Source organism: Puma concolor, chromosome C1 (genome assembly GCF_028749965.1).
Source record: "Puma concolor isolate L17-30 chromosome C1, mPumCon1.1.hap2, whole genome shotgun sequence".
NCBI lineage: Eukaryota > Metazoa > Chordata > Mammalia > Carnivora > Felidae > Puma > Puma concolor.
Window position 1 is genome coordinate 192,718,350 of NC_141674.1, and position 288,358 is coordinate 193,006,707.

Genomic DNA, 288,358 nt, shown 5'->3' on the forward strand with positions numbered 1-288,358 from the left:
GTGATATGTGGCTCTGGTAGGAACCCATTCTGCAAAGCTCTAAGGAAAGTGAGAAACTTCCCTAGTTAGCATAACTAGGAAAGTCTTCCAACTTGTTAGCCCCAGCCCATCTAGAAGGCCGTTCCCAACATTTGATAATGCTTCTTTTCAACAACATGAATAATTGAAACCTACCAACAGCTAAGATGATTGATCTTTGAAAATCCTTTCCTTTACTCCCTACTTCAGCACTGCTCCAGACACGGAATACATAAAACATTCCTGGTAAGCTTGTCAAAACTGATGAATCCTAGGCCTGTCTCTAAAGATGCAATTTCCTTAGGTGTGGGGTTGGTCCAGAAATCTGCATTTTTAGTGTGTACAGAAGTTAAGTCTGATATAGGTGCTCTACAGCTCACCCTTGAAGAAATATTACTGTTACAGGAAACCTCAAAATGTCTTAGTTGGGTTTAAGAGCATTGTCTTTGGAATACAACTGCACCCAGCACAAATCCAAGCTCTGCCTTTTGCTGGCTGACTGATCTTGGGCAATTGAGTCAACCACTCTCAGGCTCTGTTTCCTCATCCAGAGAATAGAGGTAATAATTCCTATATCATAGCGTCGTCATGGGGATTAAATAAAATACTATGTAAACAATGTTGAGCACTGGACCTGGTGATTGTAATTGGAGACCTACTCCTAAGGGAAAATACTTCAAGGAGAGTCATTAACATGGTTGCTGTTGTCTTATTATTAGGTTGGTTTTCTATCACAAAAATAATGGAAACGAACCAAGAGGAATATTGGCCTTGGAAAGATCAGTGGTAGGGATTTGAAGGAAATGAAGCTTAACAAGTTATGAAAACAATGCTATGAGAAGGCGAAAAGGTGGGAGAGTGGAAGGTGGTAGAGACAGTGGGTGTGTGCAAATTTCACAACTGTTTTCAATTGTATGCCAGATAGTTGTATCCTGTTGGGTGGAACTACGATTTAGTGGTGATTTTTATTTGGAGATTAAGTGTGGTTTAAGGAGATGCATAGGGGTGCCAAGTTAACGAGAGGTGTAGTGTGATAGCTGTTTGATGTGTCAACTTGACTAGACTACAGCCCCCACTCATTCAGTCTAACACTAATCTAGATACTGCTGTGAGGGGATTGGGTAAATGTAATTACATTCCCTAATCAGTTGATCTTAAATTAGGGATATTGTCCTGGTGGCCCTTGATTAATCAGTTGAAAGGCCGTAAAGGCAGACTGAGACTTTCTTCCAAGAAAGAAAACATTCCCGCCTGTGGATAACAGCTTCAGTCAATGCCTGTGGAGTTCTAGCTTACCCGTGACCTTCCCTTCCTGACTGCCTGCCCTATGGACTTGTTTAGTCACCTCCCCCCCGCCAACTGTGTAAGCCAATACCTTTTACTAAATCTGTATCTATACATGCACATATGTATATGTGTGCTTATGTATATACACACATATGTCACATATAAATAAACATACACATATAGAGTCCATATACCTAAATCAATATATATGTCTGCCTATCTACCCACCTACCTACCTATCTATCATCTCCTACTGCCTCTTCCTCTGTTCCTGTACCTTTGTAATATGGCTCTTTATCTTGTCCATGTTTTAGAAACTTGATTCAAAGTAGAATTAAATTACATGGCTTGTAAATAGGGCCCCCTGTCTGCTGTCCTTTTGCAGTCAGTGTCATGCCAATGTCTAAAAGGAGAATTGAGAAATGTATCATTCACAGAAGTGAACACCTTCAAAGTGGCTTATTTTTTTAATGGTTTTATAGGACATCAGCTGGTAATTCTGTGATAAGTACTGAAGAAATAACAATGGTGCTTTAATTTTTCTTATCATTCTCTCTCTCAATAATCCAAGGGGATTCACAGATTTTATCCTAATGTAACTCTGGAAATCTCTCTGTGAGTGGGATAAAGGCAAGCATTATTAGCCTTATCGTAGAGATGCAGAAACTAGAGCACAGAGAAGGGATGAGCCTTTCTTGAGGTGACTCAGTAAGTCAGCAGGTGAGACCCAACAGAACCTGGGAAATTAATTTCAAAACTCTCAAACCTACTTTGTCACCTGATCTGAAAGGTAAAATTAAAAAAAAAAAAAAAAAAAAAAGGATGGGAGGAAGGAGAGAGGAAGGAAAGAAAGGTACTTCACTTTGCTCAAGGAAACACTGTTTAAAAGAGGTCACTCATAGGGGCACTTGGTTGGCTCAGTCAGGTAAGCACCTGACTTCGGCTTAAGTCATGATCTTGAGGCTCATGAGTTAAAGCCCTACATCAGGCTTGCTACTCTCAGATCCTCTCTCTCTTTCTCTCTCTCTCTCTCTCTCTCTCTCTGTCCCTCCCTCATTTGTGCACTCTCTCTCTCCTCTCTGTCTCTCAAAAATAAATAAACAGTAACAAAAAAAGAGGTTGCTCATAGACAATGGATTTTAAAGAAAGAAATCAAATAGGATATCATTAAAATATATGGGAGAAATGTAGTGGCTTAAAGAGTTTTCCAATTTATTGTGGAGTTAAAAAAAAAAGTTAACATCTTATTACAATTATGTTCCCATTTTGATCCTAAAATGCATAGGGAAAGATGTCTGGAAGAGCATAAACCAAAATGTTAAATATAATGTAGATAGATGAATTTCATCTTGTTTTGGCTTATCTTTTCTCAATTTCTCTATTGACCACATACGTGTTACCTGTATTTTTCAGTTTCTTAAAACAAATGTCCTATTTTCCTGTGGTGCTTATTACCCTATTGAGATTAAAAGAGCGATTGGACATGAGGACCTTATACTTCAACGACTTCTGTGTGTCCAAGAATCAGCTGGCAAACTCGATCGTTGTCATTTTCTGGGTCCCCCCATGCCCCAGCCCTCCAGGGCTGCTGAGGTCTGGTAAAAGCCTCAGAAATGACAGTTCTAAGAAGCTCTTGAGGTGACTCTGTTGCAGCCATTCCAGAAAAACAACACTTTGAGAAACGCTGTGATATGCATTACTCCTTATTGGGAAGACATCTCTTCTAAGGTTACAACAGGCCCAATGTACTGAATATGAGTAAATGTGGGAATATCAAGTGCCACCTGGGTCTGCCTTCAAATAACTAAAAGCATTTTTAACACTTGTGAACACTAGGTGCCCTCAGTGTTGTGACTTCAGGCCCCAACCCCTACTTGTGCACCTCTACATTTGTGCCAAGCACGTTTGTCATCTAAGCATCATTGTCACCCAGCAGCTTGTTAGAAAAGCAGAATCTCAGGTCCCACCCCAGACCAACTAAATAAGACCCTACATTTGAGCCTACATTCAAAAGCACTGGGCTGGAACACCTACAGACACCGGAAATGATACCACAGGAGATTCAGAATCCCCTGTGGACAGACTCTCAACGGGCACGTCTAATGTTCTTTGACCAGCAAATGGCAAGCCTGCAGAAGCCTGTCCCTTGGTCTGGGATTCCGTGTTGGGTCAAGGACATCCTTCCTCCGTTGGATATGCCTGTTGTCTTTGTCTCCGTCCAGCCAACTTCCTCCAATGACCTCCCTCACCCAACCAGCCAGAAACCCAGAGCCTAAGGACACCCTTCAAAGCACAGTCCTGTGACTAAGCAGGGGGCAGGCTCAGTCCATTCATTTTCCAAGTCCCCTCCCTCCCGCCTTCTACAAAAACTCAGACCGCTTAAGTCATCCTTATCATCATATTGATAAGTGTGGCAGAGTGAAGGCAGAGGGACAGGAAAAGACCAAGACAAAAAACAAACAAACAAAAAAACCACACACACACACACACACACACACACACACACACCAACACACACACACGCGCGCACGCACATGTGCACACATACACACACACAGGATATTTCTTTCTCTTGCCTTGCAGGATATGGCGTCTCCAGCATATGTTTTCCTTCCTATTTGTGCTCTTTTCTCTTTTCCTTTTTAAATAGACACATTTCAAATGTCAGTGGGTGATAGTGGGGCCAAGTCAAATTGGATTCAGGAGACCAAATAGCTAAAAGGTTTGATCTTTGCAGCTGCTTCTTCAAGGGAGGCTCCAGGAGACTGACCAGTGGGGGACAGAGCCCCTGATAAGCTCAAGTGGGCATTTATTGTGCTAACCCTGGCTCCCTCTCAGTTTAACCTTTATTTACAGACTCAAATCCAATGGTTACGGGCTTGAAAAGAAAGTACTCTTTCCCCTTCTTTCCCCCCTCTCCCCCTCTCCTGTCCCCAGAGGGGATGGAAAAGAAACGAGGCAGAGGTTAAGTGAGAGAGACAATAAAAAAGGAAAGAGTCCTTATCTAAAATCTGAGTGACTGATGGTGAGCGACAGCTCTGTGGCCAGTTTTCGTTTTCTTACACCTTCCTCCAAAACTCCCAAGAGACTTAGCCAAATTGGTCCCCCACCTTTCCAGCCAAATGGAAACGACACTCCAAACATCCTCTTGCCCCCCAGACGGGCCAAGGCTAATCAGGTATCCTCTCAGAGGGACTGAGTGTCCAGGGACAGCCCATATTTTAGCCGAGTAATTCAGACTTACTTGCCTAATGCTTTACTGAATCTTGTCATCGCGGCAGCCAAGTAAAAATTATAACTGCGTGCCGTGTGGAGCAATAAATCCTGCGGCTGTGTTCTCAGTCATTCCATATTTCAAGACAGGGAAGCTTATTTCTACAAGGCTGTTAATAACCAAAGTGACTGGACAAGTGAGAGGAAAGTTGGTGTCTACTCTTGGCCTCTCAGAGATGCGTCCGGGAGACGGGAGAGAGAGTACGAGGCACCATGTTTCTGGGGGATTCGCAGCTGCTGCAGGCCTGGGCTCCACCTGAATGCCCAGGAAAATAGGTGCGTGTGGCCCTTTCTGAATGTACACAGGAGGTGCCTCTGTTCTCTAGGAAAGGCTGCATGGTCCTCCAGCTTAAAAATAACCCTAAGGGGGCGCCTGGGTGGCGCAGTCGGTTGGGCGTCCGACTTTAGCTCAGGTCACGATCTCGCGGTCCCGGAGTTCGAGCCCCGTGTCGGGCTCTGGGCTGATGGCTCAGAGCCTGGAGCCTGTTTCCGATTCTGTGTCTCCCTCTCTCTCTGCCCCTCCCCCGTTCATGCTCTGTCTCTCTCTGTCTCAAAAATAAATAAATGTTACAAAAAAAAATTTAAAAATAACCCTAAGAATCACGGCAGCCTGACTGCAAAGGGAGGGGGGTGGACATGAGAGGAAGGGGAGAGGGGAGGACCTCCAGGCCAAGGCATTCCCAGACAGGGAAGAGATGAGATGTGGGGATCTGAGGAAAGGTGGGGATTTCTTGGGCAGAGCAGTGAGGAAGTGCAGGTGAGCCCCAATCCTGGATGAAAGGAAATGTCTTGTGTGACCCAGGCCAGCCTTCCCCAGATCCTGCAAGGAAACGAGGAGGGGCCCTCCCAGCTGAGTCACACAGCTCTCCCCCTGTGACGCACGACATGACTCTCCCAGTGACCTGATGCTAGAGAGAGGAACAAAGAATAGAAAGAAAAAAAAAAAAGGAAGGAGGGATGGAAGAGAGAGAAGGAAGGAGAGAGAAGCAGAGGAGGAAAATAAGGAGAAAAAAATCTGGTTACCCTGGCTTCCCTGGTATTTTCCATCTTCATTAGACCATGAAATCATTTTCCTCTTCACAAGAACTGTTATTGCACCGACTTCTCTGGGGTTCCAAAGTACTTGGGGAGATTCTGCATCATAACAACCTTCTTTTTTGTTTCACATTTGTTCCAAAGAGTATACTGGAATATATCACTTATATTTTACGGAGCGTATGCACATTACGCGGGTACCTTTCTTTGGGTCACTTAGCTCCAATATCCTCAACAGTGTGTTAAATTTTCCCCTAACAACTGCTCAGTCAAATAGCAAGCACCGGCCACTTTACATTAAAGTGTGAGGCGCACAATGGACATCAAGGTGTAAATCACATTAATTAATGTTTCTGCATGCTCCATTTGTTCTATGTGTAGGCTATTTTCGAGGTTAAATATTTAATTAAAGCCTTCTGTATTGACTAGAGGTATTCCTCCTGAAAACGCTTGCACAGCCCAGGATAGCAGACCTTGGCAGCTCTGGCCTAGCTTTCCCGACTTTCAAGCTGTGTGACCTTTGACAAATCCGCTCGTTTCTCTGGGCCTCTGTTCCTTCCGTGGTCGGCTGAGAGTGTTGAACCAGATCATCTCTGAGGCCTCTTCAGCATCAACATTTAGATTTCAAAACCCTTGTCATAGCAAACCTCACTAACCGTTCCTGCCTCTCTATGATCTAAATATTAGACTTGTAAAACGCGAACAGATTTAATTTACTAAAAGCTTCTAATCAAGACCAAAACCTTTTACTTAAACAATTAAAAAACAATTAGCTGGGGGAATAAAAACAATTTTAATTTGCTAAATGGGCTTCCTCCCTCCTAATAGATATGGACAAGACCCTAGCTAATGCCTCTGACCACACAGAAACCACACAGGCATCGCCGAGCCTGTGGGTGGAGGCACGGGTTGGCTCAATTTTCTGTTAGGGAAGTGAAAGGCGTTCACATTAACCTCGGCCTTTTTGCAGTGATTCGTGTTTAAACATACGCCTAATGTTTGCAGTGCTCACTGCCTCCTAGTCGTTGATCTATCCTTTTCCCTAAACATGGATGGATCCTGCGCGAGCCCAACACCCTACACATCTTTGTCATCATGTCTCCCAGACCACTATGAATTTACGTGCCTCTCCTCAAGACGGAGCTCCTCAAACCCAGTCCTGAGCACATGTGAAATATGCAGGAAGAGCCTTTCCAGTTAATGAAATGTGAAAGCATCCGGCTCCAAATTCCAGTAGACTCCACCTAGAAGATTGCTCGAGTTTACATGACACTCAAAGAGATCAACAGGCAAACCTTCTATTTTCACCATTACTCGATAGCAGTATAGATAGAGAGTATGGTTCGTATATTGCTCATATTAAAGAGTAATTTTTCTCTCATTTTTTCATGCAAAAATGGAGTAATCTCCATTCTAGAAGCTCGTTCGGGCTAGTTCCTTTCCCCTTCTGCACGTATTTCAATGGTGGGCAAGTCATTTCTCCCTTCAGGCTCTGGTTTTCCATTTATAATGTCAGACAAAGATTTGAACCATCTCCATTTTAGAAGCTCTTTTAGTTTGCCTTCTTTTATCCTCTCAGAATACACATACTTCCATAAGGGCAAGTTTCTTGAAGCTTTGGGTCTCAGCTTTCTGGTGAAGTGAGGGTGGGTTCTCTGAGGTCCCTTCACGCTCTCAGCAACACAGCATGATGGAATGATTTCTCGTGCAAATACTGGGAGCTGGACCTTCTCATTTTCTACTTCTCTGCCCATCTCCAACTTTCCTTAAATCTTCCTCTCCTCTTTTCCTTCTCTCTGGCCTACCTCACAGATGTGGTCTAAAGAGAGCAAGGAAGGGCAGCTTTGAACCCCTACCACCCATATCTGAAGAATGGCTCTGATTCTGACCAGGCTTGTGACCTGGGGCAAGTCTCTGAGGCCTTTTGAACCAGTGTCTGTGTTTGTAAAATGTAGATGGTAATAGCAGCCCCTATCTCCCAGTGCTTAGTTTATGTGGAGTGGTTAGACTCAGGTCTGGTTCGGTCAATGTTGACATTTGTTGTTCAGTTTGGACATGACTGTTGGATTGGCTGTTGAGATGTCATTTTGCATGAGGAGAGGTTCCCAAGAAGTTTGGATAGGAGAGAGGACATTCAAGAGAGCCTGGGATGGGGAAGACAGCCGAGGGTCCGTGTCAGGAGTGGCCTCCTTGGTTGGGCCCCTTGGAGGCCCGTGGAGAGAGAGAAGGTAGCCAGCAATGGAATGTGAGTACACACAGAGCTCCTCTGGGGCTTGCCAAAACAAGACCCAGAGTAAGAAAGAAAGGCGGTCTTCCTGATGCTTCTGCACAGAAGACAAATTACTTTTATACAGTGAGGCCTCAAGAACTTCTCAAGAACTCTGAGAACCCAGAAGAGCTTAGTCACCACAAGGATGGGCACTCGAGGGGCATCTGAAAAGAGTACCATCAGTACAGACATCAGCTCTCCCAGGGAGGACCCCAGCCAGGGGCGGTGTTGAGGAGCTACATAAGCAGTGGACATCATCATGCGGGCAAAAGCTGTACATTCACAGGCCCTGAATGAGAGCAAAAGACATGCCTCTGACTTTCAGGGAGGGCCATTTTGCAAGTCCTTACCATACAGGTAAGGGAGCCCGAGCCAGTGAAACAGGATCATTAAATTCTGTGTCCCATGAATGTTTGCACGTCCATGAGGCCTGGGAGATTTCACCCGACTGAACGGGGTAAGAAGTTTGCTGGTCCCAAGCTAGACGTATATGTCAGCACATGTAAATTGCATCCTTCACCTTCTGAACCACAGCTACCACCTTTTCCAAACCAGATACCAGGATACCTGATGGAGATGTCAGCTTGATCACTGATAAATGCGACTAAAGAAACTGGCTGGAAGCTTCACCCAATTCAGCTTGCTAACGTTTCACCCTGAATTAGATCAACGTGACTTCCTGGGTGCAGGCAGTGATGGACAATCTCAGTGGTCTCCTACAAAGGGAGCCCTCCCCTCTGGGTGGGAGCAGAGCCATCAGGGAGCCTCCCGTAGGCAGGCAGTCTGAGGATGGAGGGGCTGAGCTGGGCATGCCTGGTCCTTCTTCCAAACGTACAGGTGAGGGGAAGGGGAGAGCCAGCAGTGACACTCAAGTGAAACTTTCTCTGCCTAGAAACATGGAAGGGAGAGATGAAGTGCTCCCCACCATCAGCCCCATCTGGGGTCAAAGACTCAAACATTCACAGGGGGATAGTGCAGCTATGTAAAGTGTGCTGGAGTGTAAGAACATCAAGGGCAGCAGTGTGGGGATGGAAGGTCTGGGAGAAGATGGGGAGAGACAGAGGCTGTTCTTGGGGAACAGGAAGACTCATGCCCCTTCTACTTGACTCTGGCCGATTATAGGGCGCAGTGCTGCCCAAGCTTCTGACTTAGGATTCTCTCTGAAACATGAACTCTGATTGCTAAATGAGGACACAGAATTCAACCTCACACAACTCACCCAAGGACTGCCAGTCTGTGGCCTATTTTGTAGCAACCAAGTAATGGCCTGGGAAGGGCGATACTTTAGGGATAATGGAAAGCCAAGTCTGCAGGCCTTTGGTCTCTCAGGTAAGGGCAGAGGAGACAGGGGGATTTCCCCAACAATAAACACGGAGGAGCCCAGGGTGTTGGGGCAGGAAGAAAGGGTCTTACAGGAACCCCAAAGCCAGGGGATCTGAGAGATTGCCTTATAGCCCCAAAAGGGGGGGGATGGTAGCCTTTGATCCATAAATACAGGAGGATGAAAGCACTCCCATGGGGGAAAGAGGGAGATCTTGCCAGAATCTGCCTTGTTCTCCAAGCTCACACCCTCTACTGTCCTCAGTCCATTCAAATGCCTAAGGAGAGGCAAACCAAGAAGCCAATGAGTCACCCAGTCTGGGAGGACTGTCCTTCCGTCCTTGCTTCCTTCCCTTTTGCTCCCCTCCCCTCACTAATTGTTTCCAGGGCTAGAGCTGGGGGCAGACGCCGTCCAAAGGCCTGCTCTGTTCCTCCCTTCCCCTCTGGAACAGGCCTCACAGGCTGCCCTGTGTTGCTAGTGCCCATTCATCTGGAACTGCCTGTTCACAGCCCCAGCTAAAAAGGCCTTTCATCCACTCATTATCCCTCCACCAAAACCTCAAATGGGAAGAGACTTCAAAGTGCCACAACCGAGTTTGATTTCCAGTCTGCAGCAGCTCTCCCGCGAGCAGAGGCAGGAAGGAGAAGTAGCCCCACTGTCCTCAGGTTCTACCTCTGCCAGTGCAGTTGTCATCTGCCCGTAGTAATTCCCACTCTGCTGTGTTCCTTCCCTTTTTGGATCCTTCCATGGTTGTGTCTAGTAGAGAAACAAAGGCTTCAAAGGAAGACTCTTTCACGGTCCCAAATTGCCCCCTCGCTCTGGTGAGAATCCCCTGTTAGTGGCATACCTGAAATGCTCTGTCTTCGAAGTTCCCAGTGGGTTGGATCTTGAAACCAAGAGGCCCCTGGCACAGCTCCTGGATTTCTCCATCTTATTCTCCTCCTCCTATGGTTTCATTCCTGATCAGAACCACATTTCTAAGGGCAAATCTAAAAAAAAAAAAAAAAAAACCTTTTTTAACGTTTATTTATTTTTGAGAGACAGAGACAGAATGCAAGACGGGGAGGGGTAGAGAGAGAGAGGGAGACACAGAATCTGAAGTAGGCTCCAGGCTCTGAGCTGTCAGCACAGACTCAAACCCACAAACTGTGAGATCATGATCTGAGCTGAAGTCAGATGCTACTGACTAAGCCACCCATGCACCTTCTAAGGGTATATCTAAAATGAGGCTCTGAGCTCTGGAAAACAGTGTGGAGGTTCCTCAAAAATTAAAAATAGATCTACCCTATGACCCAGCAATTACCCTGCTAGGAATTTACCCAAGGGATACAGGAGTGCTGATGCATAGGGGCACTTGTACCCCAATGTTTATAGCAGCGCTTTCAACAATAGCCAAATTATAAAAAGAGTCTAAGTGTCCATCAACTGATGAATGGATAAAGAAGTTGTGGTTTATATATACAATGGAATACTACTTGGCAATGAGAAAGAATGAAATCATGCCATTTGCAGCAACATACATGGACCTGGAGGGTATTATGCTGAGTGAAATAAGTCAGTCAGAGAAGGACAGATATATGTTTTCACTCATATGTGGATCTTGAGAAACTTAACAGAAGTCCATGGGGGAAGGGAAGGGGAAAGAATAGTTGCAAACAGAGAGGGAGGGAGGCAAACCATAAGAGACTCTTAAATACAGAGAACAAAATGAGGGTTGATGGCAGGGTGGGGGAGAGGGGCAAATGGGTGATGGGTATTGAGGAGGGCACTTGTTGGGATGAGCACTGGGTGTCGTATGGAAGCCAGTTTGATAATAAATTATATTTAAAATAAAATAAAATAAAATAAAATAAAATAAAAGGGTCTGAACAGCACTGGAATACCGAAATGGCCATTTCCCCATCTTGATCTTAGGGGTCATTCAAATGCCACCTGGTCTATTTTGTTCATCTGGTTTCTAAATTGAGGTTGGGATGAGCTGTTACAATCTATGGATCTTTGAAAATTTGTAGTGCAGTCAAGTCCAATGAGAACCAAATATAAACCAGGGTTTCCTTTTCCTCCTCACCACATTCTCATTTTCTTGAGTGAGAGATGTCTAGGTTGGTTGGGCAATAATATCTCTGCTCAGAAGCACACCCCTAGCCTGTCATCTGCCTAGACCAAGCATCAGTGAAAATTCTTGTGAAGCTTTGAGCATGTGCATACAAGCACATGACCTCAGGCCTGGTAGAATCTTAACCCAATTTCTGACTTCTTTGGAACCATGTTTCCCAGCATAGGTAAACCAAGAGTTAAAGGTGTCTGGTTATTAAGAAGATTTTACCTCAAGAGCCAACCAGAGCCTAGACTCTTGCTTTATTTAGCGTATTTGTTTCCATCCACCCCCACCCCCAACACCACCTTGCGCAAACCCTGTCCTAAATCTGGCCCTAACAATTTCTGCTTGGGAAAACCCATTAAACTTAGATGAATGATTTGGCTCTCCCTTGCCATACAACAGTTGATATTTCCTTCTAACACACGCTAAAAACCTCTCAAGTCCTAAGGGGATTCAGCACTATTGCTCTCTGCCCATGGTGTTGACCATCAGTGCTTCTTTATTAAAAGCAGCAGCTCTGTCCCCAGGAGCCCAGTCAGGCCCAAGATGAAGAGAAGGTCCCAATGTCCCCATCTACTACCACTGCCCCTTCTCTCACACCAGCTTGCATGATCTGACATGCAGTGATTCTAGAAGCAAGAGTAAGAACTCTGCTTCTGCTCCAAGGCTTGGATTGACAACAGTGTCTCCTGCATTTCATGAGCTAGCAGTTGGTCCCTTTCTGCTTCCAGGGAGATTTGTCCAAGCCCTGTATAAACCATCATTTCATAAGTTTGGAGCCTAGACTTACGAGTGGGTGGTTCTAGAGCCTATGTTGTTTAAATAGGTGGGGAAATTGGGTGTTTGGCTCCAAGGTGGGTCTGGGGGCACTCAAAATCATCAGTTATATCTTGCACAATGTTTTGATAACCTATTCACAGATTTACTTTTTTGGAAACACAGTTCATTAACAGAGACATTATAGGTTTAAAATGCAAAATGCTTCATGAATTTTTAAGCTAGAACTTGAGACTTGAAAGCCATTTTCTTGCTTGAGGCAGGAAATCCAGGCAAAGCACCTGAACCCTCAGGCCAGCTCAGCTACTTTGCTTTGCCCCCGGGGTTAGAAGTTTAGGAACCCTTGATGAGCAAGATGATCATTAAGGTCTGTTCCAGCTCTTGGATTCTAAAAGTATATCCTCCTTCCTTTCCTGGTGCTCATTCTTTCCAGAGGTGAGACAAACACGTTCCCCTAGGACAAAATTACTTCTGATATTCGTGTTGTGCCATCTAAATAAAAAAGCCACCCTGCTGGACACTGAAAACTGTGTCCAGCCTTGAATGGAGAGTGCCCAAGGGTGGCTGGAACCAGGGGTTCTGCTATTGAAGATCACCTAACCCCATCTCATGAGGAGCTGCCACTTCTAGCTATGTGACCTTGGGCATATCCCTTAACCTTGACTAGAGCTCAGTTCCCTCACCTGTAAAATGGGGATAATAATAATAGAAAGCACTTCGTGGCATTGTTAGAAGGATTGAATGACTACTTATGAAGTGCTTAGAAGAGGCCCCACATACCTCAAGTACTACACGAGCGTTTACGGGTAAATGAGATAAACCTTGGACCTGTTCTTTTCCCAAGGTATTTTAGCATTCTTAGTTCCATCAAGAGCCTTCCCTTACTGCTCTTCACCAGAATTCCCATGGCAATTATATGGATAGGGTTCTCATTCCTTCCCACCATTGGCATGTTCCCCCACCTTACCCATAGTGGGGTGGAGAATTTGCACAATAGCTCATGTTCATTATCAGCTAAGAAAAGCTGCCCATATGAGCAAGAGAAAGGTGTGTGTGACTTACAGATACTTGTGACAGGCTGAATGATGGCCTCCTGAAACTGACAGTATCCCAATCCCTGAACCTGCAAATATGTTACCTTAGGTGGCAAATGTAAGTTAAAGGATTTGAGATGAAGAGATTATCCTCGTGGGCTCAGTGCAACCACAAGGATTTGTACAGGAGGTCAGAGAGGAGAGAAGATGCCACCCTGGTGGCTCCGAAGATGGAGAAAGGGACCACCAGCCAAGGAATGTAGGCCGACTTCAGAAGCTGGCAAATGCAAGGAAACAGATTCTCCCTGAAGCTCCCAGAAGGAACGCAGCACTGATTTTAGACTTCTTGATTTTAGACCTCTACACTGACCTCCCAAACTGTAAGATAATAAATTTGTGTTGCCTTAGGCCACACTTTGTGCTAATTTGTTACAGTAGCAACAGCAAAGTAATACCATGCTGTATACCAAAGACTTTTTCTAGCGAGCACCTAGAAAGTTCAGAGGACCTGACCTTGCAGCAAGATGCCCAGAACAAACCACAGGCAAGTGGAGAAAGAACACGACGCCATTATTTTTCAAGAAATACTTGGCATCATCGTCTGGACTCTGTTTTATGATCAACTAAGAGTTGGATCAGTTGCCATCTGGCCACAAATGGTACCTGCGTGTGTTTCCAGACATAGCAGGAAATTTGTTCCTTAGGAGGATTTTGAAAGTTCTCATTTTTGCTTTGTGCCATTTCTTCCATTATGTTTGTTGACTGGTACCAAAATCTTCTGTTTGCCTTTTTGCGTGTTTCGACCACAGTACTGACAGTGAATATTTATCACAAGCCTTCTGTGTATCAGGCTTTGTCCAGTGCATTACATGTGCTCATTCCTTCAATCTTCACAGTAAACTTTTAAAGTATATACTGCCATTGTGCCCATCTTAGAGATGAGGACGCTGAGGCACTGAGAGGACAAGTAACATTCCCAAAGTGACACAGTTTGGAAGAAGATATGCCTGCCTTCAAACCTGGATGGTTTGACTCCAGAGTCGCGGCCTAACTGCTGTTATCTTTCCTCCATTTCCCCATAACCGTGAATTTCCTAAGGGCCAAAGGCCCAGTGTTACTCTTGTTTTTACTCCCCTCACTCCCACCCTACCACGCCTACCACATTTCTTGAGCACTTGCTATTTCTAGGGCAGAGGTAGACACTTCCACATATATCGTTACTTCATGTAATCTCTGCTCTAACCTCAAGGGCCTTGTCCAAGGTCATCTGAGTACCAAACTGAAAGAATCCGCACCCCAACCTCTTTCCAAACCACCGTGCTGAATTACAGAAATGGCAGCATTGGAATTGGAGCCAGAAACCTGGATGGGAGCCTTAGTTCTGGCACTCATTACCAGCTGTATCCCTTGAGCCAATCTCTTTGCCATTTGGGCCTGTTACTTCTCCTCTAAAATGGAGGTGACAAAACCTACCTGGAAGAGACTCCAAGCTCCTGCTGCATGGGGCCGGGAGGCAGAGCTGCTTCTGCCGAGGCAGCAGCCAGTCTGAGGCTGGGTGATGGAGCAGGCTGATGGGCTCTCTCCCCTTCTCCCAGGGAGGACTCTCTGGTCTTCCTTCCGGGCCTGCTCCAAGAGGAGCCATCATCCAACTAGAGGGGCTGGAGATTATTTCCTCCCCTGGAAGCAGCACTGCACTGCCTTCCCCAACTGCCTTCCATTCCTTAGGTGCCGACACTATTCCTCCCTCTGTCCACCCCCAGCCAGGGGCATTGGGAGCAGCTTAGAAAACCTCACTGTCACACGGGGATGGGGCAGGGGACTGAGGCCCTACCTGACCCATTTCCCTCACCTTGGTTCCAGACACCTATCCAGGCACTGAAGAAGGTTTGAAGACTAAAGGGCTATGGGACATTCTTGTTTGAGGTGAGGAAGAGGGTCCCGGTCTCAGGAAATAATCACAGCACAGGGTTTGCAACTTCCCCAGCTCAAGGATGGGAAGAAAGGAGGCAACCCAGAGTCATCTCCAACCCCCACTCCAGGAGCCAGGAAAGCTGCTCAGTGACTTACCGAATTATTTAAAACCTAATTCAGGACTTCAAATTGTTTAGCTCTCTGGACATTGTGACATAATGCCCACAAGCTGTAACGTCTACAGCTTGTTTTGGGATGTTTTACTTTCAAATGCATTTTCCGCCCTCATTATATGTGAATGAAAATGGAAGCTGGCCTCTACTACCCCGGCTAGATGATTCAGAGCTCCTCACTGACTTCTCAAGGGCCACTAGAATCCCTCAGTTACAAGCGCTACAGCGGGAACCATACTGTCTGGACCAGTGCTTCTCAGTAATACTGCACACCAGAATCCCCTGGAGAAAGTCAAGTTGCTCTCAAAGCCCAGATCCCACCCTGACTAGTCCGATCAGAATCTCTGGAGCAGGTATGGGTATTTTTTAAAGCTCCTCCCCTGGTTTTAATGGGCAGCTAGGATTGGGAGCTCCTAGAATGGTGGTTGAGAACTCAGTCTTTGGACTGAGGCAGACTCACAGGTATTACTATCTATATAGTGATGGGCAAGTCACTTGGGCTTCATTTACTCATCTGTAATGCCAATGAGGAGTGCAGCACTTCCCATTTTTTTCGTGTCCCAAAGCACAGAGAAAATAAAAACTATTTATAAAGCATCCCAGAGTAAACGAATGAGGGAAGGTGAGCTTCTTAGGTGCTCAACCATCCCGATGGCTGAGGGGATCCGCCTCTGTGCATAGTGTGTTCTCTCAAGGCACGCTGGTCGGGCGGCTTTGCCGAGACAAGCGAGGGAGGGCTTTTACCACCAAGAGCACGGTGGGGGGACAACCGTCAAAGTGCCGCGCCTGTGCAGAATGACAGCCCGCGAGTTTCATCGCTCTTTTTCTTTTCCTCTTCAATCTGAAAAGCCGCATTGAATGTGTGCAGAATTAAAGCCAGGAGTGTGGGAACAGAGGCCTGATCGGAGAGCCACTCAAGACTGACAAGTTGACCGCTCAGCATGTTGAAGTCATTTGTCTAGCTGGAAGATTGTTTTTCCTCTTTAGGTTTATTTCATTTGCGGAACGGTTGGGGTTTGGGGGAGCTGTTTGGGTCCTGACACTTGAGCTGCTTCTGCACCGCTGATTTATAACAGACTCTTGATTCTGGAAACGCTGGTTGCCCTGTTTACATGCAACCCAGAACTCCCTCCCCCTGCCACCTCCGCAATTCTATTTCCCCCTGCTGCATGGAGACGAAAAAACAGAATGTAAAATATCAAATGTGCTGGTGACAAAGAAAGGCCAAGAAGCCACTGGTTACATGGATTTGGAAGTGGAAGCCAGGTGCATTTTCTCCAGTATGGCTGCAGATCGTCTTTGAAACAGATGTCACCCGCTCCGCCGCCATTCTCTTTTCGCCAGGGAGGCAGAGAGCTCCAGAATGGGAGACAATAGGCATTAATATCCATTGGAATGACAGCTGTTTATGACTCGCTTTGCACAGGACACGTGTCCCCCAAGCAGAATGATTAGCGCTCCAGCAGAATACGATATTTGTGGGTAATCAAAAGCGAATGGCAAACCGTTTGGACTAATGGGAAGCAGGGTCCACATCAGCCTTTCTGGAAGTTCCCAACAAGAATAAATAATAAAGTGAGCTCATCGCAATAGAGCAATAGCTTCCCTCCTACTCATAACATGGTGGATTTGTTTAGTGTATCCTGGGAAAACTTACCTGCCTCGCCAGGGTGTTATGAGGATTAATTAATGTTTGTAAAGTGCTTGGAAATCCACTGAAGAAATGTACCTTGTCGATGCAAATTATTATCATTCTATAGTGCCTTTCATCCCAGAATCTCAAAGTGCTTCCCCAACAATTAATTAAGCCTCACTACACCCCTGTGAGAGAGGAAAGCATCATTCTGCTGGCGCTAATACAGCAGAGTTTTTGCACCTGAGTCACAGAGTCTAATGTTCAAGTCGCCCTCCAGGAGGGAGAGAGACCCCATTAGCGAGCATCCCTAAGTGCTTCATAATACATGAGTCACTAACAATGCAAGGCAAAGCACTATACTCGATACCTATGGCCATAAGGACTTGTTTAATTTTGTTTGGTCCCTAATTGTCTGGGCTACTTGTTTTATTTTTCTCCCTCCCCTGTAAAGCAATAAGGTGCTTGTCAGATGAGAGCCCAATTAGCAGCTGCAATGAGTTACAGTGTTCTGACTACACCTTCTAATCCTATTCCTTACCATCTGTAATTCCAGAAACAGGTTGCACCCTCTCCCACCCTGTACATCCCCAAAGAAGGTAACTTCCCTTTCACAAAAATTTTAATGGCATTATTAACAGGATGGGCAGTTAGATGCTGTGTTAGCAATCCAGAAGCCACGCACACATCTAACATATGAGCATCTCAAGCATGTATGGTGATTCTTTTTTCATTACAAGTGCAATAATTCACGAGCACAAATCTCTTGTATTGGCTCCTTTTCAAAGAAGCCTGGAGATCAAATGTGCATGTGTAGCATTCCAGGGTGTACTGTAGACAAATCAGCCTGCAGAGTCCTCACCAAATGCATTTTCGAAACAATTTTTTGGCATCAGCTCTGGACAGGTTTAAGACAGGCTCAGGAAGCCAAAGTTCTATTCATGAAAACCTGGGAGGATGATCACGATTTCCAACTCTAATCCTATTTCAGGGGTTGAGTCACTGTGTGACCTCAGAAACATTCCCTAGACTCACCTAAAACTTCCGATTTCTCTTCTGCTCCTCTTGGAGCTGGAAGACCCAGGTTTCTTTTTTTTTTTTTTTTTTTTTTTTAATTTTTTTTCAACGTTTATTTATTTTTGGGACAGAGAGAGACAGAGCATGAACAGGGGAGGGGCAAAGAGAGAGGGAGACACAGAATCGGAAACAGGCTCCAGGCTCTGAGCCATCAGCCCAGAGCCTGACGCGGGGCTCGAACTCACGGACCGCGAGATCGTGACCTGGCTGAAGTCAGACGCTTAACCGACTGCGCCACCCAGGCGCCCCGACCCAGGTTTCCAATTGGGTTGTCCACTTACCAGTCGTGTTACTCTCCACAAGCCACTACCCATGCTGAGGCCCCGCTTCCCCATCTATGAAATGGGAATAATGATGACCACCCTATGTACTTTTTGTGTTGCTGTGTGGAGGGAATGAGATCATTTTTATGTGGGAGCGCTTTGTGATCTGTGAGAGCTAGACAAGTGTGAGTGGCTGCTAATAGCAAGAGACGAGTCATCATGAGAACCCTGCAACTATAGGAAGATACATTTGTTCGTAGTCATAAATCGCATGGCCGTCTGTAGGTGCAGCATACTTCTTCATGCAAAGAAACACCGATAAGAGAAACTGAAGAGCTCTAAGGTTTTGAAAGTCTTAGGCATCATCAGATGGACTGTGGCAGTTTGGTTCTACCAGTCTAGCTTCTTTACCACTTCCTGACCCTATCCCCATCTCCTGGTCTCCTTGTTCTGGGGAAGATTCCTCCCCAACACTGTGTAGCCATGGTGGGACTTTCACGCATGGAGTCAGCTGCACCCCATGCTGAGAGGAGGCACATGACCCAGGCTGGCCAATCAGAATGCTCCATCTTCTGGCCTAAGGGATGGGCATCAACCGAAGCATGGCCAATTGGAGACTTTCATAGATTAATGTTCAGATGCTGGAAGAGAGAAGTTCTGTTCCCGTTGAAATTGCTAAGCTGGGAGGATGTGAGTTGCCTGCCACTTGAACAAAGCCAAGACGTTCCGAGGCAAGAGAGAAATGATTATTCGGGGCACATGTGTTAATATGGGGCAATGACTTAATGCCTTGACGACATTGTTTGGGTTCCCAGATCTGGCTGTTCCTAGACTTCTGATTTCCTAATTAGATGAGCCAATGAATTCCCATTTCATCTGAGTTGATTTGGGTTGAATATCTGTTCCATGTAATAGTCAAAGGTTTGGTCAATTCAGGAATGAACTTACCACTGAAGAATAGACACGATTTATCAGTTCATTTTCGGGGGCAGATGGGTCACAAAACCCCAAACTCCATAATTGGATGAAGCAGTTGTTTCATGAACCTCTTTGTAATATCTATAACGTAGGTAGAAAAGGTGATTTGAGATGACTATGCTTTTTAAAGAGAACATAGTAGGTCTCCTTGCAAGTCAGGCATCATCAGAAGTTTAGCATCTATTCTCTCTTCCTGCTCCTTATCATTTAATCCACAGTGTAACCAATAACTGTTCTCCTGATGTTAGTTCCTGTGCTTGGGTTTCCCCTTCTCTCCTGCACACCCCAACTGAAGTCTCCCTTCTCATCTCATTCTCTCCATTTGCGTCATATCATTCTCACTAGGGTCAGTGCTGTCCCATGAGCAGATTGAAAGCTCTTTGGGGAAAAGGTTGGAACCTCTGGAAGGATAGCACACTGCCTGATACATAGTGGGATCTTGAACTTACTAACCAGTATTGGCTGTGACATACTGCTCACTGTATTTACGAGAAAGCTGAGGAACAAAAGTATGACTTTTTTATTCTGACATCAATCTAGTTAGGCCAATCAAAACATCTGAGTGTAATTGGTGTGTGTGTGTGTGTGTGTGTGTGTGTGTGTGTGCTTTCACTCACAGGATTTTTGTTGACTGGATTGGGGTTTATGTATACCTGGGTGCATGATGATGAACTCCAACTCTGATTTCAGATGGCCTGAGTTCAAATCATGATATATTGTGTGACTTTGGGCTAATTATTGCCTCTCCATGTCTCATTCTCCTTAGCCGTAAAAATGGGGGAAAAAATAAGCCTACGTCATGATTGATCATGAACATTAAATTGATTTGTGCCAGGAGAACAGATAGAACGGTGCCCAAATCATAGCAAATACTCAAAAAAAAAAAAAAAATGCAAGCTGGCATTATTAAGAATGAAATCTGCCTGATAGTACTCATTCAACTATGGGTGTACAGATACAGAATCCAACAGCTCTCCTCGGCTACACAAGGTGCACCTCGTAGTTTTCCCGATCGTTCTGCCTGTGAAGTCGGGTGCTTGTTTCTCCACACGGAATCACTGTCCTGTGGGGTCGGGCAGCAGGTGGCATGATCAGGAAGGCCCACGATGGTGTGTCGCCACCACAGCAAGTCACAGATGGTGTTCTGGGAAGCTGTTATGAAAACCAGAGAGAGGAGACCATGGACACCCATCAAGGTTAAGAACCGCAGAGCTCTTCTTCTTGTGCTTGTCAATGCCTTTTCTGTCTAGTTACCTCCGTGAACATTTATTTTTCTTTATCATGTCCCAATGGTAGGTTTTTTGCTCTCTCCGTCTGGACACAAATGTTTACTTTTTCGCCAATTTCCTTCCCCACTAGCCCTCATCTGATCTTTATTTGCATCCCTGTGCTTGCATGAGAAACCGTGGTTCATGAGCGTCAAATGGACGGAACGATCCTCACGGTAAGGCAAGTTTGTAAGTCCTCCGAGGCTCCCACAAGGTAACTTCTGACCTACACGCACTTCATTCATAGAGCTTTGAAATTTGTTCAACGTGCTAACAAGTCAGAGAGTACTTACAGAGGAGGGATGAGTCAAATGGGGAACATGAACAGATGGAGAAGAGCCAGTTGTTAAGCTTCAAGAGCACCTTTCCCACATTGGAATGCATCAAAGCCCGGCGGTATAAGCTACACGCAAGTCACTATGTAGTATAAAACGGATTTAATTTACTACCAAACGCTTTGTTTTGCCATTACATAATCACAAATGTGCCCCCAAAGAGGCAATATTGGAATGTAAGCCAGGGCAAGGAGCCAGCCAGACGTGAGTTCTAGTCCTTATGAGACAATTCCTTCCCCTTTCTTACAAATCCTCTGTGGCCATTCCGATCTGCGACAGAGACGTACCGTGACACCACGCTTGTCTGTCGACTTGTCTTCCGTTTACCTCGCTGAGGCGTGCAGGTTACCAGGCAGATTCCAATGCATGCTGAAGATATATAAAAGGTAACTGACCTCGTGCCTTGGGGTGTTGAAGTGACTCCCAGCTACACCTCCCCACATCCTGCCGACTCCGTTGTGAAATTGCTGTTCTGAAAACAGAACTCAGAGCGGCTAGAGAATGGCCTGGACAGGGTAGGTCTCAACGCATTTCCCAAGGCCTTGCTGTTAAATCTCCCAGAAGCTCTAGGAGCAAATTGTCAGAGATCCACTTAGCCGGTCCTAAACACCTCAGCCGCCTCTACTGGATGAGAGAAATTGCTTTCAGCGATAGATGCCCCTCAAGAAAGTTGGCTACAGAATGGATTTCTATAAAGAGAATTCCATTTTCTCCTGGCTTCCATTACAAAATTGGAAAATTTGTCACACTGGGGGGAACTCCCCTCAGGAGACGAAAATGAACACTGGGGATGAAAAAGAAATTAACGTAAAGCCACAGCAATGGCACGTCTCTTGTTGGAATGCACCAGTGCCTGCTGGGAACCACCTAATGGTTCACTTTCCTTTTGAACCATCTCCAGCATTTTGTGGAAGTGTTGGAACTCACGAACCTCACACACAACCGCCAGTCCTTTTCCCTCCTCACCCAAATCTATTAGCATTTTCCCCATGATGGAAGAAGATTCCGTTTCCGTGGTCCTGCAGCTCTCACAACTTGCTAGTGTTCACTCGTGTTAGTCTGAAAGGGGCATTAGGTGGCAACGTCACATTTTATTCATTCATTCACTTATTTATACCCTGCTTCATTCCTATAAATAATTTGATGTGGCTTACAGAGATGATAAAATGGTATGTTTGCATTGCAGTTTTAATTCTACTTGTTTGCCCTAATTAAGTCAATTTTGACATTTTAATGTCATAAGTTATAGCCCTGAATAATAGATATTAATCTGTTGGAGTTGGAAGAGTTTGAGAGGTCGTCTAGTCCTACCTCCCACCCAATATAGCTTCTGTCATATCCTGTCCAGTGAAATGGAGAGAGATTTCTACTTCAGCTCTATAGCAAATTACTAAGAAACTGCACAAAATTCCCTCATGAAATGGTTCAGGAGAAGCCCTCACAGGTGATGTGAAGCTTGGTGAGTTCTCCACTGAGTGGAGAAAAGTGTGAGTGTCTGTGGGAGGATTCTGTCGCAAGGAATCCCGGTAAGTTCCCGCTGCCACTATCAGATGGCAGTTTTTACTCTCAATAGCAATACCGGAGGCATTTCTAGCTTCTCGTTCAGTTTTTCTCCCTTTTAAGGTTCCTGGAAAAAGCAAGGGTCTTTGTTCTCTGAACCCCAGCTCCCTCTCCCTGCACGCCCACCTCCAGAATAAAACTGCTCATCTCATGGTCACCCGCACTGATTCAGTGGAATTTCCTGCAGCCTGTCCACGGAATCCCTCTGCCCCAAACTTCCCCTTTTCTGGGTCAGTTCCTTCAGTTATTTCCTCTTTAAGGATTTTGTGAATAAGTCACAGAGTCGTTCTCTTGGCCCCCCAAAGGGTGACTGCAGCTCTCCTGTGGGGAGAGGAAACACAGGCAGGAACGTTGATGTGACAGCTTAACTGGTCAGGTGATCGTCAGAGACTTCCCCTGATCTCCCTACCCATGCCACAGGGCCAAGGACACCTCCCTCTGGCAAGGTCACACCCCGTTCAGAATGGTCTAAGTCCCATCGCATCTATCACGTGGTTCCAGGATCACTGCGAGCATCCATATAATGTAAAGTGGGTTTGCATAAGCTGCATCCGCAGGATTATGGTGTCATAACCCCGGGATCTCAGTGACTTCACTGCAAAGGTCTGTGTCTCACTCTCGGCACACGTCAGCATGGCTCACCGCTCAGCTCCGCTCCTCGTTTCCTCCACATGCTGGCATCCAGGCTGATGGGGCAACCCTTGGCTGGTACATTCTCCCGGCAGAGGCAAAGGGCAGCGGCCGAACCACACAACGGCTCTTCTGTTTGCAGGTTATACACGTCACTTCCACTCAGACTCTAATGGCCAAAGCACCTTACATGGCTAAGTCTGACATTAAAGGGGAGGAGACATACACTATACCTTAGAGAAAGCACTGCACGCCGCAGAACAAAGGAGCAATGCCTCATCCTTTTGCAGTTAATAAGGTGAATAATTGGGACCAACAGTACAACCTATCTCAGTGACAAAGTTTGGGGAAGGGTCCCACAGAGGAGCTAACCTGCTTATTCCAACTATATTGTATCATAGAATTCCACTGTCCAGATTTTGGGGGCATAACCTCACTGCTGTTTCTTCAGGAAGCCCTTAGCGTCCTTCAGAGGATTTCTTATCCTTTCTTTATGCCACACCCATCACTCCTTACCTCCCTCTTCATTTCTCTCTCTCTCTCTCTCTCTCACACACACACACACACACACACACACACACGGGGCTGGGTCTTCTTTGCCCTCCCAAATTCCCTACTTCCCCTTCATTCCCAAAGCCTCCTCTTATGCCTTGGAAATCTCTGGGGGCACGAGGGATACACGTTCTTGCCTGTTCCCATTTCCTCTGTTGGGTAAGGTAACAGGAAAGTCTCGAGTCCTTGTGGAAGAAAGACATAGTGTGGGCTTGACTTGAAGAGGCAGATTGCTTTCGCTTCCTCTCTGAATTCCTTCACTTATGGTCACATTTTATTTTTTTTCAACGTTTATTTTTATTTTGCGGACAGAGAGAGACAGAGCATGAACGGGGGAGAGGCAGAGAGAGAGGGAGACACAGAATCGGAAACAGGCTCCAGGCTCTGAGCCATCAGCCCAGAGCCCGACGCGGGGCTCGAACTCACGGACCGCGAGATCGTGACCTGGCTGAAGTCGGACGCTTAACCGACTGCGCCACCCAGGCGCCCCTATGGTCACATTTTAAATAGAGCAGGTATCTCACACTGCAAAAGTTTACCTTCTGCCAATAGATTTCCCTAAATGTATAGTTGAGACTCATATTCTCCCCGCTAGCAAGGTTTTTGTACCTTCTTAGGCTAAAGAGATACGTCTCCTTCACAACCTTTGTTTACATACAAATTACTTTTCTATTGACTTATCCTTGAGAGATGAGCCCCAGGGTGACACTTTCAAGATTTTTCAGTGTGTGTATGTGTCTTCCATTTTGGGGGGTGTTGTTGTTGTTGTTGTTGTTTATTTGTTTTCAGCACTAAGTAGAATCACTTCCGCGACTCCGTCAAATGGAAGCCGGCTGCAGGGTACCATCCACATCTGTCGAACAATCTCACCCTCACACGACCACCACATTTTCTTCTCTCTTCCGAAAGTACCATGATTTCTTTGTACTCCTCAGGACCTTCCTCCTGCCCCAAAGGGGCCATGTACAGATGAGCATTTTCGAAGTCGTATGTCTACATGTGCCTCTCCCAGCCCTGCACTGTGCCTTATCGCTGGTCCATGATTCCGTACCACTGGTTAAGCTCCCTATATTTCAAGGAAGCAGCCCAAGGCTGTTGGCACACATTGACCCTTCTAAATTATCTCCAAAACAATGCGGATGTGCAGCAGGGCCTTCACTTTTCAGTTTGCCAAGTTGTCCTTCTACAGTCGCTTAAGGAACTCCGGCCTGAACTCCGATTCGCCACCCAGCCTCTCCCAATGCTGAGCACCTCTACCCGCGGCTGGTGACAAAATACTCTAGCGGAAAAGTACCTTGTGACTGGCCCAAATCAAGACTCTAGTGCCACTGAGGTATGCAGCTGTCTTGGTTGCGACCCCCAAAAGGTCATGACCTTTGACCTCTATGATGTTTGCATTCTCGCCCCTGTACCTAACCCTGCTGCTTTGCGACAAAGGGCGCTAACCTATCAATTGCCAGGCTCTTTCTTCTAAAGTACGGATGAGCATTCGAAACCATGTACAGCTAACCACCTCCGAAAGAACACACATTGAGAGAGGGCTGCGGATACAAATGTCCGGTGAACTGACGCTTCAGAGGACCAGGGAGTAGAAGAAAGACTAATCTTCCAGGGAGACCTATCCATTCCAACCCCCTCATTTTATACAGGAAGAAACAGAAACCCAGCGCATCGAGCACCCCTTGCTTGCAGAGCTGCTGAGTGATAGAAAGTAGACTTCCTATCCTTTAAAAGAATGTTCTTTCTGCTTTACCGTGCCCCCTCCTTGGGCTAAACGCTGTGATTTTTTTTTTTTTTCAAGCAACAAGATACCGACAAAGAGATATTTGAGATATTTCTCTCTTTGAGAATGTTACATGACAAACAATGGCAACTTGTCCCCATTTAGATAGGAATTGGTTTATTTAACTTAGTTCCCATCAGAGCGAGTAGAAAGAACATTCAGTAGCTCTTCCCACCTAAGCCGCCCCATCTGCTTGTTCCCGGAGACAGCCTGCCACACCAACAATAAACAAGTTTACCACTCACTCGGGAGCGGAAGTCTTACTGCATTTATGCATGTCATGCCTGGGTCTTTCCCTCTCTTGCTCACAGGCTACCCATGTGATCTGCACTCACAGATAGACGGAAGGAGGAGCTATCTCTCTGCACAGTCCCAGCTACCCCCAGAAGCAATTGGGTGCTTAGGAAATGCTATTGTAGGGGGACAGGTTTTTACTACAGTGGTGAAAAATACTTTGGATTTTTTTTTTTTTCAATCAGCATCCTCGTGACAGACCCCAGTTCGGCCAGCTGATGCTGGTTTGTGGTCTATTGCAAGATTTGGGGGAGGGATCTGTTACCAAGTTCTTTTGCAGGCACATGAGTAAACACACCACGTGAGGTTGGGAGAGCTGGAATTTGAAGTCTGCACACTGCCCTGTGGTGAAAGTACAGTACTTGGTGCCAGGAGTTTAGAGTTTAATTTCCTCCTCAGCCAACAACTCTTTGTGTGGTGAATAAGCCGACATCCCTGTACCTATAGGCAGAAAGACTGTCTACACAACTCTGGAGCAGGGGACCTATGTTCATTTTGCAATTAGCAAAAGGTAAAGGGTCTTGTCTGAAACATTTTGTGAGGATCCCAGACTTTGACATTCCTTCCATTGACGGTAAGCACCCCCCGCCTCTCTAAACGATCCTCCTGCCACCACGTTTTAAGAGTCTGAGAATTTTTTTTAATAACTCTAACAGCACAGCAGCATTTGTTCAAATCGACTTTTTTAAATCAGTTTCATTGGATCCGGGGTTTCTCCCACATGTTACTCTTGAAAAGAAAGGATCAAAATATAAAAGCTATCGTAAGGTATCGTATTTCTGATGGAATTGCCCTGGTGAGTATTTTAAAAATAGCAGCCGAAGACGCTTTCATTTCTTCTCATCACAATGTTGCAAGAGAGCCTAAATACAGCTTTGCGTTTGTTTAACTGAAAGCTGCCATTTCTCAGTGTCGGTTGGGTGTCGAGTCCCAAAATGATGAGCACGGTTAACTTCAGCTACAAAAAAAAAAAAAAAAAAAAAAAAAGGATTATGAGCCTTAGCATATTTTTTTTTTTACCAGAGTCTCATTGTTAAAATGATTCTATGAGACATTCCGCAAGGAGAAAATCTACAAAAGCTAGAATTAGAGAAATACGTGGGATGGGTTTGGATTTGATATAACTTCTATTTGGCAATGCGAAAAAAAGAAAAGAAAAGCAATGTGAATACATTGAATGTCTCTGGCCTGGGAAAATTCATCATTAGTAACAGGAGCAATAATAACAATAAAAATAACACAAATAAAAACCATAAAATGGTGCAAAAGCCTTTCGTGGTTTTTATACATTTTGGCTTAAACTATGACTTCAGAACTGATTCCAAGCAAATATACTCTAGTAAGTTCCAGATCAATCTACACCTATAAGATCAACCGTGCGATGCTTATTCACTTCAAAAAGATGTGCTTTCTTCATGCAGTGCCTTCTGTGCTATTATGTATAATACACTTGGACTTACAAACATGTGATTTTTTTATGCCATAGCTCAAGAGCACATTTTTGCCTGAACCAAGATGCCCATAATAGAAACAACCCTGACCGTTGAGTTGTCCTGAGCTGGGCAAGCAGTTGCAATGTGACTGAGGTACTGGGATGCTGATGTTTCTTCTTTGTATATGTGTGTCTGCTTTGCTTTGGGGAAGGCAGGAGGGGACAGATACAGAAGGTTGGGTGTAGCAATCCTAAACTCTGAGTCAATTTGCCCGGCCATGGATTTTCAGGCAATTAAGGAAATGGACTTGAAAATTAACTCACGGGTATGTGCGTTGGGCCTTGAGCGGGGTCCATTGACTCTTGCCTTTCTTAAGGATGATGTATCATTGATTCCTCAATGGGATCGCCTCGGTCTGGTTCTCCCATCCCAATGGACGTCAACAAGGGATCCAGGCAGGGAAGGAAGGAAGACTTGGGTCATCTATTTTTAATCAAATGTGTAATTTTAAAAAATGATTCTGACACTCAGAAACTTACCATTTAAGCCATAACGAAGAGAAAAAAAATCTGGGTTACGGTAAGATTACTACTGCTTTGAAAAAGCTGTCTTAAGAAATGAAAACTCACAAGTCCAGTTTTAGGAAGGCAGAATTATCCAGATCCCCAAGGACAAGAAATAAAAAAATTTCCCCACTAATGCTTTTCTTTCTTTAAACATTCTAAAGCCTTATTGAATTACAGTTATAAGTGGGAAGAAGGCAGTTTACTCGACTCGAGAGAAGAACACGTTAAGCTCTTTTTTTTTTTTTTTTAAATCTTAACAGAGTTTCTGAGAATTCTAAGAAAAGACAGCTCTTAGCATCACAAAGGCAATATAATTTTGACTTTGGTTTGTAAGGCTGGCATTTGGGGAAATATAATAAATGATTTTGATACTTTGGTAAGTTATTTGGTTATTCATATTAAGTTGCTGTATTTACTTTAAGACCTGGTGCATAAATCTCATGTTTTCATTAATTCAAAAAACATTCACCAAGCACCAATCATGTGCCTGAAACTGGGTTAAACACTGAGAGATTTCTCTGATGAACAAATGCTACTGTTTATTCAATAATAAGTAAAAAAAAAAAAAAAAAAATATATATATATATATATATACAAAGTTTCATGAACCATATACACTCTGATTTTATTTGGATCTATTGCATTTTTTTAATGTTGATCACAAACTGCTAAGTTGATTTTGTAACTTACTAATGGATCTCATCCTGAAGTTTGAAAGGTACCAGTATAGAACAAGTCCCTGTCTTAAGGATGAAAGAGTGAGCCTGAGTCAGGTCACTTGCTTATGGCAGAGCCTTGGTTAGTGGAAGGGCTAACCCCCATTTCCTGTCTGCTGGTTTTTCGCTATCACATTATCTTACTTTGTTTTCCTTTTCGAAACTCACAACCACCTTCTGAAGTGATCCTGCTCATTGTGGACTTGGGTGTTATCTGTCTCTCCCACTAGGAGAATACTTGTCTTCACTGAATACTTACTATTATTGCCCCCCATGCAAAGCTTGGCATACACTACGTGCTCAATAAATACTTTTTGAATCAGTGAGGGCTCTAAACTGACCCTGCTTTATATCAAGTGCAGATTTGCCTGAATAGTTTGATAGGGCCATTGCTTTGGAATAACCACATGCCTTGTATGGGTGAGGAAACAGAATCACAAAGAGGCAAACGGATCTTGTGACACAAGGCACTCACAGCTCAGTGGAAAAACTAGAACCGGGAACTAAGTGTCCTGACCCAGTTCAGGGACCTGAGTGAGTTCCCTCTGACATGTCTGTCTTACATTGTCAACCTAATTATTAATGTTACTCGGCTGACTTGTCCTAGAATACTCCTCACCCCTGAAATGCAACTCTCCCCTTTTCTAAGGGCTAGAGGGGCTCAGTGTTGAAGAAGCCTCAGTCTTTGTGATAATACTGTCAGTCGGGTATAGCTACAGGCATACTTCCAGATGTGTTGAAAGGTCAAAAATTACATTTACTTCTTCTAAATTATGATCAAATCAAATGGGAAATCAAACGGGAAGCGTTTTTACATCCTAGCTCTTAGCCAAATTCTAATAAAGAGACAAACTTGCTTTGTAATTTAACTTTGGGGGACTTGTTTAAAGGAAGCAAACTGCTTCTGGTCAGAGAGATTTTTTTGTTTGGCCAAATTTCCTGTATGATTTTTTTTTAAGCTGCTTAGATACTAAACTTCAGGGCTCTGTGTCAAAGAAAAAACGGAAGGGAGGATTACAGACAGCTTGTGACTTTAGGCAACAGAGAAAAGCCCAAATTCTGCAAAATGACCACTGTTTCAGATAGCTCATATTGCGACTGACTGCAATTCATCAAAACTCCAGTGCCCCCTTGAGAAAGCCCCAGCTCCATCTGGCACAGGGTTTAAGGGTTCCTCATGGCAAGTGTACCTTGGGCTTTTTCCCTAATAACCCCAGCGTGCCCAAAATGTCCCCTGCCCATCTTGGGACTTAGTAAATATATAAGTCTAACAACTGTGACAGAAGATTGAGAGGAAGTGCCTTTGATTCTAAAACAAAAGTTTTCATTGGATTTTGCTCAGTGACATTGAGCACGGTGTTCGGGACAGCCTGGGAGTATTCTGTCCTTCTGAATCAGATTTAGCAAATAATAAACACAGGATGGCCATGCATTCCATGTCTTATCTGGTGACCCTACAACAGGTTTCCTCAAGCTTCTCCTGTCTAGTTTATGGGAAGTTGGGATTAGAAAGGGAAAAGGAGACAAAGCTAAAAGTGATCATATTTATTGTGCTCTCGAAGTAATTTTCCGTTTCATATTATTCCAGCATAAATGTTGCCCCTGCATTCCATTCACAATGCAAAACATCAGGGTACAGAACTCCCGTGAGGGCTTGTTTCTGCCTAATGTACCCAGGGGGAAAGCCTAGAAAACATTAAAGCAGTAGCTAGGAGCTTTAATGAAGTTAACCTGCTGAAACCAGGGGAGGTTTGCCTGAACTACACCTGAAAGCACTTTGATTATGGCATCAGCTTCAAAAGAAACCCATTCCCTCATTTCTGAGCTCTGCTGCATTGAGAAATAGAATTGCACCTTTATATTCAGGCTAATTCTGCTGCCTTGCTGAGGGCTGAAAGCATTCTGAGGCTTCTAAAGCTGTAAGGGAGGGGGAGTACTCCTTCCCACCCTCACCTCCCACATCACAAGCCCCAAGGGACAGAGGCTGCTCTCAACCCTCCAGGTCCTAAGAATGTAAAGTCTAGTATGATAAATGCCTTCCGGTTCAGAAAAAGATAACCTCCCACTTTCTGCTAACATTGAGCCAGTTCAGGTTCTACAGGTTTGCTTAAAAAAGAATAACAACAGACCCTCAAAAACTCCCTGGCCTTTGTAAATTTCCCCTCCCTTTACACTTACACTTCCTTTCGCTTTTTAATATAATTTCCTTCTCCATTTCCTTTTATTTCATAATGCTCTGCCGTCATATCTTCCTGCTTTCTTTTTCATTTTTTTACTTTTGCTGATGTCTCTCCTTAGTGTTCCTTTCATTTCCTTGTGCATCCATCCCTTCCTCTTGGGTTTCAGTTCTGCATTTTCTCCTGTTGTTTTCTTTTCTGGTCACAGCTGCCCCCTAATGGTTGTCAAGATCATTACTGCTAAGGGGGAGAGAGAGAGAGAGAGAGAGAGAGAGAGAGAAGGAAAGAGGGCAGAAAAGAGAGCTGTAGAAAAACATAAAATATGTCTTTGCTTTTCACTTGGAAACATAGTATCGACAGCTCTAGAAAAATATTGAATACAAAACCTGTATCAATGGGAGGTGAACCGGAATGGTAAATTACAAAACTGGGGGGTTGGGTGGATGGGAAGCTTGGGTTTTCATCGAATACATTTTATGCTGTTTACATTTTTTTTTAAGATGTACATGTATCACTCATTCTCTTTTTAATTTAGAAAACAAATAGAATCCAAGTCTGGAGATGGAAAAGGAAACTGCCTCTATAAATCATCTTTCCTTGCAGAAAGCAAGCATCATTCCAAGCCTCCTTCCCCAACAGGGATCCCATCCTGATACTAAAGTTGATTGGCAGCTCAGTAAACTGCGTAGGAGTAAATATGAAGGAGGCGAGTGGGAACTAATGACTAGGGTGGGTGTGAATTAACCCACCCTGAAGTCTCCTCAATTGCAAAAGGTCAGCTCCCTGACTCTTGCCTTTCCATCACGACTTTCATGCTCAAATTAGCAGCTATTGCCATCATAATGTAACAATCACCTGACATGTAGATGTCTAATTAAGGCACCATAAGTCACAGGTTACAAATTTGAAAGCAGCAATAACCAAAAAAAAAAAAAAAAAAAATCCCTTGTAAATCAATGGGGGTCTGATAGGGTGTGTGTGCATGAGAATGTGCACACATGGGTGGAAGACTCAAGGTTCCAAGAATATTAATCTATATGTTTAGTGAGAGACTGGGAATTTTCAGCTCAGAATAAGAATTTCCTGAATGGTGGGACATTTCAGATCATAACCCTAAAATGTCCAATCACAACACCAAAAATGCCATGAAGTTACAAATAAGTTATTGGCTTTCGTGATTGTCAGATGGAATCTGTTTCTTGTTTGGGGGCATTTTGTTTGCTTGCTTGTTTTGGTTTTTTCTTGAGGGTCTAGGAAAAGGCTTTGTCCAGAAATATCTCTTCTGAAAGCCGTGTGACGATGCCTAACATACTCACTATCACTCACTCTTTGAGAAAAGGTACTCAGTGTAAATACTGTGATAATGGAATATCCAATTAAGCCCCATCCGTGCATTAATGTCTTCTTGGGGGATAAATGGCTATTAATTTTAATTACTGAGGGTGGCTATGGAATTAGGACTAAAACAGTTTTAAATTTATGAAGAAGGATGGAGTCAAGAAACATTCCTAGCCAAAATTCTAAACTGTAAAGGGATGGAAGTCATTCAAACTAACCCCTTCATTTCTACAGGTGAGGAAACTGGTCCTGCATTAGTTAACAGACCTTTCAAGGACACCCGAGGGCAGCGGAGACCTAGGGTCCATCTGTCCTGACCTCAGGTTTCTGCTGCCCCAACCTGCTTCTCTCTACTGAGGCCTGGAGCTGAGGCCAGGAGCCAGGGGAGCACTGCGGAGTATCTGATTCCTGGTGAGCGCTCTGGAAAAGTCATCCAAGAGAGCACAGACGGAGCACAGGATGATAGATAATAATATGATCCAGCCCTTCTCTCTTTGCCAAATAGACACCAAACATTTTCAAATGATGCTTCTGCTGATGCTAGGATTCCCTTTTTGGTGAACAAGTGCAGTTGTCTCAGAGACTCACAAGGGTGTGGACGTCTACGGGCTGCGGTGGGAAATCTCCAGCTCTGGTACGTGATTATCTAGAGCTGAGCTGTCTCATGGGGTAGCTCTTGAACGCCAACGGAACCTGTATTTTTTGAGGGGTTCGGAAATGTGTTTAACAAAGTTAAGTACAACTTAAAATTCAGTTATGCGGCCACACCAGGCGCTCTTCAAATGCTCATTAGGCATGGGAAAAGCACCGGTGGCTCCCTCGTTGCAGAAAGTTGCATTGGAGAACACTGCTCTGCAGAAAAGGGCTGACGGGGTCCTCTCTGAAGCACCAATGCCTCCGGTGTATAAAAATCGGCGTGGCTGAGGGGGATCTCCACACGCCTAAGCCAAGCAGAGTAGAGAGAGCAACTGGCCGAGGATTCCAGCGACATTGAAAGGACTTGGTACATTTTGCTCACTTGTTTTTCATTCATAAGGTTCCCTCCTACCTGATCTAGTGTCTGTGTCTGAGAAGGAGATGAGAGGTATACAGTTCAAAGTGAAGGAGATGCTGATATTTTATGGAAATCGGTAAAGATTCGGGGAACCCATCAAAGGTAATATCAAGTACGGATTGCTAGGTAGTATCCAAATGCATTGAATACAAGAAAAACGTTGTTCAAAGAGTGAGTGGGAGAGAACCCCGCCGACCAGGAGCCTGGACTTCACTTCAGACAAAAGCGAGACTAAAAAACGAGGGCTTATTACATTTTAACTGAAGCTTTGCCTCTGAGACAGATGCAGCTAAATATTAACTGGGGCAATGCAGCAAATGACAGATTAGGACGCAATTATGCCTCGTATCTCCCCCTTTCAGGGTGAGAGCTTGTCGATGTTAGGGCTCAGATAAGAGGGAGCACCATGTGACAGGTGGTGTCTATTGTGGAAGCATGAAACTTCTGGAGCCTTCAGATCCTGTAATCCCAGGAGACAAGACCCGAGTGTCTTATGTGCTTGCACACCTCCTGCATAGTCATGCTTCCATGAGCATTTAATAAGTACAATGTGATGAACACAGATGGAAAAGCATACCTGAAACAAAACTCTAGTAACAACCAGGGGCTGAGTGGGTTGGTGGCGAAACGGCTAGATCCACCTTCATAAACCCCATCCGCTGGCACAACTTTGAGCATGTTCCTGCAAACCTCCCGCCCCCGTGAGGTGAGGCTCTTGGTGTTTTCAAAAGGCTCTTTGCTGTTGCTGCTAAATTAATGTCACAAAGTAAAGCCGGAAAATACCACCACTCTGGCATTTTAAGAGACATGTTCTCGGAGACTTTCCCCTATGTCTTCCTTGAAACATCTGCCCCCTGTCTGAAAGGTGCCTTGAGAAAAAAAATGTGGAGAACTACTCGTCCAGGTATCCCTCAATGGAAGCATACAGATCGAAGGCTAAGGGTAAATATAACATCTCAGAGCGGAGGTGTTCAATTGCTGGCCTGTTGAGCATCTGCATCAGAATCACCTAAAAAGTGTGTTTAAAACTAGAGATTCCCAGACACCACCCTAGATCTGACGAACCCGAGCTGCAGGAAGACGGTGCCCAGAGATCTGAATTTTCCCTACTTGCCCTGGGTGATTCTGATGCACCCTCGAGGGTAGGACTGTCTAGCTGGGAACACCCATCTTTCCAGTGGGGTGTGGCCAGGTTACAGCTTTCTCGTACCATCTTTTACAGATCTGTTTTATGCTCCCCATTTCCCGTCCTGTCAAAGGAATGGAATGTAGGATGGGATTATCTATTATTATTTCACAATTAAGGATAATGATGCGAAATGTCCCAGGTGAGTCAGTGATGCTGCCAGGAATCTCCACCTCACTAAGTTAGCTGTTTTCTAGAGAGTTCTGTATTTCTGTTAACAAGCCCATTGTTTCTGTCCATGTTACTAGTCTGTCTCTTGGTAGGCAGGCTCCTCGGTGGACTCACAAAATAATGAATAGTACGGAGCCTGGCTCCTTACCCCTGAACCTCCGGTCGAAACCAAACCAACTGCAGCCAACCCCCTGAGATTCCAAGTCTAGACAAAAATGGGCTGGCAGGTCTGAACCAGTCCCAGTCGGGAGAATTTCCCTAAAGATTTATTTGCCATCAGGCACAAATGGGAATTTTGTTTAGTTCCCCAAGAGTCCTTGGGAAGTCCTTGGAAGTCCTGGGTTAAAGAAATTCTAAGTCCTCCCTGGGCCCGTGGGCCCTTGTTCAGAGTGGCCTGGGGGCGATCTGGTCTCACTCTGACTCTTCCCTGGTCTGATAAAGGATTTTGAGCTCCTGGAAGTAAAAGCGCAGCCAGAAGTGCTGCTTGCGGGTAGTCTCAGCATTATTTATTGAGTGCTGCCCCCTAGAGGATACAAATGGTCTGGCAGCTTGGAGTCCCCAGGGCTCTGAACCAGACTCGCCCTCTACCCAACCACAGATCACTCAAATGGATTGACCAGAATGTCTTGTAGCACTTGTCCCAAGGACTGCCAGGAAATAAGTTAGCTCCCTCTTTAGGACACCTCTGAACAGTTAAAATCCGTAATACTGGGAATCAGGTCCAGGAACAGAGCACTGGAACCGACCCTTCTCCTTTGGTAACCAAGGACCTTCAAAGCAGCCTGATGGGGACCCTCAACCCTAAAACCCCAAGAGCAGAAGCCCAAAGTTGTCATTCTTATGGTTTCCCAATGGGCCTCAGTGTACTTTTTCTCTCCTCTTCCCTGTGCCCTTCACCTAAACTCTGGCTATAATGTTCTCGGAAACAAGATTCTTCCATGTGGGACACTTGCTAGAATGGCTTAGCACACCTGGTGAGTGGTGGGGGGGGGGGGTGATACTAAATGACTTCCTGTATTCAGGCTGTGTTACTATAGATAGTGTTATTCGTCCTTAGGTTAGCATCTTGGCAATGACAGAAGCCAGGATCTCTGCTGAAGGTTCAAAATCCAGATTGCCTCTTAACCCCCATGAAATATTGATGAGTGGCAATCTTTCTGTGCAGTTAATGTTTAAACAGGAAAAAAAAAAGTAAATCTGGAGTTTTCAATAATGTGGGCGTGCTCTCAAACCAAGGAGAGAAGGAGGAACAGAAGGAAGAGAGAAAGAACGAAAGGTAGCCTTCAGGCCAGCCAGGGGATATGCTCCCTGGAAGAACTCACTAGGCCTCTGTTAAATGCCCTTTCAAACCAGGCATCTAAGATTAACAGTGTGATATACAGCCAGTGGATTTACACAGCGCTGTAAAATCCCTCCATGGCTTGGCTCAACTATTTGCAAATCACTTCTGATTCAATTTTGTTTTGGTTATCTCAGTGTAAATAACAGTTAAGTGGGAGTTACAGATTTTTTCAAACACTAAAAGTGATAAACAAAGCTAATGGCAAGTCCAGATAAGGAGCAAAACCACCCAGAAGAATCCACAAGTGCAAGCAAAGAAATAAATGGGTAGTCGGATGTGTGTGTGCTTCTTGTCACCGAAACTTTATTTTTCTTAATCCGCAGAGTGGCAGGGAAGGTATATGCAGAGTGTTATTTAGACTGGTCTTGTTAGAGTCTTCATGATAATGTAGTAATAGGTGCTTAGTGAAGCAAGACAGTTTGGAATCCGCAAAGCCATCCTCAGAAACAAAGATACAAGTGTTGCCCCAGCTGTTAGCTTGCAACTCCCTCTAAACAGTTTTCACACCTCCATTTAAAAATAGTTGGCATAATGCGGTTTTCTTTCTCTGCGCGCTGTGGCCACATTTCCATGGGGGAAAAGGTAGTCGTTACAGTAGCGTTTTGAGGAGAAGCCCTCGTGTACCTGTACTTTTGGGGAGGACTAGGGAGAACCGGGTTTAATTGCCTGAAGAAATTCTTTGCGGAAAGTCCCTCTCCTTCTGCTGGTTACAAGTTGGGTGCGCAGAGAGAACTAAATGCTCGCCCGGCGAGGACAGGAGTATGTTTGGGACACAACAAAGGATCTGAGTAGTAAGCGCACGAGTGTTTGGGGTTTTATTCAGCCTGGGCTGACGGTGTGTGCCGCCGCCACGCACTGCTGCCTCTGCGAACGCATGGCTGAGCTGCCGCCTGGTTCCCCACACCAAACACGGTACGCCACCCAACTCCTCCTGTAACGCCATTGCGCGTGGCATTGTGTTGGGTTCTACGTGTGTGGCCTCGGAGCCAGGGAATTTGGGGGGGAACAGGGATTTCCCCCATTTCCTGCGTAGTCTCCCCCGGGCGGGGACAACGCGGCCAAGGGCACTGCGCCCTGGAGGTGCCCCGGGGCGCTCCCTCTCCCCGGCTGTGCGCACGGGCGGCCGGGCGCAGCCAGCCGCGGAGGTGCCCGGGGTGGGCGGGAGGTGCCGGGTGGGAGAGAAGCAGCTGGGTGGGAGAGGAGAGCCTGGGTGGGAGACGCCTCAACTTTGATCGGGCCGCGGCTGGGGGGGGGGTGTGGGGGGGGAACCGCCGCCGCCCCGCCCGAGCCGGGTGCCGCGGCGCTGGGCTGTGCGCCGCTCGTCTCCGCGGCTGCCTCTTTAATCAGGAACACAGAAGGGGCGGGCCCTGAGCCGGCGCGTAATCGGATAGCTCTGCCGCGGCTCTGACATCCACATGCTGCTCGGCCTGAAAAGGCTGGGGGGAGCCGGAGGGGAAGCAGAGAAGGCGAGCGAGGCACCAGTCCGCAGCCCGCCCCCGGCACATCCTCAGACGCGCAGACCGCGGCGAGGCGCTGGGCGAGGTGGAGGTGAGGGCGGGCGCGAGCGAACTCGGAGAGGGGCTCGCTCACTCCCAGGCGATCCCAGCCGCCGCCGCCCCGCCAGCAGCAGCAGCAGCAACAGCAGCAGCAGCAGCCGCCGCCGCCGCCGCCGCAGCTTCTTTCCTCGGACTCCCCTCGTCTGGCTGGCCGAGCGGGTGTAGTCGTTGGGGAGGCTCCCGCTAGGGGAACCCGGCGAGGGCAAGAGCGGGGCGGCCGCCTCTCCCACTCGGGCCGTCCGGCGGTCGGTGCCTCCGCCCGCGTGTCGGTCCCGGGCGCCTGGAGATGTGTGTCAGTTTACGCCTCTGAGATCACACAGCTGCCTGGGGGCCGTGTGATGCCCAAAGCAAGTCTGGGCTTTTATTTTTATTATAATTTTTTTTTTACGCTTGGCTTTCGGGAAATATTCGTGATGTTGTAGGATAAAGGAAATGATACTTTGAGGAACTGGAGAGGACATAGATGCGTTTTGTTTTTAAGAGAGGAAACCCGTCCCCCCTTCCTGGCTTGCTCCCGCTTTGCTGATTTCAAGAGCCACCCTCCTCTTAGGTGAGAATCCAGCAAGAATAAAGGTGAAGACGGGCCGTCAGGACCCAGGAGGGAAACCCTGACCATTAGAAACCTTTGCAGAAGACACTGTAAAGAAGAACGTAAGAGAGAGAAAAACACAAAGACTTAAAATTATACAAGACATCTACAAATCCAGCTCTGGAGAGAGCCTCCTTCTCCAAAATGGATATGTTTCCTCTCACCTGGGTTTTCTTGGCTCTCTACTTTTCAGGACACGAAGTGAGAGGCCAACCAGGTAAGCCCCTAAAAGTTTTTTTTTCTTTTTTTCTGTTCATTTCAACATGCTTTTCCCTTTAAAAGCAACCGCTCATTCTGGGCACATGGGATGGCATAGAAGGAGGCTCCCTCAATACTAAATAACTTAAAGAGAGATCCCAGCCGGCCCGCCCTATACCACCACCGCTTCTAAAACCCAACTTTTCTCTCCTGCTAGCACTGTGTGTGTGTGTGTGTGTGTGTGTGTGTGTGTGTTTTGAAACATAGACAGAATTTGGCGGTGTTCAGATGTCACATATGGACTGAATCAAAGGTTTAAAAATACTACAAAGCCTTTGCATTACAGTTTTTGGGATTTTTTCCCCCCTGTCTTGAGGCAGAACACATCTCCCTTGAGTTTCTTCAACCTAGCCAGTGAAATATAAATCATTTGCATTCTCTCCACTTAGCTCCATTGAGCAATGTTAACTGAAGGGCTTGGGAAAGACAAGAGTCTAGTTTGGGTTTTCCAATGCTGTGGATTCTTTGCAGACCGTGTGGATACGCCTCAGAATCCTAGGGCTCAGGCTGATGGAGCAAGTTGGCCTGCGGCTGAGCTGGGGGCTTGGGGCTGGGCTGGGCGCTGTTGGCTACCCAGGCGCTGGTCGTCCCCGCTCTCCTTCCTGCATCCATGTGTTTTCTGGGAAAGTAAATCATGTTCTTTTAAAAATCCGTATTAGATAAAACAGACTGCGTGGCCTTCGAAGGTCTCTTACTCTTGTGAAGTGGTTAGAAACTTTTGAGTGGAATTTGTTCTCAACCACTGCCAAAAAGGGTGTGTGGACAGACTGCAGAGATAAGGACTGCAAGGCCCAGAACAGTCTGGGGCCAGTATTTGGCAGCGGGGAGGTGGGCTGGCAAGGGGCACCCTGCCTGAGCAGGGATTTCTGGTTGCAGGGAATCCAGTGCGGCTTGTCCTTCCTTCCCCACACCACTCTCCAGGGTGAACCTCTCTCCCCTCTGAGAAGAGTGTCTGGAATCTGACAAAACTCTTGGAAGCTGCTACAGGTGATTGAGAATGGGGGAAACCATCTATGGAGGAAATAGGGGAAAGAGAAAGAGGAGATAAAGCCTGGCTGAAGTGCCCTTACCGGTAGGCACCTCCAAGGCTATGGCCGCAGTGGTAGGGTTAACCCCTTGCAGCAGCTCCCTGGGCACGTCCCTCCCTTTCCCCCATCAGAGCGGGCTAGTGGGTCCTGTGGGCGCCTAAAGGGGAAGCTTTGCGCCTGGTGCTCTGGTTGTCACCGCCAACACACCCCATTTAAGCTTGAGTGTTTATTTGAGGGGAAGGAAGCCTGAGGAATGCCCTTGCTATCGAAATCCACCCGTTTGCTGCTCCTTCTCTGCCATAGCTGGCTTCAGGGCAGCTGCAAATCGTTATCAAAGAGATGGGTGCAGGTCCCACTTGGGGAGATTTCCTGTGTCTCCCCATTCCCTCTTGCCTTAATTCTAAGTTCCCAGCTTGAAGCGAAATTAAATTACCTCCCACAGACCTAGATGCTGCATAAATTATGTATGTTTGTGTGATTCGCTGTGTGTGTGTGTGTGTGTGTGTGTGTGTGTGTGTACGCGCGCGCGCACGCGGGGAAGATGCCCACGGTATATTATGTATTCAGGCACGGACTCTAGTAGGCCCCGGCGAGCGCGCGCACACTGGGGCACACACCGGCATGCGCGCGCGCGCGCGCGCGCACACACACACTCGCAACACACAACTTCAGGTTCTGTGTGCTCTGCTGAGCGGGAGGGGTCGTGAAGACTCAGGGGCCATGTCCTACCCCAGATGTTCGCACATCTGTCCCCGAGCTCTGCGCGAAGCGTACGTTTGTGTGCGACACCCGCTCGAACCCACTCCCGCTCTGCCACCTGCCTTTCGCGCTCTCTGCAGAACCCCCTCCCACCCTCGCCCCGGGCCGCGCTGCGTCACTTCTAGAGAAGCCCAGAGGCGCTGAGCGCGGGGCAGGTTATCCAGTACGACGCTGCCGCAGCAGCCTTACCGCCGGGGTGGGATCCCCTCGTGGGACGCGGAGCTGGGACCCGCCCTAGGTGGATATTCTCCAGCCCCTCGAAAAGGCGAAAGCAAGCCGCAGGGAGCTCGGACTTCCTGTTGGAGCACCCGACTGGCACCCGGGGAGCTGGCAGCGGGTGGCAAAGGGCGAGGCCCTGCTAGACCTCTGACTCACCCGGTGCGCGTCTGCCGGGAGGGGGCCGAGCCCAGCCGGCGGCGGCGGCGGCGGCGGGAACCCGTTCCGAGAAGGAGTCAGGGGAAAGGGAGGGCGGAAGGTGCATGAGGGGGAGCGACTGAGCAAATAACCCTGTGGCCGCGGCGGCACTCTCGGACTGGCGGGCAGCAGGGAGGCCGCGCGGGCTGCGCGCATCAGGCTCCCCCACTCTCTGCCACGCTGCCTCGCCAGATCGTAGTCGCGCCGCCGACCTGCCTCCCTCCTCCTGGGCTCGAGGCCGCTCCGAGGACCCAGACCGGAGCGCCCCCTCCTGCCTTCCGCGCTCTGCTCCGCGCTGAATCTCTCCCCTCCCCCGCCGCCCCTGGCGGGCCGGCTCCGCGGGGCTGAGGCGGAGCAGGGGATCGGAACGCTGGCGAAGCTGGCACGCGGGAAGCCGGGGTGGGATTTCGGAATCCGGGGCGGAGAGGGGCGGAAAGGAGCCAGCTCTAGCCGCGGGAATGCGCGCAACTTCCACTGCCCCTAGTAGCGCCCAGCGCCCGCCGGTGCGCCTGAGCAGGTGAAGAGCACGCGGCGCGCGGGCATCCACGTGGTGGGGACGTGGTGGGGACTTGGTGGCCCCCCAGCCCGCCCCAAGCCCTCCGCGCCGCCTCTAACGCCGCATCGATTTGTTTGGGCTGAGCAGCAGAAACACAGCCGAACGATCCATAAACATTCTATTAGGCAAAAATATTCCCAGCGAAAGCAAAACCAAGGCTCGGGCCTGGGAGAAGTTGGCCGCCTCCAACTCCTCCAGCCTTGTCGCCTCCTCCTCCTGACTAAGGACACCCCCAGGGAGAGGCTTGCGGCATTTCCTCCACGCTGCCCACTGCCAGAAAGTTAAGTCGCCGCTGCGGCTCTCCGCTCGGGAGAAACCTGCAGTCGCCGGCGCGGTCCGCCTCCCCTCCCCCGCCGCCTCGCTCCTTGCTTTTCCACGTGAGAAAAAAATATTCACGGCCAATGCTTCATTTTCACTGATTGATTTCTTTTTAATATCAATACAAGTTAATGGAGGCGAGGCGAGCGGTGATTAAACGGCTGCCCCCACCCTTTGCCTCCGGCTGACTGCACCGCAGTTTTTCCAACCGGGTCCCGGGCGCCCGGCGGCTGGGTGGGGGGCACCCGCAGAGCCAACGTCCTGGGGCTGGCAGGGGGTGGTGGTGGAATGAACCGGTTGCTCCTCTGGGAACCGTGGGGGTGGGGTGGGAATCAGCTTTCCTGGCCAGCTTAGAGGATCCGGCTCATCCTTGTCGCAGCTTCTGCGGCTCCGGTTGAATTTCTCTGGAAGGGGAGGGGATCCACACTCTGGTTTACTGGCGTGTGCTCAATGCTCGCTGCCCTCCCTCCGCCTCCTTTCCTTTCGTTTTCAGACTGAGTGGAGAGCCCCCTGGCGCTGGCCACTCGTTGTCAGCGCCTGGCCTCGAAACTCCCCTTTGCTCGAGTTGATGGGGGGTGGGTCTGGGGTTTGCTCGGGAAATCATTCAGGCCCTGACAATGGGCTTCTTCAGATGGTGGCAACTCCCAGCCCCAACGCCCCTCCTCACCACTTGGGGCCCAAAGAACCCGGACCCTATAACCAACAACCTTCCCCCGCACTCCACCCGCCCCCCTCCGCCCCCGCCCCAGCTTTGATCTGTGCTTGGCTTTAAACACCATTGCCATGGACACGGGGCAGACGCGGCCAATCAACCTTGCGTCCGGAATGGATGATCAGATAAGAGATCTAAATTGTCTGTGGGAGATAGGTCTGGGTTCAAACAAATCCTAAATGAGAAGCAGTGGCGTTCTAGGCGCCCTTATTGGGCAGACGTTCTTTTTTAGCCTGTCTCCCCAAAATGCGGGATGACTATGGGTAGGTATAGATACAATAATTTGCAAGCAAAACTGTGAACTCCTAGATTGTACACAGACAGCCTGCTCTATGCTCTGGGGACTGGTCTCATGCCCACATTCAACGTGTGCCCAGTAAACTTTACCCCATAAACAGCCACTGGAGGTAATGAAGCTGTTACCAACTGCCAACAGAACACACAGTGCAAACAGTGGAAAGAAGAGTGCTCCCCATGAGTGTTCCAGGCAAGCACCTTCTTGTCCAAGATGTGCCTGGTGGAATTGTGAATGCCCAAGCAGCACCACTGGTTTGGACTTTGATGCCATTCTGCAGAGCCCTCCGATTAAGTCACAGAGCACACAACTGGCAAAATGGAAGGTTGGAAGGCTCCAGTGACTGGGACCCCAGGCTGTCTAGACAGGACTCCTGCTGTCTACCAAATGGCTCTCATCCCCTGCTGTTGAATGTGAAGTCCATATTCTGCAACCAGAAAGGCCAGTTCCTATCTTTGTAGTACAGAAAAAGTTAGGAGCCCAGATGCCAATTCATATGCAATGAGGCATGAATGTAAACAAGAGCTGGGAGGGGTCTGGGGGGCGTCACTGGGGAGAAACGCCATGGACTCAGGTGATTCTGAGGCCCCTACTTGGTGTCTTTCATTCAGCTGCTCATTAAAGTAATCAAGAGAATGAGCTGACTTTGGGTGACCAGAGTGTGGGACAATTCTTGGTTGACTGAATTCAGAGCCAGGTTCATTGGTAAGAGTTTTCAGAATACATTCCCCAGAAGTCGAGGGAAAGATGAGGAAATAGAACTGAGATTTTTTTCCTTTTGTAAAAGATGGAGAGCAGAAGCATAACACCTTCCGGGGCGCCTGGGTGGCTCAGTCAGTTAAGCGGCCAGCTTCGGTCGGCTCAGGTCATGATCTCGAAGTTCGTGAGTTTGAGCCCCGCGTTGGGCTCTGTGCAGACAGCTCAGAGCCTGGAGCCTGCTTCAGATTCTGTGTCTCCCTCTGTCTCTGCCCTTCCCCCACTCATGCTCTCTCTCTCTCTCTCTCTCTCTCTCTCTCTCTCTCTCTCTCAAAAATGAATAAACGTTAAAAAAAAATTTTTAAAGCATAATACCTTTCTATTTCTTGCGTGGATGAAAAAGGACTTGGAAAGTAACATCTGGGCAGTAGTTTATGTTATCATTAACATATTTTAGGTATTTTGTCATTTGACCATTGTTTACCACTGTATCATCATCGTTGAGGCACCCTCTTTGAATGGCAGATAGGAGTTTGATCCCCAAAAGTTAGTCTTTGTACCTTTCCTTCCAGGTAAATAATTCGCTTTTCTTCCTTTTCTTTTTTAATTACCCACTCATGGAAGATACCGCAGAAGTTTGTCCTAGAGAGCCTACAGCATTTTTTAAAGCTTTATCTGCCTTGATGAGAAATGGCCTAGGGGCTTAACGGTTTCATTACCTAACAGGATTCGGTGAGGCTGGATTCCTGGACACAGTGGCCCTGTAGCATGACTGGCCCTCCAGGAGAAAGCATCTTCTGAAGGTTTAGGAAGCTGTCAAGTTTAGATAAGGCTGAGCTCCCATCCTATGGGACCTTGGTTGTATTAATAAGAAGAAATTAATTTTTAACCACTGGGAACGTTGCCAAATTATGTGACCTTTGGCAGACCAGCTGTGCTATAAAAATAAATCCCCCGTTTCTGAAAATGCTGCTCCTATCCAGTAGAACAATAACAATGTGGCATTTAGGATAGGGTTGAGTGGGGTTGAGAAAAGGAGACAAATGGGGGTTGCCAGCAAAAAACCCCTCAATGTTGTGACACATGGTTTCAGACCTGAAACATCTATCCACACCACCCTCCCTCTAGAGCCAAAGACATACGTTGGTTTCCAGTACACAGGAAAGACAGTCAGGATGACAAGAAGCTGGGTGCCAGCGTGTGCAGGCAGTGGAGAAGGTGTTAAGTGCTTCTCGCCCTCCCCACAGCCCAGCCTTGAACACGTCTCTCATTGTTCACGCAGACAGATTACTGGCACAGAAAGAGAAAAGGGAGTTTTCACACAGGCAAAACATTTGTCTTTCCGTAAATGGCACTAAATAAGTTTGTCACATAGAGGTTTGGGGGAGTCCTTCTTTGGGCTTCCCAGCTTCTGAGGTACAGAAGCCAGACTGCCTAGGTTTAAAATCCAGCTCAGCCATTTGCCAGCTCTGTGGTCTAGAACACTTAATCTCTCTGTACCTCAATTTCATTTTCTGTAAAATATGTTTGATAGTAATACCTGCTCCATAGGTTTTTGTTTTGTTTTGTGCTGTGCCAGATTACATAGAGTACTATTTGGCCCATATCAAGCCTATTCTAAAGGCACTTAATCACTGTATCTCATGACCATAGGAAGCACATTATAACCATTGTAGTATGTTTATGTTATTTTTAATAAGTAAATAATTATTCTTTCTCGGCTCTTACCCCACTGAACGTTTGTCTATGTTTTATAAGCTTCAGATTATCACTCACACTGTTCTTCAGAGAGCAATAGTCTTTGCTGGATTTTCATCTAAAATTTACGTCTCCTCGTTGCCATTTTTTTCTCTCCTTGTTCTTCTGCTTTCAGTGCTCTCGCCTCTACTTATTTTTTATCTCTCTCCTTCCCTTCCCTTCCCTTCCCTTCCCTTCCCTTCCCTTCCCTTCCCTTCCCTTCCCTTCCCCTCCCCTCCCCTCCCCTACCTTCCCTTCCCTCCCCTCCCTTCCCTCCCTTTCCTTCCCTTTCCTTTCCTTTCCTCCCCTTTCCTCCCTTTCCATCCTTCATCACAGAAGGTGTGCTCAGCAGGGAGCACTCTGTGCACGGTGCTCCCCTGAATGTGCAATAACTTCTACTCTGGCATTAAAGCCCCTCAGCAGCTGAACTCAAGAAAGTCATCATAAAGACAAAATAGCTTTTACCCAGCAAGACTCTTAATAATCCCATTTCCCTCTGGGTCTTCATAAAAGAGTCAGGATCTAATCCAGAAAAAAAGGAGGGGTGGGGGAGCTGGGAATAACAAAAGGAAAGCTCTCCCCAGTAGTGTGCAGAGGACGGGGCTGCTGGCCTGCTTAATGCACAAAGCCAGTGATACCCTGCTCACTGCCTCCAAGGATCCTGATAACCAGTGATCTGGGTTCTGGCCAGTCTTTCAGCAAAGAAGATAGAGGGAATTGCAAATTACTGGGCCGAGCTGTAATAATAATTGCTTTGATAAAGGCAAAAAATAAAACAGATGTGCCCTAAAGGCATAATGGGGGCCAGGGGAAGGGAGATGGGGAGATAGAAGTAGAGAGAAAGGAACTGAAACCCAGCAAGAGATAATCTGTTACCAGCAAACAGCTTAGTGACGAAGAAGTAATGTGCATCTTCCTGCTGCTACTGACAACAAATATCTAGAACTCACCTCTGGAAGAGTGAGGGAGGCCAAGAGACCCTCAGATAAATTATTTTTACCATCATTAGGATTAAGATGTAAATATCCTTTGACCTGCATCATTATTAGCGGAGGCTTAGAGTGTCTTTGGAGACATGGTTCACGTGACTCAACCCTGCCTCATGACCAGGTATTATTGTTCCAAACAAGTTAACTGAAACTCTCGGTTCACCACAAAAACATCTCCGCATTCAACAGCAGCTACGGGCTGGGGAAGAAGATTCGTACTAGAGAAGCAGAATGATTGTGTTGAGGCTTCCTCGGAGTCCGTGGCAGCTAGGGCTGCTTCTGGTGTTATGTTAGGCAGCTAATAACTGAATAATTCACCAAACGTCACGGAGTCTGACTTTTGGGTAAGACTCTGAGTCTGATCCTATAAAGTTCACCGAGGAAGGAGTCACACCCTCGAGTTGCCTGGTGGAGAAGAACAGATAAGGCCTTCCGGAGCCCTCACACGCCTTAGAAGGACATTAAAGAGCTTCCGTCTCGGAGGTTCCAGACAGGGAGGGGGGAACAGTAGTCTTGGTGTGAGGCACCAGGGAGGGAAGGGTGGAGGTCACATCTGAGCCCGGGTGGAGAGGAATGATGGGCGTTAGAGCTGGAAGAGGTGTAATAGGGGAAGATGGGAGCAGAGGAATGGACACTGGTGTATTTGGGGAACACTCAGGAGCTGCAGTTTAGAACGTGTGGAGGGAAATGATTGCAAAGAAGGTCGGAAATGATAGGTTCGGCTAAATGCAAGGCCCCGTTGCCAGGCCTCGGGAGTTGGATTTCATTCACTAACCAATGGGGAGCCATTGACGTTTCAACATAAGCCTTCAGTTAATCAAAATAAATGGAAAAAAATATTATATTACCTTTTATTCTCCTTTGGTTTTTGGAGAGACCTCAAAATTATTCTTCTTCCATTTCCTTCCCCAAATGTCTGTTGAAATGGTCAGGAATTGTAATCCCAGATCTCTCATCAAGGGCATCAAAATTGCATTTGCAATGAGGGCTGGAAAAGAGTGGACATAAATATAAACTAATGCTATTATATTGACTGCCCTATTGGAATTGCATTTGTTTCTGATATAAGATGACAAATAACAAGGTTACCACAGGTGGCATGATTCGAGGTCAGAGGGGGTCATCGCATCGAACTTACGTTGTAACACTGAAATGAAGGTTCATTTTTAGAATCCAGATTAAGGGGGGGAAGACTTTCCAAAGGGCCTACTTCCAGACCCAATTTCCAGTTCTGTCGCCTCTGAATCCACGGGAAGTGTTTCCGAAGCAAAAGCCTGCCTGGTTCCTCACTCCTCTCTCCATGCTCACAGGCTGGCCTCATTCCCTCTCTCTCATCCCCTCCATCCTGTCCTCCCGGAGGTTCTTTTATTCAGATTTTGAACTTTATCACTGCAAAAGTTCACAGAGATTTCCATTTGCTGTGCCTTCAGGAGAACATCACTCAATGGCACCCGGCCCCATCAATTGAATAGATTGAATCCCCTCCCAGTTGCCTTAGGAAGTGGTCAAACAGCCACATTCCTAGGCTGATGGATCGGTTCATTTCTTCCCAGCTTAAGCCAAGATACAGATTTTATGAGACTGTCTTGTGACAGACTGAAGTCGCTTTGAATAAAACAAAATCCAGCCTCGGCTCCCAGAAATAACTCTTAAAAAGCAGCTTATCCGGGGTTAGCGAGCAAAATTTGGTTAAAACCCTGAGCGGAGGACTTAGATGATTCAGGCAAGGGATTTGAAGAACTCTTCTTGGGCTTTCCTTTTATGCATCGCTGTTGTGGACACGCGCACACACACTGCTGAACATCCACACTATTTATTAAGCATGCAGCCACAGACTCAGTTAAGGAGAGAAACTCACGTCAGTAGAGCTAATGTGATTAAAAGAGACATTTGAACTCTCCATAATGCAAGACAGGCATGTTCATCGGAAAAATCCTAGAGGTTGTTTCAAGGCTTACCAAACAGAGGAAACAGAAGTGACACCTTGAACAAATGTCTTGTTCTCTAGGAGGGGAGACCAGTTTTTAAATTTTTGGTTCCACCTATCGGTTGTATAGGATCTTTTCCTCACCTCATTATACAGGCTTCGCATTTTAGAACTGGAACTGACCTTTAGAATCACTCCCCTCATTTTACAGATGAGAAAACAAAGGCTCAGAGGTGTTTACTGACTTACCCAAGGTCACACAGCTTGACTGTGGTGAGACCATATTGAAGACAAGGCTTCTTGTTAGTCAAGTGGCAAGGTGACAACCGTCTCTCTTTTCAAGTAGGAGAAAGAGCTTCTTCTTTGCCTTGCTACTAATAATTTAAAGAAGGAAATGCTGTAGAAGTGGAAACAGGATGGGGTTATGCTGTGGACAAAGGATAAATTATTTAATAAATAAAGGACAGTATTTTCATAGGAAATGAGACCGACTGCTTTTCTCCACCAAGTGTATGGCCCTCAGGTACATACAAGAAATAGATGTTTGGGGTGGCTGGGTGGCTCAGTCGGTTAAGTGTCCGACTCTTGATTTCAGCCCAGGTCATGATCTTGTGGTTAGTGAGTTCCGGCCCCACATCGGGCCCGGTGCTGATGGCGTGGAGCCTGCTTGGGATTCTCTCTCCTTCTCTCTGTGCTCCTCCTCCTCTTGCTCTCTGTATCTTTCTCAAAATAAATAAAAATAAACTTAAAAAGAAAAAGAAATAGGTGTCTTCCAATCAGCCTACTCCTTCTCTTTCACAAGGCATTTTAAAGTAATAAGGGAACTGATGCCTAGTTCGGTGGGTGTCACGTCCTGTTCCAAGAAGCCCGATCTTCTTACGGAGAAAGCCCCTCAGAGGTGATGAGGGAACTGCGGGGCCCAGACTCAACACCTCTTCTCGTCACCCTACCTCCTGCATCCAAGAGAGCTCCACTTCTCTCTGCTTTGGACACTGGAGTTCTGGGTAGAGTTTTATCCAAAGAGAAAACAAACACCTTCTAAGAAGAATTTTGAAAACTACACGCTTCATCGCACTTCATTCAATCCACTCATTGAATTACAGTTTAGGAAGCTGAGACCCAGGAAGGTCACCAAGAATCCAAGTGCTGTGTCCCCTCTTAACTACTCTCAGACCACCCCACCCCGCTTCGTTACCCCAGACGCACCTCCGACAGCAGCCGGACTCTCCGATCCCACCTTCAGCGAGTCCTAAACGTCCATTTTTGCCCAGGACTTTTTTTTCAGTTCGGCTAACCCAGGTGATCTGATTTTTCTCCCTTTGCTGTGGGACTGCCAGCTTTCTGTCGCCTGGTGTCACCTGGTGTCTCTCCCTGTCCTGAAGTAAGCCATTGCCATTCTAATAATTTAAAAGTACTCATGGGGCGCCTGGGTGGCTCGGTCAGTTGAGCGTCCGACTCCGGCTCGGGTCATGATCTCACGGTCTGTGAGTTCGAGCCCCGCGTCAGGCTCTGTGCTGACAGCTCAGAGCCTGGAGCCTGTTTCAGATTCTGTGTCTCCCTCTCTCTCTGCCCCTCCCCTGTTCACGCTCTGTCTCTCTCTGTCTCAAAAATAAATAAAAGTTAAAAAAAAATTTTTTTTTTAAAGTACTCACAACAGTCAGGCTTCTTTTAGTGAATCCCGCTGTCGAGGTTAAGCCATAGAGTGTTCCTTTAAAACAACTTCTGTTGAATTTCCTTAGAAGGTGACCAGATTTTTTTTTTAAGATTTTCTTTTATTCCTTATGACTTCCTAAAAATCTGATGTTACGGAGGAACTACGGTTTGTCCTAAATTGGGTTCTGTAGGAGGGCGAGTTCCTTCCGAGGCTGGCAGAGCACCTTAGAATTGTTAAGTGGATGAATACAAAATCCCTTTACTGAGATCAGGAGCCAGTTTACCTGCAGGCAGCATCAGATGATACTTAGGTGACCAGCAAAACAAGGGCACCGGAGGAAGAGAAAACAAAAACAAAAACGAAAAAAGAGAGACAGAAAGATACAGATGTCCGAAATAATCTGACATTTCATATGTGAAATAAAAACACCTAGGGGCGCCTGGGTGGCGCAGTCGGTTAAGCGTCCGACTTCAGCCAGGTCACGATCTTGCGGTCCGTGAGTTCGAGCCCCGCGTCGGGCTCTGGGCTGATGGCTCAGAGCCTGGAGCCTGTTTCCGATTCTGTGTCTCCCTCTCTCTCTGCCCCTCCCCCGTTCATGCTCTGTCTCTCTCTGTCCCAAAAATAAATAAAAACGTTGAAAAAAAAATTAAAAAAAAAAAAAAACACCTAGATACTCATCTTGGAGGAAAAAAAAATCAGGCCTCTGTGACTTTAGGACTTTCTTTCCAACTACATCTAGAGGTGTCACTTTAATCCTTTTATTCTTGGGCCTCCGAGGTCTTTATCTGGCCTCAGCTGACTCATCCCTCAGGCTTCCCTCCCAGATGTAGGAGAAAACCCCACCTGAACAGCCCAGGCCTGGGTTTGCCTGCTCCTCTTTGGGAAATGAATTTGCCCCAGGTGAAAGGTATTCACAAAATGGTTGGAGAAAGAAGTCCCTTGTTAACTCACCAAACAGGCTCAGTAGCTCAAACTTCACCAGGTCAACTCGCCTTCAGTATGTGGAGACTGGCCTAAAGGGGTTTGCCCTTGAGTTCAACTCTCTTTTGCCTGGGCTGGACTCCTTTGAGACAGGACAGAGAGCATTTATGCTGTTCCACATAATAAAGGGGGACACAATACAGGCCTCCAAGGTAATAGATGGTCAGAAGAAAGTCCAGCTCATTTTGGTTGGGGGTGTCTTTGTATTTAAGAAATGAAGGGCCCCCAAAACTGGATATGAAATATCCATTATCAAGAGGAGGTGTAGAGGGATTGTGTTTTCCTTACAAGTTTTACTGATATATTTCAAGAATTCCGTTCTCTCCAAGAAAAATAGGGACAGAAATTCTAGTATTTATCTTGGTGGATATATGTCTGCGCAAATGAGGTGTGATATTTTATGAGAGAGTGTGAAAGTGTGTGCGGGACTGAAGTGTGACTTTCTAATATGTCTACGTACCCGATATATGTGCAATATCCACGTTTGTGTGTGTTTCTGAGTGTGAGGGCCATCCACACAAGAATGTGAGTTTATAAATGTTTGGGTATCGAAAGGGTTAACCACACAAAAGCAAAGCAGATGTTTTAATGAGTTTTCAAAAATTTTAATAAAGCACCTTGATTTTCTTCAGATAAAGAAAGGACAGAAAGAGATGTGTTACTCCTTTATCGTTCAGTTAAGTTTTTACCGTGGAAAATACAGACTACCAGCCATGGGTTCTGTATCATTTAAAAGTGTTTTCTGAGTGGGAAAATGATTGCTCCTGGTGTGGATGAGAAACGAAACCTGCCTATGAGGAAGTTTCCTGTCTTTATTGCTGATGATGTGTGCCCGGTCTAATTACTAAAAGCTTGAACTTGGTGGTGGGGGGGGGGGGCGGAGTGGAAAATTGAGGAGGAGAAGTTCTTCTTTCAGGAGCAGCTGGAGAGAAGCAGGGCAGGGGTGGGAGAAGGAGGGAGAGGGGGTGGATGATGTGGAAACCATAACAGTTACTAAACAGGAGCTCAGCTCAGGTTCCCTCTGATGAGGTCCGAGGCGAAAAGCGCGGTTTGGGGTGAGTGTGCGGCAGGGCAATACTCTTCAGCAAAATAGCTAGCAGAGGAGGGGAACCCAGTTGAAACTTCCCTCTCCTGCTAGCGTGGTAAGAGCAGCTGGTGATCGAAGCCCCCACACCGCTGCTTTCTCAGAGGGTCCCTCTCAGCCAGTTTCAAGTTCATGAATGAGCCAGCACCAATGGGCCACAACGTGACTTGCTGCAAGTTGTCGGGTGCCCGACATGGCGGTGGCACGGGCACCGGGGCAGCCTGTGGGGGTTGGCTGCAGAGGAGTGGGCGGCACCGGGCCTCACTGCTGGCCTCCTCTCTGTCTGTGCGGGAGGGCTGGGCCCATTGTCCTGCTGGACTGGGGAGGGTGCGGGGTCATTAGTTAGAGGATGATGTGGCCGCTGCTAGGCAGAGGAAATGGCCTGCTTTTGTTTTCCACCCAGTAGGAAGTGGAACCTGAATCCATTAGATTCTGGGCAGTTCAGCACAGCACAGTTTGAGCTCTCGGAGGCACGATGCCTAAAAGGCTACTTGTGTGGATTTGTGTGTCCCAACCACCATTGTGCGGCGTGCCCATCTTTTATGCATTTAAAGCCTGTCAGGCTGGTAATCTAAAGCAGAGGTCTGGAAGACAGTAATGCCAACAGACATGGGGGATAGTAAAGTGCACCTGTAGAGTTAAAAAATGCATGACCCTTTCCCTCAAAGAGTGAACACGGGAGAAAGACCCCGTCCTGTAGGGTGGCTGCTGAGCCGTAATACATAATTCACGGGCCCATGCTGCTCCATGCAGATGGCGATATTAAATCGTGATTGATGCTAAGAGAGGCATGCGTCTCAGGAAGGTCTCCAGGAGGCTTCTGAATATTTCCAGGGCTCTTGTGCCTTCCCGTCTTCTGTTCTACTGTGGTATTAAGCAAAACCCCCATTCCCCAGGAACCCCTCCTGGGGATGACAGAACTTCACTCCCCAGTACAGGAGATTCTTCAAATGTCAGCGCCCACCTTGTCTGCCTTTGAAGTCGCCCCCTCGCCTCCTGGCTCACGTGAAGCTGTTTACCTCCAGCCAGGCACCGCTGGGAAGGTGGGGGCCCTTACATCCCCTGCAGCCTCCTTTCAAATGGCTGGTTACTGGTTGCCGCCGGACAAAGCAGCAGCACACCCTGGTGGTGGTGACCGGGCAGGAGGGACAGTGGGTAGAAAGCGAGAGAAAGGCACAAAGCACTTTTGTCGAAACTCTGAGGTCAGAGCCAGTGAATTCTGCGATGCAGATTTTTTCCACTCGGTGTATAATGAAATAATAAATCAAATTTGTGGTGTATGTGGAATTAAATGTTTGGGGCTTTTGCTTTTTCTTTCTTAAAAAAAAAAGAAGAAGAAGCTAAAATCACCCTCCAGGGCCCGTTCTGGCCCAAAGCTGAAAATGCTTCCTTCCCCATCACATGTAATTGTTACCAGGCTCGGTTGTGGGTCGGCCCCACAAAACCACTGTTGTCAGTTCCTGGAGCCGTTACTTCTGGCTGCCTGGGCTGGGCTGGGCTGGGAGACACCGAATGAAACGAAGGATTTATGAGATAAAGATAGAGCTGAGAGGTTTGCACCAGAAGAAGACGGGCCAAGGAGGGGAGACAGGAAAAGGCAGGGGGCATGCTATGTTTGCAGCTCTCTTGTTTTTGTTAATCTCAGACCATGTAATTAAGTATATTTATGATCATTTTCTGGAATATTTTAATTTGAGGAGTGTGTGCAATTGTGAGCACGTCTGTGTGTGTGTGTGTGTGTGTGTGTGTGTGTGCAGTTGGGTGAGTGGGGTGGGGAAGATGAGCTGAAATAATCTCTTCCACTGAATGAGTAAGTAGGTTAGTCTTCTGGACTGCCATAAAAGGTCTGTAAGACGGTTTTAATCAGCCACTGGTAGCGAAAAGAACCAGGGTGGGGGGTGGGGGGGGTGGAAGGCTGTAGCACATTTGAAGTTCTCTGGCTTCTTTGCCTTCTCTTTCAGACTCAGCCTGTGGAGGTCGTTTGAATTCCAAAGATGCTGGCTATATCACCTCCCCAGGTTACCCCCAGGATTACCCCTCCCACCAGAACTGCGAGTGGATTGTTTACGCCCCTGAACCCAACCAGAAGATCGTCCTCAACTTCAACCCTCACTTTGAAATTGAGAAGCACGATTGCAAGTAAGCACCATGCTGTGCCGTTGGGCATCCGTGAGCCACACTCCCACCACCTCCCGGGGCTCCCTCCCGCCACCTCTGACACCTAATGGCAGGACCCCCCAACCCCAGCACCTGCTGAACAGTGACCCCGGTGGGGGGTTGGGAGGAAACCTCAAGCTGAGGTTCTCCTTCAGGGGAAGTAAAAGCCCCGTGGATCCCATGGCATGGAAGAAAGAGCCTTCCCGAGTGAAGAGTGTAGGGAGTAGCACCCCATCTTCAAAGGAAGCAGTGAGGGAGAAATCCATCTGGGGGCAGGGGCTGGACTACAGTAGGCCAGCTCTTGACTTTGGGATTTACTTTCCCCCTGGAGATCTCCCCATTTCCACCGCTGCCACCACATGTAGAAACCTCACCAGCTTCCTTGATAAACTAGTAGCCAGATTCCCCCCCCCCCCAAGCGGAGACTAGCCCCGAAGGATCTGGCTGCTATTTGAGGAAGCAGCTGCAAGCGAGTTAAAAATCGGAGGCTACACTGGTAGGTCGAAGATTCACATTGACTCTTGTTGTCTGTGCTGCACAGGTTAGAGTCTCGAAGCCAGTGTTAGGGACTTAGTTAAGAGACTCCATTCTAATTGCTTTCCAAATAGCAATCCATCCAGTCCTCACAGTGGCCCTGGGAAGCTGGTGCTGTCAGGACTTGTATACTGAAGCCCAGAGAGGCTGTCAGTCACCCAAGACAGCTCAGCTGGTCTCACAACGTCAGCCCTGCCGCCTTGGGCATGTGTAGCTTGGGAGATACCAAGTGGACATTTGGACAACTGTGAGTGCTTTAGAAATGCCTCCTTGACACCGAGGTCCCTTAAATGAAGGGGAAGGGGAAGGTAGCACTGTAATGTCAAGAATGTGAATGTGCTTTGTACCGTCCAGTGGGCTCTATCTGAAAGTCCTTGCTCATTGAAACAACAGCGCGAGTTTTCCGTGCAGAAAAGAATGTGCCGACGATCACGTTCTGCTCCAAACGTGCACCTGTGATGTGCCAGTGCTCTGATGGGTGTTCACTGTCCCCTTATGATTCACGAGCAGTCTGGACATTCCTTGTGACCAAGGTGTTGCAAGTACTGAAAAGTTAACGGGGCCAGCGGGCGAGAAAGGTGCAAGGGAGCAGGGCCTACGTCCAGGCCAGCGTGTCCTTGTGCAGGAGACAGGCCCCTCTTTAACCAGGGCTAGGCTGTGAGGTGGTGAATCGATGGCATCGTTATCCTCCTGGGACTGCTTCACACCTACATAATGGCTTTCTCCTAGCGAGAGGTAGTCTTCACGGAAAACCCGAGGGTTTCCGGGATGGAAGAGGCCTCATGTGACAAAGAGTCATAAGATGGGTTTTCTAATCCCAGACCTACTCTTGACCCAGTGGATGACTTAGGGTAACTCATAAGTTCCTCTTTGTCTGAGTTAAATGCGCAGCCTGATAATACTTTTACGGCATCTCAAGCCTGCTGATTCCCCACAGTGGACGTTAGCAAGGGTGTCTGTTAGAAGAGCTCCTCTGTCAGGTGTCTTTGCTCCTGGTGCCTTTGGCCGGGCTGCAGACGGCTGGCACGGACTGAAGCGTGATGCACAGAGAGCTTGGGTCTGGGCTCAGGGAAATTTGACTAAGCACCTCTGTCGACTGAGGGCCAAATTCTGTTATGCTTATGCCAGCAAATCTCCCAGGGAAATTGCTAAGAGGTCGTCTTATGTATATTCATAGTGGCAGGGGGGAGAAGGCATGGCTCTGGGAAGGAAAAAATTGGGGAGCTGGTGAGCGTGACTTAACACGTGTTGGGAAGCGTGAAAGGCCAGGAAAACACGCTCCTGCCCTGTTTGGGGCTGCAGGGTCCACCTTCCCCACATAGGACTCAGCCCTAGGGATGGGGAGAACTCAGGTCGCTGGAGTCTCTGGCAGCAAAAAGGGGACAAGGATGTTGCCTCGCACTCGACTTGGAGCAGGGGAAGCAGGCAAGTTACAGGTTATCATCTGGCTTATCATCCCTACTAAGTAGCTTCCTGTTTTCCTCCCCACTCCCCCGTGGATGCTTCCGGCTTGAACCAAAAAGGTCCGGAAGGTCAGAGAAAAATCTTTCTGGGGTCTCTTTTCCCCAGCGCCAAATTGGCAAGAAGGCCCTGTTGGGGTCAAGCCTCCGCTACTTAACCTCATCCTTAATTCTCTCTCCCTCCCCCGTTTCCCCTCCTCTCCCTGTCTCCCTGTCACTCTTGTCAATTTTTGTATTTAGAAAGACACATCCGGTTCTCTGAAGTCTCTCACTCTGCAAGGTATTTTTAACATTCCCCGGCCGTTTGCATTCAGAATAAGTGGGCTCCTCCTCCCCCCCCCCCACCCCCACTGCCTCGTGTCACTTGCTTGTGAGAGGAACAATTAGCCTAATTGAAGTCCTCGAAGTTCTGTCTTGTTCCTCCTCTCTTGCCCTCTCTCCTTTTCGTTCCAAGGGAGCTCCTGGGTTTGGAAAGCACTTAGTACCGAAGGAAATTAGACTCCTTTCTCTTTTCATTTCCGGTGCATGCTTCGAATTGGACTTGGCTCTCGAGGCCCATAGCGTGGATGCTTACCAAGAGAAAACTGCCAAAGCCGTCCTCCTGGTGAGAGGGCTTAGCGGCAGCACCCTGCAAAACAGGGAAGTGAGTAAGAGCGGCAGAAGAAAGCCAGCCCCACCGTGGAGAAAGGGCGGCGGCCAGCACCTCCCCCTCGTGTTTTCCCCTCTCCCTCCTGTGTAGGGGGTCAACTGCAGCGGTTGCCCCGTGAGCCAGGAACAGGCCCCAGCCAGTGGCCCCTGGACCCTTGGCTCCCTGTCCCTTAAAATCGACAACCCAAAGGTCAAGGCCGTTGATGAATAAACTCCAGACAGACCTTTTCCCCCCAACGGTCACTTATTAATTTGGTTCCACTTAAGCCTACTGTCTGCTTGGAAACTTTCACTCACAAGCCTCAACTTTGCCTGAGTCAGTGCAATCCAAGGCCACCGCCATCTGTGGTGAGGTCCCCAACTCCTCCCACGGGCTGTTAGCAGGCATCCAAACCCCCAGCGCCCACAGGCTGCTCTGGGGCCTATTCACCACCGGTTGTGGGCAGAGACCAGAGGCCCCGGTGGCCCTGCCACGTTGATGTGGCCGAGTTACCAAAGGGCAGGACTCAGGGCCATCTGAGCAAACAGGCAGAAGCCACCCATTCCCTGTGGTGAGGAAGAGAATACCGCTGCCTTTCACCTGAGTCATCAGACAAGAGGCTGAACATTAGGGCTTTAGGAACAGATGTACACAGAGTTGAATCTTTCTCTATTTCTGAAATCTAAAATATATACGTCTTTTAAAAGCACCCACCTGGGTGTGAGACACAGCTTATTCATGAGTCCTCATGTGGGCGTGGCACCCAACCCCATCCCAGGGGCTCAAAGGAAACCAAAACCAAGAGTCTGGGTCCCGTTAAGAGTGGGTCATTTCCAGATGGGTGTCTTGAAAAACGTGCTTCGTGGGGCGCCTGGTCGGCTCAGTCGGTTAAGCGTCCACCTTCAGCTCAGGTCGTGATCTAACAGTCTGTGAGTTCGAGCCCCGCGTCGGGCTCTGTGCTAACAGCTCAGAGGCTGGAGCCTGCTTCGGATTCTGTCTCCCTCTACCTCTCTGCCCCTCCCCCACTCACGCTCTGTCTCTCAAAATACGAATAAACGTTAAAAAAAATTTTTTTTTAAGTAAAAACAAAAACGTGCTCCACAAAGTGCACAAACCACCAGAAAAACCTGAAAGAACATTGCTTGTTAAAAAAAAGTCTTGTTGGGGCGCCTGGGTGGCGCAGTCGGTTGAGCTTCCGACTTCAGCCAGGTCACGATCTCGCGGTCCGGGAGTTCGAGCCCCGCGTCAGGCTCTGGGCTGATGGCTCAGAGCCTGGAGCCTGTTTCCGATTCTGTGTCTCCCTCTCTCTGCCCCTCCCCCGTTCATGCTCTGTCTCTCTCTGTCCCAAAAATAAATAAACGTTGAAAAAAAAAAATTTAAAAAAAAGTCTTGTTAAAAACCATTTTTTGCTAAAAAACCCACAAGAAGCTTACGCTAACGATTTTATGTGTGTTCAGCACAGCATCATCTTATTTACCTCGCGGCACTGAGGAGTAGTGCTGAATCCGAGTGGAATTTTTAGATACTCAAGCATACTCCTTTAAAGCTCTAATGTCCTTTTTTGAACGAATTTCTGATAGAGAACATTCTAAATCATGTGCCACACTTCCCTGTGTTCTTAAACAAAACCAATACTAAGGGGAGTCAACTTTTTCTTGATGATTCAGGCTTCTCATTTTAAGCCTCACTTTATGTGACAGAGGTCAGGTACTGTCCTATTTCGATCAGACAGTTTGAGATTTGAGTGTTGGTTGACCATTTCAACTCCCCAGGGCTCAGTTTCCTCGTCTGCAAAAGTGTGATGATAACTGCATTGCAAGGTTCCTGCATCTGGATACACGATGAATTAGCCACCGTGTGGGCATCTTTGTACTTTGTCATGGGGACATGTGTGGCTTTTTTCTATCAGTACTGTTGCTGTCACTTCCTGTTATGTGTACCCCTGCCTCCTGGACCCTTCTTCTTTTGACTTGTTTTACTCTTTTATTGTGTTGTACAGATTTTGCTTCAGAAGGTCTTGCTGTCTATTGGGAAGTTTTGGTTCTGGGGTCTCAGCTGTGCCCCAAGCCAGTGTAACCCCAGGGCCGGCATGTCTGGTGTGCTTCCGTTGGCCAAGCTCATGGCACAGCCGGGACTGAGGCACACCCCCAGGGACAAAGTATAAGAACAGCAGTGCTCGGGGTCCCCGGCATCGATGGAGATGCTCAAGGCTGAAACCATCCCCTGAAGGCCACCCATGTTCTGCATATTTGAGGTTTAGGGACATTTGGCCTCTAGCTAAGTGTCCTGGATAAGCAAGGTGCTCTTGTATTTATTTACGGCCAGAGGAGCCCTCTAAATCTTAGAAGATGTGTCTGTTTCTGCTAAAGTAGCGGGTGATATCTTTGAAAGGTAGCAGTTTCCCAGGCTGATAAATTGACGATAGTAAACAGAGGGAACAGACCAGACCTCAATAATCTAGCCCCTCCCCACCCAGCCAGAAATGATTTTCTGCACTCAGTCAGTGAGCAGCCTTGATTCCAGTCAACAGCCAAAGACAACCTTACATCTGTATGAGATCTGTGAGCGCCCAGTGCCTGGACCCTCCTCCCTCTCCCCTCCCTAGTGTCCAGCTGTGCACTCCCCTCCTCTTCCCCTCCATTTCCTTGATTCCTAGTTCTTTTATGGGTCCCAATGCCGAGCTCCCAGAGCATTGTGTATTGCCTTGATTTGCTGGCTTGCCTTTGGTTCCTATGCGGTCAATATGTTGTATTCTGAGCGTGTAAATCCTCTAAGGGCATGGACCACATACTTCATTTCTAGACACCTGGTCTTGGAATACCAAGCAGGCACGTGCAAATGATTGTTTCCCTGGTATTTTTACATCTGCGATGCCAGGACATAGGTCAGCATGGCATGAACCTGCGTTGAAAGGCAGACAGAGCTGTCTTCCCCATTCGCCCAGCTTGTGATGTGACATAGTAACAACGGGAAGATGAGACACGGGCTTACTGAAGTCGCTAGGCTCTCTGTGACTCGGCCTTTCACCACCCAAATGGCAACAGATGATGCATTCACTCATAGTTATTAAACACCCATGATGTGCCACAAGAGATGATAGCATTGGGAATGCAGCGATGGCAAATCGTATTCTTTGCCTTCGTGGCACTTCGAGTTTGGGAGCAAGTGAAAAAAAATGTGGTTATTCATGATAAAGCTACTACATCTGAAGCATCACCCCTGAGCCTGGCACTTCGCTAAGTGCTTCACATATATCATCTCATTTGATCCTTGCTTCCAAAAAATGCGAAGTCACTGTTACTCTTCCCATTTTACAGAAGAAGGAACTTGTGCTTAAAGCAGTTAAGCATCTGGCCCAAGGTCCCATTCACGGAAAAAGGCAGAGAAGGGATTTGAAGCCAGAATGCCCTACTTTGCAACCTGGGCTGTTCGCTCTTATGCTCTGTTGCCCACCCCCGCAGCACTGTGCCTGCTGACTGGGGATACGGCATAGACGAGTTATGTGAGCCCACAGCCCTGAGACCCAGCCTAGGCTGGGGAGATCAGGGAAGGCTCCCTGGCAGAAGCGATGGCTGCACCAATGCCAAAGAAGTTAGGCAGACAGAGGGGGAGTGTGTGCGCCCTGGCTCTCCAGGTGGAGAGAATCATGCCAAAGATAAGAAGGGGAAAGAATTTGATGCCTTTGGGAACAACAGTAATTGAAGGGCCATCCTTGTGACTTGCTGATCAACAGAACTTCTCAGTGAAGAGGTGCCTAAGCAATGCTATTGAATTTTATTTCCTGGCCAGGCGTCTACCATCTCAGAGAAGGGGCTGGGTCGGGAAGTAGGAAAAACTAAGATCTTAAGGACTCTCTGCTGCTCTCCCCCTCCCTGGCTGTCTTTACAATTTTGTACTCTATATCCAGGGATCCACGCCCCCCCCCCACCCTGAGTTAATGCCTGAATGTGGGGTTTGGCCTGGAAAAGTCCAGAAAACACTGGATTAAACTCCACTTGCCAGTTTACTCCTACACAGTACCCTCTCTGAACACGTGTCTCTTTCCTAAGAATAGAGGGCAGGAGGCCACATTGCCCAACTGGAGGTGTGGTTTCGGCTGGTGTCCACCTGAGTCTCTGGAAATCGAAGCATAGTATAAATTCTCTGGTTCAGGAGAGTGTCTTGCACTCAGGAGAGAGCCTCAGGTTGATTACTCATGACATTATTATAGATTTACTGCCTGCCCAACCACAGAAATATTCTGATTCCCCCAAGGAACCAACGAGCAGCAATATTCTTCTGTATTGCAACAACCCTGCCTAATGACAGAAACAGATCCCCCTGCAGGTACGTGGTGCAATAACCGGACGGTCCTGCTGACTGGAGCTCAGCTGGCAGCAGACCCCAGCTCACCAACCTTGACCAAGGACTCCACCCAGCAACTTAACTTGCTAGAGAAGTGGGAAGAAAAAAAAAAATCACAGACTGTTCTCCTCCTCCTACCAAGGTTAAAGAGCAGTTGGGACAAGGGTTATTTTTGGCAGTTTGTTTTTAAATATGCGATGTTGCAATCACAACTCTCCAAATGCAAGCTTCGCTGTGGATGTCCTTCCTAACAATGCGTTTTTATCTCCTGATTGAGAAAATCACTTGAGGTTTTCTCATACACAGTCCCACTTGTTCTGCCTCTCAACCCTGGCACCTTCTCTGAAGCCAGAGGTCCCAGAGGGCAGGCATCTTACCCCATGTAACTGCGTGTAATTCTCCCGGCTAATTACACCGGGTGAGAGTCTGTCTTCAGAAATTCAGTGGGAGCTCAGGGTGTGGAGGGGATAGAGAGGAGAAGGAAATAGACCGAGTGAAGAAATCAGATTTTTCTAAAAAGGGATTTGTGTATTTGCCTATAGTTGTAAGTCCTATAGAAAATAATGTGTTCTCTTTGTCCTTTTCGGTGACAGGGGGATTGAAACCTTTGGATTAAGAGAAACTCAATAGATAATTTAATTCCATTCTTGTACTTCTGCCTGGATAAATCATCCCCGAAAAAAAATATATACATATTAGCTGCCCTTGTCTTTCCCTCTAGAAAAGAGCTTCCATAATCGACCTTCATTATAAAACCTAGGGCCTCACAACTCATCTCAGTGATTGCAGAGTAGATGGTTGTATTTAATTTACATAATCAGAATTTTTTTCGTAGAGGGAAAATCCCTGAAAAATGTTAGCTGGGTCAGAATAAAATTTTAAAAAAGAAGACAGAAAAACATGTGAACCGGGCTTAGGTTTGGAAAGCTGGCAAAGGACTTCATGCGATAAAATCCACACGATTGTATATGCTTTATATCCCCCCTAACTTTGTAGCCAAGCATCCTGGCGGCCTGTGTATATAATGGACCGGGTACTACTGTTGTTCCCATTTAACAGGTGGAAACACCGAGGCCCTGAGCGATCTCACAGACAGTAAGGGTAGAGCTGGGATTGGAAAGCCACCCCCAAAGCTGCCTTTATTTACCTAGAGCTGTCACCTGCTGTTCCCGTCCTTAGGTATTTGGGGCCTCTCTGATTTCCTTAGACATCCTTGACGAGTCTTTTCCTGTCCTCTTCTGTTTTTTATTCCTTTTCTTTGCCTCTTTCTGCCATGCAGTCCCCTCTGGATGCCAGCAGGGCAGTCAAGGAGAGAGAGATCTGTGACTTTAAATACAGGGTGGAGGCCTGCCTTTCGGTCGATGGTCTCCTCTGCCCCCCTGTCATCCACCTCCCGGTCCCCTCCAGCCCCCCTCGCCATCCTCTTCAAATTCTCTGCCATCCCCCCACCGCCTCACTCTGCAGCTGGAATCTGAAGACGTGAGGGCTAGTAATAGAGTGTCAGCGGAAGTAATTGATTCCTCACACAGAGAGAATTCTCCTGCCTTCAGTGTCAATGGAGCTGAACCAGAGTCTTGGAGGTGAGCGAGACATGTAAACAGTCCATGGCTGAGCTGTCAGGGCGAAGCCAGACACACCGGAGAGTGAGCGAGCGGGAGAACAGTGGAACAAATAATTGTTTTATTGGGAAGGAAAGGAGTAAATAATATTTCAGCCCAGGAATTGGCAGTTTGAAGGAGACGGTTTGAGAGCTTGAAGCAGAAGGAATCGTGATGCAGGTTTTAATGGAAGAGTTTTTCTTTGTCTCAAGGTAGGAGGTTTCGTCCCCACGCCCCCCCCCCTTTCTCCCATTATCATCATTATTATCATTAAAATAATTACCGTAACAATTACGGTTGATGAGACCTGGAGTTTATAGAGCACCTTTCATCTGAAAGTTCAAAGTGATTTATCTATGTGTCATCCCTTTGAGAGTGGTAGGAGGGTAAGAAAGTTGGGGATTTTTTTGGTTTTTTTTTTTCATTTTTGGTCTTCTCCACTGGGAAACTGAGGTCCGGGCAGATTCGGGATTCGGTCTAAGCCTCGGGCCAGGCGGCTGGGTTCCGTGTTGGGGGGGGACTGACTCCTCTTCTGGGGGTCTCTGCTGCCCTCCTGCCCACCAGGCCCCTTACCTTGTGTGGCCCTCACAGCTCACCCCTGGCACCAGCGTTCCCCCAACCCCTCCCCCCCCCAACGACGGCGTGAGGGCCGTGCAGCCAGGCAGCCAGCAGCTCCTGCCCAAAGCAAGCAGCCCGTGACAGCTGTAGGATGTATAAAGGTCCTTCACCGTCTGACTCAGCCTGCTCCCATCCTGCTGGGAGACTTCCTGCAATCTGGTTCCCTTTCTCCTAGAAGGTGGCGTCCTTTCTAGACCTGTTTCCTCCTGGTCTTGTGGAACCTCCGGCCAAGAGAACCCGGTATTCCCGAACGTTCCCTCCTTCCACCCCCGACAGATGCCGGCCAGTTCTTTCAGAATAGAGGGCCGTGTCTGTGACGGGGAGCGGCGCGTGCTTCCACGTGCACGGGGTAGAGGGGGCTGCTTTTGCGCCTGTTGCGGCCACAGTGCCTGCACAACACAGCCGTCGAGGAGAGCACAGTTAGCCAGCGGCGGCTTGCGAGGTGGAAGCCGTTCCAGCCGACTGGCCACCGAGTACTAAATTCAGAATCTCCACCCTGGCGTGGCAGCAGCCCTTCCTGCTTGGACATTCGCGCAGGCCCGTCCTTTCCACACCAAGGTGCTTTTTTTGCACAATGGCGACAAGTCTGCCGCTGGAGTCCGGAGAGGCTCTGAACTCGGTAACCTGAAGCTTGCAGTGAGTGAAATCCAAGGACGGGGCCCATCACACCAGCCACGTACTCCCAAATTGTCCCCTGCTTGCATTTCTGCGTGGTACATTTTTCAGGCAAGCTTTGTATTTTCTAAGTTTTGTTATGGAGGCTGGATGCCAGCAAAGGGGGGATAGAAAAAACGGTCGGGAGCCCAAACCTTTAGAAAAACATTTTTCTGACGCAGTGTTTGATTCCCCGGTGCCCAGTGTGCCTCATTCCCAGCAGGCTCCCATTTTTCGGACAGATGGGAAGGTTATGATTTGCTCTCACAATTAGACCCTCTGGGAGCCAGGGTTAGTGAGCGCCTGTTCCAGAGGGAACTGTCTGCCCGGCCAAATGCAAGGATGCCGCCAGCATGCCAAGCCCTGGGATGGTGTGCTCCAATTTCCCCTTAGTGGATACCAGTCACAGAGGCATGATTCCTATTTATGAGATGAGGCAAACTGAGGCACGCAAGCTTGATTGACCCAGGCCAGTGTAGGACAGTGTAGGCAGTCTCTGGCCTTGCTGGGGTTCACCTTCCCATCCAAGCGCCAGCCTACTGGTAAACAGACATAAATTATGGGCTCCTCTTACCGCCTTCCCACTCTAGTATCGTTACCAAATGCTAACAAGGGGCCCTTTAAGCTAACTGCAGGGTGAGGATTTTATAGACGTGTACAGCAAACAGAAAAAAGACCCAACCGTCGTGCCGAAAAGAGCCTGCCCAGCAGCCTTAAACTTCACATTGGCACTGCTTGCCTAGAAAATCAGTCCTTACATAAGCAAACACGTTCCACCCAAGCCAGCCTCCAGAGTGCTCACTGGTCCGGGAGTGGAACAGATCTGTGTCCATACAGCCTCAGGAATGCGTCTTGCTGGGGAGCCAGGTCAGTGGGGGAAGCGGTGTTCAGCCAGGGGGTCAGGGGAAAAGTGCCGGAGGCTTTGTTGCGTGCCCTTAATTCTCCGAAAGTTCATCCTCAGTGAGACTTATCAGACGCCCTGTCTGGAGCGGCCTCCTTCCTCACGTCGCGAGGCGTTCTTGGCAGCCTGCTCCGTCAGGAACAATGAGATCGGCAGGCCCCTCTCCATCATCCCAGGGCTTCTGCGGAAAACAACCAGCAATTATAAATAGATGTTATTTGTAGTTTCCATTTTCTTGCCTTCAAGGTTTTCTGGAATCATTCCTTCGGTTTGTTTTGGGTTATTTTCTTCACATACTTCCTTTGCTGGGTGGTCAGATTTCCTCCTTTCTAAAGAGGCACGGTGACCCTGGCTGTGCGGGGACTGCGGATAACCTCCACGTATCAGAGATTTGTGGTGGGAAGAAATGAAGGAAGAAAATGAAACTGCCAACAGTCGCTGTTAAAAAGGCAGCAGCACCGACACAAATACGCAAACAGATGTAGCGTCTTGGCACCGTTCGAGCCCCGTAGTTATCTCACAAATGATAACAATAACAACAGTAATAATAGCGGCAATAATGACGAACATTTCTTTACTGAGTACTTGCTCTGTGCCAGGCACTGTGCTGAGCTGTTGACATGCATTAACTCACCAAACAGAGGGAGGCTGGGTGGTTGTTCAAGACCCACCTGTAGGTGGGGAGCGGGGCGGGGGGAGGGGAAAGGCACAGGTTGTTTGATTTTAGCCTGGGCTCAGAAACATGAGATGGAAAGGAAATCGCAAAAACTCAAGTGACTGAAGCACTATTGATGGATTTGTACGGAAGGAGGATTTTTAGAAACCCCCACTGCTAGCACTGAGGTTGGGGGGGGGGGGTACCGAGACTGTCTCTACCATTATGACTTTTCATTCCATCTCCACGTGTTCAGTTTCCACGACGTTACGTGTATGTAACCTTTCTCTCCCCCACGTCCGCCACCCCGCTTTATAAAAACAGGAGGAATAGTAAAAATAGCCGGTGTCTCCCGGTGACTTTCTAAGGCACCCGGGACTCTTCTGGGCTTGTATGTACTTTGGCAGTCCTTCCCACAATCCCATAAGGCGGGGACTATTATTTTTTCCATTTTATAGATGAAGAGACTGAGATTCAGAGAGGTGAAATGCCTTGCCTGCAGTCAGGCCACTAATGAGTGCTGGAAACTGGATGGGTGTACCCACAAAGCCCATGTACTACACTTCTCAGAACACACACGCTTATTTATAGACAGATATGTTTCTGTGTAACAGTGATTTAAGATTATTTTTGTCACAGACCTAGGAAAATGTGCACATACACAAACACAAAATTTCTGCGTTTGACTTGTAGGGTTCCCTCACCTACTGAAACTCATCTGCGGACCCTACTGGAAATCCACGGGCTTAAGAATACATGCTCTAGATGATACTTTAAGAGCTTATAAATACACAGGGTACTGTTTTCTCACTCGATGGACCATATGTTCACATATGGGTATATATGCGCTTATAAAAATACTTCACTTGCAAAAATTAATATGTTATCCCATCTGAACACTTAAAAGCAGAGCTGGGTGGATCTTGACACCATGAATTCCAAATCTGCTCACTGCTTCTATTGGTAAGATTTGTCTATTAATTTTGGCAAGTCCTGTGGGCTTTGTTTAAACAAAACAGCTAAATAAAAAGAGCAAGATTCTGTTAAGTTTCTAACTGAAACCAGGCGGTTTCTTTCTACCCAGTACCTTCTAATGGTATTGTACTGTGGCAATCTGTTATTCTTACTGCGCTCACATCTTTATCCAACAGTGAGACAAAAGAATGGAGGCGAGGCCAGTTTGCCCAATGGTGAGACCACCCGGGGGTAAAGCCTGCCTCAGACTTGGGCAGGTCACTTGGCCTCTCTGAGCCTCAGTTTCTGCATCTGTAAACGGGTGGTAGCTATAACAGGGTGTGGTGTGTATTCACTGAGGATTAAACCAAGGACTATCTAAACAGGGGTCCAGCCCATAATAAATGCTCAATAAATGATCGGTACTTCTTCCCGTTGATATTCGCATTGATGTTCCAGCTTCGTATGAAATGGGTAGCCCCAATGAAAGGGAGAAATTCCAGGAAATGACAATTGCTACTTAAAAAAATGTGCCCTGACAGTGAGCTACTTTTTCCATTGAGGCTGGATTTCACTATTGAGCTGGAGACCAGGTGACCTGCCTTTGGCCTTGAATGGACCAGAGACTTCAGCATCCTGCAGACCTGCCCACGGTCTCTTTGTGTCTTAGGCAGCTTCTTCACCGAGAAGTTGTACATGACAGCATTGTTTTTTCCTCCTATTTTCCCTGCAGGTTTTAATGTAAGGATTAATAAGACAGTGTTTGTAGATGTCTTTGAGCTTCCCAGAAGAAAGGCACTCCAGGAGGTGGTAAATTCTCTGGCCTCCATAATCTACTCATGAAATATGGAACTTTGAAAGTGTGAGAAAAATCTCAAATCACTTTGACAGCATTTTAATTATAGTTGATTTGTTTGCCGCTAATAGTGAAAATGCTGTCAGCATGATTTGAGATGTTTCTTCCACTCAAAATGTTATATTTCGTGTTTTCGAGTCATGAGGCAACATTTCGGTTTCCAGATAAAACCAGAATAGCTCAGGGAATGTGTTAGAACACAAAGGCAAAGTCCACAAAATGGACCCAGTGTAGCCAACCCCTCAGGAAACGTCATCACAGAGTGAATTCTTCAGAATTCACCAACCTTAGGTCCCTCATCCGTTTACTCACTCCACAAAAAACTGTGAGCCCTCCAGGCACTGTGCAAGCACGAGAGGTTCAGCAGCACAAAGGTGAGATCCTTGCCCTCATGGTGCCTTCAATCTAGTGAGGACACAGATTCTAAACAAATAAACAAGTATATTGACAAGACCTGTACCGATGAATAGCTATAAAGGCTGGGGCGCCTGGGTGGCGCAGTCGGTTAAGCGTCCGACTTCAGCCAGGTCACGATCTCGCGGTCCGTGAGTTCGAGCCCCGCGTCGGGCTCTGGGCTGATGGCTCAGAGCCTGGAGCCTGTTTCCGATTCTGTGTCTCCCTCTCTCTCTGCCCCTCCCCCGTTCATGCTCTGTCTCTCTCTGTCCCAAAAAATAAATAAACGTTGAAAAAAAAAATTAAAAAAAAATAAATAAATAAAGGCAATAAGACGGTGGTGAGCTGGAGAATAAGGGTATGCTGTCTGAAATAGGGTGGTCAGGGCAGGCTTCTCTGAGGAGGTGACATTTACCCTTAGAAGGATGAGACGGCACCAGCCGTAGAAAAAGGTAGCAGAGTATCACAGGCAGAGAGAAGAGCAAGTGCAAAGGCCCAGAGGCTGGAAGGAGCTTGCCATGTGCAGAGTGTGAGGTCTTAATCATTTGTGATACAAGTAGCATAAAAGGAGGCACTGACTGATTGGCAAAGGTTGTGGCTTCAGGATTTGGGTGTGCACAGGGGCTCTGATGTGTAGTGGATCTTCTAGCACAGGCTCGGTTGGCTAACCCAGCGTTTTGGTGGCCTGCTGGGAAGCGTCACGTGTGGATAGAGTTATGGAAAGCAGAAAGCCCCTTTTCATGTTGGCCTTAGTGATGAGAGGAAGGATGAGACTGTTGCTTTTTCATACCTCTCCCGTGGTCTCTGAAAATTAATTCCGCCGTCAAGATTCCCACGCCCCACATGCGGGTTTGGGGAGAGAAATTAAGACTTTGAAGTTGAGGAAGAACGGACAGAAAACGTTCTCTCGACAAATGCTCAACAGGCAGATGGCGGAATCTGTGAGGAGAAAAGGAAAAAGGCACTCGGGAACCATTGTGGAGAGAAAGAGAAAGGTAGGAGTAGAAGTGGCTACTTGGGCTTAGCAAAGTAAATAAATGAATAAAATAACAAAAGGTAGCGTGAAAGCTTTGGAAGGAATTTTTTCATTTGAGGGAGATTACGAATAATGAAATGCAAACACAGTAGTTAATATGTCCGTTAGCTGGTTTATGTTTTCTTCCGGAAAATGAATAATGTGTTCGAAGAGGAACGGCTTTGCGGGTTATCCTACCTGACTGTCGCTGGGGTGAGCCCCGAGTTTAGAGCCCAGATTCCTTTACCAAACAAACGCTGGCTATCAGATGCTAGATGCGGAACCATATTTATGCCGAGGCCACCAACTTCCTAATCCTCTGTGAGCTCTTCCAAATGAACCTGACAACACTGAAATTTCTAAGGAGATTTACTGCAGCTGTAGCAAATCCCTAATAATAAAAAATTTCCCCAAATGAGTCAGGCACACAGGACGTAAGTGAGACGTTCTGTGTGAAGTCAGCATGTCATCTGGTGTGTGCCCTTTATGCAGGAAGCCGAGCAACAAGACCTGGTGGTTAACTGGGGCCCCTCCATGGGGCAGATCCCGGGCACTGGAAGTGGGGGCGGGGAGGCGGGGGGCGGGGGGACGGCGATTAGCCACCCAACTGTAACTCTGGGTCCCTTTCCCCTCAAGCAAACCTAAGAGGAAAATCTGGTTTTTCTAAGGAGTTTAAGTAAGAGCTGATTACTTGCTTCACAAAAGGATTCACCAGAGGGGTCCTTTAAATGACAAGCTCTAGAAAGAAAATTTATAATGTGATTGATTTATGTGAACCCTTTTCAAAAAATGCATCCCTTCATTCACTCTCTCTGCGTGTGTAAATACGTCGGGATGTATTCGTAGCTGCCAGCATTTACAGGAGAGGACTTGGGGTGGTATATTCACTGAGTAAATTGAGGCCAGCTTACAGCTATGGCGTTTGTTAGGTAACCCCACTTCATCGCTGATTGTGTTAATCCCCTAAATTACTCCATGGGTGATTAGGCAACCAGATAAAACCCTCCCTTTCTAATGAACCAGCCAGTGGGACGTCAGGGCCTCTCTTTGTCCTTTCCAGAAACACTGGCAACAGAAACACTGGAGGTATCTGGTGGTCTTTTTAAAAAAAAGTGTTTAAGTACTTACCGAGCGTGGGCCATGCCCCTGGCACTATTGTAGGTGACCCAGTGCCGTGTCTCATTTGGTCCCCACCACGGTTCCGCAAGACAGGTGATGATGGAAGTGGTGATGATGATGAGGGTATTTACATTTTCATCCGCTGTGTTCTGCGAGCTGGGTTATTTTTCTCAGCTCTCCTACTTTGAAAAAAAAAAATTCTTTTTTGTTTTATTTTTCCTTTTCTTTTATTCTATTCTGTCTTTATTATTCCTGAAGTACAGTTGACATACGATGTTATGTCAGTTTCAGGTGCACGTCGGAGCGATTCCACAATTGGATACATTCTGCCATGCTCACCGCTGTGGTGTGGTTACCATCTGTCACCATGAAAAAAAAAAATCCTAATGGAAGCAGCATTATTTTATATATTTGTGGCTTTTTAAAAAATTCAAGCCCCCTGTAAGCAATTCAGATAATAGAAGAGAACAAAGAAGGAAGGAGAAATTACCAATTATGTCACCACCCATATATATCTCATTACTGTTAATATTTTAGTAGGTAGTCTTTCAGACATTTTTCTTTATGTATATGTAAGAATGTGTATATGTGTGTGTATATGTATATGTTTTTAACACATGCTTTTTTTAAAATCTATTTTTTAACCTAACAATACAGCATGGCCATTTTCCCATAAGAACAAAATATCTAGACCACAGTGTCACCTACTATAGCAGTGGAGTATTCCATTTTATAAACACAAAACTGATTTACCACCCCCTCCATTGGACATTTAGATATGATGCTGTTTATAAACGAACCATCTTTTCACTTTTTTTTTTTAACGTTGTTTAATGTTTGTTTATTTTTGAGGGGGAGAGAGTGTGAGCGGGGGAGGGACAGAGAGAGAGAGGGAGACACAGAATCTGAAGCAGGCTCCAGCCCCGAGGTGGGGCTTGAACTTGTGAACCACGAGATTCTGAGCTGAAGTCGGATGCTTAACTGACTGAGCCACCCAGGTGCCCTTCACTTTTGTTTTTCTTATATCTATACATGCACAAGGAGGCATGTACATCTTTGCACAATTGTCTGATTATTTTCTTAGGAAAAAATTCCCAGCAGCAGAATTGCTGGATTAAAGACTTTGTCACATTTCTGCCCAAATGCACTCCAAAATGTTTTAACAGATGTTCATTCCGCTTATACTGCACCTCTACTCACTTGCTGTATCTCTTCACCCCAGAAATGCGTGTGGGAATACAATAAATCACAATGAACACTCATTGAGCAGTCACTACCTACCAGGCTGGGTACCGACACCAGATATGGATTAGATTGGTCATTTGAATCTCACAACAACCCTAGGAGGAAGGTCCTAATATCCCATTTTACTGTCATTTTCCCCATTGCTAAGGATCAGAAAGGTTAAGTAACTTGCCTGAAGTCACCCAGCTATTAAGGCTGAATTGAGATCCAAACCCAGTTCTACTTCTGGGATTAGCTGGGGGGTGGAGGCCAGGGGGACGGGACTCTTCCATGCAGATTCATACATGCACTGCTCTAGGGGAACTGGGTAGTGTCTGCTCTACTGAACACAGCCGGCTTCTCCACCGTTGTGTACCCTGGTCAGGCATCACCATTACTCAGCTGAGAGTGACCGTCCAGCAGCGCTTACCTCAGTGTGGAAATACTAAGCAGGGATTTTCCAGAGGGTTTGGGGAATTTCCTTTGAGAACAAACTAAGTGTCTTTTCACTTTGGTTTTGGAAGTGGGGAGGCACATTTTCAAAGGCAGCATCATCTCCCAAACTGAACTCGCAGATTCCCCCACCCCCACTGCCTTTCTCAATCTGTAGCTGTCTCTTCAGAGCTCCTGGGGGGAAACCCTGCCATCTTGTCTTTTCCAGCCTAACCAGCTTCTGTAATTCTTTTGACTGTAGGATTCCAGCCCTCTGGGGTCTCAGATTGCACTAATCCTGGTGCATTCCTTATACTTCCTTCACAGGCCTATTTATCCATAAGTGGCTGTGCAATCTGAAATATGGTTCCTGGGGGCTGCAGGGAGGCCTTGGGCCACTCCAGCTCAAACGAGCCACTTCTACAGGCAGCCAGCTCCCACAGACCCGTGTGTGTGCAGGAGTCTGCAGGCACATCCCAGAGAGAGTAGCTTTTCCAGGCCCTCTCTCTACCCCCCCAGAAAGAAATGTCTTACATGTTGTTTTAACAGATTGATGGAAAATAAATAAACAGGGAGAGACAAGGAAATGGGTGGTTGTTGGTAAATAATCGTGCAGTGGCCAACAATTTGCAGGGAGCTGGTGGGGAAGGAATGTCCCACCTCTGCCGCTGAGACAGGGATGTTTACTGGGAACCCAGAGGAGGAGCACAGAGCCGGCACAGTGAAGACTGCCGGAGCACCCACCAAGGCTGGATCTGTGTGCCTGTACAGATAAAATGTCACCCATGGTGTGTGTGCCGTTCCACGAACCGAGCCAAGGATGTCTTTGAGGTGTCTTCCCCAACCTGGGGCCAGTTTGATTCTATTTGAAATGAGCTCAAGCTTCAGTACAGGGAGGGCAGCCTGCTCAGCAGCTTGCTGAGGCTAATAGTTATTTGCTCATAGACTCTGGGTCCCTGAGGATTCACCCCCTGCTTTTGGAGAAAGGTTTTTATTGCCTTATCTAATATGATGCTGATTCCTTTTAAAAACGTGTTGTTGACGAGACATTGCTGATGTGAACTTTGCAGAGTCATCTCAAGGAGGGAGGGGGCCCGTGGTTGGGAGCCTTTGTCACTGACAATTAAAGATAAGGAAAGAGGGGATGACCCAGGAGAAAATGGAAACATGGGAGAGAGGGCAGGAAAGTAAACAAATATCCCAGGACTGTCCCCAGTGTGCCTGGCTCGGTGCCTAGCACCTTACTTATACTTTTCATTCCATCTCCAGCCCAGCCTTCTGAACTGGATATTTTTATCTTCATCTTACCGATGAAGAAATTGATTTCAGAGGGGTTAAGTGACTCTCAGTGATGCAGAGCTAAGACGAAAAGACTAAGATTCAGAGAGATCGTGATGGAAATAAAAGTGGTGCTATGGAAGGAAGGAAAAATGTTTGTTTTGAGATAATTTGATAGAATGATGCTACTGCTCGTATGTGGGCAAAAGATAAGGCCTTAAAACCTAGCCATCCACTGAGGCGCCCATTCTGTTCATGGCTTCAATAAGGCAATGCAACTTCCTATATCTAGGTTCACCGGTCTATACAAGCAAACCTAAACGCCCTTTGTTTATCATTCTGAAACACCTGAACATCTGGAAATGGAGGGCACAGGAGCTGGAGTGAGACAATGGTCCCTTTCATCTCCTGAGCGTGATCTTTGCTCATATGTGCCCCTGTGTACCATCCTCACTCAGGTATGACTTCATTGAGATTCGGGATGGGGACAGTGAATCTGCAGACCTCTTGGGAAAGCACTGCGGGAACATCGCCCCACCCACCATCATTTCCTCGGGCTCCGTGCTCTACATCAAGTTCACCTCCGACTACGCCAGGCAGGGGGCAGGCTTCTCCCTGCGTTATGAGATCTTCAAGACAGGTCAGTGTGGTCACGGGTGGAGAGCGGGGAGCTGGGCACCTCCGGGAGGACGGGTAGCTGCCCTCTGTGTCTGGCTGTGGGGCACTGTGTAAGGGAACTGTGTGAGAATCATATGCACATGGATGGAGCCCAGTGAGACGGATGGGAGGGGTTACAAAAGTTGTTGAAGTTGGAAGAGAGGTTCAGGGTGACCCTGGTGACAGCCCAAGATGAAAACCCAGTTTAACTTACGATCCAACTCGAGAGAGCTCTAGGTGCTGCCCGGCAGGCAGGCAAGCATTTGTTTGTGGCACCAAAAGTGTAAGAGGGTCAATTAACTCGAGAACCACTTTCGAAAAGAATTTGATTTCTGTGTGTGTTTTTTTTAAATCACAATTAGATTTCTGTGTGGTTTTTCTCGTGGGGGGAAAGCAAAACTCAGTTGAACGTCCTCCTGATTACTTCATGGTTTAATGTTGCCTTTATCTGGGATTTCATGGGCAGAAGGACATAATCTTTTCAGTATTTAGAGTCTCTAAAGATCTTAGTATGATCCTCCCAGTGGGGTCATGCAGTAGCGTTTAAAATCAAATGTGGCTCGTAGGAATCCCCCTTGCTGATCTGCTTTACCCCTTCTACCTGTTGAACCCCTGCTTCCTAAATGCAGATACCGCTGCCCCCGGAAAAGCAATCAAAAAGATAGGAGAAAAAGAGACAGAGAACACTTCACTTCTTTTAAGCTGACTGCCCGCGTTCCATGAGGTCCCCCTCAGATTACTTGAGGCCCTGAAAACATGAGGCCATCCTTATTTCCATAACTGGATTGAGCCAACTTTTATTCGTAACTCGCTAGTTCAGTAGCTACGCTGAAGCACTCTAAGCGGCATGCCCTTCCCTCCAGTGTGAGAGCTCATTATCTTGAGGCTGAGCGAAGCACCCTCCAGTTCTCCCCTCACCCCCAGCCTGCTTCCCTGCCTCACGGGCTCCTACCGCATCTACCAGCACGGCCCCTCCCGAGCCTCCGTTGTACAACTTGTAGACAGAGTCTGGTACAAGGGGAGGCTGTCCGCCTTGTCGTCGAGAGGCCCAAGTCCGGCGCCTCTTGAGTTCAGTGTAAGGGGACCTATTCATATATATTTTCTTTTCACTAAACAGTTCTTGAAAGGAAGTGGTAGCTGCTGAAAGCACTTTTTATATCCACTCTGTCTAAATATTTGTCAGATTTGTCTGCCTGAGAGTAAGAACGAAGAATCCAATGAAGGGGCGGGCCGAGGGAACTCTGTCAAGCCATCTCCAAGCCCCAGTGGGAGCACAGAGTGTCCCAGGGCACGAGTCTCACGAAGGCCCGTCTGTCACGGGCTGCCATGCTTCCCACCCACATGAGGTCATAAGGACTGACAGTCTGCGGTGTCCAGTGTCTCGGGGGCTGGTGTCAGGCTCCTGAATACCTCAGTCCACATTCCCTAGAGTCCTACGCAAGATTCAGATCAGTCCGTGCCACCAGCTCAGATGGAACATTCATCATACCCTCTTCTGCTGGGGAGCAGTTGGGGAGAGAGAGCACAGAAAGGAATAAAACACTAGAAGAGGGCAAAACACGCGTGAAGTCCCTCGGCACATAACCCATGCACAGTAGACGTCATTGGATGAACATAAGTAAATAGATATGTCGACTGAAAGGAAAACTATAATATGAGGCAGAAGGCGTATAAGCACTAAGTAAAGGTACGATTAACTTGCTATGGCTGTGAAAATGAGGGCTCTATTGAGTGACGTGGCAAGCAGGGGATCCAGGAAGTCAATTAGATAGCAAGGTCACCAGTGCTAAAGCTGTCACTCAGCTCTCCCGTGCTGACAGTGAACGGAAAACAGCTCCAAGCAAGGTCGTCCAGAGAGCTGGCCGAGGGAAGTCAGAACACGGGTGAGCAGGACCATTAAAGTTCATGTCTCTTTCATGCTTCCTGACTTAGTGTTTCACAAGGGATGATGCCGTATTCTCCAGAAAGCCACCGAAAGGATGAATGTTAACCCTATCCATCATGCAGTTTTGATGTTAAAAGTTACAATGCACAGAGGGTATCATAACTGAGCAGTACTGTTTTGAGGACAGATAGTCTGCGGATGCCTCGACACCATAGCACCAGCCATGGAAGGTGGCTTAGGCATGGACCAACGGGGCACCCTACTTCAAGGACGAGGACTCCCTAAAGACAGAGGACAGAGGTTCCTGTGGTGGGAGAGAGCCCTGCCAACCACAGCCATGTTTCCGGGGAACGCAAGAGAGAAAATGAGAGCCCAGTGGTCTTCTTGGGGGCCGCTCTCACCTGCCATCAGGCCTGCCTGAGAGAACAGCCCTCAGCATGAAGGGCAACACTGTGTAAAACACATACATGCGCGGGCTACAAAATTCAAAGCTGAGAAGCCTAGGAAGATGAACATTCTTCCAGATGCCATGCCCTCCCTGCACCCACATTTCCACTGTGGGAGTCCTGGAAGAAAATACACAAAATTTACGTCATCCGCAAAACATGAAAGAAATGCGTGAACATGCCGAAGAAATCCAAACAAACAGCTATGTTTGCTAGTCAGATTCATAGAGAAAGACGGGGCTGGGGGGGGGGGGGCGGGGGGAGCGGCGGGGACTGTAAACACAGATACCCAAAATAATGGTACCGAGGACTGTGGAAGCTCAGCTGCCGAATTCTACTGACAGACACAAACCCGCAATTCAGGTGCAAAAGGGGGACATGTGGCTGGAGTGCAAGGTCCACGTCTCCCCTGAATGAAGTGGTTTCTAAACACGTCTATATATTACCAGACTGCTCACATACAAAAGTGCAAACCGAAACAGCTCGCAGACTTAAAGGATCTCGAATTGCCAAATCATGAGCAGAACAGAGAAAGGAATTTTAAAATAACTTAAAAAGTAACATTGGAAACTGAATCACTGGAAAACGTGGGGTTTTTTTTTTTTGTTCATTCGTTTTCTGAGACTCCCTTGACCAAAGTTCAAGATCAAGTTTTCCTTCCTGGTGCCCAAAGACATCGCAGAATCTGAAATCTCTGGGGTCATCCACAGACAGAGAAAACTTGGAGTGCCCCCCTGCTCCCGCTCCCTGAACTGAATTCATCTTTTGAGGGCAGGCCCAGCTCAGTTTGGATAAATCCACCACCATGTTTTAAATAGCTTTATGCGTGTGGATTCTTCCTTTGCTTGCAGAGTTATTGTAAAATTTATAGTGGAAAAAGATGGAGTGGGCACTTCTCACACCAGAGTCCTTTGGTATGAAACCATTCACTGCAGCCAAAATCCCCCAGCTTGTGTGGACAATCTTAGCATTGAGTGAACCTGCGTATTTGTTGACTGAGCTATTTTTTTTTTAACCTCTGATGCTTTTAACACATTGCAGAGAAGGATCTTGGATTAGGTAGATGTCTGCAAGACGCCCCTTTCGTCCCAAGATCGTCACCCTCTTGTGAGATCTCTCCCCCACATTTAACATCCAGCTGCCTGCTTTCTGGCACTTTGACCACAGTCCAAACTATGAGGTGGCACGATTACAGACCGAATACACCGTTGTAATGGGCAAGTTGGACTGTTCTGCGTAAAAAGGATAAAACTGTCTTTCTTCCTCATTTAAAATAAGCCAGAGAATATACCCATGGATAGCCATGTGTCAGAGATAGATACATATTCTTTTGGTGTTTTTGTTTGTTTGGTTGGTTGGTTGGTTGTTTTGCCATAAGAATATTATATTGGGGGCACCTGGGTGGCTCAGTCGGTTAAGTGTCCGACTTTGGCTCAGGTCATGATCTCACAGTTCAAGAGTTCGAGCTCCACGTCAGGCTCTGTGCTAACAGCTCAGAGCCTGGAGCCTGCTTCAGATTCTGTGTCTCCCTCTCTCTCTGCCCCTTCCCCACTCGTGCTCTGTCTCTGTCTCTCAAAAATGAATAAGCGTTAAAAGAATATATATCATATTGAAAAATTCTGACCAGTGAAGCGCAGGACCTCAGAACCCTGGAAGCTGTGGGTGCTTTAAAATGTCGCATTCTCCGGGCCTGTCTTCGACTCACTAGGTGTCCCTTGTGGGCGAATTTTCCCCCATGGATGGGAGGAACCAAAGAAAGATTCCACCAAAAATTCCCCGCTCCTGTGGGGGGGCACGAGGTGGGGTGGGGTGGGGATTCCCCTTGCCCTGAGAAGGAATGACAAGACAGCAAACTTGAGGAGGGAATGTCAGGATGCCTTTCCCGGTTCTGGAAGCCAGTTGTGGCTAGAGAGTTAATTTCCTCCGGCTAAGTGACCCACATGGAGAAGGCTGCACAATGGCAATAAACACTAACCTTTTCAAGATTCCCCTCAGCCCCCCAAAGACCGGCCAGCTGGCTTCGCTTTGCCAAACTGCCTCATCCCAAACCATTGAGGAGGCCCTCCGGAGCGTGGGGCTTGGCAGTAAACAAAGCTGGGGGCTCAGTGGTAAACAAACTGGGGAAAGGCCGTCCCAGCTCAGCCCTCTGGACCCAGCTGCCCACTGGGCCGCCCGTGACTGACTGACAGAGTGCAGAGCCTCAGAGATGCGGCACTTTAGGGAGCCTTGGGAATGCTGAAAAGGTTAGCTCTCGCCCATCCCCCATCCCCACGCTGCCAGGGCACAGCGCTGGGCTGAAGGCAGAGGTGATGGATGGGCAGGTAGGGATGTTGGAATTTCCGGTCTGATGCTAAAGGAAGTTGAAATCCCCTTTCTCCCACTTATCTGCATGGCACCTTTTCCAAGTCAGACACGCGCGCTTTCCAGAAAGCCATCATCAATAAAGAGCCTCACGGAGGGCCCTGCTGCAGGAGCCTCGGATAAAGACATCGCTGCAGGCTAAGATCAGTGTATTGACATCACACAGTTATATTTCAGCGGGATCCCCAGAGGACACTTCCTGCCAGTAAACACCTGGTTTATCGAGTATTTCTGTATTTTTTCTTCATGCTTAGAGTGCTTATTATCCTCCTCATAAATCCTGCTAGCTTTTTTTAATTTTAAAATCGGAGCGTAGTGAAATCAATGGCGATTGTCCAGCCTTTACATCCACTGCATTGACTGGCATGGCTTCTGGCCCCGTGCTGCTCCGTGGGCCCAGCGTCCCGGGGCTGGTCGGAAGCCCACGCTGGCCAATGGTGGCTGGGTGAAAGCACACGAGGGCCCTTTTAATGCGACTCCACCTAGAGGCATTAGCAGATCCGGTGGCTGTAATCCTCTTAGAGCTCCTGCTGCCGTCCAAGCCTGCACCGGGATGCGAATGTGTGCGGCATTTAATAAGAACGCCTCCGTGAGTCCCAGGAAAGCAGACACAAGAGCTTCGGAGAAAAAACAAGGCCATCCCTACCACAAAGGAACCAGAAGCCTTCCAAATGTCAATACACTGCCACATTTTTCCAAACTTGCTGCCGGAGCGGCCTTTAACATCCCCAACGCCCTGCTGTGATCCACCAGCTACAAACGTCGATTGTTAATTGTCTGGCCACTACAGAGCAGCTCGTTTTAATATAGTCATGACATGAATGAGACCCGAGCTCCCCTTTGCCCCTCCCCTGAGGCACCTTGGATCTTGGAGGGAGAAGGGGGCACTGGGTTGGCTCTGGGACAATAGGGGCTAGTGTTGAGGTCAGCAATAAATAAGGGGTAACATTGTTTTCCCTGCTGGCAATCAGCAAGCCTTCCTTAAGGATTGAAATAACTTACATTTCTGGAGCGAGCAGCTGAGTAATTGAGAAAGAAGGCTCTGTTCCTCTTTTCAAGAGAATCTCTCTCTTTCTCTCTCTCTCTCTCTCTCTCTCTCTCTCTCTCTCTCTCTCCCTCCCTGTATCTCACACACACACACACTTCTTTCTAACCCCCCTCCACTCCCCAACTCCTCAATTGCTGATCTTACTGTATTATGTAGAGCACGCCAGCTCTCCTCCTCTAATTTCTCTCCTAAAGAAAGTCTGGCTTAAAGGCTTGAGACGTGGCTGTGAAGAGTATGTTGCTTCAAGGGCCACTCCAGTGAAAACAAAAACGTCACGAGTAGGGGGATTGGGGCTCCAACATGTAAATAACCCATGTGACAGAGGCAAGAGAGAAAGGCATGTTCTTCTCCTTTCTTAATGCTACAGTTCTCTTTTACATACAGGCTCCGAAGACTGTTCAAAAAACTTCACAAGCCCCAACGGGACCATTGAATCCCCTGGATTTCCCGAGAAGTACCCACACAACTTGGACTGTACCTTTACCATCCTGGCCAAACCCAAGATGGAGATCATCCTGCAGTTTCTGACCTTTGACCTGGAGCATGACCCTTTGCAGGTGGGCGAAGGAGACTGCAAATACGATTGGCTGGACATCTGGGACGGCATTCCTCATGGTAAGTGATGTCGCTGTCACGAGACCCTTCTCGGGAGCTTCGCCTTTGCCTGTGAATTGCTTTAGTAACGATAAAAGAGAGAGAGAGAGAGAACAAAGACTTCAAAGCTCCTTAGGGTTTGTGTATGACCCATGATGACTTTCTCTTCGTATTCCTCACCAAGGATGATTTCAGAGAAATTGCAGGAAGGCAGTTTCCTTTCTTGGAGGTATTTTTCTGGAGAAGGATAGGAGGAGAGTGAGTAGATACTCGGATGAGGATGAGAAGACCTATCGGTAGTGTTCTTTTCTGCCCCAAGTTGTCAGGATTTCCAGAGAAAGTGACTCAGTGACCACTATGCCCCAATAGGATGCCAGAGCCAGACTGACTAGGTTTGAATCCTGGTTCTGCTCTGAGCAGTTCTGCAACCCTGGGTAGGTCACTTAAACTCTGTGTCTTATGTGTATAAATAAACTGTTTTCATCACCATTATTATTACTATGATTTTACTATTATTAATACAATCACAAATATCAAAAAGGTGCATCACCCAAGGCCCAGAGGAACTGGTGCTTCTCAGGGGGAGACCAACATAGGTCTTGAGCAGAATCTGTATTGGTGAAGAAACCAATTGTTCCTTTTTGTAGTCAGGATTAGTGTTTTGCACTATAAGGGAGACTTGATGGCTAAGCAGTTTCATTTCCTGAGAAAAGCCTAGGACTTAGTCAGAAAACTCAGGTTTGAGTCACAGCTCTGTTATTTCCTAGCCATATGAGCATAGGAAAGTCATGTGACCTCTCTGAACCTCAATTTATTCTTCTGTAGAACAGGCATTATAATGACAGCTTTCTGGCCCATCCCTGAACAGAGGGAGAGAACAGAATGAAGCCAGGTCAGGGAAAGTACGGTTGACCTTTGAACAATACTTGGACTGCCTATGCAGTTGAAAAATCCACACATTACTCTGAGTCCCCAAAAACTTAACTGCTAATCTCCTACTGTTGACCGGAAGCCTTACCAATAACATAAACAGTCAATTAATACATATTTTATATATTATGTGTAGCATACCCAGTCTTCTTACAATAAAGGAAACTAGAGAAAAAGAAAATGTCATTAAGAAAATCATAAGGAAAAGAAAATACATTTACAGGAGTGTACTGTATTTTTCCAAAAAAAAAATCTACGTATAAGTGGATCCACACACTTTAAACCCGTGTTGTTCAAGGGTGAACTGTACTTTTTAATGTCCAGGAAAAATACTACGTGTTGTTCTTAAGACCTATTTTTGGTCATTCTTTTATGCCAAGGCATACCCAAAGGATGCTCCATGGAGTGACTGGTGATTGTGGCAAGTGCAAATGTATCGAAATGGAGTTTGACCTTCCCATGTCTACTGACTTGTCTTTGTCTTGCATGTCCAGTCGGCCCCCTGATTGGCAAGTACTGTGGCACCAAAACACCCTCTGAACTCCGTTCGTCGACCGGGATCCTCTCTCTGACCTTTCACACAGACATGGCGGTGGCCAAGGATGGCTTCTCTGCACGCTACTACCTGGTCCATCAAGAGCCACCAGACAGTGAGTTGGGCAGTTGGGAACCTCTGTCCTGTCCTTCCATCAGGGCTGTGAGGACATGTAATGAAGACAGACTGGCCTCTGGGAGAGGAGAGGGCAGTTCTCCAGAATTTATAGTAGCATCTGAGTTCAGGGAATGGGGGCTATATCTTCTTGCTAGGCAGAGATTAATGAAAATAGAACAGATGTCGACTGGGTACTCCTTTCTTTACAAAGTACGTATGTGTACCAAGAATTAGTTGTTCCCAGAGTAAGTCTCAGAGCCATCGCAAGCCTCAGTTTTCCCATCTGTGAACGGAAGGGAGGTTAGTGAGGACGTCTTTATAGAGTCACCTACCCTGTGCTAACATTTTTTGAGTCTGAGGCTATTTTTCTCCCTCTCTAAGCCTCAGTGGCCATTGTCAGAAAACTGAGTAATTTTTACACCTCTCTCATATAAATAAACATACATATATATATATATATATATATATATATATATATATATATATATATAACATCTCTGGCCCTGGGTAGAGCTTCTCTCACTAGACTGGTACACGCTTGCACTTTCACTGCACGCTTCCAGTATACACAGTTCCCAAGCTTCTGCTATGTGCCAGGTGCCATGCAAAGCATAAAGTGTACCTCTGGCTCCAGCTGCCCTGGAACTTCCCATCCAGGCCGTGAGTCTCCGGCCTCCATCAACGTTTACTCCCACCTCCTGAATCTTCACATCAGCTCCTCTAGGATGTGTGCCTCACATGTGCTGCCATTTCCACTGAGAAACCCAAAGGATAACTTTAAGTACTAAAGACGTACTTGAAGGCTGCTTGGAGCTGGGGAAATCGTGCCACGGCTGTAGACAGCTTATTGCATGCCTACCTACGCACATGGCAGCCTAGCCTACTGGAAAGGTGACGAGTTTTGTTCTGGGTTTTGCTTTTGCGCTTCTTCAAAAAGCCCATGAAGATTGAGTGACAGGAAAACAGTATTGCAAATTGCACCAGGGTCTGCAATTGGCCAGTTCAGTCACAGAGCTAGAGAGTGGATTTGATAGCTGAAAAAATTGCTGGTCTTTATCAGACACGTGCACACACAAATATTGACCAGTGCCTGTGGTATCCGTGGGAAGGACAGCAATTGAGCTAATGGTGCATGGCCAGACTCAGTGACTTCTGGGTCCATTTGCCCAAGCAAGTGGCTCAGGGGAATGGAGTGACACACCTGTGCTCATGGAGAGGTGTCCCAAAGACAGGCATTTACTGCTTTGTGATGTCTGTCTTCTGTGCCAGAACTCGAGACAGTTGAGTGAAAGAAAGAAGCAAAAGTGCCTCCTGGGTGTTTATTAATAAAGCAAGCTTCCCACGATGTATCAGCCCACCCAGATTGCCACGGGTCTATCACACGTTTACCTGTATTTCAATATCGGTGCATCTGGTGTCTGTGAGCATCCGTAGCCTGCGGCACCAACAGTTCTTGTGCTTTAGATTGTATTTTTAATTTGTATGATGATTCTTATTTACCCACAGCCTGACTTCTTTTAGGTCCAATTTAGTTTCTTTCAGACCCAGAGGGGTTGTCAAAGTCTGTGACTTGGCAGGGTTGTTTTTTAAAATGCAAGCGTATAATGAGGTCTTTAAGACGAGCGAGTTCCTGCAAGGACTTGCCCCTAAGAGGGAGCAACATTTTCAGAGTCCCAGGGGTTCGAGGTTGAAAGACATAACTCTGCCTTTGACCATCTCCACTCCCCAGACTTCCAGTGCAATGTCCCTCTGGGAATGGAATCCGGCCGGATTGCCAATGAACAGATCAGTGCCTCATCTTCCTACTCTGATGGAAGGTGGACACCCCAGCAAAGCCGCCTCCATGGTGACGACAATGGCTGGACACCCAACTTGGATTCCAGCAAGGAATATCTCCAGGTACTCACTCAGATGTACTAGAGGGTGTGCAGAGGGCACGTGTGTTGGTGGACAAGGGAGGTGGCTCCTTGCCTGGAGCGAACAGAGGACACAAAGAAAATAAACACAGCCTACTCGAGAACCCCGTTCATCCATCCGTCCAAAAACACAGGTGCCAGGCATGAATAGACTTAGCCAGGTGTTGTGCTAACTACTGGGATAAAATGACAAGTAAGATGGACACTGCTGCTGCCCTTGTGACACTTACCAGGCCTCGGAGAAGTTGTTTGGCCTGGGTGCTATTTGCCTCTCAGTAGAGATATCCATGGAACATTCTATAAACAGTTCCAGATCTTCCTCATTCTTGGCAGAGGGAGGCATCAGAGACTTGGTAGGGGGAGGGCGTCTTCCTAAGGGCAGACTTGAGTCGCTAGCTGAGCATGGCAGCCTCTCATGATCTTTGCTACTTGGAGGGAGCCCTGCCAGGAAGGTTTTGCACATAGCTATCAGAGAAGATAGAACACATGGGAAAATGTCACTACCGGGAATGAAACTCTAGTTGCCCAGATGCTCTGCGGCATCTTTTCAGACTATTGTTTGCCTTCCTTCTGAATAAGACTTGCAGTTTGTGTTGAATAATCACCCTGAAACTACAGACTGGTCCAGCTCCCATCCCCCAGGGAAGAGCAGCTTCTGGGTCCATGCTAGAGCAATGACTGCTTTTATGACACACACACCAGACGGCCTTGTGACCCATTGACAATCCTGTCCTAGTTCTGATGTGACACAGTGACCTCCGCTCTGAGAAGGATGTTGTGGAACAGGCAGCAGGAAAGGGAGAAGGGCTACTTAGAAACTTGCAGGGAGTCCACAGAGGTTCGAACAGCACAGTCCTCCGGCCATTTTGTAACTGTGTCTCCTCTGCCTCTCCAAAAACCCTTCTGATCCTGCAAAGCTTCCAGAACGCTCTCCTTTATAATCAATGTCCCATTGATTTCACTCCTTATTTTTGGGCCTCAATCATAAACTTTCTCTTATTGCTATCCAGCTGTCTGTCATACACATATGCAGCCCCGCATACTTCTTTTGAATTGCTTACTATGCTGAGCACATAGTAAGTAGCCAATAAATGCTTCCTGACTCAAATTTTACCAGCGAGTGCTGGCTAAATTTTGATCACACAGAGGTTGCCATTAAGAAACGCCGTGGCCAGCAAAGGAATGGCATTCCTTTGGGTTTTTTCCAAAGCAATTTCCAAATGGGTTTGGCGTTGTGGGGAGAAAGGTGCCTCCAAATGTTGGCCATCTTCCTCATCAAGCGAAAGGTCAGGACTTGGTGCATAAGCCTAATTGCTTGGGCAGACTCTGCATGCCCTTTGACCCTTTAGTGACCTGAGTGACTAAATACACAATGGATTGAGGGACTGAGGGCACGGGAGGCAAAGCAGCCTTGAGCTGAGATGCTGCAACAAGGGTGTCATAAGTGAATTGGACTGGACTGGACTGGGGTGGAGTGGGCGGAGCAGCATGGATTTAGCCATTGTTCCTTTAGAATAGCATCTGCTTTTACTACTTAAGGCAGGCTGTAGTCCAGTAAGAAGGGGTCACAGTTCTAGATGTTCAAGGATCCCTTTAAGATAAACTGACTACCGTCCATTCAGATTTGCAAAGAAGAGAAAAGCAGAAAAATAATCAAGTTACAGTTTCAAAGGTGTCCAATCCAGTGTCCAATAAGTCGAGATTAACCGTCCAGCTTGGAATTGCAAACTGATAACTGATGGCACTGATTCTGAGGGAATCACAGACACGACTTGTAAGCCGGGTATTCCATTCGTGTCCTTTAAAGCAAAAGCAAGATGCTGCCCTCCTGTCAGGAGCTGCGGCCCCCTCACTCCTCCTCTGCTCTCCCTCAGGTGGATTTGCACTTTCTAACCATGCTTACAGCCATTGCCACGCAAGGAGCGATTTCCAGGGAAACCCAGAATGGCTACTACGTCAAATCGTACAAGCTGGAAGTCAGCACGAACGGTGAAGACTGGATGGTGTACCGGCATGGCAAAAACCACAAGGTAAAACCCAGATCCCCACCTCAAAGGCACGCTGGGGTGGTGCAGGAGGCTTGGGACAAGAGGAGCTTCCAGCTGACCCCACAGAGGGGAGGAGGCCTTGTTCCGTGAGGTTCAAATAATTGATGGAGGCGTGGGAGGCGGTGGCCCTGAAAATATCCTTTCTTATGCGAAAGCGATTGGAAAACGCGGTTTCTCCGACAGCCGGGCTGCTGTTGCATGTCGCACAGCAGAGAGAGAGTGAGCAAGCTTGCGGAGTGCTCTCTGACTGCAAATGAAGGAGAAAATGCGTTCCCAGTCCGCGCCTCCCTACACAGGATTCATTGAGCATTTATGGCCTGAGTCCCTTCCACATGCTGGGTTAACAATCACAAAGCCACATGAAACTGTAGTTCAGGAGTTACCAAGGTCTGGAAATGAAAGGGCACAAATCCTGAGAGGGACTCACAATGTCCCGAAGAAGAAAGAGGACAATAAATAATGAGGAGAAATTCAGTTTGTCAGGGATGGGATCTGAACTGGCAATCACGCTTGGCGGCAAGGCATTGAATTCTCGCAGCTGGTGTCTTCAGTGTCTGTGGCCCCCAGAGGTGTGGCCGTGTGGGTGACGTGGGGTTTTTGTTGTGCACAAGGATGAATGCTGGCTCTCGGCTTACTTAGACACGTGGCATTCTGCCGGTGAGCGGGCCCGGGCCGGCACTGGCGATACACTGCTCATAAGGTGCACGCAGCGTATAGGGGGCTTATTGGAAGTGGCTGGTGGTCTCACCTGGGCGGGGGGGAGAACACGGTCATGCGCTGGCTCCCGGCTCTAGGAGGAGAGTGCCTGTCCTTCCCTGAATGGAAGTGGGGACAGGCAAAGAGACCCTCCTCTTTAGCGCTACGGTTCCCCTGTCTGTCACGCTGTGAATGATCAAAATGGGACACATGGCACCACACCTAGAGAGGCCAAAGATCGTTTGCAAACACAGCCTCCTTGTCTCCTACCACTGCCCCGAGGCTGCTTGCCCTCGCTGGGGAGACTGGAAACCTTGAACCGAGAAAATGCTCCACTGTAATGTCGGCACTGATTCGCTCTGGAAATGTGAGTTTTTAAGGCAGTGGATTTTTTTTTTTATTATTAAAATTGCCATAGTAACGTGGCACCATTCATCTGAAAATCACGGCTTCTAGATATTACCAGGTGTCACACACACACACACACACACACACACACACACACACACACACTTTCCTCATTTGACGAATAGGGAAAGTGAGGTAGTTAATTGAAGGACCTCCTCACCTTAACATGTTCAACCAGGTCTGGTTTCTCACTGACTTTGTTTATTTCAGTTGCAAATATCACTTGGAAATGGCAAGCCAGAGCTGGCACTGGATGCTAGGTGCATGGGCTGAGTCCTCTCCCCAACCTACTCTTTTTCACCACCCACCCTGCTCAATAAGAAACTGGTGGAACCTAGAAGCTGAGCCAGGCAGGCGAGGGCCAGCGCTAAGTCGGAGTGGGTCCTGAGGGAGAAGGAGGAGTTTCACCTGACAGCCTCCCTGTCCAGGCGCAATGACTAAGCAGTGCTGGCCAGAGGGATACTGTAGCATAAGCTGATTTTAAAAGCACGCAGATGGACTGGGATGCTATTTAAAACACTATTTGTAGGAAATCTGCTTTCGGAAATACCTTAGCACTGCACATTTTGACAGAATGCTGTCCTCCCTGGTTTTATCCCTGGTATTCATTCTGCAGGGAAGCTATTCCTGAGAATTGAATTTAGCTTTCTGGGCTCCTTTGGAATCAGTCTCAACTTTTTCATATTGGATGCATTATTCTTTCTCTCGCTCACTTTCTCTTCTCACCCTTGGCTAAATTTCTTTGCCCAGGAGCCAAGGGGTAATTTCATTTTCGTTTTGTTGTTGTTGTTTGGTTTTTTAGTGAATCCGTCCTGCCCACATAAAAAGTGCTGGGGCAGAGGAAAAGCCCCTTCCCTTCCCCATTAGATAATTCATTCTCTGGCTAACCTAGAAGGAGGCTGGAGAATGGAAAGCCTGCCAATAGGGCGTCACCCCCTCCCCATGCTCCCTTGCCCCACCGCGGGTGTGGTGGGTGACGAGGGAGACCTGCCCGTCCTCCCCTCCAGGGGTGATCTCTGCTGCTCCCCCATTAGCAGATCCGTCTCCCAGATGTCTGTATTTAACGTGCAGATTCTGCACCGTTCGTGGGGCGTCGGCGCGGCTCTCTGGGCTGTTCGGGTTGAAATAGTTGAGTGAACCGTGCCAAATAGATTTGTCAAGCCTGCTGCAGTTTGATTCGATGCCATGAAGGGGAGGGGGGTGAGGAGGGGTGTCGGGGGCAAGAGGGGGAGAGGCTTCGTCTGGGTCGGTCGCTACCACTGGGTTCCTCTTTGCAGCCACTGGATGGATGGTGGGCGCCATGCCAGGCCGGACAGTACTGGGTGGTGGGCTTGAAAGCACAATTCAGGACCTGTGAGCGAAGCATAGCAGAGGGGAAGGCAGAGGCTGTTCTGCTCCACGGTGCGGAGGGAGGGTTTGCAGACACAAGCCCGCGCGCGGGGTGTGAGGAGGGGATGGTGCCGTTGGGGGCAGAGATGTGGGAACTTGATTTCCATTCCTGGGTCCCCGTCAGCACCAACACGGTGTGCCAAAGACCAGGGAATCGGGGAAATCGGAGAAAAACAAGATGAAGGAGTGCTGGCGGTGGTGGGGGATGGCTATGCTATCTCCTTGCTACACACCGTTTACAGTTTGGACCCAGACCGGGCTGAGGCAGAGCCTGGGCCTACGGCTGAACGACTCTTGTCCAGGAAGTGGGGACCAGGGAGCTCTTTCCAACCTCCCTCGGCCTCCAAGCAGCCTCCTCTTTGTCTCTTCCCACCCAGTAGGTCGTGACGAGGTTGCCTATGGGGGAGGCATTCCGCTATCGTGGGGGGTATTGTGAGCATCCTCCTGGCAAAACACAGCCGACTTACGCAGGCCACATGTACAGCACATCCCCAAATCCTTATCCAATTACACATGCCATAAATATATGGAACCTATGATTTTCCTATAGGGTGGGCCCTCCTCATGCATATTTATGGCGTAACCACAAGGCAGAGAGCTTGTCCGCCTGATGGAGCCCATATCCAGCCCATGTGCTCCCTTGGATTATACAAATTGCTTCAGATCTATTTCTTCAGAAACCACAAGTAGAAAACGACTGCTTTTGGTTTCGCCAGCTATATTAATAACACCCCAAACATTGACATAGTGTTGTAAATACGGTATTAGAAGGTTCGTGTACGTGCCTATAATTATAGGCACAATCATGTGCACACAAACCAAGAGAGGGGCATAGAGATGGGAGTAGCTGGGGGCATGAGGCCTTGGCCAGCACCCCACTTATCTCTGACTTGCTGATTCTGGGAGTGTGCACGGGAGGGAATGAGACCGAGACTTCTAGTGTCAGGACAGAGGGACAGAGGCCAGTGCCCTTATATGTCTAAGCAAAAGCCCTTGCCTTCCTTCCTCCCCTATTTGGTAAGCGTAGGCGTCTCCTTGTTGACATAGCCCCGGTTACCTTGCTCTTAGTCACAATGCTGCTGGCTGTTCTGATGTATTTGGAAGAAGTCTGGGCTCAAAGAGAGAGTCTGTGGGGGTGCTAAACATATCTTGATGGCCAGACTGAGGATGGGAGGGGGAGGACAGGGATGAGGTCCAAGCATTTTCAGAATTACCCTATAATGAGTGGTGGAAACGCATGAAGCTCGTCATACTAATGCAATCGTGGCCGCCAACGGGATCGGAGAGCCTTCAGGTACCACCTCATTCGCTTCAGAATGTGGCACTGTTTCAAAGACTGGAATCGAAGCTCTTAAAGTAATTTGCCCCAGGACCTGGGGAACCATGGAGTCCCCAGGAAAGGCACCTGGTCATGGGGCTTTGATCTCTAGGAGGGTGTTCCCAGCAATCTGATCTAGGCCTGGCTGTCGTCTTGGATCCAGAGGGAAATCAGCTTCCTAGATGTTCAGTCTAAGGGTCTAGAGGTGTGCATATTCCTGGAGAGCCTCCATTGGTTTTGAGATCTGAAGTTGGGCTCAGACAGTGTGACTCAGCATGGCAGGCTCTTGGAGTTACATCACAGAATGGGCTACATCCTAGAATCTTGAAGATGGAGTTGCTTTGCATTTGATTCGGCCATATCCCTTCAAGACACTTAAACACCTCACTTCGAAAATTCTCTGCCCTATATTTATTTTCTGGATTAAAACAAATGACTTCGAAAGCCACTTGAGAATTTAAAACCGTCTGAAATTATCAGAGACTTAGGAGGAGAGAGAGTGGTGTCCTGAAACCAAACCCCCCAAATCAGTCGGCAAACGGAACCACGCGGCGTCTATTTTCAGATCCCCTTAGATGATGCACTGTGTGACCTTGGAAATTTCTCTTCATGGCTCCGTGCCTCAATGTTTCCGCCTGCCCAAATGGAATGGTGCTGCGGCGGCTCTTGGCAGAGCACCTTGGGATCTGTAGATGGAAGGCTGTCTGCAGGTGGAATTAATGTATTAGACCCACAAAGCTCTTCTTGAGCAGAAGCAAGTTATCAGTTTAAAAAGTAACAAGGCCCCATGGGATATCTATCTGCCTCCTTTAAGATCGGAAGTCTGGAAGGTGACCTGATAAGTCACCCAGACCTTTCCCTGCATCTGATGGGCCCTGTGCTGGAGCTGCCTGAGATGAACGTTGCCCTCCTCGGCTCCAGTCTTCTGTGAGGGATGCAGTCGTTCCCCTAATTAACAACTCAGAGTTTTCAAAAAATACCTTTTTTTTTTTTTTAACCTCCTGGCAGATGACTGCATTCCCCTTATCCTTTTCATTGTAGTTTTTGTTTATTGTGTATGAGACGACGACAATGACACAAGCCGTCAGCTGGGAAATAGCCTCAGCCTTCAGAAGCCATGCGTATGGTTGCCTCGTCGAACCAGGGTTGCGTATATTCCGAAGAGAGCCGATGCCCTTTCGAAATTCATGTCCCCCGGTTTCTCTGCCCCCTTCAGTTATAACTGAGAAGAATCCAGGGCCCTACGTAATTAAGTTTGTCCCTTATCCATTTGCCATGGGATGAGCTCAGACCCTTAGCCTCTCCACTTAGGAAGCCCAAGGGAAAATGTCATTACACATAAGCTTGGAACCTTTTTTCTATCAGGCTCCTGTGGCCGGCTTCACCCAACTCCCATGAGTGCTGAATTGTCTCTGGGAGCTGAGGCCAGCCTCCCTGGCGCTTACGATGCTCCCTGCCAAATTCCCAATGCTTTCCATCTCACTGCTGTGCACTGAGGCCAGTGGGACAGAGCGAGTGAGCAGGGCTTATAAAAGGGTGTAGTGATTCTGCTGGGGCTGGAAGAACTCTTCTTTGCCCTAACTCCAGCGTCTCTAGATGAGCATTGGAGTGAACACCTCATCTGGTAGGTTGTCGGGTTCTTTGCCATCACCATTTCCCTGCTCTGAGATTTGCTGAGATTCCGCCGGAAGAGGAATGCGGTTGGCAGAGAGTCTCCGGAGCCTGACTCCCATACCCTTTCACGCTCTCTTCTGCCCACCTGCAAGTTAAAGGCACCTTCTCAAAAAATGTGACAATGTGAGAATGCCTGTGTTTCTCTCCCGACCTTCCCGGGAGGACATTGGCCACTCCCTTTCATTGCTCTGATGCTATACTCTCCCCCACACCATCTCTCCTCTAGCCCCAAATCCCTGAGCTGCCCTCCCCTCCTCTTCTCCTTGGTGCTTTCCTGTCTCCAGTCCCAAAACCCTAATCCTGTTAGTATGCTGTGTTCCAGGGCTCGGCGTCTCGATGGGGGTAACATAATCCTGCAGTAAATCTAACGGGGACCCACAAGGCACACACAGATGGGATGCACACGTCCCACCCACCTCCGCCCTCACCCTCAGGAAGAAACCGGCCTCCCCCGCCCTCCACCCCATGACATGTCCCTGCTCCTCTGTGTTCTCCTTTGCATCAGCAGAGCTGCTTGATGACAAAAACAGCCCTAAGTAAAGGAGCAGGAGACAGGAGGGCATCATGGTCATAAATGAGCATTTGGTGGTTAAGGAATTTTCTCTGCTCTGCCCCCCTTCTTCCCCTCCCTTAAAGTCTCCCCCACTTCTCTCTCATATCTGTATATGTATACACATCTATATGAGATACATCCCTTCTGACTCTGTGTCTGGCTAAGTTCCCACATCCACTAGAATGAAAGCAGCTTTAAAAAAATTTTTTTATAGTCTTTAAGGAGGAGTCTTAAGAGAGAATTGTCAGGGCCATGATTTACAAAAAGGAAAAAAAAAAAGTGTCCATTACCTTAACATCGTTGTCCCTGAGTGCAACAGCCCCCCTACCCTGCCCCCCCCCCACCCCTTGCCTGTTTGGTGCAACAAATTAATTAAACAGGATGGTGTTCATTGATTAACAATTTATTTTTATGTGTAGGCCCGGTGGCTGGTTTTAGAGAAGATGCCAGGGAAGAGGGTGGGAGAGAGCAGACAGGCCTTTGGTTCTGCAGTAAGGATGAATCCATTCAGTTGTTTCAGAGAGAAATTTTTAAAATCTGCCACTGGTTTCCCCAGTTTCTGCCCTCCGTTCCTGCCACCTCTCCCTTCTGCCTGCTTTGTTCTCCTCCTCCTTGAGTGTCCGTGCCAAGTAGATTGAAAAGGAGAACTTTGGATGCAATGAAACATTTATTAGCAGAGAGAAATATTTATTTTAAAAAAAGGGGAGGAAGAAGAAGAACGTCTCCTGCACAATTTCTACCTCAGGGCTCCAGCACTGTGTTGCCTTTGAAAAATTGCCTGCTTTCTTTGCAGTCCCTGGAGCTGGCCACGTTCAGATACTTACAGCAAAATCGGAATAAACTGTAGGTCATGCCATAGGTAATGAAGAGACAGGCGTGTGCAGACTGAATACCAAAGCCCTACTCGGATGGGAGACGGTGCACATGACGAGAGCCCGCATGTGTCAACTATAGGGCCTGCCTGCTTGAGGAAGGTTAAGCAGCCGGCTCACAACGCGAGCCTGCACCTTATCTCTCTGCCAAGAAGCTCAAAGCCTGCGATGGACGTGAAGCATCCACGCCGTCCCGGGCACCTGAGTGCTGATGGCAGAGATGAGGGGGGTGACGGCGAGGGATGTGGGCCTGGCAGGAAACACCCCTGCCCAGAGAGGCCTCCACCTGGCCAGCACTTCACTTGTTCTCAGCTTTGCTAGAGTCACCGCATACTCTTAAAAGAAGACTTAAGGACAGGTCAGCGGGGAACGGTGGCTGTAACAAGAAAGGGGATGAAAAACAGAGAAGAGATGACCTCAAAACCATCAGGGATGCCTTCCGGCTAGATGTTTCCTATTAGATCACATATATTATTTTCTTTCATTTCACGTGCTGGTATACTCCACACCTTAGGAGCTCGTAGGCATGGTCAAAACATGGTGGTTTTCTTTTCCTGGGTGGGGTATAGAAAGTAACCACGCTGGGATGTTGGGTGGCAGCCAAGTTAATTGGCAGGTGCCCCCTCCCCCCAGAGGCGCAAATCAGAAAATCTTTGCAGTGCTGCTGGTCTCAGATTCTGTCTTACTGCAAGTAAACCAAAGGTCTCAAGAATCAATTGGAAAGTGTTGGATTATGTTCAGAATTCAGCGAGGCACCAAATGGATTATCCAAACCACTTTGTGCCCTGAATTCCTTTTTAAACTTGGTTTACAGGGATGCACTTGAAGAAATCTATGTGTTCAACACACACACACACACACACACACACACACACACACACACACTTTAATAATTACATCAATCAATGCTATCCTTACCTCTTAAAAAAACTAGGGATACACTAGTTGTGCATCCCTACTTGAATACACTTCTGGTTTTCTTTTGGGGTGGTAAAGCAACCATATTAGCATTTTTCTTTTATTTTTCTTAAATTTTTTTTTAACGTTTATTTATTTTTGAGAGAAAGAGACAGAGCATGAGGGGGAGACACAGAATTGGAAGCAGGCTCCGGGCTCTGATCTGTCAGCACAGAGCCCGAGGCGGGGCTCGAACTCACCAACCGTGAGATCATGACCGGAGCTGAAGTCGGGCGCTCAACCGACTGAGCCACCCAGGTGCCCCAGTTTTTCTTTTAAAATTAACAAAAACAGGGGCGCCTGGGTGGCGCAGTCGGTTAAGCGTCCGACTTCAGCCAGGTCACGATCTTGCAGTCTGTGAGTTCGAGCCCCGCGTCAGGCTCTGGGCTGATGGCTCGGAGCCTGGAGCCTGTTTCCGATTCTGTGTCTCACTCTCTCTCTGCCCCTCCCCCGTTCATGCTCTGTCTCTCTCTGTCCCAAAAATAAATTAAAAAACGTTGAAAAAAAAATAAAATTAACAAAAACGTATACCATCTGCGACATCCAGCTTTTAAAACAGATGTTATCATGTTATCACAGTTTGATGATCTGGGTGTCTTATGCTTATCTGGGCGTGTACCATATACTGACGATCCACTGATTCTTCTCAGCATTATGGACACCTTACTGTCAAGTTACGACCTCGAAGTGGGACATGAGAGTCAATGGCTGTTAGAACTTGAACCCTCCCCTTTGAACAGAGACCCATTTGTCACTTGTGATGTAGCTTTCACTGTAACATCTGTCCTGGGTGTTGTGCAGGCATTGGAGCCAGCGGGGAGGGCTGGTAGACTTTAGCGTTCACCTGCAAGCCTGTTATTGAGTTTATCTTCCTGAAGGAGAAACCAAGGTATCTAAGGATTATTGATTTGCCTATAGTGATTCAGTGAGTCGGCAGGGAGTAGGGAATAAAACGAATTTCCTGGCATCATTTCCCATGCACACATCCCCTTACCTTGCAGCGCCTAGACGAGATGCCAAGAATCCATCTCCGAGAATTTGATCAGAAAACATATGAAGGGTGATTCTGAAACCACAGAAGCATTGAGAAAGTCATAAAGATGTATAATATATGATAGCATTTACCAGCTATAAATAGGAAGATGCAGGGAGAAAAATAGAGACCTTGTAAATCCATTGGGTCAGGAGAAATAGAAACTGCTTAATATTTCATTAAAAATGGATTTTCATAAATTGCACTTTGATATCTTTGGGTGCAAGACAATATGTAAGGACTAAGGTGTTGTTATTCATTACTTTTCATTATTCATAATTTGAACCGTTATTGAGCGAAAACATCAACAAGGTATACTCTCCCTCTGAGTGGGGCATGTGTTTTGGGCACTATTTGAAGCGTATTAAGACCCACAGCACTCGTCTACAAAAGCACTCAGGCTCTAAGGGACAATGGACAACTAAAATGCCCTGTTACATTGCTGGGGCAGTTCTAGTTGGACACTCTTATGCAGAAAGCCTTAGAATCTGGGGGCCAGCAAAGACCTTACAAATCAACTCATTTAATAGAGGAGGAAGTTGAGGCCTGGGGGAGGTGGAGGTATTTGCCCACACTTCCGAGTTAATCGGCAGCGCAGTGTCTGTCCTGGCTCCTGCCTCAGTGATGTCCGAGGATTTTTTTTCCCCACTCCACCACACTCAGTGTGAAAGGTGTATCACAGGTTTAATCAAACAAGGTGGGATTCCTTCAGCAAAGGGTCCAGAGAGCAGGGGCAGATCTGAGCACAAAGTCAAGGGCAAACAGGAAACCAAGAAGGATAATTTGAGGCCACACTGAATGAGGCTTCATGTGGTTCCAGGCAGGGGCAGGAGCAGAGTGAGCAAAACGGAATTAGAATGACGCGGAGTTGGAGCGGTCAGCTAGGTGGCCTCAGCAGAGAAACCGCGTGCCCGTCCCCTCTCCGACTGGGGCCACCGTAGGCAGAGATCCAGGGGGCTCACCCAAAGTCTGGGACCTCGTGCCTCTGGGGGAAGACCAACCCCCTCGCCAGACTGGGTCACTCATGTGTGCGCGTGGCCACGCCCACGTGCAGCCACACTCACGCACATGCCAGCCGCCCAAAGGCAGTCCAAAGACACAGTCATTTCCTTACTGAGCGGGAGGAAGGAAAGGTTTCGCACTGTTGTCTGCCAAGGCTGAAAAACGAAGGGGTCAGATAAGATAAAATTGGATATTAAAAACACATAAGACGTGCTGTGTTTCTAAACGGTACCAGCGTGGTGTATATGTTGTGGATTAGCAGCTGTGTTAAAGTTCAAATCCACTCAACGCTCCAGTTCTGTATTCACATGACAAATCAAGTTTCCCCCCCCCATATGAACTCCTCAGCATCTCCGGATGGAGGCCACACACAGTCACCGTCACCGTCCTCAGGGAGCAGGCTGGTGGTGGCCCCCCACTGCTCCCAGCACCCTCCCCAAATAAGCAAAGTGCTGCATTTGCTTCTGCCCTGCCAAAGGAACAAAAACAAACAAACAAACAAGAGCTTCTGCCTCACGCTGAATTCTAGGAGGACTGAGTCATCTCCTTCTCTTGGATTCAGTTCCTCCATTCCTTTCTCAGAGCTGCAGAGTCCTTTAGAAGCACCCGAGAAGCCATGGAGTGGGCATGGCCAGGCCAGAGCCGTCCTGCACCCTGTCCCCTCCTCCTCCGGTCATCCTTCTCCAAGATTAAGATCACAGAGGCTTGGGTACCTCTCTCCCCTTCTCCTCATGGGCCTTTCCCCAGGTGTCTGACCTTAAGCCTCTTTGCTCCTGTTTCCCTGGCCATTCTTCCCTTGTTTTGTTTTCTCGCCCCTCTTTGTCCCCCATCACTGTAAAGGAAGCAGCCAAATCAAACCTGTGAGAGAGACGGTGGTCAAGCAGTTCTGCCTCTTACTCCCTGCGGTTAGCAAGGCAGCAAAGGAAGGAACTTGGCCTCAGGGCTGGGCAGGAGCCTCCCCAGCAAGGAAAGGGAAGCAGCAAGCTGGGCAGGCTGTCGGGGGGAGCTCCCCTGGGTCGGTGGGCTTAGCACCAGGAACAAGAGGTTTAAACTGAATATGGTAGGCCAGTGAAAACCTGTTTCCTCCTCGCCTTTCTTCCATCTGTCTTAAATGAGCCACCTCCCCTCATCTGGTCGCAAAAGGTGTAGCGTCTCTTACCCTTCCTCCCCCCCCCCCCCATCAGTGCTGTGCTATTAAATGGCTCTAACTTTTGACCTCAGCAAGTGGGAAATATGAAGGGTTTAAGGTTGCCAAATGGCAGAGTTCCTAGTTACAGTTCATGGGAAAGAAAGAACCACGTTGTTAATTAGCTCTAAGCTGCCGTGCAGCCCACTCCTGTGACCTAGAGCTTTCTATGTCAGGATTATAAACACACATCCCTGAACAGCAACTCCACCTCCATTCAGCCCATGCTTGGAGACCTTGAGGGCTCCAAGACTCCTAGCCACCAACATAAACGCTGCAAATTTATTAAAAGAGATGACAGTCAACGTAGGAACCCACAAGCCTACAGCCTAAAAACATGGCAGGGGCTTTGGATCCAGACAGACATCTCTGAGCCTCCATTTTCTCGTCAATAAAGCAGAAATAATAATACTTACCTTCTGGGGCATTATAGAGGTAATTGTGTTTACACAGTGTCTGGCTCAGGGGTATTCAAACATCCCAGTTTCCCCATCATCTTGTCCCAGCCCTGTCATGCCCAAATACCTGGCATGCTATAGGTATCATGAGCTGAAGTATTTAGTCCCTCAACCCAGAAGAAATTGCTAGGTGTTGCAGAGTTGGCCGTGAGTAGATTTGCAAAGTCTCCTGATTGTTAGAGCTATGACAGGTATGATTTAGAAGTGACGGTTGGTTGGTCTCTCCCTCCACCCTTAGCCAGAGAAACCAAGAGAAACTCATATATACTTGCACAAGCTACTTTTTTTTTTTTTTAATGGAGAGCACAGAAAAGCATAAGGTCCATATGGCAGTTATTGATTTGGGCCATCTGGTAAACTAGGACTTACTCCTACCATGTTGGCTTAGAAGCTACTCCCAAAAGCCTTTCCTCCCCTAAGAGATGCATTGGTCAGATGGGGACAGGGATGGATTTCATTACAGGGCGGGGATTACAGTGAGAGGAAGCCAGAGCAGGACTCTGAGAGACTGTCTGCAACCCTGACCCTACAACAAAGACCAGAGAGGACCAAAAAAGTGTTGATTGACACAGGGCCATTAGGGGTAGATGGTGGGTGGCCCCATGCTCTCACCCGCTCATGGAGCAGGGAGGCCTCAAAGTAACTAACAAGACAACTGTTGAAGCACTTTATAAAAATACCCTGTGAATATTCCTATATGCCTGCACCATGACGGAGGGGGAGCATCAAGTTCAAGCTAGTGGGTGGGGTCTGCCAGCCCTAAAAGATGACCTTTCGGCTCCATTTTTAAAGAATGTTCCACTTTTTGTGCCTCTCCCTCTCTCCGCTCCTGAAAGCGTTTTCCTTTTCAAGGCAAACGTGTTTCCCTCTGCTTGCTCTCGGCCAGAGGCAAAGTTTTCCTTTCCCTTAAAAGTTTTTGTGAAGACCATTTATTGTTTTCACATGAGAGCAGTGTGAGCCATTAGATTTTTTTTTCATGGGGCTTCTAACAAAGCCCCAAACAACAAACGCACTGATTCTTTTTAAACTGGAGGGAACTAAGGTTCAACAGAACTTTTGCACTGCCTTCAAGGACTGTGTTGAGTGGCCAGCCTACAAACTGGGACTTCAACGGCGGTTTCCCGTCTTCCGCTGCAGGTATTCCAAGCCAACAACGATGCCACGGAGGTGGTTCTGAACAAGCTGCACACGCCGCTCCTGACCAGGTTCGTCAGGGTCCGGCCCCAGACCTGGCACTCCGGCATTGCCCTGCGGCTGGAGCTCTTCGGCTGCCGAGTCACAGGTGAGGGGGTGCCCCAGTAAGGCTGGGGAGCTGATGGTGCCCTGGGCTCTGCTCCCCCTTCCAGCCCGCTGCCCATAGCATGATTGCACCACGTGACCTTTCCCGAAGGTCCGCTTTCACCTGGAACTCAGTTTATGAGCATCTAATGCACCCTGACTGCAGACCCTGCCTTGCCGCACGCCATTTATCTGTGTCTTAGCCACTCGGTCATTGGCGGCACGAGTGTGTTTTGAAGGTCTGCTGTGCCCCAGGCCCCACACTGGGAGTGAAAGTGGACAGGAAGAGTGAACAAGCAGATGGGGTCTCTAACATCATGACGCTTTTTCAGGCTGGTGGGCAACATAGATAATAACATCGTCAAGCACTGGATAGTTATAAACTAGGATGCGTGTAGGAAGGAAAAGAACAGGGTGCTCCAAGAAACAGTGGCCGAGGGGACCTGACTGTTGATTAGAAATTTGGGGATGGCCTTTCTGAGGACGCGACACTTAAGCTTGGGGGTGAGTAAAGGTTAGCCTGATGACGACTGAGGGGAACAGCATTTGGAGTGGGAGGAACAGCACGTGCAAAGGATGCAAGGTAGTAACGAGCGGTGATAACAGGTGGAAGCAAAGACCTGACCCCAGGTACGTGTCCATCCAGTTGGGAAAGCAGTCACCCGGGAAGCAGTTCAGGGCTCGGCTGAACTCCCCCCGCGCTCACTGCCCTGGGAGGCTCAGTGGGGACTGGTGTCACTGGCGAGGATACGAGAGCCCTTGGCTAACAGTGTGAGCGCTGAGATGTGCCAGGCCCTGTGCCATGAGCGTTCATGTAGTAACTTATGGAATCCTTACAACCCCCGAGAGGTAAGTTCTGCCACCAACCCTCCTTTTAGACCTAGGTAAACTGAGGCACAGAGCAGTTCAATCATTTGCCCAAGGTCAAACCGCTAGCAAGTGACAAAACGAACGTGGACCCAGGCAGTCTGGTTGCCAGTCTGGGCTCTTAACCACCGTGCTTGAAACGCAAAGAAATCGGTGCTGGCCGACAGCGTTTGATGGTCGGGTTCTTTTGTAGCTCCCTATTAACGGGAGGTGGTACCCGTTAAGCAGGGTGCCAGCCACGAGCTGTTGCATTCCTCCCCTCCACAGATGCCCCCTGCTCCAACATGCTGGGGATGCTCTCGGGCCTCATCCCTGACTCTCAGATCTCAGCCTCCTCCACCCGCGAGTACCTCTGGAGCCCCAGCGCCGCCCGCCTCGTCAGCAGCCGCTCGGGTTGGTTCCCCCGGGTCCCTCAGGCCCAGCCGGGCGAGGAGTGGCTGCAGGTGGACCTGGGAGTGCCCAAGACGGTGAAGGGCATCATCATCCAGGGGGCTCGTGGAGGAGACAGCATCACTGCCGTGGAAGCCAGGGCGTTTGTGCGCAAGTTCAAAGTCTCCTACAGCCTAAACGGCAGAGACTGGGAACACATCCAGGACCCCAGGACCCAGCAGCCGAAGGTAGGTCGTTTCTGGAAGATTCCCTAACGTTACCCCAGACAGAGAAGTTCAGTTTGGAGGTGCTGACTGCCCAACTAGATAGTCTTCGCCAAACCCCTGTGTTCTAACAAAACAAGCATTAACTTATACATTCCTCTGTGCCACACACTGTGCTAAATGCCATGTTTAATCCTTACAACATCTCTAGAGGGGGAGATTGTTTTGCCGCTCCCGTGTTAGAGATGACAAAGCTCAGGCTTGATGTCATACCTGGGGTCACCGTGTATACCTGTGGAGAGCCACAATTCGGACACAGCCTGACTCCAGAGCCCAGACACCTACCCACCACTCAGCACTGCCTTTCTGTAAAGTGTGATACCCTTTATACCCTCTTTCACATGAACTTTCCTTGGAATTGGCCAGACGTCCAAACGGGATGTAGTTTTTGGAGGCTAAACTGTAGCAACGAGGGGATTACTTCCAAAAACAACTGTTTTTTTTTTTTGTTGTTTTTTTTTTTTGAATGTCACTGCACTCGTTTGTATTTTCCCAGTCCTGACTCTGCTTCGATCTTCCCACCTCTCACACTGAGGCTGGGGAGAGGCGGGAGAAACTCACCCAGGCCAACGCAGCCTGCCCCTCCCACCATCAGGGAAGGAAGGTCAGCCCTCAACACGGGGTATGGAGGAGCCCCAGCAAGGGGAAAAGACATCGTGCCTTTGTCCTTCTCCGGGTCAATCTTGGGGGTAGTCAGGCGTTCTGATCCTAACTGCCAGGTTACCCTCGTTTTCCTCAGAAGAGCAGACCCCTACCAAGGAAGGGGGAATTACGTGTCTCCGTTTGGCCGCCTTTGCTCAGCAAATGTTTCCATTCCTAATGCAGAGGCACGGGCTGGTTTGGAGGCTTTGCAGCACTGATGTAAACACCCAGCTCACAATTTGGAAGCCCGGAAAGGCTCAGGAGTTGATAGCTAGAACCTGTAGTGGGCAGAGCAGAGGTTGGATCATGGGTTTTCCCGGGGAGAGCTGACCCTGACTCTTCTGGACCGTTGTAGGAGCCTGGGAAAGGAGATGATCTTAGCCAGGGTCAGGGCCTGGCCCTCCCGATGACAGTGCCCCCTTTTGGAATTGTGGGCATCCTGCAAGTGAGGCAGCCCTGCAGCGTCCCTAGGTGCCACAGCCCCTAGCACGTCTCCACACTGGCATCACCCTAAATCGGTGGCTTCCACGTGTGCTCTCGTTTGGGTCCCCCACCCTCCTTTGACCGGGGCAGCCATACTGTCCTCAGTTCAGGTACCTGGGCTTCAGGTGAGCTTTGTTGTGAGAGAATTGGCTCTGCTGAACAAAACTAAGGAACATAGTCTCAGACTATTAAATGTGTGATGAGACGATGTTGTCATTAGCCTATTGAAGAGGATGGCTTTACCTTCAGCGACCTCAGTGACCTGAGAGCTATCAGTGAGCTGGGTCCCACATCTAGACTTTGTAGCATCGCAACAAGAACTTCTAAGACAACGGGCAAAGCAGCCTCAAACTCACTTCTCCACCCTCCAGCCAAGTCCAACTTAAGGCTTATTCGGAGCCTAATTCTTTCCCGAGTCCTCAGTCTCCCGTCCCAAGATAGAAGACAGAAGCTGGCAACTGCCACTTGCGTTTGCTCCCTCTTTTCCGTGTTTCTGGGACCCTAGCCATCTTCCAACTGAATCAAAACCTCAGTCTGAGAATGGAGCTCCTGTGGGTTGTCATGTCCAGTGAGATAACTATGAGGCTGCCTTCTGGATGGGGGAGAAGGGCAGGAAGGGGAGAAGGAAGAAGAGGGGGAGAGGGGAGGGCGTCCCACAGAAGAAGGGCTGAGTGGCCTGTCTCCCCTGCAGCTGTTTGAAGGGAACATGCACTACGACACCCCGGACATCCGAAGATTCGACCCCGTTCCTGCACAGTACGTGCGGGTGTACCCCGAGCGGTGGTCTCCAGCAGGGATTGGGATGCGGCTGGAAGTGCTGGGCTGCGACTGGACAGGTAAGGCCCGCCTTCCACTCCAGGGCTCTCGCCCACAGGGTCTCGTGAGCCTGGCTTCCCAGGATGCCCTGGGAGGAGCTCAGACCGTGACACGGATGGGCAGAGGGGGCAGCCTTCCCTGCTGAAGCTCTGTCAGCTCGGAACCCGACCCACCCCAGGCCCTGCTGTGTTCCCCTGCCTCAGACCACGGGCACCACAGCCTCTGGGCTCGGGACAGTTTCTCAAGGGATGTGCTTTGTCTTTTTTGAAGGATCGTTTCAGCTCTCCAACCCAAGTCTCTCAAAAACAAATCGTAACCACACACGACCCACCCAAATTCAATTAGACCCTGACTCTTCAGGCCAGAAGGCTGTGGCTGTTGATTTAGGGAAGAAAAAAACCCCCTCATGATAATAAAGTAATCGGTTTATGTCTGAATCTGGCCTCCAGATGTCAGTGGCTAAGAGACTTCATTTTCATTTTGAAGCCACATCTGTAAAAGGCATTTATTTGCTCAGAAGGGACCCTGTTGCAGGGAAGCTGACGGGAATAGGACTTCTTCCCAGTGTGGAGCAGGAGTCTTGTTCATTCCCGCCCGCCCCCTCCTCAGTGGCCCAGGCTGGTGGTGGCGGGGGCAGGGGGGTCCTCTAATTCTCCTTAATGTGGATAAGGCCCACCGAGCATGCCCACGCTTCTTGTTTCTGGAAAGCACCCCTTTCTTCTGAGTCAGGCCCCACCTTCCCTCCGGGCACCTCCTGTAGCAAAGCTGGCAGCAGATCTCACCCGGAGCTGGCTCACTGCACTCCAGAAGGAGCTCAGGAGGGCCACGTGAACCCAGTGCCAGCAGGAGCAGCACACAGGCCGAGCCACCCTCCCTCTCTCCACCAGAGCCCCAGGTATCTCCATTTCCCTGTCTGTGCCGTACCTTTCGCCAGCTCACCCAGCAGGGTAGCGGGAAGGATTAATAAGGGCATGTCGGAGAAGTGCTTCTGGCGCCCAGAGAGCAAAGTGCTGCCCGTGTGCTGGCCACGATGGCACAGAGGAAGAGCCCCATTGAGGCACGCAGGCTGAAAATCAGGCCCAAATTAGCCTCTCTCACCTTTGGATTGAAGGCAGCCCCAGTGAACACATTTTAGTGGGAAGACTCTTTATTCCCCGTCACGTAGGGAAAAGGCCAATTCACTGCAGCCTGCACGTCAGCTGTCTGCTTGCAGGTGCTGAAAACTGCCGTCCAACAGGGGTACAAGCTGGCTTCATTTACGGCCTTTTCGAAATCAAACGGTTAGAGCTGCAGGGAAGCCAGGAGCTTGTAGGCCAGGGGCTTTTAAACATTTTCGACCATGATCGACGGTTGAAAATTTGTATCACAATCCACTTGACTTGCAGGCACACACTCACACAGTGTGTGCGTGTGGGCTATAGTGTATTGCTAAGTGCCTGGGCCCTGAGCACAGATTGCCAAGTACAAGCCCTGTCTCTGCCGATCGCTGGCTGCATGACTTCAGACGAGTTACTTAGCCTCTCAGCATCTTGGTTATCTCAGCTGAAAAACAGGGATGATGAGAGTATAGCTACCCTCCAGGGTTGTAATGAGGATTCAGTAAAATAATGGGTGTAAGCTGCTTAGACTGCTACCTGGCACCTAACAAACCTGTTATAATGAGTAAATACAATGGAACAAGAGGTTCCCAGATCAGTGCTCACTTTCCCCATGTGAGCATACTCTGAAATATTACAGGTCACGTTCAAAAAATGCTGGTCGTGACCCGACACATTGATTCCACAACCTGCTAATGAGTGTGGCACACACTTTAAATCAAAAAACAAAAATCACAGATCTAGGCCAACCTCTCTCTCACAGATGGGGAAACTGAGTCCCAGAGAAAGGAAGCTACTTGCCAGAGGTCGCTTAGGTAGCTGGAGGCTTACTCCTGCTTCCCTCCTATGCTCTGGCCTTCCGTGCCCTGCCTCTCCCAGGCTGGCCCTGCTTTATGACTGGCAGGACAGTTGCTAATGTCCTTTTCCTCTTATTGCCCCCCTACCCCAACCTGGCCCAAATTACCCTGGTGATGGTCAGCAACAGGTTTCTCATTTCAAAGTCCTGCCTGGCCATTCCTTGGAACATCAGAGTTGGGGCTTCTTACCCTCCGCCCAGCCTCCTTCCCTTTGAAGTCTCTGACATCTGGTTTCAATTGCAGGGGAGCATTGCAGTTTGATGGGCAGTTACCTCTGAGCTCCCAGCAAAACACAGCAGACACGGCCCCGCCTTCTCACTTTCCTTCACACACCCTGCCCTCTCGCCTCATCAGCCCTCCGTACCCCTGGATTTGACATTATCCGTGCCAACCAGCTTCCTAACATCCCCCAGAAACTATTCTCCTAGGCCATGTGGCTTTTTTGCTGTTCAATTTCCCATTCCTTCAGCGACTCATCCCTGGTTCACTTCATTCCTACCCTGAAAGGATAGCAGGAAAAATAATAGGGCTGGCCTGAGTCACTGCAGCTAAATAATGTGACAGGGCGGGTTCACCTGTTAGTTTGTTTGTGTTTCAAATGATTACTTCTTGCTTTGCTGCCCATAGTTTGCTTTACAATCGAGTTTGAGATTTTGTGACACAGTGACAAATCTGAGCTTACAAATTAGGACACTTCGAGGTTATTTGCTATTTACTGTGAGCAAGAGGCAGATACGGCAAAGGGAAGTATGAAAGGTTATGTGCGTAGTATTTAATAGCAGAAAGGTGGGAAGTCGACCGTGAAAAAGCTATTCAGCGTATTTAGCAATTTCCTTCAGCTCCTGGCTTTATTAAATGGTATCCTGAAGTGTGCCTGACAAAGGTGCCTAATCACGTACAATAGTGCAAAGGAACATGTATAGAAATGGGAAGAACAATGCACGCGCTTATTCGGAGAGTCGCATTGGAGGGCAGATCTGGGATGAAGACCCCACCCCGCAACACACAGACTTGAGCGCCACTTACCAGAACCCCTCCTGGCCCCACCCAGGGCCTGACTCATTGTTTTGTTCATTTCGTAAGTAAGTTGCTGAGTGAATGACTGGCAGGAGCAAATAGACAAGTGAATGGAAGGGTGAATGAATCACCTAGAGCCCAGGTCAGAACTGACTGCCTGCAGCCAGGTTTGGCCCGGCCAAGCTCTGCTGCATGCTCCTTATTATAATACTTTGGACAAGTTGCCAACACTGACAGGTCTAGAGATCTCCCATGGGGATTTTTGGCTTCGCGTGGGAAAAAAATTTTTTTTGCAAGATCTGGCCGCATTGGGCCACGTCCCTTCAGGCCTTCAGGGTGCTGGAGCCGGTCCTGGTGGCCGCCCTTAAACTGGGCGTGCGAGATCCCCTCTGCTACCTTCTATCCCCCACTCTACTCTCCTGGCCCCCAGTCAGCTGTCTTGCTTACAGTAGCCGTTTGCGTTCAGTAAGCATTTGAATTTGCCACACCCTGACCTGACCTAGAGGCACAGGCCTAATTACTTCCACCAAGTGGAGCATGAGTCCCTTTGAGTCCATATTCCTTTCCATTCAGTTTCGTGCAAACACGAACAACAATGTCTGGAGTCACACCTCCCCAGCTGTCTGGCTTGGCTCTTGGCTTTGCTATTGTGCTTCTGATTATCTTGTTATAGGTGGGCCGCATCGGTCAGTTAGCTTGGGTTCCATAAAAGTTCTGTGTGAGTCAGAGAAGATTGAAAAGAGAACATCCCTTCCATGTAAAAGCAGGGGTGAGTCGGGCGGGAAGGCACATCAGGAGCCACCGAGGGGCAGTGCACAGGAAGCTCATTTCGTGAAACACCGGGATTTTCTCAAAACTGTTTTTAGAGGGACACCGTTCATTTAGGGGGACACCGTTCATTTCGTGCACGTGCGTATCACCCACGCTTCTGTCGTAGACAGAGCACCCAGAGCACGGGTTAGCCTGCCTCGGGGTCAGCTTCACCCACGTCCACCATGGCCCCACGTGGCCTCTCATGCCGGCTCCAGGAGCTCTGCTATGGAGTAAAGAGCACGGATTTGTGTCCATGCCTCTGTCATGGCTGTTTCTGCAGCTTGGGACCATTCTCGCTCAACTCAGACAATGCTCCTAACTTGTTGATAGCGCACAGAGGTGACTCCGGAGCGGTGTGTGTGTGTGTGTGTGTGTGTGTGTGTGTGTCCATCGTTAGTAGTTATCCTTTCTTCCTCCTATAAGCCCACACTTAGGGGCACCTGGGTGGCTCAGTTGGTTAGGCATTTGACTTTTGATTTTGGCTGAGGTCATGATCCCAGGGTCTTGAGATGGAGCCCCACATTGGCCTCCTCGCTGGGCATGGAGCCTGTTTAAGGTTATCTCTCTCTCTCCCTCCCTCCCTCTTTCTCTTTCTCTCCCTCTGCCCTCCCCCAGCGTGTTCATACGCGCACACACTCTCTCTCTCTCAAAAAATAAAAATAAATACATAAAAAGGAAACTTAGTTTGGGGCATCTTCCTCCTGCTGGGTTTCAATGCAGACTGCCATACACAGTGTTCATTCCCCTTTCTTTGCCATTACGCAGACTCGAAGCCCACAGTAGAGACACTGGGACCCACTGTGAAGAGTGAAGAGACCACCACCCCATATCCCATCGATGAAGATGTCACGGAGTGTGGGGAGAACTGCAGCTTTGAGGACGGTGAGAATTGGGGTCAAAGTCATGGTTCATCCGGGATGGCAAGGTGCTAACAGTCAGAGGCCGCTGGTCTGTGGCTGGGGCAGGGACCTGGGTGTCCCATGGTCAGAGGTCAGGGAAGTGTGTGAGGTCAGAGGCCATTTACAATCGCTCTGGAAACACTCAGATATTGGAACAAGCGGTGCAGCCTATAAGTGGGAACCCAGTGGTCATCAGCTGACGTAAGAGTCCATCCAGGGAGGACTCCCCACCCCTGCTTTGAGAAGGCTCCCTTTCCAGCCCTCACTTGGCCTTAGAATCCTTGGCCTTTTGCTACTGAGCTGTGACTCCACCGTGCAGTCAGGTGAAGATCTGACGGTCGTCTGGCTGACTCGGTCTGTGGAGCACAACGGTCAGGTTAACACAGCAGTTAACCACTCCTCGACCGAATTTCGCTGTGTCTTTGCACACTGCCGATTGAGAAAGCGTAATAACCATGGCTCTATCAAATGGCACATCCCATCCTCCATGGGGTGAGCCCAGGTCAGTGACAGAGGCAGGAATGGGCAAAGGCACCTCAACCCTTCCTTCAGATCACAGGGCCTCCTGGTTCCGGATCAGCGTCTTCACCTGGGCATCCTGCGTCACCTCCTTTCTCATCTTGTAAACACATCCGAGTGACATAAAAACACTAATTGGCAGAGCCCAAAAGAACCTCACCTTACCGAGTGTGAGGACATTCCCAACAAACCACAAATTTCGGAACACCTGACGTTTCTGGCTAGAATGTAATGCTTGCCAGCCTCCATTTACAGTACATTACTGATCACTATTAAACCTTCATTAAATTAGATGAGGGAAGACCAGTGGAGGGACTTGGGGAGTGGCAGAGACACACAATGTAGCCCCCACCCAGTAGGTGGATGGCACAACCTGCCGAGCCCATCACACCGGCCACTGTGGTGTGAGCGGTCGCACTGATGGAGTGGACGGCTCCAAACAGTGACTGCAAAGCAGAATGGGCGGGAAGCCAAAAATAAATGCTGAAGTTGTGTGACTGAAAAATGATAATTTAACGCATATGCTTTTAGGAATGTGCTTTTGTATATTGTGTGGGCGCGGGGACGCTCTTGGTCAGGGTTAGTTGAATACAGGATTCTGACATTTTAATGAACTTGTTTTTGTTGTGTGAAGAGGAGAAAGAGACTCGGAGAATCTTCTGAGGCGTGTTTCAGATAGTTGGAGAGCTCACAGTGGAATGCACAGGGAGTTAATATACAGCATGGGATCAGCAGAGTTAGCTTTGGTGGAGGGCAGGAGGACGGGGCTCTATCCAAGTGGCAATCCAAAGGGAAATGTCAGAGTTCTGCCGCAGACTTTCAGCAGTTTCGTATAATTTTCCCGTTGATAGTGGTTTGTTTCATTTTAGCTTTCTTTGATGGTTCCTCCCTTTTCTCTCTTTCTTTTCTTTTTCTTTTTCTTTTTTTTTTTTTTTTTTTTTTTTTGCAAAAGGTCTTTTTGTGGAATTTGGTTCCTGAGCTACAGTATGCGTGTAAACATTAGAGAGGAATTATGGTATATTGAATTACTCCATATTTTTTAACGGAAAAATAGAAATTCAGAAATTGTTGGGAGAAGGGGGGGCGAGGGCTAAGGGCTGACTTTTCCAAGCCACAGGTTGATGCTTCTGTAATAGACTCCATGTGTTTCCTCTCAAGTCAAGCTGACTTTGGCTGAGGGCAGGCAAACGTGTAGTATTGTGTCTTGGGAAGGGGCGGCCCAACGGGAGCCTGGTGGCAGTCCCTTCCCCTCAGAGGTGGGCCTTCCTTGCCCCCATGGTGTGAGCAATTTGTTCCCACCCATCTGTTGTTCCCTTTAGACTTCCTAACCTGCATTCGAGGCCTTCCCCGCGGAAATTCCTCTCTGGGAACCCTGAGAAGGGAAGTGAGAAGGCCAAAGACCCTGCTTCCTCCCCGCTGCTAGCATCAGCCGGCACTTTTCTGCTGTCTCTACGGCCACGGCCGGCAAGCCTCCACATTTGGATTCCCGTTTCCTCTTTCCCCCACCTCCACACCCGCCCCCGCTCAATCACACATCTGGCACCAGCTTACACTGGGTTTTTAGAGCTGAGTGGGAGCTTAGGTGAACAACGAAGCAGACGGGACAGGCCACGGCGCGGCCACTTTGGACATGTCCACAAGGAAAGCATTCCCTAGTGCCCTGGGATCTTGGCCTGCAGGCTCTCAGTGCCGTGCGGAATTATGTTTTCTGCTGGTCAGTGCTGAGCTAGGCAGCCGGCTGGTCTGGCCCCCTCGTTCTGCCCTAACACGCCAAATCACCTACCTGGCCTTGGCACCCCACGGGGATGCCGGGCTGACCTTGTGTTCTGGAACAAAAGACCTATCACAGGAGGTGAAAGACTTCCTTGTTTCTGAGCCCACTTTCTCCGCCCTGGCCAGCACCTCCCCAGCATTTCAGCCTCTCTGGATGTTAATGGGCTGCCCCGTCACTTCTGAGAGCCAGGTTGGCAGGAACCAGCCTTCCACTGAGGCACCGGGGAGACATTCTTCATTGGCACTTAGGGAACAGCAATTTTCACATTTGTCTGCTCTCTGAGGTGGACAGAAGAGCCTGATTAGAGCCCGAAGCCATTTGGTGGCCTCATTTATAATTGCTTACTCTGGGAACCACTGGCAGACTTGGCTTTCATGCCTGGGAAGGATGAGACCAAAGGCTGACCCGAAAGCCAACGATCGCCAAGATGAGTTAAATGAATAAGCAAAGGGAGCCGCTTCTTTCTCTGCCCTCCACTTAGGCCTTGCCAGCCCTTTCAATGGCACCACTGTGGCTGTTGTCCGAACCCATTTCATTTGCCTTCTTTGGGTTATTTTCCCCCCACTTTCAGACAAAGATCTGCAGCTCCCTTCAGGATTCAATTGCAACTTTGATTTCCCCGAGGAGCCCTGCGGTTGGATGTACGACCGTGCCAAGTGGCTCAGGAGTACCTGGGCCAGCAGCTCCAGCCCACACGACCGGACGTTTCCAGGTAAGCCGGCTAGAGACTCAGCGGTGAAGGAGGTGAGGGGAGACTGCTCCACGTCTCCCAGCCCCAGGTTCCCCGGCAAGCTTCGTAACTCCCCACCACAGAGCAATCCTCTGCTCTGCGCCCACAAACCACCACAGTCCTTGCTTGCAACGTCACCCTACACCATAGCTGGCTGGCAGTTTCTAGCCCCGTCTTGTGATTACAGTGCAGCCTGGAAGCTGAGAGGGAGCAAGAGAGGCCAAGAGAAAAGAAAGGAAAGGAAGAAAGAAAGAGCAGTTGGGAGGTTTTAGGAGACGGGATGAGTCAGTGCCTCCCTGTCTCCGTAGCCAGCGCTCACGGCTGACTCGGCAGAGCCTCTTGTCAACACCAAGCCGCCTGTTGTTCCTAAAATGCCTCCTTAGGAAACCCTGTCCTCGAGCCTGGCTGATACTTCTCCGAGGGTATCATCGCTTCAGCAGCAAACCAAGCTGAGGGTCCGAAATGCTGCCACACCCAGGGGGTCTAGTAGAGCGGCCTGGCGCTCAGCCTCCAGGAGCGTGTCCTTGAACTGTCGTCCAGCCGCTCTTTCAGAGCCAGGTTTTGGCAGCCCCTCTTGGCACGGTGGCCAGAGAGGGCTTGCCTGTAGCCCTCCTAGAAGCCCATAGAATCAAGGGTCGTCTACCCTCTGCACCGCAGCGTGCTTTTACAGTGGCGTTCGGGTCAGGGTTTCACCACCAACTCTGAGGAAAAAGAAAAACCCTGCTTTGTAATGTGTGCAGCTTTCGGGGACGTAAAGCCGCCTCCTGTGGCTGAGCTGCCAACAGGACATGATCGGGGCGGGGCTGGGAAGCACAGTAACTACACGACATCGTTTTTCGCCATCAGACGGCTAGAATAGATATGAATGACGTCAGGAGCATTGATACTGATAAAAGGTATTAAAATCATTAGGAAGCGTTGAGTCTTGAGAATGCATGGCCTTTCATTTTCAATATAATTTATTTAATGGTAACTTTATGTAATTTAATCTTTAATAATGACCGCGTTTACCACCTGCCTTGCAAAATTCTGGAAATTGTAACAGTCTGCTCTCGCAAGCCAGCACACGTTGGCTCCCGCACACCGCTTGTTCAGTTTCCATTTTTTCTGCACCCCTGGCCTGGACCTCGGGGCCCCATAAGCTTTTGAGAGGAAAGGGGTTAATTCTGGAAATTAGTACATCAAATGTTGCCTGACTAGAGAATAAAGGGAGGAAGGGGCCTCGCCTTCTACAGGGCTCCCCAGAGCTGCTCTGCAGCCCCTCAACCCCAAGGACTGGTCGCGTCCCCTGTCCCCCAGGGGACAGCAGTGGGACAGACGCCAGGAGAGCTCTGCGGGCCGGCCTCCCAACACAGCCTGCACTTGCTTTCCTGGAGGGTCACAGTGTCTGCTCTGGAGAAAAACATTTTCATATTTCAAGTGTTTGTCTCTTCAGCATTTGAGTGCTTGGAGAGATTAATACCTGAAGATCACCACGGCCTCGGGCAACAGGAGAGAGTACTCACCCGCATCCCAGCCTTAATCACCCCCCCCTCTCGTTCACTGCAATAATGTTTAATTAGTATAATGAGCCTCCTGCACGCTGGAAAAAAAAATACTTATTTTTATAACCCAGCCTGGATTTTTCATTTCATTTCCTCTCCTTTGAGACTTGGCCCAATTAATTGGTTGTTTTTCCCAACCTCCACTTTTCATCCCAACATAAGGAAGGTTTGTGGGGTATGCGTGAGTGTATGCACGCATAGTGTGTACTTGTGGGTGATGTGGGTATGTATGTGTTTGCGTACGTGTTTCTCTCTCAGGGTGTTTGTGGGTTTTGTGTGTGTGTGTGTGTGTGCAAATGTCATGCGATTTATGCGTAGGTGTTTGTGACTATGTATACACGTGTGTTTGCATGCGAATGTGTGTGTGTTTGCATTTGAGTGTGTTTGTGGTTCGTATGCATGAGTGCCGTGCGTGTGCACGCACATCGTGTGAGGTGTGTACAAGGGGGCAGCTGGGCAGAGGCGCTCTGAAAGAACGGATGTAGATGGCACAGCATGGGGAGATTTACTGGCTCTTACTCAACATCCCTCTTCAGATTCTCCCTAAAAATTTGGCCTCCTCCCTTGCCGTCTTCTGAGCAGACTTTCTCTAAGAATGTCTGAGGCCAGCCCTGTCCAGGCCACAAGGCCACCAATTAGCAAGTGCCACTTCTGGGAGAGCTTCAGTTACTCTCCATTTGAGCCTGGCCTTGACCTCTGTCCTTCTGTCCCTCTGCCCGTTCACCTTGGCCTCCCCCTGCTGCGGGTCTCACCCTCACCTGAGTGCCCCCTCCACTGCCCTGGCTACTGGTTGGAAATTCTAGTTCTTGTCCTCATTCCAGTTGATTCATTCCACCCTGCAGTTTGGGAGGGCTTTTCAGAGCAAGCTCGCAAAGCACGGGCAGAATTCCAACCGTTGGCTGGATGGATGGGGACAGAAAGAAAATTAGGGCCATAAGGAACTGCTAGATGTAATGTTGTTTTTCCCTTAAGATATTGAGAAGGAAAATAATTATTTCCCTCTTCCAGAGGAACCCCTGAAGTTTGAAAAAGTGGCACTCGTAACCTGTCTCCAGAAAACAAAACCGTGACATTCTTTTCAGAACCCTTCTTTCTATCCTCTGATGATTTTAAAAGTCGTCTGCTGTGTTTCCCATTTTCCTTCTCCTTACAAAACTCGATATGGGGCTTTAAGCAGGGAAGGATAGAAAGCCCTTTCCGTTCAGGGTGGTCCTTTCTTCAAAAAAAGAAAAAAATGGGGCCCCGAGGGGAGCAGTTGGGAGAGAGGAAACAGCTGTGCTGACCAGGGACAGGGCAAATGCTGGACCTTCCCAGTCAAACCCAAAAGCCCTGTGTCCCCCACACTTCGCCACTCCACAAAGAGGAGATGCTCTTTAGGAGAAGTGTGCCAAATGTTTTACCCGCTTATTGGGTAGATAAACAAAAGTAATTGCATGTAAGAAAGGAGGCGTCTCCATCAAGTATAGAGGGGGCATTAGGATAGACAAGGAGAGAGAAAAGGAAGAAGAAATAGCCATGTTGAAATATCACATGCAGCCTGTTTGATTAGAAGTGTCTGTGGAAACTATTTACATTCCTTAGATATTTTCTGAATTAGTTCTTTTCTCAAGTTTTGTTTTGCCTTTTTTTTTTTTCTTTTCCTTTTAAGTCAGCAATTAGTTCTGTTCTTTTGGCCAGTGATAATAGTTGCTTAAGGCTGACAAGACACCCACTGGTTTCATGCCACTGTTTTTGTTTTTCAAGATGATCTTTCAAGCCACTCAGAATTCCTTCTTTGAGATCTTTGCTTGTGGCTTGGAAGCCTGGGCTGTGCTCACACCAGCCCCTGGGGAGCCCTGTCCCGAATCCAGTGACCCCTGGTGGTTGTAGAGGAACCGGTCCGATGTCCTCTGAGAAGCCACTTTGTCTTTTCTGTGTAGCTACGACACAGAAAATGCCTTCCCTAGTGGGAGCTGTAGTAGTTTCTACAGACATTCTCAAGTGCGATGATCATCAACCCAGTGTCGAGAATGATCAGGTCTTTAAGGAACAAGGTAAAAACTCTGAGACGATATGGTGAGCTCACGTGTCTAGAGCTGCAAGTAGCTATTTCCACTTTAGTTAATTACAGTTATATACAGCTGAAATTTCAGTTCCTCATTTCAGGGACCTGGTGGCCATGATATACTGAACAGCACAGATGTAAAACGTGGCCATCATCGCAGAATTGTCTTGGTTAGACAGCTCAGGCATCTTTTGGCATCGACGTATGTGTAACCTCTGGGGTCCTTGCTGACCCTGCTTCCCCATGAGGGGAACCGATCACATTGTAAACCAAGAAGCAAGTAATTAGGTGGATGTGGCTTCTCTACGGTCCCTTAGTGAGAGTGTCCAGTGGCATCTAGTTTTGTCACTGAGCCATTCGACCTCAGTGAACAACCATAGTAGAGAAAGCAAGCAGATAGCATAGCATTAGATAGTGTGGGAACTATTTCATTGGACCAAAAAAAGTAAATACTAAGGAATGCCGATAATAGTAATAATAGTTGTTATTATTACTATTATCACCATTATTGTCAGGAATGGGACAAGAAGACTAGAGAAAGAGGGTACCATGTTAGCTTCAGAATCCTTAAGTATTAAGTGTCTGGTCTCCCTAAATGTGTGTTCTTCTATGCATTTGTTGACCTCATGAAGTATGGTTACAGTATTTCTTTATTTCAATAGCTTCAAATCATGGAAGTGATATAATGAAAATATGCAGGAGAGCCTGGCTGGCTCAGTTGGTGGAGCATGAGACTCTTGGTCTCAGGGTTGTGGGTTCAGGTGCTGCATTGGGTGTGGAGCTTATGCAAAATCAAGGAAAGGGAAGGGAAAGGAAGGAAGGAAGGAAAGGGAAGGAGGGAGGGAAGGAAGGAAGAAAGGAAGGAAGGGAGGAAGGGAGGGAAGGAAGAAGGGAGGGAGGGAGGAAGGAAGGAAGGAAGGAAGGAAGGGAGGGAGGGAGAGAGGGAAGAAGGAAGGAAGAGAGGGAGGGAGGAAGAAAACAGGCCATGCCTATTTGTACCAGTACACGATTATGGTAAGACAGAGCTTTGGCTGCCTCTCATTTGTATGTTTATTGGATTGAGAAAACGGAACCTTTACTCTGGATTCAAAAATAAGCTCAAGACAGAATAAGGAATACAGTGTTCTGAAATATTCAAATTTTATTAATGGTAGCTATTCCATCCAATGTCAGGGGTAAAGTTGTTAACGTATCATGGGGCTGTGTTGATGCAGATTGGGCCATTTATAAACTCCATGAGAGCAGAGGACCAGAACTATGGTTCCCTGGGGAACATGTACACGAGAAGATTAAGTGTGGGGGAGTAGATGGTTGCAAAGAAATTATGGGAAAGAATTGATGAGTGAACTTGCCCATGATGGGCTTGATATTTGACAGGGAACTAATAGTGACTCTGAATTAAAAAGCAACTCTCTCTGAACTCAAAAGACCTCCCCGGTAGGTGGGACCGATGGTAGCAAAGAATCCAGAAGCTGCATTGGCATTACCTTGAGTTGCCTTCAAAAAAAGGTCGATGGGGCTCGGCTGGGGCACAGCCACTGCACATATAGACACAGGACCTTCTCAGGCTTAGACTGCAATGGATAATTAAAGACCAGGAAGAACTTGGCTGAAAGAAAGCCAATAGTCAAGGAATAACTTCAACTGGAAAAGGAAAGCATAGCGGTGCTTCTTTAAGAAAAATAGGAAGGAAAGTATCTCTGACTTTATAGAACAGACAGCAGTAAAGAGAAGCTGTTATTCCTTTTTTTCTGAAAGTCCTGATTGGTTGAGTTCCACAGCAGTGTGCAGATTGATAATGAAGGGCAGAATGATAACAAGACTGCCTCAATTGAAAAGCCTTCATGAAAGCTGACACACTAAAAAACACACAAACAAAAACCCAGCTCTAAGAAGACTCCTGCAAAGACCAGACCTAAAACCCCAAATGTCCACAAAATGGTCAATTGTAAACCTTGAAGATACCCTGCTGAGTTCATGCAAAGTCAATGTTTCCCTTAACTGGCTGTTAATTTGAGGACCTTAGCAGAGATAGACGGACCTTGGGAGGCCAGCTGAGGGGCTGACTCATGTTTTAAGCATGACCTATACAGAGAGATTACATCTCCTGCAGCACTAAATATTCTTTCAGATGGTTGTTCTGGTAGGAGGGCAAGATGCTAGCCAGGAGATGTGTGTGTTGGACAGATGGTGTGTTTGGCTTTGCCATAGCCAGGAGGATCAGACTGGCGACTTACTTCAGGGTTTGGTAAGGTGTGGACACAACCGATACCATTGCTGTCGGGCCAAACACAGTCAGTCACATGTTCACCCAGCACTTATGCAGCTGAAGCCAGATGCGGCCATAAATCGCCAGGTGAAACGTCAGGAGACCCTTTCGAGAGACAGCAGCAGGTTAAAATGCCTGAAATGGCCCTGTCCTCTGCACTTCCTCTCTGCCCTTTTGAACTCCTGTTGTTCATTCCCGTGTGATTATTTTCCCCTGTATCACGGACAACAACAGATGTTTTGAGTCAAGAACCTAGCAAAATGCCTCCCAAATATGTCAGGTCCAGGAGGAGAGGGATTGGGTCTCTGGGACATTATTTCTTCACTCTCTTTCAGCGAGTGAACATATTTCCTTTCCATTGTCTTTTTGTTGGAAGCTATCCATTGCCGACAGCACTGCCATCAGCTACAAGAACAAGAAGACAGCCTCCAGGAGGCAGAGCTGGTCCTTGGCTGGTCAGTTGTCATGTTTGGGGACCTCTTTACAATCCACAGGGCTCTTCCTTGAAGTCCAAGTAAATCGCTAAAGTGGCCCACCTGTACCATGCCAAGCCCTTCCTCTATCCAGTCATCAACAGCCACTGTGTGCTTAAAACTTCCTCCGTGTTTGTCAGTGGCAGGCCATAAATTAGAATGTTCTAGAAGAACATATATATGGGTGCCGTGGCTTAAAAGCGCTGAAGCACTTAGCTTAGAGGAGGGTGGACCACCATAAGTAAAGGCTTGGAAAGTGGACATGTAAAGAGGCAAGGATTGAGTTTCCCGAGAAAGTGAACACTAGGGGTCTGAATTCTTCACGGGTGAAAATGTTTCCAAGTTAGAGGACAGAAATTGGCTGTGCTCCATCAGGGATCGAAGGGGGACATGTGTCTCAATGACAGCAGGAAAACCTAAAACTGAATTTAAGAAGTCCCTGACAGTTAGTGTTGCGACCCAGAAAACACGTTCCCGATGTGGCCTATGGAATCTCCTTCGCTGGAGAATTTCAAGCAGAGGGTGGACAGCTGTTCTAAGGATGTTTACAGCATGGTTCCTCTGGGCAGCCAGGCTGACCCAATCTAAACCGTCTCTTGAGGTCCCACTCTCATTCCAGAATCATGTAGTACTTTATTGCATCTACTATATCTTGACAGGAAAGACATCGGTAAACAGCACATGATGCACAAGTAGGAGCTGGCTGGTTGCCGGGGTTGGATGGATCAGCCAATCCAGAGAGCATCTTCACTGCCCTCGGGCCAAACCATACTTCCTTGTGAGTCTAGGAGTGGTCTTTCCAGGTTATGGTGCTCTTGTGACCCTTTTTCTTTCTTAAGAAAAAAAAATGGGGGGCAAGTATAGCAGGCAGTATGTGTCGTGAGACAAAGATCCTAACATTTATTGAGCACTTACTATATCCCTGTTACTGTGCAAGGCATTCGCATGGCTTGTTCCATTTCCTCTTCCTCACACCCCTATCCAGTAATGCTGTTATTATATCCATTTTACAGATGGGGAGACTGAGGCTTTAAAAGACTAGTGAGCATTAGACCAGGATTCCAAGCCAGATGAGAGGCCATGCCCTGGCATTCTACTCACTTCAGTCGGGGCTCATGTAGTACTTCACTCTCCAGCAGTGGTCTCGGACACATCGCTTCAATTCTCTGAGCTTCCGTTTCCTTTCTGGTGAAAATGGAGGAAACAATACTTGTTTCACAGACCTAGACTGCACAGGGAAGACCACATAAGAAAAGGCAGACAAGGCTTCCGCTGCACCATCTGGCACACAGTAGGTGCCCAGGGAACGTCAGTTCTCTTGCCCCTGCATTTCCTATCCCCTCCCTGGGCTCTTCCTGGTCTGAGCTATTCCTTCGTGATGTCCTGCTTCTAATCAGCCCTCTCTCAGTGACAGGCAGGGACGTTTTGCAGCTCCGCGTCCCTCTGACTGATGTCTACTGCTAATTCCTTAAATTTACATATCATCTTTCTTCCCTCAAGCTCACAGCACTTAACAGACAAGTGGGGCACAAATGATTTAACTAAGTGAAATTCAGAGGCCTGCTTGTCTTGAGATTCTGCAAACTAGTGGATTAGCTTAGATGTCAGCGCTGAATTATGATCCTTCAGCTGCTCGTGCTTAGCACGCCACCAGCATTAACTCCCTGGTCTTCCAATGGTCCTTTAAATCATGTGAAGCGATTATCGTCTTATTGTGGAGGCAGAGGGGGTGGGGGGGGAGGAGGGGAGGAGGGGGCTAGCTCCGGTCCCCGTCCCCGGTGCAGCAGTCTGTGAGACCTTTGGCCTGATTGTGCGTGAAGTTTTAGCAACAGGATGGGTAAATAGAACAGACCCAGATAAAATCCAGCCAGCACGGCTCTTTCCACCTCCACACACATTTTACTTACTAAATTCTAACCATTATGCTATGAATCCCCTGCCGCTTAAGAATGTAAATTCACACAAGTGACAGTATTTCTGCCAAGCAATTTTCAAGCAGCAAGTGGGTCTTATTTGTGAAACTGTGAAGGAAGAAGGCTGAATAATAAGTCTCTGAAATCTGGTTCTCTTTATATATGAGGTAGAAACAGTCAGGGCTTGGAAATTACTGGAGCATGGCAGCGTTTGAGGGCTTCTCGCAGGTGGCTCCAGGGTGTGTCCACAGGTCATCCCATTATTGTCAGTGCACCTCCCCTTTGAAAGGGGCTGTTGGCTCGGGAGAGTGGGAGGGAATTGTGAAGACGTTGTCTGGGTCTGTGGGATTTTCTTGTTTCTCTTGTGAGAATATAGAGACTCGTATCATTCTTTATCTGTGCTTGTCATTCATCCATGGGAGCAAACTTCTCTTGAGTAGTGGCATATGTATGTCAGGGAGAAGGAGCAGAATTAACCCTCATATGTGTAAGACCGGGACTTAATCATCTAACCGGAGCAATGAGAAAGACACACATGAATCAGTTAAATTACAGCGCAAGCTAGTGGGCGGTTCCCTGCTGAAATGCATGAATAATGGCCTCAAGTCTTTTTAAAAACAAGGTAACGGGGCACTTGGGGGGCTCAGTCGGTTAAGCTTCCGACTTCAGTTCAAGTCATGATCTCGAGGTTTGTAGGTTCGAGCCCCATGTCGGGCTCTGTGCTGCCAGCTCAGGGCCTGGAGCCTGCTTCCGATTCTGTGTCTCCCTCTTTATGCCCTTCCTCCGCCCCAAGACAAACATTAAAAAAAAAATGTAATAAGTAAATAATAAAAACATAAAAACAACATAAGATTAGTGGTACAGTCAGCAAATGCTCAAGTTGTGGAGAGAAAAGCAGCATTCGTTGAAATGTGCTAGAAGAGTTAGGAGAAGAAGTAGCAAAAGTGGGGTGTTAGGGGAGTGAGGGGCGACACTAAGGAGGTCCAGGAGCAGGGTGCAGGGTGGGGAAGCCAGTCCGCCTTGAATAGAGTGTGCCTGTTTGCCCAGCCTCGGGGCAGGTACCTGGGGCGCAGCTGAAGGGAAGAACCTGCCACAAGCAGGTGGAAAACCTAACGTCAGGTCCAGCTCTGCTACCCCCTACCCTCTCTACTTTGGACGCGTCACTTGAACCTTCCTGAGCCTCATTTGCATCATCCTGTCCGAAGCGAGACTAAGAAGATCTGGCTCACACGTATCTAGCATGGGGTTAGATGAAACAATGCATGTGATGTGCTTTGGAATCCACAAAGCATTCTGCAGGTATGACTTGTAATTATTATCATTAATAGCGGTCGTAATGAGATCCGATCGGAGAAGCTTAGGTTTGGAAGGTCTTTGAGTGTCTGCTTGCGGTGCCCATGTCTCCTCCCTTGGCAGATCACCAGCTTTAAAATTCTCTGGTGTAGGCAGCTGCCTAGCCATCTGCGCTGACTTTGACCTTGCAGAAGTCTCATGTTGTGAGGGTATTAGACAGACATGGTTCTGGATGGTTAAGGAGACAAACTGGAATCCCAACTATGCATCCTAAACTGGTCTGATTTGACTTCCCTGGGGAGGGTAGCTTCTGGAGCAATAATCCCAGAGAATCTAACTGGAGGGGACTTAGGGGAGCCAGGAAGGAGGAAGGGAGATGGCTAGGGGGGGCAAATGAAGGAGCTGGTTTGGGGCCATGGATAAGAAGACTGTCACAGGCTCATTCTTGCTAGAGTCGCGATGTCAGCAGGAGTAGTAACAGCAAACCAGCAGTCCAGAGACTAACCTGTTGATACAAGGCTCTGGAGTCCTCTCCTGTCCCCTGCTGACAAGCCTGGGATATTCACAGTCTCTGGTGAATAGGAAAGCTGGGTTCACATGTCTCAGATTAACATGATCCTGAAGTGTCTGGTGTGCTGGCTGTGTGGTGTGAAAGTGCCCTTGCCATCTTGCAGAAGTGTTCAGCGTAAGATGTTTCAGGGCCAAAAAGAGGCAGTGAGCCTGTCTCCTCAAATCGCAGCCTGTTTTCTGTGCAAGTGGCCAGAATGCTTCTGTGCCAGGTGGGTTTGCAGATACAGGCCCCCACACCTGTATCTGCAGGGCGTGAGGTCTGCAAATGGCAACAAGAACTTAGTCTTCTGCACAGTGTCTGATGTAGTTGAAAACTAATCCGCCGAAAGGCCCTTTTCCCAAACATCTGCGCGGGCGAAACCTTAATTTCCCATCATGCGTATCTTCTCTATCAAACACATAGCCTTTATTAGTGATAATGACAGTGCCTGTTCTCGCTGGAGCTCTGTTTGCCAGGCTCTCTGAAAAAGGCCACCTCTGGTCTCCCCAAGCCAAACAGGGAAGGGAGTAGGGGGTCGAGTCCCTGACTCATCCCTGTGCAGCCGCCATCCAGCCCTTCTTGTGCTTGAGGTTGACACTGGGCTTCCGAATACTCCCTAGAGTCCGGGCACTGTCTAGTAACCCTGGTGGAGACAGACGGTTTTCAATGTCTTCCATTTGGACAGTGCCCAGCCGAGATGACAAAGGCTTCAAGCATAAACCACCTCCTAGAATCATCTTCCAGCCTAGCAGCCACCTCAGCCCCTTATAATGTAGTTCATTGGGCTGCACTGGCCCTTTGGGTAAGCCACTGGTGAATCAGACATGGGCCTGGCATCTTAGAATTCAGGAAGACGAGACTTAGAGCAGATGCCACCAGCCAAGACACAAGGCCAACCGCCCCGAGTGCCGTATGCAAAAGAGGCACAAAGAAGGTGACGCAGAGAAATAGGCAGGAAGGACCAACCTGACACAGAGCCTCCAGAAGGGGCTTCAAAAGGAAGCGGCGTCTCAGCCAAGCCCCAAAAGCACCTTGAGAAAGAAACACGGGGCCTGGAGGACAAAGGCATGAATCGACAAGACACCTAAACTCTGGTCCCAGCTTCCCCAGGAGGGGCCACAGCCGCAAACTGGTCTCTTTCCCAAGCGTTTACCAAGAACCTCTGGGTTTGTTTCCCCCAGATGACAGGAATTTCTTGCGGCTGCAGAGCGATGGCCGGAGAGAGGGCCAGTACGCGCGGCTCATCAGCCCTCCCGTGCACCTGCCCCGGAGCCCCGTGTGCATGGAGTTCCAGTACCAAGCCACGGGCGGCCGCGGGGTGGCGCTGCAGGTGGTGCGCGAAGCCAGCCAGGAGAGCAAGCTCCTCTGGGTTATCCGCGAGGACCAGGGCAACGAGTGGAAACACGGGCGCATCATCTTGCCCAGCTATGACATGGAGTATCAGGTAGGGTGGTGACAGGAGGTGGGTGCAGAGATCCGAGGGAATCTTTGTGATGTGTATTTCAGGATTTCAAAGGGCCGTGCCCATTCATCATTAGGGAACGTGGTTAAGCACTGCTGTTTTCATTGTGTTTCTCACATTGCCATGGCAACTGAATGACACTCTTATTTGTTATTCAAAACGTGCCTATCTCCACATCCAGACTTGGTTCTTTGTTCCTCCTATTGCCTTTTATATTGCCAAAATCTTCCCAACAAATGTTTCTTCTCTCCATTTTAGTTTAGATTGCTATCAGGTAGGCTGACAAAGGGACACAGAAGCCAGGGAAATCAACACGAACCAACCTCTACACACACACACACACACACACACGGGAAGGAGACTGCCCAGCCCTCTCGCACTCCAAGGAGAGGGGAAAATCCTGCCAGACCTGTCCCAGGGTGAACGTGGGAAGGGGAGGATTGCTGTTTGCACTCAGTGGCCAGCCGACCAGAAAGACTCCCAAATGAGTAGTTTCTCTCCCAGTGGCTCCAGGAGCGGAGTTCTATTATCTCTGCCCCACAGAGCAAAAGACTGAGGCACAGATGGGTCTGCACAGCTGTGGCTGAGGCTTGGGTTGGAGTAGACACACTGTGGAAGAGGTGACTGAGAACCAGCCAAAGCATTAACCTGCTCCTCCCCAGACGAGAAGCAGCAACAGATGGCTGGTGAGGCAGCCAACTGCTCGCTCGGCTTGCCAGAGGACATGTGCTAGTTTGCGGAAAGAACCCGGGAGGGTGGAATGAGGGAGGATTGAAGACCACAGAGCAGAGGGGCCTCTGTGTGCCGCCTGCAGTCGCCCTGGAGGTTGCAAGCTATCCCGAGTTCCGCCGCACTCCTAACTGCATTCCCGTTTAGAAACCTGAATGCTTCGTGTTGTAAGTGCCTGGTTGCATTTTTGTCTCCCCCGCCAGATGGTGAGATTCTCTGGGCAGAGGGTCTGGCTTATTAGATTTTGTGACTGTCCTTGTGCCTGGCACATAGTAGGTGTTCAGTAAGCTATTGGTGAAGGAAGAGATCCTTCCCCTCCTGGTTGTAATAGTGGAGCCCTAAGACAATGTTACCCCCAAGGCAAAGCCCAGTGCTGTATTTCTCACCTTACCCCCACCTGTTATGTGCTCTGAGTTTCCGAATACAGTACCTGCATTGGGCATTTAAAAGATTCATGAGAAAGGAACCTCCAAAATTGCTAGAGACATTTCAACCCTCCTGTAAACATGTCCTGATTCTCGTCCTTTTAATCTCTACATTCTGATTACTAGACAACAGTGTCCATCACCTTGTTATATATATTTTTAATCCTCTCAGATATACGTTTGATTTGAACCACTCTTTAAATTAAGATTTCAAGCACCATAGTCATGTGGTCAACAGATGTGTACCAGGTACAGTAACACACACACGCGCACACACACACACACGCTTTAAGCTGCAGTTAACAGAGAATTGGAATCTTTGCACTATTTCCAAGCAGCTCAGTTAACCATGGCTCTTGTTCTTCTGGCTTCTAGATTGTGTTTGAAGGAGTCATAGGAAAAGGACGTTCGGGAGAAATTGCCATTGATGACATTCGGATAAGCACTGATGTCCCACTGGAGAACTGTATGGGTACGTGAATAGCTGTCTCTTTGTGGCTCTTCCAAATAAGATACCAAGGGCTGGGATCTACAAGAGGAAGCATCACACCATTTTCAAACCCAGTGATACCCAGGGGTAGAACAGCAACAGTCTGTGCAGGAGGTGAGATATGAATGTAGTTGTATCTTAGGCTGCATTCAGGATGGGAGGGGTATAAATGAGATGAAGTCTTCTATCTCCTGTTCCCATTCAGAAATAGACATGCATTAAGTATATGGAGACTCAGGGTGCCAAGACCCCATCGTCAGACTCCAGCTTTTAGCAAAGAAAATGCTAGAGGCTGAGAGCAACTGCCAGTCAGAATTACATGCTGCAAAGGTTTGATGTTTTTAATGGAAGCCTTCACTGGTGAACGAAAATAGTACATATGTTATATCAGAGCGATAACACAATTACCCAAGTTGTTCTCTTACATGAATGAATTACAGGGCAAACTGTGGCAGGTGAAGTAAGATTTTAGAGTTTGCTTTGAAGCTGACACCTTCAGTACCCAAGATCCCAGAGTTGTAAGATTAAACATCACATGCCAGGTGACCAGCACAAGAAGGACACCATGAGTGTCCCTTTGGACAGACGGGCTGAGCGACCAGCCCAAGGAAGATGCACACATTTTACCCAGGCCACCCCAGGGGCATCCTGACCATCTCCCATGAGAGCCATGGGCATTTCCAAAACAAGAGGGAATCCCCAGAAGGAATGGACCTGCTTTTACTTGGCAGAGTAACTGTAATCACTCACCGAGTGCTTTTCTTGGCACGTGGGTCCCGGATGTGTATGTGCCTGATGATGTCAGGAGCGCCTGGGACCACCCCAGTCCCTTCAGGCAGCTCTCGGGCCTGGGCATCTAAGCATAATCGAGGCTCTGAGAAAGTAATCAGTGGTAAGTGACTGATTACAATGCTTTGGGGACCCATTGCTCTATAAAGGACTTTTTGTTCCAAAGCAACTCTGGGAATCTCTCCCCACCCACCCAGCCCCTATGATACTGATATGTTAGACACAGTCTAGAGCATGAGGAGGACACAGGACACTTTCCATGGGGTATTACCAAAAAAATTATTGGAAGTCATCTACATCATACCCTCTACCTGCCCGATTGTTTCTTCCCCTTGTCTAACTCAATATTTTTTCTTTTTTTTCCCCCAGAACCCATATCGGCTTTTGCAGGTGAGAATTTTAAAGGTAAAAAAAATTACGTGGTTTTTTTTTTTTTTTTTTTTTGCATGTCTTTTTCTTCCCCCCATGTGATGTGAATTTGGTATGGGGAAGAAACCTCCAAATTTGACAAAGCTCACACGAGAAAAGAGACACCACACCTTCCCGCCACTAGATGGCACCAACCACACCTGTAGCTTCCAGGAAAGAGGATTGAGATCTTCACTGTCTCCTGTTTAATTAAAGTTTAGAAACCTATAATAGAGACAAATAGGTTACAGATAAACCTTTCAGCCTTGCATTGTCCAACGGGGAGCAATGAGGCTGAAAATGCATGAGTGGTGAGAAAGGAGAGGCTGTGGGGGAGAGTGAACAACAACAACAAAAAATCAGTAGTAAATTAAAAGTGAAATGAGGTGGCAATGATTTATTTTCGCCTGAAGATGGTTTCTTTCCAGCTGCAGGGCACCAGGGCAGTGGCTGCAATGAACCCTCAGGGAGGTACGGTGGCAGGCCACTTTAGGAGGGCAGAAAGTTAGGGAAAAGACACAAGGAAGGATAATCCTAAGGGGGAAAAGGTGCAGAATTCTGGAGCTGGTGTCTGGTAAAGAGAAGATGGAGGCACATATGCTGACTGGAATTAGAGCATTTAAATAGGGGACTGAAACACAGCACAGGCCATTTTCTCCCTACTAAAGGAGAGAGCACAGTAAAGAGAGGGGAACTGGGGATGATGGCCGTACCCTCAGAGCCTGGGTGGTAGTAACGCCTGTCCTGTGGGGGTGCAGTGGGTCCCACACCCTGCCCTCCTTGTGCTCCAGTGAGTTTGCACCGATCACGTTTCCACCCACGGTCCCCATGCTGAGTGTTTAGAAGCCACTCCTAAGTTCTTCCTTTCTGTTGGCCGGGGCGGCAAAGCTCATTCAGACACTCGCCCTCACCCGAGGACAGGGGTTTTTCATACCCTGGTTTATGCAAACAGTTGTGAGGCTTCCTGTGCCCTGTTTGCACTGGCTAGCCTTAACCCCAGAGGTGACAGCGTTCCAGCGGTAAGGGAAGTCATTTTTACATCTGAAGTCTAGACTCGTTACCTTCGCTCTCATGAATCTGTCCAGCTCCTGGCTAGAAAGAGATGAATTCCCGGTTTGCCACCTAGATGCGCCGTTGCCTCCAAATCATCTGGCCTCATTTTCCACTCCTCACCCTCTAAGCAAATAGGTGGGGAAGAAAGCGGCAGAACAGAGAATGACAGACGGACACAGAATACAATTTCTTTCTTTCTCGCCCTTCCTTGCCTCCCGAACGGCATCCCGCTCCCCGCTGCACATTGTAAAGGGTGGAGAGTATTCGTGTGCATGTTGGTGCTCTCTGGGCGTGAGATTTATGCTAATGCGGATCTGAGCATTGGGAGGGAAGCTGAGATCCGAACTGAATCACTTGGATCACAGTTGAATTCAAGCTCTAACCTCTAGGACCCAAGGTAATGTTTATGTTGGGGAAGTGAAACCTGCTGATTAAGACTCAAAGCTCCCGGGAAGGCTGGCTGAAGGCTTGCAGCTATGACCACAGACATGGTTGTGAGTGAGCACGCGTGTCTGGGTCCATGACTGACAAGCACGGGGGCTAAGTGCTCTGCTTCTGTAAGAGAATAAACAAACCGGGGCACATGTGCTTCCTTGAGGTTGTGTTTACCGTGAGGCTTTACAGTCCAGTCATGTTCTCTTGTAAAAAATATATAAATAAAATATCATCGGAGCCGCAGTGCTCATTTAGCCAAAATAAACACAGGGCTTAGTGACTTGAAGGTAAGCGTCTCCAGCGCTCTCACGATGGGCTGATCTGGGGCGTTAAGCAAAAGCAGCACACAGGGGGTGTGCATTGGCCCATGAGTGTTGTCTCTGGAGGTAACGAGCACTTTGGAAGAAGGAAGCCGAGTCTTGGGGGGCAGAGACTGGGCCAAGGAACCTAGAGTCAAGAGCAGGATTGAAACTGAACATGGACAGTTTCTATCACATTGTCAAGCTGTACATGGCACTCAGAGTCGGTAGCCGGATGAACCCAGGACCGGTCTTCTTTTGGGCCAAGACCCCTCTGGCCTCAGCATGCAATCTGTGTTTTGACTCAAGCAAAGCCTTCCACTGGCTAAAGGAAGGAGGACCATCTGCCCTGCCTAACCTGGTGACTGGTGCACTGCTCCTCTCCTGGTCAGGGCACCGCTGGCCCTGGTGGGAGCCTGGGTGTCCTGGGATTAAATTGGCCTTTTCTCTCAAAAAGGGGAACAAAGAGAACTCAGGTTTGGGCAGGCAGGATGCAGAGAGTTGGTGGTTCAACGCTAATAACCATAGATGGTTACATTGTTAGTGTGGTTGGTTTTTTTTTTTTTTTTGAATCTGGGTTATTTTTCTTTTCCATTATAAATTAACCATGTGACAGACGCAATCTCATTCTTTGGGAGAGCCCAGCGTGGACTAGGCCAATCTTTAAGGAAATGCAATAGAAGTGGCCTCTGGGCTGGGTCTTGTTAGGTACTCTTGATCTGTTATGTTGGCAAGTGTCTTTCATTTTTCTGCCTCTTACTCATTTCTCGCCATGAAACATTTTTTTTATTCCAATCACCTTGTGTTTTCTGCTTCGTGTGTATACTTTGATTGTAAACCAGGGTATGAGTCAGTAATGAAGAGAAACAAGCCATAGAGGGAAGGAACAAGGAAAAGAGAACGTGAATAAGCTGCGTTGTCATGTGATTTGTAAAAAGACTTTTGTTGTTGTTGTTATGAGTCACGTCTTAAACAATGTAGCCCGGGTGGGTGTGCATTTTTTTTCTTTCTTTCTTTCTTTCTTTTTTTTTTTTAAGCATCGGCTATAAGCAAAGTGCCGTCATGTATCTTTTTCTAGAACGTGAGCTTTAACAAATGAAAACCCGTACAAAGGAAAAGGACAAAAACTCCGAAAAGTGGTATAATTAAGGTGATGGATTATTTCCCCTTAACCAATACTTTCTTTTTTCCATAAAAGAAAAAAGGATAATAAAGAAGCCAGTAAAAATGTGGAGGGCGCATGATCAGAGCTCTGTAGCTGTTGACCAAGTAGTTATTTTTAGGAGCTCACAGTAGATGCAAGAGGTTTTGTTCATGTTAGAGGCTGAGGACTTTGAACAACGCAGGAGCAGGGACACCGGGTCTGGTACCCTACCCATTAGAGGCCCGTGGAAATCCCAGGCACGGGGGCTCTCAGGGAAGGTGGTTGTTACAGTAAAGGATTCAGAAGCACTGGGTCTGCCACTGATGGATGCTAAAAGGGACATCAGTGTCTCTTGCTAACTAACAGCTATGAGCTTGGGCTCTCAGACCTGTTCTGAGAGCCATGGGTCTCGCTCAGGGTTCACTTTCTGCAGCCCTGCTCAATTACACCAGGAGAAAGTGAACATCTCAGTCAGTCTCCTGGGCACAGAGAGGAGTAGTCTTAAGAAAGACCCATTCCCAGGTAGTGACAGAGCTGGCCGGGGTGCGCCTCACGTTTTAAGTTCTGTTTGTGTGGTGCCAGCTGGTCCAAACTAATTTGGACCAATTCCCACCCCCTCTCCCTTTTTATCCCCCCCCCCCTTATTCCCCACTGGCCGTCTCCCAGAGGCATTGCCCATCAGTGCAGCGTCCCCCCATCCCAGGGCGCAGGACCTGGGGTTGGCCCCCCCAGTGCCCTCTCTCCTTGGCTTCCCCTTGAGCTCTTCTCTCCTAGAAGCACTTCCAAGAGGCAGTGAGGGTTACATGGCTGAAAGGCAGAGAAGCATTCCGACGCCCTGCCAGGGTTCCGGAAAGGCGGCTGTGGTGTGCGATTCCTTCTCCTTGGCCCCCCTCCCCTTACGTCTCCAGCTGCCGGATTGAGGCTAGGTGTTGCTGAGCGAGGAAGCATGGAGATCAGATGTGCGTAAACCGCATAACTGCTTGGCTGCCACAGCTTGCCTAAGGGGACACTGAGGCATTCTTTGTGAGGTTTGCTTGTGCAAGCTGCCTCCCCCCCGTCACAGAGGCCCGACACGCCCCTCCTCGCAAGCTCGCCATTCATCTAAACAGCTGCCAACGTCAGTTTCCCTAAGGGGTGAAGGACATTTTTTTCACCGACGCCTCCTCTCTCCAGGAAGAGAGTGCCACCAGAGAGAAGTGTCCGAAACTCCAGCCAGCCACAGCTCTGAATTCAGAGGCATTTGGGATAGATGTGGGGGGATCAGTGCAGCTTCTGCGAGCCTAGTGGCACCCTTCCAAGGCCCCTCTGGACACTGCTTGTAAGGCCAATTAAAGAGTCATTTCTCAGGGAGATGTTGTACTTTTACAATCTTCTTCCGAACAGGCCAGGGGACGTGGCCGCGTTCGTCTACTGTCTTTCGTAAACTTCTCCAGAGGCGCCAACCTTTTTCGTTTGTTTGTCTAATCTCACAAATTCAACAAGCCTTTTTGTCTGAAATACTCCTTCGCCTGCACCTCATTTCCAAGCTGTGCAGCTAGGACGTGGCCGACAGGCCAAGTCTCCCCACAGCGAGGCCACCTCTTACTTGCAGCGAGCCTCGATCCCTTCCTCTGGGAGAGATGGCCCGCCCGGCACCGGGGTCTTTCAGAGCATTTCTTTTGGAAACCTGGGTGACTCCTCCAGGTCCAGAGGACATGGGGTAAACTTGGCTGTAGGACGTGCTTTCTCTATACAGTGGTTCAGCGAGAACTTGACCGGGATGGTCCTCAGACAGGTTCAGACGGAGGCTGGAGGCAGAAAGAGAGAGGGTGACTTCCTGTCCCATCCCAGCTTGGTTAGAACGGGGGTCTGCACGCTTCTTCTGGAAAAGGACAGAGAGCGTGTCGGGCTTTATAAGACTCTGGGTCGCAAGTACTCAGCTCTGCCGCTGTAGCACAGAAGCAGCCGTAAGCAATATGTGAGGAGGGTGGCTGTGTTCCAGAATGGACAAAACTGGGCAGCGGGCCAGAGCGGTCATCCGACCCCGGGGCCCTGGCACAGGCTGGGGATTGGGTGCACGTGCTTCTGGTCCTGACGCTGCTACTTTCCAACGGCGTGAGCTTCCTGAGGGCTCCAAGCCATCGCTAGGGTTTTGCTCTGTGCTGCGCTGCCCTCTTCCTCGATGTTCCTCCAGGTAAAACCAGGAGGAAATCACTCATCCTCTCAGATTTCTCGGGTCTCCCGTGCGAGGGTCACGAGGAGCAAACAGGGTGATTCGTGTGAAGCCTGTCGCCCTATATCCTTCCCATGGAAAGTGACCGCTCGTTGTACCTGTTGTTATGGCCACATTTCCCAGGGGTTTATTAATTCAGTGACCCTGTGTGCACGAGAGGAATGGAAGGAGCAATACCTGGGTGTCTTCTTTTCCCTCAGTCTCCTCCTATGCATGGCTTCTTAGAATTTATGGTTTGCCAGAATTCAAATTCTTATGCCTTTGCATTGCCCCTTTCTCCAGGGGGCCCAGAACTTCTACAGATGGAAGCCTGCTCAACCTTGCAAATACACTTGAAATTATTGACTATTTAAATATCTGTTTCTCATTATCTCACACAATGAGAAAACTTTGTGGGGAATTAGAGGATGGTAATTAAAGAAAAATAGTTCAAGAGGTGAAGGCATTTTCCAATTGGGTAAAAAAGGGGGGGGGGAGGGATGTGAATAAGTGATAGACTGCAATCAAAAGGAACATTCCAGTCCAGCACATTGCTAGCTCTAGACAAGGCTGAGGTCTTACCCACCCTCCTTCTCCCATATCGGGGAACCAGCCCAGGCTCCTTTGTTACAAAGCAACGGCCCAGCCACCCCATATGACTGAGGGGATAAGTGGGGCCAAAACAGAGGCACTCACAAACCTGGGCACCTGGTGCAAGTGACATCTATCTGAGGGGGGTACCTTTTGTGCAACTTCACCTAAGAGGCACAAAATGAGCCAGCAAAATTGCTAGCACCAAGAATAACTGTTATGTGAAGTACCAGTGGGTCGTTAATGTTTTCCCGGGAATCTGGATGTTGTTTCAAATACATTCTCCCATCCATCCATCCATCCATCCATCCATCCATCCATCCATCCCTCTGACATCCATTGGATTGCTGCTATTGTCTGGGAAGGCTCTTTGGAAGGGCATGTAACCCCTGTTGATCTATCACCTTTCTTTTCTCTGTCTGGCATAGTATATAGCCTTAGTATATAGCCCCTGAAGGCTGCCACAAAGCCAGATTCCAAACCAGCAATCCGCCTGCCTGTGGGAGTTAAGTCTCTTCAGCTGGAGAATGTTCTGAGAAACTCTGGCCCCAACTGTGCGTCACCCAAAATTGCCTGTGGGGGGAGGAGAGAAGAATTGGTAGGTGGATGCTCTCTTTTCTAACCCCCTTCATATTAAAAGCACAAACTCACGTAGCACGCTTCCTCATTTCTCAAAACAAATGTCCAAGGAAAATGTTTAAGGAGCTGACATACTGTCCATCACTGTCCATAAGATGGCTTTTGTCACGAAAATTTTCTTCATGTTGATAACTTGGGGGAGGGGAGCATTGGTAGGAAAGGGGAAGGGGTCCCATACCTAAAGTGGAGTGTGTCTTCCAAAGCAGAACAGAACTCTGAGACCAGGGGTCTCGCTGTGACTCTGAACGTGTAACCCGTGTATTGCGATCTCCCCTTCTTGTGGGCCCTGACATCCTCCCCGCCGTGGCCCAATGTTGTCTCTATCACAAGAAACACTTCAGAAGTAGCACTGAGGCCCAGCCCTAGCACTCTGAGCCCTGGCGGGGGGGGGGGGGGGGGGGGTTACTTAATGTTGAAAACCAGCATTTTGACTGAAGGAAAGCAAGCCTTTGAACTGAAACTATGTGGACCATTTTTGGCTTGACAAAAATTTGTGCTGCTCCCTTTGTGGTGTATGATCAGGTGCTTCAGGTGGGGGGTGAATCCCTGTGGATGTATTACCTTCCTTTCTTCTCATTAGAGGAGGGCTCTCACTGTGGCACCAAATCGAAATCAGAAGCAAACCCAAGGATGCCCTTTGGGAAGAGGGGGTTGGCACTGGGGAACTTCAGCCCGTCCCCATGCACTTTGTTGTTTCTCGTGCATTCTTCTGAGCCCACATGAAAATCCAACGGCAGGGTGGTTGCCAGGCAGCAGATACTCTTAGTGACCTGAATAATGAGTTGCCACCAGTTCACTGTGACTCAAAAGCTGGCCATTTTCAAGGAGCTGTTTTCAGCGCCTTGCTTTCTCTTTCCGTTTCTACGCGTAATTTTCAATATGGTCACGAAGATTGACAGAGAGAGAGAGAGAGAGAGAGAGGGAAAGGGAGGGGAGGCAGAAGGGGGAGAGGGAGATAAAGAGCTTTCTCAGCTACAGAAATGAAATTATTAAAAGACAGAAGTGATTTGGGAATAAAGGAAAATAGAGGAGGTGATAACAAAGGGGACGAGGTAGAACGGGGACGGTGGGGCTCTGGACGTGGCTGCCAGTGTATATGCTGTGTGACACATCCTTGTCAAAGCTCTTCCGATACTGCACCCTCCTGGTGGCCCGAGAGGCACCAACAAACCCTGCACTTTAGCAGAAGGGGATCCCTAAAACTAGAGGAACCAGTGATTAAAGGCTGGGCAGGCGGACAGGCTCTAGAAGATAGTTCCAGCAAAATGCTCTCATTTTGCTTCCACTTCTGAGACACATCAGAAGGTCTGACCCACCCCCCAGCTACTCCCCCAAATCAAGAGAGGTGTTGTGGTGTTCAGGCTGAGGAGTTGGCCAACACTGACCCACAGATAGGAGGCTTCGCCTCAGAAGCCCTTCAGTCAAGAGCATTTGTGGAGCGCTTTCTTTGTCCATCCCCTGAGGGAGACATCAACAGGAGAGGGACTTCTTCCACTTGAGGGTCTCCAAGCCTCGTGGGGGTGGGGGTGGGGGGGGGCGGGGGGGCATGAAAATCTAAATGCACCCTGGCTGCATCTTGAGTAGAGATACACCCACAGTGTGGGAACAAGGATGGATGAAGAAGGCAGCGGCCCCTCCCAGCCGTGCGTCCCCCTGGGGGATCCCAGGGACAGAGAGGATGGGTCTTTCTGGCCACCACCACTTGATGGAAGCAGCTAGGGATGGAAGCTTTCACAGGTTAAGCATACATCATTTTTCAGAAGTAAAGATCATGTCTGGTTTTGGCAAGCTCCAAAGCTCCTAGTCCCATTCTGGGCCAGATTCTCATCTGATGTAAATCTTCGGGAGAATCAAGTTGTAGCACTGTTTTGCATCAAGTGGGACTCTGGCCAGTCTTTCCCCAGAGTTTCCCTGGGCTTAAATCTGCTATATCGTCTCCATGGCAACCAGAGGCTGGCCAGCGAATGTGGTTGCCTTCGAAATCCTCTGCTAGCTTCTCTTTCCCTCCTCTGTCTTTTCTGAGATTAAGAATGATCTCCCTCCCTTGGCTCTCACTTACTCACTCTCTCTCTTAACATACCCATATCATGTGTGCCTACATTTTTTTTTCTGTTGCAACGTCTTTCCAATCAGCTTTCAAAATCCTCCATCCAATTAAAAAAAAAAAAAAAATGAAGATGCGTTAGTCATGGCTTGACAGTGATAACTGGCCTGTTTAGACAAGACCAGGCTGATTTCGATGGGCATGGAAGCCTTGGCAAGCCAAAGTGGAATTCACCTTTAAGTCTAGCCAGCCTAATTAATACATTTGTTTACGAATGCTGGCCAACCGGACCAAATACTCTATTTCCACCCCTTCCGAGAATCAGCCTGCCGGAATCCCGGAAGTCGTTCCAGCATCATTTACTTGCTTGTGCGCATCCGTGGGTGTCCGTACGCGTGTGAATTATGACGCTTCTGTCTACGGTAGGGTAACTGCGGTTTAACAGAAAGAAGGAAAGAGCCTTGTAATCATATAGCTCTTGGTTGAATCCCATATTTACCATCACTTGCTGTATAACCCCCGTCACTTAGCCTCTCTGAGCCTCTGTTTAGACCTCCATCTGTGAAATGGGCCCGACAGTGCCTATCTCATCAGGTTGCGAGTAGGAAATGATGTCAGTCGTTTAACAGTGCTTGTCACGAGCGAAGTACTCAGTACCGTCTTATTCCCCTGCCCCTTCCCTATCCGCTCCAAAGCATGTATGTGTTTTCCTTTTTCTTTTTTTTTTTTTTTTTTTTTTTTTTAATTAATTTTTGGAGTAGTCTGCATGCTCTCAGCCTAGCAACACTCTTCTGTGTCTCTCCACCAGGGGGCACCCTCCTACCAGGGACCGAGCCCACAGTGGACACGGTGCCCGTGCAGCCCATCCCAGCCTACTGGTATTACGTAATGGCCGCCGGGGGCGCCGTGCTGGTGCTCGTCTCCGTCGCGCTGGCCCTGGTGCTCCACTACCACCGGTTCCGCTATGCGGCCAAGAAGACCGATCACTCCATCACCTACAAAACCTCCCACTACACCAACGGGGCCCCTCTGGCGGTGGAGCCCACCCTAACCATTAAACTAGAGCAAGACCGCGGCTCGCACTGCTGAGGGCCGAAGCCAAGGACGGCACCCAAAACAAACGAGAAAGACTACCAACACGTTGCCTCGATTTTGCACTTTTTTCTCCTCGCCTAGTCTCTGTGTGGACTCTCAAGACATCTCTGTCTGTCTCTCCTCTCTCTCTCTCTCTCTCTCTCTCTCTCTCTGGGGGCCCAAACCCTGTGTGCTTTTATTCATCCTGACCATTGTCCTTGGGTTCTCTCTCTCTTGGTTTGTTTTTATCCTTTGTTGATTCCAAACCAACCACCCCCACCTCTAATGCTGCATCTTGGAATATGAGAAGAGATACGCCCCTCAGCACTTCACAACTGAAGGCTCAGCTGGTTTTCTTTCAGAGACTGGTTCCCTGTTTCTTCCCCTTGCCTTATCCCATACCTCCTCCCGGTGGGCAGTGTGCCAGGAGACCGGAGAGGAAACCTGGATCTGTGTGTTTGTACATAGTATATACATGTGCGTGTGAATCGCTCTGTGTCGGGTGTGTGTGTATGTGTGTGTGTGTGGACGTGAGAGAGAGACTGGTTCATTGTGGGGCTGGGGGGTAGTGTGTGTGGATGTGTTCAGAGAGGACCCCCTTTAACCCTTGTGTTACTTCTCCGGGGGTACATTCTCCAAAAAAAAAATAATATGCTGTACTAGTTTTGTTTACTTGGAGAAGAGATTGAAGCTTTTTGTTGCCTTATCTAGCTCTGGCTGGGTTTCTGTTGGCTACCACTGTCCTCTCCAGGTACCTAAAAAAACTCGAGGCCGCATGAAATGAAATGTGGCCCCTCCCATCCCTATCCCATTCCCGATCCACCTGACCCAAGAGGAAAGTTCCCCCAGCGCACTCAGACATGACCCCTTGTCATGTCTCCTGGAGTCTTGGAAGTAGCAAGATGGCAGCCATTGGGTGCGTGCAGAATCATCTCTACTTCCAGCCCTGAAGCAAATCTGTCTCGTGTTGCCTTATGAAAGGGAAGCTCATAATGAATGTGTAGCTTTTATCAGTTAAGTCCAATCTTGGAATACGTCATAAAGAATAACAAGTCTGAGACTGGCTTAGGAAACGCAGTAGCCTGTTTAAGGTGGGAGCGAGAGGTGGAGGAGAGCAGGGAGGACTGAATGCGGTCTTTTCAAAGTCTCCTCACTTGGGGGGTTTACTGTGCCCGACTTGGGATGGAGTTGAGTAAGAAGCTTAAAAATTGTAATCTTTGGTATTCTATTGGTCATTGTAATAGCATTTGTAAAATATGGGGGGAAAGGGATCGTTTGCTTTCCTTTCGTGGTGTTAATGTGTGCCTGAATCTACAGCCACTAAAACATAAGACTGTTCACCTGACTTATTTAAATATTCTGAGGATATTCAGAAGTAACCATTTTTTTTAAATGTCAACTGCCAACCCTTAAAATGCTACCCCTTAAAGCATTCGTAGCATCTGGCAAATACACCTTCTTAGGCTGGCCTGGCATTTCCAGATGTTGCTGCATCAGGAGAGGGTATAATGAAGATAAATCTGTTGCTGCCCGTGTGTCCTCTCTCAGCAACGCAGGGAGAGGGATGTTAGAGATAAATTGCCTAATGATATTGTACAAAGGATAGATTCAATAATGAAGTCAATTTCATTGATAGAAAATGCGTATTTTAACGAGACGCTCAGTGACTTGGGGCTCAGCCTTGGGGGTGTTGATTTCTCCGTTTCCTGCTAGGAATCCACCAGGGAAGTGTGAGGTTCTCTCCAAAGATGGTTGCCTGGGCTGAAAGCCTCCAGGTACCTTCTGAGAACAAAATATTAATTTTTTTTTTTTGGCTGCTTGGGAGAGAGAGACTTTTAGCATTCTTTCAGAATATATTCGCAGGTCCCTCCAAACACACGCTCACTTTCGCATCTGGTTTGTTTCATCCTTCTGAAAGAAAGGTGCTCTCCCACTCTTATTCTATTTCAAAGAGCTACTCTGGCTCAACCACAGAAGCTCTGCCAAGAAAAGAAAAGATGAAAGGCTAGAGCATGAGCTACCTTGAGATTTCAAGTGTCCTACCCCAGCTGAAGATGGAAAACAAAGCTGCGAGAGGGAGGAGGGGCACAAGCCCAACATACCGTGTGATGAATTCCATGCCAGTCACTACGGGCTTTTTATCTCAGGTGTCCACATCCAGCTGTGCACTTGGGGCCAGGCATTCCCTCGAAATGATTGACATCCCTGTAGGCACCCCGTGGAGGTATGGTGTCAGGAAATTACACCTGGAAAATCCAGCCAGTGTATCAACTGTGTGAGTTACTTACTATCCACCCTTGAGGATTTCCCTTCTTTACAAGAAGATGACAACAACTTTGTGCATTTGCTGTGTCTTTATCTGGTGCCCCATGTGGCATCATCTTTATGTACATGCCATAGTTGAGAATATGAGACTGCTCAAATCTTTGTGAATCCCATGATGAACTTCAGCTGGGGATGTCACACTTTCTCCTTCTCTCTCTTTCTCTCTCTCTCTCTCTCTCTCTCTTCCTCTGGCCCAGCAACTTTCATAGTATTATCTAGGTACTATGCTAAAAGGGCAGCTGTTCTATAAAATCATGCTTTGCAGCTTTAGAAAGCAAAATTCTGTATTTCATGGAGGGAGGGAAGGATCACTCTCTTCTAAGAAAAATAGACTGGACAGGTGAATGCATGCATGCATGTGTTTAGAGTTGCTTCTCAGAAGACAAAAAGGTGATAGCAACTACTAAAATATAAATGAATGAATGAATGAATGAATGAAGAATTGAAGGTCTAGCTCGGGCTGGTAAAGTTTTTGCCTTAGTAGAGGTTTCATATTAACAGCTCCAGGAGGGCAACCCTTATCTCTGGGGTTTAAAAAAAAAAAAAATCCCTTCCTTGATATTATTCTAACAATTGCTCTCCCCTAATTGCTGGTGAAGGCAGAAAAAAGAAAAAAAATTATAGCATTGCCATTGACAAAACAGGACCCTGAAAATAAAGTGAAATTGTCTTTTCCCTCACCCCGCAGTTTTGGGATTAAAGCCAGAATAGGATAGGAAATCCAGTAATATTTCTGACGTTGATACCCCATCTTTAAAAAGATCTTGTCTTTAAACTAAAAATAGCAGGCAAGCAAACACCTAAATAATCGATAATTACCAAAGAAAAACAACAAAACAAGAAAACTTAAAGATTTTTACTTCCTATTCTTATCCCTCTTCCTATAACTGTGACATCTCTTGCATTGCTCAGTTGCCTGTGTGTCTAAATAACTTGTGGACATTGGAAACTATTTGAAAATGTATTGTGTGGAATGTAATAAAATGATGATATTTTTATACAAACATCTGGGTTTTTTTTTCCTGTTTGCCTATGAGAACAAAATTGAAATGTAGGCTTTGAACAAATTGATGTTTCCAAAGTTTGACCACTGCCTTCTGAGCTACAGGGCATTGCTGTGGGAGGTACGTGGGTTTTCTCCTTGAGGCTGGATGCCAGTTTTTTCTTCTTTTATTTTTATTACTGCTTGTTAGGAGTTTTATCCAATTTGTGCAGCTGAGCCAACTTTTATGATTGGTGTGGGATTTTGCAAAAGTTGCTAAGTGCTAAATTGCTCAGTGTGATTCCACAAAATTTCTCTTGATGGCAAATCCCTGGAGATTGGACTCTGCCTTTCATGGGGCCCCAGGGGGAATGGGACCAGTGGAGTTGAATCATGTACTTGGCTCTACAGAGACAGATAGCTTCCTTTGGAGAAGAAGCAGCAACATGATGCCCCTCGCCTACCAAATCATTTCTTCCATGGGGACATTGATCTCTTTAGGAGCACTTTCCCAGACAAAATGGGACCTTATGGCGTGTTCAAGGCTCCAAAATATTCCAGACTTCATTTTGGAGCAAGTAATGAAGATAATTATACGATGACTATGTACCTGGAACTGTCCAGCTAGAGCAGTTTATAAAAGGAATATTCCATAAAAACTTCGAGAGAGGCTTGGGGAAACTTACCCTAAAAGCCAAATCTTGTGGACACATATTTTTCTTTGGTTCTCCCGTTTGGGTCATTAGTGATTAGTTATATCAAATACATAAAATATTTCTATCAGTGGGGGATTGGCAGGGAAACGTAGGCAGTACAACGTGGCAGTGAAATGGTGGTCAAGAAGAAGTTGGGGAAGGATTTTCCACCACCCCCTACTCCTGGGGTGTATTAAGAGCATTCCATCAGCCCAGGAGACTTCCTCAGGGGTCCAAGAACCATCCTTAAAGGTTCTAAGAAAAGGGACTGTCCAGAGAGCCTATTTCCACCAGAGTCCTACTTTTCCCCTCTAAACCTAGATCCAGGAAGGAATACTTTTTACATCCGTAAAACCTGTCTAAGGGGTGCTAAAAGGAAATAGGATTTTGGTTTTCAGATCCTACAGGAATCTCTGTTAGTACAGATGGCTCAGTATAGATGTCACTCTCTGTCCTATGCCAGAGAATAGAGCAGAATGTCCATGATGAGAGCATTGTTTGTGCCTCTAATGACAAGTATAATTATCCATTTTGTGTAAATGATCTTTGGCTTTCCTTAAAGCCATTTGTTCCCATTAGTAAAGGATAAAATGAAAGCCTCTCAAAAGTATTTATTTCAGGCAAATACCCAGGCTCAGTCAACACTTCCCTGAGCTGGCCTGGGGCCAAATTTGCCAGACTAAATTAAACCAGCCATCACTTATGCTTCATTAGCGTTCCTGTTTTTAGAGCCATGGTTGAGAATTTCATCGTTGCTCTTCCTGCTTTGGTTCTAGTCCCAGGGCTAATTCTAGAAGCATTCTCTCTTCCCCAAAAGGGCAACGACTGTTAGGACTCTAATCTTAGGTGTCAAGTGCAGCACTGTTATCAGTGTGGTATTTCAGAACGAGCCCAAGCATAAATGTTACAGACATTGTGTTTCCATGGATCATAAATACCAGATGTCAAGGCCCCGTGTGTCTTCCTTGGCTCCCACCTGGCCCTTTATGATGGTTTAAATGTGTGTTCTTGCTGTTGAAGCAAGACAGCACCCTCCCAGTCCAGATAACCCAAGCCCAGCCGATCTGCTGCGGCACGGCGTCTGCGTCCTTCTTCACTGACTTTGCAGTTGTTTTGCACAAACATTGTGGCCTTTCTGTAATCTTTGGTGAAAAGAGCTTCATTTTTAAGTTGTGGTTTGTCCATGTTGTCAGCTACACATCTGAGCCAAGGTGTAGGTGCGGCTTGCTTTCGCTCTTTAATTGTGCACATCACTGGGGCTCTGCCAGCTGTCCTTTGCCTTTCGTCCCTTTCGGTGATGGCCCAAAGAAAACACAAAACCAATCCAACCAGAGAAAAAGGAGGGGAGAGAGGAACACCAGCTGATGGTCTCAGAGTCAGCAAAGAATCGCCTTATGTAAATAAATTAAAATCTAAGAATAGTGTACGACTTAATTAAGCCTGACATAGATCAGGTGCACTGGAGTATGTCTAGAGGTTAGATATAATCAGGAACCTACACCCTCAAAAGGCGTCAGGCCACATGCCTCAGCCAGAATACACTTGCAGTAACCGTGTGGAGGAGTCCGTTTGGCCCCAGACCTAAACACAGTAGAGATGCAAGATGTGAAGAATGGCCAAGGAACAAAACCCCTTTTAGCATAGTGTGGCTCAATGGAGAATCTAGGTGCTTGCGGGCAGCCAGCAGAAACCATTCCTCCTTCCCCCCACAGCCCAGTGGGCAGGAGACCCAGAATCATTCTACTCTAATCGTCCTTAGGCTTTGCCGTCACCGACCTCCAAGAGCCCAAAAAGACTAAATGCCCACAGGCACTGCACCAAGAAATAGGAAAGGCTGTTTGAAAAATCAGCAACTGACATTCTAGCATCACCCTGGGGGTGGAAGGGGGCAAACGTCTTGTTCTGGAGGCTTAGGACCAGAGTGGTCAGTGATCCTGAAAGAGGTTGTTGGGGGAAATTTTAGGATAATAACTGGCTGGATGTTTCTCTTGCTTTTTTTTTTTTTTTTTTTTAACTTACAAGTTATACACAACGACATCCTGGAAATGTGTACGTAATACGGAAGGAGCAGAAGTCCATTTCATTGCTAACCCGTCCCACTCTCTTCCCCAAAGAGAGTAATCACGAGAAACAGCTTGAGGTATATATTTCCAGGCCTTGTTTTAGACCTTTACAAACCTGTATGTCTGTGTCCAGTTTTGTGGTCTGTTTGGTTGGGATTCGGTTTCGTTTGCATAAATGGTATCACAACATTTGCTCCGTTGTCGGACAACTTTCTCCTTTTCGTTTCACAAAATCTTGACAATACGTCAGTACCCACTGCCAGATTACCCCATCGTGTTTAGCTCTTGCATGGCATTCCATATTGTACCCTAGTTTATTAACTGCTCCCCTACTGGTGGGCATTCAGGTTGCGTTTAATTCCACTTTTTTTTTTCTGTTATAAACAATACTGCAATGAACATCTTTGAGGCTGCATCTTTGCGCACATGTTTCTCTGCGATAGAACGAGTCGGCCAAATGGTGTGCCTCGCTTCATTTTACCAGATGCTTCAAGTGGCTGAGGTTAACCTTTTGCAGTGAACCTGTCCCTATTTGAGAGAGTCACAAACTAGTGGACGTCCTGGATTCTATCCCCTCCCACATTGCCACAGGCCACGTAATCTCTGGGGCTATCTCTCTCTCCTGGAGTGGGTGGAGCGCTTGTAAGAGAAGACTTTATATAGTTTTAGCTGAAGGGAATTTTAATTGCAGGGACTTTTTTTTTTTTTTTTTAACTGTCAATTTGTGGCGAATGTGGCCTGACTGTAAGTGGCAGCTCACCAGAGCTGTGGCAGCTGTGGTACAGGGGTTAATTCCATCCCTGGGTTCTGTAGGCAGAGCCCTGTTCTCCATGATTAATGAGTTCCACTTGGTCTCCTCAAAGAATGACTGCACTGTGCCTTGCTGTTATTTATTTATGTTTCCTACTAAAAAATTCATGTAAAAAACATCCTTTAAGGTCAGTGCACAGTATTGTGCTGCAGACTAAAATATTCCGGCAGCCGCGAGTAGGGCCCACGTGCCGACGGAAAGTCTCCAACCCTTGGGGCCTTAGGACCAAAGCGCCCGCCTCGGTCCCCAGGACAGCAGGCTTTCCGGGCCAAAAGGTGGCGTCGGGCTTTCTTCCGAGGAGGTCCAGGGCTGCTGGGACCCAAGGAAAGTGACCAGGAGGCGAGGTTGTTTTCTAGTGGGAGGTGTGTGTGCGTAGGCAAAGCTGCCGGCCCCAAGTGGCGAGCGGAAGAGAAGCCAAGGGGCCTGTTGGGTCAAAACACCTTTTCCTCCAAGAGCGTTCCCCTGACTTCTACTGTGCACTAAGACAAAGGGATCTTGGTAATGGGAGTTGGACTCCGAGCGTAACGGACAGTGTCTACCGCCATTTGTGGGCTTTGTGGGCTTTTTTCTCCGCCCTGCCAAAAACCCAGGATTTCTGCCTCTTGGGCATGGGGTTCAGGTGGATAATTGGGGGGAAGTTCAGGAAAGAAAGCAGCATGAGCATGACATATGGATGAGCTCGAATATGTCACTGCAAACACACCCACACGCGCGCGCGCACGCACACGCACAAGACTTGTTTTGTCTTCTGTGTGTAATTGTGCAAAACTGAACTCTTTAGAGATCATGAACTAACATACCCCTAAGCGAGGGCGCTGATCCAGAACCGGAATGGTAGTATACCAAGTCTTGGCTTTCGGCAGTAGAGCGTCCGTCGTCGGGCAGCAGGACTCATTAAGACGGGGCCTCGACTAGAGTTCTCTGACTTGCCAGAGAGCGGCCGGCTCCAGTAATGACGGCAGTGCAGACAAAGCTTTGAGCTGGAGGAGGCCTTGACCGAAGTCCTGTTCTCAGCCCGCCTGCTAGTTACTGAGGCTGCCTTTTAGCACAGGCCGTTAAAGAACCATTTCGTCCCTTTGTGTTTCCTTACCGCCACCGAGGGGCTGGGAGAAGGAGGCCCGCGTGGACTTCCCCGTCGCTTCTCCTGGGCAGTTCCCAACAGTTGGCACTGAGGCGGGAAGATGGGCCTTAGGACCGAGGCGGGGGCTGACATGGATGGTAAAAGCAGCCACCCAGAGCACCTCATTAGCCTCGGCCAACTGCAGACCGAGGGTGTAAGCTCAATAATGGCGTTCATAGGAAGTCCAGACCCACGACGCCGTCCTCTGTCTCGCTCTGCAGTTCGCCACGGGGCCTCCATCCCCTCCTCTTTCCCCAAGGAGGACCTGTCTCCACCCCTCTGCCTTTGTGCCAGATATCGTTCATCTTCAACTTCCAGCCTCCCCTTTCTGCACCAACCCCCTCTCCTAGTGGCCCCTTCTCCTCTCCTCTGTCATTCTCATACTGGCTCCCCCCCAACCCCTTCATCAAACTCTTTCCCAGAGAAGTTGGGGGGCGGATTCCCTCAAACGAAAGCTCAATTGGTTACTTTCCTCCAAGTAGTTGTGTTCTTACTAGAGACCAAATTATTCTCTTATGTTATAATTACAGTCCTGGGATAACAGCAAGCTTCTGGGGAAAATCACCTCTTGAGTGGGTAGAGACAGGTTCCTTTTCGGAACCCCAAACCTCTTACCACAGCGTTGTTCATTCTTGTGTTCTGAAGTAGAGCCCACCTTTTAAGTAGAGCAAGCTTACTTGGTGAGATACATAGGGCATTTTTTCAGGGCCTTACAGAACATGAGGGGAGGCTTTGACAAGACATCTCTTTTTCACAGTGGAAGCAAATGTGGTTTTGTTTCTTTGACGCCATTCTTTCACTCACCCAAGAGGTAGGAAACTACTCTACCTGAGTGGTGTTCCCATCATGCACACTTCCTGAGTATCAGGATTGGAGGAGAGAAGAAATGTCAAAGCCCACTGGGCGACCTCTCTGAAATGTGAACATGTGAGAATTTCCCTGAAATTTTAGGGTTTTCTCACCTTCATACTCTGAGAAGGTAGCCAACAAAAGAAGAATTTCTTTTTGTTCACGTATCTATTTCTTGTTGTTGACATATCTACTGATACTTATGAAGAAAATCTCTGATTTTTCAAAGACCTAGGGTGGAGGAGAGATTCCAGAATGTTCCTCCGTCATCATTGCTGGGTGTTTCCAACCTGCACAGTTCTGAATCCCATCTTTATAGCTAAATATTTCTCTGGCTGCGTTTTTCTTATTTTCACATCATCGTTGGGGCTCAGTGGAGCCATTCTGGCCTCAGCTGCTCATCCGCCTCCACACTTGAAAATATTATTAGGTCATTTCACAGCTTTCTCATTTGCAGTTGGTATTTCCAACCCTTTTTAGTGTTTCCATCTAGTTATTCAACTGAAAATAATAGAAAATAATGGCTAAATTCAAGTTCAGACTCCAGATATCTCAAACCTGTGCTTTCCAGCTCGAAACCATTTGAAAACTCCAAAAGATATTTTTTTCCATGACTTTGCATATATTTGGCTATAAGCCCAAGAGATAAAAACCCATGATAAAGGATCTTCTGGTGGTGTTTCTCAACTCAAGCCAAACCCAGCAAGGGATAAATGGCTCTCAAGTACCCTGACTCTCTAATGGAGGAGCTTGGCATAGCTTTCATCAACATCTGAACTTTTGGCTCCTGTAGCAACTGGGGATGAACAAACTGAATTAGGGAAATTAAGGTGGTGGGGTGGGGCGGGGGGGGGGCCTTCAGCCAAAACTAAATGTTAAACTGAATTAAACACTGCAAAAGGCCAAGAAATATCTCCTAGTCCTTCGTTATTTCTCATTTATTTCAGTCTCAGGGTTACATCTCCTGCTGGGATCAAAACGAAATGGCTGAGAGAATTTTCTAAAGACTACTCCCATCTGAACAGTCCGGTGATTTAGCTGGCTCAGGGGTTTCAAGAACTTGGAATCAAATTCAGCAAGGGTTCTAAGTAGCCAAGAGCTTATCCCACATAAATCACAGCCCCAAACTAGGTGTCGAAAATGTGGCTTACTCGCCTTAGCACTGATTTGTTCAATGACTTACTGCATTTTTCTACCCTCCTTCTTCAATTTCATTCTCTTTAAAATAGAAGCGGTGACACCCGTGCCTGTGAAAATGAATGATTTCAATGATTTTCTGGGTGTAAGAGACTCTTCAATCCTTGCTTTGAAGGCTGGTTGCACTTTGGTGGGTTAAGTGGCCACGTTAAGGTTGGTTTTATCAGCCTGGCTTCCGTTAAGGTGGAAGTTTAAAACTCGGGGCACAATTTACCCACTACTTTTTCAATTGCCAGTTCGCAGGGCTGATTTCTAAGGCAAATGAACCAGTATTGGAAACATGGGATCTCACAGCTTCCCTTTACCTGTCTGTTTCGTGGTCTTCTCTTTCCACACACACCTTAAGGCGGCTGACTTCAGGGAGCAACAACCTAGGAGAAGACAGACCTGGGGTGAAGACTGGGGTGGTGAGCAGAGTGGGGTTCTTTTCTACGGGAGTCACCTTGTCTACCTCAACCAGCAGCCTCTTGAGAGTGCCCTCATCAGAAGGGCCCTCAGACCTTTCTCATTTTCTTCCCGTAAGACGTGGAAGACTAGAGCAGGGAAGAACATGAGTGGTTACTTTCAGAGGAGCAAACTGAGACTCAGAGGGTCAATGACTCGCCCAGGCTTTCATACCCACGGTGGATAGCGGAACTCAGATGAGAAGTAGGCAACCTGTTCCCAGTGCAGTGCTCCTCCAAATCCCATGCTCCTTTCCTTCAGACAGTGAGCAGAGCTGACACCACATGGTTCCTAGAGGGTCTCTGCTACACCCTCTGGCTCACAGATCTGTCATCAGCTTCAACCAGGCTTCTTACTCCACTGCTCGGAGTTCACGTGGAAGGGACTCTTCAAAGAAAACCAGTGTATTTTGGTGTCCTGAGATGATCTCCATGCAAATGGCCCAGGAATGGACTGTCCTCAATGATTTATCTGAAAGTAGCCAGTGGTTTGGGGCAGGCTTTTCACTTCCCAGCAGTCTTGTGAAGCTCCTTTTATGATGCAGAAAGTAAACAGAACAACACCCGCGCTGATACACTCGCGGTAGACCACAGCATAGCAGTAGTGGTGAAAGGGAAGGTCAAAATTTTTCTACGAGTAATTGCAGAAAAGCAGTTTAACACCAAAGGATCTTAATTTAAGAGGGAAAAAAATGGAAGAAAATGAAGGAGAGAGGAAGATAGATAAAGTGGGGGGGGGGGTGCACGCGCACAGGCAGGTGCATGTAAGGTGGGGCAGGAGAGAATGGGAAGCCAAGACTGGGAGAGAGCATTCCTCTTTGACACGTAAATCATGCTTGGTGGGGAATCCCCCAGCTGCACGTTGAGTGTCTGGGGTGTTTCTCCTGCATAACATGTGTGGTCTGACACCGCCAGGCAGTGTTCCAGACCCCACAGGGGAAAACATAGCTCCTTAGAGTAGGTTCGGTTTATGACTGGGTATGGCCGTTAACCTTTTGTGCCATAGTGTTGCAATTTACTGACAAAGACACTTGAAAATACGTGACTCTCCTAGGGTGGAAGGAGTTCTGGAACAGTCAGTGAGTGTTTTAATTACTAGCCCCTCTGGGCCTCTTGCCCTGAAAAATCAGGACTATAGGAGATGGACTAAGACCTTGAATCACTCTCCACTGTGTACCTCACCCACCTCTTGACGGTGCTAAGGGAAGGGACTCCTGGGGAAACGGGACTTTGCAGCCTGAGGCTTTGATGACAATATGAAAATGACCAGGTTTTGTTGAATTAGGCTGTTTGTTTTTTAAGTAGTGGTGAGTCTGCTCACTTGATTACTTAAACTCTAGTAAACTCCGTTCCGGTCCTTCATGAGTTTACTTCTTCCTTTCACTGTGCTGGTTCACAGCAGCTGGTGGAGGAGAGGCGCAGAAACCTGACTCTCATGTAGGGAAATCCAGGTGGAAGATATGTGGCCAGGCCTGGCCATCTCTTTGAATTCCTTGATGGAGCAGACAAAAGCGAATTCAAGCCAAAAACCAAGGGATCAGTATATGAGTAAAAAGGCTCAGGTGCCACGTTCGAAGCCATTCCTGTCCATCAAACGGATAAAGGAGCTCGAACTCACCAACCGCCACAGTGCAGCAGCCTCTCTTCTGAAGCACCCTCCTCCCCACTCGAATGCTTTCCTTCCTGGCAGTGGCCTGGCTTCATGTGCCCAATCCTTACCCTGGATGCCAGCAGCACTTAGAGTCCCATCTACAAGCCCCCACGTTCTTCTATACTGTTTTGTCATGGACAAGTCTTTGCTTCCCAACCATGCTGAGGGGCCTTGACTGTAGACACCTGGTCCCATCCATCTTCATTTTTCCAAAAACCCAGTGTGGCTCCTGGGCACTTTGTAAACCTCTTTCATAAGTGAGGATCGGTTGACTGGTTGGGTAATGAAGACTACCCTTGGAAAAAGAAGGCAAATCAGCCTTCCCCCTCTGAGTCACGCCTATCACGGAAAACATGAGCTTCAAATTTCGGACCGTATTTTCCCATTCATGAGAAGTCCTCCTGAGTTCCCATCAAAGTGTCTGGAGAGCGATGCAGGCAAAGAGCCAGAGAGAGTATATCCAGTCAACTAGGATCCGAGACAAGGCAGGCCCGTTTTTACTGTTAGAATAAGGTAGTAATTATACGCTGATAGATGCAGTGTCCTGCCAATACCCAGAGAACTTGGAGGCAGACCTGGGTGGAAGTGAGAGGTCACCTCTGGCCCTCACGCAGTACTGAAGAGTCAGAATTCAGTTTGGAGTCAAACTGGCTGAGACTGAGTCCATACAGGGCCCCAGAGGAAATAAGGTCATGTGAGCACAAAGGGTGAAAGTGGAAGTCACGTGGGTGGTAAGATCCTTTCCAGATCTGTGTGATCCTAGAGGTGTGGCCCATTCCACTCGCCCTTGTCCGTCCCTTAGGCATAGACACACCCACTCACTAAACCAGGGTCCTGGAAGGTCTTCTCCAAGTTTGTCCTCGTGACAAAAAAAAGAGAAATTCAATTCGGTTCAGGGTCCCTGGTCCCTACATGCTTGTGCTATCTTTTGCTATCAGGGAGGTGCTACCTCTACTCTGTGCCTCGAGCTCATCATTTCTCCCCCTCTCCGCCCTTGCCTTGTCTTGCTAGAACTACAGGCACCTGGTGGGAGAGTCATACTCCTTCCTACCAGCATCCTGAGGAAACAAGGTGAGGTTTACCTATTGGGCTTAACAGAAAAGGAAGGCGGCCCATGAAGAGCAATGGGGCTTTTAAGAAAGAAAGCTCTTAATCACAGATATCAAGAATAATAACAAGGGGACTAGAGAAAATTGCTCTCAAAGCAAATTGCTCTTTTGTACAAATGTTCCCTTTATTTGGGTTTTCCCTAGTGTGCCATTCTTTCTTTAAGGCTTGATGAACAGATGCGCTTTTGAAAATGTGGATTAACTTATCCTTTTGTTGACCCTTCCCACTCACCCAAACTCCTGGGAGCAGGGATTATACAAAAAGCCAAGTCAAGCCTCTAAAGTGTTCTTCTTCACCTTAGGTAGCCTTTGATTCACCAGGTGCAGAAATCTCGGCCCATCTAAGCAATCAATTACATAGAACCTTAGAAATGGACCGATTCTTGGGAGGTCATCTCATCCAGTCCTCCACCTCCAGAGGCAAGAGGCTGTGATCTCCTGGGGCAAAATGTACTCATACTCATTACCATCCTGTTACCCCTTTTCCTTTAAGATCAATGCCACATCTACTCCTTTCCAGCCACGGTCAATAGTGTCCTAAGAGTTCTTCCCTGAGGGTGTGAGATGGAGCAAAATGGCATTCTAGCCTCCAAGAATCTGTCACATCCTTGGCAGAGACCAAATCCCTAAAAGCAAGAACAGGATTTGGCCCAAAAGTCACTGGCAAGAGCCCCACAGTTTTTGTACTAGGCTGATTCGCATATTCTTATCCAATGTTCTGCATCTCTTAACCGTGAAGGTGTTAAGACATATGAGCATCCCATCAAAACGATTAGTGGATGGAAATGTGATGCTTTTCTTCCATGTTTGTTTGTTTGTTTGTTTGTTTTTTCACAAGGTTAAAAAAAAAAAATCTCCAGATTCACTTTCACAAGCTCAGTTTGATCCCTATGACAGATACCTCCTGCCTCTTGTTGATTCATATTCACATCTTCATTCCAAGGAAACAGCCTGCATTGTAGGGTCCTGGAGAATAATGCAGGGGATGGGCATTGAGGTGGGGAAGCTGTTGTGACCTGCAGGTGCCAGTTGCTGTGCTATAAACATGCCAGAAACAGGCTGGATTTATGGCAAATTAGTGCCACATGGCATTGATCCTTTCAAGTGGGGTCCTGGCAAGTTGTTTTGTTGCATCCCTTACTAACGACCAGGGGGATCAAAATGTGCTTTAGCACTCTGGCCAGGATGAGGAAGACTTCTATCTAACATGACTAAAATCACTGCTTCCAGGAAAAGACTGAATTTCAAGTGTGGTGGCGATAGATCAATCCTCAGTTCATGTCATGGTCAAGTAGATCTTCCCTGAGATGTGCTGATGAGGGAAAGTTCAGGCCAGTGTGAAGTTCTTCTCTTCCTCTTGTTTGATAGTATTAGCTGTTTGGGATTTGGTTTTGACTTAAGCCTGAATTTTGGGGTATCGGTTTATAGTGCTGACCTCAAGGTTGTGCACCTGACTTGGGGTTCAATATAACTCCTAACGTGTCCATACACTTGCTAACGCCATCTTGAGCTGACAGCCAGGGCAGGCATAATTAACCTGTGAGAAACAAAGAAATGATAAATCACCACATATTTGATTCTCTTTGTTGATGTTTTGCCATTTTAGACCAGTAATTTTCATTGGCTCTGATTTCTGTAAGATGGACAGCATAGTGAATAGAGAGACTGTCTTTCCCACATCCCCCCCCCAAATTATCATAAAAAAAGAAAAGGATAGACAGTGATAATACTGGAGAAAATCCACAATAAATTAATTTAGCTCTTTTTAAGCCTGGGCTAGTCAGATTAGATGCCCACGTTTGACCTATTCTAAGCCATAAAGAAAACCAGTGGAAAAGTAAACTGAGAAGGAAAGACAAGAGATATTAGCACAGATACGCGGAGCTGGACAGGCCTTATGACATTCTTTCCAGTCCTACTTCTACATGAAAACATATAATGATGAAATGTGACTTTGTTGAATTACCATACGTTTATTTGAAAGCCAGAGGAGAAAGACCCTTATAGGATATGTCTACTTACATGCATGCATATGAGGAGGGTCCATTACACTAAATAAACATCACAGTTGTAGCAACTGATGATGGGCATGCCATCCAAGTTGCCTTGGATAAATGCAGACCTATAATGGCAATGAACTACAGTCATTACCACAACACAAGCGAGGAGTTATTTGGAGCTAAAGACCTTTTTTGTTTCTGTTCTTCTGGTTGCTGTTGGCAATAAAGACAAATCATTTGAAGGGGAAAGAATCCAGTAATGTACATACTAAATGATCTAGAAGCAGATGTGATTCTTTAGCTGCCCACTGTACTGGGGAGTCACTCTCAGAAAGGCTGCATCTCTGCCTGTTAGCCATGGCAATAGAACTTGTTATAACTTGATTTGTTTGTTTTCTTTTTCATTATAGTAGACATTCCAGAAATACACGGAAGAGAGGGCTATGAAGATGAAATTGATGGTGAGTATTGCTATGATTTAGCAGATCATCATGAAATTCAGGTTTGGTTATAAAGATGTCAACAAAAATAATGCCTGGGGTATGAGAAGGCCAAAATTTAGAACTACCAATCAGAAATAGAAGGGAAAAGAATCCAGAGAGCAGTGAAGAAACCATCAATTGCTTTGTCAAGGTCAAATTTAGAAATTTGGAAAGTTTATTGAGTTCCTTCTGCCTAATCTGAAACAGGTCCCCTACTTCAGGCAACTTTCGACATTGATGGACTTCAAATCTGGATAAACCCTTTAGAAGTAAAAGCAAGGCTCTTCCAAATGTGTTGCTGCTTGAACCCATTGACCTCTTCCCAAAAAGGACCTGAGTAAATGAGTATAAATGTGAATATTCTCCTAGGCTTTCTGTGGTTTCCTGTTCCCTGGCTTGGGGGGGGAGCCTTTCTCACACTATCCAAGACTCCAAGTTGGGGCCCATTGCCAGATTTAGGTTTCTTTTCTACAATGCCCATCTTGTATTTAGTCCAAGTTCTATTCTCCCACTTCAAATACACATACTTCAAGAGGATAAAGCAAGAGCCCTGACTGGAGGGCCGCCGAGCAAACATGTAGATATAATTTCTCCCCTCGACTCAGAGCAGCACATGTCTGTCTGGGCTTCTCTGAGTGCCAGAGTTGATCTGCAAGAGAGATCACCACAGTTCCTCTCAAAGAACAACTTTAGACCAAGATTGATGCATTTAAGAAGAGCTGTTTATAGAACAGCTGCTTTTAACCCGACCTTAATCAAACACTTCAAGTGTAGTTATAGAAACAGAGTGACTAACCCAAACAGCACCTTGTTAACTCAATGCAGACTCTCCCTGCGAAACCCTGTCTAACGCTCCTTTTATGGGCAAAGCTGTGGAACTGGCTTAAAAGGAGAGGCCACAGTAGGTGTAGCAGCAAGAGGCACTATGATGGGTACAGAGAGCAGGGGATAAGGATACAGAAAGCCGGATTCCTATTCCCAGTTTAACTGCTTGCTAAGTCTGGAACCTCAAGTGAGTTATCTGGTCACCTAATTTCTTAAAAACCTGAGTTTCTTCATCTTTCTTTTTTCTTTTTCTTTTTTCTTTTTTTTTTTTTTTTTTTTTTTTTTGAGAATGGGAGGTGGGGAGGAGAGGCAGAGAGAGAGAGAGAGAGAGAGAGAGAGAATCCCAAGCAGGCACTGCCTGTCAGCATGGAGCTGGTCACGGGGCTCGATTTCATGAATTGTGAGATCATGACCTGAGCTGAGATCAAGAGTCGGACACTTAACCAACTGAGCCACCTAGGTGCCCCTGAGTTTCTTCACCTGTTAAAAAATTATAATAGTACCCTGTCTTCTTCGTGGAATTATTAGGAAATCTTACAAAATGAGCTGTGGATGTGGTCATGCCTTGGCCACACTATGGAAATAATAAGTATATTAGTCTTCTAGGGCTGCTGTAACAAAGTACCACAAACTGGGGGTCTTAAACAACAGAAATTTATTTTCTCACCTTTCTGGAGGCTAGTAGTCCAAGATCAAGGGCTCAGCAGGGCCGGTTCCTTCTGAGGACCATGAGGGAAGGAAGGATCTGTTCCAGGCCTTTCTCACTGGCTTGTAGATGGTCATCTCCATGTTTTCAAGGCAATGTCCCACCTGTGTCTGCCTCCAAATTTCCCCCTTTTATAAGGACACTATCTGTATTAGATTAGGGCCCACCCTAAAGACCTCATTTAAAGTTGATTATTTCTATAAAGACCTTATCTCCAGGGGTGCCTCAGTGGCTCAGTCGGTTAAGCGTCCAACTCTTGGTCTCAGCTCAGGTCTTGGTCTCGGGGCCATGAGTTTAAGCCCTGCGTTGGGCTCCACACAGGATGTAAAGCCTACTTTAAAACAATTCAAGGCCCTTATCTACAAATAAAGTCACATTCGGAGGTACTAGGGGTTAGAACTTCAACATACGACCATATGGGGGACATAATTCAACTCATAACAGTAAGGTAAGGTGTATGTCAAGTGAGTGTGGTGGCTTGAAAAAAGTCTGCTGCTCAGATGGCCAGCAATACTAAATTGGGAAACTTGTCGTGTGAAAATGGTCTCAGCCTGTCTATCCTTTGGTTGAACTTGAAGCAAGTGGACGTGGGGGGTGAGGAGGCAAAGAAAGAAGCGTGCCCAGATCACGGGACCACCCCAGTGTCCCAAAGGCACCCTGAAGCTTTTATCAAAATCTGAGCTTACCTAGTCGGAGTCAAATTATTTAAATATCAAATACTTAGTGCTAGCTATGTGCTGGACACCAAGCACTTTACAATTATTAATTCATTTAATCCTCCTAGCAACCCAGTAAAGGCAGCCTTAACAGTATCCCTGTTTTATAGATGGGAAGACACAGGCAGAGAGGTTAAGCAACTTGCCCAAAGTCACACAGCAAAGACCTGGTGAGGCTGGGCTTTGACGCCAGCCAGTGCACTTTCAGGGTCCCCCTGCTTGTCCTTGTGCCCTGAAGAACCTCTACACCGGGCTGGGGCGGGGGGGGGTGGGTGTCATTCACTTCACCTCGAAAGAGGCAGTGCCCACAATTCTCATATGCTTTGTGTCACAGATGAGTATGAGGTGGACTGGAGCAACTCTTCTTCCCCGACCTCAGGGTCTGGTGCCCCTTCGGCCGACAAAGAAAAGAGCTGGCTCTACACATTGGATCCCATCCTCATCACCATTATCGCCATGAGCTCCCTGGGCGTCCTCCTGGGAGCCACGTGTGCGGGGCTCCTGCTCTACTGCACCTGCTCCTACTCAGGGCTGAGCTCCCGCAGCTGTACCACGCTGGAGAACTACAACTTTGAGCTCTACGACGGCCTCAAGCACAAGGTCAAGATGAACCACCAGAAGTGCTGCTCCGAGGCATGACGGATTGCACCCAAATCACATCTGACGCTTCATTCCAGCAAGAGGGGCTAGTGAAGATTACGTTTTTTTTTTCCCTTTGGAAACTGAATGCCATAATCTCGATCAAACCGATCCAGAATACCGCAGGTGTGGACAGAACAGACGAGTAGAGGGAGGCAGGGCGATGCTGCGAAGGGGGTTACAACCCACCTAGAAGCGCGGTGGCTGAGTCGTTGCTGGGACTAAGACGGGAGCTCATCTCTTTGGGGGTCACAGTTCTATTTCGTTTGTGAGTTTGTTGTTATTATATTTTATTTCTTTGGTCTGTGAGCAACTCAAAGAGGCAGAAGAGGAGAATGACTTTTCCAGGATAGAAGCAGAGTGGTGGTCATGGTACTCTGCTTCGTCTTTCTAATCAACACTTGAAAAGCAAAAGGTCTTTTCAGACTTTTCATCTTTAGGAAAAAAAAAAAGCTAAAAAAAAAAAAAAGCCGTCCAACTTATCCTGTCCTCTGATCGTTTTACGACTTTACGGGATTTGCTGTGTAGGTTCATGCCAGCCAACCCTACAAGCTGCCGTTTCCAGTCCTAGCATTTAAGTAGGATGTTGTTGCCTTTAACTTTTTTTATCCAGGGGAAAATTGCCATTTTAGGGTCAGCATGAATAGCTCTTTCTTATATGCGATTTAAAACAAACCAGAAAGGAAACTTCACACGTCAGAAATCCACAGAAGCACCTCCATGTTAGAAGCGGACAAGCCTTAACGTGCTTTGCGACTAGGAGCCATTCATTACATCTAGACCTAGAATTTGTGGCTGTGAGGCTACTTCGTGGGGCCTCTGGTGGTGGTTTTACTTTTTCTTTACCCTCCTCCTTGCTCTTCTAAAACATACACACACGCACACACACACACACACACACACACGTGCGCCCATTTGTCGGGCGTCTCGTCCCCAAGGCATAGCATTGTTTGATACTCTCAGAGATGGGGTGGCAAATTCAGGCTGTTAGTATGTTTTTCCCCCAGTGAAATGTAACTGGAGACCACTGGACGGAAAGGAGAACAGTGGAGAGGGAAAAGGAAATCCAACCTCTGTGATCATGTCATAGCCAAGGCTAAGCAGACTGTACAGAGACGTTTTGATGAATCAGTCTCTCCTATAGGCTAGTAAACATTGACTATTCCTCGGGGTTTACAGCATTTCAGGAGAGGCAGGTAGGATGTACGTGAGCTGATTTGAGCCAGAAGTATGCACGGACTGTGGACCAAAACACTAACAACACTGCTTCAATCCCGGAGAGACCTATGTTCTTAGGTCTCTCTTAGGTCACACACACACACACACACACACACACACTTTATGTATTTTTTATTAAGTGCCTTGAAACAATGAAGAAAACTGTATTTTCCCTCTATGTAGAAATCAGTGAGTATCCTCTAAGTAAGGCATCCCTTCTTCCCTAACCCCTGTGGCCCCACTGCCAGCTCCCCCAACTCACCGCTGATCCTACTAATGGATTGAGCCCTGCTTCCCAAGGCGCAGTCATAGCCCTCGATGACTCTCAGCTACTCTAGAAGGGGAGGCATCAGAAAAACCGTGTGAAGGATAAGATTGTCCGCGTCAAGATCCAAATCTTGATTTTGTAGTAATGCCTAAAGATTGCCTGTGTGCTGGAAATACCTTTGAAACCCCACCAGTATGCCCAGCCCATTGCTTATCAGTGGTAAACTGTCAGACCATTTTTGCTGCTATGGTCACCCACAAGTTCATTTGTCTCCTACCCAGGTGAAAGGGAAAGGGTGAATGGGACTGGCTGATTCCCTTACATGTTAACTTACGGAAATACTAGTTCAAATGGTAATGTCACAGTGTTTTGTATGCAGAGAGGGAGAGTCCAAACCAACAGCTATTTATTCATATATGTGTGTCTTTGCGAGCCTTTGAGTTCTCTGTATCTACTGTGTATGTGAATGGTCACGTGGGACTCAGTGATGTTGTTGTGACTTTGACCTAGGGCCCGAGTGTCACCACTGATCTCGCACTCGTTGGCACAGTGGTAGTTAGAGGTGAAAAGTAAAGCTGTCAAGCCCAAGGGCTTAGCTTTAGGACCCCCCCCCCCTGAGCTGGGCATGCAGCAGAAGCAAGTTTTTCATTAGCCCACCCTCCTCTTCGCCTTCCCACGTAGCTCAGTGTTCAGGAAGCTAGCGAGTCCTAGGGATTTCCAGAAGTTGCCTGCAGAAGAAGAGAAGTTCAAAAGCCTACCCTGGGGGTCCTGGCCCGCTCATGCTCAGCGGGCCATTGTACAGTTCCCCAAAGACCAGCCCTGTCTTCGGCCTGCAGTTCGCCTCTAAGTTACCCACAACCCAACCTGCATCCCTCTCCCAGTCCTCGAACCATACTCACCATTGGCTGGTTTGAGGCCCTGGGTGGGCCCTGCTAAAGGAAAGCTGGCCATCCGGGGCTGCATGTAGATACCTCACCAACACCGGAGGCTGGGCTGTCCTAAGACAGAAAGACAGTGGGGCCTGATTCTAACTCGGCCAGGGGGCACCCTGGTGCATTTGTTTTCTCTATCTGCAGGTAGGCTAGCTGACCCGTCTCCTTGAATTGTTCCCTTTGGGAAACCCAACTCACAGTATTGATCTCCTTTTTTGCCTTGTACTGAATGACACATTACCTCCACGCTCTCCCGGACTAGGCAGTCAACAGGGCCACAGGGTTGCTTTCTCTCTTGGGCGGGGATGGGGAGTTGACAGGGTTGAGGGTCCGAGGAATGAGCATGAATACAAGAACACAAGGGGAAAGGTTAAGCTGTCACACAGAAGATTAACTTTTCCAGAGTTTGCAGCTAAAGGTATTCGACCATTCGCTGGCTGAGCCAGATCATGGGAACTTGAGAGCTTTTACTGTGATTCTTCAATGTAAAAAATAAACGACAAGGTCAAACTGTGTTTATATGATTTGTATAAAGCCTTTTTAAGATTGCTATTTAAATAAACATTATACCAGAGATATTTTTCTGCGTATTTTTTATCGGAGACAAAGAGACTTGGATTGAGCATGACCAAAGCATCCCAGTTTGCCCAAGGCTTCCCCTGGTGTTAGTACTGAAAATCTTATGTCCCTGGAAACCTCTCAATCCCAGCCAAACCAGGATGGTTGGTCATTCTCCTAGGACAATGTTTCTAAACACTTCTTATGGAGTTAGTAGGTCAACTGGCTGGCTTTTTATAAAGTGAAAGATGGGGATGGGGAATGGGCTACCTGGACAGGTCGGCTACTTTAACTCAAAGGCTTGCCCAGTAAAGTTCCAAGACTATGATCCCTGTCAACCTCCCGCCCCCCCGCCCCCAAGATATTGCCAATCCCCTGCAACTTTTGACTCCTCACTGCTTCTTCCTGGTCAAACATTAGCTTGTCAACATCTGTGCTGATTTTAAGGTCTGTGACACTGCTCCTCAAAGTGTGGACCAGCGGATTAGCATCACTTGAGAACTTGTCAGAGTTGTACATTCTTGGGCTCCACTCCAGATCTACTGATTAAAACACTCTGGGACGAAGGCCTAGGGATCCTGTGTTTTAACAGCCCTTCCAGGGGGTTCTGGGACACTTTCAAGTTTAAGAACCTCTGGTCTCAGAGAAAGGCAAAGTAGCCTGGCCTCCCAAAATGGTCAGGGATCTTTTCAACGATGGGTTATTAGATTCAAAGCAAACTAGACTTTGGCCAGGGAAAGCTGAATTAGGATGTTGAGTTCACCTCTAGGCAGTACCAGGTCCCAGGGAAGGAGGAGGGAGAAGCTGTACCATGAACTTCCCACATACACATAAATGGGAGACTCCACAAGACAAATTTGCCACCCCCCATCCTGAGGCTGTATTCACCCTGGAAAGGAAATTTGGTTCAATCATTTACTCAGGAAATGTTTTTGAGTACTTCCTGATTCTATAAGCTCTTGGAGCTTACACTCCAGTGAAGGGGACAGAAAGCAAATAGCCAAACACATAGAATAAGGACTGGTTATGTAAAAGCAATAAACCGGTGGCTCTGATGGAAAATTACTAGACATTGAAGGTGTAATATTTGTGTTACTTGAGTTTGTATTTGCAAAACACGGCTCTTTATTACTGATGTTATAGGATTTGCAGTAATTACATAAAACTGTCTAATTTTAGAGTCAACAACACTTATCATAATGAAATCTAATGAATCTGAAATCTAATACAATATATCTCTTTAGAACTCCCTTTAAAAAATCACTAAGGTCACTCCCACTAACTGGGTGGTCAGAAAAGGCCTCTGAGGAGGTAATATTTAAGCTAAAACCTGAATTGACGGGGAGGAGTCAGCTCAGCCAAGTGCCTGGGAGAAGCTTTCCAAATTGAAGGAACAGCGCTGAGAGATCCCCGCTGTGGGAAAGAGTTTGCTGCGCCCCCTAGGAACACAAAGCAATGGTTGGTTAAAAGCAGGATCTTGAGGGGGAAAGGCATGGAGAAGAGGCTGGGGAGCCGGGTAAGATCCTTTAAGGCACAGTGGGGAGATGCTCTCTGATCTGTATCACCCTTTGGCCTTCCTTAATTTAGAGAAAAGACAGCTCCTCACCCTGACCCCCACCACCACCCCTGGCCATTCTTCACTGGCCGGTAAGATCACCACAGTCAAATTTCTGCAACTTCCCTCTCTGCCCCCCTGTGATCTTGACGGTATCATGTGTCTCCTGAGATGCCTGCTTCTATCCTATTACTGACCTTAGCAACAATAACAGAGGTTACAATGAAAGCAAATTTGTACTTGCCTTTAGTTGAGATTTTGGGTATTTTCAAAGTCCTAAGAAACTAATAATATCTCCCGGTCCCTAGCCATCTAGTGTTTATATAAGGTCTTTTTTTTTTTTTTCCTTATCTGCATCCTTCTGGAAATGTTTATACAACCCTCAGGGGAGGGAGTGAAATGAAGTTGGAACAAGCCCATCCTTGAGGGAAACAGGACCCATCTGGATGCTGAGGTGCCCTTGTCTCTGCGACGTTGGTGGTAGTGATGGGGGGGGGGGGGTGCGCGGCGGGTGAAAGGGAAGCCTGAAGAAGAAATGGAAAGATGACTCGGTTCCAGCTCTTACAGGCTTCAGGCTCTAATCCCAGGCTGAGCTAAACAAATTCCTGGGGAAACATTTTCCCCGCCAGGGGACTGGGTGTGAGAGGAGGAGGTGATGGTCAGAATAGGAAATGCTACCTGTGTGGGTCCTCAGAGCCGCCTTGCATCCACCCACAGGCTCCACAGAAACTGTGACTCTTGTTCCCATCAACAAAATGGGAAGGGCCCTAAGAAGCCAAAGGCCTGGGAGGCAGAGGCACAGCTTGCTTCTGAATTCCCACTTCTCAGAATTCCTGGGCCTCGCAGCCTGCAAGGCTTGGCCTCCTTGTTCCTTTCCTTTGACCCTGTGAGGAGCTTCTGGAGGAAGGGCATGCCTTCTCCGTACTCCCTGAAGACCGGGCTGAGAGACCTCTGAGGGAGGGGCTGCCGTTGTTTTCGCAGCTTATCCAGAGAATGACACCTGTTTCCTCTCTCTTCCCTGCCAGAAAACCCCACACAACACCTGTGTGTGCAGGCACACGGTTCCTGTCATGGCTGGCTTTCAAGTGCTATGAGAACGAGACCCTTCCACTGAGGACTGATGCCTCACCTGGCCCCAGGGTCTGAGCCTTTCCTCATCCCTCCTCCTGCCCTGTGGCACCAGGTTAGCAGGGCCCCTCTCTCCACGGAGGACCCGGCCCAAGCAGGTCCCACACAGGGTGCAAAACCCTGTCCTGAGGCCCAGCCGGGCCCGTGTGCACACAGAGGGGCCCAGAAAAGCCCTCCACCAGCAGGGAGGTAAGGCCCAGGGGCCAAGGACCCAGGATGTGAAGATTTGGGGTGCTCTGCTCTGGGCCCCTCACCAAACCAGCTGGCCTGGGCAGCCGCGGTCAGGCGTGGACTCTCTGACACCCCCGTTCGGACAGAGTCCCCTGGAAACCGGTACAGTTCTCGCCAAGGGCAAGCGGCAGCCTCCGCAGCCCCCAGGCCTCGCTTAGAACCGTCTGCAGGGCCAGGATGCTGCGGTTTGGAGCACAGCTCCGCTAATAAATCTCCATCCTGAAGCCCTTGACTGCCTCCGCTGGGAGCTGAAGCGCAGCCTTTCCGAGCGCCCGCTGGCTGCCCACCCCCCCGCCCTGCCAAGCTTCACGCATAAGCGCCCTGGCAGGGCCTTGCCTCCAGAGCCCTGGCAGGCAGCCTTTCTGGATTTGCCCTCTTTCTCTACCTTTCCCCCCCCGCCACCCTCACCACCTAATCTTCTTGATTACTCACATTTCTATTCCCAGCCAATGATTTTTAAATCCTGTGGGAGTTCAAAGAAACCTTTAGAAGGTTTTGAAATGCACAGCGCTCTTCTAACCTTGAACGTGGGCATGCTGAGGAGGTGGGAGAGCTCCGGTCCCAGAACTTGCAAGACCAGGGTTCTCAGCTTTGCCTCAGAGCACAGTGACCTCGGGAAGGTGATGCACATTTTGGCTTTCCCATCTGGGCAGAGGGCAGTTGGGCTAAACCAACTCTGAGCCCCGGGCTCTGACATCCTAGCGACGGAACAGTTCTGTTTGGTTGTCTGTGTGTCGCTCGGTCTGAAAAAGCTCTGCAGAGCCTCCTGTCCCTGCCTTGCCTCCGTGGTGTCCCTACTGCGGAGGCGCCAGGGAGCACATCCTTGGGCTTGACTCCACTGTGGAGCTAGCCCAAATCCCAGCTCCGTCTCGGCAGAAGTGCTCTCTTTGCCAGAGCCCCATGGAAGATGTGCTTACTGGTCTCCCACTAACTCCTGAGAAAATAATTAATGCATGGATTCATTCATGTAGTGAACACGTTTTATATTAAATGCATGCTATGTGCCTTGCTAGGTGCTAGGGGACAGTGATAGGCATAACAGACGTGGTCCCCACCTTCAAGGAGCTTGCGATCCAGACGGACATAAGTGAATCCAATAACCACACGAATCTATCATCATAACCAGGGCAAGAGCTGTGGAGTGACGTGTGGACAGCTGTGAGTTCGTGAGGGGTCAGGAAAGCCTGAGCACCGCGGCCCATGGGAGCTGAAACCCCGGGCCGGGTCAGGTGAATGGGAAGGGCAGGGGGAGAATGTGTCAGAGAGAAGGGCCAGCATGGACAGAGGTTCGGAGCCAGAGGGAAACCCGGGTGGAGCAAAAGCGGGGGGTAAGGAGAAACGTCTCGCTCCCCCTTTGTACCAGGACCTCCAGCTCCGACCTGGCACTCACCATGCAAACACCATAAATGTTTCCTAAAGGAATGAGTGATGTATATCAATTCTTCCTCATTGCTACCTATGCTCCACTCTAGACGCAAACCTGACAGATTTCCTAGAGGCTGCACTGAGAAATTATGCCCCCAAGTTCCAACGTGGAGATGGGCACTGTTTCGGTTTAGATATGATGATTCAGGTTAAATATATTCGGATTAAAATACCGTTGAAAAAGTTGGAGGCTTGCCAGAGTTAACAAATTAAAATATCCCGTGCAGCCACTGTGGAAAAGAGGAGGGTGGTTCCTCAACGTGTTATTCATAGAATAACCATGTGATCCCGCAATTCCACTCCTAAGTACATACACCCAAAAGAATTGAAAGCAGGGGACCAAACAGATACTTGTGCACCAACATCCACAGCAGCGTTAGTCACTATAGTCAACAAGTGGAAGCAATCCCAACGTCTGTCAACAGGTAAGAAAATAAATAAAGTTGGGTACACGTGTATAGTAGAATATTATGCGGCCTCAAAAAGGAATGATGTTCTGATACATGTTACAACATAGATGAACTCTGAAAATATTATCCTAAATGAACTAAGCCAGACACAGCAGGACATGTCCTACGATTCCACTAATAGGAGATACCTAGAACAGGAAAATTCAAAGAGACAGCAAGTGCCTCAGAAGTTACCAAAGGCTGGCGGGAGGAAGAATAGGGAATTGCTGTTTAACAGGTACAGAATCTGGGATGGTGGAAAAGTTCTGGAAATGGGTAGTGGTGAGGATCGCACAACATTGTGAATGTACTTAATTCCACTGAACTGTGTGCTAAAAAATGTTTAAAACGGTCAACTTTATGTTCTGTACATTTTACCACAATTTAAAAAAGCAACTTGCTTTTTTTTAAGAAGTCTTATTTTTTATGTCTAATACTCGGGACATACTCAAACTGAGCATTTATTCTTTGCCTGAAATTTACATTTAAGTGGGTTTCGTGTATCCTATCTGGCAACCCTAAATGTGGGGCTTTATCTTCACCATGAGCTTCCTAGAACCTTCCCAGGATTCAGGTACCATCATTTCAAAACCCAAACTGGGTGCTTGTGGTCTGATAGGCATGAGTGTACAAACTAGGCTAGGATATCAGGGGGGTGCCTGCCCTAATTATAGACTCAGCCCTACACAGAGGCCACGAAGTGACTCCCTCAGCCCTCACTCGCTCCCTCAGTGAAGAGGTAGAGATTAAAAATCTTGGTTGGGTTTCCCATCTGTTGTTTAATCATCATGATCCACAAATGCAGTAAAAGCTGGTTGTAAACCCCGTCTTACGATTGACCACGTGGCTAGAATTACAGTTGCAGATGGCGACGCTCATGCGGATGACTCAGACGATGGCCTTGTCCCCCGCCATCAATGCGTCTTCACACCAGAGTTGGTAAGAACCCATGGGGTGCCCAGATGCCTAATTGTACCACCGCTTGCACCCATGTCTTCTCGATGAAAGAAATTGCCTCCCCGGCTCATCATGCAGCAAGAAACAACAGGTGCAAGAGGCAAAGGCCACTTTGGAACCATTTGGACCAGAGAACATGGCTCAGTGTAACAAGAGCGCCCACAGACTTGGCATGCTTGCGTTAATCTGCCTGCGATGTGGGCCTGGAGTCAGACCACAGCCCCGGAGTCCACGGCTGCCATTCCAGGTGGTCCCACCTACTCCTTCTCCCAACCGAGACGAAAGGCGGCGGGGGAGGGCATTTCGTGAAGAGATGGGTCGTGTCCAATTCATTTTTACTAGGTGCTGACAAGTCACTGCGAAAGTCTGGAAATGTGTAGCACAGCAAAAACACACGGGTCACAATGCACTGGTGAATGATTACCAGAGGAGAAATTCATTACAGGCTGCTCTCAGCTCCCATCACATAAGGAAGTGTTACATTAACAAGATGGAAGGTCCCTGTGCTCCCCTCCCCACCGCAGCCGCCACTGCCCCTGCCTGCCACCCCACTATTTCAATTTGTGTTGCATGGTGGGAGTGAAGCCCAAAGGCGGGGAAGTTCATTCAGCTACACTAATCAAAAAGGGGGCCACGGCAGCAGCCAATGCCAATGGCAGCAGATTCAACCTGCCTGCTACGCGAAAATTCTTTACGTCCGGCCTGCACCGGCTGTGACTGCTGTAAGTCTGACACCTATCTATGGCATGAAAACAGGGTGAGGGTTTTTGGGGGGGGGGGTGTGGGGAGGGCTGGTCCTATAATTTGCTTTTTATCCTGGGTGCACGTATGTCCCGGTAGATGTGCCTGGCCATCACCCCTGTTGGCCTCCAGGTCCCTTGTGCTTCTGCCCTGTCCTGACACAGACACAGTCCGATGTAGAACCTAGTAGGTGCCAGCATAGATTCTGCACTGGAGACAGCGGAATGACCAGGATGAATGAGATACACTGGGTTTGGAGCCCCTCTGGACCAACAGGTGCTGGGGCAACGGGAACAGGGAGTCTCTGTTTTGTGGTGGCCAAGAGGACGTTACAGATCAAGTGGCCTTCAAGTCCTTGCTCTCCAGTGTCACATGCAGTCATTGTCTCATTCCTCTTCCTAATCCCTCTTCTCCAATTACCACTTCCCACATTAAAGAATCACAGGCCACAAATGGAAGGTTAGCAGAGAGTCAACAGCACGCAGACAGATGGGTCAATAGTTCTTCCTTAATGGGATTTCTGCTCCTTCGAGATGCCATTCACAGCCATTCACATGCCGAGGGGCCAGCCAGCTGAATCTGCTTTTAAAGTCAAATGCGCAGCCAGGCCCAGAACCGACAGGCTCTGCCCGGGAGGGGGCTTCTCCGCAGGTGCCTTCTGCAGAAGACCAAAGAGCTCAGTCCTCTGGCCTCACCCTTGCACCCAGCTCCTCCCCACTGAGAGGCCCGGTCGCGTTCCCGTTGCAAATGCCACCCTAAAGTGGATGAGCGAACCCCGGCACACCCGCCAGCCGACACCTTGCAGCTGGCCCGGACTGAAAGCTGCCATTTCCTGATGCAGCTTTCTCTGGGCTTCAGCAGAGAGAGAGCACCTCTCCCAGCAGCGCACCGTGGAGACGTGCCCTCAGCTTTCCCCGCACGGGGGGAACCTTCAAAACTGTTCCATTTGTCTAAGCCCCATCCATCTTTAATGTCAGAGCCTACGTTTTCTCCTCACTTCCTTTTTCAAAGCAGCCAAGAAAGAAAATGTCACTGCATTTGGGGCCGATTCAACAGGCAGGCTTAGACGGGTGTTCTATTTCATTCTCCTGGCCCCCATGGTTTTAAATCCCGGGGAGTCTTCAGGGGCTGCCCCTCCACCCACTCCACTCCTGTGTTCGTTCGGCACCGCTCTGTCTCCCCCGTTACGTGCTCCTCACTTGCATTCTTCGAGAGCATCAGCCTCATTGCTCACAAAGCCCTAGTTGTCTGCGGCCCCTGGAAACAGGACAGCGTGCTATTTCCTGGGGGGGAAGGGGCTTGCCAGGTGAGGCTGTCGCCACCCCCATCAACATCCTGACAGGGATTTGGAGGCTGAACAGCTGACGCAAGCAAATGTCCCCTGTGCCGCCTTTTAGAAACCACGATCCCCAAATTTGTCCAAAACACGTGGAACCATCCCGAGCTGTGGCAGGTTGCTTGGGAAGAGTGTATGTACCTGCTCTCCCCCGCACGCTTCAAAAAGACTTTAAGCCGTGAAGGGCAGGTGGCAGTTCGGATGAAGACGACAGGTAGAATGCATCCCCGACAGCCCCCGGCTCCCCCGGAAGTAGGGAGCTGATGCCCTGATTGATACCTGAGGGGGAGGCTGTCAGCAGGGAGGACAGGAGGGAGATAAGGGACTCCATCAGTGTCAGACCCAGCCTGATGCACACAGCTGTAAATCACTTTGGGTAAAGATTCTCAGCTGCCGGAGTGAAGAAGGGCGAGCAGACAACAGGAAAACGAGGGGACAAGCACCTGGGTGGGCCCGGGGCTCTGGGATAAAGACGCTTGGCTGGGCCCCGGATGGAGATGCGCGAAACTCGGAACTCCCTCCGTCCGTCCTCAGCCCAAGCAGAGGTACAGCACTTTCCTGAGTCAATTGCCGAGGGTTAGAATACAATCTAGGGTGAACTTTAGGTCTCGATAATGCTGTTATAAATACATATATTCCAACCAGCTGCCCAGGACGACTACCGTGGAAATCCTCCGCCCTCCCCTTCGACCCACTGCAGGAAGGTGGACGAGATCACTGTTGATGTTCTCGCCTGTCCCTGCCCACCAATACCTGGAGTGAGGAGGCGCACATGGTGAACTGTAAGGAAAGGAGGCCTCAAAGGCTCAGCGCTTTGATGAGAAAAGATTTCTCCGATCCCAGAAAGCCCCAAGACTGCACTTCATCAACTCCCAACCATCCTGCGGATGTGATTAGCATGGGCCAAACCCATTTCAGAGATTGTCTTTGGACATGTTTTAATTAGACATTTACAAAATAATAACCTTTTTTTTTCCAGGGGACAGAGATTCCTAAGTTGGAAATAATGAACGGATTAGCGATTAATTAATTGCTGGCAGGTGTGGGGAGAAGCCATCTATGGCTTCTTAGCATTTCCCCCCTTCCTCTCTTAAGATCGTTCTTTCTTATTTTAATTAATTTTTGCCACCCCAGCATTCCTCATCAAATATTCAAATAAACTAAACAAATAGAGTGTACTGAGACCAAAGTACTCAATATGGTGTTTAATTGGAATTGTAGCCTTGTTTTCTCCCGGTGGAGTCTCAGGGTACCTGGAAGCTTTCCCTGGCAGTGGAATTGGACTCCAAAAGTGCATTTTTAGCATCCAGTTAATCTTCCTTCCAGGTGCCGAGGGTACAGCTTGATTGAAACGAGGAGGAGTAAGCCATTGAGTGGTTTGTGGTTTCTCTTCCCCCGTAAGGAACAGAGGCGGTAACACAACAAGGCTGTGGACTTTCTCCCACCCACCTGCGTCACCGTTCACTCCTGGGTGTCTATCCCACGTGACACACGCTGGCGGACGCACCACGCGGCCGTTGCACAGGCCAAGGCCTGGTAGCAGGTGCGTGCCTTTGGCGGCCAGCACCTCTTGCGGCTCTGCTGGGGGCCTGCCGGCCCCGTTGCGCACCTCAACGACTAAGTCTGGCACAAGGATCCCGATCCGTGTACTCAAACCGAAGTCATGGCCAGAGGAGGGGTGACAGGCAAGACATGTGCTTGTGTACAAGACCCCAGCGCTCGCCTCCCAGGGAATGTGGACCTCATATAAAGTTCTGCACTTTCCAGAGGGACAGCCGCTCGGAACGGCTATGGTGTGGGGCACTCGGGATCTCTTCTTGAATGAGTGAACGGTCCTTGTCTAACTCCAAGAGAGGGCTTCAAGGACATAGGTCTGGCTGTAATGGAGCCAGAGCTATTGGCTGTTTCAAAATGAGCTATGGGCTTCGGGACATTACTCCGGTGCCTTCCAACAGTTGAGAGACTCCTTAGGAGAGAGGGCCTAGGCTGTCTTCTGAAACGCAGCCACATCGTTGGGCCGTGACCATAGATTTATCCAGAAATAGTGATTAGTAAGAATAAAAAAGGAATGGAAGGGGGTTTTAAAAGAGTGTCTCTGGCGACCACTCTGTCCTTCAGCTCAAAGTATTTGTCTGCAGATCGAGGCAAAGACAGAAGTAGTTTGCTGTGACTGATGGAGCCCAGATGATTCCTTGTCAAGGGTTTCAGTAACCGTGAACTGAAAGGTAAAGCAAGGTGGGGGGTGGCAGGAAAAGAGCCATGGGGAGTGGGGACACTGCTAGTCAGGAAGCTGGTAAGGAAGTGAGAGTTGCTTCTGAGGGCTTCTAAAACCATGAGGGCGGAACGAGGGATCCAGCCGGAGGGAAGATTTTCTGGTGCTTCTCTCAATCAATCTTTTTCTCTCTCCCAAATTTGGAAGCATTAAAGGACTGGAATACTGGTATAGGGATCCTAAAGCAGCCGTGTATGTGGTTTTTGTTTTTGAATCCTCGGGGATAGACTATTGGGCAGCTGTAAAAAAAAATCGTAATAGCAAGCAAGTTCTTTATGTATAAATATGAAAAGATCTTTAAGACATATAGTGAAGCCAAGAAGCAAACTGGAGAACGATGTCTAGCATGCAGCACAGACCATATAAATTGCAGGGCTGTGCAAATTGAAATGGAGGGGCAGGGGGGTCAAAAATTACTAAGAATTGCAAGACAGCAAGAGCAGAGCATTAAATCCAAGGCAAGGCCCTCCTGAACACGGGGCCCTGTGTGACTGCCACACGCATTCTCCATACCCACAAAGCCAGTATTGCTGGTATGCCTCCATGCGGTAAACCTGAAATGCTCAACAAGAACTAAATAATGAGGTTCACCCGTGGAGGAGTAGGTGAGCACTAGGGCAAGGAAGAGAAGAAAGGAGAAGAATTTCCACCATAAGCCTATTCGTATTTTTTAATGTTTGAGCTCTATGGATGTTATCTAGTCAAAAGTTAAAATAATCAGGAAAAAGTTTCAGGGCTCTAGGAAAGTCCACATAGACTATAAGCAATACATAGGCTCCCATTCGCATTAAACCGTCCCCTCTCTCACCACTCACTCACTTGCCAATGGACTCAGACTTCCAGGAAGCCAAATAAATAGCAAATATTCTGTGTGCGTGTGTGTGTGCGCGTGTGTGTGTGTGATCTCTGTGAGGATCTCCTCGGCCTCCTGAACTTTGGTAGGCCTTGGGCACATGGGCCAGTGTCTGCTTTCACAGAGGCTGCCCTCCAGGTTACTACGTGGTACCCCTCCTGTGAGCAAAGGGACTCCAAATCTCATGAAATGCATGTGTTAGATGAATGTATCAGTAATAACACGATGCTTCAAGTTTAAAAAGACATCTTCAGAATGGTGCAACCCAAAGAAATAGAGGCAGAACCTGAGATGCTCCTGAATCGCAAGGAAAAATAATAGTTTATGCATACTGAGTACCTACCGTGTGCTAAGTGAATTATTCTTTTAATCCTCATGATTCCCTGTAAAGCACATTCCACTACTTTTCTCACTTTGTGGATAAGGAAAATGAAGTCCAAAGAGGAAAAGTTGCCTGATATTACCCTGCCAGTGAAAGATAGAGCCAGCCAAAGACATCCTGGCTCCTGGGCCCATGCTCTAAACCACTAAGCACATAGGAGGGAAGCCCCAACTCTGATGTAAATGATCTATATGATATCTGCCTAAAAATGTAATAATTCTTCTCAGCTGTTCCACCTATCGGATCTTCCATCCAGACACAAGCAGGCTAACTTGGAAGTAAGGGCTGACTACTTCCATTTGGGCAGATTTGGCGATGAGTTCTTTCATGCCATCAAGTCAAATGAACACTCGGCACACCACTGTTTAAGGCCCACATTAATGTTCAGTATGGCCCCGGACTCCCATTTTTTTTGGAAAGGTTTCTTAAATTTTGACAACTTGACACCTCTTGGGAACAAGTCTCCCGAGACTGACCCATAAGCTCTCCAAGTGATGTAAGTGGTAAGGCAGTTAAGAAGAGTGATGAGGAATTACTTCCAAGAGTACAGATAAATCACTATAATAATCCAGAGGCACAGAGGTGAAGATCAGAGGCAGAGGTTAACATTCCCGAGCTGAGGGAAAGAAGACTCCAGGACTCAACTGAAATTGGCTGTAAAACTATTACAAAGGCTGGACCAAACTGCAACATTCCCTTGCGAATTTTTCTCCTTCTGAGTTGGCTGGGACACCAGGAACAAGAATCGATGTAAGAGAATCATACATATGCCTGCACCGTCTATATTGTCTTGCATTTATCCTCCACCAAATTGTGGTGACTACTTTGATGAAAAAGCCAACTTAGGAGAGTGTTTTAGCACCTGAAACACTCCAAGGTTCTGGATATATGTTTGTGGAAATGGTGAATGAATGAATGAATGAATGACTCATCAGTCAAGTGATACGCTATCCTAACCCTTAAATGGGTTATACAAGAAATACCTCATTATAACAATCCAACCCCTCCCTGCAGCCAACCAATGAAATAGTCAAATGATCTCTTCCCATTGACGCTTTATGGTAATTGCTAGAAATTCTATTCCCAGTAGGCAGAAGCTGGAGATGAAACAGAACCAATATCAAATTTCTTCATCGAGAATTGGAAGGTGAAAACAAAGTGTCTTGAATGTAGTAAAAGAGGAACATCTTGCAGATCAGCTTAATATATTGCCCTTGAATGTCTAAATGTATTTGTGTGTTACTGTCAAGTAACTACTCAATAAATGCTTTCAAGTTTGTCTGGCTTGTTCAGATTTAAAATATTAGGAGAGAAGAGAGGTTTGGCTGAGTTTTACAAATTCAATACCCAAGGTAGTATGGAGGGAAATAAAAACAGCTGGAATTTGTGTAGTTGCTAATTTAGTTGAAGAATAAGCATCCATCTAAGAAAAAAAAAATCCCTCTGCCACACCTGGAAGAGCCAGTTATAGAAGGGAAGGTAATTGCCAGAAGGACATTTTCCTTATTGAAAAATAAAAACCGGGGGCGCCTGGGTGTCGCAGTCGGTTAAGCGTCCGACTTCAGCCAGGTCACCATCTCGCGGTCCGGGAGTTCGAGCCCCGCGTCAGGCTCTGGGCTGATGGCTCGGAGCCTGGAGCCTGTTTCCGATTCTGTGTCTCCCTCTCTCTCTGCCCCTCCCCCGTTCATGCTCTGTCTCTCTCTGTCCCAAAAATAAATAAACGTTGGAAAAAAAAAATTAAAAAAAAAAAAAAAGAAAAACCGTAATTTTATGCAAACTGCCATGCAGTCTTTTTCTTTTTCTTTTTCTTTTTTCAGTTTCAGAGTGAGGAAACAGGAAGCAAGAATGTGGTTTGGGGACCTTTATAAGACTAATAAGGCCAAGCTTTCTTGGGAAAGAGACAAGTTGAACCTCAGCCAGGTGATGAGACACGACAAGGAGGTCGAAGTACTAAAGGTGTTCAGTAAAAGCTGTAGGATGAGGGAAACTGCCAGGAGCTTGTGAGGAGAGACCAAGGGATTGGTCTAACACTCTAAGAATAATTGAAAATAGGGACATTTTGCTTAGAGGGAAGAAAGGAAAAGCAGAGTTACGAATAAACACTGGTTGATAATCAAAGTCTAATGAGACAAAGACTTAAGCTGCACATCGATTTTTGTACAGCAGTTGTTTGTATGTTTTTTTTTTTTAAGATGGGTATCACTTTCTATACTCTTCTTACTATTTTTAAAGTTATAAGGAGATTTTCTTACTTGCATTTCTATTTTTCTCAAAATGAGTGATTCCCAAAGCTTTTCTGCATCAGAATCACCAAGGAAGCTTCTGCAAAATGATGATTCCTGAACCCAACGCCCCAAAAAGCCTAATTAGGTGGATGAAGGGTTGGGGCTCAGGAATCTGTGTTTTAACAAGGGACAGGGAATAAGTCCTGGGTAATTTGATGCAAGGGATTTACATCGCGCTATTGAGAAGCTACTCTTATGATTTATATACCGGGTAATGTCCTGGACCTATGCAGCTGGAGCAAGGAATCACCACCAGGTGGAAATTTATCAAATTACAGGCATAATGGGAAGGAGGGCTCTGAGAGGTCAGAAGGTGGTGATTTTGTCATTGAAATGTGATGTAGTCCAATCACTACTCAATAAATGTTTCAAAGCTTTTGTGGCTTGTTCCAATTCAAAATAAAAGGAGGTTTGGATGATTTTTACAAATTCAATACCAAAAGTAATGTGCAAGAAAAATGAGCACTAGATTTGTAAACAGCTGATACGTTGTAGAGTTTCAGGGTCCGGGACACATGGAAATAGGAGTCAGGAAAGAGGTTGGAGAGCTACGGAAAAAAGTTTTGTCTACTTTTCAGTTCCACCTGCCTCTCCCCGGAAGTGATGAGCTGGTAACACCCGTCAAGCTAACCTGTTAATGCCTGCATTAGGAAATCACCATTTGGTGGCGAATCTCTGTTTTGATCTATTCACCTACCTCTCCAGGTGAGGCACATCCAATCCTGCCTTACCAATACGAAGCATGTTCTTCTGATTTAATTGCAACCTTTCCCTCAATTGAGAGGACATGGCGGGGGGGAATGAATTGATTGAAAACAAGAACAGAACAGCATTTTGCTACCTCCCAAATATATATTTACCTCCTCCTCTCTCTCTTTCCATCATTATGCGAGTTCCCCGTAGCAGTGTGGCCCTAACACCAGGAACCTTTGTCATTTCCCTTTGCGGAATGCCTGTGGCTACCGTACGTCAGTAGAAATGTAGGAAGAATGGCTTCTTACCTCGATTCTGCAGAGGAAGATCTGTTTTTCATTGACCCATCATGGCACTCGTTCACCCAGAGAAGAAATATGAGCTGAGACATACTAAGACACATCCTCTCTTAGAGAAGTTCAACCCCTACTGGCTCACAGGAGCCAAAGATTTCTCAGAGGGCTCATTTCCTAAAGCTTTCATCATTTCAGAGGCTCTTTTGGCTCTTCTCTCAAGGTCCCTACCTCAGTTACCCAGCTATTAGCACCATGGCAACCATCAAGGACTACAAGCTTTGGGCAACACGATGTCCTCTGGTGGGCAAGTGTTTGACTCACAAAGTCACAGTCTTCCATACCAATGTCTCATCTTCCCGTTCATTAGTAACAGCAGATGGCACAAGACATCAAATCTTTGCAGGAAGCCACTGCCCTGTAGTGTGATATGAGGAAGCACTGAACATTTGGCTTCAGATATGAATTTGCATGACCAACGGCAAATTACTTAGCCTCTCCAGGCATCATTTTCCTCCTCTATTAGAGGAATATTTCTACTTTCTGGGTTTGTGAGAACTTGAGATAATGTATTCAAAATGCCTGGGACATAATAGGTGTTCAATAAATGGTACTTAATATTTTATGCATGAGCCTCAGGCTAATGTATGTGTGGACATTTAGTTATTAATTAGAAGGTAAATGAAAGCTGGCTGGAGGGAATTGCATTTGACCTTTAGCAAATTATTTCATTTAGATGCGCTGATGCAAAACTATCACATCTTATAAAGAAAGACGAAAATAAATCTGGCTGACAAAAGATATTTTAATAAATACTCAATCTTTCTCCAATGCCCTCTCCGTCTATGACCACCCCACTATAATTTGTGTGCCATTTAGGGAGGCTTTGTACCTTCCCGTCACTTGTCATAGTCAATCAACTGATCAGGGGCCAGATTCAGCTCAAAAAACCTTTCTTGAGCGCCTGCATCTTGTGATGGCTCCAAAAAAGGAATTCTCAGTGCTTTTTTTCCCTCCAAATAAGCTTGCTAGCAAATTAGCATGAGTATACTGGGGTTGGTAGAGTCCCTCTAAATTATTCCTCAGTTGAGATCAGCTCAGGTGGTATAACGGGATGTGGGAACCTAATGCGTCCATCCTTCTATGTGCCCCATGTTATTGACAGGAAAAGAGAACCTGCCGCAGTCCACGTAAAGCACCTTGTAACATGGAAGCCATGGCCTCTTACAGGAAGAACAGGGTGTATGTTCCAGCTGATGAGGGGAAAGGGAAAAGGGAAAAGACCAGGGCTCACTGCAGACCGGACAGAGAAGAGACACATAGACACGCCATGACCTTAACTTGGAAATCGATGGAGACTCAACCAATGAATGGGAAAAGAAGGAAAGAGTGTAAAGAAGGGTGGGATCCATGAAGGCCGCTCTGGGATTGGAGAGCAATCCACCAAAGAAGGTCAGCTGCAAGAGGTTAAGAAGGATTACAAAGCTGGAGTAGCCATTTTTTGCAGTAGAGTCGGTGAAAAAAAACTGGCTGGCAACCTTAGGGAAGAAGTGAGCGAAGGCTACCAGGCTTAAGAGAGAGAGAGAGAGAGAACTAGAAAAGGAAGGAGAGCCATAAGAGGAAATCAATTGCTGATCCTACCCTGTTGGAAAAGATTCCAGATCCCACAACTGAAAGAACAGAGATGTGTGTTTATCACATGTGAGTCTCTCATGCTGCATCACACATGAGTAAATAGTGCTATCAGTGGCCTCATCTGGAGTTTCTCTGCCACTCAACCTATCTGGGATGAGGGGGCGTTAGAAAGTCCGACCCAATGAACTTTGCAAAACAGCGGCGATCCGTTTCAGAAGGCTCCAACCGTGCCTGCAGCCAATGGAACAGGCTCACACGTGGTGACTACGCCCATCACCATTCCCACATATTCCTGCCTTCAAAAGCCCACAGAGCAGCAGGAAGGAGAGTTAGGCAAACATCTTCAGGACTGGTTTTATTAAGCTAATGTACCAGGCATTGCCCATTTTGCATCCTGAGAAGCCATCAAGCCCTTTGAACTTAGCATTTTCATCAGAAATCTTCTATTTTAAATAATGATACAGCAAACCTTTGGAGTGCCTTTTATCCAAGAACCTCAAAATACATTACCATTACTGCTGATTCTCAGCATTTGGTAGCTAGTATTACATTAATTGTCTAGATGGTTAAGCTAAAGCATCTAATGGTGAAATGCAAAATCAGCTACAAAGGGAGGAAAAGAGTTTAGAGTACTCTGGGTCAAGCTCTGACCATTTATCCACATAACTACTCTTACTGGTACATGCCAACATCCAGATGCACAATTACGAGCTAGGAGCAAGCAAAGACTTTATGACCGTCCATGCATCGAGGACATCGGTCAGGTTGGTGGCTGCCTGACATCTTTTACATATGCATCTTATGTTTGGAGAGGAACTCACTTCCCTATCTCCCTTGCAGCTGCAGTGCAGACTTGGGGCATGGGCCCCTCCAATCAGACGCAATGGCGGGAGGAGCACATCGAGTTCCTCGTGCAGAGGTTGCTTCGGAGCCAATTAGAGCATCCAATGCATGGTGGTGGCTGCAGTGGCTTCCCCATCAGACTGGTTTGACGGCATAATTTAGGCATGTTTCTAGAGGTTTAGCCTCTAGCCGGGCCCTTCAGCTGTCTCAATGATCCTGTGAACCCCTCTGTACCCTTTGAACAAATCCTTCTCCGCACACTCAGCCAGACCCAGCTTCTAGCACTTGCAGCTAAAAACCCTGAGAAGCATTCCTTCATATCCCATGGGAAATAGAGGTTCACAGACTCCCGTTCATACTTTCAGACAGGTTGGTAACTGCATCTCAACCCACCTTTGAAGCTGAAAGTCATTTGCTCAGTTGATATTTGGTATTTGTAAATATCTAGTATTCACGGAGCACTGAGGAAGTACAAAACTCTGTGCTAAGTTATTATGGAAAATATCTGCTGGGTCCCTGCTATGGGCTATACATCTCACTGAGAACTAGAATGTCAGAAAATTCAGGAAAAACAGACATGGCCACCACCCTCCAAGAGCTGACAATCCACAGGGAAAGGCAGGCAGTAACTGAGGAATGACACTCAGCCCTGTAAAATTGCCACCGTGATTAGTGATATGAAGGGCAGAGAAAGCATCCCTGAGGGAAAAATATGTTAGCATGAGATATGCCTTTGAAAAGAGCACACCAGAGTCAGCTGGAAAATTAACTGGAGGGAAATCAAAATAGATGGGGACAGACCAGTGAGGAGGCGATTTTAGTTATTCAGGAAGGAGTTGATGGTAGCTTAGACTAGGGTGGGAGGGGCAGAGAGAGAGAAAAGGACAGACTCAGGAGATGGTTAGGAGGTAAAAGCGAGAGGACTCAGCAATGAATTAGATGTGGAAAAATGAGCTAAGGTCATAAATGACTCCCAGGTTGCTGACTTGAGCCACTGGATAGATGGTGATGTTTGTCCCTGGGAGAACACTGGGAGAAGGTGGAGTTTTGTAGGGCGCGGTGAGCTCGGTCTCACACGTGTTAAGTGATTCGCCTTTGAAGCATCCGTGAGGACTGGAGCTCAGAATAGGAGACTATGCCGGAGGCACAACATCATCTGTGCACCACCGAAGCCATTGTATGAATGGGATCTCTTAGGGATGGGTCAAATACAGCCTGAGAAGAGAAGGCCTTGGACCTATTTTTAAGGAGTGTCAAGGACAGGTCTAAAAATTCAGGGACCCACGTGTCAAAAGCGACCGGAAGGTAATGATAGTCTGCCTATAAAACATCGACAAGGTGAAAGGCTTTCATCCAAGAAACATATCTTGATTCTGTTGCTGCAAACTCCTTCTGCAATCAGGATCACACTCTCAGGGGCCCAGCCAGCCTATACCCGGTTCATGGGCCAAGCAGGGGCTGTGGCACACAGCAAGGCACACGTCCTATCTGAAGAGTGTATTTGGTTCCAAGCCCAAACAAGTTATTCCCAGATGTGATGTTTGTATCCACTTCCCTCTAGTAAGTCTCCCCCTATTTGAAATAACTACCGTGGTTTACATTAACCTGAATGGACCTTGACTGAAACCGTGTTTAGCCCAGCTTTTTAGAGTCAGAACCCCATTCTCTGCTTCTGCCTTGGAAAAAATCGATTACTGTGAGTTATTTTCCTGCTAAATCCCCTGTTTTTCTATTTCCAAATAGCAGTGATAGCTCCAAAAGACTGTTCTTCTACCCCAAACACCTTCCCTCGCTATAAATACTATCCCTAAAACTAGTTTCCAATGCCTAACACTCTAACCATAGGTGGCCCACCCTAAAACCCCTCCCATTATTCAAATGCATCCTAAAGACAAGGGTAACACTGACATCATAGCCCCATGGTGTACAAACAAAGGCTAATCATCCCTGGCACTATAACATAGCTTCGCTTAGAAACCAGGAAGGCAGGCCAGCTGCGGTAAAGGGATAGTCTCTGGAAGCTGAGGCTAGGAGTGAGGATAATAGAAGTTTGGAGTCATCTTGAAGGCGGCCCAGGGCAGAGGGAAAAAAGTAAGAAAAACCAGAAAGTAAGGGGAAGCAGTAGCTCTCAATGCTAATCAACTCTGGCTTCTGACTTTTTTTTTTTTTTTTTTGCCTTCTCAATATTCCTTTGAAGTAATACATCGCATATACTAATTATAACTGCCAGCTATTGACAAAATCTGACATGTCGTCGAACTGGATTTCTTAGTTGAGTGTTACAACACACACACTCGCTCGCTCACTCACGCAAAATCAAATTCTTCCTCCCCCTTCCGACCCATCCAACCCCAAACTGGAATTATTAAACAGAAACATGAAACAAAGCAGACCATCAGTGCACGCGTGTCATGAAGCTACTGGGATTTGCTCTGCCTCAACCTACAGCAGGTGAGTCAACCACACACCTTGTCTGTGTTGCAGCTTCCAGGGCAAACAGCCTCCGGGAGACATTACACGGTGCCCGACACGAGATCGCTGTTGATACTTTCCACACCATCTTGGTTGGTGTTGGTAAGAGCTTGCCCCCAAATTCCCCTTCTGTTGACATTTGGCAGGGCTTCTGTGAACAAAACTTACGTCAACCAGCACCTAGCAGAATGTCTCACACACGGTAAATTCTCGATGCTTATTTGAAAACAAAAATTAGAAGAAAATCAAAAGCAGATGAACCATCCTCGCCTAACAACGAGCGAATGTAGTGAAGCGCTTAGTGTCAAACACATAGCAAGCATTACATTAAACATTAACAATTAGCGTTATTATTATTCTCTGGAGTCCCTGTTGCTCTTTGTTCACATTCCGAGGATCCAGAAGAAACTTCCACTTCCTTCTCTCACTCCACCCCTCTTATTTAAATAGTATCACAACTTTCAGAGAAATTTACACCACACCTCTCCCCACCACACACACACACACACACACACACACACACACAGCGTATGGTCTCTCAGGCATTGCTGATGAGGGCATAAGCAGCAGAGCTCCTACAGAAGGCAATTTGAACACATCTATCAAAATTACAAATATTTTTCAACCCAGCAGGTCACACTGGAGAATTTATCCTCCAGATTACCTCCCCACCATGTGGCATACAACAGGTACAAGGTTGTTCTTTGCAGACTTGTTTGAAATGGCAAAATGGAAATGAGCCAAGCGTCCACCAATAGGGAGCTCATTAAATAAACCTTGGTAGAAGCAGAGCGTTTGAATACTATGCAGTAATGTAGACATTTTCAGTGAGGACATTTTCTGTGTACTTTCACATGGAGATCTCCAAGATATACTGCTAAGTTTTTGTTTTGTTTTGTTTTGTTTTGTTTTGTTTTAATGCACAGAGTAACAGCATACAAAGCATTCCAAATTTTGTCTAAAAGTGGTGGGGGGGATAAGAATATATAGTTGCATTTGTTTTACATTAAGGAACTCTGGAAGTATATGAAGGAAGCTAAGAGGAATGACTGTCATGAAAGGAGAATGGAGAATTAGGAGGATGGGGGAAAGGGAAGGATCGAAGGGAAAACTTTTTACTGTAAAACTTTAAATTGTCTATTTAAGATAGATAAATAAACCCATCTTACGACAATCTAAGGAGCATGGCCCCCTGCCAGTGCTCTCTAGTTGAAGTCGATGCCCTGGACATTCAACATCTTGACCAGTCTCTCCCCTATCCTCCAGGCTTCTTCCCTCACCCGCTGGGGGATGATGCAGCCTTTGAGACGAGTCACTGTGCCTGGAAGCTGGACACCTGTGTTGGCTAGCTTCTCACAGTCTATTGGACTATGGTCCTGTTCTCACATCTATGTATTCCTTCTGGGGCACAAGAATATAAACTAAGAAAAATCTCTGGGGTCACAGACTCAATGTTACAATTCTTCATTTCTTTGCTTTCATCAGTTTAAATCCAGACTTTTCATGTGATTTGCAAATAGCTTTGTATATGATATTAGAGGTCAGAGGACTTCTTAATCCATCTAAAAATATATAAACACACCTCAACAAAAATCCATTAAAAGTAGAAATAGCTAATCCTTTACTTGGGGAGAATAAATAATTCACCTCCTGGTTTTCCCACCATAAATCAGTTCTACCGTAATCAGATGCCAGCGCCAGAGAATAGGAAAGAAAAGCAGCTGTGTTAAACTTTGACAATTAAAAAAAAAAAAAAGGAATGGAAAAAGTGGGGATGAACCACTTGTTTTCTCTTCATGTATTTCTCTAAACAGACTACATAATTAATGAGCTGGGAAGAAACCAGTGCCTTAATTCTATTTCTGAAGAAAACCTTTCCTATGTTTTTACCTTAAGTAAAAGATGTATCTGGCTCACTTTAAGGGTTCCAACAATGTCACATGCCAACCCTCTAATGTCATTCAGGCACCTGCACAGGCTTATCCCTGCACCAGTGAAAGCTCTACTAAGAAGAACCTGCCATCTTGGCTCCCTCAAGCTCAGCTGGAGGAGAAAAGGAAGGCTCACAGACAGAATAATGCAGGACTCATTCTGTACAATGTAGAGCTCCCACACTTCCTGGAGTCAGGAAGGATCCGAAAGGCTATAGAAGAGGTTGAAGGATGAAGAGGCCATAGTCAAGAAACGAGGCTGAAGCCAAGCGAGCCACTTCGGTGCAGATGACCCTCCCTATATTGCTGGTAGAAATATAAAATAGGGCAGCCACTACAGAAACGGTTTGGTGATTCCTCAAAAATTAAATATAGAATTGCCACATGATCCAGCAATTCCAGCCCAAGTGATATAGCCCAAATAATTAAAAGCGGATATTCAAACAAAACCTGTACACAAATGTTCACAATAGCCAAAAGGTGGAAACAACCCAAAGGTCCATCACACTGGATAATAAAATGTGGTATATCTATATAGTGGAATATTATTCAGCCACAAAAAGGGATGAGATGCTATATGCCAGGACATGGATGAGCCTCAACACCACTATGTTAAGTGACACAAAAGAACACATATACTGTAATTCCATTTGTATGAAATATCCGAAATAGGCAAATTCCAAGAGACAGGAAGCAGATAACAGTCGCCAGGGCCTGTGGGAGAGAGAGGAAATGGGAAGTGACTGCTTACTGGGTATAGGGTGTCCTTCCTGAGTGATGAAAATGCTCTCGACCTAGTTAGTGGTAATGGTCTCACAATATGGTGAATACGCTAAATACTACTGAATTGTACATGTTAAAATGGTTGAGAGGCCGGGCACCAGGGTGGCCCCGTCCGTCAGTTAAGCATCTGACTCTTGCTTTCGGCTCAGGTCATGATCCCACTGATCATGAGATCAAACCCCGTGTTGGGCTCTGCGTGCTCTCTGCCCCCCTTCCTGCTTGTGTGCACTCTCTCTATCTAAAATAAATAAATAAGCATTTAAAAAATAAAGATAAAGTGGTTAAGATGCTAAATTTTATGTGAATTTTACCTCGAGAAGAAAACTTGTTGGCTTTATTTAAAAACTCATTTGTTCTCAGTCATTCATCTGTAGGCCATCTGGGGGTAAGGTGATCCCGTGTGAGCCACACTGGGCTTGGTTCCAGACTACAGGTCGGAGCCAAGTCTGTCTCACGTGTCTTTCATCCCCTCACACCGGTAAGCTAGGCAGAGCATCTCCTCATAGCGATGGCAGAAGCACAAGAGGGCACACCCAACACTCAAACATACCGGTCTGCACGGTGTCTGTTAACATCTTATTGGCCAAAGCACACAGCTGAGCTCAAGGACAAAGGGCAGGGAAGCATACTCCAGTACTGGTGGAAGGAACTGCAAAGTTGAGTGACAACATGGAGGAACCTGGAGGACATTATGCCAAGTTAAAAAAAAAAAAAAAAAAAAAGCCAGACACAAAAGACAAATACCGTATGATCTCACTTGGATGTGGACTCTAAAAAAGTCAAACTCATAGAACCAGGGAGTAGAACAATGGTTGCCAGGGACTAGGGGTAAGGGAAATGTGGAGATGGTGGTCAGATGTACAAGCTTTCAGTTATCCGATGAATAAGTTCTGGGGATCTAATGTACAGCATAGTGATTATAGTTAATAACACTGTATTGCGTATTTGAAATTTTCAAGAGAGTAGATCTTAAGTGTTTTTCACACGCACACACACACACACACAAACGTGAATATGTGAGACAATGAATGTGTTAATTAGCTTGATTCACATTGTATACATGCATTAAGTCATCACATTGTACACCTTTTTAAAAAATCATATTATACAACCCAAATATATACAATTTCATTTGTTAATAATCATACCTCGATAAAAAATGGAAATGCCTAAATGCATAAGGATAACTTTAAAAGTTGAATAACGAAACGCAAAGACAAAGAAAAGGGTAAAGCATTGGGAGCTATAAGCCATTCTATCGCAGTTCTTAACCCACATAGGAGACCTTCTTTTCTCCTAAATGGCAAGAATTCCTCCGTATCTTTTCCACAAGCTTTTATAATTCTTTAGAGCAAAGGGCCTCCTTCTGAGGAATGTGACCCAATTCACTCAAGGTAACTTTTACTAAATTATAGAAAACACAGATAAAAGTGGGTGTTTATAAAACATAGCTGGGTTTTGCTAATGGTTAGCAGATGGAATTGGTGGGTTCCAAGGGAGTTACGAAGTCCTTGTTATCAGATTACGGATTTTCAGGTGTGTAGGTCCCACCATGCTCAGTGGCAAATTCTAAATCTGACTATCACTCAAGGGAAGAGGGAGGACGTGGAGGACTGGGTAAGAATTTCATGGGCCAGTCCTGGAAGTAGCAGACATCACTTCTACATTCTATTGGCCAGAACGGAGTCATGTGGTTGCAAATTTCACAGCTACAAAAGAGACTGGGAAATGCAGTCGAGTCGTGTGCCCAAGAGGAAAAGGGAGCTGGTGAAGTGAACGGGTAGCTAGTCTCTGCCACATCCGATATTAAGCTGCCTTTATTGAATGTCAAGCCATCTAAAGTTGGCTTTAAAAAGTGCAAATCTTTTGTCTGTAGGAGTTTGGGGGACCACTTCGTCATGGTTGGAGGAATAGAGGAGAGTCCTGGAACCAGATTTAAGGACATTAAAGTAGGGACAGCAATAAAACGAGCACAAATCAGCTCAAAGGAATGGAAAACTATACCAGAACTTAAAGAAAAAGCATGCAAGGCATCATGACCCACAGGATTCCAATACCTGGAATCCAAACATGAAAATGGAGTGAATTCTTAGAGACAGACACCATCAAAAAACAAAAGCCTTGACTCCACTTACATCTGACCTAGGGAAGCAAGACTTCCATGTATGTTACATAATTCACCGTTCCATTAATGGCTTGCTCCCTAGACTTTTCCTGTCACCTTGAATAAATTTAAGACTGAACAAGCAATGTAATCAAAGTGATTTGGACACAAAAGTCTTTTTCTCCCACTCTTTCTCCAACCTTCCCCCTCATTACAGCTGCCCTGAATGGGAGTAAAGGAAAAGCGAGGCCCGTGAGGCTGTTAACACCTCCAAGGCCAAAGAAAGACAAAATGAATTCCAAAAATCATACTTCCAAAGTACTCTCATTGTGCTTCATGGAGCTGGCAAGCTCCTTCTTTCTCTGCAGTGACCTAGTCTTCTCCCCTGAAATTTCAAGCCAGTTGCCATTTCCACCTCTCTCAACTGGGGGCTTTATTATCTTAAGGTGAGAAAAGTTTCTTCGGCAGGAGTCTGCCTGGGAGAGAAATCAGAGTGATTTAAGCAGTGCCCATGTGTGTTGGAGATGGAAGAGAATCTCCAGCTGACACATCAGAGAGGAAAAATGTAAGCTCGGATGCATTTATTAAGGGAGGTTGGATATCTGTTCAGCCAACCCTCTCTTTTTTTTTTTTAACTCTCAGATACTATTTTAATGAAAAGCCACCACAAGTCCACAGCAAATCACAGCTTTGAAGGAAAATGTCAATCCCTATCAAACCCTGAAGAATTGTTGGAGCTGATGGAAATCTAAATTCATCGGCTACTTTCGCCATTTCTCCCATCATGGGTTCCAACCACAACCCCCCACCCCCCCCAGCTCACCCTGGAGTGGAGAAATGGGGCTGCAAATCAACGCCTGGGGGACATCCCATCAGACAACGGGAAGGTCTAAAGAAAGGTTAAAGCAGAAAGGAAACGAAATTTATAGACTTAGCATTAAAATCTTAAAGGACCTTAGGAACAGCAATGAATCTGATGTTAGGAAAGGCAGGGGCTGTCAGAGGCCACGGCAGGAAGGCCTGACAAGGGCCATAAATCTAAGCTAGGAGCAGAAAAAAAATAAGCGTCTTTTCAGGCTGAGGCAGCGTGATGAAAAGATTCCAACCTGGACTTAAAAGAGGGGCAGGGCCACAGAGGCATAGTGGGGAAGAGGTGGACTAAGGACTGCAAATAAGGAAGGCAAGGCACTGCAGATTGTGGGGGCGGGAGAGGGGGCAGCTGGCTGGCAGAGGCCGGCAACAAAGACACGAGCAACAGGCGTTTGGCTGAGGGGGGGACCTTTGAAACTGATGCCCAGCCAAAGGAAACAGAAAAGATGTGGTTGCTCCCTGCAGCATAGATGCGATGGGAGGTGGCGGGCTAAAGAAGGCTGTGGAGGGGGAGCCGGGGAGGGGCAGGAACTTCAGCGGTTACGACACAGGCTGGGAAGCCAAGAACTCCCAGGATTGTCTTTAATTTTCACTCACTCATTCTGTCGTATTTTGGGGTTTGGGGTTTTGGTTGTTTGGACTATTCCCTCAGGGGCCCAAGGCAAGTATGTTAAGACACTAATTAAAATACATAAAAGGACCGCAACTGAAAATAACATGCCATGAATTATCATTAAAATGCCAAGCTCAGTGGCCTTTCCCTCGGGGTAGGCCTGACTGGAAAAGCAGGACTGGCACCACGTGGATTGCCAGGGCTCTTGCCCGCTTCCCCCGTGTCCCAGAGTGAAACGCTGTTTCCTTCCTTTTCCCCCCGTGGAAGGGACGTTGGTGGATGGGTTTCATCCACCTGGAGAGGATTAACTGAATCAACACCTCCACGGTATACTTTGAAGCTTTGAGATTAAGTTTAATTGTCAATGCAGTGATAATGGCCTGTGTATGTGCACATAAATCCAAGTATTTATGAAATGCAACTTTTTCAGTTTTTTGAAATATGAAAATCAATATACCTTCTTCCCCATGCCTACCATTCTTCTCTAGTGCATTTATTTCTACATTCTGCTTTTTTTTTTCCTACCTGCTTTTCCCTTCTGTCCATTTTTCTCTCCTAGCTTCCATCTTCTCTCTTATCCGCCATTTTGACTCTCCTCAGTTTCTCCCTCCTCCCATTTGTCTCAGAAACTAGAGAGCATCTCAGATGCAATGTCATTTCATAGGTGAATACATATGGTCATTAATATTCATTAGTTTTCTTAATCTCTAGTAAAAATAGGAAAAAAAAATGCTGCCTTCCCATGTGTCAGACTGGTTGATTAGCAGACTGTACTTTTAATATAAAATCCTCATCCTGTGGAGAAGCTGGAGGCCCGAAAGTTTTGGGAGGGTTGATACTTTCCTTGGACCAAGCAAGGAAAGGGGAGATCGGCAAAGTTAAAAGATGATCTTGGATACTCAATATCACTTATCATCAGGGAAATATAAATCAAAACCACAATGAGGTACCATCTCAACCTGTCAGAATGGCTAAAATTAACTCAAGAAACAACAGATAGTGGTGAGGATGCAGAGAAAGGGGAACGCTTTAGCACTGCTGGTGGGAATGCAAACTGGTGCAGCCACTCTGGAAAACCGTATGGAGGTTTCTCAAAAAATTAAAAATAGAACTACCTTATGACCCAGCAGTTGCTGGATATCCTTCGTATCCCTTTATCCAAAGGATACAAAAATGCTGATTCGAAGGGGCACATGCACCCCAATGTTTTTAGCAGCTCTATGAACAATGGCCAAATTATGGAAAGAGCCCAAATGTCCATCGACTGATGAATGGATAAAGAAGATGTGGTATATGCATACAATGGAAATCTCTGCGATGAAAGAGACTGAAATCTTGCCATTTGCAACAACATAGTTGGAACTAGAGTGTATTATGCTAAGTGAAATAAGTCAGTCAGAAAAGACAGATATCATATGATTTCACTCATATGTGGAATTGGAGAAACACAGCAGATGAACATAAGGGAAGGGAAGGAAAAGTAAGATAAAAACAGAGAGGGAGGCAAACCATAAGAGACTCTTAAATACAGAGAATAAGCTGAAGGTTGTGGGGGCGGGGGATGGGTTAAATGGGTGATGGGCATTAAGGAGGGCAACTTTGGGGATGAGCACTGGGTATCATATGTAAGAGATGAATCAGTAGGTTTTACTCCTGAAGCCAAGACTATACTATATGTTAATTAACTTGAATTTAAATAAAAATAAGTAAAATTTTAAAAATCTAAAAACAAAAAAAAGATGATCTTGGGGGAGAAATTTAAGCCTCAAAGTGATAAGCAATATGAACTTCAGGAGTAAACTCACCAAAGTGCATTTCCCAAAGATAGTGATCATCTTTTCACATCCTAGACTCACTAGCAGATTAAGGGGATTTCCACAAAATGTTAAGACTTCAGTCTTAGGTTCCAGAACCTAATAAATGCCCTATGGTGTTATAAATTCAGTGTGGAGCATGAAAAACTGGCTGCTGTGACTCAGACCTAGCAGGTACTACCTTAAAACACAGAGGGGCGCCTGGGTGGCTGGTCGGCTCAGGTCATGATCTCACAGTTCGTGGGTTCGAGCCTCACATCGGGCTCTGTGCTGATGCTTCGAATTCTGTGTCTCCCTCTCTCTCTGCCCCTCCCCACTCACACTCTGTTTCTCGCTCTCAAAAAATAAATAAAACATTAAACAGACACACACACACACACACACACACAGAAAGAAGCCAAAACTGTCTGTGTGAAAGGTAAAGGGTGTGTAAAAAGTAAAAAAAAAAAAAAAAAGTATTGATAATAATGGAAAAGTAAACACCACTTCATATGTAAAGAAACTCTGATATTAGGTCCTCCCATTAGAAGTAACTTTTTTTTTTTTTTTGCTTAAATCAATGGATCCATAAATACATGAACTTAATCTGACTTCTAACTAACACATTTGGTGAAAAGCTGGTGGACTAGAAGTTTATTTGCAGAACTGGGGTCTTTCAGCAACTCAATAACAGGTTTCCTGTTTGACTTTGGGCAAGTTATTTAACTACTTGATATCTAAAGTTACTCATCTGTAACATGAGTAAAACAATATGATGGCCATGTTATTTTTGGCTCTTGGGCTGCTCCCAACCTTGGATGTGTAACTGAATCTCACAGAGGAATTTCACAGAATTAATGAAGATCTGCAAATCCTAAAGGGCCTCAGGTTGAATGTTGACTTCACGGTATTATCATTATAGAGTAGCTGTTAATAGCCCCTGCACTGTCACCCCCTCTCCTAGGTCATCACTCTCTTGTCTCTGGTCTGTCCCCTCTATGCTTAAGAGCACATTTAATCCTTTACTCCTAGAAGGCCTTCTTGTCATTTCACCATCCATCAGAGCCCCTACCACACTGTTCCTCTAAAATGCATAGAAAATCTTGACTTTGATTTCTCTCTTCTTCCTCCCTCTTTAATACTTTAGAACCTGGGTTTTGTCCATCACTGCATATTTGTATTTGTCTCAAACCCAATAGTTTTCCTGTGTACAAATCTTTCTAGAAATTGTGTTCTTCTTACCCCTCTTCCTAGTAGTATGATAGTTTATGTTTAGACTTCAGAGATACATCCCTGCAGCAGATCACTTCCAACCTTTCTGACAATTCCTTGGCAGATTCTTATTTCTCCTCCTGCCCAATGACTGTCGCTTCTAATTCTTCTCCATGTAGCACTTCCAGTTAGTGGTTCGTCTAATTATGTAGATCTCCTATCAGCTACATGTATGATCTCCAACTTCTATTCCTTATCTTTTCGATCTACAGCATGAAGTCTGTCCAAGACACACGTGTCAGTTATCCATTGTCACAATGACAGTGCATAACAAACTACCTTAAAACTTAATGGCTTAAAAACACTAACCAATTTTCATTGCTTGTGAGTATATGAATGCTCTGGGTAGTTTTGGGATGTGGGCCTGACTTGATCTCAACTGGGTGTGTTCATATATACACCATTTTCCCAGTCAATCACACCATAATTGTCCTGCCATCATATAAGGCCAAGCAAAGAAAAAGCTAACCTCTGGGCCTGGCTTGTTGGCAGTATTCTCAGCATTCCAAGACCTTAAACTCCCTAAGCTTAGAAATTTAAAACCATCGGGGCACCTGGGTGGCTCAGTCGGCTAAGTGACCAACTCTTGATTTTGACTCAAGTCATGATCTCACGGTTGTGAGACTGAGCCCCAAGTCAGGCTCCTCACTGTGTGTGGAGCCTGCTTAAGATTCTCTCTCTCCCTGCCTTCTGCCCCTCTCCTGTTCATGCTCTCTTTCTCAAAAAAAAAAAAAGTTAGAAATTTAAAAACATCATTCAGCCTACTTCAAAATTCCAGCATTTTTGGACTCTTTTTTTTCTTTATGTATCCCACCTAGGCTCTTAGAATCATGTCCTTACCAACCTCCACATTTCCAGGGTTGCAGCACTCCCTACAAATCATCTTAAATGGAGACCTACATTCCTCTTCTATGAATGTCACTTTGATCCTCTGAGCCTCTTATAAAAATCTCTGCTCCTGGTCATGTTCCTCCACAAACATTTGCATACATATGCACGGGTTGGTGTGCCACATCTTAAAAATTAAAAGAAGAATGGAATCGATAGTCAAATGATTTTTTTAAATAGAAAAGAAAGAAAAGAACAACTAAGTTAAATGGCACAAAAGTTGAAATCCAGTTTATCCGTTTCTTCTAATTGAGCCAAATCCTGGAAAACTCTGAAAATGACATATTAACATCCTCAATCCACTCACTCATGCTGTATAGCCATCTCTGACTACTTATAATAAACAGACACAACTGTTGAAAAACTCATTAATCCAGATCTTATGGATATAGCTACCGTCAAAATTAATCATCTTTTCCCAAGGAAGATAGTTTTCCCTTTGTTAAATTCATTGGCATCCATGAGTAAAATAAAATGTGCCTGGATTTTCAAAAGTATGTTTGAAAAAATCCAAACACAGTGACTAATTTCTAGAACTAAAACCTGCAGTTGGAGTCTAACATCCTATTTGGGCTAAAAAATGAAACAGTTTTCTTGTATCTTCTCATTGTTACTCTGGTAAACTTGAGAACACTTGCTGTTCTTCCAAAAATGTCCATGTCTTTACCTTACTTCTCATTAAACCTATTTCTAGAAGCAAAGGTCTTGGTCCCCACCACGCTTCTATTCTCCAAGCTTCCCAACATTCCTTGGCACACAGCTGAAACTTAATAAGTATTTATCCTTTATGGTGGTAGTGTGGGACCATTTCAAATGGACCACCTCTTTGTCAGTGGACTTCACAAAGGCACGAACTTACAATGAAAATGTGCAGTCTTTTGAACATTTGGAATATGTGCCAAGACTTTGGTCTGAACACTCTTCCCTGGAGATCTCAGATTTGTCTTTCTTTTGAGTTTGAATGTGTGTGGTTATAGCTATTGTTCTTGCAAAACCAATGTCTGGTGCTTTTTCTTTGGATTATTTAGACTCATGGCTTTAAACTAACTTTAATCCATTAACAGTTGCCCTCTATTCTTTCTTTTGGAATTTGGTTCCCTTTAGACTTTCCTCACCCTGTGTCTTTTAGAGCCTCAACTTCTAGATCTCAGGGCCAACACTGAAGATCCTTGAAGGGAAGACTGATCCCTCTGATTTCATTTAGTGTAAATCTAGCTCTTTACCCTCTCTGTTTTCCATGGCTCAGCAATTATTAACCACTACATGTAATCTCGAACACTGCTTCCATCTATATATGTCCAGGTATCCTATCCTCTGCTCGGTCCTGGGAGACCACTAGGTCCTTTCTGGTTTTCTTCAGTTACTGAATTTGAATTTCTAATTTTCCTTCCTGTCTTAGGTATAGACTTGATCAGACCAGAGACCCCTAGTAAGCAAGCAAGAGAGTAGAACCAAGGTTAGAGAGGGCTAACGTTACCAGGTTGTCTTTCTTTTACATCTTCCCATTTTTGAGGGACTGCTCCCAGTGAGTTAACTTCAAGCCCCATATTTTATAAAGCTGCCTTTCACAGGCTTTACCCTCAGCCCTTTCCTCTTCTCTCTCCCACAAACTCTTGAGGCCCTAGAAAGTCTTCTTTCAATCCATACGGACAAGCAGTTCCACTTATTAGTTTGATTCAATGCCAAGTTACTTTTCTGAAACACTTTCAGTCTGCACTATAAGCCAACACTCCCACGAGAGCTGGCTTGCTTCCTTCCCACACTGAGGGTGTGAGAGGGGAAAACAACACCCCGCACATCAAAGAGCAATCCTACTCAGGTCTGGGATTGGTTGAGAGACAACGCAGGGCGTGGTTCTGGGTCCGCTGTTCAGCTCCTCTGCTCATCTACTTTAACTTACAAAATGGAATAAATGATGAACAGGAAAATTAAGCAAATCAAACAAGATTAATTAAGTGAGCTTCTCTTTCCACATGCTAACCCACATAGTGGGGCGGGGGGTTGGGGGGCAATTTCAAATCACGATGTGAGCAGTAGCCAAAACTATTAGTAGGTTGGGAAATGGAGTGCATCAAGGGTCAGATTTATAAAACAGTGCTCTTTCGCCAAACCTCTGAAATTCTAAACAAAAACAACACTAGATACATTGAAAAGACCAACCCGAAGCATCTGGTTTCCTTAGCTGGTGCACATAGCGGGAGAAATGTTGGCAGAACATTTGATTACCATAAAAGAGAGAGCTATGCAGAAACCACATTAGAGTAAACTCAACCAAAACAAAGTCAAATGTTTGAACTGTTTTGAATAGATTATGGTGGAGACTTGAAAAAGGGTCTAGCCTGGATTAATGAGAAATGCAAATGAACTGGCTCAGAAGCAAACTGGCTTCCCCTGTGAAGTGACCCTTTGCCCCTCAGATTTGGGGGTGAAGTAAATACCTGTCATCTACAGAAATGCTCAGAGGCACATAACATCCACAGGACGGGTGGTTTGAGTCAGGCATGTTAACCATTTCCAGAGGAGTGATAAGTCAGCCCGATGCTGAAGTGCGCCTGTAGATCCCCCTTAACTGCCAGCTCCACCCCTCTATTCCTTTCAATGAAGAACCACACAGAGCAGCTGGTTTTGATCATTTCATGCGTGGCAAAGACTGTGAGAAACACATTTATTTTGGTAACACACAGGAACATATATACACTTAACAAATACATATTTGCACACGCTTTTTCTCTGGGTTGTATATCTGTCTATTTATTGTCTAGGGTTAGCAGTAACCTTCGATCGGTCTTTCAAATTGTCCTCTTATGAGCTGTCAACAAAACCTTCCCTAATTTGGGTTCTTGGCAGCTGGATCCAACCACCATTGGAAACCAGACTGCTGGGCTTTGGAAAGCCCAGCCCATCCATCTGGGCAGCCCATTTTTTAAGGGACTCTGACCTCCCCTGGAGACCCTTTCCTCTAAGCCCTTTCTAACATTGTTGGGCCTAAAGAGACTATTAAGAAACCAAGACTATTTTGAGAATACATGAGTGGTTCTCATCACACTCTCCAGATCCCGTCTAGAGTGGGAGCAAAGACTCAATGATTTGTGGGCTTGGAGAGTCAATGAATCAGGAAAGTTTTCCCTAAACTAATGTTAATGAAAAGAAGAGAGGGGAAATATAAAATTAGGTTGACAAAATGACTGGGAGTCTTGGTTCTGGTTCTACTTTGCTGTCAGGGGAACGAGATCTGAGTAATAATCTTGCTGAGATTGAGGTATTTTCATGAGGGCAGTTGAAGTAAGCTGCTCCCTCTGCCTAGAGAGCCAGACTGCCTCATGCCAGGGAGCCGGCACCACTCCCACTACTTCTGCTGCCTGGGGTTGAAAAATGCGAGGCAGCTGTGGGAGAGGAGAGCCAGGCATCTTTCTATTTATTTAACTACTCCTCTGGCCTGGGTACAATCATATGGTTTTCCATTTACATGATCTGCTAATTGGATAGCCATACCTGTCCAGCCTTGATCCATATTTAGAGGTCCTAGATGCTGACCGTGGCTATTTCATTCCAAATATGCCCTGGATGCCAACAGTGGCCAGGAAAAACACTCGAGAATAGTGTTCTCAATCTTTACCTTGCATGAGAACCAACTGGTAAACTATAAAATGCACATTGTTAAGCCCGCCCCAAAAGATCCTGACTCAGTAAGTCTGGGGTAAGGTCTGAGAATCTACATTTCCAAAAAGTTGCATTTCTGACAAGGTAATGCTGATGCTATTGGTCTATAGATTACACTTTGAGCAAGGCACCCCCCTTAAGAAAGTTGCTATCAGACGAGGTCAAGTCATTACTCTCTCTTCAATCAAGTCAACAATAGATGTTGAAAACTAATTTTTCCCAGGTGAGAAGAAAGGAATGTGTGGTCCTTCATAGGCAGGTAAGATAAATCTTTCCCTTTCACTGCTGATCTAATCCTACTCCTCCTTCAAGGCCTGGCTTCAGTGCCCCTGGAGCCTCAAACAGATTCTCCAACCTACAAGAACATCTCCTTTATCCACACTTCTTCTGCACTTCAACACAGGATTGCCTACTTCTGTTCTTAATAGTTCTCTAGTTGTTCCTTGCATGTGAATTTTGTCATAGATCTAAACTCTAATGCAATTGGACAAAGACCCTCTCAACACTCACAGAGCAAAGAGTAGGCACAGAATGTGCTTTAAAATGAATTTCAAAGATCAAAGCGGAACTAAATTAGTATGCCTCTAAATGTAAGAACAGGTAACACTGGAGAGTTATGATCATAAAGGAATCATCAGATTAATCCATCACCATGGCATTTTGGCTGTGGTTTTAATTTTTTTTTGTTTGTTTGAAGTGGCTGGCACAAGATAAAGAGAGATTCTACCGTGTGGAACAATAAATGACTTACCTTTTCTGGTATTTTTTCTAGACAGGAATTAGCTCAAATTGTGCCCAAGATATTTCCAGATTTGAGGTTGCTGCATGAAAAGATTTAAAAGTAGTATGGTGGGGAGTGACCATAGAATGGCAATGTATTGAGTTCTGAAGACCTTCTCCCCAGGTAAATACCACTTATAAAAGAAAAACCATTTAAAGTCTCTGAAAACTTTCCTAAGGGATACATCAAATGGAGAAACATTCATTTAAGAAAATCAACTAAATCTTAATATAAGATAATATGTATATCTAGAGTCCTAGAACAGCCACTAAGAAAATAATTCAAAAAACATAGTTAAAAAATCATAAAGGAATTAAAACGTTACTAGAAAATATTCAGTTAATGCAAAATAAGGCAGCAAAGAAAGAGGATCAAAAAGATATGAGACATTTACAGCAGCACCATCAACAAGAGCCAAATTATGGAAAGAGCCCAAATGTCCATCTGATGAATGGATAAAGATGAGGTGGTATATATATATATATATATATATATATATATATATATATACTCACACACAGTGGAATACTACTCAGCCACCAAAAAGAATGAAATCTGGCCATTTGCCATGATACGTATGGAGCTACAGTCTATTATGCTGAGCAGATTAAGTCAGTCAGAGAAAGACAAACACCATGTGATTTCACTCATATGTGGAATTTCAGAAACAAAACAGATGAGCATGTGGGAAGGGAAAAAAGAGGGCGGGGGGAAAAAACCATAAGAGACCCTTAAAGATAGAGAACAAACTGAGAGTTGATGGAGGGAGGTGGATGGGGATGGGCTAGATGGGTGACGGGTATTAAGGAGGGCACTTGGTATGATGGGAACTGGGGATTATATGTAATTCTGATTAAATTCTACTCCTGAAATCAATATTGCACTGTATGTTAATGAGCTAGAATTTAAAAACAAATCTGAAAAGAAAAATAAATAAATAAATAAATAAATAAATAAATAAATAAATTTTTGGTAGAATTTGCCTGGGGGGGGCGGGGCAGAGATATGAGCCATACAAGGAAAACAAAGAGAGAAATGTTAGACATAAATCTAACCACACCAGTAGAAACACTAAATATGAATGGAACATACAATCCAACCAAAAGGCATAGATTGCCAGACTGGATAAGAAATAAGACTCAACTATATGTGTCCACAAGAAACACATATCAGATTCAAAGATACAAATGGTTGAAATGGATGGATACAAATGGATGGTTAAGGATGGAAATAGATATATTATGCAAACAGCAATCAAAAAAGACCAGGAGTGACCATACTAATATCAGATAAAACAGACATTAAAACAGATAATGTCACTATATTATAAAATAAAAAATACATTTTATAATATATATGATTTATAAAATAAATGGGATATATTATAATGATAAAATTATCAATTCATCAGGAAGATATAGTAATCATAAACTTATATGTACCTAACAACAGAGCCTCAAAAGACAGGATGCAAAAGTTAGCAGAATTGATGGGGAAAAGGTCAGTCAACAACAATCATTGGAACTTCAATACCCCAATTTTGATAATGGATATAACAACTAGAAAGAAGACTGACAAGGATATGTAACACTTGAACAACATCATAAACCGGCTAAATGTAACAGACATCTAATGAATATTCCACCCAAAAATAGAATATTTATTCATCACTCAATCACTGCAGACTGGAAAACAGACTCTCTAATCTGACCTGTATGCCACACTCAGCTCTAGGTGGTTGATGGGGACACTCACCTGAAACAGACTGCATGTGCTGTGGTCCCCTGCGGAATTTTGAAATGCTGATAACAGGGGTCCCTGGGTGGTGCAGTCGGTTAGGCATCCGACTTCGGCTCAGGTCATGATCTCGCAGTTCATGAGTTCGAGCCCCTCATTGGGCTCTGCGCTGACAGCTCAGAGCCTGGAGCCTGCTTCAGATTCTGTGTCTCCTTCTCCCTCTGTCCCTCCCCCAGTCTCATATCCTCTCTCTCTCTCTCTCTCTCTCTCAAAAATGAATACACATTTTTTTTAATTTTTTTTCAACATTTTTTATTTATTTTGGGACAGAGAGAGACAGAGCATGAACGGGGGAGGGGCAGAGAGAGAGGAAGACATAGAATCGGAAACAGGCTCCAGGCTCCGAGCCATCAGCCCAGAGCCTGACGCGGGGCTCGAACTCACGGACCGCGAGATCGTGACCTGGCTGAAGTCGGACGCTTAACCGACTGCGCCACCCAGGCGCCCCAAAAATGAATACACATTTAAATAATTTGAAATGCTGATAACAAATAGGCATGGGTGTTGGGATTCACAACAGTGGTAGAAAGTATAATTAGAAGCAGGCTGTTGTTAAAACTTCTGAGCCTAGGAAAGGAAGGCTCTATTATGATCACTGGAAATTATTTTTAAACCAATCTGAAAAAAGGGTGTACCCAAGGTTGAATAATGAACTTTAATTAAATAGCCAACCACACAGATGGTGCCTTTTGAAAATTTTCTAAAATGATAGCAAACAGCTGAAGCTCTTTATGGTTTTCATGAATCTAGTTCTTATGATTATATAGCTGGATTTGGAAAAATTTTGACATATGGTTCCTACTGCAACCTGTATATTTCATCATTGTATACACATACACCTGACTTCTAATGGCAGAACCAGTCAACAGCTCAACCTCTGCCCTAAATGGAAAGGGAGGCGGGCATACTGCAAATGCAAGTGTTTTTAAGGATCTTGTGTTACACTGTTTCCTGGCGTGTTAGTGAGATCCTCAGAGCAAAGCAGGCTCACTGTCTTTATCTGCAACACACTGAAAAATTTGCAGCTCAGGACCAGTCCAGAGCCATTTTCAGGGTGGTTGAATTTCAGGCTGGCTTCTGTGATCTTAGCATCTGCAATCTTTGTCATCTTAGTATAATATTTCCAGGAAAGTTGTTTAAATCAATATTTCATTGAAAACATACAGATAGATCCTTAAACAGCCTGCTGCTGATTGACTGTTTGGGGCTTTTCCCTAGCTTCGCATTTAACAGGTATTCATTTTTCTTTGCAAGCAGAGGCCAGATACTGTCCTGTTGTTTTTGTAGCTTCAATAGAAACTCTGCAGAGTAGATGTAACAGAATATTTTTAAAATAACTCCAGTTTGATTATTGAGAATGTCATCTTGCCAGGGAATGTAACTACTAAGAAGAATAGCATCTATTAGATTATTAAATATAGTATCATCGGAGCACCTGGGTGGCTCAGTCGGCTAAGCATCCGACTTCAGCTCAGGTCATGATCTCGCGGTCAGTGGATTCAAGTCCCGCGTCAGGCTCTGTGCTGACAGCTCGGAGCCTGGAGCCTGCTTTGGATTCTGTGTCTCCCTCTCTGTCTGCCCCTCCCCCACTCACACACTGTCTTTCTGTCTCTCAAAAATGAACGAACGTTAAAACAAAAAACAAAAAAAAGTTAATATAATATCGTTTATTAAGCAGTTAACATGTACTAATTTAATTTTCACAAGACTTTAAGAGGATGGCACTATTTAAACAATAAGGACTCTCAGAGAGGTAAAGTAACTTACCCAGCACCACACAGCTAGTAAGGAATGGAGCCAGAACTTACGCTCATATTGTAGTCAGTGGTTTTAACTACTTTGCTCACATGTTGAGGGTAGCTTCTAAGTTATTACATCCATCAGAAACCCTGGTAACTCCAACATGAGGCCTATTTACTGCAATGACTAGGACACACACTGAGACAACACACACACACACACACACACACACACACACACACACAGCTTCTTTCCTGGCCGTTCTTACCTCCGTCTCTCACCTCCTTACTTCCTCAAAGAGGTAGCCAGCAGTATTAGATGTGAAGTCAGAAACTCTAAGCCATTTACTTTCTAGGTGACCACTGACAGAACACATCAGCGCTCCAGCCTTCAGTATTTCTGAAAGAGCCCGTCTCCCTCACAGCATCCTCTGAGGATCAGATAAGCTCATGTTGGGACAGGTGACCTGGACCTACACTGGTAGAGTTTGTATTGAAGGAAGATGTGACATTTATTTGCCTTCCTCAGGGTAACTAAAGAAACTAGGCCCCAGGACCTCACTCATTACTCTCAGGAGCCCTTGAGATCCAAAGAGTTAGCTACATTATTCATTCGTTCTTCCTATCTCTGAGGGGAAAAAATGTAAAGAGGTAAAAAAAAAAAAAAAAAGTCCAGAGCTGGGTCCCCTTAATGCCTTCTATGCCCACCTAAAGGGGCATACCCCAGGTTCGTTCTACTCCGTCATGGGTATTCTGGATCTAAAAATCCAAATGACTACCAAGACTCCATGGCAGCCAGCTTTCTGAAAGGAATATAGTCACATATACCAAGCTGGTGTGAGGCACTGATTGGGGTCTTGTCCCAACCTTGAAGGTCATGGAAATGACACCAGACATAGAGAAATCCCCACCGAGAGAAAAGGTTCCACGTTTTCCAGAGCTGGATTCAAAGAAGTCTCTGGTGCTCGGGGGCAGAACCAGAGATCTGGCTCACAGCTCTCATCATGAAGAGCTGAAAGAGGAGGCATGGGAAGTCACAGAGGCTGTCTGTCAGAAGAGAGGGAGTTCCGCTCTCAAGGCCAGGGAGGTGGGTGACCTCAGAGATTCGCTCATCACATTTAGGGGTGTATATCAGAAAAGGAGGCTGGCATTTTGACTGGTTGACTTCTTAGCCTGTGAGCTTCCTGACTAGCCCTGGTAGCAGGAACTGAGGACAGATGGCCAGACTGAAAGTGCCAGTTTCCAGAAGAACCTCTGCCTCTAGGCCCAGCAAGGAGGCCATGGAGCATAGACACTGGGCTGCAGGCTCAGCTGACACCACTGAGGCACAGGCCAAATTGGGACAATATCAGCCCCATAGTACCACCTGGAGGACGTCTGAAAGATGTAGTCGAGGCTTGCAAAGCTCAGAAGCAGCCATAAATAGGCCCTTGAGGGCTTGTTGGGGTTTCTATTTCTCCATACCAAACCCAGGGTCAACAAGCTACACCACTGGAATGACCTCCTGAAAGGGGACAAGCAAGGTCCCCGCTGGCAATCGGGTAGAAAGAGGCTACCCCCACTCCTCCCACCCCCACCTCTCACCACAGAGGGCAAATCACAGGAAGGGAGGATGTACAAGATGGCCGACCACACCCTCGCCTCCCCTCTGGGCCGCTGGGGCCGTGAATGCAGCCAGTGCTGGGAGGAAGGCAAAGAGCTTTGAACAGAATCCGAGGTTGAAGTTGAAACTGCAAAAGGAATGAGGGCAAATTCCAACAACCAGGAGACTGTTCTAATAAGCGGAAGTGAGTGAAAAACTACGGAATCCAACTGAGAAGTTGCTAAGGGAAGCTGCTGCCCCAGCAGGTAGGGAGGGACTCGTGGTCGACAGAGCACAGCTGGTAGGAGTTACTGGAAAAACAAAGCTGTGTTCGGGGGGTTTTTTGCCAATAAGGTGAGACCTCTCGATCTAAGCTTTAATACATCAACGGTGAGCCTAAAGCACATCCGTCTTCATCCGTATGGGCCAGGAGTCAAGGCAGTGAGGGTAGAGATTACTTGTAGATCCTGGAGTCAGCAAGAACCAGGGGTGAGACCTGGCTCCACTGCTTACTAGCTGCGTGGCCTCGGGCAAGTTCAACTCCTTTATGCCTCAGTTTCCTTATTTGTAAAAAGACAATATGATAGTTATTAATCAGGAGAAGTCATGTGAAGCATTTGAGCCCAGTGTCTGGTGGACTGGGACTCTAAATGTTCATTATTGTCCTTACTACTAATCTCTGCTCAGAAGCCCATAGTGGGTTCCAGATGCTGCCATCTTCCTCCTCATTTAACACTCCCGTTCTCTCTTCTCTTGGCTCTCCGGCTACCATCCTCCCTACCTCCCTTCTTCATTTTCTCATTAGCACCTCCTCATCTACAGGACTCTCTGCAGTCCTGGCCCTCTCCTCTCTCACCTCCACGGTCTCCCTGAGTGACTGCATTTACCTACAGGCCCACAGTTCAAACCCAGGTCACCTTCCTGAGCCCACTTAAAGGATTACAGACCCACTGCTGACTGGACAACTCTCTTAGATGTTTCATGGGAACCTCAAACTTAACCTGTCCAAATATAGGCTCTGGATCTGCCCTCCCCCACCACTCCTTACGCCTGACCTTCCCACCCAACCCTTCTGCAGCCCAGCAAGTTGTTCAAGCCAGAAACTTGCAGGTGATCCCTTAAACCTCTCTCCCCATTGCTCTCCATCACCGATCCATCACCAAGTCCTCTTAGCTCTTCTTCCAAAATATATCCCTAATCCATTCACTTTTTTCCTCTGTCTACTCCCACCACCATGGTCCAAGCCACGCTTGGCTTTCACCAGACAAAGGCAATGGATTCCTAACCAGTTTCCTTGCTTTTATTCTTTTTTTTTTTAACCTTTATTTCATGGTAAAACACACGTATATAAAATTCACCATTTTAACCATTGTAAAGTGCCCAACTGAGTGGTATTTAGTACATTCACAATGTTGTGCAGCCATCACCACTATCTAGCTGCAGATCATTTTCATGACCCCAAAAGGAAAGCTCATCTCCATTCAGCAATCACTTCCCCCCCAGCCCCGGGCAACCACTCATCTGCTTTCTGTCTCCATAGATTTATCTATCTGGACACTTCATATAAATGCAATCACACAATATGTGACCTTTTGTGTCTGGCTTCTTTCATTTAGCAGAACGTTTTCAAGGTTCATCCATGTTGCAGCATGCATCAGTATTTCACTACTTTTTATTCCTTGCTCCACTCTTGCCCCCTATTCATTTTCACAAAGATGCCAAAGTAATCTCCGAAAAGTATATTATTTCCTTGCCTAAAACTTTTCATCAGCTGTCCACTGTGCTTACGATAAAGCGCAACGTCCTTCACGTGACCTTCAAGGGCCTGCATCACCTGGCCTTTGCCTGTCGCTTCACCTTCGCCTTGCCCATCACCTCTTCCTGGCTCACTTTTCCGGCCGCTTTCATCTTTCTTGGCTCCACTGAGGCTTTACCCTGTGCACGTTTCTTCTGCCCAAGATGCTCTCTGCTCCCCTCTTTGCCTTCTCTGAGAAGCCTTCTCTGACCCCTCAATCTAAATTACATTGCCCCATTTTTCTCGGGGCACCCTGTTACTTTGCTTTACAGCTCACATTGCCATTTGTGATTAAGCAGCTGGGTCTTTATCTGGCGGCTCTTCACCTTCCCTGATAGACTGCAAGTTCCATGAAGTCAGGAGCCAAATCTGTTTTCTTTACCAGTGTTATCTCAGAGTCAAGCTCTGGGCCTCCTATGTAATAGTTTCTCAAAACACAAAAACAAAAAAACACTAATGACTGAGTGAGTGAGTGAATGGATTTTCCAGAGCAGAAAGAGTGGAAAACAATAACTAGACCCTTCTGCTACCAGAGAGCCTGGTCTAAAATTGCACAGATGAGCCTAAGCACTCATTTACCCTTATCATCACCACTATCATCAACAGTGGCTTCCTGCTGACCTAATGGTAGCTGCACTGTGGCAGTCTCAGAAAAAAAAACACACTTTCTGGGTAATTCCAGTTCTCCTCCTACAATTTTCACTCCAGGCAGCCAGAAGCTAGAGGCTAGCAGCCAGCCCCGTGAAGAATGGCCGTGGGGCAACAGAGAAAGATGTGGGATGATTTCCTGGCTTCTATCCCTTTTCTGGCCAAGTCACCCCTCAAGGCCACGCCTCTCAGACGTCCCTGCTCACAGTGAGACAAAGATGCCACCCTCGCAGCTCCTACTCACCATCCTCAGGCAAACGGAGAATTCAAGAGAAGAATGGGAGGGCTTTCACTGAAACACCAAAGGAGCGCCATCATAAATAATTACTCACTTATACCAGCAACAAAAGCTTAACATTAACATTCACCCGACAGGAGACCAGCTTTGCAGACCACCAGGGAACCTGGACCACACTTCGAGAACATCTCTCTAAGAGGATCTGAGAATTTCCTGCCTAACCTCCCTGACTCTATTATTGTGGTCCCACATGAAACCCAGTGCAGTTAAGCTAGCATGATTTTTAACCAAGAGCAGAGCCAGCCCTGCTCTGGGTAGCTCACCACTCTCTGTACTCTGTCACTCCACCATCCCTGCTGTTGGTGCCTCTGGCAGCTGGTACCATCTTCCTCCTCCTTTGATGTGGTGCCCCGTTTGCACATGGGGTTGGCCTGGGCACATCTGGAGCTAACGAACTACATCCATTAGTTCTAATGCTCTGGAACTTTAAGACAATCAGAGACCACAAGTGGACTTTAAAAACAATGAGACCATAAATACAGCTTTTAACATTCTTCACCCTGGCGCGGCCCTGCAAGGGAGCCCCAGGTCCCAAAAGAACACTGGGTAACACATCCAGCGAGTCCATCAACAAATATTTGCTGAGCATCCCGAGGGCCAAGTACTGGGTTGGGGACTGAGGTTAAAATGGTGAAGAAGACAGATATAATCTTTGTCCTGATAGTTTACAGCCTAGTTGGGAATAAACAACCCAATCACTATCCAGTTTAGTAATTGCTATGATGAGGGAGATAAAGGATCCTTTGGGGCCCACAGCAGGGGCCGCTCATCAAAACTTGGCAAGGGATGTCAGAGAACGTTGCCTGGTAGCAGTAACATCTAAGCAGAAAGGTGAAGGGCAAGTAGAAATCAACAAATGAAGTGGATGGGGTAGAATAAAAAGTGTACAAGATAAAGGGAACACTTGTGCCAAGGACCAGTGGTAAAAGAACTAAATAAGGAGGAACTAAAATAAAGTTTCAGCCTTGTGGCAGGGGAAAGAGTGTACGAGAGTGGATGCTGGAGAGATAAGCAGCCCACAGACCTAATGGGGCCTTGTAAGTTACTTCACAGAGTTTGACATTTATGCTAAGGGTATTGAGGAGCCAGGATAAGATATGAAACAGGAGAAAGGGAAATTTGCATTTTCCAAAGATCTCTTTGCCTACAATGTGAACAATGTGTTACAGGAGGGCAATAACAGAGAAAGACACCAGCTAGAGTCTATGCCAAAAAAGCAGAGAGGCGATAATCAATAATTGCCTCGACTGGGATAATGAACGGCACTGGGTATGGGGAAAGAGGACAGAGTTCTTTTGGAGCAAAAGGGCTTAAGAGTAGGGTGAATGGGAGCCTGGGGGAGAGAGAGGTAATGATGACACTCTGGCTCAAGCAAATAAGTGAATGATCATGTAATTCATGCACACAGAGAAGCCCAGAGACGGAGCAGATATGGAAGGAAGAAAAGTTCAGTTTTGCACAGGTTGGCCTATAGGTGTCAGAAGGACATTCACATGTGGTTGTTAGATAGGGAGTGGAATGCGTAGGTCCACAGCTCAGGAAGGAAATCTGGGTTCTGTAGCCACAGTTGGGAGTCAAGAGCATGTATGAGCTTTTTGAAACCATGGTAGTTTATAAATCCACTCAGAGAAACCACTTTCTCGTGGAGGCTACAATTAAGCGGAAGCCAAAGAATGGAGAGAAACACCAGCAGAAGTAGAAGGGTGGAGAGAAAAAGCATTCAAGACCAAAGGAGTCATGCAATTACAGGACCAGAACAGAGAGAATTTGACGATCTAAAATACATCTAGTACCGTGAGAAGATCAGAGAGCCCTTAGGACGGACTTTATAGAAACACCAACGTTTTAAGAGTGGGCAGAGGGGCGCCTGGGTGGCGCAGTCGGTTAAGCGTCCGACTTCAGCCAGGTCACGATCTCGCGGTCCGTGAGTTCGAGCCCTGCGTCGGGCTCTGGGCTGACGGCTCAGAGCCTGGAGCCTGTCCGATTCTGTGTCTCCCTCTCTCTCCGCCCCTCCCCCGTTCATGCTCTGTCTCTCTCTGTCCCAAAAATAAATAAACGTTGAAAAAAAAAATTAAAAAAAAAAAAAAAAAAGAGTGGGCAGAAAAAGGTGAGAAAAAAAGACAAAAAACTAACTAAAAAGTAAGAGAAAAACAGAAGTCAGGGAAAGTGGATAATTCCAGAGACAAGTCAACAGGGTCAGGATTCCCTAAATAGTTGTTGAATGAAAATAAGTGAATTACATGAAAGACAAAGTCCACTGAATTTAGCAACAGGGCTCATTAGTGACCTAGAAACAGGATTTTCACTAAGGTGGGAAAGAGGTGTGGTGGGATGAGTGAATACGGGATGACTAAGTGAATGTTGATTCAAAGAATTTGGGCTAAAATCCCAAATCCTCACTGAGGCCTAAAGAGACCCCTGCCCATCCCTCGAACCGAACACAAGCTGACTTGGTGTCACCAGCCCTTTGCTCAGCATAACTCAGCCACACGGTTCCCCTTTCAGGCCTTCCAAAATCAGGGTCAATCATCCACACTGTTCCCTCTGCCTAGAGTTCATTCTTCCCTCCACCCCATCTCAACCCCCAGACCAATCAACTTGTACTCCTCCTTCAAGGCTCAGCTTAAATGGCATGTCCTCGGTGAAGGCTTTCTGGTTCCTCACCTTCTCCTCTGATTCCCCGTGAGATTGGATTTCATTATTACACTCTTTTGTACCCACTTCACTTTCCTCTGCAATATCACTTAACACAAGTGCAACGAATTATTTGTGTGGATGTTTAAGGCTGACCTCCCCAACTAGACTATAAACTCCCCAACTAGGCTAAAAGCGCCCTGGGAGCAAGGACTGAGGCCCTGGGCCCGAAACAGTGGGCAGCTCAGAGTAGGCACTCAACAAATACTGAAAGAATGAATGGAGTAAAAGAGTACAATTGTAGCTTGAAGGAGCTGAGCGATCAAGGAAGTATTTAAAAAAAAAAGGGGGGGGTGGGGGTGGAGACAAAGGTTTGTTGAAATGTTCATAGGAAGGGGCCAGAGGAGAGGAGATAATCAAGAAAGTGAAGTAAATGCCTCTGGAGGTATAAGAGGCTGATAGCAGGAAATGGTTCTCAGGTGGGAGGAGAGCCTTCTTCACTGAAGCAGGAGACGAGCGGGGATAGGTGTGGATTCAGGTTAGAGGCAGGAAGTTGATAGGATGCCTGTCTATGGGCCTGTTCTCCTTCCGAAATCTCATTTTAAACCTTGGTTCCTCTTGTGGGGCGCCTGGGTGGCTCAGTCGGTTAAGCGTCCGACTTCAGCTCAGGTCACGATCTCGCAGTCCGTGAGCTCGAGCCCCGCGTCGGGCTCTGGGCTGATGGCTCAGAGCCTGGAGCCTGCTTCCGATCCTGTGTCTCCCTCTCTCTCTGCCCCTCCCCCGTTCATGCTCTGTCTCTCTCTGTCCCAAAAATAAATAAACATTAAAAAAAATTAATAAATAAATAAACCTTGGTTCCTCTTGATTTTAAAGAGTCACGTGCTTATTTGAATAGTTCCTTAAAACTTTCCTTTGAAACAGACAGAAGTTCAAAGAGCCACATGAATAAAAGAGATGTAAGAAGAGGGTGGATTTGAGGTACATTCTGGAGACACTTGGTGATTGATTAGATGCAAGGATGATAGAGAAGAAAGTGTTTCATTTTTTTTTAAATTTTTTTAATGTATATTTACTTTTGAGAGGGAGAGAGACAGAGTGCAAGCAGGGGAGGGGCAGAGAGAGAGGGAGACACAGAATCCGAGGCTGGCTCCAGGCTCCGAGCTGTCAGCACAGAGCCCGACGTGGGGCTCGAACTCACAAACCGCGAGATCGTGACCTGAGCCGAAGTCAGACGCCCAACCGACTGAGCCACCCAGGCGCCCCTCATTTCTTTTTAATTTAGTTTTTGTCAAAGTTATACAGGCACAAAATTTACAGAGCCAAATAGTTCCTTAAGACTTGTTGCAGGGGCACCTGGGTGGCTCCGTTGGCTAAGTGTCCAGCTCTTGATTTCAGCTCAGGTCATGATCTCACAGCTTGTGGGATCGAACCTCGCCTCAGCATCTGCACTGGCAGTGGGGAGCCTGCCTGGGATTCTCTCTCTCTCTCTCTCTCCCTCTCTAAATAAACTGTAAAAAAATTAGACTTGTTGCCACAAATATCAGCCCCTTCCCCCCTTTATCCTTTCCCCAGAGGCAACTGATTTCAATTCTTTCCATGAGTTCTTTGGGTATTTATGTCCATATCAGCAAATAACATGTTTGTATTTCTAAGTCCTGATTGTTCTTTTTTAGGCATTATGCACAGACTTCTCACTATGGGAGCTGAGGATTTAGCTCTTTTTTTGTCAGATGCCTCCATCCCTACCACACACATGCACTCCTCCTGCCCTCAATTCTCCAAGACACTGCATCACATTTTTAGATCGATTAATATGCTGTGTTTATATCTATGACTAAGTAAACTCTCTTTACAGATGAGCCACGAGCTATCCCATGATTACTTTTTCTTGCCTGCACACATTTTTTTTTTTTCGTTTTGTCTGACATTAACATTTTGCTTTCTTGTGATTAACATTGTTACCACTAATCAACTCAACACTCTCCTCTTTTCCATGTTTATGAATGCACAGAGAGACTCTCAATGTCATCTTACTGAATAAATCCCTACTGGGTCCATCTGACCTGTTCCAGATTGCCCTCAGCACCTCAGTTCTGGGTACATGGTTGTCACAGGGCTCCTCCTCTCTCCTTTGTTGAGTCTTCTGTTTCCTGTCTCCCATGTCTTCCTCCCATGTCTTGGTTTACAACCTCAGTTTGGTGGAGCATATCCTCCAGAAGCTTCCTGAGAAAGGGCTGATGGCCAGTAAAGTGATGGAGACCGCGCATGACTTGAACTGTCATTCACATGCTACCAGAGTAAAAGACAACACATATCCACGATCATTTCAACAGACACAAACAAAACAGTTATAAAATTCAACATAAAGTCATGATTTAAAAAGTAACTCTTGGGGCACCTGGGTGGCTCAGCCAGTTGAGCATCTATCTGACTCTTGATTTTGGCTCAGGTCTTGATCCCAGGGTTGTGGGATTGAGCCCCACCTCGGCTGAGCGTGGAGCCTGCTTGAGATTTTCTCTCTCCCTTTGCCCCTCTCCCCTGCTCATGTGTTCATTCCCTCTCTCTCTCTCTCTCTTTCTCTCTCAAGTCAAAAAAAAAAAAAAAAGAAAGAAAGAAACTCAAGTAATTATTCACAATAGCCAAAAGGTGGAAACAACCCAAGTGTCCATGAACAGATGAATGGATTAACAAAATGTAGTTTAGACACAGAATGGAATATTATTCAACCATAAAAAGGAATGAAGTTCTGATACATGATATGACATGGATGAACCATCAAAACTTGATACTAGCTGAAAGAATCCAGGCACAAAAGAGCATATATTGTATGATTCCACTTATATGAAATATATAGAATAAGCAAATTTATAGAGACAGAAAGTAGATTAGAGATTATCAAGGCCTGGTGGGGGAGTGGAAAACGTTACTACTTAGTAGCTACAGAGTTTCTTTTTGGGGTGGTGAGAAGGTTTTGGAAAAAACACAGTGGTGATGGTTATGTGGTGAAGGTAAGGCCACTGAATTGTATGCTTAAAATAGTTAAAATGGCAAATTCTATGTTATATATATTTTACCATAATAAAGATTTTTCAAAAAAATCTCAGCAAACCTAGAATGGAGGGAAATTCCCTAGCCTGAAAGTTATTTTAAAATAACTTTAAAACTTCATCCGATGGGGCGCCTGGGTGGCGCAGTCGGTTAAGCGTCCGACTTCAGCCAGGTCACGATCTCGCGGTCCGTGAGTTCGAGCCCCGCGTCGGGCTCTGGGCTGATGGCTCAGAGCCTGGAGCCTGTTTCCGATTCTGTGTCTCCCTCTCTCTCTGCCCCTCCCCCGTTCATGCTCTGTCTCTCTCTGTCCCAAAAATAAATAAACGTTGAAAAAAAATTTAAAAAAATAAATAAATAAATAAATAAATAAATAATAAAACTTCATCCGAAATGGGAAAACACTAGAATAATTCTCTTTAGGGGCACCTGGGTGGCTCAGTCGGTTGAGCGTCCGACTTCAGCTCAGGTCATGATTTCGTGGTCCGTGAGTTCGAGCCCCACCTCAGGCTCTGTGCTAACAGCTCAGAGCCTGGAGCCTGCTTCAGAGTCTGTGTGCGTGTGTGTGTCTCTCTCTGCCCCTCCCCCACTCATGCTCTCTCTCTCTCTCTCTCTCTCTCTCTCTCTCTGTCAAAAATAAATAAACATAAAAAAATTTTTTTTAAAAAGAATAATTCTCTTTAAAATCAGAAATTGAGTCAAGACAGTCCAGCCTTATCATTTCTATTCTGCATGATATTTAAGGTTTTGGCCAACAACAACAACAACAACAACAAAAGGAGAAGAAGAAGAAAAAAAAAGAAAAAGAAAAAAGAAGGAAGAAATATAAAGGAAGAAATAGAACTGTCATTATTTTCAGGTGACATAACTGCATAACTGTTTGCCCAGAAAAGCGAAAAAGATCTATGAGCAAATTATTAGAAATAGTAACCAAGTTTAGTGAAAGTCAATTGCATTTCTGTATTGTTGGAATAAACAACCAGAAAACGTAAGTAAAAAGAAGACAAAATTTACAACAGTTTCAAAGTATCCCGAGAACCTAGAAATAAATATAAATATATATGTAAAACCTGTACAGGGAGAATGATAAAACTTTATTAGTAGCCAATAAGATGAGCCAAGGAAATGAAAGGATAGATCACATTGTGAATAGGAAGGCAATTGCATAGTCTTGTCTATCTCCCCAGTTCAATAAAGTTCTAAGCAAAACACTAACATGCACTTTCATGGAACGTGGTAAACTGATTTTAAAATTTCAATGAAAGAGTAAAAGGAAAAAAAAAAAAAAATACCCTGGGGTTTTATGAAGCAGAGAGCAGGCAGGGAAGATTTGCCCCACCAGGTACCATGCTTTTTTGTGAAACTACAATAATTAAGACAGGATGATATCAGGACTGGGTCAGACAAACAGGGCATAAAATGGAATATGGAGCTCAGACATAGACCCACACACGTATGAAACTTTGGTGTAGGACAGAGGTGGCCTGCCAGATCGGTGAGAAAATAAATACAGCAAGATACGATAAAAAAAAAAAAAAGGTTATCCACGCAGAAAAATATGAAATTAGATTCCTCTATCACAACATATACCAAAATTAACTCCACATGTATTAAGAGCCTAACTACAAAAACTAAGATATTAAAAGTCTTAACAAAAATCATAGGTAAATATCTTTCCGACTGAGATAGAGAAGAATTTCTTAAACAATACTCAAAAAAAAAATGCTAACCATACAAACATTTATAAATTTGGCAATACTAAAATTTAAAACTTTTATTTGTCAGAGCCCCTGAGTGGCTCAGGTGGTTAAGCATTCAACTCATGATTTCCACTCAGGTCGTGATCTCATGTTTGTGAGATCAAGCCCCACATTAGGCTCTGCGCTGACAGCACAGAGCCTGCTTGGGTTTCTGTTTCTCCCTCTCTCTACACCCCTCTTCTGCTCACACTGTCTCTTTCTCAAAATAAACACTTTTAAAAATTAAAAAAATAAAACTTCTGTTTGTCAAATGAAAGTGAAAACAAGCCGCAAGTAGGGAAAAGATAAGGGCAATATATACTAATCATTCTTCCACCGTAGTTGCAAATGGGGGACAAAACAGAAGAGACTCATAAATATGGAGAACAAACTCAGGGTTATGGGAGAGGTTCTGGGAGGGGGGATGGGCTAAATGGGTAAGGGGCACTAAAGAATCTACTCCCGAAATCATTGTTGTACTATATGCTAACCAATTTGGATGTAAATTTTAAAAAATAAAAAATAAAATTAAAAAAAATTATCATTCTTGGACAATAAGCATAACTCGTATTGTCCCAGGAAAACCAAGACGCAAGGTCTCCCCACGTCAGGCCCAGCAGCTGTACTACTGGCGTGAAATTATGAGAGACTTCTGCCCTTGAACACCTGGCGACAGCCACAAGGACATTCTTAGTAATGCTGCTTGCAAGAGCAAAACCCGGTGATATGGACTGAATGTTTGTGTCTGTACAAAACTCATATGTGGGAGCCCTAACTCCCCCAGTGTGATAGCTGAAGGTGAGGTCTTTGGGAGGTAAATAGGTTTAGATCATGAAGTCATGAGGGTGGGACCTCCATGATGGGATTAACGTCCTTACAAGAAGAGAAATCAGAGCTCTCTCTTTCTCTACTATGTGAGGACAAGCAAGAAGGTGGCCATCTTCCAGCCAGGAAGAGGAACCTCACTGAGAACTGAATGGCCAGCACCTTGATCTTGGACTTCCCAGCTTCTAGGACTGTGAGAAACAAACATCTGTTGTTGAAGCCACCCAAACCCTGATACTTTGTTATAGCAGCCCAAGCTAACTTAAACACCTGGAAATAATCCAAATACCCATCAACAAGAGAGTAGATGAAGTAACTATGATGCATTCACACAATAGTATACAACAGGTCAACAAGATTAAGCTAAAGCTTTACACAGCAGTATGAATAAATCCTAAAAACATAATGTTGAGTTGTTAAAGAGCAAGTCCTAAATGGATATATGCGGCATAATATGCTTTTTATCAAATTAAAAGCAACTTTTTAAAAAGTTTCCTTTGTACATGTGGATCAATTTATGCTATGTCAGCTTAACTACAAGCTAGAACTACATTTCCCAGAATTCCCTTTCCTGCATAGTTCTGGGTTGGCAAGGCCCTCAGAAGATATTTTGAACAATATTTAGAAGGTGGGCCTTCTTTATGTTCAGAGGCTGATACAAGGTACCAGGCATTGTTGCAACCCACACATTGCCACAGACCTGCTGGCTCATCATGTTGACATGGGGCAGCAGGTGAGTCCACAGCAACTCCATTTTCTCCTCGACCTTCTGTGAATCCTGGCCCAGCGAGTGCAGCTCCTGGGGCATCAGTTGAAGCCATACCTCCTCAGCTCCTGCTAGGTCTTTTCCTTCAGCTTCTCCAACTCTTGGTCTAGGTCCAGCACCAAACAATAACCATGTAGCAATAATTTAACTAGCTGGGGCAACTACATGGAGTTGAATCTCTGTAATAAATTCCATACTCTATATCACTCCTGTGATTCTGTTTCTATGATCAAACCCTGACATATAACAAGATAAAACAATCTAAAAAAGCAAGCAAAGAAATGATAAATACAGGACTCAGAATGCTGGTTACTCAGGTTGAGAGAAGGCAAGAAAGCAGACTGGAGGAAACCATAAATGTAACATATTTTCATAATTCTAGTTTTTGTGCTGTGACATGTGTTCACAGTGGCCTATAGCATAAAAAATAAATACACTTGGGCTTATGAATGGATAGATAGCCAAGCATGGGCCAATGAAGGATCATGAATACTCTAATTATGTTAACCTAAGGTGAGAGAAAGGGCAGAGAGACTACAAGTAATTTCTTTTGAAAGGAGATACCCTAGGGATCACATCATCTCTTTAACTTACCTCCTGTTGATTTAGACATAGTTCCCTGGGCACATCTAATTGCAAAGGCAAATATCTCCACTTGGGCAGACCATGTTATCTGAATGAATTTCAAGATGATCGAGGTCTAAAGGGAAGAAGAAGACAACGGCTACTGGGAGATAATGAACAGGCTCTGCCCCAGGTAAGGGCTATAGAGACATGGATTTATGCGGTATTTTGAAAAAAAAAATTGGTAAGCTCTATAATGAACAGAGGTGTCAAAAAGCCCTCCATGAACCAATGTATGAAACCAAGAGGTTGGTGGGCAAATGTTGTGGATATTTGTTTTGAAGTCCTCCCAAAGGACCTTCTGAAAGGCACTGAGATTTTAAGAGAATCATTTCCTCTCCATTGGATATTCTCTTCTGTGACTATTATCAGGTACCATGTTTTCCCCTAGCCAAGGTGCAGCCAAACGACCTGTCTTAATTTTGCTCTCGCAGGGGCGCCTGGGTGGCGCAGTCGGTTAAGCGTACGGCTTCAGCCAGGTCACGATCTCGCGGTCCGTGAGTTCGAGCCCCGCGTCGGGCTCTGGGCTGATGGCTTGGAGCCTGGAGCCTGTTTCCGATTCTGTGTCTCCCTCTCTCTCTGCCCCTCCCCCGTTCATGCTCTGTCTCTCTCTGTCCCAAAAATAAATAAACGTTGAAAAAAAAAAAATTAAAAAAAAAAATTTTGCTCTCGCAAAAGTAAACTGAAAAGTCAGTAGAGTTACACGAGACTGAGAAAGTGGAGGCCAAATTCTCCTAATAGCAGATGCTCCTTCAGTGCCTCCCATCCTAGCCTTCTGAGATGCCTTGTCTCAAATCCATTTTCAGATCTGGTTCTCTAGGTTCTTTGCCATCTTTGGAAGCTTCCAGTGTCCTTCCAGATAAACTTTCAATAAACTTCCAGTAAAGTTGCCAGAGTTGGTTTCTGTTGTTTGTGCCCAGAAAACATAATTGGTATACCTGGAGACCTGATACACCTGGAAACTCCATAAGCCTGGATACCTGATAAACTTGGACATCACTGCCACTGATCTGGATCTTTATCAATGTAACTCATCTCTCTGCACTTCAGGTTTCTTATCTATAAAATGAAAGGATTTAAATAGGGTTCCACTCAGTGGTAAGATTCCATGATTTGATTTAAGCCAAATTGATGATCAAAGAAGGGAAACTTACGAACTCTTGCCTAACTTCTTACAAACAGCCTAACTTCCATACTCCACTCTGTGCCAGGGCCACAGCCTCCTATAAATATAAATAGGACCATTGCAGGCTGACCCTTGCAAAAGATAGAAAGGCAACAACAAAGGCCAGCTCCCAGATTTTACCCCTACCCTATCAGGAAAGTGACCAAAAAGAGGGATTCATGAAAAAAAAAAAAAAGTGTTTTGCTTTTATCCAGCGGAATTCTGGGCAGATAAAGCCAGGCTGCCCACGGAATTCCTATTATGTCAAATTCCTGGTGCATATGTAATTGAATTTCTCTTTCTCACTCCCATCACCACTACTTCTGGAAAAAGGCATGTTGAGGCGGGGAAAGAGTGATGCACATAGTCTGTTGTTCTCCTACATAGATTCCATAAACAAATGCTCAAGTTGGAAAAATGAAGCTGAAGTCAGTTATCATCTTCCAGCTAACAATGTAGTTGAGCAAATGAGCAATATTGCAGAAAACGAGCCAACTCAGAACCCTGCCTATGAAGTTGTGATAATTTCCCAAGATGTCCAGGGGAGAGCAGAGATGCAGCTGATAAAGTGCATGGCATGGATTGAACAGCATGAAGAAAGCACTGACTGCAGCTGTCTGTGTGATTTGGCAACCTGCAACTATCCAGACAAATCTAAACAAATCACTACCCCTGGCTTCCTGATGCCTCCAGGAAAGCCCTACAATGCTCTATGCTGGCCTCCTAGGTAGGGGTGAGGGAAATATGCAGATTCCACAACTTTAGGGCTTGCCTAGGGCTTTAGCTCAAAGTAGCAGCTGCCACCCTTCCACAGATTTGACTGTTTTCTGCAAAATCCAAGTTTTCATTAACTAATCATATGTTTTCAGCCCTTCCCACTGTGGTGTGGTGTCCACAGCTAGCAGGGTAGGCACCAAAGTCCCATTCCCCCCATAGCTCAGCCTTATGGAATCCCAACACCCAACAGGTAGCCCCAGCTGGGGGAAGCTGAGGTTTGCCCTCTGCCCACCTGGCTGTGCCTTTCTAACTCTGTTTCCAAGGTTTAAGTGGGAGCATTAGTAACTGGGTCCATGCATGTGGCTGTCACCTGGAGGCACGTGTCCAACCCTAATTCCTGGCAGCTGCCTTCCCCCAATCTCTCCTGCAGCTGCCAGGATGGCTACAGCTCTGCTTGGCGGCCACACTCATCTAGTTAAACACATTTCACTGGTGGGAAAGAGATTTATCTGCTCTTACTGGTCTAGAACTTGATGTAGAATGGGTGGGTGGGAAAGAAATCTTACCCACGGAAGTCTCCTCCCCTCAAAAAAAGAGAGAGACAGAGACAGAGACAGAGGGAAATTTAAAACTTGCTCTTTTTGCCCCAGCAGCACTTCAGTGAAGCAGCACTGAAGGAGGTTGTGACAAAACAGTCTGATGGGCCACCAGCAGAGACTACTGGGTCCCTTCAGGGAGAGTTGTGGACCCATGAGAAAGCCATGGCTTAGAAACACTGAGGAGGGGAAGAGTGGGGCAAACCTGTCCTCACAGCCAGCACGGTGAAAAAGTGCTCTCTCCACACAGCACGCTTGAGGAAGGGCAATGAGAGGGGTCTGAGTGCAGTCAAGACAGCTCAGGTGGTGTGGACAGCAGAACAAGAGGGTTCCTCCAGGAAGTCAGGAACCCAGAGAAAAAATGGGAAGAAAGATAGAGAGAGAGAACAGAGCTACTCTATATGATGATTATAAGTCAACATAATCACAGAAGAAACTTCTGAGCACTTAGTTTGTTGCCATGTACACAACAGGTACTCAATAAAAACTTGCTGGTAATGGAGTTAAGTGTGATTTGCTAGATAAAGCCTGCTTTACTGTAAGTGAAATAAATACGGTATCTATTGGGGCATCTGTGTGACTCAGTTGGTTGAGTATCCAACTCTTGATTTTGGCTCATGTCATGATCTTCCAGTCGTGGGGTCAAGCCCAATGTTGGGCTCCCCACCCAGGGTGGAGCCTGCTTGGGAGTCTCTCTCACCCTCTTCCTCTGCCCCTCCCCTGTGCACTCACATTCTCTCTCTCTCTCTCTCTCTCTCTCTCTCTCAAAATAAATAAATAAATAAATAAATAAATAAATAAATAAATACAGTAACTATTTAATTAAATCCAATTGAAAGGAAGCAGGTTAGTGGGATAATCCAAAGAGCAATGGAAAAATGGTCCCTGTCCCAACTCTCTCCCCTACTGGAGCTGCCAGTGTGCTAGAAATTTCCAGGTTCCTCTACTAGATTAAGGGAGTAAAGAGAAGTGTTGGAAGACAAATATTGTCCAGGAGAGATAGTCATGAAACTACTATGATCTACCTTTCATCCAGGATGGCAAGTTGAATCCAACTCAAGAGCCAGCACTGATAGATTCATAGGAGTGCCTGGAGCTCTGGCCTGAGAAGGCTGTGAAGCCCCACCTGGCTCACTAGAAAGTAGTACCATGCCAAAATCACCAATAACTGCAGGGATGTGGAAAGGAGATTGGTATGAGAAATGCCATGTATTTGCCATACCTGCCACTTAGCCTGAACTCTTTGGACATATCAGCCTCACCTTATAGGCTCCTAAGGGAACGTAAACTGAAATGAACATTCACAATTTAGTAAGAGTCCAAAACATGAGGGTTTTGCCTTAAAAAAAGCAGGCCAAGACATTGATAGGCAGTATTATCCATGTGAGTTTGAGGGTAGGGGACTGGAAAGAGGTTACCTGAAATCTAACTTTGCCTACTTCGATCTTGGCTTGAATGAGCATGTACTACAGACTCTACAGTCTGGAGGACCACCACAGCTTTTACTCCCTATTATGTGAATTTTTCTGGCCTTTGTCAAGCATCAAGTTCCCCCAACCACAGAGGAGAGTGAACGTGTCATTCTGTAGGCACCAAGGGATGTGCCAACAGCCTGCCATGAGCAACATAGGTATTTGAAGCTTCGGTTTTCATGAATTTAAGAATTCATGTAAAGTTCATATGCTATTATATGACTATTTGTTTTCATGTAGAAATATTTAAATCACTGCTCAGTTCTATGAGAGTAATGTTATCTGTTGTAACTGATCAAGCCCAAACCCTCAGTGGTTTAACACTTTTGATGTATATTCACTTACCTAAAGTCTGTGTGGATGTGGCTGGTGGGTGGACAACCTGCCCTGTGGCCTTGTGACTCTACCCTCCTTCAGAGCCTCTGCAACCTCTCCATTCAACTGTGAGATGGGGAGAGACGTGCTTAATTGCTTCAGCCCAAAATTAACAGCCATCCTCCCCACATCCCTTGAGCAAAATGTCATCACATGGCCCCAATTAAATGCAAGAGAAGCTGCTAAATATAATCCCTGATTACCCAGCAACAAACTCTGGGTAATTTTACCTCTTTAGTTAATGTCTTAACTTCTCCATCTCCCCAAACCAGGGAGAAAAGTTAATCTTCCAGAAAGTTGTGCTGAGTTTTATCGTCTATCTTTACTCATCCCAAGAAAATTACCACATATTCCCAGAAGGGTATCTATCCCCATTTAAGAAACAAATAAGTAGTCCATTTTCAATAAGATTCCATTTCCATCTGTAGCCTAGATGGAAACCAATTTGAATGGACTACCCAATTTATCTCCTCTTCTCTCTGTTCCCTTTCTCATCCTCTCAATCCAGTTAGGTACCATCATGATTTTGAAAATGGGCCCAAAGCCATGTTGAATATTACCAGGAAATGGCTGGCTGGCTGTCTACCAAGAGGCCTTCCAAAGTGGCATTATCTTAATGAATTTTTCACAGTCCGAGGTCTGGCCAGAAGATGTGCAAGTCCAAAAATTCAATCTTGTTAGTGTTCCAGGATCTGCCTGCCTTGGGAGAGCTGACTTCTGTGAACTAAATTCAGAAAACACCAAAACTTCTCACCAAAATGTCGATACCTCTATCAACAAGGGGATGTGCAGTTGTCAGAAAGATCAAATACTCACACTCTTCTCCCCAGCACCTTTTTTCCCTACAGAAAATCTACACAGGAAGTTGATTATAATTGGAAATCTCCTTAGTGAGTCTGGAATCAGAGCAAGGACAGTTTAGTTAGATGACTTGAAAGCTTAACGGCATCACATGGCTGGGACCTGATGAAGCCATTACCCCTGGAACATTCATACCAGGTTTTCAGGGTTCCCTCTGGCTTGTCCTCCAAGTTCTGTGCCCACCAGCTTTCTGATTGACATATTCTTTCTGACTGACATATTCTTTCTTTAGCCAGACCATCAATGGGGTTATTGTCACATCCATCCTTTGCCTTCTTATGACATGGCTGACTCTTTGTCTCTAAGGTGTATTTGTATATGTCTGATCTCATTCATTGTGTTGATTTTATAACATAGGTCTCAGATCTTAGAAAAGAGAAAAGGGGGGAAAGGCAGGTAGTTCATGCTCCTCTCTGCCTACACCAGCAGATATTTTCCTAAAATGGAATGTAAGAACTTATTTGGAACATGGAGATATTGAATATTTGTAGATCTTTGATCGAAAAAAAAAATACTTCTCTCCTCTTTTGCAGAGACTGAGGCAGACTCAGTAAGATGATTGCAGGCTTCCCAGTCAAGGTCATAACCCAGAGCTGCTAGCAGCAAATACACACTGAAAGATGAGTCCTAATCAAAGCCAAGAAAGTTTGCCAAGTTCAGCACCAGGAAAGGTATTGAGTTTCAGTTGTGCTGGGTGAGAACCAGACTGTGGATAGAGGGTCAGGTAAAGATCACTAGCCATGGTGCAAGAAACAGGCCTGGAAACAAATGGCAAGGAGGGTTCCAGTGCAACAGAACAAGGTAGAAGCATGAAAACAGGATACCAAGAAGCTCCTTCTTGGATACTGGTCAGTTTAAAGCCCAAGCCCAAGCCAGACACCGGTCAGTCTGGGAAAGCAATCTTTAACTCAGTTTGCAACATCAACAGGCAATTTCACAGGGTGGTGAAGAAAGGGACTCAAGCATGGAGAACCATGAAAGATGGTCCACAGCCAGACTGCACTCACATCGAACCAGAATATACAAGAGACCTGCTTTGCACTTGCAGCTCTGACAAATGATTGGAAGCTTGACTTCTGCAACTCACTTTACCTCTTCTGTTAAATGAGGCATTTGAAATCAATGCTCTCCTTTCCTGATGTATGACTGACACTGTGCCTGCAAAGATAATGCACCCCTCTGAGCACACCTCTATGAATATCCCGTGCTGAAAAGATCACCTGCTAGAAAAAGAAAGGCGGTGTTGTAAAAACTTTTTAATTTATAACCAAATACGTACATAAACGTGTGTAAACCAGTCCTGTAACCAGCTCCCAGATGGAAGAAACAGGACATTTATCAGCATCTCAAAAGCTTCCCTATGTACCTTCCCTGTAGCTACCTAACCCCCAAAGGAGTCGCCATCCTAAGTTTCAAACAGGATGACAGATTAGTTTTGCCTATTGTAGAACTTTATGTAAACTGGACCATACAGTGTGTACTCTTCTGTGTCTGGTTTTTCCCACCCAATTACTTGTGAGACTCACCCATATTGTTGCAGGTAGCTAGGGTTAGTTACTCTCACAGCGCTTACAGTGGTCCACTCTATGAATATACTACAATGTACTTATCCATTTTATCGTCCATGAACTTTTGAGTTCTTTATGATTTGGGTATCACGAAGAATGCTGCTATGAAAATTCGTATACGTGTCCCTGGGTGCACATTTGTAAGCATCTCTGAATTTGTTACCTATTGCTGTGGAACCAATTACCACACAATTCAAACCACACACATTATCTCAGTTTCTGTGAATCAAGAGTCTGAACACAGCTTAGCTAGATCGTCTGCTTCAGGGTCCCTCACAAAGCAGAATCAAGGTGTCAGCAAGGGCTGGGATCTCATCTGAAGTCCAAACTGGGGAAGGATTTACTTCCAAGCTCCCACTGCGGTTGGCATAACTCAATTTCTGGAAGACTATTGGACTGAAGGCCTCAGTGCCTAGCTGGCTATTGGCCAAAGGTCACATTTAGTTCCGTGCCATATAAGGCTCTCTCCGACATCAAAGCGTGGAAGCCAAGAAGGCAATAGAGAGAACATGCTAGCAAGATAGAAGTTACAGTTTTAGGAAACGTAATCAGAGAAGCCATATCCCATCATAATTGTTGTATTTTGCTGGTTAGAAGAAGGTCACATCTTAGTGTCTGCCTACCACCAACACTGTTGCAATCGTAACTGGGAATGGAGCTATCTGCTCCCAAGTGCAGCTTTGGTTATGGAAACCCACTCGTTTTCCAGTGTGATTCTACCAGTTCACACCCTCACCAGCATTTGCTCCACATCTGAGATTGGTTTTTACACAGGTTTCCTTCTGGTGTGAGTTATCGAATTGGTTCCGGCGAAACTGAAAAATAGCTTTCTGCACCAGGATCTGTATGGTACGTTGGGAATGTGTCTAACTCCTTGACTGAACCGAGAGGCAGAATTCAGAAGTCTCGGACCTGCTCACCCCATGTCTCCCCTGTCCTTAGAGGCGACGAATCTCTGTGAAACACAAAGTCAGAGAAGGGCCACCACTGGTAGTGGCCACCACGCCATAGGGTGAGGGGTCTGGCCAGAGGGCCACCAACTCACTTACCAGAGTCCCCTGTAATTAGCCAGCCTCCATCAAGCCTGGGGTGAGCCACGGAAGTGACTCTGATTGGGTCCTGAGCTGTCAACCAGTCCCGCATTGATTCCCAGCAGCAGGCGATGTGTCTGTCGTCCTTCCTCTTCTCCCTGGCAACGCACACTGTGGACGTTCAATAACTGATGGAACCCGATAGGAGTAAGAACACTTGCAGGCGTCTCCTCCCAAGAAGTGCTTCCTAGATTTCTCCATTTCAAACGGAACACAGACCTTGAATATAAAAGAATTTGGGAGGAAGAGCATCAAATGGGATGAGAGCATTTTTAGGATTTACAGGAGTGTGATTAATATCTCTGCCCGGGGCACCTGGGTGGCTCAGTAGGTTAAATGTCTGACTCTTGATTTCCGCTCAGGTCGTGATCTCACGGCTCCTGAGTTCAAGTCCCTCATCCGGCTCTGCGCTGACAGTGCGGCACCTACTTGGGATTCTCTCTCTCCCTCACTCTCTGCCCCTCCCCCTCTCTCAAAATCAATACACAAACTTTAAAAAATATATACTCTGCCCATGCATGTCTAGCAGGGTAGAATCCTGAAAGCCATTAAATAGTGGTGGTAAGGGGTGCCTGGGTGGCGCAGTCGGTTAAGCGTCCGACTTCAGCCAGGTCACGATCTCGCGGTCCGTGAGTTCGAGCCCCGCGTCGGGCTCTGGGCTGATGGCTCAGAGCCTGGAGCCTGTTTCCGATTCTGTGTCTCCCTCTCTCTCTGCCCCTCCCCCGTTCATGCTCTGTCTCTCTCTGTCCCAAAAATAAATAAACGTTGAAAAACAAAAAAAAAAAAAATTAAAAAAAAAAAATAGTGGTGGTAACAGTAATACGAGCAAGCTGGCTGAATTTGCAAAACTTCAAAATGTCTTCAAAGAAGTTCTTGAGAGACAATTGACTTGAATATGTTCTGCATAAAAATACCCTCCCGCGGACACCTGGGAAATGTTGAGGCTAATTGGGGCTTCTGATGCTGATTGTGAAGGAGTCTGGGGGTTGCTGTTTTCCCTCCACCGAACTCCATCTCTTTTTCTACTACTCCCTTTCATTGGGGCTGTTAGTGTATCGGATGCAAAGAGTATTAAATGGAAGCGTGCTTTTGTGTGGAAGTCATTACAGTGAACACCTGTTCACTGTTGAGTTTAATTGGACTACAGCTGGTGCTGATTGTGTGTGAAGGGGGGCCGCTCCTCTCGCCCGCCGAGGAGTTCACTGTCAGTGGTAACAGTGGGGAAGTCAACGCTAGGAAGTTGAACACGCACGTGCCACGGTCAAGAAGTGTATGTCCTGAATGGCTAGTTGCCTCTGACGTATCCTAGGGTAAATTTAGCCAGGCAAGAAGTAAAAAAGGCGTCTGCATCTTTGGTCCATTTCATTATATCAGCTCAGTTCCACACATGAAATTTCAGGGGAACACGGGGGGGGGGGGGGAATGATTGATATTATTAGCATAATGATTTACAAAGGAAACAAAGAAATGGCAAGTTTGTGCAGAGTGATATTCTTAGCAATATTAGCTGCTCGCCTGTGTCCAGAGATGATGAGCATTGAACACACATAGAAACAGGAAGCCAATAACAGGTCCAGGGTAGGCAGACAGTGGCAAATTCAGATTACATTCCTGATTGAAGCACAGAAAAAGACTCTGTAGCCTCTAACAATAATAATAATAATGACAAATTCAAGTTGTTGACTTAAAAGGAACAGATGCTGACTTGCAGATTTCAGTAGTTTCAATGTAATTCACATTACTTATTTATTTAATATCAAAATGCATTGAAACAATGAAACATTGGGTTCTACTTTATAAAGGCCCTTGCTTCATGTTCATATTTATATTCGTAGTATTAACCTCCATGCTTCTGAGGATGACCTCTGTGCCCCGGGGGTGGGAATGATCTAGAAACCATGAAATACCCATGCCGAATCTACACATTCAATGCAATCCCTACCAAAATACTAACAGCATTTTTCACAGGACGATCACAAACAATTCTAAAATTTGTATGGAAACACAGAAGACCCTGAATAGCCCAAGCAATCTTAAAATGGAAAAGCAAAGCCGGAGGCATCACAATTCCAGACTCCAAGTTACATTACAAAGCTGAAGTAATCAAAACAGTATAGTACCAGCACAGAAAGGGGCACAGAGATCAATGGAACAGAATTGAAAACCCAGAAAGAAACTCACAATTTTATGGTCAATTAATCTTCGACAAAACAGGAAAGAATATCCAGTGGAAAAAAGACAGTGTCTTCAACAAATGGTGTTGGGAAAACTGGACAGCCACAGGCCAAAGAATGAGACTGGACCACTTTCTTATACCACACACAAAAGAAATTCAAAATGGACTAAAGACCCAAATGTGAGACCTGGAACCATAAATATCCTAGAAAAGGGCACAAGCAGTAACTTCTCTGACATAGGCTGTAGCAACTTTTTTTTTAGATAGGTCTCCTGAGGCAAGGAAAACAAAAGCAAAAATTAACTATTAGGACTACATCAAAATACAAAGCTTCTGCACAGTGAAGGAAACAACAAAACAAAAAGGCAACTGCCAAATGGGAGAAGGTATTTGCAAATGGCATATCTGATAAGGGGTTGGTATCCAAAATATATAAAGAACTTATAAAACTCAACACACACAAAAATCCAATTAAAAAATGGGTAGAAGACATTATCAGACATTTCTACAAAGACAACATCCAGGTGACCAAAAGACCCCTGAAAACATGCTCATCACCACTTATCAGCAGGAAAATGCAAATCAAAGCTACAATGAGATATCACCTCACACCTGCCAGAATGGCTAAAATCAACAACACAAGAAACAACAGTGTTGGCAACAATGTGGAGAAAAAGGAACCTTATTGCACCGTTGGTGGGAATGCAAACTGGTGCGGCCACTGTGCAAAACAGTGAGGAATTTCCTCAAATATTATTCAGCCATTTGCAATGACATGGATGGAGCAAGAGAGGATAATGCTAAGTGGAATAAGTCACTCAGAGAAAGACAAACACCATACGATTTCCCTCATATATGGAATGTAAGAAACAAAAGAGCAAAGGGAAGACAAACCAAGAAACAGAGTCTTCACTATAGAGAACAAACTGATGGTTACCAGAAGGGAGGTGGGGGGCAGGGGGGACATGGGGGAAACAGGTGAGGGGGACAAAGGAATGCACTTGTCATGATGAGCCCCGGCTGATGTATGTAAGTGTTGAATCGCTGTATCATACAGTGGAACTAATATAACACCTGGAACTAATATAGCACTGTATGCTAACTAACTGGAATTAAAATAAAAACTTAAAGAAATATCCATGCTAAAGCAAAGCTGATAGTGGGTTTGCACTGTTGGTGGAGCTCATCTCCCATTGTGGGAGCTAACAGGCACTGGGGGGCGGGGGTGAGAGGGGGGAATGACCCCCCTTTGGGGAGGTGAAACAGAATTGCTCCTGAAAGTAATGAGTCAGATGAACGGCTGTGTCTAAAAACTACTCCAGGAATCCATTTTTTGCTGTTTGGATATTGACACGATCCCTTTACCCATAGAATAAGAAAGCCCACTTGACCCTTTTTGCTTGCTGAGGCTGAGGCCCATGTCACCGCCCTCAGCCTGGGATGGAAAATGAGGTTGAGACTTTTTCCTAGATCCAAAATCAGGGCAAGATGTAAAATATGTAAAATATGAACCTCTCCTACGTCAAGCTCAACAGCTCCCCACCCCCCCACCCCAGACGATCACAGCAGCCTTGGTCCCAGAGATCCAGCCACCCCGTGAACTCACCAAGGCCTCACTGGGGTCGGAATCCGGCTCCACTGTGCCATTTTCTCTGTCTGTGCGGTCTTGGATTAGTCATTCCACCCCGTGGGTAGGATCAAATGAAAAAAACTTTGCAAAAATGCTTTGTCAACTGTGAAAAGCCTTACAAATATAGAGACGTTTATGACTCATGGGGCAGTTTTTCAGTCCAACTGAAAACAGATTTTTCTTTGTGAGAAACTGTTCCCGTGAAAGGCAACAGTGAGAGATTTAAGGGCGGGAAGTGTTTGCTCTCTCCTCCGTTCTCTTTTTGATTGCTTATGATGAATGATTCCTTTCAAGCCCACACCAAATACAGCATGGCTGCTGATCAATCGATGGTCTTCCCCAATTGTTTCCTTTAGTTCTCCACTCTTCAACCAAATATTACAGTTGTGCTCTTTTAGGAAACATGCACACACATACACACACATGCACAAGCATCCTCTGTTTCCCAGCACAGATGGTAAGCAGTTTGAGTTCGTATAAATGAGGTCACAGATACTTCCGTGTATTTTGGCATGGTCTTTCTATAGCTATGCTAATCCCCATCAACACCCCGGGTCACTGGAAAACATGAGATGCCCTTGATCAAATGACGTGAGTGCGTGTGGTCGGGGTTCAGTAGAAAGGCCCTGAGGGATGGCACACCCTGGGGCCTAACACCTTCACCTCTGTGCTCACCTGGAAGCCACCGTGGTATCCAAAGGTTGGCCTATGCGGGCTCCACCATTTTGTCTTTATGTGATCAGGCCAGAAACAGAGATGGACGTTCATTTTCCTGAATTAAGAAACGGAGGCACACATGGAGGCACACATGAACTCGGACTCTAACACGTGCAGTGACCCAGGCGTTAGTGAAAATGGAGGCTCCGGTGACCACTGCCCTGAGCAAAGTCAGACACCTGGTTTGCTGTGAGTCATAAAGAGGATGTAGGTGTCCGTCAGGGGCACTGCAGTAAGGCCCCAGCCTACTTTTGGTCTGGGGGTACATGCCTGCACCCCCTTAAGGAGACCGTTCCAAATAGGAAAATAAATGAAAGCTGAGACCACCGGAGGGCCCAGGGCCATCGCACAATGGCGGCACCCAAGAAAATGCCTGCAGGATGTTGGACATCCAGACCCAGGCTGTGCGCTATGGAAGACACCAGGGCTCCAGGTTGGTATGTTACGTACGAGGTCGTCCCTGTCTGTAGAAGGCTGAGTATAACCTAGTTTGGGCCACTGGATGTCACAAGCCTGGGGGAATTCCCGGGGCCACACACTCGGCCTTTGAAGGTTTAGATCTCCTCTGAGAACACAACCACAACTTGCAGTCACCCAGCCAGTCCTGCTCCTGGCCTGCCCGAGCCACTCCGGCATAGCCGGCCTGAGCCCTCTCCTGACTTCACAGTCTGGGGACAGGCCGGCTCACTGCTCCCTGGCCTCATCTGATCGCACACGGAGAGGGGGTGAGCGCACGCCTCCCGTGGCTCCCTCCCCGAGCAGAACCACACGCTCCCTCCCCAGCTGCTTGGCTGCGCTCACCTAATTTGAAACAGTGATCTCGACACCAGAAGATGCTCTAATCCTGCTCTGTGGCCCAGGCTGCTCCACCCGCGGGAGGGACCCGCTCAGCTGCAGCAAAAAATTATCTACTTGATTTGCTCATTAGTCACAGCCTGCCCTGAGTTGGGTGGCTTTGTGTATGTCCTGTGGGAGGTGACAGTCTGGCAAGAAGTCCTGCACACTTCTGTCATCTCCCTGCTCTGGCTGACCCGCCAAGCCAGTCTCCCACACCCCATCCTGGGTCCTTCATGTTTCTTTCTTAAAAATTTTTTTTTTCAACGTTTATTTATTTTTGGGACAGAGAGAGACAGAGCATGAACAGGGGAGGGGCAGAGAGAGAGGGAGACACAGAATCGGAAACAGGCTCCAGGCTCCGAGCCATCAGCCCAGAGCCTGACGCGGGGCTCGAACTCACAGACCGTGAGATCGTGACCTGGCTGAAGTCGGACGCTTAACCGACTGCGCCACCCAGGCGCCCCAACTTCATGTTTCTTTCTAAGCAAAAGGGAACTTTCACTCATTCCATTAGATGAGTGGTGCTCACGTGTAACGTGCATCGGGAGATTTTATCAGAAAGGCGAGTTCCAGGGCTCGGGACCTGGAGATTCCAATTCAGTAGTTGGAGGCGAGTCCCGGGAACCTGCGTTGTTAATAAGCACCACCTCCAGGCGATTCCAGAACCACGTGTTGAGGAACGACAGAGACTGGGAGCCCCACGAGGCCAGGGGCCAGGCACCGGGGCCTGCGTCCTTTCTGCCATTTCCCAGGCTTCTGGCAGAATGTTGCACACAGTAGGTACACAGCAAACACCCGTACGGGATGAATGACGGAGTGGCGGCAGCAGGAACGATATCCTGCTTCCCCGAGGGCAGTGAGAGTTGGACCGATCATCCTGAAATAATCTAGGAGCCTATAAATGGAGCCACAGAGTTCATACCCTTTAATGTGGCAATTCCTTTGGGGAGGAACCTCCAGATAAAATATGACAGAAAAGGTTCAAACGTTGTGATTTTACACGAAAGGAAATTTGGTATCTCGAGACCGCACACGATACACGAGTGGCCAGGTTTGTGATGTTTTCTCGCAGAGGAGCCCTACCTGGGCACTGAGATGCGAGTGTGTGAGCCAGGTGTACCTGAAATGATGCAAAATGAATGAAACAGAACCCCACACAGTCTGTTCCCACAGAGCAAGCGTGTGCACCGCCGAAGCTCCAACGTGCACATGAAGGGTTATGAGTGGTTAGCAGTTAATGTTCCTTTCGTTCTTTTTATGTGCAAAACAGCTCAAACTCATATGAACTAAATAAAAACAAATGAGGCTGCTGCCACGTGGCTGGCCTAGAGCTCCTGGTAAACATCTGAAGAAAATGATGGCAAGAGGCAGAAAGCTAGGCGCGGAGTAAAAACATCTGAGATATGCATTGGTTCTGACAGACGGAGGAAATCACTCCCAGATGCCTGGATGTGGTCCTCCCCAGGTTTCTCCCGGCATGGTCTGGGCTGGGGTCCTCTCTCCCCACCGTCCCCTCCTGCCTGCATCCTCTCCACAACCCAGGGTCCCCTTGGCCTGGCCCAAGGGAGCAACACGAGGCCTCTGTCCTCCAGAGGAGCTCCTGTGACCAGCCCTTCCCAGCACTGCCTTTCCCAGGGCCCGTCAGACAAGCCGCTAGTGAGCGAGGCAGGTCTTAAAGAAACGGGAGGAGAGTATTCATAAGGGATCACCCTGACCACTTACACCCTCCCTGCTTCAGGCTGTTCTCTCCCCCACTTCAGTCATTCTTCCCCCAGGGTGTGCGGTTAAACAAGGTAACATTACCAGAGGCAAATTGTCAGTAGGTTGCCTTGCAGCTGACCCCAGAGAAAGGCTGGCAGACAAGGTACGCTCAGGGGAGTGGAGCAGGAAATGCAAAGAGCGAGTGGTTTCTAACGGACGGACGACGAGGCAGCCTGATCCAGCCAAACAGCATTAGCATCAGCATCTCTCCCCAAAGCCAAAGAGAAGCGGAGCCAAAGAAACAGTGGATTTAAGCACCCTCGCTTTGGCACTAGCTCTTTAGAAAACAAAACCAAAATGTAACAACATCTCAAAAGCCAAAGATCTGCTCACAGCATTAGGATGGTCCGCATAGGAATAAAGTACCAGGCTTTCTCTTTTGAAACGAGGAGAGGGTATAATGTTTCCAACCTGGTCCCAAAAGGTCTCACAGTGATTTCCTTTTAGCCATACCCAGAGCAAGATAGCGAGGCCGCACGTGAGCACTGGACACAGAGAACTGGCAGGTGGGCACACAGACCGTGGAAAGACAAAGACAGAAGACATTGTCACTGACCATTGGGCCACGGGCCTCAGCCTTACCTCCCCCTAGGGCAGAGCATGCCAGAAATGTGTGAGGTTGTTTGGGGGATGCAGACTCTAGATATTCTACAATGGAAGGAGCTGTCCTGCTCAACAAAATCCTATCCAACTTCCAAATGTCTCACCAGACAATTGTGTAGGAGAAAAATCTATTTATAATTTAGTTGAGCTTGGGCCCTAACTTGGATTTTACATATAGACATCAAGCATTTTTTTTTTTTGCATGGTTTTAATATTCACTGAATTCTGAAAAAGCACTTACTGTGTAAACCTAGGGGAGATTGTACTATTTTATCTGGTTTTTGGGGGCGCCTGGGTGGCTCAGTCGGTTGGGTGTCTGACTTCCGCTCAGTTCATGATCTCATGGTTTGTGGGTTTGAGCCTCATGTCAGGCTCTGTGCTGACAGCTCAGAGCCTGGAGCCTGCTTCAGATTCTGTGTTTCCCTCTCTCTCTCCCCTCCCCCTCCCCCACTCACACTCTGTCTCTCCTTCAAAAATAAATATTTATGTTACCTGGTTTTTATTGAGCTGAAATTCATTTTAACATGAATAAAGATAAAGCTATCTTGAAGTGTACAAATCAGCACACAAAAAGGTATAAATGTATGTTCACCTTGTTGTCCTATAGTGTTGTGTGATACTGTGATTTATAATAAGACGTAGATATATTTTTGGTCTTCTTCCCCACAGAGCTCCAAAAACCACCGGAATTTCCTAAGCTTTGGGGAGCAACAGCGATGGTGTTTGTTATGTTAATGAGGTGACTTTTGGAAGCACCTAGGTTCAGGGCAGGTTACCAGGAGAACCAACCCATTGGAGTGCTGGAACTTTCAGTCCCGCCCCCTGACCTCCAGGGCAAAAAAAGGGGCTTGATGTTGAATCAATCGCCAATGGCCAATGATTTGATCAAGCATGCCTATGAAAGGAAGCCTCCATAAAAACCCAAAAGAGAGCTTCTTTGCCGGTGACCACATGGATATTTGGGGAGAATGACATGCTTTTAGAGAGGGCTGGCAACTCCACACGCTGTTCTGTTCCTTGCCCTTTGCACCTCTTCCATCTGGCTGTCCCTGAGTTATATCCTTTTATAATAGTCCAGTGATATAGTAAGTAAAATGTTTCTCTGAATTCTGTAAGCCGCTCTAGCAAATTAATTGAACCCAAGGAGGCAATTGTGGAAACCACAGATTTATATCCAGTCTGTCAAAAGTACAGATAGCAACCTGGACTTACAGAGAGGCTCTGAAGTCCAAGGAGGGAGTCATTGGAACCTCCAGTCTATTGCTGGTTGGTCAGAAGCACAAATGATAACCTGGATTTGTGACAAGCATCAGAAGGTGGGGGGCGGAGGGCAGTGGGGTGTTAGGTGGGCCATCTTGTAGGATTGACCCCTTAACCTGTGGTATCTAAGGCTATCTCCAGGTAGATAGGCATCAGAGCAGAGTGGAATTTCAGACACCAGTAGGTGTCCGAGAACTCCTTACAGGTGTGGGAAAGCCCATGGGCACATACACACTGAATTGGATTCAGAAGCCCTAAAAGAAGTTCTAAAACAGTTGTATCACTTCAAAAGAGAACCCCATACCCAGTAAGGAGTCACTTTCTAAATAGGACAGAAGCAGAGAACCTGAATAGACATGTTCTCAAAGAAGACATACAGGTGGCCAACAGACACATGAAATGATGTTCAACATCACTAATCATCAGGGAGATGCAACTCAAAACCACAATGAGATATCACTTCAGACCAGTCAGAATGTCTATTATCAAAAGACAGGCAATAACAAGCATTGGAGAAAAGGGAACCCTCATGCAGTATTGATAGGAATGTAAATTGGTGTAGACACTATGGAAAACAGTATGAAGGTTCCTCAAAAAGCTAAAAAGAGAAATATCATATGCTCCAGTAATTCCTGGATATTTACCTGAAGAATATGAAAATAGTAATTGGAAAAGATATATGCATCCCCATGGTTTTTTTTATTTTTATTTTTTTTAACGTTTATTTATTATTGAGAGACAGAGAGACATGGAGCAGGAGCAGGGGAGGGGCAGAGAGACGGGGAGACACAGAATCCGAAGCAGGCTCCACGCTCTGAGCCGTCAGCACAGAGCCAACGCAGGGCTCGAACCCACGCACCATGAGATCATGACCTGAGCCAAAGTCGGTCACCCAACCAACTGAGCCACGCAAGCGCCCATGCGCCCCCATGTTTACTGGAGCCTTATTTACAATAACCAAGATATGGAAGCAACCCAGTGCCCATCAATAATGAATGGATAAAGAAGATATATTTATAAGGGAATATTACTCAGCCATAAAAAAGACAGAAATCTTGCCATTTGCGAAAACATGGATGGTCCTACGTGGCACTATGCTAAGTGAATAAGTCAGACAGAGAAAGATAAATATCATACAATTTCACTTCTATGTGGAATCTAAGAAACAAAACAAACAAAAAAAATAGAAACAAACTCATAAATACAGAGAACAAACTGGTGGTTGTCAGAGGTGAGGAGGAAGGATGGGCAAAATAGGTGAAGGGGACTAAGGGGTACAGACTTCCCCAATTATGAAATGAGTAAGTCATAGGGATGAAAAGTACAGGATAGAAAATATAGTCAATAACATTGTAATAACTTTTGCTTGGCGATGGATGGTAACTACACTGGGACGTGGTAAGCATTTCGGAATGTATCGTTGAATCACATCGGTGACACGCCATCACTTTGCATCAATGGAAACAAGATGGTATGGATACCAGAAGCACTGGCCGGGATAGAATGGCTTATGCATGTTGTCTGACAAAACTCTGTGGTTTCCATACCTGTAGCTTAAATGTCACGGGTGTGGTGGCCTCAAAACAATTGAGTACTCAATCCTGGCTGATAACTTTCATGGTGAGGGTACTGGACAACACAGTATGGGCTATAACATTGCTTCTGCTCAGACTGGGGGATATCTACAGGGTGCCTCTTCCTAGATGTTAGCTCTCTTCCACCAAAGCCTGGGTAATAACCGTCTCACTAGCACACTATAAAGAGAGAAGCTAGTCACAAATATTAAGCAGCAGAGACTTTTGAGGTTAAACTTAAAAACTTAAACTTCCTTAAACTTCAGCTGCGTATCTGCACAGCAGTAAATTAGAAACAAGAAAAGATGGATCTGTAAAAGGGTTGATGAAAATCAACCTTAAATATTCTTAACATATTCTATTCACTAAATTAATAATCATGGTTGCCCCTGGGATGTGGCAGAGGAAAATCCGCCCAAAGATACTTCAACTTGCTGTGTAATTAATTTTTCGTTTATTTCAAAAACAATTTGCAGAAAATTGATTAGCATGTTGTTATCTACAAATTCTGGGAAGTGAGAATAGAAATGTTGGTTATATTTTCTCTGTAAACTTCTGTATTTTTCCCTCAAAAAACACAGCAAGTCTAGACAAAAACTAAGCATTCTCAGAAGTTTATTTAAAACCCTTAAATGTGGGGCGCCTGGGTGGCTCAGTCGGTTAAGCGGCCGACTTCAGCTCAGGTCATGATCTCGCAGTCGGTGAGTTCGAGCCCCGCGTCGGGCTCTGTGCTGACAGCTCAGAGCCTGGAGCCTGTTTCCGATTCTGTGTCTCCCTCTCTCTGCTCTTCCCCTGTTCATGCTCTGTCTCTCTCTGTCTCAAAAACAAATAAACGTTAAAAAAAAAAAAATTAAAAAAATAAAATAAAATAAAATAAAACCCTTAAATGTGACCCCCCTAGCCCCAAACAATGAGAATCAGAGCAAAATGGATAGATGGGAGCACTGTGTTAGAAGGAGAGAACTAGATTAGTCCAAATCAGGAGCATTTCCTAGGATGACTCCTGAAGTTTGGAGAAAGTTTCCAACAGTTCACCCATCATACAGCATGATGTGCAGTAACACCAGAGCATGTGCAATGGTGATTTTGTTTGTTGTGTTTATAACATTTAAACTACTGTTTTCCATTCTGTGTCTAGATCCATTTTTTTATGTTCTCTAAATGGCACCCTGAGCTAAAAGAACTTTTCCAGGCATTGCTTAAGATCACTCTGAGGCCAGGTGGAACCCAACTGACATTTCAGCTAAGAGTCTGATGCCTAAGAGAGCCAACCAGTAAGACGCCTGTGGTAAATTAAAGATAACCACAGGTTCTTCGCTTCTCCTCCCATCAAAAGAGTGGAGAGTGTTTCCTTTCACCTGGGGAACCCGAGCTGGCCATGACTTTCTTGGCCAATAGAATTCTGAGGCAGTGATATTCTAGAACTTCCAAGGCTAGACCATAGAGGCCTTGCAGCCTCTGCCATGACTCTTAGAACACTGGTTCTGAGGGAAGCCAGCGACCATGTAAGTCTAACTACTCTGAGACTGACATCCTGGGAGGTAGCACAACTAGACGAGCTTTGCTCGATGGAGCGATGGTTATTCCAGCTCAGGCACCAGATGGACATAGAAGGGAAGGAACCATCTCGGACATTTCATCCCCAGCAGATGTGACCTGGAGAAAACCGGAGAAGCCAACTGACAGTGGAAATCACAGCCTCAGATAATATGACCCCAGCTGAACCATTGAAACAAATCTCCAGCCATTTGAGCCAACCCAGTCATCATGGAACAGAGATGAGCTGTTCCCACTGAGCCCTATCCTAATCCCTGCCCCAACAAATGGATGCCACTTGGTTTCAGAATTGTCTGGTCCTCCAAAATTGATAACCAGAACACTGCCTCTAGCTGAACTGTACCTTATGGTTTGATTGCTGCCTGGATGTGCAAGAAATCATAGGTACCTTAAATGTCCAATCCAGATCCAATGTGAAAATAGATGTTTTCTTGACTTGCAGATGGTTACAAGCTTTTGCTATTTATTCATATCTTGTCTTACTGTTTTTATTTTATTACTTACGTATCTGAGGACAAAGGACAAAGTTTGTTCCAAGGACAGGTGTTCCTTAGGGGTGAGCAGAGAGCAGGGAAACTGCATGATTTGAAAGAAAGAAGAAAGAAAGAAAGAAAGAAAGAAAGAAAGAAAGAAAGAAAGAAAGAAAGAAAGAAAAGAAAGAAGAAAGAAAGAAAGAAAGAAAGAAGAAGGAAGGAAGGAAAGAAAGAAAAGAAAGAAGAAAGAAAGAAAGAAAGAAAGAGAAAGAAAGGAAGGAAGAAAGAAAGAAAAAGAAAAATGCTGATAAATTAAAATTAAATAGGTTTTATTCTTTTTAAATTTTTTTATTTATTTTTTTTTTTGAGAGAGAGAGAGCATGCCCATGAGTGAAGGAGGGGCAGAAAGAGAAGAGGACAGAGGATCCGAAACAGGCTCCACGCTAATAGCACAGAGCCTGATTCAGGGCTTAAACTCACAAACTGTGAGATCATGACCTGAGCCGAAGTTGGCCACTTAACCGACTGAGCCACCCAGGCACCCCCTAAATAGGTTTTATTCTTACAAAACTTCTCAAAGTCATTAAAACATACATGTTCTAGGCGGATCACCAAAACAAAAACAGAAGAGGAAGCATTTCCTCAAGTCTACTTGATCACGAAAAAGGTGTTTCGGTCTCACGTACCACCTTGCAGGATTGGTGTTTCACAGAACACCCCTTAGACATAGCGTCCGAGCCACTTGCCTGTACAGTGTTTCTGTCTTGGTTTCCAGCTGTTCACTAGGCAGTGTGCACGTTGTCCTGGAAGCACAGCACACAGCAGCGTGTGCTCTGGGAATTGCACACATAACATGAGCCTTTGCGTAAGAAGCCCAAAGACAATGCAGAGATGGCATTCAGTGAGTGAATACAGAGAAGGCCCCATCAACGCCACACCCCACATCTCTTCTGACCTGGCCCCACTGCCATGCTGATGGTGATATATATATTTCGCCAACTCCTCTGAGCATATAAAGAATGGGAGGAAAAAAAGAAATAAACAATGGTAGAAATGATCACGCAGCCCACCCTGTCGTTGCTTTAAAAAAAATAAAAATCACTTTGCCTTTGATTCTGGGAAGCACATGCCTGGGAATATTCCCCAGGCTCCTCACTTGACCCTGATGGAACTGTCCCTTTTATGCCACCAAATGAGCTTCGTGATTAGTCATGCCCGCTTCAGCTGGCAAGTGCCCAAGCAGTGCCTGAGGCTGGTCCAAGTGTTTCTTCCACCAATTTGAGCTGTCAAATCCACTCATTTTCCTAAGTTAGTAAGGCAGTTCAATCATCCTCAAAAGAGACATTTCCTGAGGGCCAAGTCTCACATGCTTCCTAGAATCGCGTCCAAGTGGGGCTCAGCACGGGTGACACACGTAGGAACGGCGATTAGGAATTCAGAGAAGCCAATTCAGCTGCCCGACGCTTGGACCTTTTCACTCCGAATGCTTCTTCTCAGTTACAGCGACTGGCTGGCCAGATGTTTCTAGGTTCCTCATTCCCGGGACTTAGATGAACACAAGGAATGTTCCAGCCCTAGTCATCAACTTTATAATTTGAGGGGTTTCATATAAACTTGTTTTCTTCATGGTTTGAGCTTCATATTTTACATCCCTCCATCTTCCTATTATAGGGCTTGGGATATTGGATTGTGACCATGCATCTACATGTTTGTATGTTCAGTGGAGCCCTCTTGTTCACCCCGATATGCCCAGCAATTAGCACATGCTACCACTTGACTACCTCACCCTGGACATCTCCTCTGTTTTCAGGCATAAAGAGGAGAAAAGAGAAAAGATTAGGAGGAAAAGGCATGGGCCAGCTAAGTCCATCCCTTTTATCAGGAAAAACAAAAACAAAAACCTCAACATCTGACAGTTCTAGAAGCCCACCCAATAAGCTACCCTTATAGTTCGCTGGCCAAAGCTGAGTCACTTAGCCATCGCCTGGAGTGACGGGGTCTGTGTCGGCAAGGGGGAGATTTTTAACTAGGCACATGGTTGCCCTAAACAAAATAAGTTTCCTTAGTAAGGAGGAAGGACAGAATAGATGTTGGATCAGCAGCCACGGTGTTTGACACTGATCAAAATGAAGAGACCAGCTGGGTTTTATTCATAAAAATAAACAAAGTTTTAAAAAGATGTGTTTGGGGGCGCCTGGGTGGCTCAGTCGGTTGAGCGTCCGACTTCAGCTCAGGTCATGATCTCGTGGTCTGTGAGTTCAAGCCCCGCATCAGGGTCCGTGCTGACAGCTCAGAGCCTGGAGCCTGTTTCGGATTCTGTGCCTCCCTCTCTCTCTCTGCCCCTCCCTGTTCATGCTCTGTCTCTCTCTGTCTCAAAAATAAATAAAACATTAAAAAAAAATTTTTTTTTTTTAAAAGATGTGTTTGGGCATTTTCCACCCACAGGTAAAGATACGACTTAATTTTTTTAACGTTTTTATTTATATTTGAAAGAGAGAGAGACAGAGTGTGAGCAAGGGAGGGCAAAGAGAGAGGGAGACACAGAATCTGAAGCGGGCTCCAGGCTCCGAGCTGTCAGCACAGAGCCCGACATGGGGCTCAAACTAGTGAACCACGAGATCATGACCTGAGCCAAAGTCAGACGCTTAACCAACTGAGCCACCCAGGCGCCCCTGACATGACTTAATTTTATTTACATAAGCTACTACTGAGAAATTCTCCTACTCCTCTGGCCGCTGGGAGTATCCAATGGGGGAAGGAGGGTCCTTTTTCAATAAATCACTCAGCTGTCAGAAATCGAGCCCCACCCCTCCTCCCTTGGGCTCCTTCATGAATCACCAGACCACATCCCCTTCCATTTATTTTCCCGTGTTGTGCTGCAAATTAACTTTTAAAAGACATATTTTTCCCAAAGAAAATTTAAAGAATAGTGTCCCCCCACAGCCACCACCCAGGATAATGAACTATAGCTGCTGTCATCCCAGGAGGGCTTAATGACAGTGTTCGATGTGTGTGTGGACAGCCGACGCTCCCTTCAAAGTTGTCTCTCTGAATGGGCTTCAAGATGTTTTGACTATTATCTGTTACAAAGAAACTCACTATTAATTGCATATTGTCATAGCTCTTAGTCCAACATAACTGTTAGCCCAACAAAGCATTCTCTCCTCAGGAGAAGGGGATGGGGACTCGGCCTAATCTTTTCCCACTAGGTGAGTGGTTTCTTTAAGTCCTTCTTGCTCCCTGCCTTAAGTGTTCTTGGAGAAAATCAAGGGAGGGCTCCATTCCTCTCTGTGCATGACCTCAACTCTTTTGCAGCCAGCTGTCAGGATGACTCTCCATCATTCTTGAATCCATCAGGAAGATGCAACCACAGGCGCGGCATTTCTCAACAAGGCTCATGAAGGACACCAGGGACGCAAAGGCATTAGGGTTGCAGAAGCTCCAAGTCGTTCAGGCAGTGGTGGCCACTTCCTGGCCTCTCCCCTACACCTTCCACCCCTCTGTGTGATCTGATGCTGGAAGAATGTGGTTTAGTGGGAGGCTGGTGAGTAAGGAAGTCAGGAAGAAAAGGAGCTCAAGTAGAATGGAAATGTTGAAAATTCTTAATTGGAGGGACATTAACTTTTAACTCCAAGAGAGGAGCAATATCATTATTGTGCTAGGTTCAGGAGCTTTACTCCATCCTGGACAAATGCAGGGAATTGGACCAACTGTATCCCTAATCTGTTCTCCATGCCCCCATGGATTGATCTTTTAAAAACACAGATCCAATCACACCCTTCCCCTCCTTATTCAATTCCAAAGGACCCCACTGTCTGCTAGATAAAGCCTATGCCTCTCAACCTGGCTCACAAGTTCTTACACAGATGGGCCCAGCCTACTCTTCTAGCCTTGTCTCCTACCATGGTTCCCAAAGCCACACTGGATCCACAACAGACTACTCACCACTCCTAAAGTCAGTGCACTTCATGGCTTCATACCTTGGCACATACTGTTTCCTCTGTCTAGAACACCTTCTCTTCCTTCTTACCTGAAAAATTCTTGTTATCCTTCAGGACCCAATTTAAATGTCACCTCCTATGTAATGCTTATCCCAAGCTCTCTGGCAGATTTCATCCTACCTCCTCTGGGCTCTATGTACTTTGCTCCTACTCAACTGTAGCACTAATCGTGTTGTATCATCATGTTCCCATCTCCTCTGTTAAGTCATAAGCAGACTTATGAGACTTAAGTCTCAGCAGGAGTTGTGTCTTATTAATTGGTATAGATCCAGAAACCAGTACAGGCAGAAAAAGAAGTAGAGTATATTGGAGGTTAGGAGGAGAAATGGACAGATGGATGGATGGATGGATGGATGGATAGATAGATAATTTGTATCATATTAGGTATTGTGGGCTGTTAAAGAGATTCCCACAAGCCTATGAATATAAGAAATCTGTAAACAAAGAATCATTGAACACTCAGACTCAGGTGATCCCAATCCTAGTAGCTTTACAGGTCCCAGTGTCCCAATCTAACAAATAAGAAGGGTATTTCCTACTCTAATGTTCTATGAGTCACTGACAGCCTTAACCATTGCCATCCGGTTGAGTTTTCTGTAGGAATGGAAATATTCTAAAACTTGTTCTACCCAATAGAGTAGTCATTGGTCACATATCGCTATTATGTACATGAAATGTGACTAGTGCAACTGATGAACTAAATTTTCATTTTATTTCATTTTAATTTGGTATTTACATAGCTGCATGTGGCTAATGGCGACCATACTGGACAGTGCAGGTATAAACCAATATACACAACCCTACATTATACCTCAGTGTACTGCTACTTAATACCATCAAAGGCATTATTATGCAGGCTTGAATGGCACAAATTCTCCTTGTCTAGTCTATCAAACCTACCTGGCCTGAATTCACTCCGTTAGAATTATAAGAACCAGCCCAGAGATGCCCAATAAAAAAAATCAAAACCTACTGATGAATCTGAAAGTATGACCTCCTACATCTCCAAACCCCTTGCCCTGGTCCTCAAAGTCATCACTCCATTTTTTACTTTATTTATTTTATTTTGAGGGGGTGGGGGGAGGGAAGGGCAGAGAGAGAGGGAGAGAGAGAGAATCCCAAGCAGGCTCCACACTCAGCGCAGAGTTGGACATGGGGCTCAATCCCACAAACTGTGAAATCATGACCCAAGTTGATATCAAGAGTCAGACGCTTAACCAACTAAGCCACCCAGGTGCCCCAAAATTGTCACCCCATTGAGGGCAGGAATGATGTCACGTTCATCATCATGTCTCTCACAACACCTAGAATCATGCCTGGCACTTAGCAAATGCTCATTAACATTTGCTGAATTAATTCACCAATATTGTCAATGAGAAAGAGCATTTCAGCTACAGACTTGAACTCTAATGACTAACAACTTCACTCCCAAAAGCCTATCAGCCCATCCAAGGTGATTAGTCATAAAACCTCAGTCGACATTCAACAACAAGCAAGTCTCAAATACACGCTATGTGTCTAAACCTAGGCCTTTTGCCATTTACTCAGGATCCAGCATACACAATACAGAAGACAAAGTTCCTCCCTTCAAAGAATACACAGTTTAGTGGTAAACTGGGAAACACACAATCAATTCTAATTCTAGAAGCCACTGACTCCATAGAAGTGCATGAAAAAGAAACACAATCTCTCTTCATTTTCACAAGTTTAAGAATCTCTGTTCTTACCACAAGAAAAAAAAAAACCCCCGTAACTATGTACAGTGACAGATATTAACTAGACTTACTGTGGGGATCACTTAAAAAATATGGAATCGTTATTTTGTACACCTGAAACTAATATAATGTTATGTGCCAATTATACCTCAATAAAGAAAAAGATTCTCTGGATTGGACATCATGGTGGGCATAGGCTTACCCCCCAGATCCTCCATCAATGATGGACTGGTTGCCTCAGCACTGAGTGCCGTTGCAGACAGGTCCACGCACCTGCGGCTTCTGATAGCCCTTATCAAATGGTCAGACAACGCATGAGTATAGACGCCCAGCCATCTGGTACCAGTTCCAGATAAGTCTGAAGAGCCATTTAGCTACACAGATGGCCAAGAGTTCAGCTGAGACTGTCCTTAGACCTGCGTGGAAGCTTGATTTCTCCCTGCATCCACGTCTTGGTGCCACGCCCCTCCCAAGGGCCTTCCTTAATAAACGTCCTCCGAGTTAAGCTCTGCCTCAGAGTCTCTCTTCCAGGAAACCCAACCTGCCGCAATTAGTTATCCAAGTTTTAAGAGAAAGCAGGGAAATAGACAGGGGTTTGGGTGGCACATCATTTCCCGTCTGGCTGGCAAAGAGACCCTGTCACTCACTGGTAGAATTCCAAGCACTGCTAACACCTGGCACAACAGAGCAGTAAGTCGGTTGTAAAAACAGCCACTGTGGATGTACTGAGGTGAATACCGGTGGGAGTGGATGCATTAGCCGTTGCATGGAATCAGGTGTTTGAGAAATATGGTGGCAATTGTGATTATGAGACCAATGTTGGCTATCATTAGGCTTCATTGATATTCTGAAAAAATGTAAGAAAAAGCTGGGAGGATTAGTCCCAACTGAAAGCTAGGTGTCTCTTTGGGAACATATATAGAGGATCTCATCTCACGCAGGGCAATGGCAGAGAAAGAAAGCCAAAGGCCAGAACCAGAACGTGGTGGTCAGAAGAGCTGAGCCCCACGTGTGAACTCCCAACCAAGGAAGATCTGTTCTGTCGAGGTCAGGGCTATGGTTAGGATAAAACAAAACTCTGGGGCGCCTGAGTGGCAAAGTCGGTTAAGCGTCCGACTTCGGCTCAGGTCATGATCTCGCGGTCTGTGAGTTCGAGCCCCGCGTCGGGCCCTGTGCTGACAGCTCAGAGCCTGGAGCCTGCTTCAGATTCTGTGTCTCCCTCTCTCTCTGACCCTCCCCCTTTCATGCTCTGTCTCTCTCTGTCTCAAAAATAAATAAACGTTTAAAAAAAAAAAACAGGGGCGCCTGGGTGGTGCAGTCGGTTGAGTGTCCAACTTCAGCCAGGTCACGATCTCGCGGTCCGGGAGTTCGAGCCCCGCGTCAGGCTCTGGGCTGATGGCTCAGAGCCTGGAGCCTGTTTCCGATTCTGTGTCTTCCTCTCTCTCTGCCCCTCCCCCGTTCATGCTCTGTCTCTCTCTGTCCCAAAAATAAATAAACGTTGAAAAAAAAAAATTTAAAAAAAAAAAAAATAAATAAAAAAAAATAAAAATAAAAATAAAAACAAACTCTGACACAAGAGATGGGAACAGCTAAGTTATTTCCTCTCCCCTGTACCCCACCACAAATTTTGAATCCGCAGATTCCCTGAACTTTCTGCGCCTGCAGAAGCGGCCTCACCGCTGACTGGAGATGACGAGAGTCTTCACCCCCGCAAGGCCACAAACGCCCCACTTAAGATCTGCCTCCACCTCCCTTCCTGATCGCTAATCTTAGAACTAGGTTTAGCTAAGCCACAACATCACTCAGCTGGGGACATGCTGCGCCTGCTAAGGGGGCAAAGGGAACTATACATTTTAATGTTTTTATTTTTATTTTTGAGAGAGAGAGAACACATGCAAGGGAGGGGCAGAGAGAGAGGGAAACACAGAATCCGAAGCAGACTCCAGGCTCCAAGCTGTCAGCACAGAGCCCGATGTGGGGCTCGAACTCATGAACCATGAGATCATGACCTGAGCCGAAGTCAGAAGCTTAACCGACTGAGTCCCCCAGGCGCCAAAAGGGAACTATACTTCTAAGGAGCTCCAAGGCCTACCTAGCACACACCAGCAAGAGCTGGGAGAGCGTACATGGAACTGTATTCTGGAGGTGCTTAATCAAGAAGGTTGGCATATAAGATTGGATAAATAAGAGTTTGTCAATTTGAGATCCCTTTCCCAGGATAAAAGATTTAACACGTTGGCAAGAACCCTGGAAGATGGTGTAAGCTCACAGCAAGATGGCTGCTAGAAGAAGACAAAAAGCAACGCTCACATTAAGTGAGGTTAAAATGCCAGAACTGCCAAAGCTGAGAGTGGAAGAAGGGAGTAAAATCTCGGGAAAGTGGAGATGTTAGAATGGACATACTTGGGGCGCCTGGGTGGCGCAGTCGGTTAAGCGTCTGACTTCAGCCAGGTCACAATCTCGCGGTCCGTGAGTTCGAGCCCCGCGTCAGGCTCTGGGCTGATGGCTCGGAGCCTGGAGCCTGCTTCCGATTCTGTGTCTCCCTCTCTCTCTGCCCCTCCCCCGTTCATGCTCTGTCTCTCTCTGTCCCAAAAATAAATAAACGTTGAAAAAAAAAAATTTTAGAATGGACATACTAAGAAAGGCCAGAAAATCTACAACATGACTATAGTCCACGAGAAGACTCAAAAGAATGTGCTAGTGAGAGGGGCACCAGGACCACTAGGAAATTCAGTGGTAGCTCTCCTCTCTAGGCCCAGGCTGACAGTAGGAAGAAGACGCACTGAGAATCCGGGGATGAAAGGACTCCAAAACAGGAGAGGCAAGTTGGCAGTGCATAACTATTTGGAGCTGGGTGGATGGGTTCACTTGTCCTAATGAGCAGCGAGTTTGCAGAGAGGTGGAGAGAGGGGTTGCCCTGCAAAGAGTTTCTCCTGCTGGTTCATAAAACAGGAAGCATTGGGGCGTCTGGGTGGCTCAGTCAGTTGAATGTCTGACTCTTGGTTTCAGCTCAGGTCATGATCCCAGGGTCGTGAGATCGAGCCCCGCATCAGGCTCTGTGCTGAGCATGGGCCCTGCTTGCCGTTCTCATTCTCTCTCTCTCTCTCTTTCTCTCTCGTCTCTGTCTCTCAAAATTAAAAAAAAAAAAACAAAACATGAAATATCTGGGAGCAAAACAGATGGGGCAGCCAACAAGGGTACCACTCAACTTTTCCCAACTAAAGAAATCACACATTAGATGATTAGAAGACTGGGGTGGTTATTTTAATATCATCTCTCGCCCACTGACTAAAGAAGAGGCCAGGTCTCTAAGAAAAAAGACCTTATGACACCACAGCAAGCACACACACTTCTGATCCCCCCCATTCTTCAAAAGGATCTACCGCCACTGGGTCAGTTTAGAGAAGAGGGGATACCCAAACATTTTGAGGACTACTGAACACAGGATTCACAGTGTTGAACTGTGGACGATAGTCCATAGTTGAGGACTATTGAACACAGGTGCATTAATTCCCCTCCCTAACCGCTTGGGGTTACTGAGGACTTAAAATGTTCTTAGTGAAACTGAGAGACTGAATTTTTTATCTTATTTAATTTTAATTACTAAAATTTTAAAACACACGGAAATCATTTGTTGGGAAACGTTTAAATATGTTTGGCACAACTTGAATAGATGAGTTCTACTTTTTCAGTTGTACGTTTTACGATACCTAAATATAGATTATTTCTGATGAAACCTTGACGTCAGAATTGGAAGGTGCTAGAAGTATAAAATACACTTAGCACCCAAAAAAGACTGTAAAATATCTCAGTACTATTTTGTTTATTACATATTAAAATAGTGTTAATAGATTGAGTTAAGTAAAGTACGTTGCTAAATTTAATCTTGCTGCTTCTTTTTCCTTCTTTGACGTGACTATTCAACATTTTTAAATTACATACGTGGCTGACATCATTGACACCGTGGAAAGCACTGGCCTAAAGGACGCAAATGTCGTGGTTCCAATTGTATCTCCATTTCACTCAGCAGTCTGGCTCCTGCACAAACCAGACAGAGCCTAGAATCCTACAGACAACCACAGATTCAACAGGTAGAGACCCCAGCTGCAGCCATCATGTCACGTGTGCTTTCTTTCCTAGAGCAGATTGATGGTGTCTTACATCCATTTATGTGGCACTTGATTCGACAAATGTGCTCTTTCCAATCCCTATCAGAAAAGAGGCTCAGAGACAGTTCCATGAACATGAAAGAGGCAACAGTACACGTTTACAGTTTTGCTTCAGTGGACTCTGACCTGGGTTGAAATTCCACATCTCCCCCAACCCTTTACCTTTAGCAAGTCAACCTCCCCAGCCTCACATTTTCTTTTTTCCACACGTGGCGTTCGATGAATTACGTCCACCTCGTGGGTTTGCTATGAAGACCAACGTGGGCTAATAGGTACAGGGTACCTGGCATAAAGAATCAGTAAATATTGGAGAGGAAAACCTTGGATGATAAGGCATCTAGGACACCTAAGTTCAGATCAATAGACGATTACCTCCATTTTGTTGTGATACACGCTGCCAAGTTCAGGGAGGGCTGGTTGCTCAGCCTATTGGCAAGGATATGTATTAGTGGCTCTCAACACTGGTTGCCACTGAAGCTGCGAACAGAATTACCTTGGAGAGTTGTTAAAAGATGTGGATGATCAGACCCCAATCCCAGGGATTCCGGCTTAATTTAAACTTTAAAACTTATACTCCATTCAGTTATTGGAAAACTTTTAAATATGTTTGGAACAACCGGTCTGGGTAATATTCCTGTACTTTTTTTAAGCTCCCCCAGGAGATTCTAACATGCAGCCAGGATTTAAAGCCACTTTTCTATCTTGTCTTTGGTCTTGGATAAGTGATCTCCCCTCTGGGCTGCCTTTTTAAATTAAAAATAATGCTCATCAGCCATAGGTAAAGATTAATGAGATAAGGGCATCTGTCAGGTTTGAGATCCTTGAGAGGGGAGAGGGGCTTTAAGATACAATTAGGGCCATTGTCATTATTAGTGCTTAAGTTGAAAGGAAGGACTTAGAAGAAGAAGATAGATCCCTTCTCCTCCTACTCTGACCCCTCACTCCTGGATTTATCATTCGGAATGTGATGTCGGGTCCACAGCCTGAGGAAGGTCCCGAAGCCTGTTAAAGTGGAGGCCGGCCCAACCCGGCCAGGTACGAGCCGGAGTCTGATGCTGTTTGCTATTAAATACAGCAACCCCAGTGTCAGCGTATTTGCAACACATTTTAAGATTGGGTCAGGAGGCCAGGAGCTGATGATGGACTTTTTATTTATTTATATATTTATTCTGCTTACTGGCAAATTTGAAATTTGTAAGGTTCTCATGCAGCTGCTGTAAAACCGTCAGGTTACAGAGAACAGGCACCAACGGAGGGAGAAGAAAATAGATTCTTGTTGTGACACTCTATGTGGTCAGCTCACCCCCTCCAGATTTCTCTGTCCCGGAGTGGAGTGAGGCACCAAAGGGATGAGGCACAAGTGTTTGTCATTGGCCTGCCGACTGGGACATTGGTAAGGGACCACTTCTGCACTGAGCAGCTAATCAGCTTTCCACTTTGTATACATTGTTTAGCTGGGTTATCACAGCTGCCTGGCACCCCAGGTGGGTGTGGTCACTCCCAGAGCCTGGAATGACAGGGTGCATTCACCTTTCATTGCCAAGTACCCCTCTCTAAGTCCATGGGTAAGGTTCAGGAAGGGAGCAAGGTCTTCGAGGGCAAAGACCAACCTCACACTGTTGGCTTATGGTTAATATATGTTGCCCCCTCCCCCACTTTGGGGAAATGTTTAAGTCCCTTCTTCTTCCTCTTCTTCCTCTTCTTCCTCTTCTTCCTCTTCTTCTTCTTCTTCTTCTTCCTCTTCCTCTTCCTCTTCCTCTTCTTCCTCTTCCTCTTCTTCTTCTTCTTCTTCTTCTTCCTCTTCTTCTTCTTCTTCTTCTTCTTCTTCTTCCTCTTCTTCCTCTTCTTCTTCTTCTTCTTCTTCTTCTTTTAGAGAGAGAGTGTGTGTGCAAGTGGGGGGAGGGGAGAGAATCTTAAGCAAGCTCCAAGCTCAACGTGGAGCCCGACACAGGGCTTGATCTCACAACCCCGGGATCATGACCTGAGCCAAAATCAAGAGTTGGATGCTTAACCGACTGAGCCACCCAGGTGCCCCTAAGTCACATTACTTCTAATCTCTGTGTGTTTCACTGAAAATAGAAAATGCTACCATTTTTCACTAAAACCAGAAAATCTTAGCCTTGGAAGCACATGAGAGGCGAACTCTCACACCTCCATTTCAGTATTTTTCATGCCACCCTCACCCCAGTGAGACATCTGCCTGTCCCTGCTTCATGGTCTCCTGTGATGGGGAACTCAACTGATTGTCCAATGCCCATCCCCAAACTGCCTCAAGTGAATGTCTTCACTGTGGTTTCAGAACACAGCACACCAAAAAACTGTTTGAGGTCCCAGGGAGTTGAAGCCAGACACTGAGCAGCCTGGCTCCACACAGGGAGGACGCAGAGTGGCAAACACAGAGCCCACGACGCCCAGAACCCCTCTGCACTCTCATGCTTCTTGGCGACCTGGAAAGTCACCTTGGAGTGCAGGACAAACAGGCCTTTGTTTTCTTCATTTCCTTGGCTCTTCCTTTTTTCTCTTTTCTTGTTAACATTTGCAAATCCGTTTCTTCCTCCCCCTCGTCTGGCAGGCCACTACCAGTCCAATGGCATTAAAGCCTTTGAGGACCCCCCTGAACCCACCATCCACCCTGCAGAAGCACCTCCTTTGAGCTCTGAGAGGACACAGCACGCCCTCTGCTGAAGGGCATCTACATAAAAGACCATGGGGTTCGGGGTCAGCGGGACTAGACTCAAAATCCAGACCTAACAACCTACAGCTTCATGCCCTTGGGAAATGACTTAACCTCTCTGAACCTCAATTTTCTCACATGCAAAGGCTAATACTGATCTTTAAAAAGTTGGGAAAATGAAAAAAAAAAGTATGTGTAGAAAACAATACAGAGCACTAAGACAAGAAAGAGAATAAACACGACCACCGTGAAAAAGGGAAGAAATTCAACTGTCACTATTTGGTTACTATTATTGTCTATGTAAAAACAAAAACGAAAACAAAAAAACACTAAGATGTTATACATAAATTACTGACATTTATTTATTAAAATAATTTATGTGTTAAAAATATTAAAATGGGGCACCTGGGTGCTTCAGTCTATTAAGCATCCAGACTTCAGCTCAGGTCATGATCTGGTTCTTGAGTTCAAGCCCCGTGTCAGACTCTGTGCTGAGCCTTGAGCCTGCTTCGGATTCTGTGTGTGTGTCTCTCTCTGCCCCTCCCCTGTTCATGGTCTGTCTGCCTCTCTCGCTCTCTCTCTCTCTCTCTCAAAAATAAATAAACATTAGGGGTGCCTGGGTGGCGCAGTTGGTTGGGCGTCCGACTTCAGCCAGGTCACGATCTTGTGGTCCGTGAGTTCGAGCCCCGTGTCAGGCTCTGGGCTGATGGCTCGGAGACTGGAGCCTGTTTCTGATTCTGTGTCTCCCTCTCTCTCTGCCCCTCCCCCGTTCATGCTCTGTCTCTCTCTGTTCCAAAAATAGATAAACGTTGAAAAAAAAAATTTTTTAAATAAATAAATAAATAAATAAACATTAAAAACTTAAAATAAAGAAAGAAATATTAAAACAAGAAAAAAATTTTTAATGTTTATTTGTTTTTGAGACAGAGAGAGTGCACAAGTAGGCAGGGGCAGAGGAGAAAGGACAAAGGATCCCAAACGGGCTCCCTTCAGGCAACAGAGAGCCTGACTAGGGGCTCAAACTCGAGAACCGCAAGATCATGACCCAAATCCAAGTCCAATGCTCAACCGACTGAGCCACCCAGGTACCCCAAAACAAGAAAATTTAACAGTGTTGCTGGACACACAAGTCAAAACGCAAAAATCATTGTATTTCTTAATACCAAGAATAGAGAAAAAAATGGTTTGAATTTTAAATACCATTTAAAATAGAAGCAGGGCACCTGTGTGGCTCAGTCGTTAAGTATCTGACTTCACCTCAGGTCATGATCTCACAGTTAGTGAGTTTGAGCCCCGCTTCTCTCTAGTTCTCCTTATAAATAGATAGATAGATAGATAGATGATAGATGCCCCACCTATCTTATTCTGTAGCCGCAAGCCATGACAGGCTCAGCCTAACTCCACTCCCACACTCTGCTTTGCTAATTATGGCCGAGGGCTACACTTGAGAATGGACAAGAGAGAAACACACTCACCATTTCTTGCTTCTGCTACCTGGTTCCATGTGTCTATCATTCGGGTACTTTCCTCTCCGGTCGATGTCATCTGAGCTCAACACAAGATACACGGTCTGGCCTGGCAAGCTCTAGGCAGGAGTAAGGCAGGCAAAGTTGTTAAGAAAAAGAATCAAACCCTCAAGGAAATTGGGCGCAGGCTGAAAAAGAGCAAAACGAATAGAATCAGGACTTCTGCATCGGATAAGTGTGGCTTCAAGTCCCAGGTTTGTCTTTTACTAGCCCTGTGACCAAGGGCAATTTCTATAAGGACTCCTCAAAGACATAATTGAAGCAATACCCACTAGTGCTTGACGGCAAAGTACGTGTTCAATAAACATCAACAATGAGGTTGGTGCCCCCTATGGGTCAAAAGTGGTGCAGACACTACTTTAAGACCGATGCAATTTTAATGTAGAAATCAAAACTGAACCAACGAGATACAATTTTTTCCCTAACTGCCACTGACAGATACTAATAAATGTCTAATTCCTAGTACGGGCTGAGAAGAGGTCCTTTTGAAGTAGGAAAGCTGAAGGGACTCCATGTTAGAAAGGCTCTGTCTTTGCTGTTTTTCCGCTAGGCCATATTTTGCCGCGGAATAAGTCAAAGAAGCTATGTTCCCGCATCAAGGGAACAGAAAGAAAGTCAATCGTTCTCTGAGTGTTGTCCTCGACCCCCAAAACCTGATAATACCTAAAAAGAGCCAGATCCCAAACACGTTCCTGGACATTAGCTCCAAACCAACCTTGGCTGGCACTGGCATCAATACCTTTGGTCATTTATGGAATACCACCGATCGCTCACCTGACACTCTCCTTTGGTTGGACCCTACCCCGGATTCCTGAAGGAACACGTACCCTAGACCCTCTCCCGATATAAATCCCTAGCCCGAAGCAATGGCGAGACTCATTCTCCTTTCCGAGTCTCCCAGACACTCCGTCTGCTCTTCTCTGCCACTCACCCCGTTCAGTAAACTCTGTTTTCACTTTCTCCAGCAGGTATTTGATTTCTATCCTGCATGAAGGCAAGGACCCTTCTGGCTGGTCCTCTGGGTCCTTGGACTCAGCCTGCCCGCGTCGCTTTCACGCAACGATAGGACTGTCAGTTGATGCAAACTTTCTGAAGCAAATCAAGGCTACTCCTATTAATTACCTTCAAAGCATACGTATATCCTTTCACTTACAAGAATGTGCCTAAGAAAACAATTAGGGATATGTGCCAAGACATACACCCAAGTACATTAACTGCAACATTGTAAATAATCAGGAAAAACTGAGGAGTAGGGCATGTAAATATCCACCAATGGGAATTAGAGAAATGATTATAGTCATGGGCAATTATATTGTAAGGACATATTTAATGGCATGAGAAAAGGCTCAAAACATATTTTAAAGTTTAAGAAGCTGGCTTCAGAACAGAGGGGAATTTTTAATATTCTATATAAAAAAGATGCTGTTGATTTACGAAAATATTATGAGCAGTCATCTCTGGGCAGTGGGAATAATAGCTACAATAATCTTTTGGTTAATACAGTTGCCTTACACATCTTGAAAGGGTGCCTTGAAAGAACTACGCCATCTTTCAGACCCACTGAGTGACTTTTAGGAATAATGAGGGGGCTTAGGAAGCCCTCACGTAGCACCCCGCTGCCAGCCCGCTCCCCAGGGGCCAGCACCCTCCAAGCTGCTCCCACCCCAGCCTGGGGCTCAGGCTCTCACCCACCTTCCCTGCCCTGCTTGGATTTCAGGCAGTCTGGAATAAGGTCTTCTCTTTGTGAAAATGATTCAGGGGAAAGTTCATGCAACACCTCATGAAAATCCTGATAAAATATTTTTCAAATGTGATTGTACTTTATCAAATAAGCAAAGCAGAAAAACATCATTTTCAGAAACAAATGGAATGTAACCCAACAAAAGAAAAAATGTGGACTGTGGTGATCAAAACAAGAATGTGCCCATCTTTGTGCCGCCGTGTCCCCTTACAACGTTTGCCAACGAGGGAATAATTTTTTTTTTCAACGTTTGTTCACTTTTGAGAGACAGAGCGAGACATGGCACGAGCGGGGGAGGGTCAGAGAGGGAGACACAGAATCTGAAACAGCCTCCAGGCTCTGAGCTGTCAGCACAGAGCCTGACACGGGGCTCGAACTCACTGACAGCGAGATCATGACCTGAGCTGAAGTTGGACGCTTAACCGACCGAGCCACCCAGGCGCCCCGGGCATATATTTTTTTTTTTTACATCTGAGAAAATGTCACTGGAGGGCAAAGTGGCTTCTTTCAAGCAAGAGACTGGGTTCCACGGCCCAGGTCTGCACTTCCTTCAGCAAGACAGAAGGAGCTAGAGGCTTTTTTGTTTGGGAGAAATAAAGGGTTTAAGCTGAAAAGAGTTGTCATTTCTTTCCTTATGTGTACTTTTCTATATTTTCCAAATTTTCTACGATGAATATGAATTGCTTGTGTGACCAGGCCACTACTGTTATTTTTATGAGAGGCATGAAGTCACAGCCACCGCTGTTCCAATGGCACCACCTACCTCAAGTGCCCTGGAAAGAGCTCCCGCGCCTCCTTAAGTTGCCTGAAATACTTTGATCTGAGAATAGGAACTCTCATTTCAATGCAATAAAGCTTAAAATTCAAAGTGCGGGACCAGAGGCGGGGCAAGACGAGTCCACGTCAAGTACCTTAGTAGGGTGCCCTGGGAGGGGCTTCTTCATGAGGGTGCCACTTTAGTAGCTTAGCCCTCCTCTCCTAAGTCCCACCCCGCAGACAGCCCTCGGGGTCACGTGGGTTGAGTCCCCTGTCCCTTGTCTCCCCTGACAGAAAATGAGCACCCGGCAGTCAGTCACGGGGTGGGCAGGCCTGCACTGCACTTCCCAGGAATGGCACTCGTTGGCCACCCCAAAGCTGGCACCTGAAAAGCTGCTGTCTTCGCCCCAGCACGGCATCATCCGGATTCCCCCTGCTCCACAGCCTCGGAAAGGAATCAAAGCCTCAAACTCTCACCTGGGTCCCCTTGGACCTTAATGTCCCACGGGAGTGACCCCACGTCTTTTCTCGGGAGCTGGTTGTTCATGGCTTCCTAGCCCTCTCTGACCCGCACAGGAGAGGCAGTCACGCCCCCATTCCCAGGAAAGGAGGCGGCAGTGAATGGGGTCAGTGGCTGCACTTGAGGCTGAGTCAGGAAATCAAGATCTCCTGCTTGAAACCGGCCTAGACTATAAGCATGCCGCCTACTTCAGTCCGACGCTTTTCCTTCCTTTGCTCCCGCCTGAAGGGGACTCCCAGGCCTCGGAGTCCAGATCGCTCCCTGGGTCTGAGCACCGGCCTGGCCTCCTGGGGTGTTAATCAAGCAGCCCAGGGCACAGAGGTGGAAGCCGCTGAGACCTAGCATCAAATCCCGGCTGCCCGGCCAAGTTCTCCACACTCACAGAGCCTCCCGTTCCTTGCCTGTAGTGTGGGGCCCACTGGAGAAGACAGGCCACACTTAGCTCCATACATTAGAGCTGTGATTTATGAATTATTCCACCGCCTTATCCCCCGCCCCCACATGCAGCCCTTACTGTAATGAATCAAAGACCAAGAACCTGATGACTATTGGTTGTATTTCTCATCGGTTTTCTACTCAGGTCCACGGAACCACAAAAAGATAAACATAAAAATAACAAGCAACCAGGGGCCTCACGTAAGAAGGAAAAAGTCTCAGCCTTGTATGCTCCTGTTTACAGAGGAAAAGCTAATAAAGGAATACACAAAGATCGATTTTCCTACTTTCTAAATTTTAGTGCTGCACCTAAAACTTACATTAAGCACACAAACAAGAATAGGATGTTTTCCTAATAATATCTATTTTCAGAATATATTTTTATTATTATAGCCACTCGAGGATGAAAGGGGAAAGAAATCCTCAGGAAGGAGGCGGAGCCCCTTAGAACAGGAGAGGGAGGCAGAGATGGGGCAGGGCTGACCGTGGCATCCCAGACATACCCAAGAAAATGTGAGGGCTGCAGTCACTGAGAAAGAGGACAAGCCCCGAGAAGGAAAAGAATGACACAAAAGACAAACACGGCCCCCTGCCCACCCGCAACCTCTGGCCACCTCCCCTCACCACGCTTTAAATTAGGGGTCCCTCTCTCTGGCTGGTAACGCAAGAACCGGCCCAAGTCGCTTGCGATGGAGGAACAGCGCCATCTTGTGGGTCATTTCGTTACTGGCTCTGAAGATCTTCTGAGGCCCGTTGCTTTTTTACTACCAAAGACATACTTTTCTTTTCAGCCATTAAGAAAGAGGAATCTGAAGCATCTTCGTTTGAAACAACTTGGTGAGGATCAAATGCAATTAAGAAAAGGCCTGGCGATTTCCCTCACCAACAAGATTCACCCGCTGTGAGTATCGGGCCCTAGTTCCCTACCACATCCCAAGGGGATCCTGGAGGGAACAGGACAGAGATGGGAGGACAGAGATCTGACTTGGCTTAGGATTAAAAGTGTGCATACCTGGGCAGAAAGGAGTTGGATTCATGCCCCAGAAGATGGTATTCCTTTCAAGGACAGTGTGGGATTCGGACCTCGGGATACCGCCACGGGTTCTGGTGTTGCTGAAAATCATCCTAGAAATGTTCCTTCTTTGCAGCTTTATTTTAATACTGGGACTGGACTAAAGGGACAATGGGTGTGAACCGATCAAGTAAAGAGCCCTGTCGTCAATCTGTGGAATGGCATAGAGTCACTAAAAATGATGCTGTATCAAGCCATTTGCTTCTAATTTGTGCATTTCTCTGTGTGGGTATGTTTTACTTACTTTAAATGGATTACATTTAAGAATGATGCTGTATATTTAACAGCATAGGCAAATATCCTCGGTTCTACGTTAAAGTTTAAAAATGCAAGTTTGGGGGCGCCTGGCTGGCTCAGTTGGGCATGTGACTCTTGATCTCAGGGTCATGAGGTCAAGTCCCATGTTTCCTTAAAACAGGGATTACTTGGGGCGCCTGGGTGGCTCAGTCAGTTGGGCGCCTGACTTCAGCTCGGGTCATGATCTCACAGTTCGTAGGTTCCAGCCCTGCGCGGGGCTCTGTGCTGACAGCTCAGAGGCTAAAGCCTGCTTCAGATTCTGTCTCGGCCTCTCTCTCTGCCCCTCCCCCGCTCCCACTTTGTCTCCATCTGTCTCTCAAAAAATGAATAAGCATTTAAAAACTCTTCTTAAATAAAGCTCACCTAATGAAAATTCTGACAGAATTTTCTTAAAAAAAATACAAGCCTGTATTATATACTTGCATATATACTATATTATATATTGCCTTATATATCTAAATGCTGCTAACAGAGCAGATCTTAAATGCTCTCACCACAAAAAAGGAGCAGTAATTATGTGACATGATAGAGTATATAAGTGTATCAAATCAACGTGTTATACACAATATTATATGTCACTTATATCTCAATAAAGCTGAAAAAACACAAATCTGAATATGTTGTGGTATGGATTTTTCTTTCTTTTTTTAAATATTTATTTACTTTTGAGAGAGACAGAGCATGTGCAGGGGAGGGGCAGAGAAAGAGGGAGACACAGAATCTGACGCAGGTTCCAGGTTCCAGGCTGTCAGCAGCCCCGACGTGGGGCTCGAGCTTGTAACCCGTGAGATCCTGACCTGGACCGAAGTCAGATGCTTAACCAACTGAGCCACCCACGCGCCCCCGGATTTTTCTTTCTTGACTCCACTTTCAATTTGTGCTATTATGTCATATTTTATGTGTTCTTGTAAACCATGTTAAACCTTTTCTGGAATAAAATAGAGAGCAAATAAGGAGAATAATGTTTACAATAGATGCCCCACTTCCAAAATTGATATATGCGCACAGAGAGAGAGAGAAGGGGACCAAGATACACAACAATCATAGACATCGTGACTTTCTCTAAAGATTGCTGGTCATTTTTGTTTTCTTTTCTTTCACTTTATCTTATTTTTGCATTTTCTACACTGAATAGGTATTACTTCTTAAATCAGAAAAACAGTACGTTTTTTATTTTTATTTTTTTTTTTAATTTTTTTTTCAACGTTTATTTATTTTTGGGACAGAGAGAGACAGAGCATGAACGGGGGAGGGGCAGAGAGAGAGGGAGACACAGAATCGGAAACAGGCTCCAGTCTCTGAGCCATCAGCCCAGAGCCCGACGCGGGGCTCGAACTCACGGACCGCGAGATCGTGACCTGGCTGAAGTCGGACGCTTAACCGACTGTGCCACCCAGGCGCCCCCTACAGTACGTTTTTTAAAGGGAATGAGCTTCTGCACTAGCCCTGCCATCCCCCACCCCCAGCGGCCCCCCATTCCCCCCGCACGCATTTCTTTCAAGCCAGGTGGGCCAGACAGATCCTCGTAAACCCAATCAGAGACATCTGGGAAGCTCAAGCTGGTTGCCAAAAGTACCCCTCGTTTCCGGTAGCTTCCAGTGCCCACATTAGAGCAACATGAACCAGCCCAGTCCCGCAGGGGAGGTGACATTTGAGGTTGTTTCCGATCAAGTAGATATTAATACTAATAGGTTTGTCTGCATAGTGTGATGGCTCTGGGCTGCTCCTGGGGTCAGGATGTCGGATCAGGATATTGGAACCAGTGACTTAACTTCTCAATGTCCGCATCTGTAAAGCAGAGATATAATTATACTTCCCAAGATCAAATGTGAGCACTGTATGAAACTGACGTTTACACAGGTCAAAAACGGGCAAATGCCGGCAATTTCTTGGGGTTCAATCTGTGCTCAGCTGTGCTCGGCACAGTGCCGGCAGGTGGCTCCTTCAACCTGAGGTCAATTTTGTCCCCATTTCACAGATTGGGCGGTACTGATGGGAAGTGGGGAAGAAAGGGAGCTGCAGGAAGGCATGGGGGCCTGTGAGGGAGGTTGAGGTGGACGGAGATGAGAAGCCTCAAAATGGCGCCGAAGGCCCCCGAAACACAGCGTTGCAAAGGTGGTCCCAGCCTCCCTCTTGTCATATTAAAGCCACCTCCCTACATCCTCCCCCACCCCTCCTACCCCAGCCCCCACACACATACCCTGGACCCTCCTGACCTCATTAAAACTACTTTCATGAGGCAGAACTTCTCCCCTGAATCTGAGCCCTGCACGATTCACCTCTTGACCCCAGAGAGTTGACCTCAGGGCAGGAACCCGGACTCTTCCCTCTAGCAGCTCCCCCTGGAAACAAGCTTGTAGGCAGGTGCCGAGGCAGTCTTGGCTGCCTCCCACTCTGGGGAAGGCACAGAGACTGTAATTCAAGCAGCCTGCTTGTGGTGCTTCCATAGGTCCTAATTAACTCCGTTGCTCTAAGTTGCATTGCACTGGGTACTGAGAGACCCATGTCCGAGGAGTGGGGAGCCATGGGAGGCAGTGGTGGGAGGGCAGGGAAGGAGAAAGCTAGTCAACTTGTCAGGGCCTTTCATGGGGGTCATACAAAGTTGGGTATTTCCTTTAGATGTCAGATTCGGAATTAACTTTCATCTCAAACAAAAGGTCTGCCCTGCTCCAGCCAGAGCTGCCAATGCCCCCATGCCTTTGATAAGGACTTTGAGTTTCCTCAATGCCATCTTTCAGACTCAGTTGTGTGGGAGCGCACAGCTGGTGGGTTGGGGCTCCATGACAGAGAGACGAGGACAAGAGGAGGAATGAAGGTGTTCAGGGCTCTTTCATCCTTGGGTTACTCACTCCAAGAATAACACCTACAATTCACATTAGAAAGATCTACATTGTTTCATTTAATGCTCCAAACAGCCCTGTATGTCAGAAGAGTTTTAAGTGAACACATGGGCTCAGAAAAGCCAAGAGTCATGCTCCAGTTCACACAGGAAACATGTGAGAGGGCCAGGATCCAAACCCACAGGCACTGTCTCAAAAGTCCATTCTCTTTCTAAACTGCCACAAGTCTAAAGGAGAATAATTGTTCTAGAATGGGTACTCCCAAACTAGGGAGCCAGACACCCAATCACGGCAATCATGGCGAGGAATACTGCCAAGATACGGCAGGGGATCCAATTCCAATGGGACATCAAGCCTGGTCCAAAAACTTGGAAAGACAACATATGACTGACCTACAGAACCATGCATCCGTCCACCAATCCAGTTGCTATCCCACTATTTTTCCAACACCCGTAGATATTAAGATGATTAAGATACAGTTCATTGTAGCGTTGCTTTCTATTGTTGCTTGGTTGCTGTAGTAAACAAGCACCCCCCAAATTTCAGTGGCTTGCAACAACCAACATTTATTTCTTACTCAGACTACACTGTGGGCTGCAGGTTGGTTGAGGCTGAGCTCTGCTCTGTTCTGGGTCACTTCTCGTCTGGGCATCGGACTGAAGGAGCAGCCCCGGACTATCCCGTGCTGCAAGAGACTTGGCCGTGTGATGCAGTCGCGTCTGAAGCTGCCGTCCTATCGGGGCCCAACCACTGAGTGCAAACATCCACACACCTGCAGGAGGCAAAGGAGAGGCAGGAATGTGTAAGCCCCTTGTGAGAGGGAACAAATAATCGTGAACCTTCATGCAACCTACCACTTTGTAGATTTTCTCAATCGGCAAATATTAGAGGTAGAGCTGCAATAAGGAAGGTCTCAGAACCAAAATGTTGGGAGGGTCCTGCTGAAGGAAAAACTTGAAGTCTCCTTCGTTTGTTTTTAATTTTTTTAATGTTTATTTATTTTTGAGAGAGAGAGAGAGACAGAGCATGAGCGGGGGAGGGGCAGAGAGAGAAGGAGAGGCAGAATCGAAAAAGCAGGCTCCAGGCTCCGAGCTGTCAGCACAGAGCTCGGTGCGGGGCTTCGAACTCCCAAGCCGTGAGATCATGATCTGAGCTGAAGTCGAATGCTTAACCGACTGAGCCACCCAGGTGCCCCCTACTTCTTTCTTTTTTGAATGTTTTTTTTTTTTTAATTTTTGAGAGAGCACAAGTGGGGGAGGGGCAGAGAGAGAGGGGGACAGAGGATCTGAAGCTAGCTTTGCACCAAAAGCAGCCAGCCCGATGTGGGGCTTGAACTCACGAACCGTGAGATCACGACCTGAGCCGAAGTCAGATCCTCAACCGACTGAGTCACACAGGTGCCCCCAGAAGTCTACTTCTAACACCCCAATTACCCCTGCCCGAGTTCCATCAGTAATGTGTTACATGAACCAGGGGGAAACCAGGGTCCCCAAGATGGAATTCAATATTTAAATATTGGCTTTAAGGTTCGAAGGTCAAACTGAAGTTGTAAGCATTTGCACCCGCCCTGAGGAGCCTCTGAAGCAGCTTCAGATGATGTGGGTCCCTAGGAAATGTCATCCACTGCCCCCCTCCAACAGGGTGGTACAAAATGACTTCCACTGGTCAACTCCTAAGAGTCTTACGGAAAGTGGGCAGAGTCTTGGGAATTTGACCACAAGAAAGAGTTCTATCGTGCCGACTGCATGCAGCGTGAGACAAGACAGTAACCGTGCTCATCCTCAGACAGCTTGCAGGTGACTAGATTAAGCCTCCCGGCCTCGGATGATGAGCAACACCAAGGCCCCGAGGCTCCATGACTCCACCAAACCAGTGACCGCAAAGGACTAGAAATCAGGTGTCCTGACTCCGAATCTCTTTTCCCTACCCACATGCTTCCTTGATTAACGTACCTTCCACTCAAACCGCTTTGTTGTGTTTTGTGTTGACTCTTCCTTCCCTGCCACAAGGCGCCGTGGGGCCCACTCCTTGATAACAAAAGAGAAGTTGCAGGAAGAAAGACCGTGCACCCAGAAAGCAGGTGTCAGCTGTCCATAACCCAGAGGCATCAAACAAGGGAAGAGAATCCAGGATTTTTTTTTAATTATGTAAATGATGAAAGCCACCTTTTTGCTACATCCTTTGCCTCAGAACTCTTAGAGCATTTGTGGCTTTGATTAATGAGGCTATATCCAAGAATGATATTTATGTTACCCGATAAAGACACCACGGGGTTGTGCCGGCCTCAATTTTGGCAACTTGCTCAATATTCAAGCTGGGCTTCCTTTTTTTTTTTTTTTTTCCTTCTATCTTACCGACCAGGTACAAAAGGATGTTGTTTAAATGAGAAAATCTCTTCCTTCGTGTACTGTTCTAAACTCAGTGGGTTCTCTTTGCAGCCAGGTGAGAAAAAGTTGCAATTTCAATGCAGAGAGCCCTTCTGAATGCCTGCGGCCTGGGAGGTATAATGAACAAGCTTCAGTCTTGGATCGGTTCCCAGACCCACAACGCGAGAACGCTGTGGTGTCTAAACAGAAGTCCCTGGCTTTCTTTCAGTCCCTAGTCTTATTAGGTTTGACGCTTCTTTATTATGTTTTGTTCTGCATCTCTAAATCCCCCTTCTGAAGCATAATGCTGCAAACATGGGGTCTGCACGCCCAAGAGCATTGTCCCTCGGTCGCCATGGTAACTCAAGCGCATCCACCAAGCACTTTCCTCCAAATGAAACAGCAAGCGCGGGCTCTGAGCTTGCACCTTGCATGCGCCCACCCCAGTCAGTGAATATCCCCACGGGGGTTTCTGTTTATGAGCGAGAGTTGGCAAGAGCCAAAGGGGCCAGCGCAACTGTGTTTTATCGACTTTATTAAAATACCTGGGATACACATTCAATTTCTATTTATTGTTGTTTCACCTGTGCCGAGAGGGGAAGTGCCGGCGCTTGACAAATGGGCTGAAAGGCTGTCGAGTTTCACTCTGGTGTTGGTGGGTAACAGATGCCGAAATGTGGTTTCATAACCGCGTCATAAGACTTTGTACTTTTACAGCGCCTTTCATCAGGAACTCTCAGAGGCTCCCTCATTAGTCCCCACAGCCCCCTGGGAAGGAGGTAGGTGGTGAGTGGGTCCCCCCACATGGCAAGCCCAAGGCAAAGAGAGGCCTCGAGCTAGTCGCCTCGACATAAACAGGACACAGATCCACAAACAGGCCATTGGAGCCCCCGTCTGATGGAGCTGTTCTAATCGTGTAATTATCCAGCAATTGTGCCCATCATTTGCATTTTTAATTCCACTCATTAAACTTACGGCTTCTGTTTAGGGAGACTTGTCTCCACACATCTCAACCATCTGAATGCCTGTGGCTGGCCCTTTTATGCAGTAACCAGGCATTCTGATAGAAAGGTTGAGGAAAACATTTGCTTGGTCCCACTGCAAAATAGCACATGACCCACCTAAGCAGAATGGCATGGGAAATGCTTACGTCCATGGAAACACAAAACAATGAGTTCTGAACGTCCCCACGTCCATGATCGAGAAACCCTCAGTAATCCCTAAGTCATCTAAAACCTTCCACCCCACCCCAAAGGACATCTCCACATTGTTCAGAGTGGGTGGGGCCTTGGATCCTCTCTACAGCCAACACCTCCATCTTCAGGTAAAGAAATTTAGTCCCAGAGAAATTTGCCAGTTGACTGCAAGCCCCCCAGCTAGTCAGCGGCAAAGGGGATCCCGGGGCCCAAAACCCGAGTGGCCCACCCCTTGGTTCACCGCCCCCCCCCCAACCCCCGGCTACATTAATTGGATGATCCCAAGAGAAAGTCACATGGAAAGATTTGTACGGCATGTGTTGCCCTTGAATAATGGCAACATAAGCTCCATACTAACAGGGATTCTGTCTGCTTTCTGCTCTGTATCCCAGAAAAGAGAGCCTACTATATAATGAACTCTCCTTAAATGTTCAGCGATGATCAAACACCTGTACCCATCCTACTCAACGTGGTTCAGGGAGAAGAACACGGAGCAAGGACCCAGAATGTCCATTTGAGTCTCAGCCTTTTCTTGTGTACCTTGAGGCCCCATCTATGTCCTGCCTGATTCGTGGGACTCTTGACCTGGCCATGCCCTCTGCCTGGATGTATTCCCTTATTTAGGCTTCAGCTCGAACGTGGCCTCCTCAGAGAGTTCTTCCTTGACCTACACGTTTGTTGTTCGTCTCCTTCATCCCAGCCACTCCTTTTCATGTTATTCTAGTTTGTGCCCGTTGTTCTGTTGTTCTGACAGTTGTGAATACTCGAAGCTCGTTTTATGGCTTTCTCCCCTGCTCTGGATCTCCTCGTGTAATCTCCCGGAGGTCAAGGATTTCTCTGTGTCTTGTTTGCCACACTCTTCCCAGGACCCGGCCCAGTGCCTGACACAGGGAAGTTGCTCAATAAATATTTGTTGAAGGAATAGATCTAGAATGAAAAAATAATGAAACAGAAAGTGCTAAAAACCACGAAAACTGAAGTATTTGCTTCAAAACTTAGTATTACTGTGTTACTCCTTTTTATCAACATCAGCAGCAAATTGGAGCTTCATTAACCCTCTTTGAACTTGAACAAATTTCCCGAGTTGATATGTGTGTACAAAACGTATCCGTACAACGTATCATTATCTTCCTGGTTCCAAGTGATCCCACACTTGGTGTCCCCACTGTTTGTCTCGGCCTCTGGGGCTTTATTAATGTAATTATAGACACAAGTCACGAGTTGGGCGTATAATTGAGTGGTGGGGATTATCTGTATGAAACTAATCACTGAAAGGCACAGCCAGAGTCACCCAGGAAATCAACTCGTCCAACTGGTCCATTTTGCAGATGTAGAAACTGAGGCCCTGGCAAGTTAAGGTATCTGCCCTAAGCCACCACACGGCTAATCTGGGGAGACATCAGAGGACTTCAAAGGTACAAATCTGCCCCTCTTATATAAATGGAAGTTAAGTTCAAACGATTTAAATTAAAATGACTTTAGTTAAACACATTATCAAGGAGATCTCCTCCCTCCCCTCCAAACTATAAGAATCATCCTGAAGAAAACCATCCCCAAAAGGAACACGTCGCATAAGGTCATCCAGAAGGAACACAGGAACAGAAGCAAACTTTGCACTAAACATCACTTGCACACTCTCAGAACCCGCCCTCTCTTTCACACACAACGATCCTGCAATAGCCCTTCACTAATATTCTCTCTTCTCGAGGAACAAACAAACAACGAAATAGAAGCATCGCTGGCCCGATCAAAACGGCACCACCAGAGGGTGCCTGGGGGCTCAGTTGGTTCAGTGTCTGACTCTCGGTTTCAGCCCAGGTCATGATCTCACAGTTCAGTTCATGAGTTTGAGTCCCATGTCAGGCTCTGCTAACAGCAGGAGCCTGCTTGAGATTCTCTCTCTCCCTCTCTGTCTCTGCCTCTCTCCCTCCCTCTCTCTCTCAAAATAAATAAAGAAACAACAACAACAACAGGGCACCAACAGTCTCTCTTGGGTTTGGGAACAAAATCCAACATACTACTCAGACAATTATGACATCTCTGTCTTCTGTTAAAGGCGTCCTTTGTAACTTCCTAAACGTCCCCTTTCTCAGCCACCTCAGCCCCAGGCGAGGCCCGTGGCCCACAGGGCCTTGCTGCGCGTCTGGTTTTCTCTTCTCTGCTGGGTGCGTGAACTCTCACGTGACCTGTGCCCATCACGCCCCTCGCAACCCTCTCTGTTGGACTCCGGACTCCGGCCCACTGCAGTGCTTCCGGTTGCTATCTGTGTTGCTAAGAAGCAGTGGGATGCAGCTGGCGGATGAGAGCCTTCTTTGGCCTCAAGCCCAAGTCGGTATGATTCCTTGACAGCTGTCCATACCCCATCTCTCTCAACTGAGTGTCAATCTGACAATTTTCTCAAAATAGCTGTCCCTTTTCTAGATATTCCTGACAAGGACCATGCGCCTGTGCTTGCCTGCACCGCGTCCGACTGCTTCGAGATGTGCCTTCCTATCGAGTGGCGGTCCCACATGGGAATGCACGTGGCTGCGTCCTCAGTTTACCCCTGAACTGGTACCTTGGAATCCTGCCCTTGTGAACGCTCTGTAATATTTCCCTTACTTGGCATTTTTGAAAACACAAAGTTAGCCCTAAAAGATTAATTCCTCCTGGTGTTCTGAGCATTCACAGTGCCTCCAAATCCAGTGGCTGTCCCCGTGACGAAGGTGGTGTGGGCTGAACAGAGAGATCTCCTGAGGCAGGAGAACAACTCTTGATAGTCCCTATGGTTCATGCGACCGTCTTGCTGGTACATTCTAAGTCCCTCGAGGATGTGAGATCTTGTTTGTCTTATATTTCCCCAGCCCAGAGTGGCGCTTGGTCCATAGTGGGGTCTCTTTGTGAAATGAAATGTAGACTCCCGCTTTTGTTTTCTTTTATTATGGTGAGCCGCGCAAAACAGAAGATGGACCGTCCCAACCATTTTAAAATATGCAATTCAGTGGCATTAAGGAATGCACAGTGTTGTGCAGTCACACTTTCTCATTTTAAAATATCTTCTTAATACAATAACTCTAAACAGGTTAACAGATTTTCCTAAGAAATGAATAAACGAGGGGTGCCTGGGTGGCTCAGTTGGTTAAGCATCCGACTCTTGGTTTCGGCTCAGGTTGTGATCTCACAGTTCGTGAGTTTGAGCCCGTACTGACAGCACAGAGCCTGCTTGGGATTCTCTCTCTCTGCCCCTCCCCTGCTCATGCTCTCTCTCTCTCTCTCTCTTTCTCTCTCAAATAAATAAACTTAAAAATTTTTTTAAACTTTTCATTACTAAAAAAAAAAAGGAATGAACAAACCAAAAAATAAAATATGGAGACTGATTTAAAGGAAATCTAGACAAGGTATAAATATTGTTTCCTACTAAATACAACTATTACCACTACTTAGCTGTTCCGTGACCATCTCCATCCAGCATTGAGAACACATCCATTAAGCCGCTGTATTGAGCACTCTGCTAGACGCTGGGAATAAATAGATGGAAAGACATGGCTATTGTCTGAGAGAGGCTTAAAGGCCAGAAAAAGACGGGGGCTTCTTTCTAATTCCCCACACCATCATGCAAACCTCATAAGGGCAGGGATATTTGTCAGTGTTTTCCCTTCTGTATCCTCAGTACATCGAACAGTGCCTGGCATCATCGTAGGCACTTAAAAAATATTTGCTGAATGAATAAATAATGAAAGTTTTGCTGGAGAAGTCGGGGAAAGCTTCACAGAAGACATTAGATTGAACTTAGTCTTGAAGAAGTGATTTCTTAAAGAAAGAGTACAAACATCCTAGTGTAGAAGAGGGTTTACTTGGAACGCCTGGGGACCAGGCAGGTGCTGTGGCCGGATGCTACAGGAAAGGACATGTAAAGTAGAGACTGGGTCGTGAAGAACCTTGTACGCCATGTTGAGGAAACTGGAGTTTTCATTTTTATCTTGCAGATGAAGAATTTTGGGCAAATTGTTGGCATTTTGGAAAACTCACTGAATTGAGGTCCACATTAGTGGCACCTACCAAAGGTCACCATTCATATCCCTTCCCCAGCGCCGGAGACTTCAGTCATGTGATAATGCCCCAAGCGCCTCATATCCCCACCCTGTATGCACCCTGCTGAGTAACTCCCCCGGCCTTTCCATCCCAGCCTTCCCACTGACGTCCCTGCTCCCCGAACCACTTTCTCCTAGGGAAGAGAAACACAATGAGGAGACACCTGAGGAGACCCCCCACTTGGGGGCCTCTTCTCCATAGGACTACACTCTCAAATGGCTTTTAGGTTCTTCCCGTCCAGCCCTGATTTGGATTCTCCTGGGGGCAGATGCTAGGACCAGGACTGGAGAGGGAAGGGGTTATGGGGAATGATGCCAGTATGAACAAGTGAGCCAGTAGGGAAAGTGAACACGCCATAAAGGGCAAACTGCCGAGTGAACTACCATGGGGGGGACTCTGGAGCTTGGCCTACCCCTAGAACAGTGTAGAGTACATCTTGCAATCGTCTCTGGGGAGGCCAAGGAAGCTGGAGTGTTAATCCACCAATTCCTAACCCTTTGACTAAGAATGCCCCGGGGGCACTAAATTCCAGAAATTTAATTTCTAGAAATGTAAATTCTAGAAACCTCCTAGGTGATCCCCCTGGTCTGGCTTCGCCTTCAGTGACTAACTTGAAGGCCAAATGGTATGTTGTGACTTCGTTAAATTAACACACATTAAGTGGAGCACAGGGGGCCGGGTAGTAGGCTGCAGTTCGACGGCAGATCGTAACAGAAATTGAAATAGAGAAGTTTATCACTCACAGTTCCCTAAGGAAGTACACGGCATACCTTGAGCGGCCACGTGGGGAGGTCAAGGCGGAGTGCAGACAAAAAGAGAGTAACAGGACCTAGGGCACATTCCTTCATGAGGACCCACGGGTGAGTGCTTTGGGATTCCCCAGCCGACCCAGATTAGTCAACTCAAGTCAAAATAGCGGGGTTTGGGGCACCTGGGTGACTCAGTCAGTTAAATGTCTGACTCTTGATTTCAGCTCAAGTCATGATCTCACGGTTCATGAGATCGAGTCCCACGTCAGGCCCTGTGCTGGCAGCGTGGAGCCTGCTTGGGATTCTCTCTCTATCCCTCTCTCTCTACCCCTCCCCTGCTCACGCTCTCTCTCTCTCTAAGTAAATAAGCTTAAAAAAAAAAAAAGATGGGATTTTAGGAAGCATAAGGCATGCGGGTGCTGGGAGGTGGAGAGACCGCTGCTCGTAAGGACTGTTGAGGAATTCAAAACAGAAATGTACATGTGTTTGTGACGCTTCACCTACTGTCTAGGACATGTGCTTGCAGGAGGGGCTAGTGTCAGCTTAAGGTTCCTGCAGGTCACTTGCTCAAATAAAATGGATGCCAAGGCAGCAACACCAGGGAGTAGCTTGGCTAAACTATCAACATGGTTGGAATACGAGCTAGAAGGAGTGTTTATCCCTGAGTCCCTGCATGAGGAGCTGAGCAAAGAAAGCAACCCAGATCACAACAGACGGTGGCATGAATGAGAGATAACCAGTTGAACGAAGTCCCTTGGATTGGGAGATTTACTTGTTACAGCAGGAGAGCCTAGCCTATCCTGACTAATACAGGGTATACTTGGGCTCTGCTGGGAATCTCTGCATGCCGTAGCAATACGCTCTTTTCCTCCTCTTGCCTTCATAACTGGAAAAGAATAGTTTAATGCAATTTTAAGACTTGAAACCACACACTTATGTTTCAAAGAATAAATATGCTTAGCTGAGTGATATTCTTGCAGTTTGCAATGAACCCATGAAATCCAGCTGGTATAATGGATTTGATAGCATCTCTCAAGACCCCCTGCCCACTTTAAGACATCAGTTTTAGCAGCAAGGTTCAGCTTCCCACCCCCTCCACTTAACAGATCTAGAGAAACTACCAATTACTACTCAACAGCCTCGCGTGGAGCAGCCCTTGGGGTCAGAGAATGACATCCTGGAAAGCCATTTGCAATGATTATGTAATTAATATTATCATGATGTACAACTGAATGTAATGGTTTTCATAGATGGAGACCTTTGCTTCCTAGGCTATTCTTCAAAGCAAGGAGGTTGCGTGTTCTACCTGCATGATGTCCAGGACCATCCTCTGGTAACCTCGTTTGTAAGTTTTACCGTATGTCTTGAAGTCCTGTCTTTAAAATCCAGGGGTCCTGGAAAGTTCTGAACTAGGTTTTGTGGCTTCTACATCAGCTTCACAGTCTTTAAAGGCATCAGTTTGCACAAATGCTTGATTGTGGTCATTGACTCCCCCCAAAGTCAACACTTATTTATTGACTGAGAAAGACATAACTGACCGAAACTTCACCCAGCTCAATATTTACCTAGAGACAATAAATCTCAACACTGGCCAGAACTGAAAGTCGATGGCTATGTATTGTTACATACTTTCTTTTGGCAAGAGCAATCAATTGGGTATGGATTTTGAAATAATTTCATTTTGATTGGAGTGTGGGACTAGCTGGACGGTGCAGGCAGAAAAGAAAGGGTGGAAAGTACGAAAGGAACAGTTGCTCCTTGTAATCCCATGGTTAAATGCAGTGCTGCGAGCAGCACTTAAAAAAGAAAAAGGACCCTGTCATCTATCAAGCATCCAGAAGGGCTGCTTTATGTGAGATGATGTCATCATAATGGCAGAGTGTGTTAAGCCCTCTGTGAATCCCCACCGGGTATTTGTCCTGCATGAGAATCAATTACAGAAAAGATAAATGGTACATTAGAAGTGTCTTTTGGCATATATTTCACTTCGGATATATGTTGTTCTGCTGAGCAACAAACGATTTAGATAAACCTCAAGGTCATGTTTGGACCAGAGAGATGTTTTTCATTAGCCAGAGAGTGACCATCCTGATAACAGAAACAGCAGCTTGTGGAAAATTGTAGAATACCCGCCTCTTTCGGGGCGGCCCCGGAGGCCTACCTGGGCCGCCTGGATCACGCTCAATGCCCTGGATGCTCACCGAAAGCCACATCAGCATCCAGACTCAGGAGGCCATCATCTCCCGACTAGGGCCCCCCTGAGTCCGGCAGGTGATTACTGCTGTGAACTGTAGTCACATTTCTAGGAGGGACCCTGGAGAGCGCATCTCCCCAGCTCAGTTGCTTGTCCGTCACAAATCTGAAAAACAGCTGAGTTGTCACTTTTTTCCCCATGAGAGCCTATGACCTGTGTTATCACCATTCATTTCCTCTCTTGGCCAAGCTTCTTGTTTTCCCTGAGACTTCTTCATAATTCCATCTGGGAGAAAGAAGAGTGTGTCCAAGCCTCCTTTGGGTCACCTGGATGTCCATTTCCGCGGCACTGGGTCTCAGATCTGTGGCACTGGGACATTTGCACTGCCTGTGATACCTCATGGGTGCCGGCCTGGGTGGGATGCCGCACTGTCGCCTTAGGTCATTCAAGCCAGCGCCTGCAGGGGGCTCGAACTGAGGGCCTGTCCTTTCAGTACTTTGCTGCAGCCTCAGAGGCTTGTGAACCGCCCCCCACCCCCGCCCCAGCTCTGTGACTTTATTCCACAACCTTAAGTGTTACCAGGGCACTCAGAGAAATTTAAGTCTTTCCTCAGAGTCTTACACTAGGAAGCTCCCTCCAACCCCTCAAGTCTCGGTGTCTTCTCCATTCTTCCTTAGTCTGCTGTAGATACAGAGAGACCACACTGTCGTCGCCCGATTATTTTTTTGTCATCTCAGGAGCCATAAATAGTAAACGCTATGAGAGACCATTCCCGTCTTGTTCGCCACCTTGTTATCGGTTATAAGCCTCGCTCTTGGCGCATAATCCATATTCAATAAAGCTTTTTGAAATAAGTGAAAAAGTCTTAGGACATACAATTTCTGTGCCCGTATTTTTCGGCCAGGGTCTGTTACAGTGGGACCGAGAACTTCAGAGATTAACTTCCATTTCCCCCCATTCCTCAGAGTATGAGCAATAGAGACTCGGCAAAAAGTCGGGGCCGCTTAAGGCCCAGCATTGCAGGCCTGTTCGGTGTCTCGGGAGCGTATGGGCACACTAACCAGATAGAAGGGAACGGGCCCTACGGGTCACTGGTTCCAGGCCGAGGACCACTGCTTTCTGGCTTGTGAATTTTTTTCCTTCCGTCCGTGAAGAGCATAGACCTGGCCAAAGAGAACAATGAGTTCGGCAAGAAGGGGGAAATGATCCTGAATCGCAGGCACACCCGCGTGTTTAAGCTGGCCCTCTGTGCCCTCAACGCTGCGTTAGAGGTCCCCTCTCTGCACACGGTCCCTCTGCCCCAGCACTTCCCACGGTGCGTCATGACCGCCTGGTTATTTCTCTGATCCTTGTCTTCGTCCCTGTGTAACCAACTGAGGCTCCAAAGCTAAGGTTGGGATTTTTTAAATAGCTTAAGTTATAATTGATATACAATATTGCATGTGTTTGAAGTGTACGATTTGGTAAACATGTATATATTTTAGTTTTTTAGTTTTTTTAATGTTGATTTATTTTTGAGAGAGAGAGAGAGCGTGCAAGCAGGGGAGGGGCCGAGAGAGAGAGAGAGACACGGGATCCGAAGCAAGCTCCAGGCTCTGAGCTGCCAGCATAGAGCCCGATGCGGGGCTCGAACTCACGAACTGCAAGATCAGGACCTGAGCCAAAGTCAGTCACTTAACCGACTGAGCCACCCAGGTGCCCCTATATATTTTTTTTTCTTTTTTTTTTTTTTTACGTAGGCTTCATGCCCAGCACAGAGCCCAACACGAGACTTGATCTTACAACCTTGATCATAAAACAATCAAGACCTGAGCTGAGATCAAGAATCTGATGCTTAACCAACTGAGCCACCCAGGTGCCCCTAAATATATCTATTTTTTTCATCCACAAAACCATCACCACAGTCAAGATAGTGAACATATTCCTTACCGCCCAAAGTCTCCCCACATCCCTATGTAGCCCACCCTCTCCCAGCCTATTTCTCAGGCAAACATTGATCTTTCTGTTACTATAGATCAGCTTGCATTTTCTAGAGTTATAGTTAAATGGAATGATACAATATGTACTCCTGTTCACTCACTGCTTTCACCCAGCGTAATTCCTTTGACCTCCATCCCGTTGTTGCATGTATCAATGGCTTATTCAAGGCCAACAGTTTTTAAAATCTTACCTTGAAAGTTTGAGAGCATCCTAAAAATTGGAAAAGCTTGGGTTCGTTGGATACATTATAACAGAGACTGCTTGATTGTTCTAGAATTAGCAACCCTGACATCAATGGGAAACCGACAATAAGGAAAGATGCAGAACAGAAGAGGAACAAATAACAAGTGCAGATATGCCGCCGCTAAGAGAGCAGAGAGAAAGAGCTGGAAATATCTCCCGAATTTCCGTCTGTCTATAACTCTCTCCCCCGCCATGCTTCCCCAAGATCCACGACGAATTCATCCTAATCTGTCACTGGAATACTTCACTTTCCACTCCCTCCAAATATCTCGCTTCTGCCATAAATAAAGCCTTTTTTTTTTTATCACCTACCTTTAGCTGAACAAGAGAAAGAGTGAAATTACCTCCCACTCAAACATCTCACTGGAAACTCCACTCATTCTGTGTTTAGAATTTTGGATCCACTGTGACTTGAGACAAATGTTTCCTTCACAAGCTCCCATGTAAGGGTCCCGATGCCCGGCTTCATCTGCCTTCCCTCTGATGACCTCAGCCCAACGAGGGAATATTACTCATTGGTTATAAAGCAAGCTAATCTCAACAGGTTATCCAGGCAGCCAAGGACTGATGCCATTTCAAGTGGGTGGCTTCTTCTGAGTCTCACTGTCTGCAATGAAAAGCCTATACAGGTATGCTTCTCTTTGCTATAACAACTTAGCTCCAGGTGCAAGCACCATGTCAACTCGGAGCCTGCTGCTTTTCCAGAGTCAGTCCTTTCGGCCCAGAATAGCTGGCTCTCCTGCCCCAGTTGCCTTTTTGAAACCCTGAAATGTGTAATGCCTTCCCTCCTCGGCTTCTGCATGTGCGAGTACCTAAATCCCAGAAGACGGACCGCAATGAGAATTCCAACTTTCAACAAGCCGTGTGAGAGACACTGGGTTTGCTCTTTGCTTTGTAAAAAGTCCCTCTATCCTCTATGTTTGTTCCAGGACTGCTAGCATAAAAATTACCTATTTAATGGGCATACTTTAATGCATTAAATAGCACAGATTCCAAAGCTATGGTTGAAGGCAGGGCAAAATGATTCCCTTGCAGATAAAGAAGGCGCCACTCCAATTACTGTAAACCTGGCCATGAATTGCCAGGCCCGAGGCAATCCTTTATCCAGACTGGTGGGGAGTGTCTGGCCATTCCTTCACCCGACACTTCACAAGTAGAAGACTCTGCTTCCCTCCCACTCCACAAGCAACCTGTGCCAAGAATTTGCTCACGCTTCTAGCAGAGCTTTAATTACTTGTGACGTCATTGGTCACGCTGTAGCTATGTAGATCTGCAAATATTCTGAGCCTTCAAGGACCTTTCTCTACCAGGTCCTGACCCGTTCTTACCCGGCCTGACCTCCTCTGTCCCACAAGTCATCCATCCAGCCCGTGACTTTTCTTCACTCTGCCCCCTTTTTCACACCGTCTCCTTCACCTGGATCGTCTCCCTGGTCCCCAACTCACCGGCTCTGCCTACTGAAAAGCTGCCCATCCTCAAAATATAGACCTAAATGCCCCCTTGTCCTTAATGATTCCATTAATTCCCCCAACCAAAAGTGATTTCTTTCCCCTCTTTTCTTAAAGCTCTTAGTTCATTCTATAAATATAGTAGATGACCGATTCTGCCTTGATTGTAGCTGGAACAACGTAGATAGCTGTCACTCTATGTCTGACATTTGAGAGGACTTCCAGACCGACACTCCACTTTCACACGGATTAGTGCACCCGATTCCTCAAAGGACTGTCTAGGTCCCAAAGAAGTTATTTAACTTTTCTAAGATCGCAAAGCTAATGAGTCATAGATTTGAACCTAAGTTAGCATGACCCTTGCACTTAACCAAGATGCTAGACAGTAAGCTCTTAAGAAGAACACCTCTAGGGGCACCTGGTGGCTCAGTGGGTTAAGCAACTCAGGTCATGATCTCATGGCTCGGCTCGTGGGTTCAAGCCCCACGTCAGGCTCTGTGCTGACAGCTCAGAGCCCGGATCCTGCTTCAGATTCTGTGTCTCCATCTCTCTCTGCCCTTCCCCTGCTCGTGCTCTCTCTCTCTCTCTCTCGCTCAAAAATAAATAAGTAAATTTTTTTGAAAAAAAAACTTAAAAAAAGAACACCTCTACAGTCCTCACAATGTGCTGTCCCTATAGTAACACACACAGACACAAAGTCTCTTATAAATATTTATTTGTATTTATATTAATATTTGTATTAACATTTATGTTTATATTTATATCTACATAGACAGTGATATGTATCTCACATAAATAAAATGAATGAATAAAACACCTATTAGTTCCCTGTGGCTGCAGCAGCAAATTACCACCAAGTCAGTGGCTCAAAACGACAGAAATTTCTTCTTTCACAGTCCTGGAGGCCCGAGATCTAACGTCATTATCACTGGGCCAAAATGCAGGCATTGGCAGGGCCATACTCCCTCCAGAGGTTCTGGGGGAGAATCGATTCTTTGCCTCTTCCAGCCTCCTGTGGCTACTGACACTCCTTGGTTTGCAACCACTTTGCTCCAATCCCTGCCTCCACACTCACATTGTCTTCTGTTTCCTCTCACACACGGGATGACATTTAGGGTCATTTAGGGTCCACCCAGATAATCCAGGATAATGTCACCAGGTCAACATCCTTCACCTAATCACATCTGCAAAGACCCTTTTTCCAAATATGATGGCACATGCAGGTTCCAGGGAATCGAACCTGCTCTTCTGGGGCCAGTGTTAAGGCAACTACAACAATCAGCCTTGACTCTTATCCCTAAGTCACAGGCATCCACGAGCAGCTGATTTTACAACTTAACATGTTCAATCTAAACAGTGAGATTAGACATCGTAGGAACCACCCCTCACTCCCTGATAAACATTCAAAACGACCCGAAATTCACAAAGACCTCCATTAGAAGCTGGGTTCAAGCATCGAAAAGAGATCCTTCGATAGAAAAAAAAAAAAGAAAGAAACAGAGCTCATAACCCTCCACAAACATATTGTAGGTCACATTTTTATGGCTGAATCAACAAAATGCTCTCCATAAACTACAATTTTGTGCAACACAGACTATTTCAGAAACAGTCCTCCTGCCAAGATGAGAAGTCAGTGTGGCTTGTTCCTTACCCTGGTGTCTCTGAAAATTCTTTCCCACGTATCTGGAGGCTGCCTGCGCTAACAGCGGGGATAGTATATCATCCTCCGGTGACCAGCCAGCTACCCCTCTGTTAGGGGCCCCGGGAATCTCAGAGCACAGAGCATGAAGCACGTCGAGGTTCTGTGGTGGAAACCCCAGACAGCTGTTGTCAGAGGAGGTTACAAAAGCATATTAACGAGGGCCGATGTCAAATCACACGCGTACGTCGAGCTCATGGACTCTGACAACTGCGATGCATGAGTCTTTGCTAACAATCCTCCGTTTGGGAAACAACCTTGCTAGACGATGCTCAGATGTGGAGAATGCCCAGTAGGCCTTTGGTCAATATGATTTTCTGGTTTGTTTAAAAATGGTTAAATAGCTATTAAGCTTCCTGCTCTCTGGCCTGCATCCCTGCCTTCATATAAGTCATGCGTGTATTTGCTCTCCCTCTAAATCTCTGAGACGCATAAACACACACCCTATCTGTACTTTGATTGCTCCATTATGGAGAGGAAACACGATTTTTCCACCCCTGTTGAAGGTTAAGAATTCAGTCACAACCATGAACGTGAGCTCACCAGCCTTCAGTGTCAGGCTCGGTCCCTTATGAGCCACAAGAGCTCTCTCTGCCCTGAGACGCAGCCAAGGGTGGGGGTGTTGGTGCGGGTGGGGGGGAGGGGGGTCCTTTCTGATCCATTCTCTGTTTCAAGCAGCTCAATAAAACTGATAGAATTAGACAGCTTTCTTTTCTTGGTGATAGTCCCACCTACTCTGCTTTATTTCTGCTGGGCTGGCACTGACTGGCCAGCCAGGTTGTTAACCATGTTTATTACTCACAGCCCAGGGAGTCTAAATAAATGCAGCCGGAGAGCCTGCGGCGCATGCTCCCTCAGGACCCTCTGGGTCAGGCAGGAAGTCCCTTCCAGAAGCAGATTTCAGTGGTTGCCAGTTGGATGGCCATTTTGATCAGGAGCCAGACCCAGCTTCTCTTCCAATGTCACACTTGGGGGAGGCTCAGCAGCCGTGAAACCTCTCCTGGGACACTGTCATCCAACTGTTACACAGAACATGGATTTGCCTGACAAGCCTTAAACAGCACAGGGTATTTTTCCCAAATCCTTTATCTATGCGTCCCAAGAAGTTTTCGGTTAGGATTGAGCTATATTTTATACCATTCGACATGTTGGCAGTTCACTCCTTCACTAACATGCGGTTGAGAATAACATTATAGAAGGACTTGGGCTTAATACAATAACAAAATTCAGTCTTAGCATGAAAAAGGGAGAAACAGAGATTAACACAGTCCACCCTATGGAAACTGACAAATTCAGATGCCAAACCTTTTCCTTTTGATTCACAGAACAAATCCTTATTAGCTAAACAGCTCCTAAGAGCAAAGGTGATGTTCTCGCCGTTTAAAAACACGGCCTGAAATTCAGCATTTTATTCATGAACATTAATTTGTTCGCTCACCAGGACTGGAGGAAATAGAGGGTTTCACCCATCTCTTGGAGAACACGAAATCATTCAGTGCGTTCTTGAGTGCATCTGTTCAGCATGGCAATAAAGGAGGCTTCCATTTAGCCAAGAGTGGAAGATGTCTGTGGTAACCCTGCCACAATATTCCTTCACCGACTCTCAGGAAAGAAGAGAAAGGAAAAGAGGGATGGAAAAGCAACAGGAGCCAGAAGAAGAAAAGACCCAAAATCTCCAGGAAGCTGTTGACATAAACACATGGCTTTTGTCAGAGACTTCTTCTCATCCTAAGTTTTTGCACATTCCTACAAAGAACACACCCTTTTGGGGCGCCTGGGTGGCTCAGTCGGTTAAGCGTCCGACTTCAGCTCAGGTCATGATCTCGCGTTTGTGAGTTCAAGCCCCGTGTTGGGCTCTGTGCTGACAGCTCAGAGCCTGAAGCCTGCTTCGGAATCTGTGTCTCCCTCTGTCTCTGTCCCTCCCCTGCCCACGCTCTGTCTCTCTCTCTGTCTCTCTCTCTCTCTCTCTCTCTCAAAAATAAATAAACATTAAAACATTTTTTTCCAAAAAGAGAGAACACACTCTTTTGGTCTGGGACATAGACCTGGTCTTCTAGAAACCACTTAATGATATCGAGGGAATGCAGAAAAGGAAGGTCTGCCCCTCAAAGAAAACAAAACAGAACAAGAAACCCTCCCCCATGATGCACCGATTCACCAGTGTGTGTGGAGAATGGCCTTCTCCCACACACTCCTCCTAGGAGAGGTCATGGGGCACGTCCCTCACTCATTAGCATGCGTGAGACTTGCAAATTCGCCAGCAAAGGAGAAATCAAGAAGATCTAAGGCCACAGGGTAGACTAAGGGCAACAGAAATGGAGGTCAGGAGCAGGACCCCCGCTGGCCTGTATGAAGAGTCTACCCCAATTTGGACAGGTGCTCAGGATGCAAGGCAGTGAGCTACATCAGGAGACTGGAAGGTCCTCTGGTGGAAGCGGGAGAGGCACTCCTCCCTCCGGGTGGGCGCGGGGCCGAAGCAAGGCATGCAGCTCGGCAATCAGCTCGCATTCCTCCCGGCAGCCCTTGCGGGTACCCGGGCTGCACAGCCACGTGTAGGGGCTCTAGCAAGACGACACCTCAGCCTCATAACTTCATGTAGGGACTGACTCTGAGGAAGCACTTCCATCAAGAAACAAAAGGGGGAAAGACCCTTGGGCCGTTGTTACTAGTAGCTGAATTCACGCTCCCAGATATTACTCTAAATGCCCCACATGTCTTCTATCCTCTAATGGCTGAGACATTGGCACGTACCATCACCATAACTGTCCCAGACTGTTCTCTACACATTTTCTGTCTCTGTACCCAGAACCTATCAGTTTCCTCTTCCCTATCTCCCCCATTGTTTCCCTGTTCTCCTGACATGAATAAGAAACATGACGGTGGATGGGTTTGTGCCATTTGGGTTGCTGAATTCCGGTTCAAGAAATAACTCGTAAGGGGCACCTGGGTGGCTCAGTGAGTTAAGCATCCGACTTCAGCTCAGGTCATGATCTCACAGCTCGTGAGTTCAAGCCCCGTGTCGGGCTCTGTGCTGACAGCTCAGAGCCTGGAACCTGCTTCAGATTCTGTGTCTCCCTCTCTCTCTCTCTGCCCTGACCCCACTCACACTCTGTCTCTCTCTCAAAAATAAATAAATATTAAAATAAACTTTTTAAATAAATAAATAAATAAATAAAAAGACAGTACTTTTGGGGCACCTGGGTGGCTCAGCTGGTTGAGCATCTAGCTTCAGCTCAGGTCATGATCTCACGGTCATGAGTTCGAGCCCCACGTCGGGCTCTGTGCTGACAGCTCAGAGCCAGGAGCCGGCTTCCGATTCTGAGTCTCCCTCTCTCTCTGCTCCTCCCCCACTCATGCTCTGTCTCTCTCTCTCTCAAAAATAAATAAACCTTAAAAAAAAAAAAAAACAACTCATAATCCTAGACCATTCTAGACCTACAGAAGTCTTTCTGCCTACATCTTTAAAATGCTGGAAATTCCAGGAAGTCTAGCCTCACGTACAAATCTTTACACTTACTTCCGTTCAAGGAAGGCAGAATCAAATACGGGTACCTCTCTTGCCCAGGGATACATAGGTAGAAAATAGGAGCTGGAGCTCGGGTTGGAACATGGGAACCCCAGGATTCATGACCGCCATGCCTACACAGGCTCCCAGAGAGGTTCAGCGAAGCTGGCAGGGCGGGGAGGGAGGAGGAGGCTGGGATGCTCCTCTAGGTTTAGATTCTGCCTTTTAGATCCGATATCTGATTTCTTGCTCTGCCCCTTAGTAACCTGCCTACCAAATGGAGAATGCCCATGAGCAACCAAGCAGGGTCGGGGTAACAAGCCCCTAGGCACACTGCCATTCAACCAGGACCAAATATTACTGAACAAACAGGCTTAACCGTAGGTTGGCCAGAGGCTCCCTCAGACCTGGCTTCACATTTCATGGCCAAAAGGATAAGCCCTCAGGCTAAGGACAAACATAAGCAGCTTACTGGGTTGCCTTGCTAGCTGGGAGGAGGAAGGAGCATCTCATACTGCCTCCATCGGCAGTAGGGGCTACGTGGTATTTTCTGACAGAATTTAAACCTCAAGTCATTGTTGCTGCGCTTGGAAATGTTGTTCACATGTAAGAAATATTTACAAAATTGTCATAGATTTAAAGAAGTTTCTCTCAGCCCTTAGCTGAATTACTACATGAAGAGGCGGATCGTTGGAATGAGCAATATATTTCCCTTCCGAGCCATGGTCTATATTTGATTTCTCCTCTTACATGCCACTAAATTAATACCTCGCATTTTTATTATAGCAAGTAAATAGTTGTAAAGGATATATTTTCCACTATGCTACGTGCATATTTAAATGTATTTTTATCATAATCTTGGAGCTGAGAATTTGATGTCTCTCACATAACCTGCTTAGAAAAACTAAATCTTATTGTCAAACCAATTATTAAGTCAAACTTACTTTAGGTCAGAAAAAGTCTAATTTTACTTTGTTAACTCAAAAAAAAAAAAAAAAAGTGTTCATACAAGCTTCCATGACAGTTTCCTTTGTTCTGGATTCTAATTCCAAAATGGATGGATGGATGGATGGATGGATGGATGGATGGATGGATCAATCAGAGCCTTGCCATGAGTTTATCACATGGATGAAATAAGGTGTCCTCTCCTTCAAGATTTCTTTTTTTTTTTAATTGTGGCAAAAAGAATATGACATAAAATTTACCAACTTAACCATTTTTTTTTTTTAATTTTTTTTTTTCAACGTTTATTTCTTTTTGGGACAGAGAGAGACAGAGCATGAACGGGGGAGGGGCAGAGAGAGAGGGAGACACAGAATCGGAAACAGGCCCCAGGCTCTGAGCCATCAGCCCAGAGCCCGACGCGGGGCTCGAACTCATGGACCGCGAGATCGTGACCTGGCTGAAGTCGGACGCTTAACCGACTGCGCCATCCAGGCGCCCCTTTTTTTTTTTTTTTTTTAAATTTTTTTTTTTTCAACGTTTATTTATTTTTGGGACAGAGAGAGACAGAGCATGAACGGGGGAGGGGCAGAGAGAGAGGGAGCCAACTTAACCATTTTAAAATTTTTTTTTTTCAACGTTTATTTCTTTTTGGGACAGAGAGAGACAGAGCATGAACGGGGGAGGGGCAGAGAGAGAGGGAGACACAGAATTGGAAATAGGCTCCAGGCTCTGAGCCATCAGCCCAGAGCACGACGCGGGGCTCGAACTCACGGACCGCGAGATTGTGACCTGGCTGAAGTCGGACGCTTAACCGACTGCGCCACCCAGGCGCCCCACTTAACCATTTTTTAAGTGTACAGTTGGATTGTATTCATCAAATTCACATAGTTATACAACAGATCTCCAGAAATTTTTCATCTTGCAAAACAAAAACGCTTTACTCATTAAATAGTAATAACTCCCTATTGTCCCTCCCCCTGGCCTCTGGCAACCATAATTCTATTCTGTTTCTATAAGTTGGACTACTTTAGGTACCTCATGTAAGTGGAATCATATAGTATTTGTCATTTTGTGGCTGACTTATTTCACTTAGTGTAATGTTCTCAGGTTTCATCCATGTTGCAGCATGTGACGGGATTTCCTTCTTTTTTAAGATTGAATAATATTCCATTGTATGTATATACCACATTTTCTTTATCCATGCATCCACTGACGAATATTCAAGTTTCTTCTACCTCTTGGCAATTGCAAATAATGCTGCAATGAACATGGGTGTGCAAATATTCCTTCAACATTCAACAAAGCTCTTTTTGCATTGGTCTCATGAGACCCTACCCTCAACAGCAATACATGATTAGAATTTCCCTTTCAAGGGTTTTTCTGGGGGTATTCTATTTCCGAAGAAAATACACCAGAATAAAATCCAAGGTTGGTAAGAGGGATTTTTTTCTTTCTTAATGTGGGAAAAGGGTGATTAGAAAGAGAAAGTCAAGAGTCTGGCAGAGCACAGACAGATATGGCAGAGTTGGGTTAGCATATGGAGGACGTATAGAACTTGTATTCCAGGAAATCTATGGCCTTAGAGCTATCCATGTGCCTATAAAGTTTCCAAAGACTCCCAGAGGCATACATATCCCAACTGGAAGACAGCTAATGACTTCACACCGTCCCTGGCACCTAATACAAACCCCACAAATGTTAGATTTCAGCACTGTCTAGCCCAAGAGAATGCATTGCTACATACACACCTATACCTTCTTTCTACACAGCATCTCCCCCCCCCCAAAAAAAAACTAGGTAAAAAAACTAGAACATGATCAGGTAACAGGTGCAATGAAAAATTAAAATATACTGAGCTGAAGGAAAGAAATGTATTTTAACCCCCCAGCAGGAAAGGTGCTTATTCCCTGCTCCTTGCATGCCTTATTAATGATGATGACTGTTTAATCACATCCCCCGGTGGTGGGGGAAACATCTTGTTCCCATTCATTAGGTCACAATAACTTTTTTGTTCATCCAAAGTGCTTAGGATCAGGTTCAGTGCCTAATGTCACTGACAACACTTCTAATTGAAATCCCATCTGAAACACTGCACCTACATAATGGAGACCAGCCCAATAATTCCATGCCTTTCATAACGTCTTCTTCCTGCTCCTGTTCTAAGCTCTTGTACTTTATTCAACAGCAAGCCCCTTTTCTGAAGTGTTTAGACTGCTCGGCAATCGAGTGCCACCGTGACCCAAGATTTGCAGTGTGAAAGTAAATGTTTGTTGAATGAATGCATAGAGGCATGCACGAATGAATGGATGAGGGAACAAATGAATCCAGAGCGTAAGGCCACAAAGGATTTGATTCCCTGGCACCAAAGGAAATCAGACTGAGAACACTCCCCAAGTGTTTTAATCCTTCTTGCTAAGCATAGCCTTGACTTGGTTGACACTAATTAAGTCCTCAGCAATAGCTAATGAACTGTTCAATAAAACTAACCAACCTTACATCCTGACCCAAGAAAAGGTCAAACGAGTCAATGACCCAACTCCACAGCCAGGTAGCAAAGTCCTGAGAACCCCCTTTCAGATGTCCCTCCACAGGATGGCTCTGCCACACAGCGCCCCCTATGCTTCAGGCTCGCCGATCATCCGGATCCACTGCTTTCCCACCCTGGGGATGGACGCACACATCCATTTCCCAAACCACAAGCTTCATGCGATCATCCCTAGTGAGTCTGATCTACTGAGCCTTCACTGAGGGTCCTTCCACTCTTCCAGGTCCTTTTCTTTGCTCAAAGGAACACTCCCGAACCCCACACTTTGACCTCCCAGCAACACTGTGATTCATTGATTTTGACAATTAACCCCATCCTTAAAAATAAAGACACGGTAGGCAGACGCCCATGAGAAATACACATGGCAAAACTCTCTGTAAGCTGAGGGAACCACAGTTCTCTCAGAGAGGTTTTGTCCCTGCCACCTCTGCCCCTGGGCGTGAGAGTGCATCATTTACTACCCTCACCTTAAGACACAAGCCAGGCAAGCTAGTCACCCTGCCATCCGCCAACTTCCAGCAGACTCGGAAATGTGGACTGTGTCTGAAGACGGGACTAGTTTGGTTATTTTTTAGCACTTTGGCCTTTCATAAAAACATTCTCTCAAATCCCAGTATTTTTCCTACACTCACATAATAACTTCGAATTGTACTATTGCTGAGAAACCACATTCTCTCTGCCAACAAGTCCCCGGAGGGAAGCTCGAGCAGAAGAAAAGAAGTTTTTACAATCACTTCGTGAGACAAAGTCACTTGGCCACTGGACCTCATCAAGTTTTCCAAGACATGGGCCACGGCTGACACCCAGAGCTACACTCTTCATATTTGTGCTTCTTCTTTTCCTTTCCTTTAAAAAACAAATGGCAAAAACCTATGCTTTTTCTCCCACGGCAAAACCTAATGGGCGAAACAAGCAACTGCCATTGTGGGAATGCTAATAGACGTTCTAGCCTGTGAGTAAAAAGACTTACCAGGACCAGAGGACTAATTAACAGGTCAGCCAGTAATGCACTAACACAGGAGGAAATGTGTATTTAAAAAACAGGGCTGAACGTGTACTGCAGGCTGCTGCTGACTTTACAGCGGCTCCTACGACCCCTTGGAAGAGCATTAGCATGGGGTGTGGAAGGGGGGCGACCTCAGTCCCAGCCCCGATTAATGCGTCCCTGTCTCCTCCATAAATCAGGGGATGTGTATTAAAGCGAAGCCCTTTCCGAGGCCTGAGTTTGGAAACGGTGATCTCCTTCTTTAGTCTAAGGAATAGAATACTTCAATAAGCATATCTGCCACTCGGTGGCTCAGTCTCAGACTCACGGGAGATGATGGTCTTGCCTTCTCAGAGCATGGGCTCAGAGGAAAGGGACCCAGTGTCTACTTTCTCTCTGTGCTTACACCTCTTGCATGGAAGGTGAATCTGTGGCTTACATGTCAGTTCGTCTGGCATCCCTTCAAACAAAAACTTCTGTGAGCTGCAGGCTTGCCTACTGGCGATCAGTGTTCTTAACGGGGATCCAGGGACATCTAGGACCCGCCAATGCCTTCTAAATTAGCAAAGAAACATTACCAGTGGGCTTGTTTTAGTGTTATGTGTTTCATTCAAGTTTAAAACATCTGAGTAGCCACCCCTTTTTTCAATGAAAGCAATGAAGACTTTACGGTCAGCGCACATGTAAATAACTGATGTCAACATTCTCCGTGATGGTCCTCAGCAAAATGGTGAGCTCACGAATGCGTGTGTTAGTTTCCTTTTACCGCTGTAACAAATCACCACCAGTGTGGTGCTTCAAAATGTGTGGATTTGTTATCTTACAGTTGTGGAGGTCAGAAGACTGACATAGGTATCCCCGGGTTCAAAGGTGTTAGCAGGGTTCCATTACTTTCTGGAGGCTCTAGAGGACAATCCATTTCCTCACCTTCTAGCTTCTAGAGGCTGCCTGCATTCCTTGGCTCGTGGCCTCTTCCCCATCTTCAAAGCCAACAGCATGGCATCTTCCAATCTCTCTCTTATACTGACCTTCAGCCTCTCTTTTCCACACTTAAAGGACCTTTGTGATTACTTTGGGCCCATCTGGAAAATTGAGGATAAACTCCCTATTGTAAGATCAGCTGATGAGCATCCTTAATTCCTCTTTGCACAGATTGTGGGGATGAAGACATGGACATCTTTGAGGGGCCATTATTTTGCCAAGTACGGTGTGTCTGCAACCACCCCTTTCTTCACTATGTTCCCTCCTCAACAGCATTTCCTCCCGCCATCGAGGATGCTGGTTATGAGAATTTGGAGAGCGCAATAGTGCATCCTACTTGATGGTTATGTCACAGCGCTCCTGACTTCTCTTTAGTTTCCTCTTTGTATTTAAGGGAAAATTAATGTACTCTATCTGTTTGGTTTATATTCTACCATCCGTTTCCATCCATTTTATCAGCTGAAGCATTTCTTAGTTCCTTCTCTACCCCTCCCTAACTCTATGACTTCTTTCATGGAACCCACGGAGTACTAAACTCAACTGTACTTAGAAAAGACCCTCAAAAAAGAGGTCCTCCAGCTGCCCTCAGGGGCAGTCACAGGTGGGACCAAAGTAGGACTAGGCACGACCCATCTGAAAGCAACCTTGGATCTGACAGTTCAGAGGGAAAAAAGAAAAAAAGAGGTCCCCGAGCTCCCAGAGGAGCCTTGTTCCTCAGCCCAGCGGAGAAGGGCACACTTGTCTGATATGGTGGCTTGGGACCTGCCGCTGATTTTTCTCCTTCCGCAGAGCGAATCTCTCTTTGATTGATTATCTCCCCAAAGCCTGTCCTGGGTTCACAAAGTACCAAAATTCATTGTTGCCAAGCATCTTGTTGAAGCTTTAATGATAAAATGCATTTATGTCTACATGGCCAGCCTTTAGAATTGCTGGTGTGATTTTAGAGTTTTGTTGGCTAAAAATAATACTTCCTTCACTGGACAGGGCCTAAAATTCACTTGTAAGATTCACTTAGTAGGGAGACACTCCTGTAACTTGAGGCTTCATTTGGATGTTAAAATAAAAGATCCTGTAGAAGGGTTTATGCATTAAATACCACAGATTGTTTGCATCTCTGTATGAATGAGTGCTGGTCTGGCCTCAGCCAGGGTTTGACAGGAAGCAGAGGTAAAGAATATGAACAGAGACAGAGATTCCCTTACCTCACTTCTAACCGAGTCCATTTCCTCAGTGAGTTAAAGTCACATGGCTCACGTTTCACCAGGACTCTGGTCTGCTACAGGAAACACTTAGTCAAACACCTCCCATGGAAAAGGGTGGTACCTTCTAAAGCATCTTCTTTTTTTTTTTAATTTTTTTTTAATGTTTATTTTTGAGACAGAGAGAAACAGAGCATGAACGGGGGAGGGTCAGAGAGAGAGGGAGACACAGAATCCGAAACAGGCTCCAGGCTCTGAGCCATCAGCACAGAGCCCGACACGGGGCTCGAATTCACGGACCGCGAGATCGTGACCTGAGCCGAAGTCGGACGCTCAACCGACTGAGCCACCCAGGCGCCCCTAAAGCATCTTCTTAAGACCTTCTTCCCCCTCATGCCTTCAGACCGCTTAAAACTCTCAAGGCTCTTCTGCCAAAATCTACTAATCGGGGCACCTCAGGAGCATGATACATGGTGGAGATGTCCTGTGGGACATTATTATTTTTTTCGTGGTACTTTTTTAAGTTTATTTAATTATTTTGAGAGAGAGAGAAAGATCAAGTACACGAGCAAGCGTGGGGAGGGGCAAAGAGAGAGGAAGAGAGAGAGAGAGAATCCCAAGCACTGACAGTACAGAGCCAGATGAGGGCCTTGAACCCACAAACCATGAGACAATGACCTGAGCCCAAGTCAAGGGTCAGTCGCTTAACTGAGCCACCCAGGCATCCCAGTCCTGTGAGACATTATTGCATTCAGGACAAGGGTGTTGTCCTTATCAGTAAACCAGAAATAGCAACCACCTCTAAGGTTGGTGGTGAGGACTAAGTGAAATCAGCGCATAAAAGGGTGCTGCTATTGGACCTTACCTGCAGGAAAAGGGGGACATAAATGGAGGTGACAGAAGAAACAAGCAATAAGTAAGTTTCACAGCTTTCTCTCAGTCTTTGAAATGGAGTGCCACTAAGTGCCGAGCTCAGAAACACCTGCTACTACGACATCGCCTCATTTAGTCCTTACAGCTGCCATTTTGTAGGTAAGAGAGGAGGCTAAGGGAGGTGATGGAACTTGCCAAGCTGGCCGGGAAGTGAGCGGCAGAGCTGGGACTCCTGACTCTTACTTCTGAGTCTCTCTCTCTCCTTGGATAACATGGGCCCAATCCTGGAATAATAAGTAAACACCTCCTTGGGTCTGCCTATGATTACCAATATGAAGAATTGTCCTTGCAATGTGCCAAGCCCTCCGTTAAGCACATATCACATGGAATACGCACAGCCACCCCATGAAATAGTATCAATCCCACGTGGCAGATGAAGAACCTGATTCTCAGGGAAGTTAAGCGACTGTCTCAAGGTCACACAGCCAGTAAAAAGGAAGAGTTCTCAGATTTCACCCAAGTCAGTGCAATTTCAATAACCATACACTTAGATTGACAGGGATAAAGATAAAGGGAACAACCCCCCTCGGTTTGTTTCTGCTAACTTCACCATAATGCAGCATGCAAAAAATTAAGGAAAGCACTTTTAGAAAGGGACTTAAAATTGCAAAAACACCCCAAGATTACAGAAAAATCCAGACAGGAGACTTGAAAGGGCCGTGATTTTTAGAAAAGATATTTAGGAGTGAGGCAGCACTTTTTTAGGGCAACTCAATTGATTTGATTTTTAAAAAGAAAGAAAAAAAATTAAAAGAGAGAAAAAGGAAGTTAAGGTTTTTTGGTGGGGTGTTTTGTTGTTGTTGTTTTGTTTTTTTTGAAAAGCCAAGTACCCAACCAGAGAATGCTCTCTGCCCTACACAGCATCCATCATAGAATGCTGCAGATTTTCTGAAACCAACTGTGTATGTGTGTGGAATTATTCCCTCAAGAAAAGTGGCTGAAACTCTGTTACACAGACTCATATAACTGCACGGGACAGAAATGAAGAAAGACACTCTGGAGAATACTCTGCCTGGTGGGAGGGGAGACCAGATGACCCAAGAGTGCCACGCCTTTCAAGTCACATGTCCCACATTCAAATTCACAAGTAAGCACACAGGACAAGGTGCACAGCCAGCAGGTACACACAGGAGGAGTCCCAGCTCCCATGAGCCCCAGGGACTGGACATCACTCTGAGACATCCCTGGCTCATCACCTGCCTGGTGGACCCTGCTGACTGAGCCTGGTGAGGCCACACAGGCTTCTGTCTGGCACAGCCAGGCAAACCCCCCCACCTGGCCACCGTCACGCTCAGAGCCCCCCCCTCGGCAGGCTGCCCAAGCTGATGGATTGCATCCTGTCAGGATATTGATCCTGGTGAACAAGGGGACCCTTGTCTGTGATTAAAAGAACCTGAGCATAAAGAAAAGTCTTGAACTATAGATGATACCATGCCACTTGGGAGACATTGCCAGAAAATCAACTCCAATGGAATGCGATTGAGATGCATCTAGGGAACAGGACAAGAGGAGGTCCTACGCAGCCAGAAGGTCCCGGTCAGTTGTTCTACAAACACTGCAGCCGTGTGCCTCTGTGTGGAGACCAGACCACCCGCCAACTTTCTTGCGTGATGACCTTGCATCCCATCCCTTTAGCAAGAACAAATCAGCCCCCACAGAGCCAAGGATCCAAGAGTAGAAGGGGCCTGTGGCCACCATGTAGCTCCTATCCCGCAGACCCCTCAGCACCTCTTCCCTCCTGAGTCCACTGCTGAATAGAAAGGGCACTTGCGGGTCTGAGTCTTTCCACATCTCCCACCTGTCTCCAGGTTCAAAGTCTCCGAGAAGTTGACAATCTTCCTTTCCACTCTTTGTGCACTCTTCTGCTGAATTCCTCCGCTAACCACATTGGGTGTCCCTGAGCAAGGCAATCCGAGCCATTTAAAGTCAATGAAAGGGGGGGCGCCTGGGTGGCGCAGTCGGTTAAGCGTCCGACTTCAGCCAGGTCACGATCTCGCAGTCCGTGAGTTCAAGCCCCGCGTCAGGCTCTGGGCTGATGGCTCGGAGCCTGGAGCCTGTTTCCGATTCTGTGTCTCCCTCTCTCTCTGCCCCTCCCCCGTTCATGCTCTGTCTCTCTCTGTCCCAAAAATAAATAAAAAACGTTGAAAAAAAATTAAAAAAAAATAAAGTCAATGAAGGGGCTCAGGCCCCTTGAGAGCCAAGGTTGACCCATGAGAAACAGAAGGGACCCTTAGTGACTCCCTGGCATGGAACAGACTTGAGCAGAGGCAAACACGGAAGCAGGTCCCATGATAGCAGCTCTTCAGCAGGATCTGAAAATCCGAATATGAGCCACGTCAACCGTTCATTGCATTGCGTGTTGGTTTTCGAGATGTGTTTTCCACGGACGGCAGTTCTGTATCTAATTCATCTTTCTGTCTCTCACTTCAGGTACCCCACCCGACAACAATAGGCTTTCGTTTGCACTGTGTTTCACGGCTGGCAGCGTCCTTCCCCGTCAGTCGTCCTTTGTATCTTCAGCCAGCAGCCTCTGAACACCTAGTGTGTGCCCGGCACTGTGCTGGGCCACAGGGATGAAAGGTGGCAGACCCCCTACCCTACCTATGTTGGGAGAAGGAAAGACTGGAATACAGAGTGACAGACGCAGTGACAGAAGAGAACCCTCTCCACGCCCAGACGGGGAGACAGGTTAGCTGAGGAAGCTTCCTGGTGGTGGTGACCCTAAGCCCTGTCAAGAGGGCCAGGTGTGACTGGCCAGTGGGGAGCGCTGAGCCCACAGGAGTCAGGGAGCTGGAACATCACTGCACCACTGGCTAGGATGGAATGGCGGGACAAGGTCAGCTGAGGTTTGAGTTCACAGGACTTGTGCTCCAGGCAAGGAGCTCAGCTTTTCTCACAAAGACCAGCAGGATGGCATCCACCCCGGAGACGGGTCTTTCTCACTGCAGTGGGAAGGAGTGGGAGGGCGGCAGGGAGCGAAGTGGCTGGAAACAGGGAACGCAGGCAGAGAGAGGGGAAACCACACCCTGGGTGGCCGTAGGGAGCGGGTGAAGGGATACAGGTGGGAAACGGGTTAGGAAAATCAACAGCTCTTGCTGATGTGTGGCCATGGGGGGGGGCAGAGGGGGGTGAAGGAGGAGTCAAGGATGATTCCCAGGGTCTGACTTAGAAGCCAGGGAGAAATGACGTTATCTGTGAAGGTGGAAATTCAGGAGCAGGGCAGGGGGTCTGAGAAGGAAGTGACCATCAAGTCAGGTTGGGACATGCGGAAGACCCTCAGGAGGTCTGTGTGGACACACGCAGTGGTTCTGACCTCTGGTTCTAGAGCCTGGACATGGGTTGGAAGTGGAGCTAGGGATCCGGGAACCCCCAGGGCCAGCTCCAACCCGGTGAACCATGTTACCCAGGGAAAGCACAGAGGATTGTTTAAAACAACCACAACAGAAGAAAACACGGGTATGGACAGAACCCAGGGGCCACTGATATTTAAGAAACTATAGAAGGGGCAGGGGAGGCAGGGAATCCATAAAGAAGACTAATTTTAAAAGCTCGAGAGAGGGGCACCTGGGTGGTGCAGTCGGTTAAGCGTCCGACTTCAGCCAGGTCACGATCTCGCGGTCCGGGAGTTCGAGCCCCGCGTCAGGCTCTGGGCTGATGGCTCAGAGCCTGGAGCCTGTTTCCGATTCTGTGTCTCCCTCTCTCTCTGCCCCTCCCCCGTTCATGCTCTGTCTCTCTCTGTCCCAAAAATAAATAAATGTTGAAAAAAAAAAAAATTTAAAAGCTCGAGAGAAGAAAAATCAAGAGAGTTATATGTCAGCGATATCTCGATTTTTAAAAGAAATTAAAACAAAGGTAAAAAGAAAGAAAAATCAGGAAAGGGTGGTGTCATGAAAACAAAAGAAGGAGAGAAGAGGGCCTCGAGGACACAGAGTCCGATTTGTCCTTCACAGCATCACGACTGTTCCCATTTTACAGAGAAGAAAACTGAGGCTCAGAGACTTGGGGAGATTAAGCAACCTGTTCAAGCCTTTTGGTTTAGACTCCAGGCTCAAATCCAAGTCTTCAGGAACAGCAGGGCTCATGGCTTACTCCACCACCCCACCCCACCCCCAGCTGCTGCCCACAGAGCAGGCTCTTGGATTCATTCACTCATTCATTCATTCACAAAACTGTAACTACTTCTTACTGTCAAACTCAGTCATTGGAAGTGCAGGAAGTGTTCCACACCAATACGTTCATACACTAACTGAACAGGTGCATGCGTAACTAGCTCTTCAGGTGCAGAGCAAGACCAACGTTTGCTAAAATGCTTCATGCCAGCTCCAGCCCACCGCTCCTCGATCCTGCAGGGTTCCTGGCATGTCCGCATGGGTGGCAGTATGAGAAAAGGGGGTGGGAAGAAGCTAGCGCCTGAGATACCCAGACACAGCGTGCGGCGCCTTCTGCCATGGTGGATGATGGGTCACGGCTGGGTATGGCAGCTGCTTTGCAAAGCTGCCCGCGGGCTGGGCGTCCTCCCGCCGGTGCGCGAGCCTGGAGCGCCCCCTAGTGCACGTGACGGACATAAACATTCCAGGGAGTGTGTTTGGAGACCAGAGCCGGGGGCTAGTGCTCGGTCGGTGGTGTTCTGCGGGAGAGACGGGGGAACATTCTCCAACCCTAGTCTCTCTCAAATCTTTGGTCCAATATGGCCAGTTCAGATGGTCTGAAGAGGCTTTCCAAAGACGTCTTCGGTGGCCTGAGCACGTTCACCAGGACTGCCACTGACGACCAGCAGAACTACTGCAAGAGTTATCAAAGCCCATGGAAGTCTGAAACAGTTGGACAGCCCCCGAGGAGAAACCGATGTTTCAGGAAGAGCTAGGCAAAGTAGATACAGAGAGAGAAATGTAAACCTTGAAACCCACCTTCCCTGAGCACACCATTAATTCCAGCCACACTAAAGGATGCGTCCGATGAACAAAATTATTTTCCCATGGAAAGAAAGAAGGGAGAGGAGACAAAAGAAAAAAGATACATATGTGCCCATGAGGGATTTTTTTTTTAAGGGCATAAACAATATGGGAAAGAGAAAAATGCAGGTTCCTTTGTAGAAAGCGGGAGGAGGCCACCTGATTTGGGATTCACTTGATGTGGGAATGATGGAATTTCCCTCTGCACCCAGCTTAAGAGTAAATCAGTCTTGAAATGTACCAGAGAAACCAACAAACAAAACATTCCCTTCTCCCACATCTCTCATGCAAAGTGTCCCAAAGAGGCTCCGCAGAATGGAATTGAGCCGAGGTCTGCAATGAGAAAGCATATACGCTATAAAGGAACATTCTATATAGAAGCAATCAATCCAAGGTGATTCATGCAATCAGTCAGTCAGAGGTGTAAATCCCTCGGGGCGCATGAGGTATGCCGCTGGCCTGGATGCCTATTTTCTGGGGGCAATGAATGAATAGATTTCTCCCTCCTTCCCAGGTTCCAATGCTTTTAGCAATTGGCACTGTGGCGGGATTTATACCACGGTTCTTGTAAATTGTACCTTCTCTCTCTCCTTTTCAAAGGTTTCTTTCAATAAAATGCAGATGGAATTGTTGGAGAGCTGCTTTTCATGTGTTTATAGGTTACTTCTGCTCGGCTGCTTATGCAGGTGCGTGTCTCTAGGCCTCTTTGTTTTTTATTTTCTCTGCCTATTAGGGAAATGGAAACATATGGATTCCTTGTTTGGGCCCAGCGGACCTTATAGAATGGTATCCCTGTTGCTTTCCTCACACATCTTCCTGTAATCACATGGCTCTGAATTAGCCTCTTAATCCCCAGTGGAAAAGCCATAATACGGGGGAAATTCAATAAAATGTATATGTGGTGTGAATGCCAAAGCATTTACAAAAATAGATGGGAACGTGGTCATTTATACACCCGTGTTAGGAGACTCTTAGCTGGCGTTGGTGATGAGTCACAATGTGCGTAAAGAAGCAGACATCCAAAATGGCAGCCGTGAGCCTCGTGTTCAAGCCAGCTGAGATTTTAAAATCTAGTTAGTTCTCAAGTGCAAAGAAATTGGAGGCCTGATTTTGATCTGAACCTCCCACATAAATATTTCCAGGTTACATGAGCAGTTTAGTGCAGAGATTCTTGACTGGGAAGACAGAGTCTAGAAACGTGCAGAGTGTTCTCCGAAATGAATGGCGAAGCCCCACTATAGGTAATATTCCCATATTATAATTTTCATCGTAAATAAATAACTCATTTATTGAAGTCTGCGTGTGTTTTATTAAAGGGCCCCACTACAGTCCTTTAGGAAGAAGAAATACGTAAATGTTCACCATCCCCAGCAGAGTGCTTATTAAGACTAATGGGAATATGGTGTCTACACTGCTCAAAATTTCAGAAAAGCATCCCTCAGGTGAAGATTATCACCTGGCAGTCATTCTTGCATGCCAGTCAAAGGGCAGCCTGGGAAGGAGGTGAAGCACAGGGACATCGTCCCCACCCACATCTGGACCAAAAGACAAATGCAGCCTCTGAGGCCTCAAGTTTGCCACATTTTGCAATCGGGGGGCCCCAAAATGATTTGCAGAGGTCCAGACCAAATGTGGCTGGATTTCATGTGCTTTCCTGAGCCTTTCGGCAACACCGCCAAAGTTGCCATCCTGAGGGAGTCACACGGTAGAGTCCTGACAACCACAGCCCCTGACCACCTTCCCGCCACAATGGGTGGGGAGCATGCTCTTCTGGATGGGTAGATCCCACCTGAGTGGGGCAGAGACATAAAAGCCTTCACCAGCCCTTTCCCGGACCCACTCCAGGTTTGGATATATGGCTGCCTGAGGAAGGACTTAGAGACACTCTCCGCCTGGTGGAGAAGCACTGCATGGAATGAATGGTATCCGCGATGGAGTTTTTGTTTGGTGAACAGAGGGAAAGCAGAAAAAGGAGTCACTGAAAAGGAACTGCTTGGAAAATTCTTACAATGGGCCTCATAACTTGAATTTGATTTTTCTCCTTGAGATTCCTGGATCTAATTCTACAGCAGCTTTTTCTTTAAAGAAAATAGAACAAGGCCTAGCAGTGGGGTCCCTGACCTGGGCTTGAGCCCCCACCCCCCCCTCACCCCTGCCCTCCCCAGTCCCAGCTCTCCTTAAACATACAACCTCAGGCAGATTGGGGGACGTCTTGAGACTTGCTTTCTAAATCTGCAAAATGAGGGGCGCCTGGGTGGCTCAGTGGGTTAAGTGTCCGACTTCAGCTCAGATCAGGATCTCGTGATTCATGGGTTCAAGTCCCACATTGGGCCCTGCACTGACAGCTCAGAGCCTGGAGGCTGCTTTGGATTCTGTGTCTCCCTCTCTCTCTGTTCCTCCCCTACTCTCACTCTGTCTGTCTCTCTCTCTCTCTCTCAAAAATAAAGATTTAAAAAAAAAAAATTTTTTTTAATCTTCAAAATGAAAAGTTTGGGCACGATGATTTCTAAACTCATTTCCAACCTGAACATCCTAGGACTCCACATATTAAGTGTTAAAAATTAAACGTTTAAATGTGCTACGCATACCAAGCAAACACAATGATGCTTGTGACTTAGGCAAGCCCAGAAGGGATTTCTCAACCGGGCAAAATTGGTCCCTCCACCCTTGTGTGGACTCCCCTTCTGACCATCAGCCCTCGTTCAAGAGATGGCTGGTCGGGGGCAGGGTGGGCGTGGGGGTCCAGCGGGTGTGGGAAGGATTGCACAGGTTTTGTCACGGAAGCATTTTCTCACTTGGTCTATTGCCAGGAGGAAGGCGCAATAAATACTAATTACAATAACCCGATGCGGCATCTTTCACCCTGACAAGTACCCCATCCCCCATCTTTACATCAACAAAGCAAAGGTTTCACGTATGGATCTAGGGAGAGCAAAAGGGTAGGAGTTACACCTCACACTCCCGCCCTCCAGAGCAGCCACAAGTTCTGTGAGTCTGTGATTGCAGCTATTTCAAATGTAATTACCTCAGTCACCCCCCACTGGGCAGGGACTCTTAAGGTCTGCTCAGCTTCTAGTGCATGGCTGGTGCTCAATAAATGACAAATGCAATTATAATAATTAATAATTCATATATTAATAATGCAATCCTTTCCCCCTGCTCCGTAGTTGTCCGCCAACAGGCCTTGCATACACACAGGAACGGGGGCTGCCGGAATTTCTCCACACTTCCATAAAGCTGTGTCCAAAGGTCACCTTGAAGAGGTGATCCCGGCTGCCTATTAGTCTAACAAAGGTGGCTGGCCTAAGTCTTTGCTTCATTTTCTTTCTATCTCCTTCCCATTACAACTATTTGGAACTGTCTTCGGAGGCCCAGCCCCGAGCAATAAATGCCACGTTAACACAGTCGATAGCTGCGTGGGACCCTCCTTGTGCTTCCCAGAGGCCCGGCAGTCATGATACCTCACTCCTCCGCAGCGCCTCCGTCCTTATCCAAAAACTGCAAAGAACTCAGGCCACTGGGTGTCCATCCAGACCCTCCCCCACCAGGGCCTGGCCTGGCAGCAAAGAGCCTTGAGGAGTGTGGAGCCGCTTATCTGGGGTGAATTGGTGAACTCAGTTTGGCAAATCCTTATCCCACAGCGAACAGATTGTTCATTTCAGAGGCAGTCACAAAAATCAAAAGCTCGAGCAGGTTATTAATATCCTAGCAAGTCTTCCCAGAAGAGGGCTAATGTTGATCTCTTTATCTCATCTGTGTTTTCTTTTTTCCTGGAATTCTTTGATTTTTCACAATGCAGGTAATTCTACTCTGTTTGATCAGAACTCACTCAAGTTGTCTAATGAATTTCAATTGCCAGTTTATTTAGTTTTCCAACTGGCCTCTCCTCCCCCGGACATTCCAAGCGATTTCCAAACTAGGATTAAAACCCGGTGCTTCTTACCCCCACCCCACCCCAAGCACCCTTCCCCCACTCCCCCTCCACTCCCCCTTCCTCACCACCACCCCCCCCCAAACGGCTTGCTCTTCCCCTAGACCTTGCCACTTTCTGTGATATTAAGGCCTTGGTCAGCAGGAAGCAGCGAGGCTGACGTCATCAGACAACTCTATAATCCTTCTGGAGCCCAGAAATGACTGACCTTTTGTTATGCACAAAATCCACTCCTACACCCTAACTCTGAAGGACCGGAAGGCAAAGGGGTCCTTTAAACTGATCACTTCGCTTCTTACAAATTGTTCTCTCACATTGTTTTTTTAGCTTTACTTTTTTCCAGGCTCCAAGTAAAACCAACTCGAATACAGCTTCTGATTTCACCTTCAGAGGATAAAGTATCTATGAAACGAACTTGCAGATTTAATTTTCTGGGTGTTGATTAGATCACATTCATCAAGATAATGTTTAATTGGAGAGCTCTGTTAAGCATACCACTGGCACCGGCCCACCCCAAATAGCTGCTGCTAATAAGCTGGTGTTCCCAGTTTCCACATCTGCACGACTCTGTCTCACTTCTGTCTCCGGTCCTCCTGGAGAAAGCGCTGTGTGTATGTTTTTGGTACACTTTATGCCTCATAGGGGACTGAGAATGGAACCCTTTGATATCAGGTTTTCTCTCTCCCATACTTCTAGTTCAGTACCAGAGCCAAAAGTATCTGCCTCTGTGTTAACACTCTCCTTCCAGACCATTAAAAATACCTTTGCCTTCAGTTCGGTTCTTTGTTTTACTGAATTTGAGATTTCTCATTAAACAAATACATTGTTCACTTACCGGTAAGCCCATCAGTACGAGAAGCCCAACACAGCAAACCCACCACCTTTCTCTATAAATCTGTTCTTCGTCTCCTGTCGTTTATACGAATTCGAGCACAACACCACTCCCCTAATCCAAAGGTTGGCAACCTCTTTCTGTAATGGTCTAGATAATAAATACTTCGGGCCTTAGGCCGTATGGTCTCTGTCATAACTACTCAATTCTGTTGTAGCGTGAAAGCAGCCATCGACAGCACATTAAGGAATAGCGTGGCAGTGTTCCAATTAAGTTTTATTTACAAAAACAGGTGGGGGGCGCCTGGGTGGCTCAGTCGGTTGAGCGTCCGACTTCGGCTCAGGTCATGATCTCACGGTCCGTGAGTTCGAGCCCCGCGTCGGGCTCTGTGCTGACAGCTCGGAGCCTGGAGCCTGCTTCGGATTCTGTGTCTCCCTCTCTCTCTGACCCTCCCCCACTCATGCTCTGTCTCTCTCTGTCTCAAAAATAAATAAACATTAAAAAAAAAATTATGTTAAAAAAAAACAGGTGGTTCCCCAGATTTGGCCCTTGGGTCATAATTTGTCAACCCCTTTGACCAGAAACCGGGGAACCATCACATCTCCTTCTCTCCTTAACCCCATACATCCAATCAATGATGAGTGCCAATCTTACCTCCTAAGTATTTCTGAATTCTTCTCTTCCTAACCATCTTTAAGTTCTTATTCCACAATAAAGAAGTTGCAATGGTCAATTACAGAAGACGCAAGAAAGATGGGATGCCTAGCTGGCTCAGTCTGTGGAGTGTGAGACTCTTGATCTCAGGGTTGTAGGTTCAAGCCACACATTGGGTATAGAGATGACTTAAAAAAAAAAAAAAAAAAAAAAAAAAAAACCTTAAAAGATGCAAGAAAGACAATGGGGCACACCAAGCTATGTTCAAAGAAAATTACTCATGCAAGAAAAGATTGGAGAATAAATTTATGCTTATTGTAATTCATCAAATCTAAGATATAATTGATTCTAAGATATGCATTAGTTTATATATACCACTAAGAGAGAAAAAAATCTAGCCAAAACTATAACCAAAGCTTTCGTATCACTTAGAATTTCTATTTCATACTTCTTGAAAAAATTATTTTAGACAGAGAAGACATTGATTTTTGTTGTTAATCAGTATTGTGCATATAAAATATACACATATGAGGCGCCTTGGTGGCTCAGTCAGTTAGGCATCCTCCTCTTGACTTCAGCTCAAGTCTTGATCTCACCATTCGTGGGATGGAGCCCCACATCAGCCTCTGCACTGATAACTCGGGGCCTGCTTGGGATTCTTTCTCTCTCCCTCTCTCTCTGCCCCTCCCCGACACATTCTCTCTCTCTCTCTCCCCCCCCCACAAAATAAACTTTTAGAAAATAATAAAAAATAAAATATACATATATATGAAATTAACTGGTTAAACTTCTTGACATGCTGAGTCTGATTCATACACACATCATTCTCTTTCTAGAGTCATAGAAGTCTGTATCTTTCAACTCAATGCCTCCCCCAAGGCCATCAAGGTGATGACAATGCAGCATCTCTTGAAAGAGCGCTCTGCGATTGTGTCCAGCCCCTGACACATATTCTGCAAGTTTTAATGCTGTCCCTTTCTTGATCTTGCTAGATGGTGTCAAAGGAATGTTTGCCAACAGCAGGCAGCTCCTTTCTCAAAGAGCTCCTAAATGGTTTGTGGCTTAGAACGTTGAGGCCCTGCAGTTGTCCAGTGGTGCCACCAGGCAGAGCAGACTAATATGCTTATGACGGCAATGACAAGTGCATCCTGAGTCTGCCTGGCAGACAGGCAATTACAACACAATCCTGATTGCAGAGATGTTAGTGTAAAAAAAATGTGCATCTTAGCATCCATGAAATATGGTATATATTTTATATATTTTTTAAGTTTACTTATTTATTTTGAGAGAGAGAGTGCATGTCAGGGGAGGAGCAGAGAGAGAGAGAGAGAGAGAGAGAGAGAATCATAAGCAGGCTCCACGCTGCCAGCATAGAGCCTGAGGTGGGGTGCGATCTCACAAACTGAGCCAACCTAAGCCAAAATCAGGAGATCACAACTGAGATCACATCCTGAGCCAAAATCAGGAGTCGGACACCCAAACAACTGAGCCACCCAGGTGCCCCAATATATTCTATATTTTACGTTATAACAAATGTTTTCTGGCAGGATGTAACATTCTTTTTTAAACCCCTCCCCTTCAACCAGTGTTTAGATTAACTAACTGCCATTGTTACCTATAAAATAGTAAAAGTACTTCTGCTGTGTGTCCCAAACACTAATTTGGCAAGATCAGTCTCTATCGGAGGTGAGATCTGGAGCTTGAGTAGCTCTCTTTGGATGAGTATGTCACTCGTGGCTAGACTGTGTCACTGGCTCTACCTTTAGCAATGGGGGGGGGGGGGGAGGAGATTCGTTTTTTCCCCCAAACTCCTCCCAATAGGCTTGAACAATTCTTATTTCCCTACTTATGTGGCTTGAACAAGCTCAGCCATGGTGACAGAATAAGTAATAAGATTCTTAGGCTGCAATCTTCTAGTCCAAAGATTGTGCCATGACCTCAAATTTGTGAAGTCTTGTGGGACTCACAGGATACAAAAGGAAAGAGCTAAGTATCACAGGGAAATCCCTCTGACCCCGAGAGTTTGTATCATTCTTCCAGATTCACCCTTGGAAGGCAGGTGCACCCACAGAGGAAAAGCATCTGGGGCATTCAGGTTTATACAGGACAGCTCCCTGTCAGAAACTGGGTATGCCTCCAACATCCCCCTAGAATGAGTAGCTAGTTCAACTTTTGATTACAAAAACAGTGCCACTTCCCTTTTGGGATGAGCACTGGGTGTTGTATGGAAACCAATTTGACAATAAACTTCATATATTGAAAAAAAAAAAAAAAACAGTGTCACTTCTATCATTGTAGGGCTAGAAGGGATCTCGAAAAGCCAGACGCCTCAGGCTCCATCTGGAAAGACTGGAGAAAAGTGGAAGAGAGTGGATTTGCCTGTGGGACCACCCACGGTCAAGGACAGAGAGTCCAAATCCTACCCCCACACCTTGGGACCCTTGCTAGCAAATTCCTTAAGTTCTCCGGACAGTGGCTACGGATAAGACAATTTTTTTTGATTATTAAAATAAAAGCCACCCACCCCAAACCCCACAATCAGAAATCATCTTTTTCGAGGCATCTGGGTGGCTCTGTCGATTAAGCATCTTGACTCTTGATTTGGGCTCCAGTCATGATCTCATAGTCCTCGGGTGGAGCCCTGTGCTGGGCTCCTCCCTCACTGGGTGTGGAGCCTGCTTGAGATTCTCTCCCTCTGCCCGCCCCCCGCCACATCTCAAAATAAATAAAATAAACATTTCAAGATAATTAATTAATTAATTAAACCAAATAAGAAAGAAACTTTTTCTCCCTTTGCAACGTGAGTGAGGGTAGTCCTGCCCCAAATCCTGTAAGACCTCTTCTTCTAAGGTTTAAATGGAATTCATTAAAGCACTTGGGGAAAAATACCATGGTTTGATTCTCTTGTGCTGTTTGCGAAAGAAAAGGCCGCAGAGCGAGGAGCAGAGCCCAGACGATGGCTGGTGGAGCCACAGGGCTCCCGCTTCTGACATTCAGCATCTGAACGGATCCAGATAAAACAAAACAAGCCGAGTTAGACATGAGCCCACAGCACCCTTCTTCCCTCGTGCCCGGAAAATCCTGAGCGGAACCGCCCGTGCGCCTGGGAGACTTTCCGGCAGCCGTGAAG

At 46.7% G+C, this 288,358-nt stretch overlaps 1 protein-coding gene and 2 long non-coding RNA genes across 9 annotated transcripts; 1 reads left to right on the top strand and 2 right to left on the bottom strand.

Annotated features, from left to right (window-relative positions):
- The first annotated feature begins 36,959 nt into the window (after positions 1-36,959).
- Positions 36,960-153,924, top strand: NRP2 (neuropilin 2). Of its 5 annotated transcripts, none has more exons than XM_086719412.1 (17): positions 36,960-37,917; positions 53,070-53,247; positions 72,387-72,568; positions 78,710-78,940; positions 80,344-80,499; positions 82,231-82,400; positions 84,292-84,447; positions 97,149-97,293; positions 98,424-98,773; positions 100,626-100,770; positions 105,300-105,416; positions 108,298-108,438; positions 119,724-119,986; positions 121,534-121,630; positions 122,807-122,842; positions 147,971-148,021; positions 150,624-153,924. In XM_086719412.1, exons 1-17 carry the CDS (start codon positions 37,845-37,847, stop codon positions 150,926-150,928), a joined length of 2,796 nt encoding a protein of 931 aa, XP_086575538.1. In that variant the 5' UTR covers positions 36,960-37,844; the 3' UTR covers positions 150,929-153,924. The 5 variants fall into 5 exon arrangements, with proteins under 5 accessions (XP_086575538.1, XP_086575540.1, XP_086575541.1 ...); XM_086719414.1 differs by having other exon boundaries at positions 122,807-122,827; positions 147,974-148,021; XM_086719413.1 differs by having other exon boundaries at positions 36,961-37,917; positions 122,807-122,827.
- Positions 90,891-95,346, bottom strand: LOC112872127 (uncharacterized). 2 transcript variants are annotated; one of them, XR_003224654.2, is made up of 4 exons: positions 95,226-95,346; positions 94,328-94,522; positions 93,327-93,398; positions 90,891-91,751 (listed from the first exon to the last, which is right to left on the bottom strand). It is a non-coding gene; the product is annotated as an uncharacterized LOC112872127 (long non-coding RNA). The 2 variants fall into 2 exon arrangements; XR_015255465.1 differs by lacking the exon at positions 95,226-95,346 and adding an exon at positions 94,868-94,907.
- Positions 153,925-203,445: 49,521 nt separating the features above from the next.
- Positions 203,446-240,482, bottom strand: LOC147578640 (uncharacterized). 2 transcript variants are annotated; one of them, XR_015255467.1, is made up of 4 exons: positions 240,109-240,482; positions 209,937-213,705; positions 205,612-205,717; positions 203,446-205,123 (listed from the first exon to the last, which is right to left on the bottom strand). It is a non-coding gene; the product is annotated as an uncharacterized LOC147578640 (long non-coding RNA). The 2 variants fall into 2 exon arrangements; XR_015255466.1 differs by lacking the exon at positions 240,109-240,482 and adding an exon at positions 217,269-217,368.
- Positions 240,483-288,358: the final 47,876 nt, after the last annotated feature.

Bases quoted from the DNA above. Each gene is read 5' to 3' on its own strand.
- NRP2 (XM_086719412.1), top strand. From the start codon at position 37,845: ATGGATATGTTTCCTCTCACCTGGGTTTTCTTGGCTCTCTACTTTTCA. The intron at 53,248-72,386 runs GTAAGCACCATG...ATCCTCACTCAG, and splicing joins ATTGAGAAGCACGATTGCAA to GTATGACTTCATTGAGATTC. The intron at 97,294-98,423 runs GTGAGGGGGTGC...TCCCCTCCACAG, and splicing joins CTTCGGCTGCCGAGTCACAG to ATGCCCCCTGCTCCAACATG.